The sequence below is a fragment of the Drosophila innubila genome, assembly GCF_004354385.1.
Source record: "Drosophila innubila isolate TH190305 chromosome 2R unlocalized genomic scaffold, UK_Dinn_1.0 1_C_2R, whole genome shotgun sequence".
Classification (NCBI taxonomy): Eukaryota; Metazoa; Arthropoda; class Insecta; order Diptera; family Drosophilidae; genus Drosophila; species Drosophila innubila.
Window position 1 is genome coordinate 5,261,594 of NW_022995374.1, and position 286,346 is coordinate 5,547,939.

At 37.3% G+C, this 286,346-nt stretch overlaps 28 protein-coding genes, 2 long non-coding RNA genes and 1 other non-coding gene across 34 annotated transcripts; 15 read left to right on the forward strand and 16 right to left on the reverse strand.

Moving 5' to 3' along the window:
* Positions 1-5,403: 5,403 nt before the first annotated feature.
* On the reverse strand, positions 5,404-49,052 carry LOC117784554 (NACHT domain- and WD repeat-containing protein 1). The gene is made up of 18 exons (XM_034622311.1): positions 48,906-49,052; positions 47,629-47,774; positions 30,009-30,677; positions 29,652-29,953; positions 28,628-28,788; positions 27,973-28,117; positions 27,668-27,833; positions 22,999-23,908; positions 21,366-21,847; positions 19,152-19,599; positions 18,949-19,075; positions 18,112-18,223; positions 16,271-16,453; positions 12,431-12,526; positions 11,287-12,370; positions 7,499-7,741; positions 7,114-7,430; positions 5,404-6,894 (listed from the first exon to the last, which is right to left on the reverse strand). The coding sequence occupies exons 3-18, from the start codon at positions 30,201-30,203 to the stop codon at positions 6,112-6,114; spliced, it is 5,754 nt and encodes a 1,917-aa protein (XP_034478202.1). The 5' UTR covers positions 30,204-30,677; positions 47,629-47,774; positions 48,906-49,052; the 3' UTR covers positions 5,404-6,111.
* A 7,110-nt stretch (positions 49,053-56,162) lies between these two features.
* LOC117785280 (small RNA 2'-O-methyltransferase) lies at positions 56,163-81,540 on the forward strand. 2 transcript variants are annotated; one of them, XM_034623221.1, is made up of 5 exons: positions 56,163-56,167; positions 74,474-74,645; positions 74,703-74,766; positions 80,488-80,657; positions 80,714-81,540. In XM_034623221.1, the coding sequence occupies exons 2-5, from the start codon at positions 74,479-74,481 to the stop codon at positions 81,462-81,464; spliced, it is 1,152 nt and encodes a 383-aa protein (XP_034479112.1). In that variant the 5' UTR covers positions 56,163-56,167; positions 74,474-74,478; the 3' UTR covers positions 81,465-81,540. The 2 variants fall into 2 exon arrangements, with proteins under 2 accessions (XP_034479112.1, XP_034479111.1); XM_034623220.1 differs by lacking the exon at positions 56,163-56,167 and having other exon boundaries at positions 74,385-74,645.
* Positions 56,685-59,155, forward strand: LOC117785281 (glutathione S-transferase 1). Its single transcript, XM_034623223.1, has 3 exons — positions 56,685-56,752; positions 56,881-56,978; positions 58,013-59,155. Exons 2-3 carry the CDS (start codon positions 56,881-56,883, stop codon positions 58,596-58,598), a joined length of 684 nt encoding a protein of 227 aa, XP_034479114.1. The 5' UTR covers positions 56,685-56,752; the 3' UTR covers positions 58,599-59,155.
* On the reverse strand, positions 74,859-80,142 carry LOC117785279. The gene is made up of 5 exons (XM_034623219.1): positions 79,944-80,142; positions 78,452-79,120; positions 78,236-78,391; positions 76,131-78,175; positions 74,859-76,075 (listed from the first exon to the last, which is right to left on the reverse strand). The coding sequence occupies exons 2-5, from the start codon at positions 78,915-78,917 to the stop codon at positions 75,554-75,556; spliced, it is 3,189 nt and encodes a 1,062-aa protein (XP_034479110.1). The 5' UTR covers positions 78,918-79,120; positions 79,944-80,142; the 3' UTR covers positions 74,859-75,553.
* A 638-nt stretch (positions 81,541-82,178) lies between the features above and the next one.
* Positions 82,179-83,027, forward strand: LOC117785282 (dynein light chain 4, axonemal). Its single transcript, XM_034623224.1, has 3 exons — positions 82,179-82,385; positions 82,453-82,536; positions 82,588-83,027. Exons 1-3 carry the CDS (start codon positions 82,320-82,322, stop codon positions 82,750-82,752), a joined length of 315 nt encoding a protein of 104 aa, XP_034479115.1. The 5' UTR covers positions 82,179-82,319; the 3' UTR covers positions 82,753-83,027.
* LOC117785277 (pre-mRNA-processing-splicing factor 8) lies at positions 83,016-93,561 on the reverse strand. The gene is made up of 14 exons (XM_034623218.1): positions 93,444-93,561; positions 92,582-93,220; positions 92,312-92,527; positions 92,031-92,243; positions 91,844-91,969; positions 91,142-91,561; positions 90,861-91,078; positions 89,749-90,800; positions 89,492-89,684; positions 86,981-87,554; positions 86,752-86,902; positions 86,512-86,688; positions 86,159-86,450; positions 83,016-86,096 (listed from the first exon to the last, which is right to left on the reverse strand). The coding sequence occupies exons 2-14, from the start codon at positions 93,196-93,198 to the stop codon at positions 83,152-83,154; spliced, it is 7,194 nt and encodes a 2,397-aa protein (XP_034479109.1). The 5' UTR covers positions 93,199-93,220; positions 93,444-93,561; the 3' UTR covers positions 83,016-83,151.
* Positions 91,622-91,803, reverse strand: LOC117786038. Its single transcript, XR_004617570.1, has one exon.
* A 546-nt stretch (positions 93,562-94,107) lies between the features above and the next one.
* On the forward strand, positions 94,108-94,811 carry LOC117784066. The gene is made up of 3 exons (XM_034621669.1): positions 94,108-94,267; positions 94,332-94,403; positions 94,466-94,811. Exons 1-3 carry the CDS (start codon positions 94,259-94,261, stop codon positions 94,673-94,675), a joined length of 291 nt encoding a protein of 96 aa, XP_034477560.1. The 5' UTR covers positions 94,108-94,258; the 3' UTR covers positions 94,676-94,811.
* Positions 94,812-95,757: 946 nt separating this feature from the next.
* Positions 95,758-96,527, reverse strand: LOC117785173 (histidine-rich glycoprotein). Its single transcript, XM_034623085.1, has 2 exons — positions 96,378-96,527; positions 95,758-96,238 (listed from the first exon to the last, which is right to left on the reverse strand). The coding sequence occupies exons 1-2, from the start codon at positions 96,387-96,389 to the stop codon at positions 95,876-95,878; spliced, it is 375 nt and encodes a 124-aa protein (XP_034478976.1). The 5' UTR covers positions 96,390-96,527; the 3' UTR covers positions 95,758-95,875.
* Positions 96,528-97,106: 579 nt separating this feature from the next.
* On the reverse strand, positions 97,107-101,650 carry LOC117785170 (ornithine decarboxylase antizyme). Its single transcript, XM_034623083.1, is given in 4 exon segments — positions 97,107-98,540; positions 98,615-98,666; positions 98,668-98,836; positions 101,188-101,650. Coding segments are annotated over 4 exon segments (810 nt in total). The 5' UTR covers positions 101,250-101,650; the 3' UTR covers positions 97,107-98,013.
* Positions 99,493-100,326, forward strand: LOC117785171 (small nuclear ribonucleoprotein Sm D3). Its single transcript, XM_034623084.1, has 2 exons — positions 99,493-99,983; positions 100,054-100,326. Exons 1-2 carry the CDS (start codon positions 99,665-99,667, stop codon positions 100,191-100,193), a joined length of 459 nt encoding a protein of 152 aa, XP_034478975.1. The 5' UTR covers positions 99,493-99,664; the 3' UTR covers positions 100,194-100,326.
* A 1,915-nt stretch (positions 101,651-103,565) lies between the features above and the next one.
* Positions 103,566-104,118, forward strand: LOC117785175. The gene is made up of 2 exons (XR_004617486.1): positions 103,566-103,717; positions 104,023-104,118. It is a non-coding gene; the product is annotated as an uncharacterized LOC117785175 (long non-coding RNA).
* LOC117785174 lies at positions 103,979-104,560 on the reverse strand. Its single transcript, XR_004617485.1, has 2 exons — positions 104,163-104,560; positions 103,979-104,054 (listed from the first exon to the last, which is right to left on the reverse strand). It is a non-coding gene; the product is annotated as an uncharacterized LOC117785174 (long non-coding RNA).
* A 768-nt stretch (positions 104,561-105,328) lies between these two features.
* On the forward strand, positions 105,329-108,045 carry LOC117783688 (T-complex protein 1 subunit epsilon). The gene is made up of 3 exons (XM_034621215.1): positions 105,329-105,558; positions 106,211-107,192; positions 107,266-108,045. The coding sequence occupies exons 1-3, from the start codon at positions 105,451-105,453 to the stop codon at positions 107,799-107,801; spliced, it is 1,626 nt and encodes a 541-aa protein (XP_034477106.1). The 5' UTR covers positions 105,329-105,450; the 3' UTR covers positions 107,802-108,045.
* On the reverse strand, positions 107,944-109,068 carry LOC117783689 (endonuclease G, mitochondrial). The gene has a single exon (XM_034621217.1). It carries the CDS (start codon positions 108,985-108,987, stop codon positions 108,058-108,060), a length of 930 nt encoding a protein of 309 aa, XP_034477108.1. The 5' UTR covers positions 108,988-109,068; the 3' UTR covers positions 107,944-108,057.
* A 270-nt stretch (positions 109,069-109,338) lies between these two features.
* LOC117785981 lies at positions 109,339-122,172 on the reverse strand. The gene is made up of 11 exons (XM_034624281.1): positions 122,058-122,172; positions 119,852-119,987; positions 118,692-119,752; positions 118,158-118,232; positions 113,683-114,915; positions 112,595-112,927; positions 112,214-112,531; positions 110,884-111,031; positions 110,633-110,829; positions 110,142-110,325; positions 109,339-110,037 (listed from the first exon to the last, which is right to left on the reverse strand). The coding sequence occupies exons 1-11, from the start codon at positions 122,170-122,172 to the stop codon at positions 109,719-109,721; spliced, it is 4,119 nt and encodes a 1,372-aa protein (XP_034480172.1). The 3' UTR covers positions 109,339-109,718.
* A 7,654-nt stretch (positions 122,173-129,826) lies between these two features.
* On the forward strand, positions 129,827-131,666 carry LOC117784729 (uncharacterized histidine-rich protein DDB_G0274557). The gene is made up of 3 exons (XM_034622538.1): positions 129,827-129,925; positions 130,592-130,653; positions 131,300-131,666. The coding sequence occupies exons 1-3, from the start codon at positions 129,905-129,907 to the stop codon at positions 131,556-131,558; spliced, it is 342 nt and encodes a 113-aa protein (XP_034478429.1). The 5' UTR covers positions 129,827-129,904; the 3' UTR covers positions 131,559-131,666.
* A 1,648-nt stretch (positions 131,667-133,314) lies between these two features.
* Positions 133,315-134,170, reverse strand: LOC117784128 (gamma-gliadin). Its single transcript, XM_034621781.1, has 2 exons — positions 134,060-134,170; positions 133,315-133,994 (listed from the first exon to the last, which is right to left on the reverse strand). Exons 1-2 carry the CDS (start codon positions 134,072-134,074, stop codon positions 133,515-133,517), a joined length of 495 nt encoding a protein of 164 aa, XP_034477672.1. The 5' UTR covers positions 134,075-134,170; the 3' UTR covers positions 133,315-133,514.
* A 3,338-nt stretch (positions 134,171-137,508) lies between these two features.
* On the reverse strand, positions 137,509-139,893 carry LOC117785058 (endoplasmic reticulum junction formation protein lunapark-B). Its single transcript, XM_034622943.1, has 6 exons — positions 139,754-139,893; positions 139,408-139,637; positions 139,200-139,332; positions 138,239-138,632; positions 137,979-138,176; positions 137,509-137,909 (listed from the first exon to the last, which is right to left on the reverse strand). Exons 1-6 carry the CDS (start codon positions 139,778-139,780, stop codon positions 137,716-137,718), a joined length of 1,176 nt encoding a protein of 391 aa, XP_034478834.1. The 5' UTR covers positions 139,781-139,893; the 3' UTR covers positions 137,509-137,715.
* A 441-nt stretch (positions 139,894-140,334) lies between these two features.
* On the forward strand, positions 140,335-142,151 carry LOC117784556 (armadillo repeat-containing protein 6 homolog). The gene is made up of 2 exons (XM_034622313.1): positions 140,335-140,720; positions 140,786-142,151. Exons 1-2 carry the CDS (start codon positions 140,604-140,606, stop codon positions 142,058-142,060), a joined length of 1,392 nt encoding a protein of 463 aa, XP_034478204.1. The 5' UTR covers positions 140,335-140,603; the 3' UTR covers positions 142,061-142,151.
* On the reverse strand, positions 142,064-143,962 carry LOC117784557 (E3 ubiquitin-protein ligase TRAIP). 2 transcript variants are annotated; one of them, XM_034622314.1, is made up of 7 exons: positions 143,780-143,962; positions 143,499-143,714; positions 143,075-143,428; positions 142,959-143,016; positions 142,777-142,896; positions 142,523-142,714; positions 142,064-142,459 (listed from the first exon to the last, which is right to left on the reverse strand). In XM_034622314.1, the coding sequence occupies exons 1-7, from the start codon at positions 143,893-143,895 to the stop codon at positions 142,232-142,234; spliced, it is 1,284 nt and encodes a 427-aa protein (XP_034478205.1). In that variant the 5' UTR covers positions 143,896-143,962; the 3' UTR covers positions 142,064-142,231. The 2 variants fall into 2 exon arrangements, with proteins under 2 accessions (XP_034478205.1, XP_034478206.1); XM_034622315.1 differs by having other exon boundaries at positions 143,499-143,728; positions 143,780-143,916.
* A 2,027-nt stretch (positions 143,963-145,989) lies between these two features.
* On the reverse strand, positions 145,990-185,352 carry LOC117783365 (5-hydroxytryptamine receptor 2A). Its single transcript, XM_034620743.1, has 10 exons — positions 185,328-185,352; positions 183,720-184,334; positions 179,826-179,959; positions 176,029-176,138; positions 162,824-163,013; positions 162,614-162,751; positions 155,894-156,115; positions 148,197-149,084; positions 147,280-147,401; positions 145,990-146,117 (listed from the first exon to the last, which is right to left on the reverse strand). Exons 1-9 carry the CDS (start codon positions 185,350-185,352, stop codon positions 147,303-147,305), a joined length of 2,421 nt encoding a protein of 806 aa, XP_034476634.1. The 3' UTR covers positions 145,990-146,117; positions 147,280-147,302.
* Positions 147,753-148,200, forward strand: LOC117785302 (RING-box protein 1-like). Its single transcript, XM_034623242.1, has one exon. It carries the CDS (start codon positions 147,812-147,814, stop codon positions 148,118-148,120), a length of 309 nt encoding a protein of 102 aa, XP_034479133.1. The 5' UTR covers positions 147,753-147,811; the 3' UTR covers positions 148,121-148,200.
* A 32,911-nt stretch (positions 185,353-218,263) lies between the features above and the next one.
* On the reverse strand, positions 218,264-219,640 carry LOC117783672. The gene is made up of 2 exons (XM_034621198.1): positions 219,566-219,640; positions 218,264-219,501 (listed from the first exon to the last, which is right to left on the reverse strand). Exons 1-2 carry the CDS (start codon positions 219,603-219,605, stop codon positions 218,480-218,482), a joined length of 1,062 nt encoding a protein of 353 aa, XP_034477089.1. The 5' UTR covers positions 219,606-219,640; the 3' UTR covers positions 218,264-218,479.
* Positions 219,641-235,849: 16,209 nt separating this feature from the next.
* Positions 235,850-236,758, reverse strand: LOC117785190. Its single transcript, XM_034623102.1, has 3 exons — positions 236,615-236,758; positions 236,324-236,557; positions 235,850-236,118 (listed from the first exon to the last, which is right to left on the reverse strand). Exons 1-3 carry the CDS (start codon positions 236,700-236,702, stop codon positions 235,952-235,954), a joined length of 489 nt encoding a protein of 162 aa, XP_034478993.1. The 5' UTR covers positions 236,703-236,758; the 3' UTR covers positions 235,850-235,951.
* A 92-nt stretch (positions 236,759-236,850) lies between these two features.
* On the reverse strand, positions 236,851-237,596 carry LOC117785189. The gene is made up of 3 exons (XM_034623101.1): positions 237,460-237,596; positions 237,157-237,396; positions 236,851-237,095 (listed from the first exon to the last, which is right to left on the reverse strand). Exons 1-3 carry the CDS (start codon positions 237,545-237,547, stop codon positions 236,911-236,913), a joined length of 513 nt encoding a protein of 170 aa, XP_034478992.1. The 5' UTR covers positions 237,548-237,596; the 3' UTR covers positions 236,851-236,910.
* A 6,661-nt stretch (positions 237,597-244,257) lies between these two features.
* On the forward strand, positions 244,258-244,950 carry LOC117784326. Its single transcript, XM_034622034.1, has 3 exons — positions 244,258-244,395; positions 244,456-244,686; positions 244,743-244,950. The coding sequence occupies exons 1-3, from the start codon at positions 244,272-244,274 to the stop codon at positions 244,880-244,882; spliced, it is 495 nt and encodes a 164-aa protein (XP_034477925.1). The 5' UTR covers positions 244,258-244,271; the 3' UTR covers positions 244,883-244,950.
* Positions 244,951-252,513: 7,563 nt separating this feature from the next.
* On the forward strand, positions 252,514-253,919 carry LOC117784217 (keratin, type II cytoskeletal 2 epidermal). 2 transcript variants are annotated; one of them, XM_034621890.1, is made up of 4 exons: positions 252,514-252,751; positions 252,841-253,044; positions 253,104-253,511; positions 253,557-253,919. In XM_034621890.1, the coding sequence occupies exons 1-4, from the start codon at positions 252,643-252,645 to the stop codon at positions 253,655-253,657; spliced, it is 822 nt and encodes a 273-aa protein (XP_034477781.1). In that variant the 5' UTR covers positions 252,514-252,642; the 3' UTR covers positions 253,658-253,919. The 2 variants fall into 2 exon arrangements, with proteins under 2 accessions (XP_034477781.1, XP_034477780.1); XM_034621889.1 differs by having other exon boundaries at positions 253,104-253,919.
* Positions 253,920-254,268: 349 nt separating this feature from the next.
* On the forward strand, positions 254,269-255,604 carry LOC117784099. Its single transcript, XM_034621718.1, has 3 exons — positions 254,269-254,634; positions 254,701-254,904; positions 254,972-255,604. Exons 1-3 carry the CDS (start codon positions 254,517-254,519, stop codon positions 255,388-255,390), a joined length of 741 nt encoding a protein of 246 aa, XP_034477609.1. The 5' UTR covers positions 254,269-254,516; the 3' UTR covers positions 255,391-255,604.
* Positions 255,605-255,781: 177 nt separating this feature from the next.
* Positions 255,782-256,981, forward strand: LOC117784100. Its single transcript, XM_034621720.1, has 3 exons — positions 255,782-256,100; positions 256,181-256,396; positions 256,457-256,981. The coding sequence occupies exons 1-3, from the start codon at positions 255,992-255,994 to the stop codon at positions 256,699-256,701; spliced, it is 570 nt and encodes a 189-aa protein (XP_034477611.1). The 5' UTR covers positions 255,782-255,991; the 3' UTR covers positions 256,702-256,981.
* An 8,861-nt stretch (positions 256,982-265,842) lies between these two features.
* Positions 265,843-272,708, forward strand: LOC117784061 (5-hydroxytryptamine receptor 2B). Its single transcript, XM_034621662.1, has 7 exons — positions 265,843-265,885; positions 268,064-268,197; positions 268,566-268,675; positions 268,759-268,948; positions 269,009-269,146; positions 269,719-270,054; positions 272,223-272,708. Exons 1-7 carry the CDS (start codon positions 265,843-265,845, stop codon positions 272,673-272,675), a joined length of 1,404 nt encoding a protein of 467 aa, XP_034477553.1. The 3' UTR covers positions 272,676-272,708.
* Positions 272,709-286,346: the final 13,638 nt, after the last annotated feature.

A 286,346-nucleotide genomic window follows, 5' to 3' on the forward strand; every position in this document is an offset into this window, starting at 1 on the left:
AAGTAAACTTTCGCCTGACAAAGCCGAAAACTTCTTAATACATACTTATTGTTGGGCAAAAAGTCTTGAATGAAAGCAGAGCATTTCAATTCGAGTCAACTGAAAAGTTTGGCAGCAGCTTGCCTTAATTGCGTGTGTGTCTTGGCTTTTAGCTTGTCAGACGCTGCGTATACGAGATGCGATATAACGCATACGCAGCGTATAACGAACCACACAACTGGCAATATTATGTTGCATTCGGTCGTTTCAGTGCAATTAGGTTCTCCAATTGCACTGAGCGCAACTTTTGTGCAATCGCAGCTCAAGTATCTTAGCCAAATGATTTGCATTGATTATACGGGTGAGCTTAGACTTTTTGAAAAAAAAATGCATGTTTGCCTTTTGCACATACATATTCCATAGTTCTGGCAATGCCATGCACTTCACTTCATAAATTCGAGCACAAAGTAAACCTTATACCTTTCAGGCGATTCGCAATTCATCAAGCTGTCAGTTTTCATTGGGTTTTCAGTCTCTTTTCATGCGGTTGCGGCTGAAAACAAAAGTAATTAGAGCCGACGAGGCCTGTGGCAGAAACGAAAAAGCCAAAAGAATGTCAGACAGTGACTGAAAAAAAGGGCTAGCAAAACTTTGTGGTTACCACAATTTATATATACGATTTAAAATACCAATTTAAAAAAGGCTATGCCAAGTTTATTATACTCTAATGCTCGGTTATTTAAATGTTGCACTGCTTTGTAACTGTGTACAGAATAACATTTAGTCAATTACTTAGGACATGTAGGCAAATGTTTATTTCATGTATTTGTCTTAAAGGTCATCAAAACAATTGCGACTTTGTTTCGGCCAAACAAAAGTTTGAATAACAATCGATATTACGAGTATTTGTTTGTCAAGGCATTGTTATGATTTTTTATTTTCTTTTATTGTGTGTGTATGTGTTGGAACAAGCGTTTAACAAAACTGAGCCTGTTGTCATCTGCTCAATGTCAGTCATTCAACGCTGGGAGCGAAAACCACATTTGGGACTCAGGTTGGCAGCTTATGCTTTCCTATCCCTCTATCTTTTTCTCAGTCTCTCTCTCTCTCACTCTCTGTCATTTCTTCACTGTTATCAACGGGATTCATTGTCAATGTTTTTCCGCAAACTTTTCTCATTAGACATTGCAAACAAAATGGCTGAGTCTGCGGTTTGTTGGCGGCTGATGTGGCCAAGTTTGTTAGCTGTTGGCATTTGTTTGACATTCCCTAGCTAAATGGTGTCATAATGGCCAACAAGATGGCCGTAACAGCAGTCCTTACACTAACTGGTATTGCATAATTAAATGCTGTCAATCAAAGTGCAGCAAATTAATTGTTTTGTTTCATGTGTCACATTAACACATGTCATTAATTCATGTATAAATTAAATGTAAAACATTTTAAACTTAATGCATATTCCAATTAACTTCGCTGTGTCCTGTTTAATCATAATAATTGATTTCATTGGTTTCTATTTTTCAAAGCATCTAAAACTATGCAATGGTTTATTCCATTTCTGCTTATTTATTTATTGTTTTTAAACAAACATGTTTGGATCCTACATTAAACTTAGCCATTAATTTTTATCTTACCTTTTACACTAAAACTGAAATTAACTTTGCTGCTTCCCTTTTAATCGTTATTGATTTCGTTTTCTTATATTTTGAGAGCACTCTACATTTTCGTAATTGCTTTTTATTCAGCGCATATTTTATAGATATTTTAAAAGTTTTCTTCAAGGAAAAGTATTATACACTGGGAATTAATTGTGAATATAGAAAAAGGCCACGCATATTTACCAATTATCATTAACTTACTTTACTTTTTTGCTGACAGGCAGCATCATTAATTTTTGTGCCTTAAGTGTTTCCATTAAAAGACTCGAGAGGTTTTGTTGTTTTCCAGTAAAGTTTAGTTTAATTTTGTAATAGACATAGACAGTTGTGTGTGTGTTGTGAGTTTTCTATTAGTAGCACATTTAGCACATACATGTGCTGTGCTTCTTTGGGTCAAAGTTCAACGACCTGCTGTTGTTGCACATGCTTAAGACCCGAAATTATTATGCCGGCTTTTTATGAAATTTCCTACATTGAGTAACTTTCTGGGCTTACAATAGAGCAATTGTTGTTCAACTATGTTCTACATATGTTTGTGTTTTATAGGGTCTTAGATTAAAGGTTAAACAAGTTCACATGTTGCATGCATAGAAATATGTGTAGAAATATTGGTTTCTTTTAATATTTTATTTGATTTTGATGTCTTTTACTTTTCTTTTGTTTTTGTTTTTGTTCTAGACAAGAACTTCTGATTGTCAGATAGTTATTGAAGTTATCTAAGGTGCGAGTAGAACCGAAATAATAAAAAATAGTGCACTTGGAACAGACTAAAGTTATACAATTTTGAACGCTTTGCTATGGATATGGATATGTGACTAAACAAGATCTCAAGACTTTCATATAATACACACTTAATATTTACAATGCTGAAATGAAATGCAAGTAATATGTGCGTACATTTTTCTATTTTCCTTTTTTTTTTTTTTGGTTTATATTGTGTATAAATTTATGCTTTGAATACTATTCAGCATTTGTGGCATATATCTGAGACAAATACAGTTTTTGTTTGTTTTTGTTTTTGTTTGTAAGCATAGTTACGCTTTTAACCCCTTCAAGTTTGTGGTTGTATTTTGGTTTCTCAACATTTCTACAAACTATAAATGTTTATACTCGTATATTATTAACATATAGCTCAAGTTTTTGTTTTTGTTCTATGTTCTACAACATTAAAATGTCAAAATGGCTCTCTTAAAATTACTAGGTTCTACAAAGTCTGAGACGGTGGTTTTTGCTTTTAGAGACTACAGACTACAGGGAGATCTAATAAGGGGGACATGGGACCTAATAAGTATAAACGAAAGCTGAGTTTAACTCGAGTATATGCCTTTTTCAATCCTCAAAATCTAATCTCTCTTTCCAGACACAAAATAAAATACAATGAAATATATAGATCACTGGGGAGAGTGTGAAAATTGAAGCCAGTTGCTCATAATTATTGCTTACCATTTAAAACATTTACTTAGTAACTAGATTAATTAACTTTTTTGCCAGAGAACTGTTGCCTTACAGCTTATCCTTTGTGATATCCTCCTCCTCCTGTAGCGAAATGATCTATATTTTTTTTGTATGGGATTTGTAATTATTATTTAACATGTGTATTTTCAATTTATAAATTTGTTAGATATAAGAAAGATTTAAATATTGATTTGCTAAAGCTAAATGCATGCCTAGTATGCTCATTACTACAGTTTAGCATACTTAACTAATATAAACTAAATAAATGATAACTTTTTTTTACTATTATTATGTGAGAAATGTGAAAGGAATTGTTTCCATTTTAGGCAAATCATTTACCATAAGCAATGTGTTAAAACTAGACTAAGTATCAATTCTATATGATTAGTTATAAATACATTTATCTAAATAGTTAGTTACTGCTACTTACTTGAGCCATTCCAATATCTTCCTTATAGGAGGTCGACAACTAAGTACAATCTAATATATTGATTTGTTGTGTGTAGATTTTTAAATATTGATTCGCTTTATGCAGCATTATTATAAGTACGTAATTGATTATGTCTTACATTGTTATGTGTACAGTGGATATTTTTTGTAGAGCTCTCAAAAATATTTCAGCACTTGCAGTGAGGTAATGTTTGTAAATACGAAAGATAATGCGGAAAAATGCACCTCGAGCCTAAAAGAACTCGTCGAAATCGTCTAAAATGCACAAAGTTAACAATTAATTACGTCATTGAAAATGAAAAATGTTTTACAGTTTCGGGAGGTGCTCAAAAATGCGCTAATTATGTAAATAACTTTTACACTCGCATTCAGATTAATTATAATAGTTTCAAGTGCTGGGAATATTAGCAAGACTTTTCTCCATGCCAATTAAAACTAATAAAGTACGAATTATTTGCTAGTTGGTTGTTGCTGTTGTTTTTGTTCTTGTGGTTGTAACAGGATTAGTTTGGTTTGAGTTCTCGGAAAAGCGGTAAAGTCACAAACTTTAGACTTTAATCGGAGTTTAGTTAAGTGAGTAAATTGTAGTTGATAAAAAGAATTTGTTGATATAATTATTTAACTGCGCTGGATTTCTGATTTTAATTATTGCTGTTGCTGTGTTGTTGCAGCTGTTGTTGTTGTAGCTGTTGTAGTTGTTGTTGTTGTTATTGTGGGGCATGTTGCAGTGAGCTGCGGGAACTGGTTTTCAAACTGGTGTTGGCTGGTTGTTGTTGTTGGTTCGTGGTTCGTGGAAAAAAATGGAATTTCATTTCATTTTGGACAAAGCTCAAAGACACACACAGACACACACACACACACTCACACACGCAATATTATCAAAATATGTGTGTTGCAACAGCAACAAAACAACGAAACTTGAACAAATTCTCAATTTTATATACACATCGAGATAGTGAGAAACATAGAGAGAGAGAGAGAGAGAGAGACAGTGAGAATATGTGTGTGTGTGAAAGAGACAGAGCGAGATAAAGAGACAAAGGACGCAAAACTTTTGAATTGGAATCAATGAATCAAAGTGTTACATAAGTAGATCGAGATAAAGCATGGCATAGTAACATTTACATATGATACAAAACTTTTCAATTTTCTTTTCTTCTTCTTTATTGTTTTTTTTTGTGTTTGCGCTGCTTTTCCGCAAGTTCGTTAATGGGGTGGTGGGGGTGGTCTGTGGGTTGGTGAGGAACACGTTAGTCGAGAGAGTAGCAAAACATGCCAACAGAACAACTGCAGAATTGGAGTACGAAAGAAACTCTCCGCTTACCTCTACTTCGCTGTATGCTCCAAATTGTAAATCACATATTATACAGACACACACACACACACACACACGGAGATATTAACTCACACACACACACACACTGAGACATGCACAGATTGAAAATAGCGTAGCATTTATTGATTGCATTTAATTCATTTAAATGGACCGATTCAATTGATTTAATCGATGAGAGCCAATGTGCAGCATCTGCCACAGACAAATTTGTTTTTGTTTTTATTTTTGTTTTTGTTTCGTGCATCATTTCATGGTGTTAATCGAGCTGAAATTTTATTGATGGCAATTTATGGCGTTCATGTGAAATAATTTACACCCCACTTTTCAGCGTTCGCCATTTCCCTTTTTTTTTTTTTGCATTTTCTTTGAACGCAATTTAACGAAATTGATGCGAAATTGGAGAACAGAAAACGCTTCACTGAGCAGTTGGTATAATATGGAAAGAGTATTACAATAATCTACACTTACCTGCTCTCAATTGTAATACAAATATCTATTTTACAGAAATAAAAATAATACAAAGTGTACACAAAAATATTTGCAGATTTTATTTTGGAAAAAAATTTAAACTAACTACTCGAAAAACTACAGCTACAAAAGGTGTTAAGTAGAAGATTAAAGTATTTTTAAACTTAGTAAACAAAAAAACAGTGTGTAGTGCAGTGTAGAAAAGTGCCAAGAGTTGTGTAGCAGTTCAGTGTAGCAGTGTTCAGTAGAGTGGGTAAAATTTTTTTTTTGCGAAAAAGTAGTTATCAAAATCGTAATCTACGTTGAATTCTAAGAAGAATTGCCCATGAATTAATGGATCTAAAATCGATATGGAGCTTCCGCTTTTTAAAGAGAAATTTAAGTGTTATTTTATATGGGTAACTGTCTGTTTCAAAAATATATAAAAACTGCTGCGTGCTTTTAGGCGCTTGTATTTCTATAATTTATTAATAATAAGCTATTATTGCCTTCTTACTTGTCCAAACCAACTAATTCTTATCTATAAATTTTTTTAAATTTTTTTTGAGGTTAGTTCCACCTAACAGACAAGTACCCATATAAATAACACATACTATATCTTTAACTGCTTCTTAAAATGTGAAAGATTAAAAAAAATTATTGATTTTAGAGTCTAAAATTTAGACCCATGGTTTCTTGGACATTTCTTCTTAGAATTCATCGTAGATTAGGATTAGTGAATTTTTTTTTACTCCACACAAATTGACGCACTCTAGTGTTCAGTTTTCACTGCGTCACGCAGTCATTGCAACTGACAGCTGGCGCCTCAGTGGGCGTTGTGGGCGTGGCGCGTACCTTTGGCTCGGATTTGCCACGGAACAGCGTCCAGCGGCTGCCAAAGAAGCCACATGAGGTGGTTTTTTTGGCAGGTTCAGCATTGTGGCTGGGACTTGGACATGAACTTGAACTTGAACTGGGAGCAGCTTGCTCTATGGTCATGTGGCCCAGGGAAGCCTGTATGCTTTGGGGATGCAGCACGAGATCGGTGCGCACACGTTGCACGTGTCGACCATCATAGTTCTCCACCCGAATGATGGGCGTGGCACGTGCCCCATCTGGCACATTGACACGGAAATGCGGCTGCAAGGATTGACAATTGCGTTGCCGTCGATGGCGCCACAGATGCGGCTTCAGGCTGGACCAATGGAACAGATGACTGGACCGGACTGGACGTTCTGCGGGCAACAGATCACGCACCAAATCGGGCGCCACTTGAGAGGCAACTTGGTCAAGATATAAGCTGGAATTGTTATGGTCTGTATGGTTATTGTTGTTGTTGTTGCTGTTGTTGTGCGGAGGTGTGCTGACATAGAACTTGGTACGGGTGCGGGAGACACGCAAACTACTCGTCTTCCATGCATCGTGCAGGGTTCGGATGCCGGGCAAGCGTGCGAGCAGATGGATGTGGTCATAGGAGGCTGACAACATACCTGCACGCTCATCCTGATACTCATCGTCATCGGAGGACTCTAACCGGTCCTCCACCAGCGATGTCTGACGCGACAGACCCTTTAAATGTTGCAGTTGTTGTTGCAGTTGTTGCAAGTTGCAAGTTGTGTAAGCGAACAGAGACGAAGCCAATAAATGTCAACATAAAATAGAAATCAAATGAATATGAAATGATGAGAACGCGTTCTACAAAAAGCCAACAAGTGCGTGCTTTGGACACGCCCACATCCCTAGGACTATATACAGTTGCTCCAAAGACCTGGAACTTAAAAGGCTTACCGCATTGTGTCGTCGTCTTGGCGGCGAACGTTTGTTCCACAACGCCTCCAGTTGATCAAAGTGCTGGGATTGGGCGAGAGCCGCCTGCTCGGGTCCCAGATTTGCCTGCGAGGCACCAGTCTTGGTCTCGGCAATCTTGGAGATCTCCTCCATGCTGGCCGAAACACTGAAGCGTCGCTTCAAGCGCTCATCCACCTGGGCCATCATCACGGACGAGGTCAAATGTCCATATTTCTTCTGCCAGGTGTACGTGTCCAGGGAGACTTCCTTCTTCAGCAGCCGCTTCATCTGCCGCTTGGGGCCCTGCGGTCGCAAGTCTGTCCACGAAAAGGAGCAACCAAAAGTCAGCTTAAATAGGAGTCAAGTTTAGCAAATGGAGTTTTACCTTCTACGTCTTTGCTGGGACCTGAATACGTGGGCAGCTTCACATACTGTGCCGGCGTATTGTGCAGACAGATGACGGGCAAATTGTAGCTATCGATGAGCTGGACAAGCACACGTGATACCTCCAGGCTGATGTCAAAGTGGGTGAAGGGCACGTGCATCTGCAGCGAAGTCAATGCCAATCCACGTTTCGTTTCCCAAACAATCAGGGTCTTGTCATCGCTGCCAGAGACAGCCGTGGAACCTGCCAGGAGAAAAGAAATTCAGAATTCCCATAAGACTTTTAAAAAATCAGTTAAATATTAGAAACAATAGATATGCCAAATTCCGAAAACTGAGCCGAGTCGATATAGCCATGTCCGTCTGTCCGTCCGACCGTCCGTATGAACAAAGGATCTCAGGGACTATAAGAGCTAAAGTAACTTTGTCAAATCTCAACCGATTTCCAAGCGGAATGTAGTTATGATCATGATTTGGCCCTTAAATTGATTCTGCATTTAAAAATTGTGCACTCAAACAATTTCATTATTTTCGAGTACAAGCCAACCATTACTCATAATTTGTATACTAACCCCTTACCATTTTTTCAAAAACTTTGATATCTCATAACTTAGTCAAAACTCAACCGATTTTCATGCGGAATATCATTTTCTTCATGTTTTAGCCAGCAAATTGATTCTCCATTTAAATTTTGTACACGTAAAAATTTTCATTATTTTCGAGTATAAGCCAACCATTACTCATAATTTGTATACTAACCCCTTAACCATTTTTTCAAAAACTTTGATATCTCATAACTTTGTTAAAACTCAACCGATTTTTATGCGGAATATCATTTTTTTCATGTTTTGGCCCGCAAATTGATTCTTTATTTAAATTATGTACCCTTAAAAAATTTCATTATTTTCGAGTACAAGCCGTCTATTACTCATAATTTGTGTACTAACCCTTAAAATTTTTTCAAAAACTTTGATATCTCATTACTTTGTCAAAACTTAACCGATTTTTATGCGGAATATCATTTTCTTTATGTTTTGGCCCCCAAATTGATTCTCCATTTAAATTTTGTACACTTAAAAAATTTCATTATTTTCGAGTATAAGCCAACCATTACTCATAATTTGTATACTAACCCCTTAACATTTTTTCAAAAACTTTGATATCTCATAACTTTGTCAAAACTCAACCGATTTTTATGCGGAATATCATTTTCTTCATGTTTTGGTCCCTTAATTGATTCTGCATTTAAATTTTGTACACTTAGAAAATTTTATAATTTTCGAGTATAAGCCATCAATTACTCATAATTTGTATACTAACCCTTAACCATTTTTCAAAAATTTGATGTCTCATAACTTTGTCAAAACTTAACCGATTTTTATGCCGAATATCATTTTCTTCATGTTTTGGTCCCTTAATTGATTCTGCATTTAAATTTTGTACACTTAGAAAATTTTATAATTTTCGAGTATAAGCCATCAATTACTCATAATTTGTATACTAACCCCTTAACCATTTTTCAAAAATTTGATGTCTCATAACTTTGTCAAAACTTAACCGATTTTTATGCCGAATATCATTTTCTTCATGTTTTGGCCCCCAAATTGATTCTCCATTTAAATTTTGTACACTTAAAAAATTTCATTATTTTCGAGTATAAGCCATCAATTACTCATAATTTGTATACTAACCCCTTAACATTTTTTCAAAAACTTTGATATCTCATAACTTTGTCAAAACTCAACCGATTTTTATGCGGAATATCATTTTCTTCATGTTTTGGTCCCTTAATTGATTCTGCATTTAAATTTTGTACACTTAGAAAATTTTATAATTTTCGAGTATAAGCCATCAATTACTCATAATTTGTATACTAACCCCTTAACCATTTTTCAAAAATTTGATGTCTCATAACTTTGTCAAAACTTAACCGATTTTTATGCCGAATATCATTTTCTTCATGTTTTGGTCCCTTAATTGATTCTGCATTTAAATTTTGTACACTTAGAAAATTTTATAATTTTCGAGTATAAGCCATCAATTACTCATAATTTGTATACTAACCCCTTAACCATTTTTCAAAAATTTGATGTCTCATAACTTTGTCAAAACTTAACCGATTTTTATGCGGAATATCATTTTCTTCATGTTTTGGTCCCTTAATTGATTCTGCATTTAAATTTTGTACACTTAGAAAATTTTATAATTTTCGAGTATAAGCCATCAATTACTCATAATTTGTATACTAACCCCTTAACCATTTTTCAAAAATTTGATGTCTCATAACTTTGTCAAAACTTAACCGATTTTTATGCCGAATATCATTTTCTTCATGTTTTGGTCCCTTAATTGATTCTGCATTTAAATTTTGTACACTTAGAAAATTTTATAATTTTCGAGTATAAGCCATCAATTACTCATAATTTGTATACTAACCCCTTAACCATTTTTCAAAAATTTGATGTCTCATAACTTTGTCAAAACTTAACCGATTTTTATGCCGAATATCATTTTCTTCATGTTTTGGCCCCCAAATTGATTCTCCATTTAAATTTTGTACACTTAAAAAATTTCATTATTTTCGAGTATAAGCCATCAATTACTCATAATTTGTATACTAACCCCTTAACATTTTTTCAAAAACTTTGATATCTCATAACTTTGTCAAAACTCAACCGATTTTTATGCGGAATATCATTTTCTTCATGTTTTGGCCCCCAAATTGATTCTCCATTTAAATTTTGTACACTTAAAAAATTTCATTATTTTTGAGTACAAGCCGTCTATTACTCATAATTTGTATATTAACCCCTTACCATTTTTTCAAATACTTTGATCTCTCATAACTTTGTCAAAACTCAACCGATTTTTATGCGGAATATCATTTTCTTCATGTTTTGGTCCCTTAATTGATTCTGCATTTAAATTTTGTACACTTAGAAAATTTTATAATTTTCGAGTATAAGCCATCAATTACTCATAATTTGTATACTAACCCTTAACCATTTTTCAAAATTTGATGTCTCATAACTTTGTCAAAACTTAACCGATTTTTATGCCGAATATCATTTTCTTCATGTTTTGGTCCCTTAATTGATTCTGCATTTAAATTTTGTACACTTAGAAAATTTTATAATTTTCGAGTATAAGCCATCAATTACTCATAATTTGTATACTAACCCTTAACCATTTTTCAAAATTTGATGTCTCATAACTTTGTCAAAACTTAACTGATTTTTATGCCGAATATCATTTTCTTCATGTTTTGGCCCCAAATTGATTCTCCATTTAAATTTTGTACACTTAAAAATTTCATTATTTTCGAGTATAAGCCATCAATTACTCATAATTTGTATACTAACCCTTAACATTTTTCAAAACTTTGATATCTCATAACTTTGTCAAAACTCAACCGATTTTTATGCGGAATATCATTTTCTTCATGTTTTGGCCCCCAAATTGATTCTCCATTTAAATTTTGTACACTTAAAAAATTTCATTATTTTTGAGTACAAGCCGTCTATTACTCATAATTTGTATATTAACCCCTTACCATTTTTTCAAATACTTTGATCTCTCATAACTTTGTCAAAACTCAACCGATTTTTATGCGGAATATCATTTTCTTTATGTTTTGGCCTCCAATTTATTCTACATTTCAAGTTTATTCATTTAATTTTTTTCAACCTTATATTGGTTTCTTGTCCTTCCTTAAGAAATTCTTAAGGAAATATTTGTAATTTGTATGGAGTACAGTGACTCAGATAGGAATTTCTCAAATTTACTCACCATCTGCGGAAACTTTCACCCCAATGACAGCTCCCAGATGACCAGCAAGGGTGTGCACCTCCTCGCCAGTGAGCAGATCCCAGATAATGAGATTCATATCCTTCGAACCGGAGATGACTTGTGTTTTATTGGTCACGGAGACGGCCACACAGGTGACTGCATCGCTGTGACCCACGAGGACTTGGCTCAATTTGCCGCCCACGGACTGCCAGACCTTGAGGGACATGTCCCTGGAGCCAGTTATAATGTGCATACTGTCCGCACTGATCTCAAAGCAGGTGATTTCATCCGAATGCGATACGGAGAACTTCTCATCCTCCTGGGTAAGTGACCAGATCTTGAGAGTGTTGTCGCCATTGGTGGAGACAGCGAAGCGCATGTTATTGGTGGCAGCGAGACTCTTGTAGGGACCCTGTATAGTCTGGAGTACATTGCCCGAGTCGGCCATCCAGACGAGCATCATGGACTCGCGATCCGTGGAGATGACACGCAGTGAGTCCATTAATACCACCAGCTGCATCACTGGCGCTGCATGACCCTTGAACGTATGATTAATCTCGCCCAGCGCCAGAGTCCACACCTGAACCAAACGATCATCTCCACCGGTGACCAGAAATTCACCATTCGGTGCAAATTTCAGGCAGTTAACCACACAGGTGTGACCCTCCAGAGTGCTCTGATATTCCGGCGTATTGATCCGCATCATATGAACATTTCGTCCCGAGGCGATGGCCAATTGCTGAGAGTCTCGCGACAGATCGAAGCACGTGATCGGGGGCAATGTGGTGGAGGGGGAACGTTGTGCCTGTGTGTGCCTCTTCAGGCTACGCTTGCGGCGTGGATGGCGCGAGTACGGATTCACATAGAGCTCCTCATTGCGGAACGAGTAGAAGGTTATCTTGTTGCCACCGACGGTGATCAGGAAATCATCATTGTCCATGGCATAAACGGCTGTCACGGGACCCGGATTCGGTGGCATCGAACGCACCAATTTGCCCGAGTGCATATCGTAGATGAGAGCCCTCGTATCCTCACAGCCGACCACACAACGCTGACTGTCCTTGCCAATGGACATGGTGCGTATCTATGGAAATTTGGTTAACCAACTGATTAAACCGCAACCTGTAGCAGTTTCTCGACTTACCTTCGATTTGTGGCCCTTCAGTGTGTGCAGCTCCTTGCCCGTGGCCAAAGTGCGCACATATAGTGCATTATCCTCGCAGAGTGCCAGCAGAAATACCTGAAATTACACAAGCCACATAGCATACAATGCACATTAAATGCAATTAATTTGGCATTTTCAACGCTATTTTAACGCATTCCCCGCCATTTGACGCTGACAAAGGCTTAACTTTCATTCCGACTCCTGTCACTACCACTTCCCACTTCCACTGCCACATCCACTTGCCCTGAATGCCCATATCCAATCAAATATTAATAAATTGCATTCCACAATTGCGGAGCTCAACATTTTTTAACTCCACACTGAGAAAAATGATGGCAAAATTAATGTAGCCCCCACAAATCGTGGCTGTTAATTGTAGTTATATGAGGCAGACTTTTTGAAATCATAAAAATATTAAATTGCTGAAGAAAAGTATAACAAGATTTAATGGTAATTCACTCAAAAAATATATATTGTGCATAATGTAATGAACTTAAGCTAGGCAACTTTTCAAATGCATACTTTATTTAAACTAACACACAGATTTAATTTTATATTTAATTTTCCAAGACGTCGTCTTTACTCACGAAGAAATTATCTTAGGTATGTTGTGTTCAAATTTCAAGTTTGCACCTCTAACGGTTTGGCCTGTACAATGCTCAGTCAGTGAATGAATGAATGTATGAGGACAAAGAGATTTATATATATAGATTTGCTTTTATTTGTATACTTTGTAAGCCCATAGTTTGTTTATAGTGAAAAAGTATAAAATAAATAAGAAATTCAATGCTCAGTCAGTGAATGAATGTATGGGGACAAAGACATTTAACTATTTATGTTTATAATAAATAAGTATATAATAAATTAGAAACTCAATAAACAAACAGATAGATAAAATAAAATAATTCATTAAGACAATGGCTTAAGCATAAGCTAATGAACTAAAGTTTAAACTACTTTTTAAAAACATATTAAAGTTGTATTTACTAAAACGCTTCTTATCTCACGATGAAATTATCTTAGGTATGTTGTGTTCAAATTTCAAGGTCGCACCTACAACGGCTTGGCCTATACAATGCTCAGTCAGTGAATGAATGTATGAGGACAAAGACATTTATATATATAGATTAGACTTAACGCAAAATCAATTTTATTTTTATACTTTGTAAGCTCTTAGTTTGTCTATGATAAATAAGTATAAAATAAATACAAAATTTAAAAAATAAACAAACAGACAGATAAAATAAAAAATGCATTAAGCATAAACTACTTTTAAAAAGCACATTAAAGTTGCACTTACTAACTGCATTTGGGGTTAATAAATTTTTAACTGTGTGTGTCAGGTTGGCTGCAATTTTTCAAGTAAAGTCGGGAAATTGAAAAAGCCAAAAGCAACAACGAGTAGAGACGAAACGCGGCGAGACGAGTCGAGTGGCAAATAGCAGGGACATTGTTGTTGGGGCCATTGCAACATTTCAATTTTCAAGGGAAAATGTCTGGAATACGACAGGAAAGAATGCGCCGCTCTAGCGGGAGACAGAGGGGGAGAGAGGGGGCTAAAGGAAGGACTTATGCTAGGGATCTTGAACATTGGGAATTTAGCGTGCCACAGGGCCATCAGGATGTGAGTTAAAGTGTAAGAAAGTTGATTTCCGTTTGCCATTTAACATTTGCCATTTGTCACACGGCTGTCCAGGCCAAAAAAATGTCAGTTGGCATTTATCAAGGACTTGCCGTGTAAGTGGCTAGCTAACCACACTTGCACACATAAATAAAAAGATACATAATATATAGAAATCTCTTTTCATTTGTGTGTGTATGTTTTGTATGCCCTAAAAATTACATTTCAATTTGGGTCTGGAAAAATTTCATTTTTTTTCTACTTTTTTTGTTGCCGCTTTTGGGCATGTCTAAGAAACATTTGTGGTGTGACGGCTTGTTATCAGCAGCAATTTGGCAACGTGCTTATGGCCAATTTGTTCAATTTTCGGCACTTTTGTTTAATGCGATAAGCCAAATTTGGTTATGCTTTTGGCTTTAAATGCGTTCGCTTGCGGCATTGTTGGAAAATCAAGTTAGAGCGAGAGAAATATGACTATCTAATTGCCAGTAGCGAGTGTGTGTGCAGGTGTGTGTGTGTGTGTGTGTATGGTGTTATTCGAGCAGCAAATTGCAAGGACATGAACAGGTTTTGATACGCGAGCGTCTCTAATATCAGCGTGCTGTTATCAATGGCGCCACACAAAGAGCAAAGCAGGAATACGAGGAATACGAGGAATACGAGTCTCCTGTCAGACATCAGTCAGTTATTGTCAATGTAATTGGAGACTAGCATTCTCCTCCTACCGCCCTCTAATGCTTTAGGGAGCCTCTCGATGTGATATTAAAGTGACACAAAGACGACATTCCCGACTTTGTTGTCGATTTATAGCAATAGATAGAATGGCAACAAACAGCAATTGAAGTGTGAGCAACTGGCAAGCAATTCAAGGACACTCTCTCTTTCTCTTTCTCTCACTTTTAGCACTTGACGTAAGGCAGCTCCTGGCTGAATTGCTCCTCCACAGTTGTCATTGACAAAACGACTTCGTTTTGCTTATGTTGATATTGTTTTGCGTGCTAAATTGCTGCTAAGTATGCAATACATATTGATAGACACACACATACCAACACCAACACACACACACACACAGACACTTATACAAAATGGTGGAACCTTGTCGCCTGGTCGCTGGTATTCTTTTATCATGCTGATTGACAACAAAGGATTTGCGTCGTAATGCGGATCTTCTAAGCCAAAATCACTTATTAGAATCAACCCTCCAACCCCCCTTTAGCTTCCTCACATTCCCCTACAGTTCCCTCAAGTCCCCTAAAGTCCCCTACAGTCCCCTACAGTCCCCTATAGTCCCCTACAGTCCCTACAGAGCTTAAAGCGTTGTCACATCTTTCAGCTTTATCTGCTGTATCTTTAACTACAAAGTATATTGTATATTGTATCTAAAAAATTCAGCTTTAAAGTGTGCACACAACAAACACTGAAAGCTGAGATGGAACATTGAATAGAAAAAATGGGATGAGTCTTTGCTAGTCCTTTACATGTACATAAACAGAAAGGAAGAGAAATACAATAGATAAACCAAATAGAGAGGGTTAAGAGGGAAGAGCTTGCTCTTTTTTTTTTTCTGTATTTTCATTTTAAGCCAAGTGCTTTAAAAGTTGAATATTTAAAGTTGCAGCTTAGCAGCTGGCATTTAAAAAAAATACATATTTTAATTAAATTGAAGGAAAAATGTCGACCTCTATTAAAAAGATTTTTTTTTAATAAATTGCTGACCAATTACAAGTTGTCTTATTGGTTACAAATTTTAATTATTTTCCTTTGTATCTTATTAAAATTTTTTAATTAAATTTCGCTGTTGGTGACCAATTAAACAAGTCATTTTTATTCGGTATACATTATAATTATTGTATTTCTTTTTGAATTTATTCCAATTGAATGCTTTATTGAGTTACATTTACAAGCATTAATTGGAGATTTATGAATACCACAAAAAAATCAATTTATTTTTAATAAATGTAGTTGATACTAAAGTAAAGCCTTAGGGAAGTCAGAAAATGTTGTAATAAAAGGACGAAGGCAGTCAAGGAAAGCAAATCGTATTTCAAGTTATGTGTAAGTCAAGTAAATCAACTAGTTGTATTTATATTTATATGATTAATGATTTCTTAGCATTGCACAGACATCGTAAGTGAAAGTGATTTGTCAAATATATATCAAATATAACAAATATATATCAAATATATGCATTAACTTACCGAATTCCATGATATATCGATGCGTAGCACTGGACTCGTCATTTGCATGGTATTGAGTAGCGTATAGTTCTCCAGATCCCAGACGCATATGTTCTTGTCCTGGCTGGCAGAGATGAGGACATCACAGGCGCCAGCCACCAGGATACCACTAACTGGGCCACGATGAAAGGTAATCCGATGTTGCTGCAATTTGCAATGGAGACAGACAGGCAGACGGATGAGTTTATTATTGAGAATGCAATACGCTTTTATGGTTCGATAAAAATAAACCTTCAACTTAATGGTATTAGGTGAGAAGAGCAGAGTAAGAGGAGGAGAGGGGAAAGCGGGGGAGATCCTTGCGTGACACAAGTGACGTTGTCGCTATCGTAGTTCTTGTTTTTATGTTACTCTCAGTGTGAGTGTGTCGCATTTTGTATGCATTAAGTTAATTACCGCTTGGCATGCGATGTTGACAATGCCACAAAGCGTGCTGTGGATAGTGTGTGGGTGTGTGTGTGTGTGTTGGTATGGAGGCATGGGGGAGTGCCAACTGCCGAAAGTCACACAAAAATGCCAAAACTTTGATAAATTACCCAAACTTTTAAATGCCAAAAGCAGCGACTATGTACAGCACGGCGTATACGTAATGTTGTAATTAATTTAATAAGCGCCTGTAATACTCAACGCTCGACATGTGCGTCTGTTTTTTGGTCTGACAAGTCACGCACACACACAAAAAGCAGAAGAAGACGAGAACTCAGCTGCACTTGATGCCAACAATTGGCTTTAAAATATGACAGACAGCAGAAATGGCAGGAGAGGTGAGGAAGCGGATGAGGTAGGACCAGGCAAGTGGCAATAAATCTAATTTATATGTATGTCAACATGCGGCGTTGACGCCCACAAACATGGCTACAGTAAACACACAACAAACGTCGACACCCAAGGACAATTCCGAGGCACTTTATATGCAAACATTGCATTGTAGTTAATCACAGTTTAATATGCCTGTGTGTGTGTGTAGTGTGTGTATGTATTAATGTGTGACTGCGAAATTTCAGCTTAATATGATATATGACACGGACACAGTGAGACGCTTTCGGCTCGACTGCGTCAGGCCTCTGCATAATCCCCTCCTGAATCTCCTCCACACTTGTCAGACGCAAATTCATGTTTAAATAGCCACAAATGATTGAAGTTGCGTGAACGACAAGCAGTTACTCTGTAGCGTGTGTTGACATGGCTATAACTCCATTAGGTTGCAGCTACAGTAAAACTCGAACATATTGCACATTTTTATGTTTTATAAATCAACTTAAAAATAATAAAATATAAAATTTCACTGGATTTCAGTAAAGCTGTTTTACATTTAATTAAAGCTCTTTAAAGTTCGCTTAAGCGTAGATTTACTGTATTAATAAAATGCAGCATTTCAAAAAATGTAAGCTAATTTAATAAATATATAATAAATACAAAAGCATAAATCATGGTGACTAATCGTAATATGAATATTAAAACTTTTTCCATATAGGGTAATTTTTCTTCGTTGGTGTTTGCCAAGCTCACACACACGAGCACACATGCTCACACACACACACACACCGCTTTTGACCTCGTCTGTAATGGCTTTTTGGGTCTCGGAATTATGTAAATTAATGTGGTTTACTTTATGCGGTTCGCGTCGCGTTTTTACAATTTTGGCAACAGCAAAACGCATTTCACGTTTGCAATTCAATTTTGGGGCCAAAATGCATTTCATAAAATAGAATAGGCCAAATGGAAAATGGAGATAATTAGCCGTTGGATTGTAATTCGATTTCAATTAGGATACATTTGGTGGATACACAAATGTTGCTCACCAATTTGCCGCTGGCCAGGTCAGTGATGGCAATTGTTGCATCCTCGCTGCTGCTGATGATAAGCGTGTTATTGACACCAGCTGCCACAGCTGTCACTGGAGCAGTGTGCGCGCTAGAAGGGGGAGAGAGAGAGAGAGAGGGTAAGAGAAATGAGCGCATTAATAGTGAAAGCAGAGATTCAATAGGAATACTAGCCATAAAGGCTGTAGTCGAAATCCCGACCATAAAATACCAGTTACTTATTTCAATATATTATTTTTTTTTTTTGATTGAATCAAAATTTACAATTTTATAACAATATATGTAGTTCTCTAGATTTATGTTTCACCAAACGTATGATCAATATATGTTAAAGTACTTTATAGAAATTACTACCTAAAAAAACTACTGCATACTTTTGGGTGCTTGTATTGAATTAATTATTAATAACTTTGGTTAGCTATTACTGCCGTTTAACTAGTCCAATCTTGCTGCGATTAAGTGAGATAATAGATAATAATAATAAAAAACGTAAATTGCCATAAAAAACGCATTATCTTAAAAACTGTGGGTGTGGTGGTCAAAAATTTCAAATAAAAAAAACTAGCCCAATTTGGTTGCTCTGTCTGTTATAGTTTCTGAGATCTAGGTGCTCACACAGACTGACAGACGGACAGACTGACAGACGGACATGGCTATATCGACTTGGCTGATCAAGAATATATAAACTTTATACGGTCGAAGATGCATTCGTGTCCCTGTTGCATAAATTTCAACGAACACAGTATACCCTTTAACTTATTTTGTAAGTAACGGGTATAATAACAGAGGGTGAGAAGGAGAGAGGAGTCTACTTACTTAATGTGCACTCGTCGCTCGCGCAAGGACACGTGCCAGACATTGACGGTGGCATCCTCGGAGCCGGTCAGCAGCAGTTGCGATTGTTGGGGCGCCACCAGGAGGCACGTGACTGCCGCTGTGTGTCCTGTGTGTGTGTGTGTGTGCAAGTGCCACAAGTCGCATGATTAGCTCGCCTAATGCCTCACCCATTATAAACTTACCCTTGTATGTGTGCTCCAGCGAGTTGCTCATTATGTGCCACTGTTGCACATCGCCCGAATTGGTGGCAAGTATCAGATGCTGCTTCGATGGCGCCACACAAACGGCGCGTATCACGCCCGTCCCGCTCACCGTCATGTTGCGTATCTGGGAGGGCAGCGGGGCGGGCAGCCAGCCCGTTAATGGCACTAGCAATGGCACCGCATAGCCATCACACCAGGCGGTGGCCGATCTAACGGTCATGCTCAGCAGCGAGTTATCATCATCATCATGCTCACCAATGGGTCGCAGCCAGGAGATAAGCTGTGAGCCCAGCTGCATGGGATCCCTGGTAAGGACATCGCTCGACTTGCGTATCGTATAATAGATGAGTTCGATATCTCTATCCAGTATATAGCAGCGTACGTGCTCGATTAGACAACGCAGATAGCTAATAGATACCGTTTGCACCTGAAAGTATGCAACACAATATGCATTTAACACATAAACTAGAATATCACGTATACGCCGCATATACGGGCTACTTGATTAAGTTTACATTCAGTTGACTTAATTTTATCGCTAGTTAAATTTCTTGCAAATTTGCTAACTACAACAATGCAATTACTGGTTCTTGGCAATTTAATGACAAAATTGTTTGCTTAAATATGTATATATATAGTATATTCTGTTAATATTGCAAAGTTGCAGCACTTGCAGAAACTACTTTGACCTTTAGCTGGCGTTGTCTGGCAAAATGTTAATTAAATCAGGTTGCAGCTGCTTCCCTTTCTTCTTTTTGCAACTGCTGTTGCACTTGTATGCATTCGTCTAATTGAAAAGCAGTTCAGTTCTCTAATAAAGTTGGCAATAAACTGAGGGATGCTTCACAACGTATGCTATTATTTACAGCTGAAGCATTTTAATAAAATTCATTTTAAATATTACCTCAAATTTCACAAAAAAAAAGTTCTGATAACAGTTGTGCGTTTTCTCTTTTTTTTCGCAAACTGTAACTGAGTTTTTCGCATGAAATGCAACTGTTCGGATTTTAAATTTATGGTTCTATGCATTTTTCAGCTGTCAGACGGTGATAAATTTTCTATGGAATATCAAAAGTTTTGTTAAATCCATTTCATTTGGCAACTCGAAAGCTGCTTAAATAATCATGAATTGCAATTTAGCGAGGAAACTCATTACGAACAACTTTCATAATGAATGACATCGTTTTAAACAATTAAGCGGCAAATGAGCTGTCAGCTGTCCAAGTTAAGTCCACATTTCCAACTCTATCTCTGATTTGGTCTTTTACTTGCTTTCGCTGTGTTTTAAATATTTTTCTATGGTCACATCTCTGTTGCATAATCTGATTAAATCATGGAAGAAAGAACAATTTCAGTTTGAGTAAAACTCAATTTGCGAATAAAAATTGTTTATAAATTAAATTTGCTAAGACTACGTTTTGAGTTTTGTGATTTAAAGAGTCTATTAAATTTTCATTTTTAAACGAAATTGAGCTTGAATTAAGCATATATTATTCAATCAAATTATTTATTTATGTAAAGCACAAATAAGTTAATTTGGAGTGCTTAAATTTAATTCAATTGGCTTATCTGTCTATAACTTCGAAAAAAAAAAAATATATTTAAAAAGTTTCTAGTTCAATTAAACTACTGAATTCGAAAAATTTTCCCCAGGTCTGAGAAAATAATGGCTAAAACATATATGGCTAAAAGTTTAAATTTTTTCTAATTGAGAAAATAGTTGGATAAGTTTTAAAATGTGGAAAATTTAAAGAACATGGGTGGATATGGAAGTCAGGACTATATTGTTAATAGTTAAATATATAGAGCATACACTACACAACTTTCATATATATTTATAACTTATTCTCAACTTATTTCCCAAAGCTAAATTATGTTTTCCATTAATAACATCTTCTAAACTTTCTTACCTAGAGAGTTGCAGATAAAATCAGTACTCATAAAAAAGAAAGCTTTTTTATGGAATTTAATTGTCTATTTAAGTTAACAAGACAAGTTCAGTTACACAATTTGTTAGCTGTTTGTTGTTTTGTGTGCCGACAATGAACCGAATCGTGTAGATTGCAAGTCATTCTGAATAGTTGCTAAACTAATTTCCGGCAAAACAGACTAATTGCAAATGCTCGTTAGAATTGACGCTGCGGGGATAAAAGACACGTAGCAGGAAGATGAGGAATAATGTTGTCGACTTACCGCCGCAAGCAGGAAATCAAAATTGCAGACTGCGATTTGCTTGAAGCGAGTTGTGTCATCGGAGCGCATTAGATGATGCCAACTCTCCTCGACGTGCCGCATGCTGTAGGAGACATCGGCAGCAATGGGATTGTAGAAGGTGGATGTGTCGTCGTTGTGGTGCATCGACGATGATTTACGGCCCGCCGACACATTATCCTTCTCCCGTTCCTTGTCCTTGTCCTTGTCCTTATCCTTGTGCGGCTCACGTTCTCTCTCCTTAAGGCTGATGACGGACTTGGTTTCGCTTCTGGTCGAATCATTCTCGAGCGTGCTTTCGTCCTCATCCTGTGGAAAGAACAAATTGGCCAGCTCCATGTGCAGGCTGCGTGTACTTTCCACATTCATGTAGCGTCGCTTGGCAACGGCTGCACAGTAGTTGTGGCGCCACTGGATCAACACCTTGCCAGACATTATCTTGTCGTGCAACAGCAGACGTTTATCTAATAAGAAGAAGTAAGAAACATTTACATAACTATTAGAAAATGCGCAACAAGAGGAATAACGTTTTTACAGCACACCGAAGATTTTATTCTACTACAGAACACTGTAGAATTTTGAAAAGGCTTAATAAAGCTTAAAATAAACCTTAGCACTTGGTTCAAGAGAAAATTAAATCCAATGTTTTTTTAAGTTTTTTTAAAGTTTTTTTAATAAAATTTTTTTTTATTATTCTTATAAAAGTTTAAATCTGTAACAGCTCTAAAGCAGCCCAAAAGCAATTGTTAGTGTTAGTAAAAAAAAAAGAAACCATTGCTTTCATTTGTTTAAAAGAATTTGCAGAGATTTGCCAAAAATAAATATTTATTAAATGGAATTTAAATATCTTTAAAATTTATTTAAGATACAAACAGAATTGTTCTAAAATATCAAATCTCTTACACTTAAAGAACACCAACATTTCTTGTTGTTTTCATAAATAGTTGTATTCAAAATCTCTAGAGATATAATAATATATATAATATAAATAAAATTTGAAATTTAGCATTTCATACTTTTTGCTCGAATCATAAGCAAAAAAAAAATTATTGAAAGTTATTATAAATTTTCAAAAACTGTTTAAGTATTGTTCGATTTATGCTTCGACTTTGACTTCGACTTCTTATATTTAAAAAGTCAATGAAAAGGCAAAAGCAAATGAAATAAAAGTTAAGGTAAGCTTTTAAGCGCTGCTTAAAATTAATATTAATAATTGAAATAACATTTATTGTGATTTTTTTTTTTATGGCTTACAAAGGTATTGAAAGAAAATAAAATTTTTCCATTTTTATTAAGCGAATATAAAGATATAATTATTATTATTAAGATATTATAATTGAGCACCCTTTGTGTTATTTTCGTCACTAGCGCGCTCTGCCGTCCGCAGTGATAATTAGTTTAATCAAGTCTCCTAATACTCTTTACTTTTTAAGAGTTAGGTTAGTTCTTTGCCGATAGAATCCAGTTTTTAACAAATATAACTATTTTTAAATACCAGTAACACATAAAATAAAATTAACTAAGGGTATAAAATCAAGTTTTGTTTAGAACGGATTGTAGAGTGGTTTTTAAAGCACTCACCAGTTTTACCTATTATAAAATCAAAGACACTCACCCATTTGACTGTGTATCTTCTTGAAGCTGGCGAAGCTAAAGTGTCCGCTTTGTGTGTCAATCTGTGACTCCGGATCGTCGGTGGGCATGAGTAGCTCCAGCAGCTCCGTCTCGGTCAGGCCGTACTCGGAGCAGGTGATGTAGGCCGCTAAGCTGGCCACCGCCTGTCGGCCATAATCCTGCTCCAGCTCATCGAACTGTTGTTCCATGTAGGCCACAAAATTGACATCATCACCGCATTGCGGTGGTCGTTGCAGCTGTGTGAGATTCGTTTCCAGACTCAAATCAAATTGATATTCGGCTGACTTGAATCGATCGCGTTGCATCGGTGTAAATTTGAGCTGTTCCACGGGCGTTGTGGTGCTGCAGATGATTTGGACATTCCAGGGCAACGAGGTGGGCAGCCAGGACAGGGCGGCGACAATGTCACAGTCCAGAGGATTCAGCAGATGCAGATCATCGATGAAAAGAAAGAGCACATCATTGTTCATATCCTCGATGCGACGCAGCAGATTCTGAAACCAGTTGCTGATGTACAGTGGATCAAAGGACGCATCCTTGGGCAAATAGCCCTCGGGTATGTTGAAGATGATCGAGATTTGTTGGCAAATCACACGCAACAGTTCCAGATTGTAGGCCGAACGGGGCGTGGCCTTTGCAAAGCGTATCACGCGATGCACCCGCGTCGAACTGAACCACCCGGCCACCTGGCCATACAGGGTGCTAATGAGTACACTCTTGCCGCTGCCATGTGCTCCACGTATAAAGTATGGTGCATGACGGCTGCCATTCTTGAAATTCGCCATCAGATTCTGTCGCAGCTGTTGTGGCACCCGCGATTCCAACAGAATCACGTTCTCCGTGAGCTCACGCAGCATTCGCAAGTGTGTGGCATGCTCATGAAAGATTTCCTGAAAATGGCCATATGTATATGTGAACAAAATGCGGTTAAATGGATTCAAAGAGTCCCCAAGCAAATCCCACATTTCACAGGCCATACATCACAAGTCAAGAGTGAGTCCGAGGCGGAGTCCAAGTTCGAGTCCTGGCAGCTTGTCATCAGCAAAGCCATGACCAAAGCCGTTTACTTTGCTGCCAGCACTCGTTTCCTGACCGGAGCATACATATATAGTATAATGCCAAAGTATCATCCGCTACTGTCTGTATCCCTGTCAGTTCTTCCCCCCAACAATCCCCTTGTCAGCTGCCTCAAAGTGTACGTAAGTGACTTTCAGTGTGTGTGTCTGTGTGTCTGTGTGTCTGTGTGTGTGTGTATGTGTGTGTTTGGTCGTAACTTTGTTTACCTGCGCTGCTAACAGTGCCACCTGCTGAGCTGAGCTCTGAGTCTGGTGTCTGTCGCTGTCACTAACATCCTCCAGCTTGTACTCTTTGTCGTGACTGGCAGTGGCATGTTTGCCACTAACAAGTAGTCCTCTAGCTCCCCTCCCCTCCCCTCCTCTCTCCTGGCCTCCCCTCCTGCACGCATGCAGTCGAGGGCTCTCCATCTTCGTCTTAAGCTCTGTCTGAGTTGTCCAGACTCAACTCATGCATACACTGAGCAGCTACAAACTCAACTAGAGTTCAGCGCTTTAAACATGGCTCTCTACAGTTGGAAAATGTGGATACAAGTCGCACTATCTTAAGTTGATTTTCTTCCTTAAAAGTAATATATCTTTTTAAATACATCCTAAATGCGAATTTCAATACAAATTACATATAAACAAGTTTTTTAAGTAATCATTACTTTACTATTTAATAAAATTTAAAATAAAATTTTTAAAGAATATTGTATCTTTTCGCATTTAAATTTGACTTTTTAATTGTTAATAGTTGTTAACTTAATTGTTTGTGTAAATAAATAAATAATAACCAATAAAATAAATTAGTAGTAATAGTTAGTTTTTATTAAGTACTTTACAATTAAATAAAATTTAAAATAAAGTTGTTTGTGAATATTGTATCTTTTCGCATTTAAATTTGACTTTTTAATTGTTAATAGTTGTTAATTTAATTGTCTGTGTAAATAAATAAATAATAACCAATAAAATAAATAAGTGGTAATAGTTAATTTTTATTAATAATTTATTAAATAGATTAAAAAAAATAATATTTTTTTGTGTAAATAAATAAATAGTAACAAAATCACAATACACTTTTGGTAATAATTAATTTTTATAATCAATTTATTGAATATAATAGAATTAAATTAAATTATAAGTAATCCTTTTTAATACATTTATTTAGTTTTGTAATATTTATAATGTTAGTTAAGAAATAATGAAAATAATGAACTTTTAAGTCTTCATATTTTATTTAATTGTTTTGATAAAGTTTTAAAAAACTATATAAATACATTTCAAATATAATTTAAACATTTCAAAATTTGAATAAATATTAAATAGTTGTAAAATTAATTATTTTGGTAGTATTTATTAATTAATTTAATTAATTAATTTATAGGTAAAATTTGTGCTATTATTTGCTGACTAAATCAAAATCTATAAACAAGTTTCTACCCTTCATTTCTGGCAGTGTAAACCAACCCTAATAGCTTTATGAAGTATGCTTCCATTCTGTATTCTGTAAGCTGCTTTGGCTGTGTAAATCTGATTGGTAGAATGCATTTGCTGTGTGGTTTAGCCACTAAATCAATATTGTCACTGAGAAGCTGCGGTCACCGACGAGTACGAATACTTTTGCACTCGCTCTGAGTCTGGCTTGGTTGTGACTTTAAGTGGCACTTTGTGCCAGACAGGCAACTGCAGATGTGTTTGAAGGAGTCCGCTTAATTAGCTTGACATTTTTACTTTTTGCTATTGCTTGCAATTTGATTATAGAAAAGTTGCGTATACGCCATGTTGCAGCTGTAAGAGTGACTTAGACGAGTTTCTGCTTGTTTCTTGTGCAACCTTTTGTGAACGCACACTTTGCATATTTCTTAACAGCAGCGGCTTCAAATGTCATAACATTTTGTCAAAGTGCTGAGCTGGCTGAGAGAAGAGGCAGGAGGAAGGAGGAAGGAGGAGGGAGGGAGGTGCCTTGACTTTAAAGGCATTAAAATGCGGCTGCACTTGGCAAAGAGGGGAGATTGCTTGTACGGAGAGTTGACTGTACGCGTCTGAATGCAGTTTCTGTGTCGTTAAGTGCAAACAGGCACAGTTCGTGTGGGCGCTATCAAGCACATTGCTGCTTGGGGGCGTGGCTGCATTGTACACAAGTGTAAGTGTGTTAATATGTCAGCAGCAATATTGTGTAGCAAGAGTGCAAGTGGAAGTACATGTGGGTGTGGCAGTGGGTGAGGAGTGGGGACGTCCTCTAATGGGGCAGCTGGCACGCTGGAATTACGCGGCGTGTCCTTCGCTTTTTGCCCAAGTTGAAATGTTAAATGCTTTTAACAAAAGCCAACGAGAGGGCGAATGCGAGACCGTGGCAAAACCGGAAGACCGGAAACACCCCACCTCCCGCCCAACCTACCCCCCTCCATGTGCCGTTATTCTCTAGCATCAACAATTTGGGCTACTGCTTAAAGCTGCTGGCATTGAAAACCAAAACCAAACAAAATTCGCCTTGTTTAGGCCACCAAATGAAGATGCCTTGTTATTGGTTTTTTGCTTTTCGTTTTCGCTTTTTTCTTCGTATTATTTTTGGCCAGGTGGCAATTCAATTTCGCAGCTGTGGCAGCAAATATTGAACAGAGAAATTATCGAGATAAATTCAATATAGGCCTGAATAATATATAAATATAAAAGTATACCCAAAAAAAGGTAATATGATATATACGGGCCTTTTTCTAAATTATTTTACATGATTTCTATGGAAAGATACCTTGGGTTTTTTTTTTTAAATTTATATCAGCTTTACATAATTCAATGAAATCAATACGAAAATGAATTTGTGTGTTGTGAATAAAAAAAAATAAATTTAATTAATTAAAAATAAATATAAAATAAAGAGAGTGAAAGATAAGATTTTACCAAATCTAGAGCATCAAATTGTTGGGTCTGTTCCTTTTTTTTCATTTCAAATTTTTAATGAGCTGTTCAACTTTTCACTAAACTAAAGTTAACCTACAAGTCATACTTAACCAATTGCTACTGTACTTTTGCAGGTGGCGTTGTCTACATCTTTTTGGCAATTTCTCTAGGAAACAACTGAACGCATAATTTACTTGTCGAACAAAAACAGTGACGCACATTTAATTAACCTGCCCAAAGCGATTCGTGGGCGTAAACAACAAGAACTGTTTTTCGCATTTCCTTCAAATGTTTGAGCACCTTCCCGATTCCAACAAAAAAATTCGACAAAAAATTTTAGAAATACGAGCCAAGGGTATGGAAACATTTTGCTTCCATTTTTGGCTTTGCCTTTGGCTTTTTGTGGGCTTGTAATTTGCGGAATTAATTTATGACTGTGCTTTATTCTTTTATTCTTCAATGAAGTACATACTTTGCTTAAAGCGAGTAACAATAATTACAGTCATAAGAATAAAGGCAAGACAGAGTCTGCTCTTCAAAATACTTGGAAGAATGTTGAGGAATGAAAAACAAATGCGACTGTCAGGCAAAAGAATAAATTGAATTTAATACTTGTGAAATGAAAAAGTGAAAGGCACTTTGTAGCCTGTCTGTTGTATTAATTGTCCCTTGTCACAACTTTCTTTCTTTACTCACCTGCACAGTCTTTTTCCTCCCCTTGATTACGTCGGGATCATTTGTAATGTGCGCCTCGATTAGCAGACGAAGCTTGTCGGTGACTTTATTCTTGAATTTACTTAAATATGCTTCATGGTCCTCGTTGTCTGGATCGATGGCCTCGCTGCTGGCGCTGCCGGGCACACTGCAATTACAATTACAACAATTACAACAATAATAATTATTATAATACAAACAATTACGAGTATGTGACGCCAATTAAATTAATGAGTCTCTCGAGTAGCTACAACGAGTATACAAGTATTGGGTCAGGTGACACTTACACCAGCGTCGTGTGATTATCCGTTGATAGGTTCATGGTCAGCTCATCTTTGATTTTGCGCAACCGCTCGCCGGCCTCAACATCACGACCGCTGCTCTGGGCAGCACGCTCCCGGAATACGGCCAATATCTTCTCGCTGGAGTGAGCTAATTATAGATGAAGAGTATGCACATATGGATAAGTGAATAGTTAATATTATTTTTTTATATTTGCTTTTTTTTTTCAAGTTTTGAAGATAGTCCGGTTTTTATGTCAATTTACGTTATCTTTTAATATTATCTATTATCCCACTAAATCGCAGCAAGATCGGACAAGTAGAACGGCAGTAATAGCTAACCAAAGTTATTAATAATTAATTCAATACCAGCACCCAAAAGTATGCAGTAGTTTTTTATTAGATAGTAATTTCTATAAAGTACTTTTAAATATATTGAAATAAGTAACGGGAATTCTTTGGTCGGGATCTCGAGTATAGCCTTTTCGACTTGTTTTATTTAAGTTAGAAAAATAATAAGAAAATCATTTTTTTTTTAAGTAAGATTTTTTAAATACAAATTTTAACAATTTAATGACATTTTAAAATTTAATAAGAATTACTACAAATAAAAAATAAATTAAATACTTTATATAGGGTATCTGTTAGTACATTAACTTACACATAGCGCGCTGTACTTCATGCTCGATTTGTGTGCGTCGCAGCAATTGGACACGTCTCATCAAATCCGCATTCGAGTTGGCCAACAGACGCTGCAAGGATTTCTCTAGAAACGCAGCTAAACGACGTGATTCTGTCAGCCAGGCTTCTGGGGGCAGATAGCTAATCAAACAGAAGAACAATAGTTTAGAACTTGAGCTGTAAAGATCTCTTCTCAGCATTGTAGTCGTAACATAATTCTGTCAAAATAAAATCGATTTCATAGAGTTGAACTAGTTAATTGTCTGTTGACAATAAGCATAATCAAGTCAAGTATTGACTCTGCTTTTCTGCAACCCTTTCCTCCCTTAACTCACTCTCTTCTCACTGCCACAACTGTCATTGTTGGACAAATATTTACATTGTGTCGCTGCAATTGAGTTGACAGAACAACAATGCAATTGAGCAGAGGAATAAGTGGGTACACTGAAAAAAATACCAAGTTTTAAAATCAAGAACATTCATTTTATAAATTTTGTTCTCAAATTTAGAAAATTTAAAGATTATATTACTAAGAATATTAAACTAAAAAATTAACGTTCTTAATACAAGAATAAAAATTTTATATTGTTATGAAAGTATATAATAAATATGTACTATTTTATTAAAAAATATGTTTGCCGCGTGGCGCTCTGGTTAGAGAAACCGCTTTAGTGGTGAAGCAGTGGGCGCCGGTTCGAATCCCACTCAGAACAAAGTAAAATAACATTTATAAAATAACCAAGACAGAATAAAATGTATATAAATCAAAATTAAATAAAAAATGAATAATATAAATTTAAAAATAATTTTTACTTTTTTTTTTTTTAAATTGAATTTTAAGAACATTTATTCTTGGTCTTATTTCAAATGTTCTTTAAGTCAAGATGTGATATTTTCTTATTTTAATAATTTCTCAACGCATTTTTTAGACCAAAATTCTTAGTTTTAACACCAAAATCTTGATTTTAGAACATTTTTTTGGCAGTGTATGTCAGCCAACTCACCGATAGTCCTGTTTGAGCACCCGTTGCGATTGTGTGTTAGCATACCAGCGTTCGAGGAGCGCCTTATCCTCTGCTGTCGTCTGCTGGTCCGACAGCAGAGCGGCATGGATGTCCTCGTCGATGTGGATGGGCAGCGGGGGGCGTCCAATGCCGTCGCCAATTAACGCCAGGAAGAAGACACTTTTTGAGTGTGCATGGCATGTGTCAATTTCATGGAGAAAGTCCAGCAGCATGTAAGGATCACGCTCGACCAGCGACACATCCAGAACTCCAGTGCCAAAGTGCATGTCGACAATTTCTAACTGTCAAATGAATTCAAATGGTTAACCAGTTGAATTATGACCCAATAAATCTTACCTCAATCTGACGATCATCGTAGAGGGATTGTAGTTCGGGTCCCACGAGCTCAAGGAGCATGCGACGCTCCTGATTGAACTCCTGCTTCAGGCTGGCCACATAAATCTTGATGAGCAGCGGCTTGGGAAGACGCGTCTGGGCGCTGGTCACGCCCCTTAACGCATTCAGGACACTCTCATCGATGGGCGCGGCCATGTTTGGTCAATATCTGCTCGTAATTGACAAGAAGCGTTGCTCAAGTTGCTGTCAACGCTGTCAACGCTGTCAACTGTGTCAACTCTGTTGACGTTATTGATTGTTTATGCTGTGTGTATACGTGTTTGTTGTTGACTTGCTTATTTAACTTGGTCAAAATTAAACGCAGCTCAATGCTTTGGCACATGTTCAATATCAATGCGAGTATCTTTTTTTCTTAGCTTCACATTTGTATCTGTATCTAAGCAGCTGTAGTATACGTATCTTTAGCTATAACTGCGAGTGCAAACGTGATTCCCTCAATCTCTTTGCAAGTGGCACGCGTGGCAGGAACAGGAAGTGGATGGGGAACTGAGCACTGCTTGCCAGCAACTTGACTCCTTTGCCAGTTGCCCCTGCATCTCGATCTGTTGCCAAAGTTTATCCTATTTTTTGTGGATTTTATATATTTTTTTTTTTAGCCGCTTGTCGTTGCTACAAATACAAATTGAAAAGCGCAAATATATTTATAGTATGTCAAATTTATGTAAAAAGTTTTGCTGGTAACACACACACGCACACCACACACACACGCACACATGCTTAAAAGTTTTTTGGTTGGAAATTGCTGTTTTATGATCATCGCATAGCTTAACAGTTGACTGCATTTTTGCATTTGAATTTGAAATACTCGTATTTTGTTGACAACCTAAGGAACAAGTTTTGCTTAAATCATTCGACAAAGAATTTGCAGCACAAATTTCAACAGATTAGATTCCATAATTCTCAAATCAGAAACTAGGTCAGCTGCAAAATAATTGAATCGAAAAGTTGGACAGCGTAAACGAACCAAAATTTATAGCATAGATTGCTTCAACTCTTGTGACATGAACATCCATATCATAACAATAATCTAATAATTATTTCTTATCAAAACTTGTTAGCCTACGATTTATTTAATTTCAATCATTTAATTCATGATTTGTAAAGGTTGCTATGAATAATATTATTATATTCAATTTAATGCATAAATTTACTATTAGTTTGCAACAATTCCCAACGGATAAGTATAAATTTATTATTCAGCATTTATTTAATTGATATATGCAAATTTTTCAAACTAGTTTATAAATTTCGTAGATGTGGAATAAACCAATTTGTTATTGTATTTAAACCAATGCTAGTATTTGTTAGGGTTTATATTTATTTGATTTATAGATTGGCAATGAATTATATATTTAGTTTTTTTCTAACAATTCTCATTTAGTATTAAATCCAATTTGTATTACTAATTTGATAAATTTCAAAGTGTGCAATAAATAATTTTAGTATTTTTGTTAATTGCATTTGAATCTTTTATCAATGCCATTTAAAATATATTAATTTTAATGTTTACAGATAAAACCAAATAATCAAATAGTTTGTCGCACAATGTGTTGACTTTAATGCTCGTTTTAATAGCGTGTGGCATATAAAATAAAACAGACAGCGGGTTTGGATACATATGAAGCTATAGATGTTGGCAGACACACACACACCCACTCACACACACACATACATACACACATACACATTGTGAACTAATGAAGACTCAGCGCGTTCTTCGCCGAACAAAATCGATTGCAATTAATTCCGCTTCAATGAGTTGGCTAAATTGCTCGTTTGAGTATTGGCAGTGGACTAAGGACTAAGGACCAAGGACCAGGGCCAATAGCATCCGTGGCCTACCTATGGCCAGGTCCTTTTTCTGTCAGTGTCTGTGTGGTTATATATGAATATATCTTAATCAAAGGTGCGAGTCTAGCGCGTGTTTCTTTTGCGTCCAACAACTGCAATTACCAAAGTGTCTTTGCAATGACAGCACGCTCCACTGGTCACCCCTAATTTCGCACCCCATTCCAACTCCACCGCAACTGCTTTACTCCTACATCGACGCCTTTGAGGCAATAAATATTTAATTGTCAAAGAAATAGCGTCTGTAAATCAAAGCAGCTGCAATGATGTGAAAATTATATACACACATTTCGATTAGTGAAATCCACACAGTCAGCCACAAAAGTTAGCAGACAACACACAGACAATTACCAGAATATGTTGGAACCGATCGTTATGCCGATTGACCCCATTATTAGTCAATTTCCTGAATTTCGGCAGCCTTCAACTGAATTTCGTCAATACAAGAATCAGACAAGGATATTTGTCCTTGTGACAGCCCCAGCAGGAAGGCAGGGCAAAGGAAGCTACAAATTAATTGAACATGGACAAAGCTATTATAGTTGGTGTTCTTGATGTTTCTGGGCCCCTTGTGTTATCAGCGTGTTATCAGTGACCAGTTGCCATTGTCCGGTGTCAAATGACGTCCATTAGGAAAACGCATTGACCACGCCTTCCTCACTTCTAGAAGCTATGTATTTTGTGTCTATGTCTGTGTTTTGTCCTGGTCAATATTCGTTGCAGTGAACAAAAATAGTTTCGCTTTGGTAAATGTCGATTCAATTTCATTTCAATTATTTACCAAATGACAACGAAGCCTTGCCACACTGGCAATAGTTGCAATTTCTTATATGACATATGCAACACAACAATTTTAGACATTTGTCGCAGCCTTGGCCTCAATTTGTTTCACTATTTCAGATACAAATAATGCTAGAAGTTTTTTTTTTATCATTTAATTTCGAAACTCAAACATTCTTTGCTAAGTTTCTGGCAACACTGCACGCTGAGTTGCATATTTAATCGATAAAAATGTGTGTCATAAATATAACTCTCAATAATTCGATAGAATTTTTTATAGATTTAAAAGTGTCTATAATTTAACGAAAGGCAGAAAGAGTAAAAAATTATTATTGTAGGTTGGTTTTGAAAAACAGTTTATCAGAGATATTTTGATGTTAAATGTATAGAAAATAATGTAAAATTTGAAAATATTTCTTTGATAAAATTTAATGAGACATTGAAAAACCGGCTTATAAAGCTTAAGCTGTATAAAAACAACTGTTCTAAAAATAATATGAAGTCTTAAATTTATAATATTAAAGACTACTCAGCACAAATTTTTTTTATAAATTCAATTCTACTAAGAAAGTCAAAATCTGATAGGAAGAATAGCAAACCGCAATCGGATCACAAAGTGCTTTACAGATATAAGTATAAGTATGAGATTATAATAATATTATTATATATTTTTACCTTTTTAAGCTCAGCTCCATAAGCATTAAAAAGTTACTTAGCACCTTTATCTCTTTTTAAATATATTTCTCATCAAACTTAATTTTTATAAACATGCATGAAATTATAATAAAGTAATTATATTCTATTAACTTTCTTCGTAGCCCAACTTTGGATGTGGCAACTTTGGATGTGGCAAGTTGCATGAACCACATCGACCGCAGCTATTAAATACAGCACGTTGATTAAGCACATATTAAACCAACTTTAGCCATTAAACTCTGCTCGTTAAGGCCAGCTGCTTCTGCTAAGACTTTAAAGTGTTCCATTGGCAAGAAGGTGTTGCTTTAATGCTGCTCTGATAACTGAACTTTGACCCCCTTGGGGCGAGTTGCATTAATCGGTTCGGAAGTGCTTAGCTCACAGCATCGAGTTTTGGGTTACGCCAAGTGATTTTGCTATTTCTTTATATAATAACAAAGTGAAAGAAACCTCAAACCAAGGATCAAAATAAAATATTGGCTGTGACGCGCTGCGCATAAATAAATTAATGGTAATAAGTCAAAGGCCGCAACAGGCAGACGGTAAGCGGCATGTGGCATGTGGCAAGAGGCAAGAGGCAGGCAAACAAGAGCAAGACAGTTAGAGGTCTAAGAGGTCTTAGAGGTTGCACAGACGTGAAGCAGGTTGTGTGTGGCAAACACAAAGAAGGCAGGCCCAAAAGGCAAACAACAAAACCGAGACACAGATACCAAGCGAGTGAGCAAGAGGGGAAGAGAGAGTGAAGTAATGGTCGCAAAAAACGCAAAATCAGCAAATAAACAATGTGGCAGCATTTTAGACGCTTACAACAGCAACAACAACAACTAGGTGAAACGTGCAACGTATGTGTGTGTGTGTGGCACTCATTTCGATTGCGAGGCATTAATAATAAATGCGTCGCAGCATATGTGTGTGGCACACACCAATACACACACACAAATACACACCCACCGCTTAGTTGCTCATTTTTCTTATAAATATTTAAGCGAAATTCCAACGGCCCAAAATTAGAGCAGTTGCTATTCATTTGCACTCGCTGTCTGCAACTGTTAAAGTTGCCACTTTCTCGCTGCCCTCCCCCTTCTCCCCCTCCTCCCCCTCCTTTCCCTCGAGCGAGCTTCTTTAGCTTTATGTCCTGCATTTGTATGCCAAATAGAAAAAACTTGCCAGCTGCCTTTGCTTTTCCTTTTGCTGCCTCGAAATTGTCGGATAAATGCCCTGAAAGTATGCTATGAATGTTTTCTTTTTGTTTCTAATACCCTGTAAACATGCAAAGAGATTGTTTTATTACATAAATACCTTATCGACATGTAATACTCTGTGTTTCTCATTGAAAATGTCAGCTAAATTATATTTCGGACAAATGCCCCGAAAAGTATGCTATGAATGTTTTCTTTTTGTTTCTAAAACCCTGTAGATATTCGAAGAGGTTGTTTTATTACAAATACTTATTCGACACGTATTAAATAAAAATAAAATTAAGTAAAAATTTAGTAATGTTAATAATAAAAAAATAATAATAATATGGTAGCCTTAATTTTTCAAATGTTGATTACAATCATATTATAGTAACTAGCGCAGTAACCTAAACTCTGTGTTGCTCAATAAAAATGTCAGCTTAAGTAAAGTTTCAATTGAAATTTACTGGGTATCCTGCAGTCGCCTTAATGTCAGCTGAATGCTTACTTATATTTTTATTATTTTTGTCTTTCGTGCGAGGTACGAAAATAGCAACAAGCGGCAGCAAAAATTTCGAGGCGCAGCTGAGACGACGCGTCGACTAAAAGTGGAGCAGAGTCCTCTTATTGTTGCTCCGGAGTACGGAGTCCGGAGTCCCGGTGTCCGGATGCCAGTATGCTACTGTATACAGTTCCAGTTCGCTCTCATTGAAATAAAAGTTTATGCCACCCATCAGACCAGACGTGGCTACAAACAGGGACAGTATAGTATGCGGTAAGAAGCAAGGGGCGAGGAAAGAAGCGAAAACGAAAACGAGGACGTTTCCCCAGTTGATAAATACGAAATGAGCCGTTGTCGGAGCTGGTGAAAGTTTTGTTGCTGTCGCTGCAAATTGATTTTCATGCTTTGGCGTTTATTTCTATTTATTTTTCTTTTTCACTTCAGTTTTTTTCGTCTGCCATCGACTGCTTTCGACCCTTAGATGATGCGTAAAAATATAGCAATTTAATGTTTTAACTGTTGCTCGTTGCGTTTACCGTTTTTGCTGTAATCAGCCACGTGCCAAGTACTCGAACATCGAACAACGATGAGAGTCATTTGCATGCCTCAACTTGCAACAATTTCCACTCTGATTTATGGCAACTGATTTCTAAAATGGGAATCGGACAACGTGGCGTATGTGTGATTTGTGTAGAATTGTTGAAGAGCCTGCTGATTGACTTAAATGGAATGCACAATTGTGTGTGCTCTTTCAACCATGATTGCGTAAACGTAATGTGTGCCCAAGCACAGCTGGACACTCGACAATGAATGCTCTGTCAGTTATGAAGTCAATTTGAGTTGAACCCTGAAAGGTGATACTCGATATACTTGTACCTTTTTCTGTATTGTTCGGTTGGCTTCGAGTACAGCTCGTTATATCAGAAAAGGGCACATCTTGACCCTTGACAGGCTGTCACACACACACATACACATACATTTATACAGTACCTGATGTGTTGTGTTGCCTTTTCTATTTACATTTTCAACAGCCTGGCATTCGTTTGATTGTGAGCAGACTTTTAATTTGAGACACCAAAAATCCTCGAAATGCTTTTGACAATTTTACATTGCTTACCTGAGGCTGAATCCTCTGAAGGTTTCTCTCTTCCACATTTACTTAAGCACGAAGAGCACAAAACACAAAACAAAACAACAAATATGCATAGAAAAAAGCTAAAAAGAAAAGCAGAAAAAAAACTGAAAAGACATTTTCAAGTATGTCTTTCATTTTGTGCTCATCGTCGTTGTCTATTCATTGTTTTTGGGATGCCAAGCGGCTTTCAAAACGGCTGCAAAAAGTAAATAAACTTGCGCAAGCAGCTCACGCAATTCATGCTCGACTACATTCAGGCCAGGACTCGTGACTTGGTCCAAATTCAACGAGCTGGTGTCGACAGCGCGCACGGGGCGTGGCAGGGGCAGCGGGGCAGCGTAGGCGGCATAAGCAGCGAGCTCTACAATAAAAATGCCGCATAAATCAAAAAGTGCTGGCGGTCGCTTCTTGTGCTTTGTTTGACTGCAAAGCCTTTGCTCAAAACACACACATACATTTATTTACACATATACATATGTATGTATGTGTATGTGTTTAAATATGGTGGTTAACAGCCGTGCGCATTTCCGGTCGCTTGGCAAATTCGATTTCATGGCATTGTCACGTAAAATTTTTGCACCGAATTTCATGTCATTGAATTTTTTGTCGCAACAATGCCAACAATAACAACATTTGCAATTTGAATTATATAACTGTGAAGTTTATGTCTGTTTGCCAGTTAACTTATTGTAGATTCAACCTTGTGGCAGCCACTTTCAACCATTCCAAAAGGTTGACTGAGCGTCTCAGCAGAGTCAACAATTTTGATTCTATTTGCGCATTATTAGGAACGCTCCTTTGCTGATTGGGATTCAATGGCATTATGTGCATGGATTGTCAGCTTCTTGGTATTTAATTATTAAAGGATTTGCCAGGCAGCCACTTTTTGTGAGCCACAACAGAGTTGAACTAAATAATGGAAAGGCACGCAACGAAGGACTGTTTAAAGCAAACATATGAAAGGTTATATTATATGATGAACGTAATATTACTTTAGTTTCGTTCTTCTCTGCTCACAGGAAATCTCTTGCCATTCCCATTCCTTTTCCCATCCCTTTTCCTTCTACAATTCGAATCCCTCGCTCAACTCTGGCAATTATATTGAAAGGCACTTGGGGAGTCATGTCAACCTGAACCTAACGAGTAATTGCAAATATGATAAGCGGCTTTTAAATTAATGATGCGTGCTACGTGCCCCAGCCATATGCATGAATCTGCCCCCTGCCACAAATCACATACATACATACATATTAAGTTCAAATCATTTTCATTTCATTCATTTTTCCAGCGACATGCAAACACAACGACGCAATTTTCTGCGTGTGCTCCAATTATGGGGCAAAGTTTTCATTTTTCGCTAACCCAATACAGCAACAACAACAACCAGAGCAACAACAACACAACAAAGCGACAACACAAACAAATGCGTATGGGATATGCTGACATTTGGGATTAAAAATTATTGATTACCCCGAAGCATTCAATGTTTTTTATTCCCTCTTTCTAATTTGCCATCTCGCTCTTGCAATCTCCCGGCAATTTCCCCCAGTGATTAAGCTGAGTTTATTGAGTTATGTTGGGGTTTTCCTAACTGATTAGCTTCAATTCTGCAACAACAATATGACTAACAGTTTATAAATAAGTTAATAAATACTTTATTTGTAATGAAATCAGCTATAGTTGTAGCCCCGAGTTGAAAGGGTTAAACTGTTAGACTTTAATATAATTCGACTATTATTTATAACTTATTTAATAACATTTTAACACATGGACTTCCAATTGTAAATGCCATATTCCTTAATTTTATAGATTAATCAGTCGTAAAACTAGAAATCCCTAAAAAATCATTGAATAATAAAAAGTAAACACCAAAGTTCAACATTGTATCAATGAAATTGTTCAGATATTTCAGATATCAAAACTAAAGTTTTTAAAAATTAATTAAAATTAAATATTTCAAAAATTTTTAATTTTAGTTGCACATTTATCACAGATTTGTGAAAACCCTTTTTGTAAGTATATATGTATACTGAAACATATTTTTTTAGTTTATGTCTTATAAAGTCAAATCGACTCAGATGTTCATGTATATCAGGAATATGTATTTTTAATAGCATCGCAGATTTGGTTTGCTGTTTATTTCATAATTTGCACTACGTTTTAATATCGTTTTTAAACCATTTCCAGTGTGTACATGCTGTAAAAGCTTATATCAACATTATTAATGGCAAACTTAATAAAATTAATCAATTTTGAGATTAAGCTTAATGTGCTTAGCTGTCAGTTTAGTTTGCTTCTACAGGAACTTTCCTTGTCATGTTTATACAACAAAAAAAGTAATTGCAAACATAAACACAGATAAATTGGATTTTGCTTCTGAGAAATATTAAGAATATAAAGCAACTTTTATGGTTTTTAGTGCCATCGGATCAGGCTGTACTAATATATATATATATAAATGTATATAAAGCCGAAGTCGAGAGAAGCTGCAATTACTTCAGCCAAAGTCAGCTGGCCAAATTGTTTACCAAGTCATAAAATAATTTTGTGGCAAAAACAGAGCTTCAGTTTGCTTCGAGTGCAGACAAAGTTCAAGTTGTTGCCTCATGTGTTACAGAGCCAGAAGAAGAGAAACAGCAAGCGCATGAGATTGTAGCAAGAAACCTCTTGGTCGACCTGGTTGTAAAGAAATTTGCACTTTTCATTAGGTGAATTAAGCGAAAGAAAACTTTGTATACGCGCCTTGCAAATTAAATTTCAATTTAAACAGTTTGTTTCGAGTCTTGGTTCTCTGAATTTCAATGAAATGCCAACAAAAAGACGACAAACTTTTAGAGAATGAAGAGCGCACTTAAGTGCTTAACTTGAATATGCACAAAAATGCCAAAAACAGAAAATTGTCCAAATGAATACGGTATAAAAAACTTGCTGCTCGTTTGTAAACTTCTCTCTTTCTTTCTGTGATTCATGATGCCTGTACAAGGAGTCAAAATCAAAGACAGATTTGTTTCGAACACATATACGCTTAGCATATGAGTGTGTATCTGTGTGGTCATGGTTTATATAGTACTTTGCATGTTAAGCTTCAGCAGCTGCCAACTTCAGCTTGAGTTGCATTCTCATTCCCATTCCCATTTCCAATTCCATTTCCATTTCCAGCTGCATATGTCATCAGGCCAGGGCCACATCTAGTTGAAAGCCGTAAACAGGATCTGCGACCACGCCCAGTTTAGACCACAATCGAGTGCATTTCCCTTTGGGTGCTGTTAAATTAGTTTCGCCATAAGAATTTTTTTTCCTTTCAAGGTTTCATCGGCTTCGTGTGGCGCATTTCTGCACGCCAAGTGCCAACATTCATTAAATGACCATAAACAAGTGCCGCAGATTGTGCCCCAACAGCAACAAAAACAAAAACAACAACAACATGAACCGATAACTAAGTACATGTTATGGGTTGTTCTCTACAAACGCGACGCCTGAAAGCATGCAACAGTTTATTTATGATCCCAGCAAATAAAGACGCCTCAGCACAAACAGAAGAAGGCTGTGGCTGAAGCAGAAGAAGAGAAGCCAAATGATGAAAATGAAATGAAAGAATAAACAGAGGGCGCCGTTTCTCAGAAAAAACGATAAAAATGCGCACAGCACGCAATTTCAAATAGTGCGGAAAATAAACTTTGTGCTGTTTTCTGATTATCGTTCAGTTTTTCTTTATACGGTTGAATATTCTTTATAATTTCTTGCGAACAAATACCACGAAAGAAAATTGTAAGTAAGCATGTGAGTAAATGATTTTCACATTAAATTAAATATATTCTTTAAAAGACACTTGCATTGAGTTTTATTAATATACCAGCTATTATTAAACATTCTGCATGCTTATCAACTAAGTTTTTAAAAAGCTATGGGAAATCGAGAAATTTGAATAGGCTAGTATTAAAGTAAACGACAATAGTTTTTGAAAAATGTTAGGGGCTAGTATACAAATTATTAGTAATGGACGGCTTATATTCGAAAATAATGAAATTTTTTAAGTTTACAAAATTTGAATTTAGAATCAGTTTGGGGGCAAAAACATGAAGAAAATGGTATTCCGCATAAAAATCGGTTAAGTTTTGACAAAGCTATGAGATATCAAAATTTTTGAAAAAATGTTAAGGGGTTAGTATACAAATTATGAGTTATACTCGAAAATAATGAAATTTTTTAAGTGCACATAATTTTAATGCAGAACCAATTTGGGGGCCAAAACATGAAGAAAATGATATTCCGCATGAAAATCGGTTGAGTTTTGACAAAGTTATGAGAGATCAAAATTTTTAAAAAAATGTTAAGGGGTTGGTATACAAATTATGAGTAATTGACGGCTTATACTCGAAAATAATGAAATTTTTTGAGTGCACAAAATTTAAATGCAGAATCAATTTGGGGGCCAAAACATGAAGAAAATGATATTCCGCATAAAAATCGGTTGAGTTTTGACAAAGTTATGAGGTATCAAAGTTTTTGAAAAAATGTTAAGGGGTAAGTATACAAATTATGAGTGATGGACGGCTTATACTCGAAAATAGTGAAATTTTTTAAGTCCACAAAATTTAAATGCAGAATCAATTTGGGGGCCAAAACATGAAGAAAATGATATTCCGCATAAAAATCGGTTGAGTTTTGACAAAGTTATGAGATATCAAAGTTTGTGAAAAAATGTATAGGGGTTGGTATACAAATTATGAGTAATTGAAGGCTTATACTCGAAAATAATGAAATTTTGTAAGTGCACAAAATTTAAATGCAGAATCAATTTGGGGGCCAAAACATGAAGAAAATGATATTCCGCATAAAAATCGGTTGAGTTTTAACAAAGTTATGAGATATCAAAGTTTTTGAAAAAATGTTAAGGGGTTAGTATACAAATTATGACTAATGGACGGCTTATACTCGAAAATAATGAAATTTTTTAAGTGTACAAAATTTGAATGCAGAATCAATTTGGGGGCCAAAACATTAAGAAAATGATATTCCGCATAAAAATCGGTTAAGTTTTGAAAAAGTTATGAGAGATCAAATTTTTTGAAAAAATGTTAAGGGGTTGGTATGCAAATTATGAGTTATACTCGAAAATAATGAAATTTTTTAAGTGTACAAAATTTGAATGCAGAATCAATTTGGGGGCCAAAACATGAAGAAAATGATATTCCGCATAAATATCGGTTGAGTTTTGACAAAGTTATGAGATATCAAAGTTTTTAAAAAAATGGTAAGGGGTTAGTATACAAATTATGAGTAATGGACGGCTTATACTCGAAAATAATGAAATTTTTTGAGTGCACAAAATTTAAATGCAGAATCAATTTGGGGGCCAAAACATGAAGAAAATGATATTCCGCATGAAAATCGGTTGAGTTTTGACAAAGTTATGAGAGATCAACATTTTTAAAAAAATGTTAAGGGGTTGGTATACAAATTATGAGTAATTGACGGCTTATACTCGAAAATAATGAAATTTTTTGAGTGCACAAAATTTAAATGCAGAATCAATTTGGGGGCCAAAACATGAAGAAAATGATATTCCGCATAAAAATCGGTTGAGTTTTGACAAAGTTATGAGGTATCAAAGTTTTTGAAAAAATGTTAAGGGGTAAGTATACAAATTATGAGTGATGGACGGCTTATACTGAAAATAATGAAATTTTTAAGTCCACAAAATTTAAATGCAGAATCAATTTGGGGGCCAAAACATGAAGAAAATGATATTCCACATAAAAATCGGTTGAGTTTTGACAAAGTTATGAGATATCAAAGTTTGTGAAAAAATGTATAGGGGTTGGTATACAAATTATGAGTAATTGAAGGCTTATACTCGAAAATAATGAAATTTTGTAAGTGCACAAAATTTAAATGCAGAATCAATTTGGGGGCCAAAACATTAAGAAAATGATATTCCGCATAAAAATCGGTTAAGTTTTGAAAAAGTTATGAGAGATCAAATTTTTTGAAAAAATGTTAAGGGGTTAGTATACAAATTATGAGCTTATACTCGAAAATAATGAAATTTTTTAAGTGCACAAAATTTAAATGCAGAATCAATTTGGGGGCCAAAACATGAAGAAAATGATATTCCGCATGAAAATCGGTTGAGTTTTGACAAAGTTATGAGAGATCAACATTTTTAAAAAAATGTTAAGGGGTTGGTATACAAATTATGAGTAATTGACGGCTTATACTCGAAAATAATGAAATTTTTTGAGTGCACAAAATTTAAATGCAGAATCAATTTGGGGGCCAAAACATGAAGAAAATGATATTCCGCATGAAAATCGGTTGAGTTTTGACAAAGTTATGAGAGATCAACATTTTTAAAAAAATGTTAAGGGGTTGGTATACAAATTATGAGTAATTGACGGCTTATACTCGAAAATAATGAAATTTTGAGTGCACAAAATTTAAATGCAGAATCAATTTGGGGGCCAAAACATGAAGAAAATGATATTCCGCATAAAAATCGGTTGAGTTTTGACAAAGTTATGAGGTATCAAAGTTTTTGAAAAAATGTTAAGGGGTAAGTATACAAATTATGAGTGATGGACGGCTTATACTCGAAAATAATGAAATTTTTTAAGTCCACAAAATTTAAATGCAGAATCAATTTGGGGGCCAAAACATGAAGAAAATGATATTCCACATAAAAATCGGTTGAGTTTTGACAAAGTTATGAGATATCAAAGTTTGTGAAAAAATGTATAGGGGTTGGTATACAAATTATGAGTAATTGAAGGCTTATACTCGAAAATAATGAAATTTTGTAAGTGCACAAAATTTGAATGCAGAATCAATTTAAATAAAACATGAAGAAATGATATTCCGCATAAAAAATCGGTTGAGTTTTGACAAAGTTATGAGGTATCAAAGTTTTTGAAAAAATGTTAAGGGGTTAGTATACAAATTATGAGCTTATACTCGAAAATAATGAAATTTTTTAAGTGCACAAAATTTGAATGCAGAATCAATTTGGGGGCCAAAACATGAAGAAAATGATATTCCGCATAAAAATCGGTTGAGTTTTAACAAAGTTATGAGAGATCAAAGTTTTTGAAGAAATGTTAAGTAGGTTAGTTTCCACATTATGAGTAATGGACGCATTATGCAAGTTCAAAATTTAAAAGCAATTAAGAAGGAGCATAAATTTGTATTTAAGATGTCTCGAATTAACAGCTGACACTTTTATGTATGATATAAGTTCAGTCAAAAGTTGCATTCAGAGCTGACTTTTGTATATAAGTCATTAAAGTGCAGAATAAATTGTGCTACAGATAATACATTGTGTGCTTATGATATATGTATGTATGTGTTCTTATTGTTGTTGTAGTTTCTGTTATTGTTGAAATACTTGTTTTTGTTATTCGCAGTTGTCTTCGCTTGGCGCAGAATGTTCGAGCATTTGATATTTAATTAAAATTGTAACGCACAGACGAAGTAAACTAATTTCCCAGACATGTGCATAGCACAACAACAGTATCCACATTGTCTGTGAGTTGTCTGTGTGTTGGTGAGTGTATTCAATGGTATTCATTAAGTTAGGTGTAGTGGTGGGGCGATATAGCAACGTCATTGTCTTTACAAATGAAAATAATGAAGCGTTGTGCAAATATTTAAAATCATACGAATGTCGCATTTATGTACTTTTATTTCCACACTGCTGATAAGAGCAGTTACACACACATACACTCACATTTACAGATAATAGCATGGCCATTAAGCGTGGCTAAAATGATGGCTAATTTGCAATTGCTTTGCGTTAAACAGATGCAAAAATCTGTGTAGTCAGATGCTCACGCGGTTGTGAAGGCGGCGAAGGCGTCGCTCAGCAACTGCCACGCCCTCGCCCGCCCACCGTATGACTGCGGTTTGCCTGCTGTTCAGACAGGCGTGGCAATTAAAGCGCGTGACGAAAACATTTTCAACTGCCACGCCTTCCCTCCCGACCGCCTCTCGACGGCGCTGAGCGAATTCTGCGGCCATTTGGCGGCGCTGTTTACACAAGCTGTCAGCATTTGTTAATAATTTTAATTCCATCAAGTTTTAGCTGCTACTTTAAAGCCCCTGCCACGCTTTCCCTTGCCCCTAATTCTCTTCCTCTCTCCTACTTCTTTACCATCTCTCTACAGCCACCATGTTCATCAATTTTTTTTTGCTGGTTTTGGATTCTGTTTTTCGTTATTCTGCTTTTGTTTTTTACGCTGCCATAATTCATTTTGAAAAACGTGAAAAATTTCTGCACCGTGTGTTTGTGTGTGTGTGGCATTGTTGTGCTGTTGTAGTGGGTTGCGTGCAGCGTCACCTCGTCACCATGGCCGCTGTCTAATGCCGTTGCTTTTTATTAAGTGGTTCGAGTGTTGATTTATAGCACTTTGCAGCACTCTGCTTAGCCCGAATAACCCAACAACACCCTCTTTTAACACTAGCACCCTCTAAAGGACATTTTTGTACACGTGTGTGTGTGTGTGTGTTAGTCCCTACCTTTCTATATCAAATTTAAGCGCCCACTTTGCATTTAAAGTGTGTGTGCGCAGATAAATGCTTTTGAGCGCATTACTCATACGCCATGTGAGCCGCAGACAGAGCCACAAGCGTTGCGTAAAAAGCCCAAGCCGAAGAGAAAAACTTATGTGAGTGGAGAGCACACTTTACTTAATTGGCGCACCCCAAAACAATTTGATTACTCATCTCCAGAGGCAGACAAAAAAAGTGAGACAGAAATGGGTAATATACAATACTTTTATGGCTAAATTATGAGTATTGATCGTTAGAAATGTGTGTAAAAAATTAAATCAAACACTTAATACTCAAAATTTAAGCACACATCAAAATGAAGACTATGACAAATTAAATGTAAGATATTCTTCTTCATACATTTTGTTATGTGAATATCGATTCACATTTTTTTTTTCACATCCCAAAATAAAAACAGTCTATGCAAACATTTTCCTTGCGGTAATTTTTCTGGTAAACACAAAATGTTTGCCCGAAAAATGCCTTTGACTAAGAAAATTCCACATAACTCTTTCGCACTAGAAGTCAGCAAGCAAATTTAACCTAAAAATATTTGTTATATAAGATAAACATCCAATTCTTTATGTAAGTATGAAAATGCGAATGAAAAACATTTTAGTCTGTACTTTAAGAAATTTTTTATTTAAAAACTTCATTTGAATTACACAAATTCTTAATGCTGACATTAATTTCAAGACATCAATTGAATTTTCAGTTTCATAGATCTTAATTTATTAATAAATACAGAGATCATCGTGGTTTAAGCAAAGCATTTTCCACTTCAATTGCAAGTATTTTTAAATATTCATTTCCCCTGTCTGTTTACATTCTCTGTACGAGTATTGCAAATGATTTAAAGATTCAGCAAATGGCGAATGCAATTAAATTATTGCCGATGAGGGGAAATACGACTAGTAGAACGGGCATTCAAAAATTGACTCGTAGACAGCATCAAGGTCAATTCATTTATGGAATTCTTTAGCCGTTGGGGGAAACCATTTGTTCAAAATATTCTTTTATTCTTTTTGAAATGAGTCAGAGCTGAGCGGAGCGAATCTGTTGGGCGGACAGCTGCAATGAATGAATGCTCATAAAAATTTTATAGTTTCAATGAATATAAAATTTGAGTATAAAACAACGAAGAACATGAATTGCTCCAAAAATTGAATGACTACGAGCATTAAAATTGAGCAACGACGACAACAATAACATAAGACCTCACTTTGCATTTATTTGCTTTTGACTGCTTGCAAAACATATACATATATGTGTGTATGTATATGTGTGTGTGTGTGCTGGTGAGTATTCAAAATCGCAAAAGCAAATATAAACAAGTATTCCTTGTTTACAGAGCCTAGAGACAGCGGCCGCTAAAACAGCAGCAAACGTACAAAAATTACGCATACGCCAGGGTAGCCAACAAATTGCAAACAATTCAATAATTTGTAAATACCAAGACTGCAAGCCATAGAGCAAGACTTAAGTTTGTTTTTGCATAACGGTAATAATAATTTAATGCTAGGCTTAGGTTCGAACCTCAATTTAATTTAATGTAAAAAAATATTTTTATTGCTTTAATTTTTCTTGACTTTTTTAACCAACTAAATTTTGAATTAAAAAAAGTTCTAGTTTTGGTAACAATCGAAATTTATTAAAGATTGCAGCCTTGGTAAATACCCTATAAATTTTAAGCAATTCATGACTTTAGATCTGAATAAAGATTGCATTTAAATACTTTGAAATGTTTATTAAATAAACTAACTCAATGGCTGCTTTAATTTATAGCTATGCCTAATTTATATTTGTATAACTATGATTTTTTACAACTTTTGTATTGGGTCATCAGTTGCCCTGCTGCTTTCTTCATAAATACGTTTTTAATCAAAACTTGCCACGCCTTGTCTGACGCCTGCAACTACCAAAGGAGGACAGGCAAATGGGGAAGTTGGTTAAATGTGGCTTGGCATTGGGCCATGTAAGTCCTTAATTAACCGGCGATTAATTATTTGCCAATTTACCCTCATCAACTGCTTGCCAGAGTTCTAATTAGAAGCGTCGCCGCATGTGCCACGCCCACACAGCACGCCCTATGATACCCTACTGTTCATATGTAGAGTATCATTGTGGCCCATTTATTAATGGAGGGGGCCCGCAAACTTATTTCCCTGCCACACGTAAAGTACATAAGCATTAGCATGTTTATTATATAACAAGTAAATAGGTAAAGGAAAAGGGAAGCATTGTTTGTGGCACGTTGTTCAACTTCTAATTAACTGAAAATGAAAATGAAAGTGAAAGAAGAAACTTGGTGGGTAACTTTTTCTTACGAGCTTTTCACTAATCTCTCCGCCAAGCAATAAGTGTCTCACAAATAAATGAAAATCTAAAGAATTTCCAGTTAATCAAATGCCACATGCCACTACCACCATTCAGTTCACCTGCTGCGTGTGTCATAAACATTTTTAATGGCCCATTTTTTAGCCTGACGATGGAAAAAAGGATGCGGCCTTTGGCTGCGAATATTGTTTATGGCCAAGACAATAAAGACAGAATATGACTGAAAGCGCGTAATTTGCATTCTCTTTCGCATTTTGCCTGCCACGATGATGGCCATTCAATTAAGTTAATACAGCGCGTGTGGGCGTAGTGAAAGGCCTTGTCAGCATGTGGGCGTGGCAATTATTGGCCTCATTTCCAACTAAAACTAATTACGTGGAGCCAGCCAGCATGAATGGATTAAAAATAAACACGCTTTCAATTCTGTGTTTGCCTCGCTGCGTTTATTGATCTTGGCATAAAAACGGATGCTGGTCAGATATGGACACAAGGAAACGGCTCTGTAATATGAGAGTGCTCCATTGATTATCTACTTACTGGTTTTATATGCTTCCGTTTCTCCCTCGCCGCCTCGTTAGATTTGATTTTGTTTTTTATACACGATTATCTCATAATTAAATTGAATTTTTCACTTTTTGTTCTGCACTTTAATTACTTGAGTTGACGTTTTCCAAAGCGAATTTCTCTATATATATTAAACAAGATTTCCGCTTATTGTGTTGTCGGTTTTGCAAAGTAAATAGGATGTAGAGCAGAAGGGAAGAGACCTCAACAAAGTGGACGTCTCTCATTTACATTTTGTGCATATTTTAATTGCTCGCAGGCTGAAAATTCGAGGCTGCTTTTGAGGGCAACGAAGGAAACAACAAGAACCCAGCACGGAAAACTGAACAATGGACTTAGCTCGAGCCCGAGGCTAAACGAGAACTATGGGAAATGGAAAATGTTGTGGTCAATGCACTTGGCATCCACTTTCCCTTTTTCTTGGGTGCTTGTCCGGGCGGATAAGAGTGGCGGATTGGTACATTTTTAATTGAAAATTAGAGTGAAACCTGCGCAAGTTTGTCCTTCGTTTTTTTTGCTTCCACAATTTGCGTATATTTTATTTTATTTCTGTTTTCTAACGCTCTCTTTTGTTGTTTATTAAACTTCAATTGGAGAAGTTTTTTAATTAAAACAGCGCAGAGTGCACTGTATAGGGGTCTTTTTTAAGGGTTCCATGCAAAAACAACTTTTGTTTGACCAATTGTGAGTGATTGTGGCAGGAGCTGCGAGGGGAGGCAGGCAGGTTTCGGACTCAAGAGCTGTTGATGGGCGCGATTGCAAGGGCAAACAGCTAATTGGTTTTTCTACTGATAACACTTGGCACAAATGTATGTATATATACATATATATATACGACGCCCTGTTGACATTTTAATATCAATCTCCATCAACATGGCGCCATTGCGGATGCGGATGCGGATGTGCTGAAGTTGGAAGGAGAATTGCAATTTTTGCAATCCATTAAAAGATAGATAGAGTGAAGAGAAAATAAATTAAGCTAACAGGAAAAACACACATGCAAATTAAGCATATTACGATCAAATGGATAACACCTGTCTTTGGGGGTGGGGTGGAAGGGGAGATAACCAAGGGTTGACAGCGTCATCGAAGCGAGAACACAACACAATGCCAAACATAAACAGTTGAAGATGATGCAGACACACACACACACATACTACATGCGTGTGATTACTAATGTTTGCTAGTGTGTGTGCGTGTGTTTGTGTGGCAGTTAGCAGAGGGGTGGGGACTGGGTTTCATTTATTTACACTTCACTCAGTTGGCCAATGGCTGCTGTTCACTTCGCGCACGTTTCGCATTCAGCTGAATTCTAATGATTTGATGTTTTCTATTTTCAAAATTGTAACTTTTGCCGCTTTGCGCACCGAACGCTTTCAACTACAACGAGGAACTGAAATGGCAGCGAAATAAAAGCAATTCGGCAAACTCAACAAAAGCTCAAAAGCGAGCGCAATGAAATGGAAACGAAACAGAGCGACTCTTTCAGCTAAGCAGAAGTGAGTGTGAGTGTGGCAGAAGGAGAGAAAGTATGTTAGTATGTTAGCTATGGGTTGAAAGGGAGCAGGTTATATGAGTGAGTGTTCTATGTTGCGACAGGGACACTTGTAGCACATCCGCAAACATGTTGCTAGGCCAACAACAAAATGTTGCAGCAGCTATTAAAACTGTTGCTTGCGTGTGCCACAAAAAAAGGAAACTTTGGCTATTTCCCAGGTGTAAACAAAATGTGGTTTTTAAAATTTAAATGCTAGCTGTTGTTTGTTAGTTTTATAAACTGCCAAAATATCAAGTGCAGGCAATTAATATCTACACTAAATTTTATTCATGTGTGTGTGTTGTGTGTGTGTTTTGTTACGAGCAGCATTGCTAAGTAAACACTTTTATTTGGCCATCTGCTTGCTGATAAGATAAACAATGCGAGCTAGCGTTTTAACGGCTTTAGAAACATTTATTATTGTTGTCGTTCTTGTTGTTGTTGCTGCTGCTGCTGTTTGCCTGCAATGTATGTCAATCCCGGGCAGCATCGTCGAGCAAAGCCAGCCAGGATGAGCGAGAGTGAGAGTGAGCGTGAGGGAGAGAGAGAGCGCAAACACTGTGTGCGTGAGAGAGCTTTCATTCAGTTGCTGCTCAATTGCTAAGGCAGCGTTTCATTCCGTTTCATTTCCATTCCGTTGTGTTTGGCAATTGGCGCGCATTTAAAATGCATGGCATGGCGCCTTTAATATTTTGACGTGCATTAAATTAAGCATCAAATACTCATTACCTTAATTATTTACTGCCAACAACGTGGTCTGCCATTGCTTAACCTTGGCTGATGACTGAATAAACATTTGGTTGAATGTACAAATGAAATATTTAAAGAAATTCACATTCGTTTTTCTTTTTTTTTGTCCTGGTCTCTTATGACATTTGTGCGACAAAACAACCCTTTCAGGCAGCAAACATTTGTTTAGTCCTGTCACACAGCACACACATGCACACCACATAAGGATACGTACACATGTAAGTCTTACAAACAAGGATTTAATGCTCTTTTGTGCCATTGTCGCAAATTAGGTACGAAGATTTATGAGCTGTAACTGAGAGTACGCAAAACAGCGCAGACCACATCATTAAAGCCACAGAATTTAAAACATAATCATTATTAGGATAGTAATTGTGAAAATAATTTAAAGCATAAGCATTTTCATAAAATCCTTCATTAAGACAACTTGAAATGCGTAAGTTACTCCGTTCAATGCTTCCATTTCCTTTCCCGCATGTTGCATGCCACATGCCAACAGATGCCAACGAACTTTTGGCAATCGCACCCCAACTCCCAAGAGAAAAGCTCCTTCCAACACAGGTGTCTTCGTTCGTCAGCAGCAAATTAAACACGATTAGGGAGCAACAACAATAATAAGAGCTTTAAGAATGAGTTGTGCTTGAGCATTAACACATCGTATCCCTCTCTAATTTTAGCTCTATCTCTCACTCTCTTAGCTTGACTCACTCTCTCTAACTATTACACAGTAGCTGCCATAAATACGCCTACAACAGTACCATCAGTTTCAAAATATAATAGTTTATAAGCTGCTGCGAATTTATATAACAGGCTTAAGTCAATTTCCCAAAATAAATACAATTCATTGCTTTAGTTTTATTTGCTTTTCAACTTTCAATCTGTATTTATTTTACATAAATTATGAGTCAACAAATTAAATTAAATGCAAAAAATGTATTTTCATAATAAAATTAAAGTAACCATGGTATTTTCCAGCATGACATAGCAAACAAGAAATTTAATTAATTTAATTTCTCGAAATTGTTTAAGTTATTAAGTCTTTAATATCGCAAATATAACATTTTTATTTTTCCTCGGCTTTGTCAATAGTTATAGTTGAATCCCTGACTCTTCCTCTATTTGCAACCGACTCTGTATGTGTGTGTGTGTGTTAGTGTTTGTGTATCTGTACGCACTTTGGTGCTGCTGTTGCATAAATTAATTAATTCACCAAATATCAGACATCAGCATCCAGTCTAGTTTTCAATCAGAATTTGTTCCACTTCAAAGCCTGTACACAGTGCGTATGCGTAATTGTTATAAGCATAAATCAACAACTGGCAACTCGTCCAGAGTTCTTATGGCCAAAAGTGTCAGAGAGGTTTCATATTTTTATTAAATGGGTAACAAAACAGCATTTTAGATGCTCGTATATCTAAACTTTTATGCTAGAAAAAAAGCCTGATAAAGAAAACAGTTGCTTCATCCATAGACCTGATAAACTTTCTTTCAGTTGCTTTAAATGCCCATAAAAATTCTATTTATATATATTGTGGCAGTTCAGCTTCGATTTATGTTGTGCTTTTAAATTTCTTACTAAATAAAATTATATTTTTCATTCCACTTCTCTCTACTTAGCTGGAGTGTCAAAATGCGTGCAGCTCTCAAAACTGAAACTTAATCCGCTTGGCTAGAAAATTCCAGTACCAGCAGTTGGTTGGAGCCCTTGAGGGGGTTACTGGTTGAGTGCCTGCGGACAATGTGGCAAAATTTGCTGCCAAAAGTTACAGTTACCCAACAGCATTATCAACTACCTAGTTAGTGAATGCAATTGCAGCAGAGCACCTGACTTAAAGCTGCTGTAATTTTCATTCTGACTGATTTCTATTTGTTTAAATTTAATTGCTAAATTCATCGTGTTATTAATTCGAAAATGACTTTTCCAAATTCATATATATTTTTACTCAGTGAGTATAGGTGCGTATAATCAATTGTTTAGTTAATAAAATTGTATGTTAAGTCAGTACTACAACTTAATTTTTTTTTTATTGAGCAACATCAATCATTATTTTGTAGGAAAAAATAAAACTATAGGAATAATCATTTTTCGAAAAAATTATGTTTCAAAATAAATTATTATACTGTAAGTAAATCAATAAAAATTAAAAGTAGACATTATATTATACTTTTTATAATAAAACTTATACAGGGGTGCCACAGAAAACGAAGCCAAATGTAATAATTTTTTTAAACAATGAAATAGAAAATATTTGTAATTTAAATTCTTTTATTACAGAAAACTCTCTCTCTTTAAATAAATTATATAATTTTCCAACAAATTTAATAACGATTCTACTTATAAATTATCTTCGTATTACTTTAATTGTTGCAGTAAAAATTACTAATTAAACCAAATCCCTAAAATGTATGGAGTTTTGTTAGATTTTCGGTTGATCTCGCTTTCTGATAATGCTTACAGTCTCTGTACAAAACTGCAGGACTCATAAGCTTATCGTAAGACTTTAAGCGTTTCAGTTCCGAGAGAAATTATAACTTGTTGAACACATCAATAAGAAGAGAGAAAATCAAGGGATTTCCCAATTGGTAAACTGCCTAATGGCATGTTTTGTTAGCATCAAAAAAACATGGTAATATAATGCCTTTTGGGACTTGGGACAGGGACTCAGAGTGAGACTGAGGCATGTCAGTTGCCTGGTTTACAAACTCCAGTTTAGCCGAGCCATCCTCGTGCCTGTCAAGCGTTGCGTCCATTTGATGATGCATTGAACAGACCCTGAATGGTTAATGGCGAGATGGGTGTTGGGTTAGCTGTTTGGCTTATGGACGCTAATCCATCAACAGCAGTCAGGCTGATTGCCGACAGCCGCCATCAAAACAAATCCAATAAAATGTCCTGTTTCTTTTTTGCGTTTCTGCCCAGAGGAACCACAGCAACAGCATCGCGGAAACACACCTCATGCGCCATTGGAATACATATTCGAAAAGCCCTAAAAATCCATATTCATTGAGGTGTACGATGGTTTGGATTGTGCGCGGATAAAAGGAGGAGTACTATAGAAATAAACAAATGCATTTGCCTTGGCTAAGCATCACCTGCAATCACGACTGATCCTTCTGACAGAGTCCCCTGAGAAGCAAACAGAACAAATTGTATTTAAGCATTTTTTTATGCTTCAATAAAGTTCAATAAAATGACATCAAAGTGGAAAATGCTCGCACGATTTCCACGCATTCTCAGTTAACGGTAATGCCAATGAAAAACGTCAAGTAAATTAAAGTCTGCCTTATAGGCATTTCATTCCACTTGAGTTTACGGCAAGTAAAAAATAAAAAAAAAATGACAGTGCTGAAATTTCCGATGCCATAGCCATGTCAAGAGGTCAGACGGACGCACAGCTGGCATTGATGGACAGCGGCAGAGGAGGGGAACAGATGGGGAACCTTTGGCCCCTAATCTGCCATCTAGGCATATTCAAAAAGGTTCTAAAAAACTTAATATAAACATGCGTTAGCTGGAATTAAACAAATTTAAAAACATTATATGAATTTCAGTTTGATTTCAGCAAAAGTGAATTTGTTTTAGGCACAAAATAATATAAAAACCTTTTAAATTTAAGAGTGGTAAAATAATTTTCTTTCAGAAACTCATATCTTAATTTTTTGGATAATATTTCATACATAAAATCCACACAAATCCAATAAGAAATCTACAAAATTTGCTGAGAAGCCTGAATTTCTTATGATTCGCGAGCTTAACATGTTTTAAAGCCAACTGTGTTGCTTAATTTAAGCTGCATAAAGTTAATCATTCTTGAATTTATCTAAAATAAAATAATAAAAGCCACATTGAGCAAAATTTGCTATGACAAGAACCTTCTTTTTTGGGCTTCATTTAGTTGACGGAGGCATTTAAAGAATGCTTTATTTTGATGTTGTTATTTGGGCCAGTTTCATTTGCATGCCATTGACCAAAAGCCGTGCCCTTATTTAACTTGGCCATTCTGTGTCTTGGTTTTGGTTCATATCTATATCTAAGTAATGGCATGTCACTTTTAATTTGGCCAACGATTTATATAATATTCACAATCCACCCAAGCCACGCAATTTCTGTGACTTCCCTTGGCAATTGCTTTTCCTATGAGACGCCCCAGTTCATTTTCAATAAAAACAAAGACGGCCTAACAGACACAGAGTAGAGGGAGTGAGAGAGAGAGAGAGAGAGAGACAGCTTTATACAAAGTGAGAGAGAAATCTTCATTGTCCTTATCTGATGGTCTTAAGCACACTTGTCTGCTGGTACGAGTATATTTCCATTATGTGAGTTTGTCCTGTGTCCTGTATGCTGTGTCCTTGGCATTGTTTAGTGCGGTTAGCTATTGCCACTGATGCTTTAAAGCCACACAAACTGGCTTCAATGACAGCAATTAGCCAAAATAGAAAAGAAAAAACAACTGGCATTTAATTGTTATTAATCGCAAGTTGTATAAAGAGAGAAAGCAGAAGAGACAGAGGGTAAAGATTTCGAGATACTGAGAAATTAAGTAATATTTATGTTGGCAATGCGATTGTTATACGGAAACTCAAAACGATTGACGTCCAACAGACTATGCTACACTTAAAAAAAAAATGTAATAAAATCAAAATTTTGGTCTGAAAACTAAGAACTTTGGTTTTTAAAATGCGTCAAGAACATACAATTCTTAAATTAAGAAATAAAATTTTGTTTTTAAGAAAATTTAGAATAACACCAAGTTCATATAATTTAAGAATAAAGGTTCTTAAAATTTAAGTCAAAAAATAAAAAAATTATAAATGATTTTTAAGTTTATAATTTTTCATCATTGCTTTAATTTGAATTTATATACAGTTTATTCTGTACAATTAAAGATTTTTATTCTTGTATTAAGAACTTAGATTTTTGAGATTAATATTCTTAGTATTATAAATACGGTCTTTAAAAGGCCTTACTTTAAGAACAAAGTATTTAAAATGAATGTTCTTGATTCTAGAAGCTGGTCTTGTTTTCAGTGCACTCGCTATAAATATACGCCTTTCATGACTCTAGCTCTGGCTCTGGTCCTGGCCCTGGGTGGTGTACTGTCGCATCCATTAATAACACTGGATTTTCCACTTGAGGTCTGACAATGCCAGCGGCAGCACTCAACATGCTTCAAGTGCGTATCCGTGTCGGTGTCGGTGTCGGTGTCCATGTCCATGTCCTTGTGCCTGCCTTTCACTCCAATTAATCTCACACGCTTTTGGGCTTTAAGGGACCTCCTCCCACCTCCCACCACCCACCAGCCAGCACCCCTCAACTCTTCGCTTTCACTTTGCTAGGCCCAATGGCATTGTTGCCTGTCTGTGATTTCAATTAAACGCGCAAAACTAAGTTATGAGGATAAATGCCACTCGTCAAATGGCAATCAATTAGTCAATGCTTTTCAGCAGACAGTGTGAGTCGTCATCCCCTGGTCGTACCTGACATAACATAGTTGCCAGCCAGTTTGTGTAGGAGAAGAAATTACTCAATTACGATATTAAATTTAATGCCCAAGACAAGGGCAAACGAGGTCGCTTTTGATCGCACTAAAAGCTTTAATAACTGTAAATTGCTTTCACAGCATTTTGACAGCAGTCCCCCTTCCATCCCACATTCCCCCGACTTACCTGCATGCCAACGTGCCACTTGTCGCCCTTCTCGACTACGACCACGACTTCGACTTCAGCTTCGACTTCGGCTCTGGTATTTCCATTTCGCTGAGGCGCGTGACCAAATATTTAAGGACACTCGACGTGAGCAGCACTTTGAGTGCAAATCGAAGCTGGAACGCTCGACTCCAACCTGCTTGGGAGTTCAAGTTAAAAGCTATCGACCTGCATTCCAATAACAGCATAACAGCATTTCGACCTCGCTAAAAATCCAATTAAAGTTTACTTTAACAGCGTTTTTCAGCTCAGCCATTAACTAATGCCAAAATCCGCTTAAAAATTTAATACTTGCACCTGTTCAAAAGGGCTGCCTTTGGGGGATTGTGTAGAAAAGCGGATTTAATGTTGATACTCAAAAACATGAATATAATTTGCGATTTCAATATGCCGCTGCTTGTCCAGTCAACATTTCAGCCAAAAGGCAAATGCAGAAACAACAACAAAGACAAAAAGTTTGTCCTGTGTGCCTTGGAGCAACATCAGCCCTAAACTGACAGTAATCGAATTAACACATAAGTTAATTAATTAATTAGCAAATTTACGCTTGTGCCAGTAAAATGGTCAAAATGAATACTCGAATTTGAATCTGTATCTTGGTCATGCTGATTTATGTATTTTATCAAAAGATTTCATTAATTGAATGTCCTTGTCGTTATTTCAACGAATTCTACGTTTGACCCTGTTTTTAAGAAGGGTTTGTCTAAATAAATGTGCAGACCCCATAAAGTATATATATTTGGGATCATGTATGAATACTGATCTCAGAGACCAAATGTCCCAGACAAACCAAATTTAATATGTAGATTTCTCTATATACAAAGTTTTTTTATACATTTTTTTTAATAATTTGTGTTTTTTTACAGAATAATTACAGTCGTGCTCACTCCACTGTAGCTTTTCCGATTGTTTGTCAACAGCTGCTCATTAAATATTTAAAGCATACTTTTGGGCGGCCAGCGAAATTCAATCGATATTGAAAGCTTTAAGCTACCTCATTGTGATCGGAATTACGCAGCTTTCTCTTTTCAGTAGCTTTTCGTATTCCAGCTGAGCAGGTCGCGTTTGCTTTCAGACCGGCAATTAATAATAAAGAAGATTAAGGTATAGACAATTTTTGTACATTTCTGCTTGTTATTGTATATCTTTTTTTGTGTTTGTTGCGCGCTAATGCACAACGGTAATTAACGCAAAATGTTATCTCTGAAATAAACTTTGACTTTTTCCATTAGATGTCCAACAAGCCAGTTCTCTACTATGCGCCACGCAGTCCACCATGTCGTGCTGTAATGCTGACAGCCGCTGCCCTAAGTGTTGACCTGGATCTGCGGTGAGTAAAGCCGAACATGTATACTCTTACAATACTTTGACTGGAATTAATGATAGAACGTTTTCATGTAAACTGTGGAATTCGGCTATAAGCAACTGAATTCAACTATACAACTACAGAATTTTAAAGTTAAAACACACTTTGCAAGCTGAAACTTGAAAACCGGTTGCATTTGCATTTCATTCAACCAGTAACTTGTCCCGCTGGCTGTTCATACCCGTTACTCGTTGAGTTCGCAGGTTCATACATTGTATTTGTTGCAATGTATGTTACAGGGAGAATATTCCAAAAAATGTATATTTCTGGAGTAGCAGACTAGTCAATAAAGCTATTTCTGACTAAAAGAACATCAAGAACTTCAGGACTATAACACCATTATCAGGGTTGCCACTGTTCAAAAGAATAAATTATCGTAGACAGATCACATCCAGAATTTGACCCATAAAACAAAAATATAATCCCAAAGATAGAGTAGAATTTAAAAAAATTGAAGTAAATTTTTTCAATGGTTTTTATTTGAACTAAGGCTCGAATTTAATGATTTAAGCTCAATGTGATCATAAATTATGAGAGAGCAGATAGGTCGAAGGATCCATAATAATCTAGTTCTAGAATTCGGTCTAAATTCTGTGGTATTTCCATTAATGTGTTTATGTGAGTCGTAGGTCAAAAATAATTTCGAAATTTATATTTAATGGAAAATGCCTTGCTTATCACAAATGGCTTATTCCCATCTAATATCTGTTATTATTTTTGTTACAACCTTAAATTCTATAAGCGAAATATGTAAAATTACCCTTAAAGTTGCCTTAGAACTTACAATATTTATAGGATCACATTAAACATTACTATTTATTATTGTTAATTATACCACTTAATAGCGTTTATCCGAGGTTATGACTGTTTTAAGTTTGTAGACAGCTCAATTTGTCGAAATTTAAAGTTTTATACTGTGCCTAAAGATATTATTTTACAAATATATTTATTGATTTTTCTCATTCCATCTTTTCTCCTTCGGTTTACCTTTTGTGTAGCCTTGTCAATGTTAAGGCTGGTGAGCATATGACGCCCGAGTTTCTAAAGCTGAATCCGCAGCACACGATTCCCGTGCTGGATGATAATGGCACCATTGTGACCGATTCCCATGTGATCTGCAGTTATCTGGCTGATAAATATGCTGGAGAGAATGAGTCTCTATATCCCAAAGATCTGACACTGCGTCGTTTGGTGGATGCGCGTCTCTTTTATGATTGCGGACATCTGTTTCCACGCCTGCGTTTCATTGTGGAGCCAATCATCTACTTTGGCGTCTCGGAGGTGCCCGAAGATCGTGTCACCTACATGCAGAAGGCCTATGACGGCCTGGAACACTGTCTAGCCACAACACCATACCTAGCTGGCTCGGAGCTGACCATTGGGGATCTGTGCAGTGTGACAACGGTCTCAACGGCGGCAGCTTTTGCACCCATCGATGCCGACAAATACCCAAAGCTAACACAATGGCTAGAACGTCTACAGGCATTGCCCTACTATAAGGAAGCCAATCAGGAAGGCCTAGAGATGCTGGTCAACTTGGTCAAGGGTCTGCTGGCCGAGCGTCAGCAACAGAACAATTCCTAAATGGTTGTCAATTAGAGTGGGTCAACTTGTATGGATTAAATAAGATGCGCCAAGCGGATATCAAAATCGTTATCTACAATAATTTCTAAGAAGAATTGTTCAAGAAACCATGGGTCTAAAATCAATAGAGAAGGATTTATATAGTACATTCGTGTTATTTATATGGGTACTTTTCTGTTATTGGAACTTACCTTAAAAAGGAAAGAAAAAAAAGAGCCCGGTTTCTGAAAAATGAATAGATAAGAATTCGTTTAATCGTACAAGCCGAAGGCAGTAATAGCTTATTATTAATGTAATTAAAGAACGCAGCAGTTTTTGTATATTTTTGGAACAAACCATATTAAATAATACCTAAACTTCTGCTTAAAAAGTGAAAGCTCAATATTGATTTTAGGCCCATGGTTTCTTGAACAATTCTTCTTAGAAATTATTGTAGATTACGATTTTGATAACCGCTTTGTAGCGAAAAAAATATGTTGACCCACTCTATTGTCCATCAATCATGTTGCCTATACATACACGTAATACGAGTACAATATATTTTCTGTTCAATTTCATTGCCTGAGTTTCATTTGATATCACAAAGTAAAACTGGACAGGACACAGGATATGCTGGAGCAAAGGGATTGCGGGTGTGAGGGGGGCAAGCAGAGTTATGACCAGCTGCTGTGTCATTGTAATGGCAAAACTTTTTATTGGGTTCGGGGCAACAACTTGCAGCATAAACTGAATGAAATGTAAGACAAACTTTTCAGCCATTGTTGTTGCTATTGTTGTAGTTGTTGCTGTTGCTTGTTAGTCATTGATTACGAGCTGTAAGTGATCGCATTTATAGTTGTTAGGCATGTTAACAGTGACTATAGAGCACTTGAATTTAATGGGACCAGCCAACGAAGTTTTACTGTGATTGATATGCCAGACCAACAAGGTGATAAGAGACACCAACAAAAGCTTTTGATGAGCAAAAAAATAATAATAATAATAAAAGCTAATAAGTCAACAAGTTAAAGGGAATATTTAACTTGAGTGTAATGGATAAATGGATTTATAAACGACATAATTATATTTATGCTGCTCATACCTTCAGTAAAATATATATATTTAAAACTAATATTTTTGTAAAATATTGATATTTGCAGCTGCAGATAATAAACTATTCAGGTGTGCTCCAGAAATGTAAAACAGCCGAAAACCAACCAAAATTGTATGGAATACAAATAAAATATACATTTCACGTCATTTAATAAATTGGAAATACCTGTGTTTAATTTTTAAGGTATTTTCCAGTCTTAATTTGGGAATTTACTTCCGTGGATCTTCCCAATTCGCTTCTGAGCCACTAAGATGATGTTGATACACATGAGGATTTTCCAGAAATTTTGAATATAAAGACGATTCTGAATCTAACAGCATCAGTTCAACTTAAGAATTCGTAGAACAATCAAAAATTATGCAGCTCAATTTTATTGTCACTTTCTGCCTGATCGCTCTTTTGGCTTTGGCCCGTGGTATTGCTGGATGTAGTCCAAAACGTAAGTAAATTTAGCAATTCACATCGGTTTTTACACGAAAATACAAACGTTAAAAACCGACGCTTTAAAATATTGTGTATTATCACGACACCGACGGTTTTTTGCCAAAACGTGTGACGAAAACTTAAGTGTAAAAATTAATTATTTTTTTCTTATTTGCAATTTACATTTCAGCTTCATATCGAATTGACCATGCCGATAAAGTCACTATTGATGGAGACTGCAAGTATTGCACAATTAGAAGTATTGCACGATTGCTATATTAAGTTAATCCTACATTTTTAAAGACAATGTGATCAAAATAAAATTATCAATCTATTTAAATATGACAATTATATTGTACAATTTATTGCCAAAACGATGTTAAATCTTTTCAGAATTAAATTCTTTTTTTTTTTATTTTATATATATGCAAACAATTAACGATTTTGGAGAGTTCAGTAACTTCACTACTGTAACTTAAACTGAAGAAAGAAAAGCAGGGAAGAAATAAAATGGCTGCGGATACACATGATTAATGATGCCGTTGTTGCTTCGCATTTCCGGTTCGTTAAAAGTTAAAATGTCGTTGGCCATCTGCTGTTGCTAAGCAGTTGTTGTAGTTCATATTGTTGTTGGATTTATATTGATTTGCACTGCGGTTGTGGTTTGTTAAACATTGAAAATAACTGTAGACAAAAATTTTTTAAATTCTAATGTACAATCATTTTACAAACTGCATCAATTTTAGTTGAATCATAACTCTCGCTAATGAAAAATCGAGCAATTTGTGCAATTAATGAATTGCCTGACATCTTCATCTAATTCTTCTTCTCATTCTTACTCTGACCAACTTCGTCTTTCCATTGAAACTAATCCAATAATCCATAATGAGAAAATGCCATACAATGAAAATGGAATTTACAATGGCAGAATGAGGTTTCTGCCTCGTTTATTGTGCCATGTATATTGTATTTTTCAATTGTGCTTTGATTTGATATGCTTTGTTAATTCGAGAGTCGCATGGAGAAGGCAATAAATGGGAAAACCCACAAGTAAGACAGTTCAGAATTTTCAACTGGGTTTGACACTTTAATGTGCTGTGCTGTGCTCTCAGCTACCAGCACTCCTAATCATTTGCAATTCAATGCTTCAGTATTAAGGATTCCATGCAGGTCAATCAGCTTTGTTCCAATGCCAATTGATGTCACTTTATGTTACTAAGAGGGACATTAGGAGGGCAGCTACATTTAGTAGAAGGGGAGTCACAGCATTGCTAATCAGTAGAATGCGCTTACTAGACAATGGGAAAATGCAAGTAAACAGCTTGACAGACAAATGGACAGACAGAATAATGCACGGCGATTATCCTGTATACATTGTCAGACAGACAGACAGACAGACAGACGGACAGACAGACAGACAGACAGACAGACAGACAGACAGACAGACACGAACACCGTCAGCTGTCAGCTGGCAGAAACTGATAAACCTAAAGCTTTTGCATTGCGCACAGGAAAATGCAATTCAAATGAGGTCACTTGCATAGACATTCTGCCAACCTACTAAAACATCCTGTCGACCCTCACACACACACACACACACACACATACACGTACGTTTTGTTTGGGAGCACTTTGCATCATATTCGTATTCGATGCATGTTGATTGAGTGCCATCCAATTTGAATGTTGTCAGCCGCAGCAGCAGCAGCAACAACAACATGCATTTGCATAATTGCATGGATGAAAAACATGGAAAAACATGAACAAAAAAAAAAAAAACTTCAAATTAATTTAAATAGATTTCTCATTTTAGATTTAATTAATATTTGTGGGAATTATCATTATTATAATTATTTAATTAATAATCACAATACAAATGGTAAACCCCAAATAAAGCTCAACTCAAGTTTACTTAAAAATAATTTCAACTCCAAAGTTCATTAAAAAGAATTCCCAATTATAATAATTCACTTCTGGATTTTCCCATTGCTTTTTGGATGCAACAACAACAATCAATCCTTCGTTTTTTGCTCGTAGCTAGTGTCATATTAGTTACTATGATTTAAAATACTATACAATTAAAATTAACACAACTTATTATATTCCATCTACAGCCAGGAAATGTCATGATCAAAGGAGACTGCAAACTGTGCATTAACAATTCCTAAAGGAGTTTCCTACATTCTGCAGATCAGCTTACTTAATATTGTTACTGTTAAAATTAAATTAAATTTCCAATCTTATTAAAATATTAAATTTTCAATTTTTCATTGAGAATTTTAATTTTTACAAAATTAATTTATATTAATTATTAATATAATAAATCAAATCAGTCTTTTGTGAAACATAAAATTAGATAACTATATTGTTACAAATGTAAATTTTGATTCAATGTATATACCTTGATTTTAAAATATAATAAATAAAAAAAAAGCTTTTAAGCCATTTCAAAACAAAAATAAAAACTATGACACAAACTTATAGAAATATTAGATTGTATGCTATGCGAAATTTCGATTAAGAGCCTTAACTTATTAAAGGTATGCGCTTTCTCGCATTATATTTATATTTATTCAGATTTTCTCACACAGTAACAATAGTTTCGGTTAATTGGGCAAAACATTCAATAAAACTGCAATAAATGACAATATTTTGTCACACACACCAATACCTAGGCACACACATACACAAGCTTTATAAACTCCACAAAGTTTTCCAATTAAAGCGAGCAACAAATGAATTATTTCAGTCATACCCCATATTATTATTCCTCACCGAAGCGAAAGCCTGATTCCAAGCATGAGGCAGAGTTTTCCTATAACTTGGCATCAAAATCATTCATCCATATGACTGTCGTGTTTTCGCTGATTACAGACCCCAAAGGCGTTGACTTTGGTATCCTAAAAGTTAAGTGGCATGGGGAATCAGTGGGGCAAAAGGCCTCAGCCTCTGCCTCCGCCTCAGTTTAAGCAATTAACTCGGCAACTGCCTCCACAACGTGACCACGAAATATCAAACAAACTCTTGAGCATGGGTTGATTAGCAGGTTATGGGGCTGTCACAACAATCGGAACGTTGATTGCTTAATTCGGCTGCATTCTTGTGTCCAAAATGCAGTTATGATCAACTAGGCGCCTTAAGGTATGCAACCAATTTTGGCATGCTAATGTATGCGTCACATACCACTATGGTCCGGACGACGATTATTTTGGAAAAAAGTCGTTTCTTAAAGTTGTTCAAATTAACGTTTTTTTAATGGCGATGCATTCAAAATACTTCCACCTCAAATGTTGCATAACCAAAACTTTCACAGTTTCCAACACTGTTTACCAATCAGCTGTGAAACAGAGTTGATTTAAAAGAAGTGCACGTGAAGCTCTTATTGCAATTTTGTAGGTAAAATTAAATTACTTGGTGGCACTAGCTAAGAAGCTTTTTTAAAAAAATGTATCATGGATTATATTCATTATGGCTTGTACTTTGTGTTTATTTATCTCCATTGTTAAAAATCAAAGTGCAATGTATGGTTTCTTGTAATTTAAAAAATTTACTTGTTAAAAATTTTATTCGATGAAATTTTAACTTTGAAAAGCCGTAACTAATTTTGCTAGCATATGCTAGCAATGCGACTATATGCATTTTGTAGAGAAATCAATTCTGAATTTGTACTATTAAGCTCAAGTTGCGCAATTTTGCGCATTTTTCACAATTTCACTTTATTTAAGCTAACCTCACGTTATAAAATGCGTATTCGTTTAAAATGTGGCGACAACACATGAGTCAAAATGACCAAAATTATGATTTTTTGGCTTATTTTATTGTGCGCATTGGCGAAAATTACAAAAACTCGTGTTTACGTATTGAATAAATGATAAATCTTTACAATCAACAAAAAATAAAAAATTCTAGATTCATACAAAAAGTTAGTTCACGATCGATTTTAATAATTTGAACAATATGATATTATAAATGATAGTATTCCGATCTTGATATATGTTGGTCAGATGTCAGTAGCATAATATCACTTATATACGATCAGTTTGGTCAGATATTTTGGAAAAAACAGCGTTTTTATAAAAAAAGTGACTTTTCGACTGATAATTCCTATTATTTCTATGTGATATAGTTGTCCGATTTGAATGAAATTTTGCCAACACGTTACGTGCATAGTAACACGCCTAACCTGTAAGTTTGGTCCTGATAGCTTGAAAAACAAAAAATTTACATATCGCAGAATCCGAAATAAAGGCGGGACCACGCCCACTTTTCTAGGCCATTTGCGTATTGATATCATAAGCCCAATGCAAAAAACTAGACCAAAATATCTTCATTCGTTTTCGAGTTATTAATTTATTCCTAAAAAATCGTCATCCGGACCATAGTGCATACAGCAATGGTCATAAATGTAGCACCACTGAAAAGAGCAGACAAAACAATTGTTAAATATATTAGTGTCATATAGATCAACTAGTTGACTGTAATTAAATAATTAATAAAGTAACAAAATTAACTTTAATTTACGAAAATAATAATAATAATAATAATAAATAATATAATAGCATTGCGGATAATTTCAAGTATGTATACTAGTACACCTAGAATATACACGGATAACGTCATCCAATCAAAGATAAATTCCTGTATTTTTATTTTCTGGGTATTTTCCAGTATTAATTTGGGAGTTTACTTTAGTGGTTGTTGATACACATGAGGATTTTCCAGAAATTTTGAATATAAAGACGATTCTGAATCTAACAGCATCAGTTCAACTTAAAATTTCGCAGAACAATCAATAATTATGCAGCTCAATTTTATTGTCACTTTCTGCCTGATGGCTCTTTTGACTTTGGCCCGTGGTATTGCTGGATGTAGTCCAAAATGTAAGTAAATTTAGCAATTCACACGTTGTTTTTCACTCAAACATACAATCGGTTGTATTCTCTGACGGAGACTTAAGCGTATCTCATTTTTATCATATAAAACTATTTTTTTCTAATTGTTCCAGCTACCGATTCAGTCGTGCTCAATGGAGAATGCAAAAATTGCAAAATTTATAACGTATAGTTTCCTTCACCTGATCAACTTACAAAATAAAGTTATTTTTAAATGTATAAAGACAATACGACTAAAATAAAAATTTAAATCTATATAAATATGACAATTATGTTGTAATTTTTATTTCAAAAACGATGTTAACTTTTTTGCAGAATTAATATTTTTCTTAACCAGGTCAAAATGACAAACGGAGCACACATGCATTGCATGGTCATAAATTTAGCACAACTGAAAAGAACAGGCAAAACAATTGTTAAATATATTAGTGTCATATAGATCAACTAGTTGACTGTAATTAAATAATTAATAAAGTAACAAAATCAACTTTAATTTACGAAAATAATAATAATAATAATAATAATAAATAATATAATAGCATTGCGGATAATTTCAAGTATGTATACTAGTACACCTAGAATATACACGGATAACGTCATCCAATCAAAGGTAAATTCCTGTATTTTATTTTCTGGGTATTTTCCAGTATTAATTTGGGAATTTACTTTAGTGGTTGTTGATACACATGAGGATTTTCCAGAAATTTTGAATATAAAGACGATTCTGAATCTAACAGCATCAGTTCAACTTAAGATTTCGTAAAACAATCAATAATTATGCAGCTCAATTTTATTGTCACTTTCTGCCTGATGGCTCTTTTGACTTTGGCCCGTGGTATTGCTGGATGTAAACCAAAAGTTGAAGGTAAATTTAGCAATTCACACGTTGTTTTTCACTCAAACATACAAACGGTTGTATTCTCTGACGGAAACTTAATCGTATCTCATTTTTATCATATAAAACTATTTTTTTCTAATTGCAGCAGTTCCAGTTACCGATTCAGTCGTGCTCAATGGAGAATGCAAAAATTGCAAAATTTATAACGTATAGTTTCCTTCACTCACCTGATCAACTTACAAAATAAAGTTATTTTTAAATGTATAAAGACAATACGACTAAAATAAAAATTTAAATCTATATAAATATGACAATTATGTTGTAATTTTTATTTCAAAAACGATGTTAACTTTTCTGCAGAATTAATATTTTTCTTAACCAGGTCAAAATGACAAACGGAGCACACATGCATTGCATGGTCATAAATTTAGCACAACTGAAAAGAGCAGGCAAAACAATTGTTAAATATATTAGTGTCATATAGATCAACTAGTTGACTGTAATTAAATAATTAATAAAGTAACAAAATCAACTTTAATTTACGAAAATAATAATAATAATAATAATAAATAATATAATAGCATTGCGGATAATTTCAAGTATGTATACTAGTACACCTAGAATATACACGGATAACGTCATCCAATCAAAGGTAAATTCCTGTATTTTATTTTCTGGGTATTTTCCAGTATTAATTTGGGAATTTACTTTAGTGGTTGTTGATACACATGAGGATTTTCCAGAAATTTTGAATATAAAGACGATTCTGAATCTAACAGCATCAGTTCAACTTAAGATTTCGTAAAACAATCAATAATTATGCAGCTCAATTTTATTGTCACTTTCTGCCTGATGGCTCTTTTGACTTTGGCCCGTGGTATTGCTGGATGTAAACCAAAAGTTGAAGGTAAATTTAGCAATTCACACGTTGTTTTTCACTCAAACATACAAACGGTTGTATTCTCTGACGGAAACTTAATCGTATCTCATTTTTATCATATAAAACTATTTTTTTCTAATTGCAGCAGTTCCAGTTACCGATTCAGTCGTGCTCAATGGAGAATGCAAAAATTGCAAAATTTATAACGTATAGTTTCCTTCACTCACCTGATCAACTTACAAAATAAAGTTATCTTTAAATGTATAAAGACAATACGAGCTAAATAAAAATTTAAATCTATATAAATATGACAATTATGTTGTAATTTTTATTTCAAAACGATGTTAACTTTTTTGCAGAACTATTTTTTTTCTTAACCAGGTCAAAATGACCTGCAAAAAATAAAACTTATAAAGTAATGATTATTTATTTTTGATCAAATATATGTTGGTTTTTTGACTTTTTTATAAGGAATATGGACAAAATGTGCATATATGCATTAATTGTGTGGATTCCCTGACTAGGAATGTATATATAGTTTGTGTATATAAAGTAAAAAGATTAATCGAATTGACAATTTTAAATAGCAATGCTAACTGTATGGCCATAGCTGTATTTGTGTTTCGCTCCTGGCTGCGTTTTATCCCAGTTTGGTGACACTCCTTCTCTCTTTCTCTCTCTGCTGTTGTTCGTGCTCTTTTACTCTCCCTCTGTCTGTCTGCCATCGTCTATCCCGTTGTGCCTCTCTTGTTATTGTTTGTATGACACGAACGACAGCTGCATGCTTGGTTGCTGGTTTCGTTTTTGGGACTCCTGTTGTTGCTGCTGCTGGTTTCATCACACAAAACACGTTTAATTGGGCGACTTATGCGCTGTCGCTGGGTCCACATGACGTATACGTGTTTTGCATAGGTGCTAGTGACGTTGCCAGCTCCCACGCCCACATCCGACGCCCATGCCCATGGGCTTTGTCTACGATTTTTGGCAGCTTTTGTAATTGGTTTTGCACAGACATGTGCCACATCCTGGCTGGCCAAAAAGGACATACACTCGCACAGAGGCGGAACTGCCTTAATTATGAATTCTTTGGAAATCTGATGAGCTCTATAGAATCCACAAATACCACATACCTTCGCCCATTCTCCTTTCATTCAAATTTGTGTGTATCAAGCTCTCAACTAATTTAATTATCTTTTGATTTCATTTGAAACGCTTTTAATGCAAATCCAAAATTACAACAAACAGCAGCAGCTGAATTAACAGCATCATCTGACTGCCTAATCCTCGCCAGCTTTGAGTTCTGCTTGCCAAAGTGCCAGGTGAGCTTAGCAGTCAGTGTGGACACGGCGAAGGACAAGATAAGGGAGCGAAGAAGAAGGAACAGGAGCAAGAGAAGACAGCTCAGCTGCTTTGGCATTTTAAGCATTTAAATGTGTGTGAACAAGGACATCCGGGCACACGCACACACACACTCACATACGCACACACACAGTTCTGTTCAGCTCATCTTGGTTTAGCTAAAGTCAGGCTAGAATGTTCCCTATTGTTGTGGATGTATGTGGATCCGTGTGCGTGTCTGTAAAGTTATTAAAAGCATTCAAAGCACTCGCCACACATACGCCAGCTGTCAGTGGGGCGTAAAAGCATGTGGGCGTGTCATTTACATAACTACACCTACGCAGTCACAACATGAATGAACACCCCACCAACATGCCACCTAAGTGTTTAGAGACTTGGCTCAGAATCGGTGAGCTTTATGACCAGCAACAACAAAATGTTCAACAAAATTACACAACCGCAACAAATCAGCAATAAACAGCTGCAACAACAACAAATTTGAGACTCATGTTGTTGTTCTTAATAGCCTCATTTCCTCCTCAAGCAGCAACAAACTTATTCATCCAAATCATAACTTACTGTAGTACAGATATTGACAAAATATCAGCGTCTTTAGCCAATCTGAAGATTAATGGCTGCTAAAAATATTTCAAAATATGTGTATTGAATTTTCTTATCGAGTTAATAGAATAGAATACCTGTACGTATTATTGGTTTTTCTGCTAAAGATCAGATCGGTTTCACGCAATATATTTAACATGTGATACAATTTGCTTTGAGAATATATTAAGTTACGACTTTGACTACAGAGTTGAATATTAAAGATAATACGAAATAGTTAATAAAAAATAGTAAAAATCCATTTCTAATGGGAAATAACCATCAGTGATAAGCAAAGCATTTCCCAATCAATATATAATAAATTTGGAAATTATTTTTGACCGACGACCCACATAGACACAATATTGAAAATACCACAGTATTTAGTCCGAATTCCCAGAAAATGTGCAAACATGCTTGATTTGTTTTTGGGGTAATTCCAGTTCCATAGAATCAAGCAACTAATAATAAGGTTCACTGTCTACAATCAACAAACATGAATTCTCTGTTGTAAGTGGTAAATATTATAGTAATAATACTATCATATCAAGCAATAACTACAATTAATTTTTTTTTTTCATAATAGCCGATCCAGTGGCTGATCCGAGAGGAGATTTTAACATCAACGAACATTGCATAGGCTGCATAATTAATAAGCACCCTTAGACCCATCTGATCTCTCTTATGATCACATTGAGCTTCAATCAATTACAAATAAAAAACCATTGAAAAAATTTACTTTTATTATTATTACTTCTTAACAAGAATACAACAAGAAAATTTCTACTTTCTCGGAGGGTGTATAGGCTGCAGAATGAACGATTTCTAACTAAGAGATGTATAATATTAATAGGTTTTAATCAGAATTCGTATTTCAATAATAATAAAAAAAAAATTTTAACATTATTCTTAATGATTCTTTTTATAACAAAAATACTTTCAGATTTATAATCTTTGTTTTATGAAAAAGACATTGGCACAATTTGAATTCTAATACTACTAAGCTAGATGCATTTATTAATTACTTTAGTTGTATTATCACATAAATGAATATTACATATGAGAATAATAAACATTTAGTTTGGCATATTTAGACAGTAAAACTGTAAAGATAATATTGAAAGTAAATTTTGAACTTACAAAAATTTTTCACGATTAAATTATAACTAGCCAAATTCATTTAAAAGAGTTCAAGCACTTTTTTTAGACAAATTACAGAAATCTCTATTAGTCCTTTTAAGGCATCAAAATCTCAGATCACATGCAAAGCCATAATTATACTACGGATCGTGGTTTTATAAAACATAATTACATTCACATTTTATGTATGCTTTTCAGCACTGATTAAAACAACTTGCCATGACCTTTTCAATGGGGGGGGAAACTGCTGTCATTTCAAGGTAGCAATATAAAATGCCAGATTTACAGCAGTATGAGCAGGTGGGTTTCTGGGTGTCAGTCTGTTGCCCTTGGCCCAACCCCAACCCCAAACTCATCCATTGGTCCTGCTTTTACCAGTTGCGAGTAGTTTTCATTTGATTTTCAAGTGCGGTCGTTGCACACGATGTGTAGGCAAACAACACACATACATAACACACAACACACACACACACTCCACACTGAACACAGATGCCTACAACTCTGCAGCTATCGAAACATGTGCTCTGTAAATTGTGGAGTGGCGCAACCGCTGTATCGTGTGCTTGGGGCAACATCATATTGCCACAGAAATATGTCAGTGCAACGTTAACAACAACAACAACAACTGTTGGCCAACTTGTTGCCGAGCTCAGTTGCTGCTGCAGTTTTTGTGGCAGCCTCCCCTTTCACTCTCTCTCTCTCTCTTTCTCGCTTCCACTCGCTTTGTTTTGTGTGCTTGACAAACAAACATGAAAATGAATGTTATTTCGTTAAAGTGAATGTATTTTTTTAAAGGGGATTCCCGTTCGTCGAGCATTCGAGATGATGAATTGGTTTTGCGGTCTTCCAGTCAAATGCACTTTCGTTTTAATATTTCCCTCTTTTTATTGCTTTTATTTGATTTGCAGAACGGCAGAGAAAGAGGTATAGAGAGAGAGAGGTGGGTAGACAACCCGTATAGAAGCAAATCACATACATACACTGAAAAAATACCAGCTTCTAAAATCAAAATCATTTATCTTAAATATTTTTTTCTTAAAATAAGACAATTTTAATACTTAGAATATTAATCTAAACAATTCGAGGTTCTTAATGCAAGAATACAAATCAAAGATTTTTGAAAATTATAAATATTTCATATTTTAATTGAGGACAATTTATAAAAAATTATAAATCTAAAAAATTTCTTATTTTCTAATTTGTTTACTTTAATTTTAAGACAATTTTTTCTTATAATAAGATCTTATTTGAAACGTTTTTAAGACCAAGACGTGAATATTATGTTCTCGATGCATTTTTTTGGCCAAAAATCTTAGTTTTGAGACCAAAATCTCGATTTTAGACAATTTTTTTTTATAAGTGTACACACACACACGTATTCATTGGGATGCCCAGCTTACCAAACTAATTTTGTTCATGTTCAAATGCAAATGCCTTTTGTGTGGTTTCCTCCTCCCACCGATCCTTGCCCCTTGCCCCTTGCCCCTCGCAACCTCCATTAAAGTGCTGGCCCACTTTAAGGCAGTGAAAAAGGCAAAACACAAGGCTGAAGTAAAATTAGAGCGCACAAATGTGTCCCAAGTGGGTGAACGATGTGGGGAATGTGGGGGTTGATGATGGTGCCGCATTGGATGGTGCTGTAACCGATGATTGTGTCCTTGTTTTGCCGTCGCATAAAAAGCACATTTGTAATTTGTTTGGGCAACAAATGAAGTCTGCTTTTGGGCAGACTTGCATGCAGCACGTAGCGTTTTACCGGATTGTAAGCGATGCCGTTACCCGTTGTTTTTGCCCCCTTTCCATTCCCATTCCCATTCGCAGTGTCCCGTCGCCTGCATAATTTATGCGAAATCAGCGACGTAAACAACCTACACGAAGACAATGTCTAGGCAATCCCTCACTCCTCCCTGTCACAGTGGAACAGCTGCCTGAAACCTGGAACCTGGAACCTGACGGAAGCAACAGCCAGCGGCGTCAGCACGTAAAATGCTTTATCCGCGTTTCATTGTCACCCAAAAGCTGGCTACAAATTTACAAATTTTGGAAAGAAAGAAAAAAAATATATATTAACGCTCGGATTTCATACCTGCCAGCAGCACCAGCAGAAGCTGAGACAATGACAACAACAACAACAACGACAACAGGATACCCACTTGCTTAGCATGTCTTCCATCTTCCGGGCATCGTTTGCCAGACGCAAAACTTTGTCTTCAGTCACTCAAGACGTCGGAATCGGAGCCGGAGTCGCCTTCGCCACCGCAGTCCCTTTCTTCCCCTCCCTTTTCCTTTACTTGTCAACAGTGCTGCCAATTCTTCAAAGCAGAAAAAAGATATATCAACATTTGAGCTATAGCTAGCACCTAAATCTTATTCATTATAATTTTTTTATAAAAAAAAAAAAGTGTTTTTTGTCTCAAAAAACAAATTTATGAATCTGAAAGTATTTTTGTAATAAATACAATGAAAAAATACAATTTTAAGAGCATATTACTCATACTAAGAATATTAATCCATAAAGTCAAAGTTCTTTATGCAAGAAAACAAATCTTAAATTGCTCGGAAAGTAACTCGTCACAGGGTAAAACAACATTTAAATCTTTTTTAATTTTTTATTTTTTGACTCAATTATTAAGCACATTTATTCTTATACTAAGAACAGAGGAACAGAAAATAGCTGAGATGGCAACACTGCTTGTGGGAGAGATGTTCGGAGCTTATGGATAATCACCTTGAAAACAGAGTAGAATAATAAAAGAGAGACAGCAAGAGAGCGCAAAGAGAAAGCCTTGCTTTTATCACACTTTTTTTACTTGGGCTTTTTGTCTACACTTTGGCACTCTGTGTTTATTTTTGCATAATTTTCTTTTATCCTTAGTCCAATGTATTTTTCATTTTGTGCTTACCTGTCCAGCACTTATTCCCGTTACCCCTCCTCCTTCCTCAGCTGCTGTTGGTGTCGCATTTTGAAATTGTCGTCTCAACAAATTTGTTTACCTTGCTGCGTGTGCGTGCACATAACGGTATCGTACATGGGCAACTTCTAAAGAATTTCGAAAAGTTCTCCAGAAAGGGAGGCCGGCTATTTGATATCTTGCTTATTATTCGAAAGTTGCGTGTATATGTATATAGAACAATGAAAACATTTCATTTAACTCGGCAACAGAAACTCAATAAGGCCAAGTTAACGCCCTAAATGATTTTCCCATACCAACAACAACAATCAGCTCAATAACAACAAAGCTAAGGCAAGAAAGAGAGAGAGAGAGAGAGAGAGAAGAACAGAAACGGGAAAACCGTTTGTACCAAATTGTATTATTGCCATAAACAAGAAAGAAAACGGAAAGCGAATCTTTTTACAAAATGTTTTCGTTTTTGGTTGCCTCTTTTTTTATTATTTTTATTTTTGTTTTTGCTCGGACTGGTCCTGAGGCTGGCCACAGGCCGCTTAAATGTTTACTTTACTTCATTCCTTGTAGTCTGTTTGTTGTTCTTGTTCAGCGTACAAGGCAAATGAGTTTTCGTGTAAGAGAAACAACAAAGTTAAAAACTAACTTTGCTCGCTGCTCGTGCTGTCCTTAATGTGTAAAGAAAATATCAAACGTAATGAGGGTCAAACAATATTTGGGCTCTGGTTTTCTGGGGCGGCAGACCCTTTTGGTCATGCTCCGCCAGCTGCGGCTACTTGTTTGCCTTTCTTCCATCGACGCATTCATACCTTCGGGGTATCAAAAGTGGCCACAAAAGAAAACATGGATTTTATGCTCAACACTGCACATTTAACCTTTTTAATTTAAGTCAAGGTCTTAATATCTTATCAGTAGACTTTCTTGCTTAGCCTTTTCAGAAAATAACATATTTTATATAATTTCAGCCAATACTTTATAAACATATTTACAAAAATATTTTATAGGAAAGCCAGTTTAATGTAATTTATGTTACATATTAATTTATTATTATATTACAGTTAAAGATTGGCTTATAAATTTAAATTTCGATAAGTTCGACCAGTAAATTTATCGCCGCAATAACGCAAAATGCGCTGCGTTACGTCGCACATTTGGTTTACGTTATAAGGGCTATTTCGACTGGACGCGAACTAAAAACATTACGTTTGCTGATTTATAATGTCCATAGCACCGGCCAAGCCAATTTATTGCTAAAAAAAACTAAATAAAGTTTAAACTGCGCGCGTTAATTGAATAGAAAATTGCTAATGAGGAATAACGGCGTTAAATTTTATACCTAAAGCATACCAGAACATCTGGTAATTATAAATACTGAATTAACTAGAACACGCCAGTGGCAACACTGGAAAATTTAAATTTAGATTAATTTAGATAAAAAAATTATATCAAAAAAAAGAAAATTTTAACAAAAGGTATTCAAAAATTTTTAAAATGCTAGCAAACAAAAAAGAAATTCCGAAAATGGGTACAAAAATGATGAATATCCATTTTCGAAAATGTACTTATTTTTTTTAGTACAAAAAATCGAGGCAGATCCCGAAGATTTTGCAGGGTGGCAGCCCTTGAACAGGATGGCAGCACTGTAAGAGAATGAGTGAGAGAGACAGTGGAGTCTGTTTCACTTACTCCAATGCACATATTATTCTTATTGCATATCAACAAATTATGTGCATTCTTTCGCAAGCCGGTCATTAAAATTTAACAGATACAATGTTTGATTACACATTTTCTTGTGGTGACTTTAAAACGCACACTAATATGACCGAGACAGGAATTAGTTTTGATCCGCCTGTTTACGAGCAGCGTTATTGTGCCGCCATTCAAATACTTGAGGATTCCCGCTGGATTCATGAAATCAAAAAAGTCACAGAATTCGGGTGCGTATTACATATACCGTTTTTCTTTTGTATTATTTCATAAATATATCTTTTTAGATGCGCCGAAATGCGGCTTTTTCAGTTAATACGACGCATTGAAACCATCGAGCACATTCTGCAGGTTTGTAGTTAAATATTTCATTTTATTTACTTACGGATTCCGACTAAGCACACAATTAATTAAATGCATATGTGAATAAAAAGCAGTGTTTATAATTGTTAAAGACATATAGTTTCTATGTATTTTATTTATATCCGCAGTTTATATCCTATCTTAGACTTTTATAATAATTTTGTATGCATTAATAACCTTCATCTAGTTATATTAAATACTTTTTTTGAGGGGATTACATTTATGTAAATTAATCGAATGGGTGCAACTTAAAGTGAGAAACTTAAAAACATTAGCAAATTATAAAGATTAGAAATTAAACAATCATTTGCTATCAAGGCCAATATATAACCAACCCAACACTTCACTTCTTTATCTCTCAACTAGTTTTTATCTGTATGTAGTACTGTAACAATATCTGCTTAATAATGATATAGCTTCAGAACTCGATAGAGTAAAAATATAATTGCTTAAAAACTTTTTTAAAAAAATAACAGAAATTACAAAACTTAAGTGGTATTTTATTCTTTATGAGTGCTGTTGAGTGAACACACACACACACACTAATGTTGATCCAGTGCCAATCTGTTAAAGGCGTAATCAGGATCAGGACAACTTGCCTGCCATTTTGATCATAGCTATTCATTTCTCACATAAGTGAATTTATTCCTAAAAAATACTTTACTTCGTGCCACATGCAACTGCTGCATTCATTATTCATCATGCTGTCGCATCTTAGTTAGTTTTGTAGCTATGGTATGGTATGGTGTGGTATGGTAGGATATCTAACTATCTATCACTTGCGACAATGCCTGGACGAGTTGACATTACGCCCCTTGCCGTAGCTGTTCTCATCATCATATTGCCATGAGCTGTACACATTTTGCATGCTCGTGGCATAGTTGGAGTTGTTCTCCACATCCTGTTCGCCACGCAATTGTGATTCAGTCTTATATAGACAACGACGCGGTCGCCGCTGTTTGGGTTGATTCACATCATCCACTTCAACCGCTGGCCGACTGGATTTCAGCTTGTTGTGCTCCACTTCACCGGTGGCAGATGCCAATGTGGCATTCTCCTTATGAGTGGCACAGCCACGTTTGTTGCTCCCAACCGCTGTTAATGGTGTTATGTGACTGTGGCCATTACCATTTCTCGACCTGCTGGACACAGTTCGTTTACGCGTACTTTTCCCTTTGGCCATCTGCTGCACTTGACTTTGTTTGCTTCCGTTACGTGGCCGTCCTCTTCCCCGGCCTCTACTGGGCACAGTTTCGGTTGCTTCGCTTTCTACGCTCTGCCGCTCATCAATCTCCATCTGCAAATGTTAAGCGAATATAGTAGAGATCGCAAGATAGTTATCATAAACTCACCTCTTCGGCATCCGCCTCTACATCCTCCTCTTCCTCCTGCTGCTCCTCATCTTCGTCGTCGTCGTTGTCGTCTTCGTCATTATTAGTGTCTTCGGTCTCTGGTGCATTGCTTTGCTCAGTTGCAGCCTCGTTGTTGTGTTCCGGCACCGTCAGTCCCTTGTCCCGTCTGCTTTGCTCCACCGCCAGTATGGCATAGGTGGGTTTGCCCTCGTAGCGTCTGGGCAGACGTGACTGTAGCGGGCATATGACCTCCTCACGCTCAAACTCTTTGACTGCTCGCTCTCGAGCTATTTGATCGGGATCCTGGGATAGCACCTCCGCCCATGAGAACTTCTTCTTCTTGACATTCTTTGTGTCAGACTTGGAACGCAGATTCTTGGGCGATACACGATTCGTAAGCGAGTGCTCCTGGAATGGCGTGCTGAGTGTTGAATTGCGCATCACATTGCATGCAATTTTATTGTTCAGCTCAAATATGTCGCACTTTGCGCCTCCATCGACTTCATCCTTGATAGAAACTCGTGTTTGCTGGATTTCAACGCTGCTCAATCGCATTTCGCTACAGTCGTAACCGAGACGTCGATACTCACGCTTAAATATGTTGCGATAGCGTTCATAATTGGGACGCTCTTGGTATGCGAGTTGTCCAATCTGCTTGAGGAATTCGCCCAAATATTTAGGAACCTGTTTGCCATAAAACTGTCGCAGCATTTCACACACATCGGTCATGAACAACTCCTTGGCGCGATGCACCTTCTCCTGCTGCTGCTGCTGGGCCACATCCTTCCACGGCAGATATCCCTCCGACCAGTACAGCAAATTGTATCCCAAGCACTCCAAATCGCTGCGACGCGAATGCGCCCCCAAATGGGCATCGCGTGAGGTGAACTCCAATGTGCCATCGTGTGCACGTCTCTGATCCATGATAAACGGACGATGCACGCCACGATCCTGATATTTGGAGGCCAGACCAAAGTCAATTAAGAATATGTGCTCCTCTATCACCGGCATTAACTGGTACTGCGCTGGCGTGCGCTTATTTCGGACTACATCAGTGCGAACAGTGCCGTTCAAATCGCTTTTAAGTTGCTGCTGTTGCTGCTTTTGCTCCTGACGTCGTGTGGCACGCGTAGTTTTTAAATTACAGGCGGAGGAGCGTGCGCTGCGCTTAGATGCAGTCACATTCATGGAGCGCCGGGCCGAAGGCGTCACAAACTCATCCCATTCATTGTCGGAGCTGGCCGGCGATCGCTCTTTGATGTCATCCGCTTTAACCGGATAGCCGTCCTCGTTGAAGAACTCGATGTAGCTGACACGCTTAGATGGTCGCAAATAGTGTGACTTGACCATCTCCTCGTACATTGTGGAACTAGAGTTGCCCGTATCGTTGCGACGACACGATCGCATTGGATTTGAGCCGCTAAATTCGACGGCATTGTTGCGCATACGTCGCTTATTCTTGTTCACTGGTGTGTGGTACATGTTGTCCATGCTGTTGCTATTGTTGCTGTTCGTGGTAGCACCATCATCAAAGTCCTCGTCCTCATCCTCCGCATAGTTGTCCTCCTTGATAGCCGCAACACGCTTTATCGGAAACTTGTCGTTCTTTATGAAATAGTCATCGTCATTGGCCTCCTGCTCGGAACTGTTGCCACTATCGGTTGTCTGCTGTTTCTCCTCGTAGTGCTCATCATAGCTCTTGGCTCCTTGCACAGCCTGTCGCTTGAGGTACTTGCACTTGGATATCATTAGATTCTGTGCCTTAATGTCATTGTGGCAATAGCCCTTGTCGTGCAAATGCTCCAGCACATTTATGATGTGTATGGCCAGCACCAGGAGTGACTTTTGGGCCACCCGCGTGTTCTTGATCAGCGAATGCAGATCTCGATCAAAGCGTGGCAGCACCAGAAATCGATAGCGTCCATCTCCAAAGTGATGTGTGCCCGAGGCAATGTAACTTGGAATGCCAGAGGGTGGCCCATTCCTAATCCGCGCTGGCATTGTCTCAATTTTGCTATCCTCGCTTCCATTTGCCGTTTCTGTAACTGAAAATAAGAGGTATTAATTAAGGGAATAACCATAATACTAGTATTCCATTTACTTACGCTGTGTTTGATTTGTATTGATAAGGCAATGTATCTCCACAAAGAGCGGACCATTGGAGTGTGGTTCTATTTTGACCACATATTTAGCACTTTCCGAGGAAACTGGACAAACCGTATCATCCGATGCGAGAAATATTTCGCCAAAGTTACCTTTGCCTAATTGCATTGAGAAAAGAATTAAATAAATTGAGCACAACCACAATGCTTGAATCCTACCTATGGGACGACCTAATCGCCAAGCCTTGGAGAGCACATCCCTCAATATGGTGCCATTGACAACAGAGGGACGCAGTGTGTAAACCGGTCGCGGTGAATCGTTGGCATTGGAATTGTTGTGATCGCTGTGACCGCCGCTGGCAAATGTGGCCAGGGATAGCAAGGATGCGCGTGAATTGACTGGACATTGAGCACGTGACAGAGGCTGCGGTGTTTGAAGTATCGCATCATTGCCCGATTGGCCCGATGAGGAGGAGGAGGAGTCCTCATCATCATTGTCCTCATGCCAGGAGCAACTGTTATCCGTGGAGCCGCCGGCACTCAGGCGTTGACACTTCTCCACCTGGGAGGCTTTAACAACAGCTGATCGCTTGCGTTTTCGTGCACTGCGATCTGACGGATGTGCTTTGGTGTCCGTTTGCGGCGGCGTCACATGCTGGCGTTCCGATGCAATACGTTTGCCCATGTTATGCCCCTCTGAAAATCCCAACTGACGATTTTCAATTTCCAATTTCAATTTGTTAGTTGTTGATGTTGTTGTTGTTGTCAGTCTCAAGTTAAGGCAAAGCGCTTAAAGGAACGTTGAATTTGAAATGTGTTTTGTTTTGTTTTTGTGGGTATTCTCTTTTGTGTTTACCACGCTTTCTTTTCTGTTGACATTCGTGATTGCTGTGGCAAGAAGAAGAGTTGTATTGCTGCTTATTTAAGTTTTGACTTAAGTTTTGATTTGACTAGAAACAATAAATAATACATCATACACACAAGCACATGCAAATCCTATTGTATTTGCTGCTGATTAATTTAAGTATTTTTTTTTACTTTATTTTGCCACCTCTAATTCAAGTTTCACGCTCTATTGTTTTGAATTTTGCTGTTGCTGCGGCACAGTAGAAATGGAACACTGTATCGGCTGAGACGGAATGGCAAAATTATGGGCACGGGCACATATATACATGCACACGCACACGCACTCACACTAACAGCGGTATTGCATTGGTATTGTTCACATTTATGCACACACAACAAAACAAATAATTTAACAATTCTCCGATAATTCCCTACAATTAATCACTATAGCTAACTATACTAGATATTGATATATAAGAGGTTTATGCGAATTTTATAGTCAGCGCTTTGTGAAATTCACAAAATACACGAGCAAGCGCCATGTCTGAACGGACGGACAGACTGGGAAGCAGACAGTATCTCGAGGTATAGAGGAATATTGATTTAGCAGGGTCGCCGCCGGCACAGGTCACCGTTTCTTGATATAATTTATTAAATTTGTATTGCTGCGCACTCGGTTTTTTGTACTGCACACAGTTTTTCTTGTCTTTTGGTTATTTTTATTTGATTTGCCAGTTTTTCAGTATGTATTTCTTTCACGTATTACAAGTTTTCTTCTTCTTGTTTTCACGTTGCCTTTTCCACTCAATGCAATGCAAGAAAAAATTTCACTATGTCTGCTGTAAAATATGCAGTCAATGCTTACACTTGTACATTTGTGCATTTAAATGCACATTTCCACTATGTTTTGCAGTTGAATATATTTATTTATTTGGGCACTCAATTGATTTTCACAACAAATTACATATTCTTCGTGCACTGCCGCCCGTGCTCCGAACACTCACACACACACGCAGTCAAAGTGACAAGCCAATGTTTCGTTTCCGCATCGTTTCGCCATTTTGTTCCGTTTCACGTACAGCGCTGCCACTCTTTAAAAAAAAAAAAACCAAATGATCACAATCTGAAAGAGCGCCAAATTTAAATTTACTTTAGTTATTTTTATTATTTGGCAAAATTTCGTATTCATTTTTAAATTGGGTGTTTCGTCTCGTCCTGTGCAAAAAAATTTGTCTTGCTTTTATTTTTTTAGCTACTTGTATCGCAATTTCAGCTCATTTTTTGATGCTTTTCAGCCAGAAACAACTATTTTTTCCACTTAAAAGTTGGCAGCACTGGTGCTGTGAATCGAATTAAATAACTGGCGGCTATTTCAAATTTACATTTAAAATTTCAACATATATTTTCAGGTGGACATTGACGAAACAACTTTAAAAACTCATTTATGCCGAACTAAGCCACTTATTTCGGACTTTATTAGACAGCGTAAATGTCCGTTGCATGTTGAGATTCTGCATGGCAGCGTGGCAGATTCATCAGAGGAATTGAGAAACACAGACGCGGTCATAGCATTAGAACTGTAAGTTATCACACCTGTATACCTCTTTCCATATATAATCTAATGTATTTTTACAGCATTGAGCACGTTTACGACGATGTTCTGACTAAGATTCCCACAAATATTTTCGGTTTTATGCAACCTAAAATTGTTGTATTTAGCACTCCGAATTCGGACTATAATATTATATTTACACGCTTTAATCCTCTGTTGCCAAACGGCTTTCGACACCTGGACCATAAATTTGAATGGACACGAGAAGAGTTCAAGACCTGGTGCATGGGAATTACTGAAAAGTATCCAAATTATATGTTTTCTCTGCTGGGCGTTGGTGAACCGCCCACGGGTTTCGAATCCGTGGGTCACGTATCGCAAATTGCACTTTTTGTGAGAAAGGATATGCTGGGCATGCCATTGGTTGAACCACTAAAACTGGATTCTCCTCTAGAAGGTGAAAGCTCCTACAAAAGTTTGCATACTGTGGATTTTCCATTCAGCGTCGATAATCGCACCCAAGAGGACAAAATCTGGGCAGAAGTCGAATATGAACTTCATCGCTGCACAAACGACGAAGATAATTATGATACGGACAAATTTGCGTATAAATTATCAATTGACGAGCTCCTCAGACGCTTAGAGCATATGGGAGCTACGAAAGAAATACTGGATAAACTATTGGAAAAGAATAAGAAACCAGTGGAAAATGGTTTTGTTATAATCGAAGAAGACGACGATTCTAGCAACAGCAACTTTAATGAAGATCAATCTGAAGTGAAAGAAGAATGTTCAAATGTGATTGCTTCAGAATCCGAAGATTGGGATACATAATATCAATTGTTCACATATGTATTAATTGCCTTAACACCACATAAATTTAAGCACAGCCGGCTGCTGAAATGACAAATGTTGTATCTCTTTGGGGTTGCTTGGGTTTTTCCCCGGCATCTTTTCAATTTGCACAGAGTAAATCCTTGGATCCCCCTCAACAACCACCCGACCATGCGAAACGTTGCGAAAACAAGCATCTAAATGTTGAATGGTGAATGATTCTTGTGAAGTATAAATTTTTTTGGGGTGGACGCCAAGATGACGAGACGCCGGCATCCGTCCGGAAATTGTTATTGTTTGCACAAAGGGGGTGGCAAATCAGAAATGGCGCAAACGCAGCACAACACAACATTAATACCCAGTGTATGAGTGTGTATGAGTGTGTGTGTGTGTGCTTGCAACTCTTTGCGGTTGCCTGGCGGAGGCAAGTTAATGGAGTCGGCGACTCCAGTCAGCCATTCAGTTAGTCAGTCAGTCAGTCAGTTGCAAGTGAATCGTGCTCCTGACAGGCAACACAAATTGCCATAGCAGCTGCCTGGCGTGACAACAAATCTTATAAGCATTCAAATTCATTCATATTCACATGACTCTGTCAATAACCATATACTATACTATATAAAGTAATACTACTATATATTGTAAACCGATGTGCATACTACCTGCGAATTGTATGTCACATGCTAAATGAGAATTTAACTCAATTCCTTTCACATTAATTCTAGCGTCTTTCTCTGCGTGTTTGTTTGTTCTGTGTGTGTGTTTGTACGGTTTTCGTGTTCCGTTAGATTCCTAAAATTGGTAACGTTGCAATTCTTAACGGAAATTTGGTAAGGCGGCAGCTCAGCTTTCTCAGACATGGCCGACGAGGGTGAGGGAGAGAAGGCCGATAAGAAAATCGTGCACGTCTATCCTCTAGTCAAGGTTGGTTAACTGACATTACAAAAAATAAAGCATGTCCTAGATTTTTAATATATATGCCTTCGAATAGCACTCGGACATGAAGGAGGAAATGCGTCACGAGGTCATCGAATTAACCGTTGCTGTCTGCGAGAAATATTCTGCTAATTACGAGGTGAGTAACATTATTAAATGATGATAAGCTCATATTATTTCTTATCAACAGTTGGCTGCTAAAACGATCAAGGATACGATGGATAAGAAATTTGGCATCTATTGGCATGTGGTTGTCGGCGAAGGATTCGGCTTTGAGGTGTCCTATGAGACTGAGAACATACTCTATCTATTCTTTGGCGGCAATCTGGCCATTGTGCTCTGGAAATGCTCCTAAAGCAGGTCAATCAATCAATCAATCAATGAATCAACCAACTAACCGAACCAACAGACGTACCTAGAAACCAAAAACAAACAGATAACGAAATTTTTGTATTACTTAACTTTAGCATATTGTTAATGTTATGTATTAAGTTGCGCCATTTGATGAAGTGAAGAAGTAAAACGTTGTGCCACGATTTGTGTGTCCTTTGCCATGGCAACTGCTGACATTATTGTTGCCCTTAAGACCAAAAAAAAATACAAAAAAAAACCACTTGGTTATATGAAAATTAATTGAAGGCTTTATTTGTAAACGACGACGACAAAGACTTTCTTTCCCACACACGTTTCTTGATTATAAAAACTGTTTGTCTGCAACTAAGTATAAGTTTTGAAAATTGTACAAAATGTTGGATTACGCATAGACATCCTCACGATCAGCACCGGCGCCATCGCCGCCATCCTCAAGATTTGAGAAGAGCAGGAAATGCGATGTGCGATGCAGTTCATGATAGAATTCCTTTGGATTGGCCAACTGCAGTTCGTACTTCATATTGGGATCATGACGCACGCCCATGAAATTGTAATTCCAACTGCTCTGCGCCGGCACCATGAAGAAGCCAAGGAACTTATTCGACAGCAACATTTGTACGCGCTCATAATGCGATGGCAGATAACCTTTGGGATTGTTGCCCTTGTCGGTGTTCTTGGAGCCCCATTCGAAGCCGGACGGCGTCAGTTTGTAGGCGGTCAGGGAACAGGAGCCAGGTGTGAATGAGCAGGTGATGACAATTGTCTTTTCGCCATCCCAATTCGAATTCTCCTGCATGATCTTGGCATGTGTGGTGATATCCTGCGGAGATAGCTGCGGCAATTCGTTCGGTTGCGTGTGTATCCAACCCAATGGTTCCATATCCTTGAGGTACTGATGTGTGGGCAGTGTGTTCGGTAAATTGATCGTCTGATGTGTGCCCCACTGTGGCGGCATAACAATGCAACGAATCTCCTTCACCTGAGGATTATCCGGCGGACTGACGCCGTACAAATAGCCAGCAATTTGAGCGCGCAAATCGGATATGGTAACAAACTTCTTTAAAATGTTCTTGGGCAGAATGTAAGTGTAGCCGGTCTCCTTGATGTCATCGGAGCTCACGTAGATGTGGTTCGTGCGCAGATGCAGATTCGTGGCGGAAATGGCACGAACTCGCCACTCTGTCTTCGAGCTGAATGTTTGCGTCTCGTAGTTGGACGTGGTCGAGGTGATAATCTCGTCACCGTGCTTATTCGTTGTGCGCGTCGTGGTGGCCGTCAATTGATTCTGTTCCTTGGTCTGCTTCTCGATCTCGGCAATCTGTTGACGCTGTGCGGACGGTGCGCTAATCTCCATGCCGAGTATAATGTCACGGATTTCGGACTGTGTCAGCGAGGCAACATTCACATTGTTCTTCTTGCCATAATCGGCGAGAATGAGATCCTTCAGCTGCACTTCCACCTTGATCCATTCCTCGTCCGTCAATGTTGGCCAAATGTGATGAGCCTCCGTTATGGTTGTTTTGTCTGGCTTCAAGATGATCTTCGTACGCTCCGTGTTGACATGCAATGCACGCAGTATCAGAATGAGACGACTGAAGGCTGTGTATGATGATATTGTCTTTAGCCAGTCGTCGTACAGATTGAACAGCACCATTTGGGGCTCTGTGGCCTTAAGAATCAGATCACCAAACTTCTCCACTTTGAGACAGGCCTGGAAGGGTAGCTGCAACTCAGATCCCTTGATGACAATGTTGGGAAAGTCAAGTAAATGCACCTCAAGAGGATCCAACATGCCCTTCCGTGTGACAATAATCTGTTTGGGCTGCTCCTCCACTGGCAGCGAGCGAATAAGTGCCGCAACTTCCTCAGCCGTTTTCCATTTGGCCAATTGTCCCAAACGTTTCTGACCCGCCCACACGGAGGTGTGAATAATCTTGAGGAACAACTGTCCGGTGCGAGGATTGAATATAAAGATTGCACCGTTAATGGGCTTCGTGGTCAAATTACCCTCAAAGGTCTTGTGAATGGTCACACGATACACATTCGTATCATCCACAAACCAAATGATTTGATTCGAAAACAGTTCTCCGTAATTCTGGGAGCTGAGGTAAGGTTCCGTTGGCTCTGAGGAGTACAATTGCAGAGCCTTGCGAATGCGCTCGCGGAGCACATAAAGCGCCGGATTGGCCTTCATGATCTTGGCCATGGCCTGTTGTATCAGCGTTTTGCAGCCCGGGAACCAATTGCCATATGCCGAGTGCAGATTGTAGGCCAAATCGATGGCGATTAGGACACCAGTGGGCGATGGATAAATGGACATGTTATCTGTGGTATAATCGAGGAACTTGGCTCGGGCATAACGTTCCACGTCATGAGAATCGTAATCACCCCAACGTAACTGTATGTCCAGCCAATATTTCTGGGTCGTTGTGTTGTCCATGGTGTCTTTGGTGTCCGCCAGCAGCGATGGACGCGACACATTCCATTTGTAGGCGGGGAAGAGCAGAATATCCGCACAGGATGAGTTCATTTTGTATGATTTACGCGGATGAATCGTTTCCTTTTGCACTGTCTCAATCTCGAGGGCGTCCAATTCCTGATCAAACACTTGACACAAATCCATCACAATGGACTCGTGTATCTTTTGCCACAAGTGAGCACGAAAGATTTGAATCAACGATATCTTCAGTGTTGGAATCTTGCCATGCATGAAAATACCCGTCAGATCCAACTGCACCTGGAAGCCCACATAGACGTTGGCACGATTGATTGTTGGCGACCACCAGAGTGTGAAACGACGATTGGGTATCTGATTGAGACCAGAGCGCTGTGCATTTGTCAGCTTCTTGTACTTCATGGACTCCTCAAAGCCAGACGCCTTCTCCCAGAACAAACCCTCCCACGTGGGGAAGTACGTGCCCTTAAACAGTGTATGCTCCAGAATACCCTCAACGCCGCCCAGCGCCTGTATCATATCCGTGCGATAGTTGTTCAAATTCCAGAGTTTGCCATCGTGTCGCTGATGTGTCCACCAGAAGGGATTCTGCTTGAGCACCTGATACTGCTTGAACTCGGTTCGTATGCGCCAGCCCTTGTCATAGGCCAGAGTATGCCGATCCTTCTGGAAGAGCGTATTGATGCGAGGTATACCACGATCCCAGCTGTCCTCCAAGTCCTCCAGGGTGAGGCGACGATTCTGTGCATTTGCCTCCTGACGCTTCAGCGCATATTCAGCCCAGACACGCTGCGAGTCAATGAACTCACTCTCCCACGGTTGAATGTATCGATACAGATTGGGTATAAGCTGATCCTCGTCATGCGACATGCCTGTCCACAATATAATACATTAATAAACAAAAACAAGTATGTTCCTTTTGTTTTTGACTTACCGGAACGGAAATGCGTAATGCCCACATCGGTTTGCTTGGACCAGCGCAAATCAGATTGTGGAATGAGCACATGACCCATGCTCAACATGCCCAAGCCGCCCAGCTCTTTGGGAGTATAGAAGACAACGGGCGGGAAACGCGAAGGCATTTTGGAATTCAAGCCAATCTTGATACGTGTTTGAATCTTATTCTCGCACTTGACCAGCAGATCCAACAGCTCTTGAGTGTTGACTACAGCCTCTCGGAAATAAGTCATCAGACCAATGAGCGCAGTATTCCATTTGTTGACAATCTAGTTGGGGGAAAAAACAATATTTAGAAATTGCATTCTAGGCCAGGCTGATGAGACGAACCTTTGTGAATGTGGTGGATCCGGATGCCATTAGAATTTGACGTACACGATTATGGAAACGTCCCAGGGATTCATCATCGACACGCAGGAAACACTGAGCCGTACGCTCTTTGGTGATTTCATTCTGCAAATTCCAAACGCCATCGCGATGCGTGAACTCTTCATTTTGAGTGCGGCACTGCAAAAAAAAGAAATGAAATTATTAACTGAACTTTGTCAACGGATCGTGATTTAAAGGAACCTTTGGCAAGATGCGACACTCGAAGCCGCTCATGTTGAACAGCAAATTGGGATTGTCCTTGGAATAAACCGAGACGAATGTGCTCTCCCAGCCAATGGTGGTCACCGATCGAGGCAGACGATTCTTAATGTCCCAAAACACAGCACGTCCACTGCAAGCAAAAGCAAAGGCAATACATTAATCAGCTGAGGGATTATTAAGAGAGAGTTTTTTTGGGGGTAAAACCTACAGATTAACATCGTGCTTCATCAGGCGCATGCGTGCATCCCGAGGCCAGCACTTCTTGTTGTTATAGCCCACAATGTTCTCATTATTTGGATCCGGATGTTCGGTAAGATAACGCTGGATCAGATCACGCGCCTCTTCAGCCGAAAATCTAAAGAACAAATGTATGCGATCCACATAACGGCAGTATAGTCGAATGGGATGTGCTATTTCCGTAACTGCGTCCTGGAATGTTAGGAAATCGTTGGGCATTTGCGGTGGACCAGCCATTTCGCTGGAACGATGCAGGCCAAGCACCAACAGATCCAACACAAGTCCATAGTACTGCGTTATGAACGATGAGAACTGTAAGCCACGTATTATGCCATAGCTGTTTGTATGATTCATGTCCTTATAGTTGATGACCACGTTGTTCTTGGCCGTCATGTAATCGGCAATGTTATGATCCACAATCAGACGCAGCAGACGATTCAGCAGCGTCAGATCAATCTTCTCGTAGAGTTTCTCAAATCGCGACTCCAACAGCACATTGCATTCGCCCTCACCCACATCCCAGACATCCTGCAGATTGTTAATGCCTGTCAAAGACAAGTTATTAAACAAGGATACCGAAATGTCCTTAGCTTATATCTTTAAAGCAGGGAATCAAACCGAAACAAATAAAAGGTTCTATTTCAGTTTATTTCTTTCGGTTCCGGTATCAGTAACCGGTACGTAACGGTACAACAAATCAATTTTGAAACATTTTAAAATTTTTAGATGTCGTTTTATAATAAATATGGTATCAAAATAAATAGCTAGACCGACAGCAAAAAAATATTAAATTTTCTAGATGTTAAAAATTTAAATGCAGACTGAATTTAGAGGCCAAATAATGATCAAAATGACATTCCGATTGAAAATCGGTTAATTTTTAATGAAGTTGTAAGAGATCAAAGTTTTTGAAAAAATGTCAAGGGGTAAGTATGGAAAATTGGATGTTAGATGGCTTAGAATCGAAAAAATATCAAATTTTCTAGATGATAAAAATTTAAATGCAGACTGAATTTAGAGGCCAAATAATGATCAAAACGACATTCCGATTGAAAATCGGTTAATTTTTAATGAAGTTGTAAGAGATCAAAGTTTTTGAAAAAATGTCAAGGGGTAAGTATGGAAAATTGGATGTTAGATGGCTTAGAATCGAAAAAATATCAAATTTTCTAGGTGATAAAAATTTAAATGCAGAATGAATTTAGAGGCCAAATCATGATCAAAACGACATTCCGATTGAAAATCGGTTAATTTTTAATGAAGTTGTAAGAGATCAAAGTTTTGAAAAATGTCAAGGGTAAGTATGGAAAATTGGATGTTAGATGGCTTAGAATCGAAAAAATATCAAATTTTCTAGGTGATAAAAATTTAAATGCAGAATGAATTTAGAGGCCAAATCATGATCAAAACGACATTCCGCTTGAAAATCGGTTAATTTTTAATGAAGTTGTAAGAGATCAAAGTTTTGAAAAATGTCAAGGGGTAAGTATGGAAAATTGGATGTTAGATGGCTTAGAATCGAAAAAATATCAAATTTTCTAGGTGATAAAAATTTAAATGCAGAATGAATTTAGAGGCCAAATCATGATCAAAACGACATTCCGATTGAAAATCGGTTAATTTTTAATGAAGTTGTAAGAGATCAAAGTTTTTGAAAAAATGTCAAGGGGTAAGTATGGAAAATTGGATGTTAGATGGCTTAGAATCGAAAAAATATCAAATTTTCTAGGTGATAAAAATTTAAATGCAGAATGAATTTAGAGGCCAAATCATGATCAAAACGACATTCCGATTGAAAATCGGTTAATTTTTAATGAAGTTGTAAGAGATCAAAGTTTTTGAAAAAATGTCAAGGGGTAAGTATGGAAAATTGGATGTTAGATGGCTTAGAATCGAAAAAATATCAAATTTTCTAGGTGATAAAAATTTAAATGCAGAATGAATTTAGAGGCCAAATCATGATCAAAACGACATTCCGCTTGAAAATCGGTTAATTTTTGTTGAAGTTATGAGAGATTAAAGTTTTTGAAAAAATGTCAAGGGGTAAGTATGGAAAATTGGATGTTAGATGGCTTAGAATCGAAAAAATATCAAATTTTCTAGGTGATAAAAATTTAAATGCAGAATGAATTTAGAGACCAAATCATGATCAAAACGACATTCCGCTTGAAAATCGGTTCAGTTTTGATTAAGTTATGACAGTTTTAAGTTGGACAACTCTTTGACCTAGCACCTTTACCACAACCGTACCGGTACAAACGTTTAGTTTCGGTTAACGGTTCCGGTGTTATCCCCTGCTTTAAAATATTAATATTCTGCATTGATATTCAAGTATCTTGTTGTCTAAATGCAACACCTTAGGCGTGAGGTTTGCAACAAGGGGATGGAATCCAAGCTCATCACTTTGCCACAAATCACACACCCAAAATGCACATGTCTAGCGTTCTTCCACTTCATTTTTTGGCTCTTGATGATGTGTTACCTTGGCACCACTTGTAGGCAAGTAGTGGTGGTGGTTCCGTGTCGCTGGGCTTGATCCATGGTGGGAACAGACGACGCTTGTCAGCCTCGTACCAGAGATACTGATCCAAATAAGCGTCTGTAATCTTCTCCAGTGGCTCCACCTCATACACAGGTATTAAATGGCTGTACAAGTCCATGAACTCAATGCCCACCTGAAAAATACCAAGTACAACATTAATAACTTTCATTGAATATATAAATTTAGCAGGAACTGACCTCCTTGAAGGCGCGTTGCGTCAACAGATGACGCTTGATACGAGAGAGCGCTTCGTGCGGATTATCGTAGGCCTGTTCAATTAAGCCCAGCTCCTCGCGCTGGCTTTGATTCAGGCGTGACTTGACACTGTAGGCCTCCTTGAGACGTTCCAATGCGAGAATCAATAGCTTGGTGTCATGCTTATAGGAGAGTGGCGGAAAGGGAATAGGCGCAAAGCGACGCGACTCCAACCAATGCACTGTTGTGGTGTATATGGCGACAGCCTCTTCGGGCGATATGTAGGGTCCATCCTTGAGGTAATTGTGCTGTCTCTCCTGCTCAGCCTTCAAATATAAACGCGTCAAGCGTCCCAAATTCTTTTTGCACACCGTCTTGTCCACGGTGGCGCCACGTCTTATACGCTCGCGATTATAATGCGCCGTGTTCGTCCACCAATCGGCCTTCATTTTAACATAGCGCAGAATCATGTTTTCAATGGGTATCGGTAAGCCGGGCACCTTCCATGGGATGTTAGCCTTCCAGCAACGCCACGCCTCAGACAGATGCTGGAGGATGGTACGTGCCTTGTTTTGCTTGATGCCCTCGGGCATCATGTCCACAATATCGTGCATAACAGAGGCACGCAGTTCCAAATCGAAATGCGATTCCACACGCTGCTTTGTCACCGTCTTGGCCACGCCCTTGGAGTGTCGTCCCTCAAATTGACGCGACAGCAAGTTGCCCAGCCAGCGTTCCAGCAGTGGCGTTATGCCGCGCATAAAGAACAGCCAAACACGCCAGCCTGGCGCCCAGAAGCCACAGCCCGGACCCTTGCCGACTGGACCCGTGTTAAATCGATAGTAGATCAAATGCTTCAAGTCCTTGCACATTCGTATCTGTCTCATCAGCTTGTACTTGTAACGATACATGCCGGTTAACTGACCAACATGTGCAAATATATACTGTAGACCATCCGCCAACTGGAAGGCATCCACATTGTTCAATCGATACTGCACATGGGAATCAATTATCAACTTGGTCAAGCGAAGAATCTCACGGCACAAATGGAAAGCTGTGAAATTAAAGATTATATAATTGCCTATCATACACAATGCGAAGATTAGTCAGTTACCATTGCCGAAACGTGACTTTTTACGCTCCTTGGTGGTCAGAGTCTTGACTGGCTTCAAGTTGAAATTGTAGTCCAAGTGCAGATAGTTCAGATTCTTTCGATGGATCAGCAAATTGAGCATATTATAACCCTGGCGACACACTTGCAAACCAGCCTCGACCCAATCCAGCGTGGTTGTCTGGAAGAACTTGGTCGCCTTAAACGAACGGAACAAGTAACTGCAAAAAGCCGACAATTATTAAAAATATAACAAATTGCGAGTATTTATAATGTGAACCTACCGCTTCTTCTGTGGCTTTGGTTTGCGATGCTTAAGAGCATTGAGCACATAGTATTTAAGCAACTTTTGATAGCTCACGCGCACTTTAACCGGATGTCCGGGTGGGCAATGCTCCTTGTACCAGCACTTGACCAGCGGCACATCGATGGCACGACGAGAGCGACCGGAACGCATATTAAACGGACGCGGTGCCCACAACAGTGCAATACCATTAGCCGTATTATCTGTATAAAGCGGAGTATCCTGAAGAAAAGGCTGCACATCATCTGGCAGAGTAAAGTCCTCATCATCATCAGGCATGGGTTCCTGAATTTTCGAATTAACATTGCGATGCGAAATTGGATTGATAAGTGGATCAAAGTAAAATGCTGGCAAATCGGGATCTTCGGTCTTAATGTAGACCACGTTGGGTGTATGATACCTAAACGGAAACAGAAATGTTATTAGAAAATACATACATATTTAAATTTAAAGGCTTATACAATGTATGCAACTATCAGCAGTTTGCGATTTAGACTTAAAAATCGTAACGAACATTTGCATTGCACATCCCAGGAGAAACAATCGCTAAATTGGTAGTAAAATGGGAGTTTTGATTGCTCTAACATGGCATGAAGCGTTACTAGCAGTTACGTTTAGCTGACAACTCTACGGCCATGTACATCTATAATATAATATTAGTCTAACACAAGCTATGACTTACCAGCTGAGATGCACAAAATGTGGCATATTGTTATATAGATACGGAAAAGCAATACGATATTCGGTACGAATGGGCTGTCTTATAATAACTTTGTTTATGTCATTAAACTCGTTCCAGTCCTCGTCACTGTAAAATAAACAAACATTAAAATTAATCAATTCATAAACGTATTTTTGAATGCACTTACCCAACATTATGATCTTTAATAAGCGGCTCAAACTTTGGTCCTCCGGGTATGGCCATATTAAGTGCTTTTGCGGTGAAGAAACTCTTGGGATCAAATAGGTAAAAGAAGTTATTGTCCACCAAATCCGTGAGCAGCTGGTTGGCCAGACGATAGAGCGTTGCCAGCTGTGGCAACGAAAGGTTCCACTTGCGGTAGGTGGAACCGTTGACAAATCTGAAGAAAAGTAGATAGATTGAACTGAAGATACATTCATTACAGATACAAACAGACTGTGTACTTACTGTGTATCGACCAGTGGCCGATGATCGTAGAACCATTTGTAGACGGCATTGTCTTCATCGTTGTCCAGCTCTATTTGTATGGCCTCCAGTGGCTCGACATCCAGAACGTTGTCCGCATAATCCAACGGCGGTTCTTCATCATCGAAGGGCGGGAAACGCATACGCTTGAAATGACGACGATCGCGTTTCTCGCGCCGCATCATAATCCACATGGTACTATAACAAAACATTTAGTCTTAACCAATGGAATGTGCTTTAAATGCTACTTACCCCCACTGAGCAATGTAGACCGGCTCAATGACCCAGGGTATTTCATTCACAAAGGTTATAGCGCCTGTTATGTGATACAACACCTGTACGTCCCGAATCTGTTCCCATGGCATGGGCATGTTCTCGAGCAGCTTCAGCACAGCATGTGGCATGTACTTAAGGGCGCCCAGATAGACGCGCTTATCGTGACGATACTTCCGGGATGTCATATCTCCGTGATCGCGTATAATCTTGCGGATATGCTCTGGCGGCATGTCCTCCTTTTGTGTATCTACAAAGCCGAATTTGCGTTTCTCTGCAAAACGCTTTGACTGTAAATGCTGCCACTTGAGCGCTTTCTCCTGCAGCTTCTCCTCGGTGAGAATATCCGGTTTCGGTGTGGGTATTTGACCCAACTGCGGCTGTGGCACGCCCGCTGTTGGCGCTGCCATGCCATTGGCCGACCCGTGACCCGACGGAGGTAAAGGCGCACCCGGCGGAGGTATTTGCTGTATCTGGTTGGCCATCTGCTGCTGCGCATGCAGTTGGGCCTGCTGTGCATGGGCAAACGCTTGCTGCTGGGCCATCAATTGGGCCGCCCACGCATTCGGCGGTATCATATACGGCGGTATAGACATCGCTTAATTGTGTGCGACACTCCTAATCGATCAATGAACATAGAAATGGAATATATGAATCAAAAACAATACACACACGTTTCGTTTACAACTTTAAGGTGAAAATTAAGAAGAAGACACAGACATCGTTGCCGTCGCCGCGTTTTGCAATTCTCACCACGGCTGTTTTAGCATAAAGATCAACTACTAAGCACATATGTTGGTATTTAAATTGCACAGGCACTGTGTTTGACTATTATTCTTACCTATTTCACTAGTTTATAACACTTTTTGTTGATTTTTAACAATTTTCCGGTTCTTTTGCAAAACGTTTAGGATGCGGCAGACATTTTTCAGAGATGGTCGATGGTTTCGCAGCACAGTATCGATAAGCGACAAGGCAACGCGGCTCGATAGATATCAACACGAAATCGATAGACGGTTGGCTATCGAAAGTCGATGTACATACGTTAAATGCGTTGAACATTAAAAAATTTTCAAAAATCATAACAAAATGGAAAAGAAATCCCCTAAGGCAAGCTCTAATTGTTATAATCAAATCTATGAGCTGGTCAACAACTGAAGTACAGGTATATCTGTTTGTTTGCTATTCTAATTATTAACGTTTCTTTTGACGAGTGCGTCAGCATATTTACTCAATCACGAAATGAGGGAATTTGTGATGATTCCAAACGGAAAACATGTTTTGATATTGAACTACTTTGCTCATTAGTCTAATTATATTATCATTTGGCTCGAAACAAACAGCTCTGTATGAAAAACCTGACCCTGATACATGTATACAAAGAGATATATATAAATTTAAAAAAATTCCTGACGGGTAACGACTTATCCAGACTAATGTTTGACCAATCAATGATCATGTGCGAAATCGATCTCCGGCATTTTTGCGCCCTATAAAAGATCTTAGGTAAGATGCTTAGAATCGCAGTTCATCAACAACAGTTCTTCCAAGCAGAGCTTAACCCGGCAAAAGGTGATAATTTGCTAAAAAAGAAAAAAATTCAAAAGAAAAAAAAAAAAATACAAGTACTGTGAGATTTCACAAACAATATTAACAATGACAAAGGTAAACCGTTTACAGATAAAGTTCGCTAAGATTGTTCAATTACTCAGATTTGCTCCAATTGCAGTTATTGATAGTCTGTCTTTGCTTGACTGCTCTAATTTTGATGCTGACACCAGCGAATTCTGCACCTGCAGAGGTAATAAAACAACAATACTTAAAATATTTCGGAATTAATTTTTAATTTATTTTGTTTCAAAGAGCTTGTCCGCCGAAGTTGAGGTCGATGATCTCTCTACAGCAGACAGCATCGGCGTTGGTTATTATGTTCCGTCTGTTTCCTCGTACTATAGTCCATATTACGGTGGCAGCAGTTACTACAAATACGGCGGATACGGCGGATATGGCTATGGGGGATACAGAGGTTACGGACGTTACTATCGTCGTCCAATTTATCCAGTTTGGGGTTGAAAAGGCGATATTAACAATCAATTTAATAAATATTAGCATAGCATAGTTTAAACTTTAAAGTGTAGTATTATTTGCTTAGTTCCTTTGTTTAATCGTACTAACAACCAAATACATTATATCAATCTTAATAAAAAAATTAAAATAAAAAAATTTGTACTATTTTACTTTATTTTTTTTTTAGACGACGGCAATAATTATAAATCATATTTATAAATACATAGTTATAAATCAAAAAAAGAATTTAAAGTTAAATTGAAGTATATAATATATTCACTAAAAAAAACTATGAGATACATACATTTGCAGCAGAGACTTTCGCGCGGTTTAAAAAAAACAGGTGTTTTCTTTTAAGGTGCCCACACACGACAAGCACGAGTGCTGAACAGGTTGCCACACTTGGCATTTTTGCGCCAAAAATGGCTTTTTTTTCCTGTGCGCGCAATGACACTTTTTATAGAGGCAAAATTGAAATTTTTTGTTTTGAAATATAAAATAGTTTTGTTTTGCATTAGTAAAGATAAACTATTTGGTTTACTTATAAAAAAAAATAAGTTCGTTTTAATGAAATTAGCTCTTTTTTAATGAAATGGGCTCTTTTTAAACATTTGTCGGCGCATTTTTATTGAATTAATTGACTTCTGTCACTCGACCGATCCCTGGTCGTCAAATTCCAGTTAGGTTGCCTTTTATTTTTTGTTAATAAATATAATGACGTCATTAATGCTTTTGACCCCACAACAATTAACACCGGTTTAACCGCACCAGAAAAAAAATTAACTTTATTATCTTTAACATTATTTCACTGTTTTTTTTTTACGTTGAAACCCAAATCGCAAGATTGTTGAAGCGCTTACGAAGAAGTCGAAGTAATAATTATGTGGCTAGACGCCGTCATCATAACTTAAAGGGGGAAATGTGTGTGAAGAGGCAAGAGAAAAGTGTGTTTGGTAATTGTATAGGTAATTTGGAGCTGAACCTGTTGACCCTCCAAAATTTACGACACAGCTCAGAGATTAAAACCCGTTGAAAAAAAAGTTTGCCAAAAATTGTGGATTTCACTAAAGCTTAAAAGGTTTTCTTTCTTTTTTATGTGGCATCAAAAAGTTGGATATTACATTAGATATATGTATGTATATAAGAAAAATTAAGTTACATAGGAATGATTGAGGCCAGTTTCAAAAAGGAAACTCTAAGAAACTACTAGTGGTGCTTCCTTCCTTGACCATGTGTCTTATGGGACTGATGCACTTTATGATGGCTTGGTTTCGACTGCTGATGATGATGGTTCTTCGATAGCTTGGAGCTCTTGGACGTCTTGTGACGTCTTCCGTTGCGTTGGGACTTGGAATGATGTGGTGCCAATGGCACTGGCATTTGACCATGATTAATTTTCTCCTTATTCAGATCCTGTATATGGTGCTTGGCATGCTCCGCCGGATGACCATTGTGGTGACCAACAGACGGCGAGTGCTGACGTTTGTGCTGTTTGTGTGACCGATGATTATCCTCAATTGCTTGCGACGCCAGCACAACGGATATCAGAATCGTTGCAATGATAAACACCTGAATGGAGAACAACAACAAAAAGTTACATACTCGCATTTGGAATTTCTAATGCCAAACCAGAACACCGGATTGAAGCAATACATTTGTTATCGAAACGGATAAGATAACAACAATATCGGGCCACTAAAGCACTCACCGCCTTCGACATGGTATCTCCTGTTTTTATTCTTTGTTTTTTTTCTTTAATATTTTTATTAACTCTGCCTTACAACTTCGATGTGTAAACGCAAACGTCCAAATGTCGACTGCTTTCGGAAACTCTTCCGCTGCTGGTTATAACCTTATCTTTTATACGTACGTCCAGCCCCTATATTATAGATACATACATACATACATAGGTATGTACACGTGCATGCGTCAGTGCTCGTCATTTTATCGCCCATAAACTCCGATATAGACAGCATACAATAGTTTATGTATTTTCTAATATTTGTGTGTATAACATATGTACAAGTCTATGTGGTATGATCACAGGCAGGTTTAAGCACAGATCGAGCATATAGATGGTGGATAACGACAGTTCTTGGTAGGAAGAGCCATCCAGAAACAAAACTGAGCAAAGCTACAATTACGTGTCTTAAGGTCGAAGTCGAATTCTACGTGTACCGCAGAAGATTATTGATGATAGGTAAATTTCACAATCAGTTCAAAGAGTTTCCACCATATAAACGAAGTGCCGTACAAAAGCAAACTGCTAAATATTCCAGTTCCCGAGTTATCTCAGCGTATATTTATAGACTCCACATCAGTAATCAATAACTTATCTCTCATAATAAGCATTGGCATTCATTTAGTTAGAGCTTTAATCCAATATACTTAGATAATATATTTTTCCCGCTTGAAAGTGAAGATTTCGTCAAACAAATTTTTACTGGATTGATAATTTTATTGCGTATTCTTGAAAAAATCATATAAATGGAAATAAAACGTTAACTTTCGATTGCTTTGTTGGTGTGTGTAGATCCGTGTTAAATCTATTGTTTTGAAATTTATTGGTTAGTTCTCATAAATGTCTCTCTATATATGTGTGTTTGCTTTTTAAAGGTATTAGTTCATTATATAAATATGTTTGTTTTAACTTTCGAATGCTTCTTTTCTTCATTTTTATCGTTCATAAGTATACAAAATTGAATATATATATTTATATGGATAAAGTATTCGCTTAGACGAAATACATGTGTGGGATTTAAGAAATTATTGATTCAAGAAAAGTATAAGGATAATAATCAAAATAACATATTTCGTTTAGAATACATAGAAATGAATACATTTGACAAAAATATATAAAACATAAATAATAAGTATTGAAATATTTCACAAATAAACTTAAGACTAATATATATTATTTTTTTTTTTTTACATTTTCGTACTTTTTATATTTTTTTTTTTCGTTTTTTTTTTTTTTGTTGGTTGTCTGTGGTTTAATATTTTACGACAAGTTGATGCTTGCTCTTAACGTGGCTAACGCAAAGTTGGTATTTAAGTGTGGGCCTTGATTGAAAGACTACACAAAAGAAAAAAGTTGCGTTGACAAAACTTTAAACGATTTTAAAAAATTTGAAAATTGATTTTTCATTGAACACATTGGGGTCAATATGTCAGTTTGTGATGATCTACTACACGGATTTTTATGTATTATTACTGCAAACACTACAGATTAATTAATTGATTATTGTTTTGGATAACTTTGAACAAGAAATTTATCAGATTTAGATTGTTAGTTTCTTCTTAAATCGTTTGATTTACAATTTTTGTCAACGTTGTCACTTTTTCTACTCCTCGATGTTGTACAGGAAATAGTAGTTTTCATTATCGTTGATTGCAGCTGGTGGTGCCTTCGGTGACTTTCTCGATAGTGGTTCGAATCCCATGAAAAGGAATGCCTCAATTAAACGACCGCACTCAGGCTGATCCTTGCGCATAACCATTACAATGCCGTCCACCTCCAATTTATCCTCGGCGAACTCCAAAAGCGAGATGAAGGTCTGCTTGGAGCCAGACGGGGGTAAATCAGTTGGAAATGCGACATATAAAATGTTGTTGGTCGGGTTTAAAATCGACATCCAATTCGTAGACTGGTCTTCGGTGACGTGCAATTTGATGGAAATATGCACCGGTTGGTCATGCTGCAAGATCTGGCGCAACACCTCCTGGCAGTCATCCTCCGAGCACAACGAATGAATGTCGTGCGACTCCGTGTCGGAGCATTCCGACGACGAAGAAGAGGATGACGATGCCCGAGAGCTGGCCTCGAACAAGCTGCCGCCAGCCGAGTCGACCGAAGACTTCCGGCTGTAGCCTGTAAAAATATAAGAACAAATTATTTATATAATAATATATGTAAATGCATATAGTTATCTATAATTAACTTACCCGTTAAGAGCGATGCCCTATCGTGATCTGTTCTGTGGTGGACAGGGACATCAGGACCACCACAGAGGCCCTACGCCGAGAGAGATGCGGTAAGACTCCGTCGACATGTTCGTGGCGCAAGACGAAGTCGAGATGGTACGGAGCTTGCCATCAGTAGCACATCCAGCAACTCCGCTATCATTAAAGTCTCTTCTAACGAAGCTACTAAACATCATTGGGTCGCTGCGAAAGAAATAAAATTTAAACAAATACACCGATATTAAATATCAATTAAAAATTCCATCGATTGCCTTGTCGATTTTGTAGTATATGGGATTCCATTTAATTTACCAATTCATTATTAAAGACAATTGGTGGCGAGACACTGAAAACAGCTTAACGGCGTAATAGCTAATGTAAAACTGGCAGACTGAATAAACGTGTGCAATATTTATCAGTAAAGTCGAATCAAGTTAAACACATTTTTTATGACGCAGACATATTCGTATTTAAGAATGTTTATAAAGATAAGAATCCCGCAATCTTTAATTAATCGGTGCGGGCAACTGTAAGGCCTTCAGGGCTTATAAAACCTATAAAAATATTTATTAATAGCTAGAAAAAGCTAAGATAGGTTGTCCACATAAAGATCTCGGAGTTTTTTAGAGCTACAATTTATTTTTTCATTTGAATTAATTTAGAATATTTCCGCTAGTTTTCTAACTTTAAAAAGAGCTAGAATTTCCGCAAGCTGCCATTTCATAATTTTCCCGCGATTGACATTTAAAAAGTTGTAGATCTGGCAGGTAAAAAGCTGAATTAACAACACTGACGGTACAACGATAGCAAACGATAACAAATTCATGCAACCATGCTGTTGAAATACAACCCTGCGTGCACGCAGACTTTTTCACCACAGCATGGCGGCACGGGCAGCTGTCGCACACACACACACATTCACTCGTAAACGTTTGCGCAAAGAAAAAACAGCGAAAATTTGCGGTGGCGTCGGAAAATAATAAGAAAAATCAATTAATCATTTGGAATTAACTAAAACAAACTACCGTAAGCATGTCGATTGGCGTACCCATTAAAGTTTTGCATGAAGCAGAGGGTCACATAATTACTTGTGAAACAATCACCGGCGAAGTCTATCGCGGCAAGCTCATCGAGGCAGAGGACAACATGAACTGTCAAATGACACAGATCACGGTCACCTACAGGGACGGACGCACGGCTAATTTGGAGAATGTCTACATTCGCGGCTCAAAGATTCGTTTTCTCATACTGCCCGACATGCTGAAGAATGCGCCGATGTTTAAGAAGCAGACCGGCAAGGGACTAGGCGGGACGGCCGGACGCGGAAAAGCAGCGATACTCAGAGCACAGGGTGAGTCTTTTACTATACATATGAATGTGTGTGTGTACATTCTGTACTAATGAATCGCTTTCATTTACAGCGCGTGGTCGGGGCAGAGGAACTGGTCCCGCAGGTGGCGGTCGAGGCGGTGGTGGTGGTCCACCGGGAGCACCAGGTGGTGGAGGACGGGGCGCCTGGCAAGGCGGTCCCACAGGAGGACGTGGTCGCGGCGGCTTGTAGGATGCACAAGGATCACATTCTATCCATATATAAGTTAAGGGCAATTAATTATAACGGGCGGGTCGCGAACAATGTTGAAAGTCTAAATATTGTCATGAAACAATAGCGAAATGAAACTTGAATTTGAAAAATGTGACTTGTTTTTTTGTTTTTGGTTTCTGGCCTGGAAGAAGAAGAAGAGTATCCAACACCAATTATTCGGACATATACATATTGACAGATGTGTAGTATATATCGCCGCTTGTCGAATATTATACAAAGAGAGCAATTCCATGACAGTATTACAATCTGTTTCAACTTGACTGTCGACGGATAGCTCTCTTCATTTCGCTATTCGCAATTTGAAATAAGAGAGTGGACAGTGGACAGGTTAGTTAACGGTTAGTTTGGGCAACGTCGAATATCATTCAAAGAGAGCAATTCCATGACAGTATTACAATTGATACTGGACTGTCGACGGACAGCTCTCTTTATTCATTTATTCGCTTTTTGTACGTTTGTACTGTTGGGCTCATTTAGTTAATAATAAAAATTTAGTCGGGGGACAATCACACAAACATTTAAGCAACAAAACAAATATGTACAATTGTCATACATACATACATTTACCGAACCGGCAGAGAATGAGAAATGTGTCTGCTAAAAATGTCTTGCTTTTCTTTCCCTCTATTGATGCCAATTGAACAACAAACTGCGCACTTGGCAAAACGTTGCAAATTGAGAGTGACTGTGCATACATATACATACATATGTAGCAGAAGCACAAGCAAGTGCCCAAACACAAGGAGAGAGAGTGTGTAAGAGCGGCATACTACTGGAGGTACTGCGTAGCATGGTGGCATGTTAATTGATCGATTGCAGAGGCCCTATTAAATCGATAGACACGTGCATGCAATTGAGAGCTGACACTCTAAATGATATTGGAACATGCTAAAGAGATGACACTCTAAATGAAATTGGAACATGTCAAAAAAAAAGAAGGGTATCCACATACCCAAGTTGATCCTCTGACTCTGACTGCTGATGCAGTTCTTCTTCTTGCTGCTGCTGATGCATGGTAATCACTGCTATTAACTTAAATCCAATACAAATATGTATGTTTGTATATTATGTGGTGGGGGGATTTGTACTTGTATGCAAATGAAATCACAGTTACGTTACGTTTATATATGGTCCGTTTCCTTGCGTGCTATTTACGTTATCACAGTTTTGTTTGCGCTGAGACAAACGTCTAGAAGTTTACATCGAAAAGGCTTTCGAAAGCGATTCGCTTGTCTCTTGTTTGTTTTTTACAACAATAAAGATATTCGTGTGCTTGTAATTGTATTTGTTTTTCCCGTGCCGTAGCGAACGAAGCGTTGAGCGTTTCTCTGGCAACTGATGGCAGCTAAACGGCGGTGGCATCATTTTATTTCAAAAAGATTTAGTTGTTCCTCCCGCACACACACACACATTAACATGGCATGCAAGGCACATGAACATGTATCTACATACATATGTATGTGAGTGTGCTACAGACACAATAGATATATATTATTGCTTAGTTGGGATAATAGATTAAATAGAAACAAAGTACAGTTATACATTTCATAAATGCTGTCTTTGGGCATGTTTTAGTATTATTTTTTTGAAGGTCGACCCGGTTGTCCCAGTCAATTCCCCCAAAAGGTAGAATGTGTCGAAAGAGTAAACACAAACAAGTGGCATGTAAAACAAAAACAAACTAATTACATTTGCATTGCTCTTTTGCCAATTTGCGTCTATGCAAATATGGTACAGATATACAGCGATATATGTATATATATATGTACACATATAAATAATTGTTGATTTTCTTTTATCCCCCTTTTTTCTTTGTATTTTGTTTTGAAAATTGAAATGTGCGCCGAGATAATTTCGAAATATATTTTGTATTACAAATGGAATTTGTTTTTGTCGTGCTCTAGACGCATTTATTATAATTGTGTTCATTAATAAATTTAGTGGCTATAATTAGCCAAAAATATATATATACAAACGATAACGATAATATAAGCGTTAATCGATGTTTGAGAGTACGTGACGATGACCGTCAAAAACGTAATTAAGCACAATACAAATGAAAGCTCACACACATATTAATATAAGCAATTATTAAGTGTGTGTGGGAAGAGTGTCGGGCGTTTTCTATTGAAATACCGTAATCATAAATACATGTGTGTATGTATGTTCCTATGTTGTTCTTCTCACGTTTTGCACCACGCATTGAAATTCAATGAGATTTACCGCAAACTGGAATGAATCATTGGAAAACATGCGACAGTTTCACGTGACAAAGAACAACAAGATGAGATTAAAAATAACTGTGCATTTAGATTTGAATATTCAGAGCAAATCTCGAAGCAGATCTTATGAAATACTATTGACTATAATTTAGATAACGTAAGATGATAACTAAATGGAGCGCCTTATATAAACACGTCAATTGGATGGATACTACTGCATGAGGTTGTCTGTAAACATGGAATTAAAGTTAAATAGCTGCAATTTCAGTTGAAAGCAAATATGTCACACAACATACACAACATGTGTGCAAACACAATTTGAAAGATTTTTAAAACAAACTCATAAACACAAGCGATTCTTTTTTTTATTATTTTAGCTATGACAAAAGCAAAGAGTGATAAGATAGATGATTGAGACAGCTTTATAATGTTTATTATGATAAAATGTGGACGTTGAAACGTGTAAAGTGGCACGAACGAGGATGCAACCACTTTCATTATGACCTTCTGAGTCAGCAATTTGCAGGGCGCATCTTTCTCTCTCTCCGTCTTCGTCACCCTCTTTGCTATTGGTCGATTAACCCAATATTGAATTGTTTGTATTGTAAATTTGTTTGTATATGTAAATATATATATGCTTATATGGTTGTACACCTCTAACTTGCCACACAGCTGAGAGTGCAGCAGCAAAGCGACTGGAATTTTCCGTTGTTTGTAAATACATAAAAAAATGTTTCTGTCTGTGTATGTGTGTGTGTTAATTGTGACGTAATGAGAGAGCGCTGCACCAAAAATCTATGTCATCACAAAAAACAAAAAGCTACACCCTGTGGAAGAAGAAACTTTTAACCGGATGACAAACAACAATTGAAGAACAACGTAGCAAACAAACAAACCGGTTGCAGCTCCATTTTTGTTCTTTTATTCTTTGTAGACACACACACAAAGTCAATAGGGTCGAAGCTTTTTTTTTTTGTTTTTGTTTACTTTGGCAGCGAGATAATAAGATGGAGTGCAAACAATGCTGACGGTGCTGCTATTCGGATACGGACAAACAGATAAGGACAGTAATAAAAGTCACATTGTTTAAAGCGTAATAACTGTAATTGGTCCAACTAGAAACTTCCAATGTCGCAGCCAACAATAATACAGTTGTAGTTGTTATTGCAAGGCAATTGTCATTTAACTGCATAAATTACAGTTCACGTTCACGTCGAAAGTCAAGTCAATTTAGCGAATTAAGAGCGAATGGTTTTTAAAGTAAGCAAATAAATAAATAATAAAAATAGTTCGATTACACATACATATGTATACGCAGCCGTATATTGTATGTACAATACATATATGAAAATTGTTATTGGGTATGAATACGCCAGCGTTGCCAGACAGTTCCGACAAAGCACATCAACAAAGAAATGCGTTGAAAATGATTTGCAATTTAAAGCAATCAATTTGTTAATTGATATAAACAAGTAAGTGTTCGGTTGCAAATAAATATTTATCAGATTTCCTTTTTTCTTATGATTTTCGGTCTCCACTTCACGTCTGTTTCGGGGTCACAACAGACAACAACAATATAAGGCGAACAAGATGGCTGCTACGAAAAGAAAAAACAAAATAAAATACGCAAAAATAAAGTAAAAATTACATTTCAAAAAGCACATATCGATGGGAATATTTTTTTGAAATCAATCATTTACTTTACCTACGGTTCGCACATTATCTCATTTCTTTGTTTGGTTATGTGTACTCTCGCACACATTTATCTGCAATGTGTTACATACATACAAACATACAAATACATATGTTTTCACGTACGCATGTATTTTTGCATATATACCTTGTACGTACTACATTTTACTGTTACACCACCAGCACCGTTCCGAAATTTGTTAGAAAATTACACTTAAAAATATTATCACTACAAACAACTTGCCATATTTATTTATTTACAACCAACAAATATATAATTTATATGCCACCAATTGGATTGGGACCGTTTATTTACGGTACCCATGCACTATTTTCCATTCTCTTTTCATATATCATTCACTACAAAATCGATTTTTGCACTGTTTCTCTGTATGGCATTTTACAACCATTACTTACAGTTTATTATTCATGTTTGATGGCATTTTTACACTTAACGGTTGCAACTTAACGCACAAAGAAACAAAAATTGGGTTTAATTTGACAAATATGTGGCTGGCTTAGCGAGAAGCGTTTAAGATAACTCTGCACTTGCGATCTGATTAGTTCGACTGCTGAATTGAATATGAATCGAACGGGATCCCAATACCATTGTTGGCAATTCCGTACTGTGAAAGATTGCCACCCGGTCCAAAGTTTTCCAGCCTGGCAGCATGGGCCATATAAATTAAATTGCAAAATCGGCTGCCCCCAAGAAATTCACCCTTATTTTAAGTTTATCTTAATATGAATATTGAATATTCATAGAGATGATGTCCTTTGTTTCAAATTATAAATTGTCATCCACTTTAATAATTATTGCGAAATAAGCTAAGAAAAGTTCTTAAATGAACTAAAAGCAAGCTCTTACTCGAATTGTGCGCCGGAACTTGTGAATCTATCGATACAGTCATACAAAATATCGATATAATATTTGAGAGTGTTGAGGACGATCTAATCGATTAAGAAGAATCGATAGAATAAGAACTGCTCATGTATTTAAAAAAAGCCAAGTAAGTGCTCGTTTTAAAATCAAAGTAACTAAAGAACGAGCTTACTGCTACTGTTTTAGGCAAAAAAATAAATGGTGTATATTCAAATAAATATAAACGTATTTGTTCATTTCAGGGCAATCGTACGAATTTTGTTATCGATAGCGGCCTATATTGCAGTCGATAGCCGTTGGTTGGTGTCATCGCTATCATTTATTACCAGTCAAATTTTTGTGCGATTCGTTTAGGGAAGGAAAGAAAATTTAATCTGTGAAATACAATTAAATCCACGGTCCTTTTAACTAAGCAACTATGAGCGCCTTTCCAGGAACGTTCGCGTTTGACGAATATGGTCGCCCTTTCATCATTCTCCGCGACCAGGAGCAGCAGAAGCGCATCACTGGAACAGATGCCATTAAGGTAAATGAAAACTTGATATATCCAATGAGTTGATAAAGGATACGCATATTGTATAGTGCCAATATGTGACTTAAAGTCAACCAAAAACATTATTGGCAATGGAAAATCTCGAAGCTTTAAAAACAATGACGCATCGATTGCCGAATGTTCCAGATGTTCTCAACTGCCGGCATTTTTCATAGTCGCCATATGAGTTGGTTGCTTAAAGTGTTCATTTTAGGCATAAATGAGCAATGAATGATGTATTGGCGTATGTTGGAATAAAACAAGAATTTGTTGCCAAATTGTGACGTCACTTTTACATGTTGAGGTTAAGACACTGCACAGATGTTCACTGTCTGCCGGTTGGTTGGTTGAGTCACGCGCCACATACAAACACACTAGGGGTATTCCTGAAACATATTCGGATTTGGTTTCACTTAACAGTTTCAGGAATGACCCTTTTTGAACACTGATTTGATTTTGATTTTCAGAATTTTAAAAAGAATTTGAAAGCGTGAAATCTGTTTTTGTTTTTTCCTAGATCAGTGCTCAAAAAGGGTCATTCCTGAAACTGTTTAGAAAGCGAAACCAAATCCGAATCTGTTTCAGGAATACCCCCACTTATATGTATATCTTATGCTCATTCTCTCTCTTTCCCTCTTGTTTGCAGACGCACATTATGGCGGCGCGTCAGATTGCCACAACGCTGAAGACATCTCTGGGACCAAAAGGTCTGGACAAGATTATGGTCAGTCCCGATGGCGATGTGACGGTGACCAACGATGGTGCCACAATCATGAAGCTCATGGAGGTGGACCATGAGATTGCCAAACTGATGGTGCAGCTGTCGCAGTCGCAGGACGATGAGATTGGCGATGGCACCACCGGTGTGGTTGTGCTCGCTGGTGCACTCTTGGAGCAGGCAGAAGCCTTAATTGATCGCGGTATTCATCCGATTCGTATTGCCGATGGTTTTGAATTGGCCGCCCAGTGTGCCATCAAGCAGCTGGATGCAATTGCTCAACCCTTCCCCGTCGATCCCAACAACAAGGAGCCGCTCATTCAGATTGCCATGACAACGCTGGGCAGCAAGATTGTGAACAAATGTCATCGTCAGATGGCTGAAATGGCCGTCGATGCAGTTCTCAATGTGGCTGATATTGAGAAGAGGGATGTCAACTTTGAGCTGATCAAGATTGAGACGAAAGTTGGTGGACGCATGGAGGACTCGATGCTGGTCAAGGGTGTCATTGTTGACAAGACATTGAGTCACTCTCAAATGCCCAAGGAGTTGAAAAATGTCAAGCTGGCGATTCTCACCTGCCCCTTTGAGCCACCCAAGCCAAAGACCAAGCATAAGTTGGATGTCACCTCTGCGGAAGATTACAGAGCACTCCGAGAATACGAGCAGGAGAAGTTCACCCAGATGGTCAAACAGGTGAAAGATGCCGGCGCCACCTTGGCCATTTGCCAGTGGGGCTTCGATGACGAGGCCAATCATCTGCTGTTGCAGCAGGATTTGCCAGCTGTGCGTTGGGTCGGTGGTCCCGAGATTGAACTGATTGCCATTGCCACCGGCGGTCGCATTGTGCCACGATTCGAGGAGCTGACACCCGAGAAACTGGGCAGCGCTGGATTGGTGCGTGAAATGGGTAAGTTCTGCTCTTTGAAATCTTTGAAATCCCTTAAATCGGATCTAGCTAACTGCTGGTTTCCTTTTTGCAGCCTTTGGCACGTCCAAGGACAAGATGCTGGTCATTGAGGAGTGCAAGAACTCCAAGGCAGTCACAATCTTCTTGCGCGGCGGCAATGCCATGATTATTGCCGAGGCAAAGCGTTCCATTCACGATGCCATCTGTGTGGTGCGCTCTCTGATTAAGGATTCGCGTATTGTTTATGGCGGTGGTGCCGCTGAGATTAGCTGCTCCCTGGCTGTGGCCAAGGAGGCCGATCAGTTGTCCACGCTGGAACAGTATGCATTCCGCTCGTTTGCCGTCGCCCTGGAGAGCATTCCCTTGGCTCTGGCTGAGAACAGTGGCCTGCACCCAATTGAAACGCTGTCGGAACTGAAGGCCAACCAAGTGGCTGAGAAGAAGTCCAGCTTGGGTGTCGATTGCATGCTCACTGGCGAATCGGACATGAAGCATCACAATGTTGTCGAGTCTCTGCACTCGAAGAAACAACAGATTCTGCTGTCCACACAGCTGGTCAAGATGATTCTCAAGATCGATGATGTGCGCTCCAAGAATCATGGCATGTAAACAACCATGTCGCACCCTCAAACACACACACATACACCCACAGACCTAAGCACACACACAAAAAGAACATTAAAATGCATTATTGTACGCTTTGCTTGCTCACGCTCCTTCATACTACTATATATATTTGTAATATGCTGTATTAATTGTTTACATTTTATTAATCAACACAATTCTTTCAAAAAGAAGAGCAACTTGAAGAAATCAACCATAAATTAAACAAAATACAATTTACTAAAAACTCTAAACGACAATCTTAAATTTTCTTGCCATTTATGCTGGCCAATTGTTGCCTATTGAGTTGATCGAAGAAGAGCAGCCCGGCGGCCCGCTCCACCGTCTCTGGCGGCACCTGGAACACCTGGAGTGGCGTGTCATTGCTGATCACCTTGTTGGGCATCACGTAGGCTTCCATGTGCAGTTTCTGGTCAGCAGCCTCGCTCACAATCACTTTGTAGAAGTGCGTGGGTACTGCGACTGTGTTGGATCCGATCACCTCGTACTTCACATACATCTTGCCGTCGTCTTCCTTGTGGGGCAGATACAGTGGACCGGTGCAGACGTAGACGTTGGTGTAGAACTTGGTAAGTTTGCGCACATGCGTCTCGAGTGTGTTCCAGGCATCGCGATTGAATCCCTGTCCCACCTGTGGCGCCATGTTGGACAGTAGGAAGGTGTCGTCACAGTGTTTCTGGTGCAGGCGATGATTGCCCGCCGCCGCCATGTGACCCCGGTCATAGCCGGAGCGACGGTAATCGGTGTTCTGGGCACGGAAGTACGGATGTATGCTCTCGTCGGGCTTAAAGTCCGACTTGGCACGATCGACGGCATCGTTTTTGGCCACCGATTCGGCGGTTAGGTGCTCGAACACCCAATGAGGCACCCGGTTGCGTCTGTCATAGGACAAGACATAATCCGACTGGGAACGCACATGATCCAGGCCGGGAAACCCATATTTCATAATCTGCCCAATTCGTGAGGGTGTTGCCGACAGATTGCTCTCGCTAGCTGGTATCAGTGAAGCCGCTGAAACGGTTGCAAATGCAGGCAATCCGGGTAAACGTGTTAATTTATCTCCTCGACCACTTTCATTATTGCTGCGGCGTTCTGTATATGAACCGAGATAGAACGCACCCAAGGCCGAAGCGCCAATGGTCAAAATGCTTCCAATCTTCAAGTTACTCATTTCTTATTGCACTTTAATTAATAATATTTAGAAAATATAGAACGCCGACCCGTTATTGCACAATAAAATACATGCCAAGTTGTATTTATGTAAATGTCTTTGAAAGATGCTGCCACCCGGCTGAAAAAAGTTGCATGTAGAATTCGAAGGGGTCTGGTTTGATTTTTAGCTTTTTGAGCTGGGATGAGACGGGCACAGCTATCGAAATGTGAAAGTAGCCAGAACTAGCTAGGAAAATAGATAAGTTGGCAACAGAGGTTTTGATTGGTATTATTATCGATAAGTAGTCGATTACAAAAGCTGTATGCTTTCGGCGCGCAATTTAAATTAACAATTAAATTAGAATACGAATGAGTTACAACCGCTCTGCAGCTAACTAGTTTTTTAATTTATTATTAATCGTATATTCTAGATGTGATGAAGATATTAAGTACATATACATTCGACTTAAATACATAAGTACATACACAATTTATCGTCAACACGAAACTATGATTAACGTTAAAAAGCTTGCATATTAAAATTAATAAGTTAATTAGTTTTTGATTTGATTATGACGGAAAATGGTATTCCAATCTCATTGAAAATCACAACGACACATTGCAAAACGGTGAGAAAAAGTTATTCGTCATTGTTACGAGTAAATGGTTGGATCTAAGTGTGTTTTTAAAACTATTGGGGGAAAATCTGATAATGGGAACTACAATACTTAATGTGCATTTTGCGTGCCGCTAACACGTCTCCTTGTTGCAATCAACGAAATTACTAAACTCCGTCGCATTTGGAGGCCCCTCGCTATAAAGATACGTCACGGGCCAAAGTCTTGCGGCAGCAAAATCGCTGAGACTCTGCAATCCTCCGGGACGTGGTGGATGCTGTGTATATTCACTACTTGCGGCTGTCGCTGGCTGCAGTGGCTTATGCTTCTGTTTCTGCTTGGAACTACTGGGCAGACCAAGATTTGAGTGAGTTGCCTTCGTGCTGTTGCTGCCGGGAAAATAACGATCGCTGCACTTGCGCCATTGATCCGCCTCATCGCCCACAAAGCACCTGAAAACGGAAGACATTTTAATATACTTTTAATATATAACCGCTTTATGATTTATTAAACCATTTAGATATTTGTGAAATTACATTATCAGCATTATACTTACCAGGGATAGTCGAAGCCGCGACTGTAGCCACACGGATGATCCGTCTTGCAGCAGTAATCCCACGAACCAATTTCCGAACCATCCGTTTCGCAGGAATAGAATCCCGTGATCAGATTCTTCTCACATGGACTACTGCGACGACAGGGCTTTCCAGAGACCGTGTAATGTCGCCAGGCAACGTCTCCTTCGATACGTTTAAGGCGAATGAAAAGTTAGTTAAGAGATTTTGGAAGAGTTCCTTATGAGACATGCGCATCATACACAACAGTTTGGTTAGTAATTGTATGAAGGGGAGAGGGATTGGATTCGCCAATGTTTTGGATCTACTGTACATTATTTACATTCTCCGCCGTTACAAACTAATTACACATAATACAATATTATAAGCTAATTAGGTTTAAATTTTGGGGCTGAAGCTGCACTGGGAGCTGTTGCCCATGTGGTTATTTACACAATGAAGGACGTGCAACAGGTTAAGAGTGTCAGTTTACCCGGTTCCCTGAATATATCCATGCGTCGATCATTGTTAACCCTTGAGCCACCGATCGTATTGACCTTATCGCGACATGTCCAATCGAAGGGATTCCAGGCAAACAGCCAGTAATCCCTTTCCTTGGTATGCGTATAGTGTACGTCCAGTTTCAACTCCGTCTGATCGAGATCCGACATTTCACAGCTGCCATGGGAGCTGCAAGGAATTTTAATTAGTAAGCTAAAGCTTAAATTTGATTCTTCAACTTACCCATAGCTAAAGGCGTAGCACTTGAAGGGCGTGGTCTCCCTGAAGTGTATGCACTCCTTTTTGCAAGCCATTTCTGAGGGCACTGAGATGACCTTCTTGATAGCCGGAGGCAGCAGTCTGGCCGGCGATCCATACCCCAAGTAACACACTACGAGAAGGGGAAGGAAAATTGGAAGCACAATTAATATTGCCTATTAATAGGCCAAATCATGATCAAAATGACACTCCGCTTGAAAGTCGGTTAATTATTGATGAAGTTATGAGAGATCAAAGTTTTTGAAAAATTGTCAAGGAAAATTGGATGTTAGATGGCTTAGAATCGAAAAATATCAAATTTTCTAGATGTTAAACATTTAAATGCAGGATGAATTTAGAGGCCAAATCATGATCAAAATGACATTCCGCTTGAAAATCGGTTAATTTTTAATGAAGTTATGAGAGATCAAAGTTTTTGAAAAAATGTCAAGGGGTAAGTATGGAAAATTTGATGTTAGATGGCTTAGAATCGAAAAAATATCAAAATTTCTAGGTGATACAAATTTAAATGCAGAATGAATTTAGAGGCCAAATCATGATCAGAATGACATTCCGCTTAAAAATCGGTTAATTTTTGTTGAAGTTATGAGAGATCAAAGTTTTTGGAAAAATGTCAAGGGGTAAGTATGGAAAATTTGAAGTTAGATGGCTTATAATCGAAAAAATATCAAAATTTCTAGATGTTAAAAATTTAAATGCAGAATGAATTTAGAGGCCAAATCATGATCAAAATGACATTCCGCTTGAAAATCGGTTAATTTTTGATGAAGTTATGAGAGATCAAAGTTTTTGAAAAAATGTCAAGGGGTAAGTATGGAAAATTGGATGTTAGATGGCTTAGAATCGAAAAAATATCAAATTTTCTAGATGTTAAAAATTTAAATGCAGAATGAATTTAGAGGCCAAATCATGATCAAAATGACATTCCGCTTGAAAATCGGTTAATTTTTGATGAAGTTATGAGAGATCAAAGTTTTTGAAAAAATGTCAAGGGGTAAGTATGGAAAATTGGATGTTAGATGGCTTAGAATCGAAAAAATATCAAATTTTCTAAGTGATAAAAATTTAAATGCAGAATGAATTAAGAGGCCAAATCTTGATCAAAATGACATTCCGCTTGAGATTCGGTTGAGATTTGATCAAGTTATGACAGTTTGAAGTTGGTTAAGCTTCAGATTTAGCCAGTTTACAAGTCAAAATTACTGTCCAATTCTTCTAATTTTTACAATTTAAATAATCGGAGATTCATATCCTCTTTCTTCCTTTATTAGACATACACATCTTAAGTACTTACACTTTTTGTGCTTTTCATCCACGATGGGTTGAATTTCACAGCCATGTCCGTAGCTCGCACGCTCGAAGATGTCGAAAGCGGCGTCCAGTAAGAGATGACGCTCCTTGTCCATATCCCTGACTGGCCAATCACTTAGCTGACAATTGTCTATGACGCCGGCATGACGCTGTTTTCCATAACGGAAGGCAAAGGCACGGCAAGTGAATTTTGTGGATCGAATACACTCCATTTCGCATTCTCCGACAGTGCGAACAGTCAGGGAATCTCTTACAATGGACTTGAAGAATCGTGTGGCATCGATGGCGCGAAAGAAGCACTCTGAAAAGGATTAAGTACGGATTGGAATCAAGCAGAAACTACACTCCTTTAAGATCGACTCACGAGCATTGCGTGGATCGGAGAGAGCGGTGCTGGGACCATCACTGCGACGTGGCGGCTGTCGGCAGACATCCATGTCATCGGCCATGGAGTAGATGTCGTAATCACGATCCGGCTCAATGTCCACATAATAGTCGAGCATATTGACGGGTCTATCGCACAGCATACAATTGTCACGACCCGCCTGATTATAGCGATAGCTGAAGGTGTGGCAAATGAAACTGGGTCGCTGATCCGAGCACAAGCGTTCGCATTCCGTCAGCGTGGGCACATTGAAGGCATGCTTTATGGCAGTCTTATGCAGCCGGAAACCTTCGCTCGTCTTGGCGGAGCATTCTAAAGGAATGGCAGGATAACATTAAGCATTACAAGACCTCCTCACTTTTCCACTCTCTAGAACAGTGAGCTGGATAAAGAAGACTAAAAAATGGGGTTTTTTTTAGCCTACTTTGGACACCACTGCTCTATAATATTAATATTAACTAATTTATAGATTAACATTAAAAGTTATATTTTAAAATAGTTAAATAGTTTTTAAATATTATTCAATCTAGTATATTAATAGCAATATTTTAAAATAGTCAGAGATTTTTAAAGTATTATTCATTTAATTTTGAAAAATTTAAAATTTATAATATTAACATGATTTGCTTTTAGGACGCATGGCCTAAAAATTACAGAAAATCTGTCTAAAATTATGCAAAATTTCCATACTTTTGAGAAAAACTTTACCAAAATAATACTATGACAAAATGTTCTTAACTTTATTGCTCATAACCTTAGAAATGAGTAAAAACTTTCTAAAATTTTAAAAGTTGAGCAAATAAATGAATGCTCAAATTTCCCTACTTTATACTTATTTTTTAGGATTTTAGAGGACGTTAAAAATTAGGAAATTAAGCTCTAAATGTATGTAAAAATTTCGCAATATTTTTCAATATTTGGGGCTTACAACTTTTAAAAAATCTGCTAATTAAAAAGAAATAAAATTTAAACTTTTAGAATTTAATTTCTAAATGACAATTTTTCTAAATTTTAGTAAGATTTTCTTAGGCTGATTTAATATGCAGATATTTTTGAGTAAAGCTTACCATCTGGTCCGGGTCTTCTCGTCCACTGACGCCTGTAGTCGTTCTGTAGTCTTGGATATTCGTGGTCGTAGCTGGAACCGGGATAACGTAGCACCGCATTGGATTCACGTGGTGGTTCTCTGTGACTTGGTGGTCCCAGCTCAAAGTAGTTGAAGTCATGCTGATCCTTGCGACGCTGTGACTCACTCAGTCCCCAGTGGGAGCTGTGTTTGCTGTTGCTGCCACCGTAGCTGCCACCATAGCTGCCCCAACTCTCCTCGGCTCCGCCTCCGATCAAATAAGGCACAAACTTGCTGGGCTTCTTGTAGGCAACGCTTCCAGGTCCATCACGATCGAGATAATTGTGAGCTGGCCCCGTAGCTGGAGGACCAGGTGGTGCAGGTGGACGATAGGGCGAGTAATCCGCACCTGGTCGATACGATGGTCTATATTTATCTATGCGATCGGTTTCGGGACGTGGCGGCCTGTAATTGGAGCTGTCATAGCCGGAACTGCTGGGTAACGTCTCCCAGCGATCGGGTCTATAGTGTGATGGCGGCTCGGGACGTGCAAAGTCATGACGATCTATATAATCCGGACGAGAGTGATCGCCAAAGCTGCTGGGAGGCGTGTGTCCATAGTAGCCGGAACCGGAGACGGCACCATGCGAGGAGAATTCATATGAAGAAGAGGACGAGGACGAGGACGACGAATGTGAGCCGTGATATTCAGCAGAGAACGGTCGATGCTCATAGGAACCAGACGGACCACGATAATGATCCACAGCCGTGTTGCCGTGAGGAGGACGATAATGATCACGATCGCGATCACGATCTGCATAACCGCTGCTGCTGGGTCCTGGTCCATAGCTGCCGCTACCACTGCTGCTGGGCTTGAAGTAAATGGGATCGCTGGAGATCGGCGACTTGGAGCAATCCTGGCAAATGTTGCGTCGACAACTGCTCGGCGCATTGCGATCGCGCTCATAGTAATCATAGTCGGGATGCCGCAACAGATTCGTGTCGCGTCGATTGGCGCTCGAATAGAGATCCATGTGGGATAATGGCATCTCGATGAGCTCACAATCACCCTGACCATGCCCGGACGGATCCAGGCGATAGTTGAAGCCCTCGCACATGAAACGCTTCTCATGGCCGCATTCTCGCATGCATTCCTCGACACGCTCGCAAGAGATGGAGCGACGCACCCAATGGGGAGCTATACGTTTGCCAGCCAACACACGCCGGAAACAGGCTGCAATAAGATGAAGATGCAAAGTTGTTGCAAAGATGCAGAAATCATGTGGCATGCTAGCTGCAACAGCAACTCGAAAGGTTTTGGACAACAAAAAAAAAAAAAGAGACTAACTATCTATGTATGCTTGGAGCTGTAGCTAAAGTCAGTGAAGCGTTTGAAACGCGCGAACAGAACCCAAGATCGGGCGCTACAACAAGTTGCTTCATTTTCGGTTTTATTATTTTTCTTTTTCTTTTTTTTTTTTTTTGCCGTCACATCCGCTGCTGCTGTAAATTATGTTCGAGTCATGTTTCTCATGTTGCGATGCCAGCGGACACCTACCCCCCCGCATCACCCTGAACTCCCTGCGCTGTCTTAACTTAGCCTTCGCTACAGCTAATCTCTGGAAAATTGTTGTTCTTGTTGTTGTTGCTAAAGTTCTTCTTGTTGCTTTGCAAATTATGCAAAGTGTGCAGTTTTACGCGTCTTTTTGGCTGGTGTTGTCCGAAGCAGAGCAGCAGCAGCAGCAATTGAAATAAACCGTACATTATATGCAGCCGCATTGGAACGCGTTCAGCGAAGCACTAATAATTTCCAAAAAATATTTTTTGTAAACGAGCGCGCTTTTATGCTTTTTATTTAAATAATTTTTATTTTTCTCTATTATTTTTATTGTATTTTTCACTGTGTTATTCAGTGGTTACGTAAGCTCGTCGCGTTTTGTTGACTGTCTGTCACAATTAGAATATTTGAATGTCAATTGTATAGCCAAACGCAGGCGCAGCAGCCATTACATTCACACTCATACACTCAAACACTCAAACACTCTCACGTAGTTAGGATACGCATACGATTTTGATTTCCGGCGGTTTTGCGACGCGCAGCGATGGCGATTCTAATGGCGAATGAGCAGCTTCTGTGGTCAAGCTTGCGGTTTTATACGCTAATAGAAAAACGCGCGCGTTTTTCGCCGCCAGCTTGAAAATGCAAAACAAACGAAAAAGCTTTTGTGACAAGGGCGAGAGCTTTTTTTCTTTCGGTTTGTTCTCGCTCTCTCTCTCTCTATCTGTCTTTCGCTCTGGCTGGCTTATTGTTTAGCTATGCCCAGCGGGGGGGCGTTGTGGAGCCTTGAGTCGTGTTTTTAATGAGTATTTTTGGTCAGCAGATTGCTTATCTTTGATTCAGATGAAAATACGGGGGCAAGTGGTACTTACAACAAGCGTTATGAGAAGAAGATGCTCAAGGCAGCAATGCGTAACGTGACGTCACTCAAGGATGCCACAAGATCAAAGCGAATTGAGCTCTGTATGGAGCAAAAAATTCTTAGAATTCTCAGCAATTCACAAAAACAAACTCAGATCAAAACAGAACTTAGATAGGGACTTTTGTAGAAAGATTAAGAGTAGTTTAAATACAAATTACGAACTTTTTAAAAAGTAAGACTTTATAAAGATATAAATATAATAAAACGATATTAGACATACTAAATTCACTAAAAACATACTTTAATTGCAGTTGGACAAACTCTATTCTTGGCTCTCAGTAATTAAGCTTAATCCTTAAATTAAAGTGCAGTTCGTTGCCTAAGTCTTTTCTTTTTTATTACATTTTTTTAAATACTCAATTTTGACCCAGTTTTTCATAATCCAGTTTAAGCTACTTTGACAGCTATTTTTTAAGTTGTCATTATTTTCTATACATTTGACGCCAAAATATCTTTCAGCTAGTTAACTGACACTTTAATTAGACACTTAAAAATAGTAAATGTATATCTAGCAAGAGTTAAATGCTTTAAACTTTATATATAAAGAACTTTAAGGCTTTTCTGCTCGCTTTAAGCTGCAGTTCGTTGCCTAAGTCTTTTGTTTTCTTAGCACCATTTAAAAAAATCCATAACGTTCATATAAAATGCATAATTCATATTTAATATGAAGTTCGTTGCCCAAGTCTTGGCAATCGCATCGATCTAACGTTTCCCCTGCCGTCTCCCTCTGCCCCACTTAACGTATTGTTGCTTCTTATGAGCCATGTTTGAGGCACAAAAAGCCAGACAAGTTGAGCGCATTTCCGTTTCTTAATCAATGTCACTGCTGTCATTTCAATGGCCAACCGCATGCAGTAAGCTTTTTTGTGCATTGGTTCTGTTAACGGATTTGCATACAATGCAAGTCTATACGTGGGTGAGGGATGGGGAGGAAAGGCGCCTGTTCAAGTGCAATTGCTCTTGCACAATTTCAGCAAAAAAAATAGCCAAAAAAGCGCTAACAAAATATCAACAAGAAGGAAAAAAGAAGCGAAAAAGAAACACTTCCGTTTCTAAAAGTCGCCGTATTATGTTTATCTTTAGCCAAAAGATCTGTCCCACACCTAATAAAGTCAACTAACTGACTAACTCGCATGCAGAGTGGCAATTTAATTACGCTCGACAGTTGTCAGATCATAGCTAGCTTCACTTGAGCTGAACTTGGCTTATGTCACCATCACCATCACCACATGATACAAGTACGTGTATGCTACTGAAAGTTCATGTACTTCGTCACAGTCGAGAAATCCCAAAGGAAGTTGAGTTCAGATCGCAATTATAAATGACTCTTTGATGAGTTGGCAGCGTAATTTTAGAATTGTCATCAATCTTTCTGCACTTGACAACTCTATAAATTCTTTAACCCAAAGCTGACATCATAGCAAAGAAGTTTTTTAAAAAAAAAAAACATATATTATATGAGTACTCTATAATTATTTTTGAGCTCGATGCCATCGATAACCCAAATCGCTGACAATTTTGCCATTTTTCGCATAAACTTTGCTCGACATTTTTGCGGGCATTAATCATTTTGTTGTGTTGTCCACACCATAAGCTTTATATTGGCATTATTCATTTTTAGTAGTGTGTAAATGTTTTTTGGGGCACATGCAACCAGCAAAGCAAGCCACTGTCCACCCACTCGACGTCGCGATTGCGCTTTATGCGATTCTAATGGGTTTTTAGTTTTGTTACGCAAATAAAAGCTAATACATAATGTGGGTCAACTGACCCTTCCCCTTTTCCCTCTTCATCCCTCCACTTGATTGTCCCGCCCGTAATGAGTTTTAATTGTGCGCAATGTTAATTCTACGTTCAGTTAGTTTGTTACAATCAAATCCGCTTCCAAAAACCTCCACAGTCTGTTGCTCTGTTAGCTGATCGCGAATCCAAAATTAGTTGGGACTTGATTATGACTTTTGAAGGAGTTATTACGTAATGAAGACTCTCTACTCACCATTCATCTCATCCAGGGGATAACGATCACGATCGCGATCGCGATCTCTATCGCCAGGCATAGGCATGGGACGATCTGTGGATTATATTTTATAAAATTTTATAATAATTATATTATATTTTATAATAATTGAGATAACACTTTGCTGTCTTAATAAGGATATTTTTTTATTTTCTTAATAGTCAATGTGTAGTTAAATTGATCTTTAATAATCCCCAAAGTTACTCAATTTATCTTTAAAAATTACTTAGTAATATCCTTTATTGTAATTTGGTAGACATATATTCCAGGTGCAATTTAATCTTTCTATAACCAACTCCACATTGATTTTAGATTAAAAAATTCTGTAATTGTTTTCTTTAGTACGCTGAAGTTTTTCTTAAACAAGATAGTTTTAATTTACTTTACCCATTTCTTTTTTTTAAATATATTCTATTTATTTTACGTACAGTTAACCCCATTTCTAAAGAACCTTACTTTTTTTTTCCTTTTCGTTCGTTATGATTCAATTGAAGTGTAATAGCTGCGACTTACTTTTGTTTCCCTGCATGTAATCCTCGGGATTGAAGTAGGTGGAAATTGTCTTGTCGTCATCGTAGCCACTGTAGCCATCAGGACGCATAACGCTGCCATTGCGACGCACATACTCATCCCTAGGAGGTGGCGGTCTATCGTAGACTGGCGGGCGTGCCGAGGAGCCGGGGACAGGACCGGGACTGTAGCCACCATCTTGCGGCATATGTGTTGGAGGATCAGGTCGATTGGTGTAATCCGGTCGTGGCTCACGATGTCCATCATAGTTGGGCGTGGGTCGTGGTCCATAGGAGCCCTCGGGAGGTGTCGAGCTGTCGTAGGGTCTCGCTGGCGAAGGACGTGGATAATCCGGTCGATCATTGCCGTAATCGGGTCTCGGTGCATAGCTGGGACGCTCGGCAGCGGCAGGACGCAGTGTGGTTGGAGCATAACGCTCGGGTGTGCCATAACTATAGCCATTGCCATAGCCCAAGCCAAAAACAGGACGTGGCGGAGCATGTGGCGTGGGATGCACATTGCCATCCTCCAGAGCAACATACGACGGTCGGTAGCGTTCATCCACCTCGGGCACATTGGCCGCATAGCCACCCGGAATGTAGACATCATCGTTGGGCGCCGGATAATTGTGCTCGTAGAGCGTGGGATATTTGTACAGTGGATAAATCTCATGGGAGAAATACAAGCGATCACCGACACCGGGCGGTGAACCTGTGGGCGGTGGCAAATGTGGATGTGGCGGCGGATGCGGATGCGGATGAGATTCAGCTGGATGTGTGTGCGGTGTGGGATTCACAACCAGCACGGGAGTATTGCCCACATCCAGCGGTCGATTGGGTAGATTCACTGGCGTTACGCCCGTGCTGATCGGACTTGGGCCGCCAATCGAATTGTCGCTCAAATCAAAGCAATTCGTTTTGCGCGTATACAAATCAAAGTCGGGATCGAAAATGATGCCACCTGGCCGACCACCGCCTCCGCCTCCTCCGCCTCCACCTCCGTTAGCTCCATTGCCATACTGCTCCGATGACAACTGACATGTGCCGTTTCCGCGTCGATGCACACTGCAAAAATCAAGGGGTATAAAAGATTGTTTGTAAACGTTGTTGTTGGGTAATCGCAATTGCCAATTGCCAATTGCCAATTGCCAATTTGCTGCTCACCCGAATGAAATGGCCTGACACTTCTCGCCCGCCTGCAAACACTTCTCCTTGCACATCTTCAGCGAGTTGGTGTCTTCGGTGCGGAAGGTCTTCTCAAATGGCAGCATTGCCTCCAAAGCGATGCGTTCAAAACAATCTGCAAATGGTAAGAAAAGCAAATTACAAATTTGCCAACTACAATTGGCCAAAAAGTTCACTACACTCTTGGGCAATAAAAGCGAAGAATAAAGACAACAACACTGAAAAAAATGACCAATTTCTAAAATCAAGAACATTCATCTGAAATATTTTGTTCAAAAAACAAGATTATTTTAAGATCAAATTACTAAAATTAAGATTATTAATCTAAAAAAATCTTCATATAAGAATAAAAATCTTAAATTGTTAGGAAAGTATAAATATTTACTATTTCATATAAAGTAAATGGTTGACTGGTGGCGCTCTGGTTAGAGAAACCGCATCAGTTAAAAAGCAGTAGGCGCCGGTTCGAACCCCACTCGTAACAAACTAAATTAACATTTATAAAATTAAAGGCAGAATAAAATGTATATAAATCAAAATTAAATAAAAAATGAAAAATATAAATTTAAAAATCATTTTTACTTTATTTTTTTTTTTTAAATTGAATTTTAAATCATTTTTAATTTTTTTATTTTTGTATTTTAATTTTAAAAACATTTATTCTTAAAATAAGGACTTGGTCTTATTTGAATTGTTCTTAAAACGAAGATGTGTTCCCTTAATTTAAGAATTTTATGTTCTCAACGCATTTTTTAGACCAAATTTCTTAGTTTTTTGACCAAAATCTTGATTTAAGAACATTTTTTTTATCAGTGTACAACTACAACTTCAACTCGATAACCAATTGTGATGACGATGGCGTCATCATCCGCCCAACAAACACTTGCACTTTCAAGGCCATTTTGCGGTTTGGTCTCCTGTTTTGGGAAGCTTCACTGTACGGTAGGTTAGTTTTATTGGCTCTTTCAATTGTCTGCCAGCGTTAGTTAACTATTTGTGAGCTTTTGTTCTTTATTGAAATTTGAATTTCAATTTGAATTTGAATTTTTTTTATTTGGCTTGCGTGCCGCGTGGACGCAGTTGACTGCCATTAACCCATGTGTGCCCCATAGTTGCCATAGAACTCCATGGAACTCCACACGCTTCCATGAATTATTCAATAAGGTCAAAGAGATACAAAAGTTCTGCTGAGGTTACGCTTATGATGCATGATGATTTGGGTCTCACTTCTATATAATTTGTACTCATTTTTAGCCATTAGTTTAACAACATTCCATATATGTGAACTTTAAAAAGGATTCATGCACAAATTAGAACATGTGGAAATCAAAAGCTTACTTGGTTTAAATTGTTTTTTAACCTGTCTTCAGTCTTTTTTTCTCAGTTAAATTAATATACTAATTTATATTAAAAAAAAAATTCTACAGATTTAATTTGTGTATTATTATTCGAGTAATTGATTTAAAATGTAAAAATGAATATATAAGATATTTAATTAAAAATGAAAATATAAGATATTTAATTTTTATTTTTACAAATATTACTAATTATTTTTTTTAACCTTGTGTTAAAATCATGCGAAATCTAGAAAAGTTTTCAACTAACAAAAACTCTTTTTTATTTCTTGCAAAATTAAATAATTGTAATTATTATTTTGTCATTAAATTTATTTACAAGTTGTAAATCTGAATCTATCGAAATATCGATATTATTATTATGATTAATATTAAATTCCTAAATTCTTTCTATATTCTAGAACGTTAAATAAAGCTTAGTAATGCCTTCTAAGATTTTGCTTGATTTTAAAATGGTTCTGATATTTCATTTCTCCAGCTTTACTAAATATAAAATGTTTCCCTCCTATTTTTGGTATATCAATTGTATTGAAACATAATTCTTATATATTTTCTAATATTCTTCAACAGTTTTTATAAGTTTGCCCGTTTTGTTGAGAATTGTAGGTATGTATTATCTCTACAAACTGTATGACGAAGCCAAATTAATTGCCAATTTTGTAATCTCAACTAAAATTTGTTTTGTTTCCCCCTAATAGTGCTCATTATAAGCGTTAATTACTGAAACTATTTTTAAAACCATAATAATAAAAGCTATTCTTAAAATCCATAATTAATGGTATGTCGTAATCGATTGGTATGTTCCGTCATCATTCACATAAATCGCTTACCATTTCGCGCCGAGACGAGTTGATTATCCACTGTGAGTGCTGCTGTGAAATTCCAGAGAAACTGCATCAACCAGAGCAGCAACAGAAATCGCTGCCTGTAGTTAGTTTGAAGCATTTCTTTCTTTTTTTTAGATAGAGATATATCACTTATAGTTTCCCTTTTGCTTGTTGTTGTCACTTGTTCACTTCCTTTAACATTATTGTGTGAGTTCGAGTTCAAGTTGGAGTTGGACTTGGACTTGAAGTGGACTGTTTGAGGTGACGGGAGTTTGGGAACTGAAAGACACTGTGGAGCGCAAGTGACGTAGAAACCTTCTGTTTCGATTTCTGTTGCTGTTTCTTCAGTTGTATCGGCTCTTTCTCTTATTTGCTTTTCTTCCTTTCTTTCTCTATTTTCGCTACATTCGCGTGCCAATGAGCTTCATTTCTTTCTGTTTCTGTTTCTGTTTTTGATTCAGTTTCAGTTTGTGGCTTTCGCGTTACGTTTCGCTACTTTTCACATTCTTTTCACCGTTAATTATCTTGCCAAAATATGCAGATCGTTAAAGATGAGTTGTGGGATCGCTCTTTATATCATGGCCTACACTTTGATGCTACATTTTATTTCAGTTTGGAGTTAAGATCAACAACATGAGTGTGAGAGCGTGTCAATAACCTTAGTTCATTTAGGCCTTCTTTGATGATGGCTTAGAAAATTCTATTGCCTGAATTTTGACCTTTCGAGCAAAGTTTTTTGGCTACTTTGGTAATTAACATTTTTGAATGACAAAGTGCTCAGCAATGCGTAAATACAATTGCCATCATTGCCGTCGCAGTTGGCCAAATGTATAACCAAATAAAACAAAAACAAAGCAACTAAAAAGCGCACATTGGCTAAAAATTTTAATTATTGCGATGAAAAGAAAAGAGACAGAGCAAGATGGTAAATGAGAGCGAGAGAGCGGCATTAAAAATGGCAATTAATTTATGATGACAGCTTGAGAAAATAAACAAAGTTTAGGCAAAGTTGAAAGCCATCAACAATATGAATGATTAATCGGTAAAGCTGAAAGCTTCTCTTCGCAATAATATATAAAATAACTTTAAAAATTCTTATTCTTATTTAAGTGAAAATTTCAGCTTTTCCGTCGCCTTTCCGCTTGACGACTAAGCTGAGAAACAACAAATTAAGCTGGGAAATGTAGCAAAAAAAATTAAAATTAATAATAAAAACAAGAAAAATAACGGTAAATTAGATTGCCAAGCTTCCGTTGCGCTTTGACACTTTGCGAATTACGGCTAACGACAAGAAAGCTCTTACACCCAAAAGCACACACACCCACACATACACACATACACGTATACACACTCACGCACATACAGTTTTCTAAATGCAGCGCTATTTTATTTGACTTGATTTGATTTAAAGTATTCTTTGTTGTTGTTATTTACTCTTTATATTTTTTTTATACTTTTTCTTCTTTTTTTATAATTATTTTTATTTCAATTTTTTTATTTGCAAGCCGCTTTCGTTTCGTTTGGCTGCGACTCGGAACTCTAAACGCCGATCCGCACTCGCTAAACAATTGAAACTGAATAAAAATTCTGATTTAGTTGTATTCGAAACTCATCGGATGAGCAGAAAGCAGCGCTGCCAGCAGCGCAGTCAGCAGAGGCAGAGGTAACACAACAAAAAAGCATCGCACTCTTTTGTTGATGCTTAGCTATTATTGTTGTTGTTGTTGTTGTTATTGCTGGTGTTTACGGCGCTTAGATTTGAACTTAGCTGTGGCAGAGTCACAGGCAACAGGCAACAGCGGCGGCAACTTCGCTGGAGGCACTGAAGTTTGGCGCTAGAGATCATCATTATCATTATCATCATTAGCATTAGCATTAGCATTACCAGCACTCCCCAGAAAGGCCTGGCGCTTGCCTTGATCGCATCTTCGTACTCTTTTCTTTGGTCTCTTCGCTTGCCGCGCATTTCCTCTAATTGACGCGGCAATGACTCACGAAAATTGTTACAAAATGAAAATGTAACAAGCAATTTAAATTTGGTTGCATGCCGCACATTATATACTCTATCCGTATCCTATATTGGGCATAATATATTATATCTAATTATATGAAATAAATAGCTAAATATACTCTAGCTAAGCTTTCACACTGCGAGAAAAATATTTTTAGCTAGCATTTCAAAAGCCCAAGCCTTATTATAAACTTTATTTTAAACTTTAATTGAATATGATTACATTCGAAAATGATTAATATGTATCTCTTGATGCTTTTCTGATTATAATTTCAATGTTATGGAAAATATAGACATTGTTGAGCTAAAACTTTGTTTTCAATATTTATTCATTACTTTATGTGCAGTGTAAATCGGAAAATAATTTAAATGTCCCTATTATTTTTTTCAATTTAAATGCAGTTTTGGTTTCAATATATAAATATCTTTTTCTTAAAGATTGCATTTTTTATATCTGTTAATATATATATTTATCAATATACGTACTTATGTATGTATTTTAGAAATTTTTTCTATTAATAGCGAAAATTTTGAAAACACAAATTTTTATCCAACAACTTTAACTCTTTAATTTGAACTAAAACAAACAAATAAATAAAAAACATATTTAAATAAATATAATCTAGTTAGACATACAGAACATATACATTTGAATTTTTTTTTAATGTTGATTTATTTAAGGATATTTTATGGTTATATTAATCTTAGGTAAAATTAAATATTTATATAAAATTATTTAGCTATCCTTTGTATTAAATAAAAAGCTTTTTTTATTAATAGTTTCTTAAATAAGCAAATTTTTGATATTGTTTTTGGTCTATGAACTGCAAGTCTTTTATTTTAAATTTGAAAAAATAAATTCTAAATAAGTTCGATATATTTGTGCAGGTCAGTTCTTCTGCTATAGCTGTATAAGCCAAACTGGAAAGCGTATACGGAAGAAGTGAGTGTGCGCAATTAGAAACAAGTGTCTGGACTGAAAGAAGTCGGCTGTTGGTAGTTTTAGAATTAGTAGAGCAGTTGAAGTGGAATCAACTTTTAGATAGTTAGAAGTTCCAACTTAAAACTCAAAGCTGGATAGCTTCTACTTAATTTACGCTTTGTTAGAGCTCGATTCAAATTGAATGGGCTGCTTATTTATGTATTTCCATGCCCATTTACCAGGCAATGGCCTATGCAACTGAAATTCGGCATAAATTGAAGCTGTATACCAACGACTTGGGAGTCTTTGAAGCGTTAATTGGTGCAAGTTTTCACTGCAAGTACCAAAAAAAAAAAAAAAAAAGAAGCGATTTAGATGTGTGTAAATACTTGTATTTTTAGGGGGCCTTATAATTGGCGACACCTTTAACTGCCGACCTTGTCATGCTTGCTGACGTCGTCTAATTCAGGCCGGGGCTGTTCTTCATCAGCGCCTCGGCAACGACTTCTGCGTCGACGCTGGCAGCGACGTCGCTGCTGGCAGCGCCAAGTGAGCGTGTCCAGCAGCAGGAGAAGCAACTACTTCAGCTCCAGCTGCCTCAGATTCGCTGAAAAAATGATATAAAAGAAGCTTAGCTGAGCTCATTCTAAACTAATTTGCATACGAAACAGGAATTACTTAGAATCCTCAACAAATGCTTGGGCGTAGCCCGTTGAAGGTGAACTCCAGCGCAGGTCGTGCCCCAAACTCGCTGACAGATTAACAAATGGCAACAATAACCAAATTGGCAGAAAACAAAATATTAAAATATGCAATATTATTAATAATTGGCACGGAATTCTAAAAGTTACTTTAGAAATTTTGGTATTTATTTTGTTTATAAGAGAAATTTATACATAAAAAGTTCAGCTTATAATCTTAAAAGTTATGAATTTAAATTTGAGTAATACTAATACCTTCTTATATTAGTTCTATTTAATTTTGTGTTTTTTTTTAATAATGCTTGTATTAATCCCTGTTTTCAGATCATCTTTGCTGTGTTTCTTCCGCTCACAGTCTCAACATCTGTAAGTTTGACTTAGTAAGTATATATACTATTTATAAAATGAAATTGGCATTCGAAGATTGCACAATATTTCGTATGCCGTCGATCGTATATTGTTATTTGTTTTGGTTTTGATATTGCTTTTTGGGGCACTCTGCTCCACATTGGCGCCCATTTGCGTGTCAGTGTGGCCAAAGTGCCGTCGGATCGTTTGTGCCTCGCAGCGCAGCTATCAAAAATCGCATCAGAAATCGCTCAAAATTCAAAGTGCGATCGTCGAATGGCGCACGCGCCACGACTGACAAGTGCGGAAAAACAGCACCAGCAATCACAATAGACGACAGAATAGTCGACCAATAGATACCCTAAATAATGTATTAAGTATCTGTTATTTAAAATTATAAAAAATATTTTTCAAGCTCTAATTTATCTAGAACGAAAGGCATTTTACTTGTTTGTCCAATTAAAAAAAAAAGAAAAAAAATACTTTTTTTATTTGAAAAGATTTATCATTTATATATATTTAAAAATTAACTAAATTAGGTTTTACATATTTTTTATTATTTTTAATTTAATATTTCAAAAGAAGACTATTTTCAATCATTATAAAACTATTATATTTTTAAGATTAAATTATTAAAATTTTGTATAAATTGTTTATTTATATTTCATTGATTTTATTTTTTACAATTTATTTTTCCTTCAACATAGCACTACAAATTAGTAAATATTAATTAATAAGAAACTAGTCAGCTTCAAATTCTTTCCATTAATTTCTAGGACGTGATTATACCCTTTTATATACAAAAATGTTTATGGGTACAACACTTGGACTTGCATCGCATTTGGCATCACGTTCCCAGCGTGAAAAATTTCAATACGCAACGCGTGTCTAAAACAGATATTGAACGCAGATATCGCTCGTATCGGGCCCAAGGAACATGTAATAAAAACAAAAAAAACAGAAACATCAGCAAAATTGAAAACGAATTGAAAGCGAATCCCATCGATTGAGTAAACGCATAAATTGATCAGAGGTGATTGACAGTTGTGGGCGAGCAGGAAACGACGTCCGATGGCACAACCTGTGGATATTAATTACATAAGCATTTTGCTATTTCTCATTTCTCAGGCACATTCTTTCAAGTCATATGGTTGTGATATAGATGCTCTTCATTAGGAATTAGAAAAGGAATTTTGGAATTGTAAGGAGAATAGTTGAAGAATAGTTGAAAGAAGTTTATTTTGAGACGGATAGAAAAAAAATAATTTAAAATGTAAGGAAAACACTTTGAAATATAATATCAGAATAGAATATTAGTTTTCTATATCTATGAGCTGCAGGACAATAATCTTAAGCATTTTACTAAAATCTATTCAACTTTTAGCTTAATTCCATAATATATTTATTCAACATTCTAGAATGATTGATTTGTCAGCTGGAAAGATTATCGAAATTATTAAATTAACAATAGTTAATTACTGGAACGAATTCTTAATGGCTGAGAATTGGCCACAGTTGATGTCAATGGTCTGATTTGAAATTGGAAACTGGTTATTTCAACTTAACCGGTCGTTTCTTATCATAAACGATTTGTGTTCGTTATTCAATTTATGTTCAATCACGTTCAACTCAATGGGCTGCATGTCATATCTCTTTTATCTTTATGAAACCATATTGAGACGGGGCACTTGATCAATTTGGTGTCACTAAAAATGCCCACACTAACCAGGTCTATAGAAACTCTGTACAATATGTGCATTATGGATTGGCCAACAACAACAGCAACAACAACAACAACAGCATGACAATAACTATTAGCAAACAGCGTCTTGGCGTGGCATGCCCCACTGCCAATTGTGTGTTCCACATTTCAGTTGAAATCAAAACTCACTTTACAGGAAGTATTTGCATTCGCAATTTGGGAATCGCTCACAGAAAATGAAAGCAATCATCCGCAGTAGCCGCAACCCGCAAGGCAAACGTATTATTGTCTGTTGGTGCACTTTGTGTGGGGCCACGCATGTGGCTCCATTGGTTCCAGGGGCTCCACTGGAATATTTATCACATAAAACATAATACTATTATGCAATTTGACGAGTCAAACGGGCAATTTGTGCCGTAAAGTTGCAACTGGTTGCCTGACTGCAGCCAGGGTGGCGTAGGATGAAGAGGAGGGTCTCCCTCGCATCTCAATCCAAATAACACACTGGCCTACATATACACAGGCACTCTCAGACACACTCTACGCCCAGCAGGCGCTTTACAGTTGCTGTAACAGCAGCTGTACCTTTAGCAGTGAGAGTAACATTTAACAGTAGCGAGCAAGGAGCGCGCAGATTAACAGTTGCTGGTTATGTTAATTGATTGACCCATATTAAAATCGATATTCAAATGCCAGCAGGCGCTTAACAGCAGCTGTAGCATTAACAGTGCGAGTAACATTTAACAGTAGCAGAGCAAGGAGCGCGCAGATTAACAGTGCAACAGTTGCTGGTTATGTTAATTGATTAACCCATATTAAAATCGATCATCAAATGCAGGCACTTAATAGTCGCTGGAACAGCAGCTGTAGCATTAACAGTGAGAGTAACATTTAACAGTAGCAGAGCAAGGAGCGCGCAGATTAACAGTGCAACAGTTGCTGGTTATGTCAATTGATTAACCCATATTAAAATCGATCATCAAATGCCAGCAGGCACTTAACAGTCGCCGTAACAGCAGCTGTAGCTTTAGCAGTGAGAGTAACATTTAACAGTAGCAGAGCAAGGAGCACGCAAATTAACAGCGCAACAGTTGCTGGTTATGTCAATTGATTGACCCACATTAAAATCGATCATCAAATGCTTGTTGCTCGGAATCGTGTGGTGCATTGCTTGATTAGGTTTAAGGTTCGAACTGTTAAGTAATTGCCCAAAATGCGTTTTATTGCAAATTTCAGTTATTTATGTTGAACGCGCTCGATCGTACGTGTTTGTGATACACACACAGAAACGAGTAAACTCGTATCTTTAGCCTCCTCTTTACATGTCAACCGCAATTGTGACCCATTTAAAACAGTTAATTGACACGACAACAGCAACAATTGACGCTTGAACAACAACAACAGCAACAACAACAGCTGCTGTTATGTCAAGGTCGTCTGCAAAAGATGTTTGGGTTTTGATATGGAAGGGATAAAGCTTGACAATATTATTATTGCCAAGACGTTCACTTTTTGAATACAGAAGGCCGACATTTCAAACTGTTCAATAACAGTCAACTATATGTGCTAGATGATCATTCACTTGGAATAATTTCCGCGAAATAATAGAAGAAGACAGTCAACGTAGCGATTATGACATTAATATAATAATTTGTATTGTATTACACACAGACAACGAAATGTGGCCCAGTCAAAGTTCGATTGCCTGTGTCAGTTGTTAAAGACGACAACAACAACAACGACAACTGCTAAGTTAATTGTGAGTTCACTATGCAGCAACTGATGCGTGTTTGCACTGTCTGTGATTTGTGTGGTCTACCCCCTTGGGTTAAAAAAAAAAAAAAAAAAAAAAATTGACAGACCTCTTGGTTAACCAACTCGTAAAACAGTTAACAGTGCAATGTTGTTGTTATTGCTGTGCGTCACGTTTGTCTTTTTTACATTTGTCGTCGCCATCGCCGTCGCAGCGACTGTTGCTGCTGTCGACAGCAACAGTTGGCGCTGTTAGCTGTTTGGCGCCTGCAATTGGCTATAAAATGGATGAGCCGCTGGCCAATGGTTATCAGTCATTGGCAGACACATTTGCAGTGCAGCGGGCTTTATCAGTCAAACAAGTAAAAATTTAAACGCGTTCGCAACCAAAAAACCACCAAAAACAACCAAAACATGACTGCTCTAAAAGTTTTCGTAAGTGAAAGGAAACAACACAATTAACAAAATAAGTTTTAAAATAATTAAAGGACACGTGTGTTTTGTGCAACAAGTGGCAGCTGAGCAAGTCATGCAACCAGACTTACATAATAGAGCTTAACCAACAAGTTGAAAATTGACTATTTGGATATTTAAGTGCAATGTTGGTTTCAAATAACTGAATTTTCATGAGCCGCAGTTTCTAAGTGAAATATTGGGAACAGAAATATAACGCATTATATATTTGAAACTTTTGCTATATACTCGAAATCTCTAAAGCTATTAAATTTACTCAATATTTTGGAATATTTTTAGACTCTCTAAAGCTATTAAATTTACTCAATATTTTGGAATATATTTAGACTTTTTAATTGTGAAGCATTTCTATAATATTATTATTATTTTTTTTTACCAACAATTCAAAGTTAGAAATTTAGAAATTAGAATTAGAAATGTATACATAACATAAATAGTTCAGCTTATTTAAAATAATCACAAAAGTTATGAAATTACTCGTAGATTATATTACAATTGTTGGATCGTAGCTAACTCAGAAATATCCAATGTATATTCATAGTATTTTAATTTAATACCTACTTATATTAGTTTAATTTAATTTTTGTTGTTTATTTTACTGATGATTGTATTAATCCCTGCTTTCAGCTCCTTGTAGCATTATTTGCCGTGGCATACTCTGCACCAAGTCCCGGATTCTTTGGCAAGCAGTAAGTAAACTTAAGATTATAATGCATAATACTGGTTCGATCTGTTCGTAATGCTTCCCGTGTTGTGCAAACGAGTTGATTTAATGACAGACTTTTATAGCAATTTAAGTGCCGGCATTTTGTCTTTATGAATTATGTATTGATTTGCTTTGGAAATGAAGTAATCAATATGAAAAGAGCTTGTAACACTTAGCCAAGATCTCGCATGTGGACGACGGGGACGATGCCGTTCAATTGTGAGACAGTGAACCTGTGGCAAAGACAACGCTCAGGAATTTCATTTGTTGCATTATAATGCGCACATAATTGCACGACGGTTAATTAAAAATTCCGAGCATTGGTCCGCGTCTCGGACTCGGCCTCAAGTGCCAAGTGGCAATAGCGACGACAATTGCGGCGGAGTTCAAGCAACTGTCAATAGAAGGAAAGAAAGAGACGAGGAGCAGGAGTCAGAGACAAAGACAGAGACAGAGCTGGACAAGTTAAGCTGGCTGCCAGCTATTAACTGATTAGCTAATAACATTGAATGCCAATTATTGTACTGTATACACTCCCCTTACACCACAACACTACACATCACATCACATTTCACTTTCCATTGCTTTCTTTCCATTTGAGTTGATTTTGTTCTTCACTTCACCCGCAGCGAACACCACACAATTCATGTGCCGTACAAGGTGCACACCGTGCATCATCATCATGTCCAGAAGGTAGCTGTGCCCGTGGTTAAGCACGTGCCCGTCTACAAGGAGGTGCATGTGCCCATCTACAAGGAGGTGCCCGTTCATCATGTCCATCACGAGGAGATTTTGCCCGTGCATGTGCATGATGATCATCACGATTACCATCATCATGACTTCCACAAGGGCTGGTCCTCTCACTCCCATGGCCATGGCTGGCTGTAAATGCAGTCCCGCTTTCCACTGTAAATACTGTATAAATGTTTTAAGTTAACCAAAAAAAAAAATAAAATATACAAATGCTTGTAAATAAAGTGAGATTTTCGATTGTTACTTTTGGGCTTGAGTGCCAAGTGATTATTATAATTTTAATTTGCAGTTGCACTTGACCTTGGTCGACCAAACTGGCCGACGTTTTGCAAGAACGACTTTCACAAAAGCGACTCGGGGTCAACCAACAACAACAACAACATCCACATTACTTACAGCATTAACAAAAGCAACAACAACAGCTATTTCGATCACCTGTAAATCCCACTCCTTGTCCCAGCGCGGAACTGGAACTGATACTGATACTGAAACTGTTAGCTGTAAGCGAGAAGTTGGGCGTGTCACATTCTGACCATATGACAAGGTTTTGGTCGGATATAATTTTTATAATTAAAACCTAAATAAACTAGTCAAACGCAAGCAAGACATAAATCAAGTTGGGGTTTATATCAATTAAAACTTATAATAAATCAATTCAAGATTCAATAAAGTGTTTCATATAGTCAAGCTCGACTGTATTGCAATGTTTAGTGGTACTAAATTTAAGCATAAACTTATTAATAAATGCATTAAGTTAAATCCACTTCCAAGTGATTACTCAAAATATAAAACACGCTACAACAAAGCTCTAAATTGTATCATTAAGTTAAGATATGAATTTGGCCGACTATTAGCATTCTACATTTTTAAATTAAAATTGTTTGTCGATCTTAGATGATTTAATAATTCTCTTTTTAATTTTTTGCTTATTCAAATAGTTACAAAATAATAATTATTATAGAATTTTATTTACAATGTATAAGATTAAAAAGATATAATTTCCAAGAAATGTTCTAGAAATTGGAAACACAATTTTGTGTTTCTCTAATATTTCAATAGATTTTTGTTGAAACCTAAACATTTAAAATTGTATTCTTCTTAAAAATTACAAATAGTTTGCACTCTTTTTGTAATTTTCAAATTGTTAACTCTATTTAATTTAATTTATTTTGTTACAATTTATAAATAACATTACTGTCGACAGTTTGAATTAAATAAATAAATAAATTAACAAATAGTCCATTGCAACATAGCAGACAGAGTATGCAACGTTCCGCAAACTTGAAATTTTTTATTGCCACTTTTAAAAGTATTGGACCTATTTTTTTTTATTATTTAATGATTGCTTTTGTACACGACTTTACTTTGCTTACACACTAACTTTTAGTGCTTGTTGTCATTTTATAAAATATGTTAAACAAACAATAAAATAAAAATAATCCGCATAAGTATTAAAACGCATAGACTTCGACTCAACAGTTGTGTGTACTATTTCCTGAGTCCAAAAGAAATAAAGTATAGATTTTATTATAGCTTAGAACGGCTGTATAACGCTAAATAAGGTTATTAAAATTACAGAAATTACCACTTGATTAAGTTTCTCAGTTGAAAACAGTTTAAAGTAGCATTTATCTATTAGTTTATGAGGTAATTAGCTAACGATAAAAATAGTATTATAGTTAAATGTGGCTTTAAGAAACGCGTATGCTAAAATATATAAAAAACACGCCTTTTTTCTATTTTTCAGAAAATAAACAATATACTTCCTGTGAAATTTCATAATTAATTAATAATTTGAAATGTTAAACTATTTTTTTATATCGATAGTTTTTTCCTTTAGTTCGTTATAGTGTTATGCAACTGTAATTGAGTAAAAAATTCAGATATTTCTTATTATTTTTTATGACCAACATGCTTTGTTTTATTTGACGCCAACAACGGAATTTTATAATTGAGAACTTGTAGCGTTAAAGGAAGCTAAATAAATGGAAAATGCGTGTAATGTGTGTAGACCGTAGGTAGAGTGGACAGTGTGGACAGAGCAGACAGTGTGGACAATGTGGACAGTGTAGATGGGACTCTATTTGCTGCTTAGTTGCAGAAGGGGAAGTTGGGGCACTGATGGGGCGAGACGCCGGCGGGATAGAGACGCTCCGTCCAGCCGGGCAGTGGAGCAGCGGCAGCTGGAGCACCAGCATGTCCGGCATTCACATCGCAGTAGGGATAGTTGGGGCAGGTTTGTGGATTGATGCCAGCTGGATACTTGTCACCGCCGGCAGCAGGTGCTGGTGCCGCATTCCAAGCGGGCTGTGGCTGCCACTGTGGCTGCTGAGGTTGCTGCCACTGCTGCTGGGGCTGCTGCCAATGCTGTTGCGGCTGTGGCTGCCACTGAGGCTGGGGCTGCTGCCACTGTGGCTGCGGCTGTTGCCACTGCGACTGTGGATTGTGCAGGCGAGCATTATCACAGAGCGGGAAATTGGGGCAATCCTGAGGATTCACGCCAGCTGGATACTGAGCAGCGGGCGGATGCTGTGGCTTGGCCAGCACCAAAACCAGGCAGGAGGCAAACATCTACAAGGAGACCCAAAGAAGTGTCAAAGTTGAACTGCAGCTGATTGATTGTGTGGCGAACTTACCAGCTTGAAGAACATGTTGGTTGGAGTGTGGGTGTAGATAATCCTTGTGGCCAATTGGACTATAAAGTCGTGACTTAACTTAAACTTCCAATTGGATTCCTGGTCAGCGGTGCACTGTGGGACAAACATTGCCGTCACTTAGCTTATATAGCCGAACAGTCTCTCGTTGACCGCCTAGAACCGAGACTTGATCTCAGTCGCAGTCTCAGTCTGAGTCTCTGACTCGGGTCGGTTTCACTTTCATTGGCTGTCGCAGATTTGGTGCGGCAATGGTAACTGCAATTGTTGTTGTAATTCTCGTTGCTGTTATTGTTGTTGCTGTTGTTGACTGATCTCGCGCATATTTTGCTTGATTGGCCCAACAGATTATTATTAGAGTCTTTGTTGTGAGCGCGAACGCGAACAAATAAATCGAACGGCCACGAAACAGACACAGACACAGATACACATACATTTACAGCTGCAGATACATATATACTCATAGATACTCCTATGCATAAGGTACTACTTAAGTGTATATCTAGTAAATAGACATACGTGTACAATGTACATACTTAGATCGAGTTACAGGCATGCCGTCATTAGCAATAGCAATGAACTAAGCCCCCAACTTATGGTTACTCGTATTCGATCGCATTCTGGCCAAAAAATTGTTTGTCTTTGGCTCGAGCCATTTTCTGATAGCCTGGCGCGCGTTGGCGTTGCCATTTGGCCAAGTGCTGTGCTCTGTGGCAAGTCTGTTTCAGTTCGACCCTTGCCACACACACACTCACAGACACACACACACTCAGCTGTCATGGAAACTGTTCGTGAATCACTTTATTTGTGCTGCAGGTTTCCCTGTCATGCCACCACAACACCTTTACCTCTATCAACATCAACATCACCATCACCATTACCATTACCATTACCATTACCATTACCACCATCGCCCAGAAGCCGAGTCCCCCATAAAAACTGGTTTCGGTGCAGCGACATTGCACTAGATTCAATGCACTACACTCCACTGTTAATTCTGGGCAACACTTCTAGGCTAGGGATGGATGATAAGCAATTAAATTGCTATCATTAAATACTAAACTTACAAAAAAAAAAACTCTTTAAGAGGTAACAGTCTTGTGACAAAGTTCTATCTATGCCCTAAAATTTCTAGTATCCATTTTTGGCACCAAGGATATTTAATTTAATATATGAATTATTGTTCAAAAAAAAAAGTATTAGATTTGACACTGGGCAAAAGAGCTATTTTTTGGACAGACGGACATGCATTGTACACTCGGTCTTAATTTGTACATACTAGGCCTAGTGGAATCAGGCTATTACGAACGTTTGGCGAGACTCTCAAATAATGAAATTGAAGTGTAGAATAATTTTTCTTTACTTAATTAATTTCAAATACAGCATGAGTGAGTTGAACAGCTGTACATTTGAACATTGTAAGGAAATCAAAAACTCAATGAATTAACAAATAATTAATAATTAATAAATATGGATAGATCATTCTTTGTGGGCGTCTCACACAACTCTTTTTTATTATTATAAAATAACTAAGTTCCTTTGTAAACTAAAAATGAAGTCAGGATTGGATTTGTAATTTACAGATAAGAAATTGGATTTTAGCTTTTCCTTACATTAGAACCTTAAATTTAAAAAAATTGGTTTGAAATTCAAGGAAAATATTTATATGCTAAAAATCGTTAATATAAAAACTGTATTAATATTAACCAATTAATATTTAAGTTTACAATTAAAAATTTTTTGATTGATTTTTAATTAATGGGATTTTTCTTGGCAGCCCTAGTTTTATCAGGTTCTGCTAAGCTTATGCAAATGCCAATAAATTGACAACGTTGTTGCATATTGTCGCGTTAAGAAGGCGTTGTTGTTGTTTGAGCTTTGCCGCATACGCACACACACGCACACAGCTGTCAACGTTGTACGCATCGACTTCCTGACCAGAGGTCTACGTCAGAGATCAGAGAGAGACACGGCAAATTGGGAAATTCAATTACGACAAGGCGAATAATATGCCGTCACATATATTATGAGCTAATCAGCGGCCTCGGAGCCAGACACACACACATATAACACATGCACTTACAGACGTGTGCGAAATAATAAGAACAACACTTGTGAAAATTTAATTCGACCAGCCCTTTGAGCCCTAATCCGTTGGATCAGCTATGGATAGACGTTAAGAAAAAAGTCTGAGATGCTAGGGTCAAAAAATGTTGGATAACTAAAGCAAGAAGAAGAAAATATTTGGTAGAATATTAGAATCTCCATATGCCACGCTTTTATTGGATAGGTCTATAGACTCCAGAATATTCGAATGTTATATGCCACGCTTTTATAGGATAGGTCTGTAGACTCCAATGGTGTCAAAATTATCCAGAAAACTGATGGGGATTTATAATATTAAATGTAAGGACCAAGGTTTATACCCATAAATTGTTAAAAATGTTGTAGAAATCGGTGATATATTATTTTCTATATTTGTTCACATTTTTTTTTCGCACAGTTGAATTTCGACTTAACACAAGAAAGTTTATTTTATAAAGAATAAGGACATAACAGGATATGTTTTATTTTAATATAAATATTATTATTTATTAAATAATTTAATATGTGTACTGTTAAAATAATTGACAGACTTATTGTTAAAATATGATTATAGCAATTTTGTTGATCGAATTAAGTTTTCACATATGCTGCTCTTATTATTTTGCACACGTTTGTACATACGTGTATGCAACAGATTGTTGCAGTGGACGATTGTTGGCAACGGTGTAACAGATTTAGTTTAATTCTTATAATTTGTGCTTGCAACTGACGCCGCCAGCCATTGGGCAGGAATGTGCGCGGGCGCGGCTGCTCCACTTGTAGGTGGTTGTCTTAGTGTTGTTGTGTTGGTGTTGCTATTAACGGTAGTGGTATTACTATTGCTGCTGACTGAGGCGCGGGCGCGCTGCAAACCGATCTTGTTAGCCTTGATCAATGGCCCGGAAAAATAAAAGCCAGCGAAATTGAAATTGTTGACCGTTCGCATAATGCAGTCAGTCAGTCACACATGGTGGTTCTCCACACAACAGTTCCCCCCTAAGCCATTTTATGTGGTTGTCTCTGTGCCGTTTGTTCTCGCGCTTGTAAGTTGATATTGCTGCTGCTCCAACTTATATCTCAACTGTCCGTTTTGTCACATTGGCGCGTTTTATGTTATTATGCCATTATCTGTCGCCTTCTTTTTTCGTCTAGTTTTTAATTATCAATTTCCTTCTGGGCTGACGTCTGGCTGTTAACGGGGCGTGTGCTTTTAGGTGTGCCGTGAAAAGAAAGCCACTTTGCATATTTGTATACAATTTGCATATTTTTTTGTTAAGCAGGTTTTCAATTTTCAATTTGTATTTCAAGACAACTCAACAATTATTCAGAAATTCTAGTTTAGTTTATTTTGTTAATTTTAACTAGTGAGTGTTTTTGGGGGGATAAATTAAACAAAGTTTCTAAGAAAAATTCGCTTACCAACATAGTGTTATTTAATAATAATGTAGACTCTAAGTAAAATATGCATAAGTTGATTTATTCAAAGCTACCGCTTTGCGGAGCCTAAAAACCTGTTCATGGCGCACTTGGGAGAGCTGAATATTCTATGTATTCTATTCTTTCGCTTCAGTCTCGCTAACAGTTGTTGCTTTCGCCGCTTCAGCTTCAGCTTCAGTCTCCTCCATGTGTGTTGCAGTCGTAGTTGTCGTAATATCAGCGTCAGCATCCACTTTAGGATCAGCATCAGCTTCGGTATCAGTCATTGGCAAGTCATCGTGCAGAGCGCGACGCGTTGAAAGCATATTATCTGAAAGATAAAACACAATCATTGTCAGACACAGAATATAATCAGTTTATTTAATAAATAGTTAGTCACCGTATTCATCTTCTTCATCGTCTGAAGAATCACTATCGGAACTGTCGTTCCGTAGCTGTGAAGACTGTGGCGTCTCTGTATTTCTTGCCTCCAGAGACAGACGTGGCGCCACAGGTCGCTCCTTGCGTGCAGGATTCAGTGTGCCACAAAAAGCGCAATGAAATGTTGTATACTCGTAATCCTCCATTGGCAGCATTCCTGCAAGATCATATTTAGTACAATATAAATTGTAATTAAGGCAGTTGTTGTTATTTGTTTACCATTGTGCTTATGGCATTCCTTGCATATCATGCCAAAGCGATTCTGTGGACTGTCGCCCACAATAAAGTCCACAATGCGATCCAATGCACTGCGCGAACTCTCATCCACAATGGGGAATGGAGTGCGCCTGCGCAGCTCCTGCATTGCACGCACCTGCGGCGTTGTTGCCGTCACTTGCAAGTTGGACGAGATGACGCTGCTGTTTAGGTTATTATTCACGTTGCGGTAAACGCTCGTGTAGGGCGTCAGTGCTTGTGGCGCCCGCTGCATCGTAGATGACGATATCGACCGGTTGGGCGTTGTGCTGCTCGGAGCGGGACGACTTGTGCCCGATATACCCAACATACGATTCTGTTGCTTATCACCAAACCGTTCAAGAAGATTCACTGCCACCTGTCATCATTTACAAATTATTAGAAATCTTTCTTAAAAGCAATGTAATTCTCAGAGACCGTAATTATTATCATTTTTTCTGGGAAAGTTAAAATATAATAATTATTTTTGATTTTTTTTTTTAAGAACAAATATTTTTACTATTAAAACATAAAACAAAAATAATTATTATATTTAAATTTGTATATAAACCTCAAACCATAACTCTTATTTTCAATTCTTATTATAAATATTAAAAATAAGAATAACTTGTCAGTTTTTATAATAAAAGTTGAAAATAAAAATTGAAGGTTTATTATAAAAATTGACCAGTAATTCTTATTTTTGGGATTTATATATTTATGATTTCGAATTTGGGGTACGAAAACATATTCAGGGGTGCCATAGAAAAGGAAACCAACCAAAAATCTTCCAAAAATGTAGAGAGTTTTGGAAGATTTTCGTTTGGTTTTGATTTCTGTGGCACCCCTGATTATGTGTATTTTCCCCCACTGTTAATTAATTCTAATTTTTTTTAAACTCATAACTATTATTTGCGGTCCCTGGTCATTTTGTGTCTTTGCTTACCTTGTATGTTTCCTTGTTCATGACCTGCTCCAATAACTTGCTCTTCTTCTCCTTCAGCTGTTTTAGCTTATCGCCATTTTTGTTGAGCTTGCGCTGAAAATACCACGTAAACATTTGACGCAAGAAAACAATGCTGCAAACAATAATGAGTGTAAATTTACAAATTGCAACTTTGTGAAATGAGATCATTGATCGATTGATTACTCACAGAACGGGGAAGAGCAACAGCGGAACCAAGTACATGATGCGCTCTTGCATTGTTGGCGGGAAGTAGAAGAAATACCATAGCGCAAAGCCAACAATGTAGACGCCAATTGTGAAGCCAACAAAGTTGGTAACAAATCGCCTTTTACGATCCTGCGTATAGATCACATTCTTTTCAAGTTCTTGTATCTGAATTTGCAGTTCCTCCAGAACAGTTGTTGTCGATTTTTCCTTCTATAATTAGAAATGCGTACGTATGTAAATTTATGTGCAAATGTAGTACATATATGCGAGCGTCATCAGTCTACTGTATATCTATCATTCAAGAAGCAAGACATCAGTTTACTTACCCTAAATTTCGATAAAACGAAGCCCATTTTAATAATAATATAGCTGTGAACAATGAATAAACTGCGCCTACTTAAATTTAAAATGTAAATAAATTAAACTATTTTCGTGCCGTGACCGTCCCGCTTGTTGGAATTGCATATACTTTATCGATATATTCACAGGGCTGCCAATTGCATGCATTTCGACTTTATTGCTTAGCATATCGTATATCGATACTTAATAAATAATGGTGGTATTCCTGAATGAGATTTGGATTTGGTTTCGTTCAGATTTGATTGAGCCGGTCAGCTGCTTTTTCGCCGCATTTTTTTAAACTTTCGAAATCAAAACCAAATCAGTGTGCAAAAAGGGTCGTTACTGAAACTGATTCAGATTTGCTTAAACGAAATCGAAACCAAATCCGAATCTGTTTCGGGAATACCACAAATAATTTGTATATAAAATTTAAACAAGTAAAAAAAAATAATTTTTAAAAAGTAGGCTATAATTTGTAATTTATAAACTATTTTCGATCAACAACTGGTAAAATTACAAATGTAACAGGCTTTCGATTAATTGGTAGCCCTGGTAACAACATCAACAGCTGTCATAAGTTGCGCATTTTACGAACAAGTATTAAAATAAAAACAATTATATTGCAGGACAGAGTTGAGATTAGTTTGAGATAACAGAATTTTATTGTTAAATCGCACACAATCGACACAACCAGCTTGCACTGCCAATTTGTAAGACTAATTAATAACTTGAAACAAAGAAAACTCTGTGTGGGAGTTGTTGCGGAACGAAGTAAAACTCGACAGACGCAATTGCAGCTGTTGTTATAAAAATAAATTAAACAAACTCATTGCAATGGCCAAGATGATTTCTCAAGATACCTTTGATGATGTCGTCAAGGAGAATGTAGTGGACTTCTCCATGAGCCCCTCGGAGGCCAAGGAGGAGACGATTAAACAGTTTGAAGCGCAGGTGCGTAATTGTATGCGTCATCTATTGAGAAAGTCTACTTACATATCTATTTTTCGAATGCTTAGGGCATTAACCTCGCCAATATTATAAAAGACCTGGCAATCAATGCCGAGACTGGTGAGCCCATCATCAACGAAACGGTGGACAAGATAAAAGCGCACATTAGCCAAAAGTCGAAGGATACACAGCAGCTTTTGGAGCTCATTACGGTCTTGGACCTGGAGTGCCAGAAGTCACTGGCACATCGTGTGTTGGCGGGCAAGAATGGTGCCCACGATGTCCTCATTACGCTCCTGGAGCAGACACTGGCGGAAGATACGCTTGACACGACGCTAATAAGCAAATCGTTGCAGGCGGCCAATAGTTTAACACAAAAGCAGCCGGATTTATTTGATGCTGAGGCTCTGTCCATTGTACTCAAGTTGTTGGAGCTTAAGGATCAACTGGATGTTATTTGCCTGACACTGCAATGGCTGCAGAAAGCGTGTGTTATGCACGAAACGAATCGTCAGAATATTATGAGCACCAATGTAATAAAGCTAATCAAGCCACTGCTGCTCAAGGACTCGCCACGCATGGTACGGGAGGCAACTGCGGTTTTGCGATATCTCGTGCTGGATGACGACATTCGCGTGGAGTTTGGCTGTGCACATGAGCATGCGCGACAGATTGCCAATGAATTGCTTTTGCAGTTGGTGGAACTGTTGCCGGAATACACGGATGTCAATGTACTGTCTGATGTACTACTGACCATTGGCACGCTGGCCGTGCGACAGGAACTCTGCACGCTTATCGACGATGCCGGCGGACTTAAGTTGATCTTCGCCATAATGAAAGACAATTTAAAGGAGGAGCGTTTGAATCGTGAGGCATTGAAACTGTTGCGTGCTCTGGCTGGTCATGATGCAGTCAAGGCGCACATTGTGCAACAGGGTGTGGCACCAATCATAAAAGAGATGCTGGAAACGCATCAGTCCAACGAGAACATTGTGTCCGCCGCTTTGGCCTGCATCACAACGCTGACGCTGCGCGTCAAGGAGCACAGCGCCGCCTTCTTTGAGACGGGCATTGCTGAGGTAATTGTCGAGGCGCTGCGATCGAATCCTAAGCACAAATACGTGCAACGCAATGGTGCCTGGGCCATACGTAATATGGTATCACGTTCACGTGATCAGTGCGATACGTGGCTATCGTTTGGCGTTGAGGATTTGCTCAACGAGGCCATGGCGGAACATCCATCGGTGGCGCAGGACATAAAGGCTGCTCTGCGTGATCTCGGCTGTAAAGTGCAGCTGCGGGAGGAGTGGACCGGCACGGCGGAAAAGAAAATCGCTGCATGATTGTAAATTACTAATACAAGCATTTACTTTATATTTCTTATTTTTATAATCATTACTAACTTATTTCCATACTCAATGATCAGAGTTTCAATAACATCCACTTATAAATTAATTGTAAACAGTGCTTAACAAAAATTAAATTGAGATTAAGGCTTGACTATTGAGTATTGATTATTTGGTAAGCTTAATGTTGCGCAAGGCACCGGCTTTAAGGCGCGAATTGACTGTTTTCGCAAGCGGTTGGCTCGTAGTGGCTGTGGCTTCTTCCTCAGCGCGCTGCGCAAATGGATCTATCTTTTCGGAGCCGCCCATGCCATTATACGCGAAATTTGAGCTCATTACAGCTGCACCTGCCGAACTGGCACCCAACATCAGTCTTGGCTTCTTCAGAATTGAGTACTGCAAGTTCAAATGCGAGTTAGCATGAGTTTCTTATTTAGGCAAAGTATACGTAATCATTACCTTATCACTAAGATCACTTGTGGTCTTACGTATCGCTCCAGAAGTCATGCTTATGCCCGTGCCTCGTTTAATGGGCGATATCCTGGCTTGGGCTTGGTTTGGAGCAGTCAAAAACCGAGCCAAGCCCACGCTGCTCGACTTAATGTTGAGGTAAGGGGATGTAGACTCTTCAATTCGCTTAATATTTTGTTTCTGTGAATTGATAAGCATTAGGTGATAAGTATAGATCGCTAAGGAAAAGCTATGGCACATACTGTTGCCGGTGAGATGGTGTTACGTTGCTCCTGGAGCTTCAGAGCAACCAGGTTAGTATTAAGACCCAACGAGCTGTTGGATGCATCCACATCAATTGGCTGACTTTGCAGGGACTTTATCTACATTGATCAAAAAAGGGCATAAGTAACAGTTTCAGCATAGGTTATAGCTTAAATGATACCTTTTCTTGTGCTTGGTAAAGATCGCTTTCCAGTTGAGATAACTGCTCCTCAAGTTTCCTGCAAAAACACAGTTGTTTACTTAAGTTTAATTCAAATAATTTGTTTCTCTGCAAACCGTTTTAGTTCCATTTCTTTGCGTAGATCATTCTGCACGATTTTCAGCACATTTCGCAGCTCTGTCTTTTTCGTCTCACATTGACGCAGCTCTCGCTTCAATGTGGAGACCCAGTTGGCCAGTACATGTGGATTTGCTTCGTTTTTCAGCAGACGATCGGCGTCTGCAGCGCCGGCTGTTAATAACGCCGATACGCCTTCCATCGTTTGTATTTGCTGCTTCAATGATTTGTTTTCCTTGCGCAGTTGATCAATTGCCTGAGCATCGTTTTTTAGCATGTTGATTTGAGCCACATAGCTGCCAACAAGGAAGTCTTTCTTTTGCAGTTTCTGTTCCAGTCCTTCAATGGTTTTGCTATGAAAATGTATAATGGCCAGTTGGCACAATTACTATTATGTAAAACAAATAATATCAAATAACATACAGGCACTTTTTTTGGGTCGCCTTAAGATCCTTCATTTGTGTTTCGACCTTATTGTATTCCTTGTCCTTCATCTTCATGGCCAGGTTGGCATTATCAAGCTGCTCCTGCAGCGATCCCACATCAATGCGACTCACATCCAAATTGGCCAGATTGAAGTAGACTCGAATTATATGGCGAGTTGTGCATTTGTTTCGGCACTGGGGACATGTCTTGGATCTGCAAGTTATTTTCTATATTTGTATATAGATACATTTATGTTGCTTATCATGACGCTTGCTTACCGTTCCAGCCATTGCATGAGGCAAGTGTGATGAAACATGTGGCCGCAACTTGTTACGTACACCTCATCGGATTGCGTAAACAGTTCGGCGCATATAACACAATTTAAATTTAACATTTTATATCAGCAATGACCACATAAATTCACGATGTTTTACAACTTGCAGCAAACAGACTTTCGCGCGGCTTTATCAAAAAACAGCTGTTATTCGCAGCCAACTTCATGCTGGTGACAAGTAGCACGCAGCCAACTTCACGTGTGTTCGAGTTATCGCAAACCATCGATAACGATAAGTGATGCCTAAATTTGGCCGGCATCGTAAAATGTTGGTTAGAAACTCAAAATAAATTCTTAATTAAAAGGCATTTTGCAAGAAAGTTAAATTTTTCTTTTTATTTGCATCCAATGAAATGGACAGTTATATTTAGCATAGCATGTGTTGCAGTTTATGTGTGTTATTTGCAGTTTACAAAGAAAGATTTTTGTTTGTATACCAAGCAATAATTCATTCTAAATGCGCGCCAATTTGTTTCAAAAATTAATCAAAATATACAATTGAAAAGAACATTTTCTCATTTATAAACTTTTTAATAATAAGTGTACGTGTTTTGAATTATCACTTAATATAGAACAAAAAAATTCCATTAGATTCTGCGACTCTATTGATAGTTTCTGTATAATATCCAGTTTAGACATAGATCTTGTAAGTTCTTAAAATGCTAATTTATGGTTTTTGCTTTAAACTGTTCAAAATTTGATTTTTCTTTTTTTTCATTTTAATTATATTGTTGGTTTTATTAAATAGGGTAGTAAAAGATTTGATTTTCATTGTGATATTGTTTTCCACTTACTTAACTCGATCTTTAATTAGCATATGTATGAATTTTATTCAGTATTAACTGTGTTTTTTTTTTTATTTGAAGTTAATTTGCTAATTACGTTTTACCCATTTATCCCGAAAGTAGTTTGCTTTTCAATAATACATGTGGTTTATGTTGTTATTATTGGTTTTTACATTAATGTTATACTTTGTGTTGCACCCTTTAAGCAATTTTTATTTTAATATGCATGATATTCAAAGAAATCCTTGACATAATATACCAACTTGCTTAACATTAATAATACAACAATTTTAAATGTAATTTAACTAGAATTTGATTTAACAATACGTTTAAATTGTATTTAAACACTTTTATTATATAATTATGTCAATTTTACAATAGATTTTATTCTAGTAGCCATTAATATTCAACAAAAGTGTAGGATATCCACTTAATACGAGTATCTTTTTGATTTTATACACACTTAAATATACGTTTATGTATATGTATATGGGGCGCTATATCATAGTATTCAGTAAGTGTAATCGGTTCAGTTATAACGATTCCAAATGCCATTGGTTCCCATTTCCCTATATCCCCATCCCTATTCAATTCCCATTCCCAAGAAGCAGCAGAGGGCTTTTTATATGTATATATGTAACGGATAATTTACACATTTAATTGGAAAACACACGCATAGTTGGAAGTTGATTTAGCTATAAGTAGTTTTAAGTAATTGTGCTTATTTAACTAAATTTATGACTAATTCTTACACTTGGTATTTTGATTAGATACTTAGGTAGTTTTAATGTTGGATTTAACCATAAAAACAGTTCTCACTTGGCAATTACATTTAAATAATTTTAGTTTCTTAACGCTGAAATTGTGTACAATAAATCTAATTATTCGTAATTATCGTTTAATTATAATTATTTTAACCACATTTAGCTAAACTTATTTACATTTATGTATCATGTTCAGACCCACTGCAAAATTCCACTCTAGAATCCAATCCTCTGTTATGAAATGTGAAAAAAATACCGATCTAGCAAGTTGTACCATCTTGGGTCAATAGTTACAATTAGGTAAGCTTATAAAAAATATCTTTTTAATTTTGAAGAACTTTTTAAATTTTGCAGAATTTTTGGTTAGAATTTGGTCGATTTGCTGTTCTTATTTTTCTTAGAATTCAAATTGTAACACCTGTCCCCGAGGGGTGACAAACTTCAAACCTTTATTTGATCGAATTTTAAATTTTCATCAAGTTATTAATTTATTGCAAATTTAGCAATCTTAATTACGTTACAAAATTTTAATAAATTTAATTATTTGACTCTAAAGTGGAATTGAGAGCAAGCCTAATTGTATGCTTTAATAATGATCATGTTTGCCGTCTGCTTAAAGTTATCCTTGGTATACATGCTGCAAGTTTAGGTTGTTGTCGCTATATTTGTTGTTGTTATTGTTGTTGTGGAGCCACCGAAGAGGCAAGATCTTCCGCAATTTCAGCAAAAGCGTCTGCAAACAATTGTGTGTGCACATAAATCTCATTAGTATTAATACATTAAATTTGGCAAAAAGTTTCATTCACACAGTCAAGTCAAATGCATTCAAATGCTAAACAGAAATTTGAAATTAATGTTGCTTAATTTAACTTTGTGAAAATGAATGAATGGACGCAGATTTAACTGCTGCCACACGCAGAAGGCTCCCTCAAGATTGTAGCTATAGTTCCTGCCGTTGCTGTTGCTGAACTCGGAGTCTGAGTTGAAGTCATAGTCTAAGTGAAATGCAAATGGGTAACAATTCAAGGCTGGTTGAAAGTTGAGCGCCTACTTTGTAGATAAGCCTTTAGGCGACGAACGTTGGCCAAAATTCAGTTGGCATTGTAGCATAGTTCGAATTGGGTGTGGTGGGTAGGAAGGGGAACAGCCTCTGTTTTGAGGCCCTTTGGACCCATTAGACGTTATCCGTTATCCGTTAGCCGTTGCATTGACCAAGTGATTTTAAACGGTTTTCGCATGCAGATGACAGCACCGATAAAAAGAGCTGATAAAACTTTCAATTCGGCTACAGTTGAGTGGGACGAATTGAAACTTTGCCTTTTGGTTCTGCTCAGGGCTTACAAATTGTTTCAAGGCATAGAGAACTGTCAATTCGCATGCCTCTGTGTTGTGTGTGAGTGTGTATAAGTGTGTGAGTGTGTATAAGTGTGTGTCTGTGTGTGGGTGTGTGTGTGTGCCTGCCATCGGCTGCATCCCATGGCCATCGTTTCGTGTGTTTTGTGAAATTGGGCGCCCCAAGCGCTGACATCGACTACGTTGACAATGAAATTCAAAACACTTTGAACAGCAGCAACAGGAGTAGAAGCAGCAATAGTAACTGTAGAAATAGGGAAAGATACAGCTCAAACAAATGCTTAAGCAATATCAATTTCGGAACCTGCATTGCAAATTGAAACTTTCGAGCGCGAAATTGGAAATACTTGTATTATATAAAAATGATTGTAAAGAAATACTCGCAGCTGAAAGAAATGCAATGCCATGCTTCACCTTGGTTTTCAATTTCCAAAGATGCCGCTCATAATGGCAATAAAAATAAACATTTCTAATATCAATAATATTTGCAATAAGTAAGCTTTTCTTTTTCTTAAATTTTTTTTGGTATTGTTTTTATTTACCTTCGCCTCTTCGCATGCACTATCTAGAGTTTCCCGCTGCGATAATGCACTGGTCGGTGTCCGCCAAAGAGAATGCGCTTAAAGGCCTGCCGAAATTCTGGACTGAATATCGTATAGATGACCTGTAATTATTAAAACAAAAAATTACAACTTTCTTTATTATGATCCATTAAAAAAAAAAAGGAAAAACAAAATGGGTAGCTGATATGGGTTTTTTCGTCAAATATTGGCTGGATTTATTCTTAGCAATTTTTTTCTTCTAGACTTTCACCTTTTTTCTTTAAATTATTGTTGTGATGCTTTCCAGTGATGCTTTCCTACCAGAAACAGCTATTATTTCCGCTAAAAAGTTGGCAACACTGGAGTTGACAGCTCTCTCAGACTATCGAAGCGGCTTTTGAAAAGTTGAGACTCGATAGGTACAAAAATATATTTGTTTGTTCTACGAAACAAACATTAAACAAGCTGCAAGAAATCTCTGAATTAAAATTATCAACTTAATTTGCAGAAACCTTTGGGAAATAACCCAAACATGGAAAGAGAATCAAGCAAGACTTCGGGCTGTACTAACAAGCGTTTCGAGGTCAAGAAGTGGAATGGTGTGGCGCTCTGGGCCTGGGATATTGTCGTTGACAACTGCGCCATTTGCCGCAATCATATAATGGATCCATGCATTGAGTGCCAGGCCAATCAGACGGCAACTAACGGTGATGAATGCACCGTCGCCTGGGGAACCTGCAATCATGCATTTCATTTCCATTGCATTTCGCATTGGCTGAAGACTCGACCCGTTTGCCCGCTGGACAATCTGGAGTGGAACTTTGAGAAATATGGTCGCTAGACTCTTTGCAAAATGCATATTATATACCGCATATTATGTGAATAAGTGCGTCAAGTTATAAAAGAAGTAGCATTACCGGATTTAGTGTTGAATTGAAGTAGCCCAGCCAGAGGAAGAGGGAGGCGACACTGTCGCTGATTTGACAGGCGGCACAGAGGGGCATGGTCAATGCCATTACAAAGAACGGTAGCCAGCAAACAACAAAGGCGCCAGTGATGATGGCCAATGTTTTGGCTGCTTTGCGTTCACGTTTCGCCTCCAGCGTCTCCTTGCGCTTGTTCACCTTTTGCATGGGATTTGCAATGCTTGACAACTGTTGTTGCTGTTGTTGTTGCTGTTGTTGTGGTTGTTGCTGTTGTGGCGGTTGGGATTGGGCAGATGTTGACTGCTGTTGCTTGGTGCGCGGCTCGGGCGTTACAGCTCCCGAGGCATTGGCCGAGCTGCACAACGGATGTGCTTGGTTGCAGCTTGTCAGTGTGCTGGTCTTTGCTGTCATTGGTCCGGCGGCAGGTGGTGTTGGTGTTTGCGGCGATAGCGCTGATATCGATGTAATTGTTGTGGCATTGGATGTGCTGGCACCGCCGCCACCGCCACAGCTTTTGGCAGTTTTTTGTAGCTGCTGCATTTGTTCGAGCTGCTGTTGAAGCTGCGGATCCTCGAGCACCTCCACAGCGGCACCAGCACCAGCACCACCACTACCATTGGCCTTGCTCGACGTTGTTGCAGCAGCCGTTGTCGTTGTCGTTGTCGCTTCTGCTCCCACTGTTGATGTTGTGGTTGCGGTTGCCATTGCCATCGCCTCATCCTGCTGCTCTTCCTGTAATCGCTCTTCCAGCTCGTTGCCATCGTCGCCAGTTGTTGCTTGTTGATCCTTCGGTTGTTTGGCGCTGCTGGCGTGCTGTTGGTTTGCCAATGCCACCAGGTGAGAGACGGTGGCTATTTGACTGCCCGATGTGCTGGGTACCTGTAAAATAGCGCAAATGCTTCAAATCAAATTTCATGCGGCAAATTAACAATTCAAATCTGAGCTGGCCACGCTCTCAAACACACACATATAAATCACAACAACCAATTGCATTCATAAATTTATTTAGTGGCATCCCCTTCCTACTTCGTCGTCAATTTTCATGGACGTTTTATGCCATACCAGTTGTGGTTATAAATTTTCCAAATAAATAAAATGGCTGGCCAAATATTTATTTTCGTTAAGCTCATTGCGCATTTGTGCGCTTCTGGAACCGCCCAATTTTCTTGTTGTTGTATTCTTTTTGATAGCAACTGCCACGCCCAGGCTATTTACAAAGCGCCGCCCACTATCAGGCAACGTGCAGGCGCACAAAAGGCAGTCCAGAGAGGGAAAGAGAGAGGGAGCGAGAGGGGTGTAGAAAGACAGGATGTTGACTGAAAAAGTTGGCAGCACTTGGTCAAAAAGGGCTACAATTTGTCGAGCTGAGCACAGCCTGCTAACGGCATGTCCTAGGCACTAAAATTCATATAATCACCTGTAATTTGAGCCAGCAGTGTTCATGTCCTCGCCACATTATGTGCAGAACCGTAAAGTGCTAAAATCAACTTTTATGTGTTATAAATTTTGTCTACGGCTCGACTTCGCTTTTACCTCGCAGGTGGCGTCTTTTCGGACTAGAGATGGCCGAATCAGTGTTGCCAACTTGGCCGTTTCCCTTGCAAATTTGCCAATTGCCGGAAAATCTACTTAAAAACTCATAAAACCATTTTTCTCTTCCATTTCGCTTTTATTTATATGCCAATGAAAGTAGTGTCGGCACTTTAGCTATATTTTGTATGTAAAATATAAAAAAAAAACTTTTTTTTTAAATTGTCAAGTGATCGAAAGTATGGGAAAAATAGCCAGTGAAGGAAGAAAAATTGAGTTTTCCAATTATGATGTAAAATGGAAAAAGAGGCCAAATAATGATGAAATTGACAATCCGGAAGAAAATCGGATAAAAATTGACAAAGTTATGATATTTTGAAGTTTTTGGAAATGTGTCAAGAGAAGTGTATGGGGAGTATGGGCAGTGATCGAAGGTATGGAAAAAATAGCCAGTGAAGGAAGAAAAATTGAGTTTTCCAATTTAGATGCAGAATGGAAATAGAGGTCAAATAATGATAAAATTGACAATCCGGAAGAAAATCGGATAAAAATTGACAAAGTTATGACAGTTTGAATATTTTGAAAAAGTGCCAAGGGAAGAGTATGGGGAACATGGACATTGAAAGTACGGAAAAAATAGACAGTGAAGGAAGAAAAATTGAGTTTTCCAATTTTGATGCAGAATGAAAATAGAGGCCAAATAATTATGAAATTGACAATCCGGAAGAAAATCGGATAAAAATTGACAAAGTTATGAAATTTTGAAGTTTTTGGAAGTGTGTCAAGGGAAGAGTATGGGGAACATGGACATTGAAAGTACGGAAAAATAGACAGTGAAGGAAGAAAAATTAAGTTTTCCAATTTTGATGCAGAATGAAAATAGAGGCCAAATAATGATGAAATTGACAATCCGGAAGAAAATCGGATAAAAATTGACAAAGTTATGACAGTTTGAATATTTTGAAAAAGTGCCAAGGGAAGAGTATGGGGAACATGGACATTGAAAGTACGGAAAAAATAGACAGTGAAGAAAGAAAAATTAAGTTTTCCAATTTTTATGCAGAATGAAAATAGAGGCCAAATAATTATGAAATTGACAATCTGGAAGAAAATCGGATAAAAATTGACAAAGTTATGAAATTTTGAAGTTTTTAGAAAATCCTCAAAAGGAAAGAATGGGAGAAAATAATAAATAAAAATTTAAGTTTAGTAAGGTATTTTATTAATAAATAATGAGAGATACTATTTAATCCGTTTTTTTTAAAGTATATTTCACATTTTTGCTTTAAACTTTAAGTTTCAGAGATCTTATAGAAACTGAAAGTTTTAATTTTCAGTGATTTTGCCTGAAACATTCGTTGAAGTACTCGCTCTTCATTTACAGCTGAAAATTGTTGTGAAAAGCGAAACTCGCTTTTTTTCATTTTACCAAGAAGTTCATTGCTCGTCTCTGATTTCCTCTCTGAATTTCCAGCAAGCGTGGAGCGGACAATTAATGGGGCACGGGAAAAGACGGAGGCGGACACGGCGTTACAAAATGAATTTTATGACTTTGATTCCATAATATATTGCTTGGCCGTTATAAGCGGGTAATTGATGCGGTTCCTTCATTGTAACACAAGAGTCCACAAAAGGAAGACATTCAAATTTAGCGTAAAATAAAAAATGCATTTTCAATTTGAGAGCTGACAACAATAGCTTCGGGTACGACAGGATAGGACGCAACTGGACAAGGGACAGCATAAAAAACATACATGCACATACATATGTGTAATTGTATGTGTACTTATAAAATTCAATAGCCATTGGCAAATTGCCCATGGTCCCAAAGCGAATAGCATATGTATAACCTAAGCTATTGTAATTTCCATTTCCATTTTCATTCTTATTCTCATTTTCATTGTCATTGTCATTGTCATTGTGTCACTGTGTGTGTTCGAGTGTCGTTACACCGTACAAACAAAAAAAAAAAAAGATATACTGTAGTCAAGTTCAATTTCGTTTGGTTTCATTTCGATTTCTTTGACTGCAAAGCATTTTTAATGTTGCCACAGAGCAGAAAGCACGTAAAGCAGAAATGGCAAAACGAGCTGCAATTGCAATTGATGGCAAATGTACTCGTACTTTCATTTGGAGTCCTACAACAATGCGAATAATGATTACGAATTGTTTTGGCTTCCGTAATGGTCAGCGCAGGGCAAAGTGTAGTTGTTCATATGACAACAGTTGAAAGCACAGTACAAACTTCAAGATTACGCATACGCCGCATGGCCAGTGGCAAGTTTCGAGGCAACTTTTAATTTGAAATGTTTTGTTTGGGGGGCAACTGTAAACACGAAAACCAAAACAGAAACAGAAACCGAAACAGAAACCGAAACCGAAAAACCCCAAACCAAAACACAACACAAAATAGCAACAAATATAGTTCAACCACACACACTGCCCCAGTTAATATATTATTTATGTGCATTTGCACGCACTTCACTCCCCAATACTCTCCCACTCTTCAGCCTGCATTTAACTGAGATGTATATTATTTGTTTCAATTTATTTACAGCGCCACTTGCGTCTGCATTGAGTTATTGTTTTTGTTTCCAATTCGTCTCCTTGCTTGCAATGCAGAGAGCTTATCAGCATTGTTATGGGGTTTATATTAAACTAGTTTTGATATCTTTATTCCTTTTATCCACACGAGTTAATAAGTTTTGTGCTGTTTAACAGTATTAGTTGCTCAGAGATATGGAACAGCGTTGACGTCTTTGAAAGCACTTGAAAGCTTTAGTAAAGTGTTTTAACTTTAAAATCTAAATATGTATTTTTTTAAATTACTATTTTCTATTAACCTTTTTTTTTAAATTGATGTCAACTGTTCGGAAGTTCAGAAGTTCAAGCGCATTTTTTAGTTGGTGTTACTAAGATTTTTAATTATTAATATACATTGTTATCTATGGGGAACATGGACATTGAAAGTACGGAAAAAATAGACAGTGAAGGAAGAAAAATTAAGTTTTCCAACTTTTATGCAGAATGAAAATAGAGGCCAAATAATGATGAAATTGACAAACCGGAAGAAAATCGGATAAAAATTGGCAAAGTTATGAAATTTTAAAGTTTTTGGAAATGTGTCAAGGGAAGAGTATGGAAAAATTTGACGGTAAGGGAAGAAAAATTAAGTTTTCCAACTTTGATGCAGAATGAAAATACAGGTCAAATAATGATGAAATTGACAATCCGGATGAAAATCGGATAAAAATTGACAAAGTTATGACAGTTTGAATATTTTGAAAAAGTGCCAAGGGAAGAGTATGGGGAACATGGACATTGAAAGTACGGAAAAAATAGACAGTGAAGGAAGAAAAATTAAGTTTTCCAATTTTTATGCAGAATGAAAATAGAGGCCAAATAATGATGAAATTGACAATCCGGAAGACAATCGGATAAAAATTGACAAAGTTATGAAATTTTAAAGTTTTTGGAAATGTGTCAAGGGAAGAGTATGAAAAAATTTGACGGTAAAGGATGAAAAATTAAGTTTTCCAATTTTGATGCAGAATGAAAATAGAGGTCAAATGACGATAAAATAGACAATCCGGAAGAAAATCGGATAAAAATTGACAAAGCTATGAAATTTTTAAGTTTTTGGAAAAGTGTGAAGGGAACATTGTATGGGGAATATTGGCAGTGATCGAAAGTATGGAATTTTTTAGTTGGTGTTACTAAGATTTTTAATTATTAATATATATTGTTATCTATGAGTCTTAGGCCTATATTTTATTTATTTTAAGATTTTAAGATAATTCAGATTAATTATATGTTGAAACTAAAAGGAAAAAAAAATATATATTATAATCAGGCCTTTTTCGGTTTTCACTTTCGGCATAATTTATCGGCAGTGAAAATCTGTCACCTGTACTAATTTTATTCTGAAACTGATTTACGTATTGAATTTACTTTAAGTTAGTGAATTTATTTCTGATACAGTAAAAAAAGATAATTTTTAAATACTTAGCATAAATGCAACGTGAAAAATACATTTTATAAAATCCTGTTAAATTGGAAGTGGAAACCGGAACAGACCTGAATATAATCATGAACTGTGATTTCTGGAAAGTTGGAAATAAAGTTATGACTCTGGAGAGCTTTAACATTACATTTTAATTTGTTTATTTGAATTGTATTTATAAAAGCGATTGTTTTATATTTATTTTTGTGTTATATCTTTTGTTGTTATTGTAACTGTGTTTTTTTTTGCTTTTCCAATCGCCTCTCTTTCTCTCCTATTAAACATATCTACGATGATAAATTTATATATTTGCTTTTGGTTATGTGTGTGGTGTGTGCTCGGGTGTGTGTATTTATTTATTTGACTTTGGCTGTCCACTTATTTGGCTCACACTGAAACCTGGCCCAAGTAAATATTTAATCTAAGTCTGTGCCTGTATGTGTGCTTGTCTGTGTGTGTGTGTATGTTTGTCTGTGTGTGTGTGTGTTTGTGGCCAGCAAAGGCAAATACGATACGCAGTTGGTGCTCTTAGTTATTATGGCCAAGCGAATGGAAACGAAAGCTGTTAGCCATAAGCCATCAACATATTTTCTTCAATTACTCAAGCGTATTGAGTGCCTTGTTAGGCAACGTTTTCAGCTCCTGTTGCTGCTACAGTAACTACACTTTTGTTGTTGTTGCTGTTGCTGTAGATATTGTTGAGCTTTGTTTTCATTTGGCTGAATCTGAAGGCGCTTTGCATGGCGGCAAGGCGATTGCAAAGGAGATGACGATGGCGATGCTGATGCCGGATCCTTGTCACAGAGCTTATATTTGACTTTGCTATTACTTAACCTGCACGAATCGGTGCGACCTTTGGCCACTCGACTTTTGGCCACCTTGTGGCAATACCAAACACAAAACGTTCAAGCAATTTATTTTGCCTGCCTCTTTTATGGTCTCGTTTCTCTCCAATTTTTCGTGCCTTTGCTTTAATGTGTTATTATTGAATGTGGATATATATATATATACCTATGTAACTGAGTGGAATGTGCATATATGTGTGTGTATTTTTTAGCCATAAAAAGCCGAAATTGAAGCACATAAATTGCGGCTAAATACAAATTTGGCCGCCAATAAACAAAAAGCTTTGCCTGCATTTTATCGCTGATATTTTTGTCGAGCGGGTAATTTGCAGGATTTGCAACTTGAGTGTGCAAAAAGGCTACCTCGATGTCGGCTTATATGCTTATAGAATATACTCTCATATTTGTATGAGTATATGCACACAATAAAATCAAATGATGTTGCTCTTTTAATTTTCATTTCCAGTTGATGACAAACGCGGCGTATACGTAATCCAGGCATGCGTATATAAAAATCAATTTATGCGTGCATAAATCAAACGTCAGGACGACTTGATGTTTAGCTAACGACATGTGCAAGTTTCTATTAGGATTTATCAAGGATTACGCCAGCATGTTACAGCAGAGGAAATCAGCAGGACATCCACTGGACAAGGACAAGGACTTTATTTTTGGCAGAGGCTGCGTGCCTGCGTGCATTCAGGAAGCACACTCAGATCGTTGGGCACATGTCAGGCGTTATGAAATTTACTTTGAATGTGCACAGAGCCAATCTCAATCCCAATCCCAATCCCAATTTCAAGCACACACATTCCACATACACATACACTGCAAAAAAAAAATACCAACTTCTAAAATCAAGAGCATTCATATTAAATATTTTATTCTTAAAATAAGAACATTTTAAGACCATTTTACTAATACTAAGAATATTAATCTAAAAAGTCAAAGTTTTTAATTCAAGAATAAAAATCTTAAATTGTTAGTAAAGTATAAATATGTACTAATTAATATGAAACAAATGGTGGACATAAAGACCAACAAAACGAAACAAAATCTAAATCAAAAAAAAAAAAAAAAAAAAATTGCAAATGTTAAAATCATTTTTAATTTTTTGATTTTAATTTCTAGAACATTTATTCTTAAAATAAGAACTTAGTCTTATTTGAAATGCTCTTAAAACCAAGATGTGTTTTTTTAACATAAGTTCTCGACGCATTTTTTAGACCAAAATTCGTAGTTTTGAGATCAAAATCTTGATATTAGAACCATTTTTTTTATCAGTGTACATACTGGTTGCTGGCACTTACCTCAATACCGGCACGACTCTTGCTGTCCACATTCGAGCTACTGAATTCGGTATCCTCCACGGTGTTCACAGTGTTCGTGGAGTTGCCCTCAACCAGACCGAGGGCTGTCGTCGTCCCACCACCCGCCGCACCACCACCGCTCTTATTCTTGGCCGTCGAGAATCTGCCAAGACGTAGCCGCAGCCGATTAAGCTTTGTGTCCGTTGACGCAGCGGCATCAGGCTAAAAGATAGAGAGCAAAGTGGAATATACTTGTAGTTAAAGCCGGTTTAAGTTGAGCTGCATCGATTTTGAATACCCAAATTAAATTCATAGTTTTTGGAACAGCATTAAAATGAATAACAAAAGGCGAAAATTTGCATTTTGTTTCGTTATCCATGTTGTTGTTGTTTTTTTGTTTTGTTTTGTTTTGTTTTGTAGTTGCTGTTAGTTTTGTTGCTTTTGCTGCGCCTTACGGTTCAATAAACCGCAATTTTTACGCATATCAGAGGTTGAGCTGAGCCCGAGCTGATCCCGTGTGTTGCCTTCACCATATGCATATGTAAGTGGATTCGTTCGTAAATAAATTGTGTGTATTTGTTACAGTCACGCCACAGTTCCACTTTCATATACATATACACACCCCAAAAAAAAAAAAAAAAAAAAAAAATGAAAAGAGGAAAAAAAAAAGGGGAATCCTTCAACGAACCTCATTGCCTGCTCAAAATAAATTTCACGCTTGACTGCTTCAAGCGCTTGACCTCTTTGATTTTTTTTTGTACGCCTTTCTCCTTTCTTTTCTCGTTTTTTTTTGTGTAGTTGTTGTCATCGCCTTCAGTCCCACCAAATTAAAGTAATTGAGTAGTCAAACCTTTTGCCTCATCGTCAACGTCGTGTTGACCCTTTTGGCAAGTCGATATTGCTTTAAATAAATAAAATTATGCTGATTTTGCGTTCGTGTGCGGAAATTTGCCAAGAAAAAAAAGAAATGCAGAGGGTTTCAAGAATGCCTGGTCATGACACCAGCACCCCGGTTGCCTAAACTTAAGCATTCCCAAATGGCGTGAACATTTGCGCAAATAGTATTAAATGGATTTGCAGCTACGCATGTGACCTTCATTTTGTGGGCAACTCAAGATGGGAAATTACTTTGACGCATGCATAGCCAAGGAGTTTGATTTGCGAAAGACAGGGCTCAAAAGTCAACTGGCCCATTAAATATTAAAGAGTCTGTTGTTCAATTAGTTAGAGTCTCAGTTGAAGAATATTTCTGTAAGATTAGTTTTTGCTATTTCCCAAGAAATCTTTTCCGTTGGAAAACTTGCGCAACAATTCAACAATATTTATGTAACAATTGTATTTTGTGTGCGCGTTACGATAATTAAATTGACGCCCTATACACCAGTTTCACATATTTCACATTGCGTATACGCCGCGTTGCTGCCGTGCGGGTAATCAATGCGTAATTGAATCTCTGATAACTTCAAAGGCACATATGTACGTGTGTATTACCGGCACATTGTTTGCCAGTTGGCGTACCATGAAATTGCCGGCACAAAACAATTGGCAAAAAGTTTGTTCGCATATATATATATGTATATAATGTGTGTGCGTGTATTTGTGTGTGTGGCGTTTAACCATAAATTCCATGGATTCCCTTTTGGCATTTGCTTAGATCGAAAACTAAACTACATGGCGCATTAACGTTATTTAAATACTAAGGCAAACACATATACACTTACACCAATAGATAAGATGGCGATAAGCGTGTTACCTTTCCCTCTGCCTCTTACACTTCACTAAGTCGCAACTCACAGAATGTGTAGCATACTTTTCAGCAGCGTCGACGATAAGAAAACCCAGCTCAATGTGTATTTTATGTAGATGTGCCTGTCAGCTGTCGCTACATATATACAAACACGTGTGTGCATGCGTGTGTGTGTGTGTGTGTGTGTGTGTGTGTGTGTGTGTGTGTGTGTGTGTGTGCATATTTATTTAAGCGTTTGCATAAACGATACTTGGTCGAAGCCATTTCGCCACTTTGGCTAATTTATGTAAATTGTTTTCTTATTTAATTGTTTTTCTTGTGAGACATGTGTTGAGCTTCATATCATTGTAAGTATGTGTCTATAGCTCTGTGTGCTTGTGAACGTATCATTGCATGTGTGTGTTTGTGTGTGTGAATGTGTATCCAATAATTTCCTTTCATGCGAATTATTCAGCTCTGGCTTGAATGTCGTGTGTCTGACAAAAATTTCTGCTTTGACTTACACTGTGAAACAAAATTTTGTTTTAAATACAAATATATTTAAAAAAATTGCTTAAGAGTTTTTAGATTGTACTAGTGATGTAAAAATATATCGAAATATCGACAGCTCGATTTTCGCGGAAGCGATTATCGAGTAATTTAACTCGATGATTTTTTGGATGATCTATCGAGTTGATTAAATCGATTTCCATGAAAAATCGACATGTTTAGCTTAGTTCATTAGTTTCATTATTTGATGAGCGTCCGTAAAAAATAAACTACAAAATTGTCAAAGTTTGAATTAGGCATGAAAACGATGCAAGAAAAATAAGATTTCTAAAAAATTTACGAGTGTATTTTGTGATTACAATTACGTTTACAAATTAAACATTTTTTTTTTGAAAAAACTCGATATTTGCAACTATTTTCCGATATATCGACAGCTCGATGCATATTTTTGGCAACTTTCTATTTAAGTATAAAACTCGATCTAAATTTTGGACTTACATCACTAGATTGTACAGCAATTCAGCCTTAAAAATAATTTTTCAAATGTGTTAAGTGTATTTGTTTAAGAAACGTCTTTTGCTGCACAGTGTTAATGTTGCTGCTTTCGTTAAAAAAGGAAACGAACACAGCTTGACGACGTGTGTCGCATATAGACGACTTGGCGATGATTTTTGCCTCAGTCTCAGTCTCAGACTCAGTTTCAGTCTCTCGGCTAATGCTGCTCTTGGCTGTTTGTCATATGGCCATGGTCATAATGTCAATATCTAGAGCAATCAATTTGAGCTGCTGTCGCTGCTGTCACTTTTTCTTCTGATTCAGCTTCAGTTGCTGCTGTTGTTATTCTTGTTGTTGTTTGCAAATGTAATTGTGATTATGTTCGAGTGGTCAAGGCGGGCACAAACAACACTCTACAACACACGGACACATACACTCTTAAAGCTATTTGGGCCTTAAGCATAAGCATCTGGGCGTTGTTGTCAACACACTTGTCCAAGAGACACTCCAAAGAGCGATTGCTTTTTGTGTTTAATGTTACATTATTATTAATGTTTGCTGCTGTTGATTGTTGCTGTTGTTGTTGTTGCTTTTGGTGTTGCTGTTGCTGTTGGGGTCTGCCATATCACATTATGACCATGGTTAAATTACAGATAATACCTGTGCACTCAATTTGCTTAATTGCCTTTTACTATCGTGTATTATGTTAATTACAAAATCAATGCCTATGTTGTGTCCATATTGTGTATGTGTGTATGTAGTTAAGTGTGTGCGTGTGTGTGCATTTAAATTAAAATTACACATTAATGTTGAATTATGTGCTAAGCCAGTGTCGATTCATCGACAAATGCAACTATTCGAATTTGATTATACAATTTAAATCATTTGCAGAGCAATTTCTGAATAAATTTTTGCCTGCTAAAAATGGCCATAAACATTCTAAATGCAAAATGCAATTAACTTAAATTTATGTGCTGCCAACGCACAGAAATAACCAAATTTTTGTATGCGTATCTCTTGCTGCTTCCGTTCTTGTTGCCCTTGTCCAAAACTTTGCTACAACAAATCTTTATTAAATACAAAAAAAAAAAAAAAAAAGAATAACGAGAGGAAAAAAGCGAAATATTGTAACGAAACGCGCAGCAGGCGAACAGTGGAATGTGTTATGTGTTGTTGTTGTTGCTATTGCTGTTTTTGTTCGAGCTATTCATGTTGTTGGTGTGTTAGTATGGTAGGTTAGTATAAACCCTCGTCAAGTTGCAGGAAAGCAATTTTCAATTTGAAAGCATTTAGTTAAAAAAAAAAAAAGAAATAACAAGAGAGTAATTCGATAGCATAGGCAAGTCCAATGCTTTAATACTCTTTATGATGCAGAATTATTGTTAAAAGTTCAGTTAAAAGTTTCCGATATACATTAATTTTAAATGGAGCTTTTCCTTGATGCACAAAAATTTATCAAAGTCATTAAAACTTTACTGTTTATTATCATAACAGCTTTTTATTAGATATAAATAATAGACCTGCGCATCTGTGCATCTAATAAAAGAAAGCTCCATTAAGCTTAAGGTAACATAAATAAATTTACTACAAAATTAAAAGCTTATCTTTAAGTAATATTTTCAGGCTTTTAAGCAGTTTTGAATTATTTACCAACAAATTGCTTTATTTAGTCAATAAGCTCAGCGTAAGGTCATCAAAATGCTGTTGCTGAGTGGGGTAAATATATTTTAAAATCAACAAACAGGCCAGGCGAGTGAATGGCACTAAATGGATGCGTGTACTATAGCTACTTCTCTATGTATGTGTATACATGTGTGTGTGTATTGGTATTGGCATTGCGTTTGCTGACATGTAACTAACATACACACACACACAGAGAGAGAGAGAGAGCAACATGGGCCGGACATGGCTGGGACATGTGTATGCTGGCAAATAGTGGACAACTTGTCTTGTTTGCACATTGAATTTGTGATTCCAATGACTTTTTGCCAGCTTCTATAGCTGGTCAGCTTGTCTGTATGTATATGTGTATGTGTAATTGTTAGTGTATGGGTAGGTAAGTGGTTGCAAACATTTTTACGTCAAATGGTCATTTTCAATTTAGTCAAAGCACTAAGCTTAAGTTAAGTAGCTGCCTCTAAGCATGTGCCAACGTTGGAAACCCAAAAGAGAAAAAAAACTAAACAAAATACACATATGTATCGAAAGGCTAATCGAAGTTTAGATACTCTGTTGGCTTAACTGTTGAATATAAATAAATAAAGTTATGACAGTTTGAATATTTTGGAAAAGTGTCAAGGGAAGAGTGTGGAGGAAATGAACAGTAAAGAAAGAAAAATTAGGTTTTCCAATTTTGATGCAGGATGAAAAAAGATTTCAAATAATGATAAAATTGACAATCCGGAAGAAAATCGGATAAAATTTGACAAAGTTATGACATTTTGAAGTTTTTGGAAATGTGTCAAGGGAAGAGTATGGAAAAAATTGACAATAAAGGCAGAAAAATTAGGTTTTCCAATTTTGATGCAGAATAAAAATAGAGGCCAAATAATGATAAAATTGACAATCCGAAAGAAAATCGGATACAAATTGACAAAGTTATGAAATTTTGAAATTTTCGAAAATGTGTCAAGGGAAGAGTATGGAAAAAATTGACAGTAAAGGAAGAAAAATTAAGTTTTCCAATTTTGATGCAGAATGGAAAAAGAGGCCAAATAATGATAAAATTGACAATCCGAAAGAAAATCGGATAAAAATTGACAAAGTTATGAAATTTTGAAGTTTTTGGAAATGTGTCAAGGGAAGAGTATGGGAAAAATTGACAGTAAAGGAAGAAAAATTAGGTTTTCCAATTTTGATGCAGAATAAAAATAGAGGCCAAATAATGATAAAATTGACAATCCGAAAGAAAATCGGATAAAATTTGACAAAGTTATGACATTTTGAAGTTTTTGGAAATGTGTCAAGGCAAGAGTATGAAAAAATTTGACAGTAAAAGAAGAAAAATTAAGTTTTCCAATTTTAATGCAGAATGAAAATAGAGGCCAAGTAATGATAAAATTGACAATCCGAAAGAAAATCGGATAAAAATTGACAAAGTTATGACATTTTGAATATTTTGAAAAAGTGCCAAGGGAAGAGAATGGGGAGCATGGACAGTGGAAGTATGGAAAAAATAGACACTGAAGGAAGAAAAATTGAGTTTTTTAATTTTGATGCAGAATGAAAAAAGAGGTCAAATAATGATAAAATTGACAATCCGGAAGAAAATCGGCTGAAATTTGACAAAGTTATGACAGGTTGAAGTTTTCGATTTTTTTTTAATTTTGATGAAAACTTAGACTATTCCGTATTCAACTCTTTAATATTTATCAGTATTCCCACAACGAGTGCAAGAACTCAAAGCTGAAAGTGTACTCGGTCTTAGTTGGGTTGGGTAAGCAATTTTCGTTTAACTTCTTGACGGACTCAAATGAGTTGCCTTTTAGAGTTAGGCAAGAAATTAGCCAGAATGCATTTTTAAACACACTTGAATGCGGCTGAAGCTGCCTAATTACATTTGGCCCAAGGCCCAAAAGAAGATGTGCTTCATGCAAGCACAAAGCTGGCTAAGACTTGAGGGTCTTGCATATGTAATGCGTATATTAAGCTAAAGGCTTGGTTTTGCTTCGCCGACAGCAACTCGTAGCTGTCAGCGGTCTGACCTTTATCTGGGGTTGATGTTGAGGTTGTGTTCGCGGTTAACTTCATTAAAGTGCATAATTACAAGGCTTGGTTGCATTGGAAATTGTACTGCGGTCTCTGGCAGCAGATCAACTTAAGTTCGCAGGCATATACAGGGTGGTTCACAGGGTGGCAGCGAGTCATGTGCCACACCCTGTACAGCAAATACTTAACAGCTGACACCACAAATGTCTGTAGTGCTGAGATTGTCTGGTTTAATGCAGAAGCTGCGGTTCTTTATCGATTGGAAGTGGTATGCGCCTTACCTGATTATTATTGGCAGCCACATCAACGGGTCGCGGTCGTCGGCGGTGAATGCGTTTTCTTGCCGTTTGATAGATTTTCCAGTACAACGCCAGAATGACCAAAAGTGGAACATAGAATGTGCAACAAGTGGCAAATACCTATGAAAATATGTGTTATAATCCGATTGAATTGGCACTCTTTTGTTGTTGTTGTTGTTGTTGTTATCTCACCTGATAGGCCACATCCTGTGAGACCATACACTTTTGTTGCTCGATGCGTTGCAGATAATCCGGATCCTTCCAGCCAAACTGCGGCGCCAGCGAAACAATCACCGAGGCTGTCCACACACAGAAGATCATCATGAAGACCCGATTGCTGGTTCGTGAATGGATGTAATCGATGTTGGTAACAGCCCAATAGCTAAAAGCAAATAAACAATAAATTTTATTAACTATTGTTGCACTTGAGATGTGGCGCGTGTTTTATTTACTTCATTTCAAGCGCTCACAATATGTAAATGAAATGGTGCATAAATCTAGGCGCACTCTTCAACTCACACACAGAGAGAGAAAGAACGAGAGAGATAGAGAGGGAGAAGAGGGAGAGTGTGAGAGTGAGTCAAACACAACCCATACACTGGCATTGGCGGCAAAGTAAAGAAACGTGTTTGATATTTGAATTCCGCTCAACAGTTTTTCATAGCATTTTTTTTGTATTTTCCGTTTGGGTTTTGTGTGCCAAAACATGTTTTATGTATGTATGTAAACCAGTCTGTGTATGTGAATGTAAACGTGTGCCAAGCAAGGCATTTTTCAAATTTCCATTTTTATAGACAGTTTTGAGGGTAACACAACTTGTTCAGACTGTTTGCCAAGCTTCAAAAAAATTTAATTTCAAATTTAAAATACTATATATTCATTTAAGAAAATACAATACTAAATAGAAATAATTTTTTTATATTTCAAAAAATCATAAATAGTGCTACTATTTACGCATACCCTATATTTAAAGTTGCCTCTGGGAAAGAGCATAGAAATGTTGTTATGTGCAAATGAAACTATTATTTTTAGTTGCCCACTTGGTTTGAGCAGAGCAACATGTCTAAACGAGTTTTTAAACGTTACGTGTACGGTAACTGACACACACACACACACACACACACACACACACACACACAGGCACATTGATATGCAGAGCTCGTTGAGCTGGCTTTAATTGTATTGGTAGGTTTGTAGCTTGTTGCTGTTGCTGTTGCTGTTTGCCCGACTTTAAGAATGCCAACTATTCATCTGTGTGGCATAGATAATCGCGCCCCGTGGCAGTAACTAGACCATGCTACAGTATGTGTTGTTGCTGCTGCCATTAAGCAGCTTTCAGTTTTTGGAGTTGTCAGTTCAAAGGTTTCCACAACCACAACAACCTGCGGCTTTGTCTGTTGTCTGTGGCTGCCAGTCAAATTAATGCCGACAACCGCACATTTCAAAATTTAACGGCAAGCAGCAAATACTCTTCTTAATATGTGTGTGTGAAGTTGTAAGTGTGTGTGTATGCATGTACAACACTGACCGCAGCGCTTAAAGTGCCAGCAGCAACAACAGCAGCAGCAACATCAAATTGTTTGTGTATTAATTAAACACAATTTGCATAAACAAATATTTTGGCCAACGTAAGCAAACAAATGTGTGCTCAAAATATAAATCAACAATTAATTGAGTTGACAAAGCACTCGGAATCTGGATCTATTGCTGTATAGTGTAAACCTTGTTAAGTGCCTCACTTGAAGCATAACTTAATTTGTATGGCATTGAGGCACTTACACGATAATGTCAGCTTTATAAATATAAATAAAAAATACATAGTAACGAGTATATTTAAGTTAATTTGTCGAAAATGCAATTAAACGGCGCTTAATTGAAATCAAATCGAATAACAAACACTAAATCAACTCAGTTTGTTTAAATTCCCAAATGCACTGCTTGTCTGCATAACTAGCAGATACCCTGTAGACAATTCCCATCTGAATTTTCAGCAATCAGTTCATAAAGTCAAATTCGCTTAACACGTGTCCGATTTCACAAGAAATATGATGGCAGATGACGTATACGCCACGTATGCTCTTGTCGATAATAAATAACAATGAATCATGTGGATAGTTGATGACTTTTGACTGGACTGTTGCCACCTGCTGTGTTGACTATGCCACTTACAATGTCTTCAAGACGAGTAGCATCAATTGAAAGCCCAGCAGGCTGGCAGGACAAAGGAACTGAGGGACTGCAGTACTTCTATTCATTAGCATAATATAATCGACTTCAAGTTGGCAATTTTGATTGACTGCTTAAAATTAATGGAATTTTGTGATTTCGCTGCCTGTCAATTTTATTTATATTTTTTTTATTTTGCCTTTTTTTGAGTTACCAATTTTGTTCAATTCTTGCCTTTTTTTTTGGCTGGGTAGAATGTGGTACGCATACGAAATGAAAGAAGCATGCAAATGAGCTGGGCAAACCCAATAAAGTGCCTGTCATGCAATGCTCTCGCAATTGATATCACTCATACGACGCGTAGTCACAGTCGCTTGTTAAAAGTATCATAATTTGTTATGGCATGTTTTCATTTCAGCTCATAGGCCAGCAATTCAATTCATTTCAATTGGAGTCAATCAATTTATCAAGTGTACGAAAGCCAAACAACGAACTTAAGTCGAGTCGAGTCGAGTCGAGTCGAGTGATGAATTATAACAATTTATTGTGCGCCAAACAATTTAAATGCGATTTTTCCATTATACATGTACTGCACCCTCCCCTCTCCTTCTCCTTCTCATTCTCATGATCCCTTCATGGGCTTGGCGCGGAGTTGTTCTATGCAATATGTGTGATAAATGTGCGGCACTCGAGTGTAACACTTTTTAATGCATTTAAAAATTGCGCGCCTAGCACACAAAAAAGCCATTACTCTGGATCTCACTTGATTACATACGCACATAGCACTCGTTCATTGATTCCAGCAAACACAACATCCAAAATATCGCCAACATTTTATAAATTCGCCATAGATACATGTCTAAATTGATTTTTTTTTCCTTTTTCTTAATTTATTATTTTTAACTCTCACCAGTAAGTCAGAAAGTCTTTAATCACGATGAATTGTCGAAATTGCTTTGCAATTGATTTCGAAATCATCAACAACTTGGCAACTTGGCAAAAGCAGGAAAACGTGTAATTAATTTAGAATCGAAAGCACACATATAATTTGACCTTTTAAGCCTTTTTTAATTAATTGATGTTTTATATTGTCGAGTCTCAGTCAATATTTATACAATGTTTTATTGTTGTATAACGTTTTTTTTTCTGTTGACAACTTTAACATGCATAATTAATGGCTTTCAGCCAGTTTTCAATTGTAATACCCTAACTTATGGTATCCGAACTTTATTGTGAAGTGTTGTCTTTAATTCAAGCTCAGATTGATATCTCTGATCGCTTTTCCTTCTTTAATTAGAGTATTTAATAGTTTTGGTTTAAATTTCATGTTAAGCTAATTGATTGCATAACTTGTTTATTGAATGTAGTTCATTGGCTAGGACGTATTGTTTTCATTTTCAATTTAAGGCCATAAATAAAGGTAGGAAAAAATCGACTCGGCATTTTACCTGCGGCTGCTGAATGCCGTTTTTCAGTTCACAATTATATTTCATTTTATACAACAAAAAATGAAGACAAAAAACTAGAAACGAGGCAGTTAAACAAAAGATAAAAATGGAAAACAAAACAAGGCATACAAAAATGCATTCCATGCTAGTGAAATAACAATAGACGGAGGCCACAATAACTACGACAGCAACAACAGCAACAACGAAAATAAGCGGCAACTGCACACATGTAACTGAGTGGGCGTGGCATGTGCCCGAATTTGTTGTTGCTGCTGATGTTGTTTTGTTTTCTTGTAAGCCCTGCGGCAGCTGTGGCATGATTAAATTTTTGCAAATTACTTGCGATCTACGCTCAGACTCTCTTCACACTGCGTGTGCTGCTGCTGTCATCACAACAACAACGACAACAGCAACAACATATGTAATAACCTCTAAATGTTGCATTGTAACAATGGAAACAATAAAACTGTTCTTGTTCATAGTTGGAGAAGCGCTAGACCAACAAACAATAAAATTGTAACAATTGGCCTCTGCCAATATTGTCGCCAAAACAAGAACAAATACATTAAAACAAAATAGTTAAATTTGCAGCAGTCTGGTTTTTTTTAAATAATATATATGATCAACTTTAAAGTTGAATTTAATGTGAGACATAGAACTAAAATATATTTATACTATAGGGCATTTGCTTGTCGTGCAGACTCTGCTTAGTGATATTTAAAATTATTTGTCACTTTGTTTTAAATTAATCGCTGTTAATAGTTATTGATTTTTTTTGCACACACTTTTCAATGTGTAATCATTTTAATTTTAATTAAAGCAATGTCAAATGGTTCAACACGTCGTATGATTGATACTTCATTTAATTTTTTATGCGGCTCGTTGGCTTTATTATTAACATTATTATTATTATTATTATCACTACGCATTATGATTGGCGTTTATTTATGGCCATGGTCATTATAATTATAATGCAAACCGATATCAATTAGCATATTAAATGCGTTTAATTGCTTGTAGCATTTCTTTAGTTTCTTTAAAACAGTTTTGTGCTTGGTGTTGTCCTGCTATTATCGACTCTCTAAATGCAGGCACAACATTTTAATGCTAGCACACATTTTATTTGCTATGTGCTTGTCCACTTGCAGCCGCAGTGCGTCAGTTATGCTGACATGCACGGCTCTTGCCTTACAGCGAAATTCAATTTAAAACGTGCTTACGTGGCTGCCACGAGCTCCCAGCGCTGCTTCCCTTGGCTGCCATGGCAACCCTTGGCTACACGTGGCATCCCCTTGGCATCCCCTTGGCTTCCTTAGCTCACCCTTAGCTGTCCAATGTAACTTTGTTGTGCTGGCCTGAGGCTCCACATTTACAGATACACCCGGAGACAATTCTTCACACTCAGCTTTTCTGACTACTTGACATTGCTTGGCAATAATCTCAATTTTCTAGAACGCTTAACTTATGATTTCTACACATGAAATTTTAAATTTTAAATTTATAAATATTATTTGTCTCTTACTATTCATTTTTCTTCAATTTATGGCTTGTAATTTTAATCAAGTTCGCTTTTCTGGCTACTTTTACTTCCACTTCTTTTCGTTACATGTATATATATATATATATTTTTTTTTTGTTGCCAGCGACCTACAAATTTATATGAGCAGAAATTGCGCTCCATGTTCCACGCATGCTTTATGAACTACAGATTAAGGGAATATTAGCTTCTTTGACTCTTATGCGCAAAAATTAAGTTATAAACTTATGAATCAAATACTATTTGATAGGTAGCTGTAATTTGTAATATAATTTATTTATGTATTTATTAACGTAAAATAAGTATAATTAATTTTATATAAAGAAATATAAATTAAAGAGGTATATATATTAAATCCAAATGTACAATTTTAAATCAAAATAGTTCTCTAGATTTATGTTTCACCAAAGTCTGATTTACTCAGACGTATGAGCAACAATTAACTATAAAATATTTTGAATATAATTTAAAATTTAGCCAATGTGTAAAAAAGTTTAAATAAAATTTAAAAAACAATATAGTTCTCTAGATTTATGTTGCACAAGTCTGATTTACTTAGACGTATGAGCAACGATTAACTCTTAAATAATTTGAATATAATTTTAAATTTAGCCAATGTGTAAAAAAGTTTAAATAAAATTTAAAGACTGAAAGTATTCAAAAAACAATTAATTCATAAAATATTTGTAGCAACGATTCTTAAAAATTCAATAACTTTATAAATAAACTATTTTAATTTAATAATTTGGAAAAAGTATTTGATAAATAAAATTGAGGGCATTATAAATGAATAATATAACTGATTTTGATTATTTTAATTAAGCTGTGTGAAAAATTAATTCTTAAATTATTAAAAGGGTAACTGCTGGCTGATCAGTTGTTGGCATTAAGATGTGCTTGTTGTTGTTTGCCTCTGTCGTGTGGCAGAGTTTTCTACTTGCCGCACAGCTGGCACAGGATGCGTCTTCTGTTGATTACAGACCCTTTCGCATATGTGTCCTGTGCCGTTTGCTGCGTGCGCCTTGTGTCCTGTCTCCTTCGTGCTGTGTGCTCTGTGCTCTGTGCCCTGTATTGTGTCCTGTGAGCACGACAGCCACTAGATGAGGGCAGCAATTGTAATTTATGGCACAAAAACATGAAACTTATGTAAATTGCAAGGCATACAAACAAAAGCCAAGTAAGTAAATGTAGACGCAGCCTCATTGAATGCAGCCGAGTGCGTTGATTGCTGTCTGGCTGTTGTTGTGGCCGCCATCTTTATGCATTTTTTAGTGCACATGCATTTTTGGTTAAAAAACAATTTGCATAATTGCAGGGTGACCGCCGCGTGTTTGCAAAGGAGTCGCAACTTAATTATATTTAATAAGCTTAAACGTTTGCCAGCCTTCATAATTGTCCAGCCAATTGGCAGGCAGTAACAGGGTAATTGCAATTTCATAAAATAAACTAGCAGCAGCAGCATCATTAGCCATTGTCCTCGACCAATGAGCCTTGAAAAAGTCACACGTTCATTGAAAATTTGCGAAAATGTGAAAATATATTTAGCAACAAAGGATTTTGGTTCTGGAGTTTGGCTTGTTGGTTTGCTGGATTGCTGAATTGTTGGCTTGTTTGCCTGCTTTTTGGCCAGTTGCTATTCTGCATGTTTTGCCTTTTGGCGCTTTTACTCGCACAGCTGTAGCTGTCTCTGTTATGCTCGTTGTGGTTGCTGGCCAAGTTTTCTTTCCGGTTGCAAAAGTTTTGGTCGAAAACCCAAAAACCGACCATTAATCACACGGCTTGCGCAAACTTTGCTAAACGCAAAGCTAAATACAGCAAACCTCAAATGCAAACACACACACACACGCAGACATACAAACATTTATATATAGAAAATAGTTCATATATATATATACATATGCAAAGTTACTACTGACTTAATACAACCACAATGCTCTCAATGTTTGCGGATAAATTATTTTAATTTGCAGCTTTTAGTTCAATTTATTTTATTTCAAATGCAGTTTTTCGCTCAGTCTTTTCAATTTGACTATAAAATTGTTCATTTGTCTTGGTAACCACTCAACTCTCAGTCTTTTATTTGATTTATTTGAAATTCAATTTACTTCTCGCACTGATTAATCATTCAGCAGGCAGTCGGGCAGCCCTTGTGCCATTATTTTGATTTATGCGACTTTTACAAATTCGAAATTTAAATTACTCACACACACACTGCCACACACACACACACACAAACAAACAAACAGTAAGACTTAGACTTTTGGGTTAGCCGCTGTGTGACAGTTATAGAATTGTAATTCATCATGGCTGCGGTTTCAATGCTTTACCATTCAAATGAAATGTTTGAAATATTACCCACTGTGCCTTTCGCATTTCGGTCTTATAATTGCTTATCCACAGTTGACATTTTATTTAAAAAGTTCTCGGTTAGCCCCAAAATGTTGAAAATACTTCTTTTCGAGTGTCAGAGAGAAAGTGTGCGTTGTCTTTGGTTGGCAACTGTTAATTGAGTTATGTGTGTGTGTGTGTGTGCCAACACACTTTTGATTGTCTCTATATCTTGTACATGGCTCAGACGGCACATAATTAAGTTTATTGCTCGCCACACAAAGCACACATCTACACACAGTGTGTGTTTAATTCTTGGGGCATATTCAATCTCGATTAGCAGGGCTTGACATAATTCTAATGATTTATGTATTTGCCAGACTACATTACAAAACGACTCAATCAATATTTTGCCACACACACACACACACACACACTGCCTCTCTCTCTCTCTCTCTTTCACACACAGATGCAAAGAGAAAGCACTTGAAGCCATTTTAGTTGCACACACTAAATATTTGTCATTTGTTTTATGAACTTGAGTCAAGTTTATTGAGTTTACGCTTCAAGAGCTTCGGCCTTTAAATGTAACAAACACCTCATTGCAAATGTTCTAACAACTATTACACTGTGTGTGTGTGTGTGTGTGTGTATGTGTGTGAGTGTGTGAAGGCATTAGCAGATAACATAAATGTCTTAGTAACATATCCGGTTTTATTGCTTGGCTTCTCTGTTTACTCTGCCTTCTCCGCCTGTCTTGACATTTTGTCTCATTAACCGTTTGAAAGGCGCTATGTATGTGTATGTGTGTGTGTGTGTGTGTGTATCTGTCTTACATTTACAAACACATGAAACTTGGCACTTTGGTTTGTGAAATCAAATGTGCAAAGCAAATGAAGCGTTATTCGAATACTGACTACCTTCCATATTAACTGCCTAAAGGCGACTTCTCTGTCTGTCTGTCTGTCTGTCTGTCCGTCTGTCTGTCTGTCTGTCTGTCTGACTGCCTTTGTGTGTGTGTGTGTGTGTTTAAGTTAAAGTGTGTCTCTGTATTTGCAAGGCACGAAAACTAATTACACTGTTTAATGCGTTTGTTCAACTAGCAATTTAATTAAGGTTATGTTTTTGTATGGCTCACGCACACGAAGTACCTTTAACACACACACATACGTAACCATAATCTCTGCTTTGTGTGTGTGTGTGTGTGTGTGTGTGTGTGAGTGTACAGCCAAAAAAAAGGACTAAACTCCATAAAACTTTTGCACAGGCCCTGCAGCTAAATTGCACATGAACGTTGCGGTAATGGCCACACCACAGCTGAGGGCGGTTCGAGGGGGCGTGGCATGACGAGGGGCGTCAGTTTAATAGGGTTGTGGCTTGGGGGCGAGGCGGTAGAGTTGTTTCTAAGTGCGCAGTACGCGCCAAAATGACCAGAGACAGCGTGAAAATTATGTAAAATACGAGGACAATGTTCATTTGCACTTATACATAGTACAATGCTGGCACACAGTGGCTGCCATCAGTAAGTGCTTATGCTTTAGGCAATTAAACAAATTATTTTTTAATTAATTATTATTATTATTATTTTTTAATTTAATTTTAAAAGCTAAAAACGTTTTTTTTAGTGCAGAATAACTAAATAATGATAATAAAATGATTGAATTTTTAATTTAATATATTTTTAGATTTTAGTTTGCATTTTTTAAATCAATATTTTATGTTTTTCAAAAAATTATTTATTGATTTAATTTAAAATAATTTCCTATTTGACTATATTTTAATTACTTTAATTAAATAAATGAGTTTATAAATTAATAAATTATATACAGAAATAATAACATAAATTGGACAGGCACTGTTGCATGTGCTGGTGCTGTATATGCAATTTTGGCGCACAGTGTACCTGCACTAAGTGCAAAAACTCTTGTGTGACAACAGCAATTACAATTACACATGGCACCGTGTGGCATATGGGGACAGTGTGTGGTCGCAGTGGTTGTTGTTGCAACTACTACTACTACCACTGTTATTGTTGTTGTTATTGCTATTGCAGCTGTGCGGTTGTAGTTGTTATTAAGCTAGCAGAAAAGCCAAAACAACGACGACAACGACGACAAATATTAACATGTTATTACGTTTTAAGTGCTAAATAACAAAAAAAAAAAAAATATACAAAAGAAAAAGCACAGTTTACTTAATTGGAATTTAATTGAATATGTCAGATGCAACAACAATAACAGCAATAATAATCTGCCGCCAAACTGTTGGCAGTTTGCGGCTGCTTTTCAGCAGGCACTGTTTGCCATATGAAAAGGATATTCGTTTGTGGGGTTAAACAGCAAGGATATGCAAAAACCAAAAACAAAAAAAAAAACTTTGCATTTAAATGATTGTTTGACCGGGCAGAAGGTCACGCCGTGTGGCATTTGTCATTTGCTCGCACTAATAATGACGTCAGCAACATGCTACAGAGCGTGTAATTTATGCAGAGTTCGGCCATAGCTGCGGGTGTGGTCCATAAGTGTTGTGTATGTGCATATATTTTGGCATTGACAACATCGACAGCAGCAGCAGCAGCAACAACAGCAGCAGCAACAACAGCGGCAGCAACAACAGCGGCAGCAACAACTGCGACAGCAGCAACAGCAATGGCAACGCCAACAGCATAAAGATTAATGACCATGCGGCATTTTTTTCTCAGCCTCCTGCTGCTGCTGTTGTTGTTGTTGTAATGGTTGCTGTTGTTGCCGCTGTTATCGTAACATAGGCTTTTATTATGCTTGGGTTTTTTTTTTTGGGGTTGTGGACATGTTTTTCTTGTTCTCCATTTGCCGTTGCTGCTGTTTCTTGTCTCGCAATTTCGTAAATATTGTTGGCACTTTGTCTTAATTGCTTAAAAATTACTGACATGGAAAATGAACTTGGCAGCGTTGTGGCAGTGGCATGGGGCAGAGTTGCTTGCAACAAAGGAGTACTCTGGCTGTCGTTGCCTGTTGGCTGCTTGCCTGTCAACGACTCGGCTTTGGCTCGTAACGACAAATACTTGCAAATATTATTATTGTAGTCGAATTTCAGCAAAACTATTTATCATGCGGGTGGCAGAGAACAGACCCAGGAGCTCCAGGAGCAAGGACCGTTTGACAAACTTAATTTATTAATGTACAGCCAACGGATCTGGCATTGCCTTTGCCCTCAACTCAACCTCCATTTCAGTAGCTTTAACTGCGACAACAATAAGAACAGGCAGCAAATGGGCCTCTTGCTTAAAAGCACATTAATTTTCATTCCGTTTGGTGATAAGTAAAAGCAAGCTTTGAATTCTATTTTAAATATCAAGTGACAACTAGCAATCACTTTGTAAAGTGTGTGTTTGCATGTTGTTTCGTTGCCCCTCAAGCAATGTAATTGTTTCAACAAAATTGGACAGCATAATGTAGACTTTAAGAGACCCAAAACAAGACACACTTGGACTGACACACAATGAGGTGCCACTCAGGCGAATCAGGACTGTCATGCTGCTCATTTGCATACTTTTGAGTGGGTTCCGTCCATCCCCATCATAATACGCCACTCATTTTGGCGTCCGGCTGACAGGCAAATATCCAATACCAATAAAAATACGAGTAGCAAGAGCAATAGCAATACTGTGTTGGCTATTTGAACTGAATGCTGATTGATATGCAATACAAAATCGAAGCATCACTTTGGCTTTGTTTATTGACAGGCAATTTGGGCCCAGCCAGCATTTCAATTTGCCCATTGACAGCCAAATCAGCGTTCGTTCTCGAGTCATAAAAGTCCAGATGGATGGAAAAGATGCTCCTATTATGCTACCTGCTACATTTATTGACTCGCCTTCAACCCAAAAATTTTGTGCTTTAAAGCAAGAACTTTTATTTAACATTCATGCATTGCATAGTTTGTTTCAAATCGTAATACATTCAAATTATCTTACGATAAAATTATGTTAGGTATGTTGTGTGAAAATTTCAAGGTCGTACGTCAAACGGTTTGGCCTGTACAATGCTTAGTAAATGAATCAGTTGAAGCAATTTAATATATATAGATTTGTATACAATATCTTATTATTTCAAAGTTTTAGGCATGAACTATTATTCAATATACTACTTTGTCTATAATATTAACTTTAAACTTCAATTTTATATTCCAATTTGTCTATATCTAACAATTTTAAAGCTTGAAACAAAAACTCCTAGTTCACATTCTAATTTGTCTATAATATCTAATACCCACAAGCGACATATGTACAACCCGCAGCAAATACATAAATTTTCCACACAAATGCATCAATTAGTGCAAAACTAATTATATTTTCATGGATTCGTTTTAATGAGCTGCAACTATTACACAAATACGCATACGCCTCGTGGTCTGGTTGCCAGTTTCTGCATCATAATTGTAATTGTAATATTTGTATGTGTGTGCGCAAAAGAGTCGAGTAAAAAATAAATATAATTTTATTTGCATTATTTATTATTGGGCTGTTTTGGTCTTCTTGTTTTACTGCTCGGCTGCACTAATTGAAACCGGCCGAATAATTGGCCCCACATTGACCTGCAGATTAGCCAATTATTGTGGGCCTATATTGCCGTTGGCTATTGGCCATGCGGTGGCAATGGCTTGGTCGTTCAATAAAATGAAATTAGCCAGTCAAGTGCAGCGAACGAGCGCTAGCAACGCTTTGTCAATTTCAAATTACATTGCGCATACGACACGTTGTCCTGGGATTAGCACAGGCTCACGACACTTGCCAGCCAATTTTGGGGTGCGCTAAGTGTTCATTAACTTCACAAAATGCTTCTGATGTTGCTGCTGTTATTGCCCTGGAGGCCCATTGCGTTCAGTTGTACATAAACATTACGTATACGCCATGTGAAACCATTGAAAATTGCCCAAATAATGCCAGGCAATGTGCAACGTGCAACGTGCAACTAAGTGCACAACAAAATGCCACAATAATATCAGGCTTTTCTCGCTCCCTTGCAATGTGAAGCCATTGTCGTCAAGTGCAGGTTAAATTAGCTGACTTTGGGATGCTTTTCCTAATGAATATACTCCCCCCTCTGCTCCAGTGCAACTGGCTTTTCATGGCCTGCAAGTGAAATTCATTTGGTTGAGCATTTGTTGTGCTTCACAGCAAATCGATTGATTGATTGAAATGTTTGCTGCAAATTGATTGATGATATGCAGCGAGGCATGCTACATACGCCATACGCTTCAATAACTGAGGATTTTATTTTAAATTGATATAAGCTAAGCTAAGCAAACGTTGCCCAAGGATTTGTCAACCCTAAATGGCTGAGCACATTAAGAGGACACGTTCGTTATACTCGTAAACTGGTCGACAGTTGGTCGCGAAGTCGCAATTTTCGAATGGGTTGCAGGGTATAAGATAACGAGTAAATCAGGCATATCAGTTTGGCAGATGGATTTGCAGTGAAATTTCCTACTCAAATAAATATCAATAACATTTTTTTACAGTTCTATAATTGGCTTACCCCTCTCAGCATTTAATTTGTTTACTTTTTAATAGGATATCTCAATTTACCATTCACATGCCTCAAGTGTTTTTGCTGTATTCTTTTTGCCATGTGTCTTAATGTGCGCTTCGTTTTGTTGCCAAGTGGATTTGTAAAGAGATTTGACATGCTAAAAACTTGATTGATTGATTCGTTTAACTGACACTCACACACATGCAACACCCTTAAATATTGACAGATATTCTCACTCTTCTTTCCATCTCCATCTCCATTCACTTGCTTGCTTGTTTTACACGTCGCTTACAAGTGGATTTTGTAGCTCATTTATCAAATGTGTTGATTTTGGCTAAGCTCATTGCTTTTTTTTTTTTAAATTTATATTTTGCCTTGGCACACCCAGTAAATGTAATTACTTACCGATCGACAGCGATGGCAACCAGGTGCAGTATGGATGCAGTGCAGCAGAGTACATCGCAAGAGGTCCAAATATCGCACAGCTCCGGTCCAAGTATCCAGCCCTGGCTGATCTGTGTGTGTTTAATAGATAAGAGAGAATATTAAGTTACGTTCTGCGTCTCAGAGTGCCAATCAAAAAAGCTATAAAACTTGACGGCTTATTAAAATTGATGCCACGCTTGGGAGAAATTCAAGTCTGACCCGACCCGTTAATGGCATCTAATAACTGTACAAACAAGGCTTGCACCGACACCGCTTCAAAATGGACTCGTCCGGAAATCAGTTGAACAACTGCAGTCATGAAGTGTGCCTGGTTTTGTATCTGTCTCTGGTTTTTAAGCCACGTCGCCTGCAATTTGCAGCCAGTGGTGAAAAGTGATGAAGAAATTGGTCAAGTTCTACGAATTATAAAATTTGTGGACAGGATGACAAGATTTAAGTCCTTTGTCACCATATTTGGAAAGCAGAATCTGGGTAACAGATCTGTAATTGCCAATTCCTTACAACAGCGCATTATGGATACATTTTTTCGTCCGGCAATTATCGCAGGCTCTAAGATTGGTGACTTGAATAGAATCGTCAATGCAGATACTCTAGTGTTGATAATCTTCAACGGTTTACAGGATTCCATCCTTAAGGAGTTGCTGATTTTTCCCGATAATTTAATGTTTGTATTCATATACCAGTCGGAAAAGGAAAAACCACTAAATGCCACTCAGATAACCAAGTTCTTTGGCTGGTGTTTTAAAAGCCGATTTTTTAAATCATTGCTCATCTTCAAACAAGACAATACCTACAAGTCCTGGTCCTATCGTTATGTAACTCATATTATAATACATCAACTGACAGATGACCTTTTAAACAAAATGAATAGAGAAAATTTTCACAAACTTATGAAGATTGAAAACTATCGCTGGCTGGTCACCGTGTACGAGAGGATGCCTGTAGCATATTTGGTAAGAAATTGAGTTGAGAAGATAGGGTAATAGATTTCCTTTCGTTTCTTATTACACTTTCCTTACACTTTATTAAAAAAAAAAAAAAAAATAACAAAGTGTTGAGTAAATAGAGTAATAGATTTTCTTTAGTTTCTCATTTTCACTTTCCTTGGCGAAACATAAACTAAATCACTATATTGGTATAAAATATAAAAATTTATTAAAAAAAAAAAAAAAAAAAAAAAATTGTTTTCATCTTTGCAGTACAATTCAACGGATCACAAAGATCTAAAGATATAGAAAGAGTTGAGAAAGTAGGGAAATTAATTTTCTTTAGTTTCTTATTACACTTTAATTGGCGAAACATAAACTAAATAACTATATTGGTATGAAATGTTAAAATTTATTAAAAAAAAAAAAAAAAAAACATTTTTCATTTTTGCAGTACAATTCAACGGATCAGAAAGATCTAAAGATCTAGAAAGAGTTGAGAAAGTAGGGAAATTAATTTACTTTAGTTTCTTATTACACTTTCCTTACACTTTATTTAAAAAATTAAAATTTTCGTCTTTGCAGTACAATTCAACGGATCAGAAAGATCTAAAGATCTAGAAAAAGTTGAGAATGTAGGTTAATAGATTTTCTTTAGTTTCTTATCCTTATCATTGTAGAAAAATAAACAAAATCCCCATATTGTTATAAAATGTAAAAATGTATTACAATAAAAAAAAAAAAAAAATTACTCTTTCCATCCTTATAGTACAATTCAACGGATCAGAAAGATCTAACCGATGGCCACGTTAGCTTGGGAGGTATAAATGGACATTTGTTAACGACATTTCTGCGCTTTGTCAATGGAAAAATGGATATTCTTGCATTTGCGAATCACAGTGATCTTCAATTGAACGGAAAACGTGTTGCGGGCAATCGTAGAATTGATATTGGTGCAAATCTGGTACGGAATCAAAGTATAGCATTATACAGCGGTACGGTGAAAATGTCGAGAACATGTCTAGTGGTGCCATCGTCAGATCGATTGCCATTGTACGAATATTATAACAAATCGTTTAAGGGATCTTCACGTATGTTTATAGTGTTTGTATACTTTGCAAATGTTGTGATTAGACGCTTGGCAAATCCACGCCTGTCACTTGGTGCGATACTCTACATGAGCATAAGGATTACATGTACTCAGGAAATTACCAATAGAGCATTTCGTCGTCTGCGTTTGCCTGTCAAGTTTATGCAGCTGTCAACGTCTATATTTAATCTCATGTTTGGTAGCATCATCAGCGGTACCTTGATTACAGCATTTACTCTTGGCTATTATCAACAGGAGATTGAGGATGTGCAATCCTTTTTGGACAGTGGCCTACGGATTATGATCAATGACTATGAGCACATGCGCATTATTCAAGATAATGAATTGCCACGAATTCTAGCGGATCGTTTACTTTTTGTGGATAAGGAAACACAAGAGAGGCATTTCTTGGGCCTAAACAGAAGTTATGCCTATATTGCGGATATAGATAATTTTATGCATCTTGACCACATTCAAAAGCGATTGAGTCGTCCAAAACTGCGATTGGCTTCCAGACAACTATGCACCGTTTTTCACAATCTCAGGATTCAAGTGCGTCCGGATTTACCCGCAGTATTTGTACTGAACAGTTTTGTGGCAATCGTTCATGAGTCAGGCCTTATACGAAAATGGATATCAATGACATTTTTCCATGCCCAGCAGATTGGTTTGGTGACCCAGGCGCCATATGAGCCATCCGAAATATTCCCTTTGCCCTTGATGTATTTGAAGAAAACTTTTATTGGATGTTTTGTGTTCATGTTCATTGGTCTAGTCGCCTTTGTGTTGGAATTCGCATATGCTTATTGCAGCAGGCAAAGGACTCGACTGCAGAGTGATAGGATCAATCACCATGTGGCTTAATTAAATTTTTAATCAAAAAAAAAAATACTTTTATATTTAATATCATTATCAAAAGTTTTATGTCACCACAGAGCACTACAATAAATCTATCACTGCTTGAGCACGAAAACCAAATTTTAACTTAAATCTTTTTTAAATTTGTATGTTCTTTTTTATTTATATTTTGGGAAAATTGTATTCACTGTATTGACTACAAATCTTTTGGGCATACTTTCGTTTTTTAATAAGTTCAATTATCATCTGTACTAAAAGTTGATTTTCGACCGCTTGTTCCTATGACAGCTATATGATATAGGCAACCGATCTTTATCAAATTTGGTCAGGATAAATAAAATCTACTTAAATGCATATTCTATGAGTTTGGTTAACATATCTCAAAAAACAAAAAACTTTTTCATACTATAACTAGATTTTCGATTGAGCGTCTCTATGGCAGCTATACGATATGGTGGTCCGATTTGAACCAATTTTGGGCAGGATGTATAATACCAGCCCAGCTGTATATTGTGTCAGATTTGTTAAGATATCTCAAAAAACCAAAAAGTTTTTCATACTAAAACTTAATTTTCTATCGTTCCTATGGCAGCTTTATTATATAGTGGTGTTGGAGACTCCAACTTGGAGTGTCTAGTACTTCAGAGTTCAGAAACTTAATTTTCTATCGTTCCTATGGCAGCTTTATTATATAGTGGTGTTGGAGACTCCAACTTGGAGTGTCTAGTACTTCAGAGTGAAGATTATACAAAACTATGCAATACTTTTAGCTTAAAGCATTAAACACTTTGGGAATACTTTGCATCTGCAACTTATTTCGAATACTTGTTTACAAATACAATATACAAATCGTAATTTATTTAACAATATTGTGTACTCACCTCATAGACAGCTCCCAGGGGCATCACGAGACAGGCAACAAATAGATCAGCAACGGCCAGAGAGGCGACCAGATAGTTTGCAACATTCTGTAGATTTCGCTCCAATATAATGGCGGCTATCACAAAAACATTGCCTGCAAATGGAGTAAGAAGAAAAGGGGTTGAGAAAAGAGGTTGTGAAAGGAGAAATGGCAATGACAGCTGAGGCGAATTGTTGCCGCTGCTGTACGGCCTAATTGCGAAAATTGACTTGAGCGAAAAGTTTGCAATTCAATTAAGTACGAGTCGAATGCGAGCGCAGCTGCCAAGTAAAAGCATTGAAAATGAAATGAGAATGAGAATGAAAATGAAAACGAGACGCAACCGCAGTGAACAGATAAAGTTTTGTAAATTACGAAAGTTGAATGTGTAAGTGTGTGTGTGTGCGTGTGTGTGTGTGTGTGTGAGAGATACTAAATGAAATGGGAATCTTATTAAACTTGGCTCTTGCGGTTTTTGTTGTCGTTGCAACATTTGCAGTCACCTACTGTAACCAAATATCAATGCAGCTGCAGCTGCAGCACAGCCTCCCTTGCCACATTGTGTTGCACTTGAGTGGCCCCAGACAAAGTTCACAAAAGCCAAAATAAACGACATGAGCTAATCGCGCTGTCGTAAACTTTGCCAAGCCCGTCGACGCGTCGCAACGTCTGTCGTTTTGGTGGGCGACAAATTGACAGCGGGAGCGTGCAGCTGTGCAGCACTCAGTGGCGCCACCTTTGATGTCTGTGAGTGCCAGTGTTGCAACAGTGTCACAACTACTTGTGGCACACTTGAAGGTGCAAAAAAGAAATGCCAGCTTGTAAAAGTTGAGCCCAAGTGCAAGACATGCAATTTGCGGCATTGAATTTGCTGTCTGCAGCGACGACACAACCCTTCACACACACACACAAGCACACACACACACACACACCTACATCTACAAGTAGACTCAGCTGTATGTGAGAAGCAGCAACAAAGGAATACACCTGCAATTAGACACTTCAGTGTCAAAGTGAAGGCAAACTGACAAGCTGTCTGTCCCACAACTGTTTGTATTTCAGCTTAACTCAGTTTTTTGTTGTTGTTCCATTGACGAAGATATCGCAGAAAGTTGTCATGAAAAAATAATCATATAAGACCGAGAAAAACTACTATAATTTTGTGCAGCTGCGAGTAAATTGCATTTAAATGAATTGAAAATTGTTTTGTGTTTTGAATAACAAATAAAAAATATAATAACAATTATAGCAAATGCATTGATAACATTAATTATAAACTACACACACATATTTGTTATTTAATTGCAAATTATTCAGATTACAAAACAAATAATAAATAGAAGAGCTTCAAACTACACACATTATAATTTATTATTTTATTGCAAATTATTCAGATTACTAAACAAATGAACAAATAATAAATAGAAGATCTTTCATTCTCTGCTAATGTGCTCTCTGGAATTTGTTAAACAGTTCTCTTTTAAATACTAACGAGCTTGTTTCTCATTCAACAAACTGTTATTATTGAAGCCGTGTGCAAATACATGACTAAAGAGAGAGGGAGAGGGAGTGGGAGAGGGAGTGGGAGAAAGAGAGTGGACTTTGCCAAGTTTTCACTATTCGTTGCTCTTTTAAAGTTGGCATTAAAACTCATTAGCATTTCCTTTTATATGCTAAATGCTAAATGTTGGCACTCAAAACAGGACGGCTTTCAAAGCAAATGCAACCACTGCGAAGTTCAAAAGTGAAGAAAAACGAAATGAAAATGGCAACAGATATGAGAAATGAAATGAGAAACGAGGACGCAAAACAAACTAAACTAAACAGGAAAAGCAAAATAAAATAAATTACACGAAACAAAAATAAACGCAAATTAAATGAAAATCAAAATGAATACTAAATGAGTGCAAAAAACAAGGCACGCATGTGAATGCCAAATAGCAAATGCAAAATGGCGACTGCTGCCATTTAAAAAAAAAAAAAAATGTAGCACTCTTTTGAGCATTCCTTTTTGGCATGATTTTTCTCATTTTACTGTTTAGCTCTTGACTTTAGCGTTGTGTTTTAAATGTAACAAAATGAAATGAAATGAAATCTACTTAAATTAATGAAATCAATTTCAGTCGCTGAAGCTCTTTTACTTTTGCTTTCGCTTCCATTTTATGGCAAATAAATGTTTTGCCGTTTTACAATCTGGCCGTAAAGTTCTGCTCATGGTAATTTTTTTGGAGTACAAATTTCGTTGGATTCGCGTGTCTTGAAACTGTGATTGATTGATTGATTGTCTGTCAATTTTAATGCGGCGTATCTTCCGCCTTTTTTTTTTTGTATTTATTTGGTCTGCCTAGAAAAATGCTGTGCATAGCCGTAACATCTTCTGTTTGCCAAGCGGATTTATGGCTAAATGCGTGTAATGAATGTTGCCAACAACAATGGCAATGACATTGAGCCGCCTTATTAATAATGAGCAGTCGAGTGCTGCTGCTGAGCTAAGTCTATGTATAATAACAACAATAATAAATAATATAAAATGGCCCCAGCATCATAAATATCAGTTACGCGTATTTTATTATCTGCAACTCAACCAAAATGCTGAACGGGCGCAAAATCGCCACCCAATGAAATCCGCAAACCAGATGCCCAACTCCCTGCCTCCCTCAACTGTATCCCCTCTCTGACTGCTCTTGTCATTCGGTTTGCCTTATTGAATTGTTTGCCGTATTCCCCAGCGAAATGGCGCGTCGGATTTGTTGGCACGCGCGTGCCTGAGACTGACTGTCAAGGAATTTATTGGCGGGAGAGGGAGGGAGAGCAAAATAGCAGCGAACAAATAATTATGTCTATTAGAGTGGGTCAAATTGTGTGGAGTAAGTAAAATGCACCAAGCGGTTATCAAAATCGAAAACTACGATGAATTTTAAGAAGAATTGCCCAAGAAACCATGGGTCTAAAATTAATAAGGAACTTTAATTTTTTAAGCTGAATTTCTACGTGTATTTTATGTCTGTATGCAAACATTTGTTCCAACAATTCAAAAACTACTGCATACTTTTAAGGGCTTGTATTTATTTAGTCAAATTAAAACTATGCTATTACTGCCGTTCTACTTGCCCGATCCAAATAATTTTAATTTCTAAATTCATTAAAAATCAGGCTCTATTTGGTTTTTTTTCTTTTTTTTTCTGGTAAGTTTGTATGTAAGTATGTATCAGAAGTGTTCTACAATTCTCTAACAGCGCCAAAGCAACCCAAAAGCAATTGTTAAGGTTCCTGTAAACAACCAAGCATTGCTTTTAAATTTCAAAAAAATTGTTGAGAGATTTCACAAAATGAAATAACTATTGAATTTAACTAAATTAATTTTTAATTTGAATAGAAAATGCATAAAATCGATTTATTTTTAATGTTGAAAATTATATAAAATATTTCTCAACCTAAAAATGTTGTTGAAACTGTAAGAAAGCCGATTTATTTGACTTTGAAAATATGTTCGAATAAACTAAAATTCTGACATAGAACACCGACATTTCGAACGGTTGTTTTTAAAAGCAATTCTCTTCCAAAACTCTAGAGATTTCAGGAACACACCTGTATAACTTCTCTGTAAAAAGTGATATTGATTTTAGACCCATGGTTTCTTGGGCAATTTTTCTTAGAATTCATCGTAGATTACGATTATCATAACCGCTTGATGCATATTTTTTACTCCATACAAATTGAGCCACCCTAATGTCTATGTTTAGGCAACAGCTTTGACTTTGGCTTTGGCTTTGGCTTTGCCTGTCTATGCCAACACACAACCAACTCAAGCGACTGTCGCTGTCTGTTTTGGCCTAATGAGCTTTCCATGTACCGCATCCGTTTGCCGACTTACCAATTATGGTGACGAGTATCATCAGGCCGAGCAGCACCGATGTGACCGCCATGCGCAGCAGCTGCGTGAAGTCATCCTCGTCCACTTTGCTGGCCGTCACATTGGCTGTCGCGCTGGCATTCATCAGCTGCCCGCTGCCATTCACCAAATCACCGAAAATACTCAGGCCCGTATCATTTGCCTCCATCAGCAGCGTATCGTTCAACAGCATGGCGCCAAGGCCGACGGCCACATTGGTATAATTATTGTCCGACACAGAGGTGGTGGTTACAGCCACACCATCCACATCGATCAGTTCGATAGCACCTGTGGCAAGTGCCCGATGTGCGGCCTTTGCGGTAATTCGGGCTGCTGCAGCAGCGACCGAGGCACTTGCCGCTGCCGCTGCAAGCGCAGCTGTGGCAAGTGGTGAGCTCGGTGAGCTGCTGTCCAAGGAGGTGGCAACAGCGTTTGTGCTCCGAAAATCTTTATCTCCGCCATCATTATAGTAGTGATTGTTGTTGTTATCGTCCTCCTGCTCATCATCATCGTCGTCATCATCGTCCGGCCGTGGTTCGGCTATCAGAAATGCATTGTCATTCATGCTATTGGCTATGTAGATGTAATCCAGCGCATCTGCAAGAAAATAAATATCTTAATTTAATAACTAGCTGCTGAATATCTCCCAGCTGGTTACAATTTAATTCACGTTTGCAACACTTATATAAGACAAGTTATTTGAAGCCAATAATTTAATTTTCGAATCAATAATAAAATAAATTGAATGTAAAATTAACACGAAATGGTAAAGTTGAACTTAAAGCAGTGTTTTCCAAAATTAGGCTGTATTATACTTATTCCTATCTCATGTGATAGGAAAGTTTATTTTGGATCAAAGTGCTTTAAAGTCTAACTAAATATGGGATCTTGCTGCTATTTAATTTGAATTGAGCACACTAGTACATATTTTTCTTAAAAATTTAAGAAATTATTTAATTCATTTAATGAGTTTAATTATTCTCCTAATTCAAAACAAAATTTGTTAAGATTTCTTTCAAGTAAAATATAATACAAAAATTTCAATACTTGAATTTAATTATATATATTTTTGTTATAATTTTAATTAAGAACAGTTGTATTTACTCTGCGTTTATAAAACATTTTATTAAGCTTTTAATTAAATACTTTATGGTAAAGATATCTTGCCAGCATAAGCTCATAAAATAACTAACTGCTGGGTATCTTTTAGTACAGCAAATTCCCATTTATCGAATAATTATTATATAATTAGTTAGTTACCAATTGTAATAAGAAAATTCATGTTTTTAATGAATTGAATTAATTTTATAAGTTAGTAAAAAATAGTCAAGATTTCTGCCAAGTAAAAGTTAAAAACAAATAACTCAAAAATCATCACGCTCCAATTTGTTTTAAAATTTTAATTAAGATTTATAAAAGTGTTGGCAAAGTTTTTACTAAACTTATTTAATCTTGTAATTACAGAAATTTTAAATGCAATTTCAATGCGAAATTAAAATATCACTTTCAAGTCGTAAATTTCTTTGAAAATACTTTCGCCGAGTGCGGTGAGTCAATTTAGACTTAACTTTTGTTGCACTCGACACTTACCATTAAAGTTAGTCTCTCTAGCCATTTTGTTGCTGTTGTTGAGAGAAGTGAGGGGTTAGGTAGCACGCTTAATTGCAGCCGCACCGGAAATGAGGCGAGTGAGCGTAGACGGAAACGGAAGCGCGACTATGCGACTATGCAATGGCAATGGCAATGTCCTGGCAGAGGTGAGATGGAGCTACTCAGACAACGTCTCTGTCGTCGGTACATGGTGACACACACACACAAGCTCTCACATATATATACATACATACACCACTGACAGGATGTATTCTCTTAACGAGCTTTTGAGTGTTTACACTGAGCGTCGTTTACAGTTTCGGCTTTCAGCTTTCTGCTTTCAGCTTTCTGCTTTCACTTTCTTTGCGACTTTGGGCTTAACTCTGTTGTGTTGTTTTGTGTCGCATTGTTGTTGCTCTTTTTTTGGCTGGCAGTGTTGCGTTTTGTGTTGATTGTTGTTGCTGCCACTTTGTTGTTATTGCTGTTATTTTGTACTCCCCTTTAAGCTCTTCCGTTTGTTCTCATGTGTTATGTTATGGCTCGTTTATGAGCTATTTTCATATCCTCAAAGTGAATTTCACATCCGCTAGCGTCATAGCACCTTCTTGTTTCTCCGTCTGTTGATTTAGTATCCTCATATTTCTGTTGTCGCTACTGTTGTTGTAGAGGGGGGCCAAATGCCCCGCATTAAACCGCATTCATTTGCGCAGCTGCAATGAAAATTTAATTAGAGAATATCAATTTATTAACAGCTCAACAACTCAAATTCATATTCAAATTCAAGCTCATATTCATATTCATATTTTCAATATTTTCGATTTACAATTTGTTGTCGAGTTTATGGTGAAATAATTTCCTGAGTTTATTGCATATATCAATTTCCTGCACATTGTGCGTAATGTGTAAAGTGAATTTGAATTTGCCACACCACATGCTTGCTATCTCGCTCGCACATGCCAGCTACAATCTACTCTTCACTTCCCCGCTACCCGCTCACACTTTACAGCAGTCGCTTGTTAAATAATTTAACGCAATTTTTGCAATTACACACAATCACTTTGCACGATAAATAAAAATGAAGACGGGCACGCAAGTTGTTTTCATTCCTTTCTTTGTTAAGGCAGCCTCACCACATGTGTGGCATATATCAGAATATATGTATATATATATATATATATATATTTATGCGTGTGTGTGCGACCGGAAGCTTGCGTGCGTACGACAGACGCCATCGCTAGCGGCTTCTCTCTGCAGCCAACAAAATAAATTTAAAACTCATAAAAAAGCAGCATACAAGCTATGAAACATATACACGATTAGTAGATATCCTTTACCAGGCTTTTGTATAATAGAAAATAGTAGAGATCTGTCTGAATTTATCGAATTTTTTATTCAACTACTCATTTTTCATATTTATATCATATATATTTAATTTTCTTGACTATAAAATTTAATTTTTAAACATATCTACTGTTCCTTAATAAGACTGATATTATGATTTATACAGTATATAGCTTTCTTATATTTTATTTTTATGTTTGGAAATGAAATTTTTGCGCATACTTAAGCCAGTAAATAAAAATAAATAAAATCAAATAAATATCTAACATTTAATATCAAATATTGCAGCAAACATAGATTAAATAAAATAGTTGTACGCTGCTTAAAATGAGCGACTAAACTTATTCAACAAATTACACTAAAAATCTCAACACTAGGATATTGTTTAATAATTTCATAGTTTGATTGACTTTCCGTGATACAGGTAGAATTTATAATGTTTACTTTTCTTTGCTACAACTTTAAAGGTCATACTCTATTTGTGCTTTATGTGTGCAGGGTACTAAAAATAGTTGAAGCCAACATCGTAGTAAAATGTCATCGCATGCCTTATGTGTGTTGTGTTGTAGCTGTAACTGTAACTATCGCATATTGCCATATAGTATACATTGCGGCGCCATAAACGTGCGGCGAGAATGTTGCATGCGTAATGTTGGCATTACGCTTCACAAAACCAACCAGAGACTTGGCATGAAATGAGCTGAAGTAGACTCCATAAAATGCAGAAAGAGGGAAAGAGCTCCATAGATTTAATCTCAACTAACTAAGCAATTGCGTGTGATTATGAAATGTTCATTTCTTTGCATTTCTTTAATAAATTATCCACAATTCACTTCACTTCAAATGCTGTGCTTTTTGCAATTGGATTAGTGGGAATTTTGTCCTTGCTTTTACCTTAATGTATGCACTGCTAATTACCCAGCTCAAATGTTAAGTACAGAGACAACGACAACGACAACGACAACGAACAACAAGCTGTAGTTTGCATTCCGCTCATTAAGAGCTGCGCACACAACAACAACTCTTTCTCCCTCTCTCTCTCTCTCTCTCTCTCTCTCTTTCTCTGTCTATCTCTGCTTGCATATGCAAGCAAGCTTGTTTGATTGCCAATCGTATCCGTTGCTGAGTAACTTGTCTATTATGCACCTCGAATGCTGTCAAGTCAAAAAAGTATAGCATACATTTCTGGGCTTTGGTTTTTGTGTGAACTCGTTTGGACACGTGCAAAGACTCAGTGCTATGGCACAGATTTCCGTGTTGTCCTGGCACGTTTCAGTTGCCAGCTTGCTTTAATATGATGCTATAATTTTGCATCTTTAAATATTTACAGTCATTGCAATTCAAGCTCAGCGCTTTTAACCTTCAAACAAACAGCGACAACAACTTGACTAACAAACAACAACAACAACAGAAGCACTTTCACAAGCAACAGTGTATTTGTTTAGACGAGTGTGTGTGTGTGTGTGTGTGTGTGTGTGCACGCGGCCATGTAACTAACATTTTCAAGTTCAAAGTCGATTTAATGCGGAAGTTTATGTCAGCCATGAGTGTTCAAGGCAGAGCCATAGTGGCCATAGTTGCCGCAGTTGCAGCTGCAAGGCCTAAACGGGGCAAGGAGAGTTAGGTTAAGGTGAGCTGGTCGTGGCAAGGCAAGGCATAAATCTGTAGGGTGGCTTAAGGGAGGCGTCGGACAGTTGCAATGTGCTCAGCGCGCATTAGAAGTGCATTTGAGTGTGAGGACGACACATGTCGTTTAAATGCACACCTGTCTATGTGTCAGTCTAAGTGAATGTGTGTGAGTGTGCGTATACACATGTATGTGTGTGTGTGCGTCTGTGTTTGTATGCTGTCGAGTGCACTTGTTGCGGTTGGCTAGCAGAGAGCTACTGCATATATTATGCATCTGACTAGACTCATACAAATACAAATATATACAGGTATGTGTATGTATATGTGTGTTATGGTTGAGTGTGCAGCTTTTTATAGCCGGCTTATCGCATATTTATGTGGCTTGGCCTTTAAAACACGTACAGCATGGAACTGAATCAACTTTGTCTCTGACTACAATTAGAACATTGCCTATTATTGCCTCAAAGTGCAATCTCTTTGATGTTATTTACTGTGAGTTATTGTTATTATTTATTACACACAATTCTCATTGTGTTGGCCAAGTTCAGGGCAATGTTCTAAGCGAATCAGACATGTGTCGCATATCGATTTGCCATAAATAAAAAGTATTTATTCTGACTAACTTTGAAACTATTTGAAAGCGTATTTTCAAATAATTTTATTGAGCAGTAATTAGCATGTTTTTAAATATTATATGAGTTAAATTATGTATTAAGTGTATATTCAATATTAATATAACTCATATAATTTTAGTATTCAGGCTACTTACTTAATATCTGCCAACTATACGTATTAACTGACTAAATACTTTATTAATTATTTAGCTGTCCTTCATTGTTGGATTAGTTATACATCTGACAAAGCTTTAAATAAGCTTCTTAGTAGCATTTTTATTCTTTTCGACTGAATAGAAATCATAAGCTTTATTTTACAGTAATTTTGCAGCTGTCGAAAAAAATTTTAGTTTTGCCCATCAAAATGTATTTTTTGAAATGCTTGCAAAAAACGAAGCGTTTTGTTTGCGATTTCAATGCCAGCCAATTCAATGCTTGCTTAAAATACTTATTCTGTGGTTTGTGTGTATATATGTGTGTGTGTGTGTGTGTGTGTGTGAATGGGTGCATATATGTTGAGGTGTGTGTAGATGAGGGTGTTGGCCGAAGTGGGCCAAAGAAATAAACTAAACTGAAATAAAATAAAATGAATTGCATGCATTTTTCTTTCGACGCTCGATTTCATTCACAGGCGCTTAGGCAGTCACAAATACACACACACACACACACACACACACACACACGTAGATGTAAACGGGCAAGGCAAACATGACCAGACATTTATCAGTTGTTCACATGCATTCAAAGTTACTAATGTACATATTAGTTCAGCCCTGTAAGTGGCTGCCAAACTCCCCGTTCCCCTTTTCATGCCATTCAGCCACTCTTTGTGCATCGACAATGTGCGAGAATGCGTGTGTGTGTGTGAGAGTGTGTGTGAGAGTGTGTGTGATAGCTGGGTTCCTTTTTGTGCCATTTCCGCTTCATTTCATGAGCCATTTTTCTCTATCTTTGCACTCGAGTGTTTGCGCCTTGTTGCCATGTCCTGGCATGGCCTTTCATTGGCCTGACTGACTGTAACGTGTTGTTGTTGTTGTTGTTGTTGTTATTAGTGTTGTTGTTGCTTCTGTTGTTTCTGGTCCTCTTGCGGTTGCAGCTGCTATGAGTTTGCTTGGCATTGTTTTTTTTTTTTTGCCAGCTTGCAATTGCTTTGCCAATCAGTCTACTGCAAATAATTTATAACTTTTGCGCCTGTGCCTCTTAAGCTCATAAATATTGCGCATACGCAACGTAACTGCATGGTGAGAAAAATTGCCTGCATTGCATTCGTAATTAGTTCAGTTTAGTTTATTTCTCTTTAGTTGTAGGTTCATTTATATCGTATTTAACAGATTGCATATGTTGAGGCTCTGTCAAGTTGCTCATTAATTTTCGATTGCCTGCGGCTTCGCTTCAATTATTCAATTATAATCCAACAACAATGGAAAATGCTGTGACCACAACAACAAATTACATGCATTGTAAATAAAAGCTGGTTTCACATTCTGCTTAACTGTCACTCAATAAATTCGCCTGACCATTTATCTCTCCCTCTTGTCGTCCCCCGATTGGCATGTAAAACAACGTAAATAAGAAAACGCAAAAAATGCTACAAATAGTCGTATTTAAATACCAGCTTATTTCGCAATTGAAACTGGCGAGCACAAAAAAACGAATAAAAATTCAATGATATTTTATTCACATGGCAAAATCTGTGTAAATGTTATTTTTTGGTTGTCGATATTGTTGTTGTGTTCTGTGGCATGTGTAAAAATGCAATAGTCGGAGTGCTTCGTGTTGTAAATAAAACAATTGCCAGCCATTGTAAGTATTAGTTGAAATTGTAATTCGATTAAAGTCGAACGCTTGAAAAATAAACAAACACTTGAATTTTTCGAATCCAGTTTTTTGTGTGGTTAAAGTCATGAAAGAAACATTTATATAATTTACATTTTTTTTATTTCCGCAGTCTATAAATAAAGTTTGCCAGAAGTTTTCAAACGACAATTTCAGCAGAAAAAAAACCGTTTTAATTTACGAGTTAAAAATTAAATTAAACTTCTTTACAATATACGTGAGAATACGTACGTATGTATGTACATGGTACAATGTACATGTGTGTAAGGAATATTGTTGGCTTTTAATTACATTTCGGTTCGGAAATCCACAAGCTCGCAGCCACATAGAATTTCCGTGCAGATCTGAGTATGAAGGGGAGTGTGTGTCTCCAATGTATACGTATGTGTATGTGTGTGTGTATTTCTTGAATGTCATGCCGCATGATAATAAATTTCCGCATGCAATATCCTGCATTTAAATAACACTTCCTGTGCCGTCTAGGCCAAGGCATCCGTCGACCATACATCAGCGAGACACTGTAATGAATTTATTTTCCAACAGCTCACTCTTTCTCTCTCTCTCTCTCTCACTCTCTTTGGCACTGCAGTTGACTGTTTAGTTATAGAGGAGATGGCTGTTGGGTCTGTTCTGGACGTTTATGTTTTGTTAAGCTGAGCTCCTCTCGCTCGGTTAGTTTATTTCGCGTTGAATGGCGAACGAACGCACTTTGCTTCATTACTTTGTCATACCTTCCCCCGCCACTTACCCCGATATCACCCTCTTCGAGCATTTGGCACTTCATAGCAGAGTGCGCCCAAAAGGCTGCTATGATTTTTTTTGCTTTGTTTTCCTTTGTCGACCACACACATAAGCATGGTTGGGGAAAGGGGAGGGGAGGAAGTGTGTGTTTGGGGGTTCGGGGGTGCGGCCATCTTTACCACACAATAAAAATTTATGAGCCGTGTGCGTGTGTAGCCCTTTTTGCCTGAAAGTCGCACAAATGTTGTGCGAGGCGTGCATAAATTTTATGTGCCACAACTTGACATGCTTTTTGCAACGCTCTCCGCACCGTTATTTCCTCTCTTCACTGTCATTTGCCGACGTGTTGCAGTCAGCGACTGTCTTCTGTCTTCTGTCTCCCGTCGGTTACTCTGTAGATAGCTGCAGGTAATGCAATACCGTACACTTTTAGTAGTTGTCGTTGTCGTTGTTGCTGTTGCTGTTGCTGTTGATAGTCCTGTTGTGTGTCTTGTCATGCATTATGCATGAGCTGCAAGGATTCGTGATGCAACTGATGCTGTCGCTGTGCTGGGCCACTTTTGCAGCGCTCAATCAATTAGTCACAGGTCAAATGCGAGTGCAAAAACCCAAGCTCAATCACAAAATCGTGCAATTAAAGCGCTTTTAAGTTGGTACTCCTGCCAAGAGTATCAACAGTGCCTGCCGCTTGTACACGTACGAGTCTGTGCTTCACTTACACAAATATATGATTTCATGCTCTTGCGCACAATTTAGTCACATGCAAAGATTTTTGTGTGTCGTGATTTCTTTCTCATGCAAATAAACGTGAGCTACAAACACGTAAAGACATGTGGAGTTTACAGTCAGAGGGAAAATGGGAGAGAGAGCGAGAGAGAGAGAACGAGAAATGCCGCTACCAGACAGTCGATCAATGTGAGTGAATTTGAGGCTGCTTTTGAAATTGCCAAGCAACCTGCAATTGGCGTTTAACTCCCGCTAAGTGCGACGAGTCGTGAACATTTTTCGGCTAAATCTGTTGTAATGACGTGACGGAAATTTATTCCTGACGTTCTTATCAAAATTAAGTAGGTGCGATTTAAATTAAACACATTTTTATATTACGAGTAAATGGTATATATTAAGAAAGTCTTATGTTATTTTGTGTATTTAAATACCTTCAAGCCAGTAAGAGTTTAATGATCAGATGAGAGCGTAAAGTCGAAAGTATATAAATGTTTACTTTTATTTTAACTTTATTTTTACTTTTAAAATAAAAAATGAAAATTTAATTAAATATCTCTGGAACCAAATGGTGTATTACAAAAAATTTAAAATATTCTTAATGCATAATTCAAGCATGAATATTTTGGAGACTACTATTTTCTTTTATTATTCATTTTTCTGGTTTATTCTGTCTCAGTTATATAAAATAATTATTCGAAAAATATATTTATATATATAATTTATTTTTAATTGTATTTGTATTTTTAATCTTTAACTTAATTTGTACACTTGTAATTTTTTCTTTGCCGACTGCTTTTAGTCGTGCGTTAGTAAATAATAAAATAAAATAAAATAAATATACGAATAGATACTAAAAACATAAAAACTTCTATAAAAAATATTCAATTTAATTATTAAGTTTAAAAAGAAAGTTACGCAATAACTTATTTGTTAATTTTAAAATTAAAATAAAAACTAACACGAGTAGAGTAAAATTTACTATTTATCTTTTGTGTGACTAAAACAAAGACGTATTAAAAACAAACAACGAGATAAGATGGCTTGTATGCTATCTTTAAAAGCAGCTTAAATAATGGGTTACTCAGCAAAATCTCAAGTTATCAGTGTCGGGTCAACATTTGATGAGCCTTTTATAGTCATGATGGACCTTCAAATCTAGCTGAAGGCGTTTGTCAACGCTTTGATTAAAAATTTATTAATATTTAACATTGTGAACGCATTGACAGCAGCAACAATAACAACAACAACAACAGCGACAGTGACAACAACAATGTCCAACTAGCAGCTACTTTGCATAATTGCAAAAATAATCGGGCCAAAAAGCGTCGAGTCGACGGGACTTAAATGAAGTTGTTAATATTAATGAGGAAATTTTTCAGCATGCCACAGCCGTTGCAATGTTTGGTTTTAATATTGTTATTAATCAGCTTATAATGTATTTAATTAAGTTTTGCTCTCTGTGCTATGCAAATATGTTAAAAATTTAATCAACATGCTTGCAAAGTGGAAAGTACCCTTAGGCCAAACTCGATTGGGTCAGGCTAATAATCATTATTGCAAATATTCTCAGCAATCCACAAGATTTTGGCAACGGGAGGAGTAACAGACCCATAGGGCTTGTTACTGCGCTCACCGAGTGAATATTATTACCATGGCATCCAACTTTTATCGACATTTAAAGCAGAGGCAAGAAAAAAACTTTTTCGACAACCAAAAAGTTGTCCAACAAAAAAAAGAGAACACAAAACTTTTCAACGTTGCCTCTTTTTTTCATTTCTTTCATTTTTTTTTGTGTTGTCCTGTAGATTCTTGGAATATTTTTCAATTTGTTTATGGACAAGTTGTGTGAGTGGACATGCCTGACACTAACATATTAGGGTGTTATTCGAGCAGCTGCAGCAAGTGGCAAGTGGTAAGCAGCTGTCCAATGTTCGATCATGTCCACCACTTGTCATACTGAGTGTCCGCTCATTTGTCAGTGCCTCTGCAAATTTGCACTTTATTTAAGCTGGATTCTCTTGCTACGCGTTCAATTTTTCATCTTTATGCGATGCTAACGCTTTTGGATGGCCGCCGGGCAGCGGCATAAATGGTTGGCTTTGGAGAGCCTCCACAGACTCTCATATCCGGCTGGCGTTTATCTTTTGATTTGTGTTTGGCTTCTACTTCGCCTGGTCTTTGCTTTTTCTGCTTTATTTTTTTTTTCTTTGTTCAAGTGTTTACAAGTGATTTGCTGTGTTGCTTGTTACGCTTTTGAGCAGTTGAATTTCTCTGTTTTCTTTCTCTGCATTTTTTTTCTCTGATTTTGGCATTATTTTTTGTTGTCAAAGTTTTAGCGACAGGAAAACCCAAAATGACTCGAGTGAGCTGCGCTTCCGGCTGTTTTGTAGCTTGTTAGCTTTGAACATGCCAATTGAAATGCTGCCGCTCTGTCCGAGGTGACAATTCGCCAAGAGCCATAATTCAGCTACTCATTTGCATTCGATTTAAATTGAAAACTTGCAAGCGGAAACTGTTAAATGCGCGTATCAATTTCGTTTCGCAAAATGACAATGTTAAAGAGCTTCAAGAACTATAGAGTAGCTATGTGTGTGGTTCTGTATGTGGTTGGGCAACCAGCCAAGTTGTCTAAAAATCGATGAGCAAACGACGCTGATGGTGACAAAAATTAAAGGCAATCCCCTGCAGCCTGAAATGGAGTGGGCTTTTGGGGAGTAGTTACTCGTAGTACTTGCTGCCTGTGCTGTGGCACAATCTGTGCCCCTCGAAACGAGTACACGAACCGTGTCGCCCCCGTCTGCTTTTCTATTTTATTTTCGCTTTATTTACTTAATGTGCGCACTCGAGTTGACGACACTGGCAGCCATCGCTGGCAGCCATCTCTGGCGCCTGATGCTCGTAAAATGAAACTTGCAGCCAGCGAAATTAGTTGTTGCAGTTCCCTTTCCACCCACCACTCCCCGTCACCACTTTCTCTCTGTCTCAATTCTCAATTCGCGGCGCGTTGGCGTTTTGGGACAATTTTTGGCCTAGTCGCCTAGTCAGCCATCTCTGTTGACAACGTGGTTGCTTGCTATTAAATGAAATTGACTTTTACTTTGGCCTTGCAATTGAGAGTTTACCTAATGCGAACTGAGGTACATTAAATGACAGAACAGTTTACAGAAACTTAACTGATAAGTACATATAGAAAATCTTTTTATGAATATAAACTAAGTCAGAGGATAGATTATTTTAGAAGTTGAGATTAAAGTACGCTTTTATTCCAGCCGTTTTTTTTTTTTTTTTTTTTTTTTGATACGATTATTTATATTGTGAGCATGCTACATGCTACTTAAATCATTTTCAGTGCAATTTCAAGAATTAACAGAACAGGTAAGTTACAGATTTTTTTTAAACATGGCAGGGTTCGAACCCAGTTATTTTTCAAACTGTAGTTATAGTTATGTGAACGGTCGGTGACTCTAACAGCTGAGCCACGAGACCACACATTCCAGATATAAATTCAACTTATTGACATTTAATTCCACAACTGTGCCTAAGCTAGAGTAAGAGTATTTTTTTAGTCAATTCCATGCAGGCTTGCATTTTATTTCATTTCTATTTGTTGTTACCTACCTCGTATTTTGCAGCTTTTAGCCGTAGTAAAAGTTTATGAACAACAACGCTGCAATTGTCGTTTTACAGCCTTGAAGTTTTAAGAGTGGCCATTGTGTGAGTGGAATTCGAAATGTTGAAATGTGAAATTGTTGAGAGTGCAGTCAACATACGTATGCAAATCAATCGACAGCTACCATTCGCAATTTCAAGGAAATCACAAATATACACGCAATATAATCATAGCCTCTTAAATATTCAATGTCATACCAGATACATACTATATCAACTGGATTGTGGGTTGATTAAAATAAACTTAAATCTTGACTATCAGTATTAAATGCAATTCATTTTGTTAAAACATCCCTCGCTTGTACTTGTGTATAATATGAATCGCATATACAAACAGCCAGAGAAGCCATAACAAATGAAAAGCAAACTTGTGGCCTGACATTGATGAATGCACGATGAGATTTATGCTACGCTTCCTTGCTTCGTGTGTTTGTCTGTATATTAAGTATACGTAGTATGTAGTGTACATAAATATATGCATGTATTGGTGTCTATGAGCTGTCACTCATTCGCTCACTCACTCACTCACTCACTCACTTGCTCAGTCAGCCAACCACCCTAAAGGGCTGACTGTCTGGCTGAAATAAATGTTAAGTATACGCATAATAGGCGCCACACTATGCTTTTGTGTCTGCCTCTCTTTGGTCTGCCCCTCTCTCACTCTCTCTCTCTCTCTCTGTTTGTGTGTGTGTGTATTTTGCTCATTTACGCACTTTAAGTCGCTGGCTTAACACACGTGTCTGCCATAGTATGTGCTGCAGTGTTTACCTGCCCATCAGCGTTTTGGGTTGCGGAGTAGAAAAGCAAAGCAAAACAAAAGTAGAGCAGACACAACACTCATACGCCGCGTGGGCCCCAGCAGGGTCGTCATTTTTATATCTCTCTGTCGACACTGACATAAAGACGGGCATCATTGCCTAGTTAGCCTGATTGTTGGCAATAACTAGCGCTATTCAATACGAGAATAGCTCTGTGAATTTATCTGCTAATTAAATTTAGTCAGCAGTATTTTTAGTTGGTAAATATGCGTGTTTTTTTTTAATAAAATAATTTATTTATGTTCATATTAGAGCTATTTATTGTTTAAGTAAGAGTTTGATAAATGAAGTCATTGAGCTGCTTAGATTTTAATTGAATTTTAAATTAGAGTATTTTTAAATAACTGGCAGTCTTTTTCACCACTTCAATAAGAGAATTTCAGCTTCCGTTTTGTTGCATAGTGCAAAATCGCCCCTATTTTGTCTTGTTTTGTCTGTTAAAGTCGCTTTCATTTTTAATTGTTTGTTTATTTGCTCGTTGGGGCTACGGGTTGACTATCTTCTTGGCTTTTTGCATGCTTTTTTGCCATTTGGCAAACATTTGCATAGCTTACAATTAGTGACCCACTGCCTGGCTAATGGCTACTGTGTTGTTTATTGTTTTTTTTTCAGTCCAGCTGTTGCTTGAGCACTCGACAGTTTTAATCATATTATTTTGGTCTGCACTCGAGTGCTGAATGTCAAATGTCATTTGGTTGTTTTTGACCCTGATCTTGCCAGTGGACAGTTTCAGTTGTACTCGTTAAAGCCAGTAAGTTAATGAAACATTCTTTGTTGGATTGAGTTGGATCTTCGGAGTATGGTTAATGTGCATTATAAATTTATTATAGTCAGCTACCTGGCAATGCAATTAACGCTGTCGGAGTAATTATATGCATTACCGAAGCACATGAGGGTGCTGAACTTACGGGAAGTGCAAAGAAAAAAATTAATTAAAATGCAATTAAAGTGGCAGCTGGTACAGTATACTCCACACACACTCTTCAAGTTCCATGCTTCAAGCTCCGAGCTGTGGCAGCCCAAGAAAAAAAACGTCCAAACGACCACATGCACTTTAACTTATTTCTTTTAATGGTTTATTTTATGAAATTGCAGTCTTAAGTGCTTGTCGGCATGGAAGAAACGAGCAAAATTATGTGGTAAAGTACCACTTGGCATGGCGTTGCGTATACGCGGCGTGTGCATAAGTTAAGAGGGGAATTTCATTTCTCTCGCTATGCATGTGTGTTTGTTAATCAAAAATACAACATTTATTTGCACAGCCAACTCTTTTTACTCTCTGTAAGAGTTCACTTAGCTTAATTGGTCAACAGGTTTACGCTTTTCTGCAGCTCTTTAATTTCAGCTGCCAAATCCAATAAAGCAAAGCCACAAAATATCTACACACACACACCCGCACTTATACAGTTAGAGATTTGAAAAAAAAGGGTTGTTAAATGTCGCCCAGCAACGAGCGCTGACTTTATCAAAACTCTCACACAAATATCCAGTTACAGATGAGAAAAGACTCTCGACTTTGGACCCATAAAAAGGCATTTCGTGTGCCGTTCCCTATTTGAGTGTATGTGAGCGTATGTGTGTGTGTGCTTGTGGTGTGTGTTTGTATGTCATTCAGCCTTTGGCATTGTGTTGCCTTTGTGCTATTATTAAAATGCTGCTGCTTTATTTTCTTGTGCTTCTTTTATTTTTATATGCAAACATGTCTTATGTCTTCATACACTTATAGCACATACAATTACATATACATTCACATACTTATGTATGAGTAAGTACGCGTATTTTGCGAATTCGTCTTTTTTTAGCCTTTACTCTAGGGAAATTTTCGGGGGTGCTGTGTTTGATTATGAGCTGTTGTTGTTCTTGTTGTTGTTGTTAAGGATTATGCGACCATTGGGAGCAACTTATTTCCCATGTTGTGCAGTTCATTTGATTATGCAATAATCCGGCTAACTTTAAAGCGTACTCAACCAGAACAAGTTAAAAGAATTAAATATAATTAAAAACATTTTTGGCATTGTTGAAATTTGGCAAATATTTAAACACTTGAAACTCGACAACGACGCGGGCAACACTGCAGCATTTCGACATTTTGGAATTTGTTTTGCACCTCATGACATGCAGGTGTGTGCGTGTTCCCATGAGGGTAAACTTGTATATATGTGTGTGTGTATGTGTGTGGGTGTGTTGTCAGCCCCCATGGGCCATAAAACGCAATAATAAGGCACATGAAGCATATTTTACACATGTCTTTGTCGCATTTATCACAATCAGCAAACGGGCTGCCGACTGCTGGCATGCCACGCCTCCCAGCCACCTTCCACCCTCCAACTCCCACCCTTGCCATCATCTTTTGCCTACCTACGAAATACTTAAGCAAACACGTCGCATTCGAAACAACTTTTATTGCATTTTTTGTGAGTTACTTGCAAAGAGAAGAACATTTTTTTTTTGCCAATTGTTTGCAAAAGTGCTTGCCACGCAGCCGTCACCTTGCCCCACCCCCAACCCCACCCCAACCCCATCCAGTGCTGGCAAAGTTTTTAATAACTTGGCCCTTTTCATGCACAGGTGAATAATAAACATGTTGACAGCCATAATGTGCTTAGAAGCGTGGCAAAAGCAGAAACAGCAGCAGTAACTGCCGGGCATGTGCCACATATGTTGACACGTGGAATGCCTTAAGGCAGTACGCACCCACAGTGGTGCCAGAGACTCTGGTAATGGTGGGTCATGTCAATAATCGAGTGACAGCTAACAGAGAACTGCAGGTAATTATGTTTTTGACTCTATGATCTGAATACTAATGCCACACAACATGTGACAGCAATACGAATCATGACTGATTATCGAGTGCTTATTCACATTCATAACTATGAGTATTTCGACACTTCAAACTCAAACGAATGTCAAGTGGATTGATGTGAAATTGCAATTATTTTGAAATCTATCAATGGCAGGCTTAAATTATCAGTTAAAGTTGAAATATTAACGATGTGTAAAGTGCAATTTCTCTGCTTTGTTCATGTTGCTCGTTGTTGCACTGTGAATTGAATGAATGCGTTGCATGGAGCGGACATTGCTCATACGCAACGTGTAACAGCCTTGCAAATAGAAATGTGAATTGAGCTGACTGAAACGGAAGTGCAGCCTGAAAATGGAAAAATCTCTGCACGCTCTATAGCTGCGTGCATGTGTGTGTGTGTGTGTGTGTGTGTGAGTCAACCTTTTGTGCCATGCTGACAGTTTCAATGGTGCACCGTGCACACAGATTGATTAGTTGTGTTTCTGCTGAATGTGTCACTGTCGTGAGTGTGTGAGTGTGTGTATAGGTGTGTGTGTGTGCGAATTGTCTGTGCCATAAAAAAATGTTGGAATAAACGCATAGCGAAAAGCACTTTGAACGCGTAAAGCAATTAACACGCAATTACCATTTCCACTTTAGCCATGTCAACGCTGTTGACATTTCACACTGTGCGTGTGCGTGTGTGCGTGTGTGTGTGTGTGAATAGGTGTAATTGGCAATGTGGCTGCGTGTGAAAACGATGTGGCCAAAAGAAACGCCTCCACGACTGGACAGTGTGTGTGTAGCGATATGTCAAACCGAACAGATAACAAATGACAGCAGAGACAACGTCAGTAAAGTAACACAAAGAGTGAGAGAGAGCTACAACTGTGGCCATCTCATTCTATATGACAAGGTCAAAAGGCAGTTGACCAAAAAACTCGCAGTTGAGTAACGAAACGGGGTCAGGGGAGGACATCAAGTGACGCTTTGATTGTTTTTCTAGTCGCTTCGCTGTTTGCTGTTTGCTGTTGCTATTGTTATTGTTATTGTTGTTATTAGTTAAGCGTGTTGGGGGCATGGCCCAAGTGAAATCACTCAAATTGTCACTTGCTTAATAATTAACATTAATGTGTGCTAGCAACAACAACAACAACAACAACAACTACAACAATAGCATTGTGCCAAGAAGACAAACATAAAACAAAAGGCGAGGCATGTTTGACACTTGGCAGCTGCTTCCGCTTAATTTATGTGTGTGTATGTTTGTGTGTATTTGTGTGGTTGTATGTGTTTCTAGGATCATTATTAACATGCTCGCTCTTAATTAATTTGTTTACTTGTCAGCCAAATCGACGCATAATTAACTTAAATGTCTTTTCCCAGCACAATTAAAACAATATTAAAGTTGGCCAACTTTTGACTCGGCCCAATAGCTGCTGCAACTTTGGCATTTACTCAGTCAGTTTGACGCAGACATGTAAATGAAAAGTTTAGCTGCCTGCGATGGCCAAAAGTGTGTTTCCTTTTGGCCACTTGTTTAGTGCAATAAATTCTGATTTTATTTCGTTTTGTTTTCTTATTTTCTTAATATATCTGTTACCGTTTGGATGCGTTTATCAGACGAACTTCTGGCAGGTAGGCCATAAAAACCATAAAGTTTCATCCATAAAATATCTTAAAGTTTTGCGACAATAACACGCAACAAAGGAAACCAAGCTAAAATGTCCGGCGAAAGGTGTTGCCATATTCTCGTAAATTATCATTAGTTTGCACATTTATTTGATCATTTCGTATTCATAAAAAATGAAGATGATATTTCAACGTTAATGCATGATATATAAATCACTTAAAATTATACTTATTTATGTCAACAACGTCCATATACTGTATATCATAACTTTTATATAAATCACTTAATTCAAAGTTACCTTTTAAAGCAAAAACTATTTTTTAATTAATTTAAAAATATATTAATGCAGAATGAATTAAATCATGATTAAAATGATATTCCGCTTGAAAATCGGTTCATTTTTGATGAAGTTATGAGAGATCAAAGTTTTTGATAAAATGTCAAGGGGTAGGTATGAAAAATTGGATGTTAGATGGCTTAGAATCGAAAAAATATCAAATATTCTAGATGATAAACATTTAAATGCAGAATTAATTAAGAGGCCAAATTATGATCAAAATGACATTCCGCTTGAAAATTGGTTAATTTTTGATGAAGTTATGAGAGATCAAAGTTTTTGAAAAAATGTCAAGGGGTAAGTATGGAAAATTGGATGTTAGATGGCTTAGAATCGAAAAAATATCAAATATTCTAGATGATAAACATTTAAATGCAGAATTAATTAAGAGGCCAAATTATGATCAAAATGACATTCCGCTTGAAAATTGGTTAATTTTTGATGAAGTTATGAGAGATCAAAGTTTTTGAAAAAATGTCAAGGGGCAGGTATGGAAAATTGGATGTTAGATGGCTTAGAATCGAAAAAATATCAAATTTTCTAAATGATACAAATTTAAATGCAGAACTAATTTAGAGGCCAAATCATGATCAAAATGACATTCCACTTGAAAATCGGTAAATTTTTGATGAAGTTATGAGAGATCAAAGTTTTTGGAAAAATGTCAAGGGGTAAGTATGGAAAATTGGATGTTAGATGGCTTAGAATCGAAAAAATATCAAATTTTTTAAATGTTAAAAATTTAAATGCAGAATTAATTAACAGGCCAAATCATGATCAAAATGACATTCCACTTGAAAATCGGTAAAAATTTGATGAAGTTATGAGAGATCAAAGTTTTTGAAAAAAATGTCAAGGGGTAGGTATGGAAAATTGGATGTTAGTATGCTTAGAATCGAAATAATATCAAATTTTCTAGATGGTATAAATTTAAATGCAGAATTAATTTGATGGCCAAATCATGATCAAAATGACATTCCGCTTGAAAATCGGTAAATTTTTGATGAAGTTATGAGAGATCAAAGTTTTTGAAAAAAATGTCATGGGGCTAGTACGGAAAAATGGATGATAGATGGCTTAGAATCGAAAAAATTTCAAATTCTCTAGATGATAGAAATTTAAATGCAGAACTAATTAAGAGGCCAAACCATGATAAAAATTATATTCCACTTGAAAATCGGTTCAGTTTTGACCAATTTATGACAGTTTGAAGTTGGTCAACTCCTTGAGCTAGCAACTTTACCACAACCGTACCGGTACAAGCATGTTGGTATTCGGTTCCTATACAGAATTTTTTACAATCTTACTTAAATCGCTTCTTCTACTAGGATTTCTACTACTAATATAGTAGCATAAAAACGTTGTTTGGAAATTTGCAACGATTTGTTGCTGTATGTGTGTGGCTGTGTTGGGGTCATTAACCATATGCTGAAACATATGCTACAGATAGAAGATATATACGCATGTACATGTTTATTTATATGTATGTGGGCATCAAGATGAAGGGCAAGCTGCAATTTACGAGCGCTGTTTTGGTAACACAAACACGTTTTCATTAAAAAGTCTGCGTTTGATGGCACAGCAGCCAATGTGGGTGTTAGTTGGCAGACGGTAGGCGATAAGCGGTCAGGGGTGCGGCTCAAGGTCATGTGCACGTTTTTGCGAGAGACTTTTGCCAAATTAACCAAAGCCAAGAAGAAAACAAAAATAATGAAAAAAGTCAAGCAAACACACTTTTTGCATTTTTGATATGTTGACAACGTGTGCAGTTTGCTCTGGCTAAGATAACCATAAATTTAAACTATGGAGGGGAGAAATTACTTTGTTTTTTTTCTTTCTTTGTAAAACTTTTTGGTTACTTTCATCGAATTGTCAATTTTCTAGTGCTTTAAAACAAAAACAGATGATGAAAAATGCACAGCACATAAACAGAATGAAAGCAACGACTGGACCTGCTTGTAGTTGTAGTTGAGGACACGTTCCACGTTCCACGTTCCACTGTCATTCCCCCTTTTGCAATCATTATCAATGCCATGCGACAAGCAACGACAAGTTGCGCTAGTTAACGTTATCGTACTATGCGTGTGTGTGTGTGTGTGTGTGACGCAATTGATACCAGCAATTACCCACGGCTACAATTAGAGGATTTGTATGGCAGGAACATGCTTTTGGACGTTGTAATTGTGCAATCAAGTAAATCAGTTACACATACACACACATGTATATATATATATATACACATATATTCTCTCATTCAATGGCAACACTGTGTAAATGCCTGAAATTCAAGCTGATTCAAGCTTTAAGTCTGTTTCGTGCCCTCAAAAGTAGGCAACACTTTAAATTATTCATGAGACTTCGAAATGGAAATTGCGGGGCTCCGTTAGGCAAAAACTGGCCAAGTTCTAAATCGCAGCAGATCCTTTGGATTCACGTTTGCAAAGCTTCACTTGGCTTGCTTTTAATAGTCACTAGTCACTAGAGAGAGTTTATATATTTTGTCACAGCAAATGTAACGCACTCAACCGAAGTGAAAAGTGAGGAAACTGCTGCCATGGGTTCAATCTTTAGGGATATACATAAAATATGTTTGCCCTTGCTAGTTCATTGAAAAATCTCAATCATGCGAAATTTCTGTAAGTGCATTTAATATTCGATTTTACATTTTTGGTTTGTATATTTATATTTTTTATATTTTGGGTATGAAACGAACGAATTTATTTTGTCATTTGCTGCTTCCGATTCTGAGTCTGTTGCTTTTGCTGTTGTCGCTTTTGGCACACAATAACTTTGCCACAAAGTTGGGGGCAGCAAAGTCTGCAAAGGTATTGAAGTTCCATCTGAAAGTACACTACTAACTTTGACTTTTATCGCAACGCAAATGCATAAATAATTGCACAATTTGAACTTTTTCGTAGAAATTTAGTGTGGTAAAGTTTGACTTGGTTGGATCCCGTTTGAGTATAAAAGGAAATTGATTTGCTAACGCATTTTAAATACAACAAAAATTGTTTAATAAACAGAACAGCCTGAAAATTTAAGTTTTGGTTGGTTTGTGTGGTTTGAGTTACCTATTTTTGTATTTTTATTCAACATTTTTGTTGTTTTTTTTATTTTGCTGCGGTTTCATTTTAATTTTAAAAAGAATTAGAAAATTAAATATGTCTGTCGTTGTTGTAGGTCTTTATCTATGTTAGTCTGTCTAGCTGTCTCTAGCAAGTCAAGGTAATGCTGAATGCCACATTAAGAAAGGGCGTTTCGAATTGGAAAATTTAATTTGCGCTGGCCGAGAACTTTTCAAATCGCCAAAAGACAAAAAAATAACCACAAATAAGACGGCTTTTAAGGGAGCTCAACTAGTAGTTACCCTATTTTAAGTCTACCATTTGTTGATGTGAACATCAAACTGTTGATAGTCATATACCCACTTATACACATTGCTTGGCTACAGGGTATAAAGACCAGAATCAACTGACAAATCTGCACGCCACATTGTCGTCTTGGTCTGCGAATTTCTTGAGTATTTTTCTCTTCTTTCCTTACCATTTTTTTTTCTTCAATTTCGACTTGGCTTAAATTCTCATCTTCCTTCTTATTTTTTTTGCTCTCTATGTTGTCGGCATCTGCTTTTGTTCTGGCATTTGCTGGCATTCGCCTCAAATTTTTGTTCTCATTTGGCCAATTTCTTCATGGCTTGTCGCTGTTGTTACTGTTGCTCTTGTTGTTGCTGTTGTTGTTGTGTTCGTTGTTGTTGTTTTTGTTGTGCTAAACCAAATTTCAATTATTTTGTTTGTTACCATTTTCATTACGTTTCGCTTTCATAGTCGCCTGTCAGCGTGTAACAAAGCGCAAAGCGAAAACTTGAGAAAAAAAGCGAAGGAAAATAGAAGTAAAAAAAAGAGAAAAAAATGGAAAATGGAAAATTGCTTATAATACACAAAACACAAACAGTCTGTTTCTCTGTGTGTGATTCTAACACAGCCGCACAATGTGGAACGGCCATTGTCCGCAGTCTGAACGGACTGTAGAATTGAAACCCTTGCGTCGCCCCTCGGCACTCAAAGTTGCTGCCACATTCTGTGGCTTTGTTTTGCACTGTTTTGTGGCAGCGACTCTTTAAACGACATTAAACTGTTCTAGTGGCATAATGAACTACCAGCAAGAGCAACAGCAGCAACAGCTATGCCATCGATGCGTGTAGCCGGTGCTTTGATGTGTGCTTGCCGCCAGCCTCTGTGCTCAGCTGCTGCCACATGCCACGTGTGTGGCACACATGCCTGTGTGTGCCGCCTGCTGTCAAATGCAGTGGCAGAGCCTGCCCTTTTGTATACATTTCACTGGCCTTTTCTTTGTTGCTTTCCCTCGTTTCTTTTCGTTACGTTACGTTTTCATTTAATTTTTTGGCTCTGACAACGCTGACGACGTCGTCACAACCATATATGTGAACCCCTCTGGCCTCAATCTCCTCGCCGGTATGCTTAAAATTCCAAGCACTCTTTGTGCGAAAATAACTGGCAATGTTTTTGTCGAATTGTTTTGAAATTGAAACTTGATTATGTATCAATAGCTACGAGTATGACAGTGACGGTCTTAACTCGATTTCTTTCAGTCTGTGGGGCCAGCAGTGACAATTGGTATTGGCCAGCAGAAATTGGTCCAAGTGGAATGGTCAGGGATCGGCGCGTGTCCATTTCATTTTATCGCTCGGCTGCATTGTAAATATTTTGCTCAACCGCGCTTTGCCAACTGCTGACACAAAAAACGCCCTGCGAAAATATAAATAAAGCAAACGCTTTGATAAACTAAGCCATGGTGTGACTCTGTGTATGTGTCTGTGTGTCTGTCTGTCTGTCTGTGTGGGTGTAAACTGTTATGTGTGTTTTTGTGTATGTCTGCGCATTGGAGATGAGATTATAGACGAAATTTGAAAACATGGAAATCCCTCTGTGATATATTTGAGAAAATTGCAAGCGAAACTTGTGCGTATTACGAAAATATTTATGTTTCAGCCTTAAAGAATTTAAGACTGTGTGACAGAATAATTTACACTCAATCATGTAATGCGACACTTAAATAGAGTTCAAATCCTGAACAATAATAATTAATTAGTAATACAAAATAATATTCTTTATAAAGTAAACAAAAAATTACCATTATTATTTAATTAATTAGTAAACTTAAATAGAGTTCAAATCCTAAACAATAATAATTAATTAGTAATACATAATAATATTCTTCATTAAGTAAAAAAAAACTACCAATATTATTTAATTAATTAGTAAACTTAAATAAAGTTCAAATACTGGACAACAATAATTAATTAGTAATACTTAATAATATTCTTTATTTAATAAAAAAATATTACCATTGAAGAAAACTGTGTATTTTATTTTTGTTTCTTAAATTAATTGCAATATTGTAGGCAGCCCAAAAACGAAATTTAGACTGGGCTTTATTTCACCATTCCGATCGGAAAATAACGTAATATCAATATATTATTAAAACTTATCGTTTATAATAATTACAATTGCTTATGCTAAATATTTATCGATAACTACAATGATAAATAATGTCAATATTATTACAATGGTTTTTACTTCATAAATTATCTAGTAGTAGTATTTGCAAACTTCTATTATAAATATCTAAATAAATAAATTCATAAATTATCTAGTAGTATTTGCAAACTTCTATCTTATCTACTACTTGAACATTGAGAATAATTTTATGTATTATTATCAGAAAATAATGTTATGAAATTAATAAATAAATATAAAATGTTAGGATAAAATTTAAAAGGTAAAAATTAAAAATTATCTAAAATTAGAAATATATAATAATAAAACTACATTAAAAATAAAAAAAGTTTATTAAGCTTAATTAACGTTAAAGCTACATTACACAACCATGTTAACTAACATTTATTCAATTGAAATATTCTGATTGTATTGATGGTAACGTGATTTTTAACGTGACTATCGGCTGCCTCGGCCAGCCCCAAATTGTAGGGTTAAAGCCAAAAAGGTAAAAGATTTTTCATGTTTTTCGCACCGATTCGTTTCATCCCTCGCTTGTTTGTTTAGCGTTTGCTGCTCTGACAGCTGCTTTTCAAATGCAAATAATAACACAGTTGGTTTTTATTTCGTTGCTCGCCTGAATTTGATTTTTTTGCTGCGATTTTTTGGCGTTATTTTATTTCAGTTTGGTGCATTGAAATGAAGTCAATGGCGGCACCGACGTTTATGCACGAAATGTGTTTTTAATGAAGCCTTTTAACCAGTCGGCTTGGCCTGCCTAATAATGACCATGGTGCGGACTTTCACAGTCCTTTAGCCGGCCCCTTTACTGGCAGTCCGTCATGTCGTACTCGTCACTCGTCAGTCCGTCACTCATCGCATTTATTTTATGGTTTTTTGCCGTTTGCCCTGCCATTCGTTTCTTTTTCCCTTTTCAATAAATCGCAAATGGGCATTTGTCCTTGCCTGGAACTGGAATTGGGACTGGGACTGGGTTAGGATTGTGTCTGGCAGTGGGAATGGGTCTCGTCTTGGTGGGGATCAGGGTGAGAGCAGGTCAAAGTTTATGCAAAGTAGCTTTTAATATGTTTACGAGCGAGCATTTTCGGCTGTTGGCTGTGCAGGTTAATGGCTGCTCTTTTGCTTTTATTACACAATTTTTAATAATTCCTTTAAAGGAAATATTAAACTTTACTGCTGCAGCCGCAATTCTGTGCGTTCTGTGCTTTCTGTGCTTTCTGGCTTTCATTTTCAAAAATGCCACAGCAATTTTATTGTAATTTATTTCTCAGAATCTGCTGCCAAATTTAAGTGGCTCAAATTTAAATGAAGCGCACAAAATTGAAATGTTAATGGACCAGCTACGCAGACCCGACAGTCTTGACACAAAGTCGGCCAGTTGTACATAGTTTATTTAATTTTTGTGCATGAAATATGCGAGAATTTTGGCCATGTTGAAGTCGTTGACAGTTGCTGCGAAGAGTTGTGCCTGAAATTTAAAATTAAAATGCGGCTGCTTTTACATTTTCACTGTTCGCGCACAAATTAATTAATATTTAAGCTGCTTAAAAGTTTGCTCTGGCTATTTTCGGCGTGGAAGTATTAGATATATACAGTGAGATCAAGAGCGAATTTGCTAAGACAAATTCAACACAATGTAAAAGTCAAGAACGCAAATTTCACATTCATATTTTAGCAAAGGCCTCTGACTTCATTCATCAAGTTGATTACGGCGTATAATAAGCGAGTAATTAAAATTGTGGGCAGCTCATTTAAATACAATTTAATAAAGACTTATCTTTATATTAGGCAAATGATTTTGAGTCTCTTTGTTTAACTTTCATCTATCTGGTTATGTTCAACGTTGCGTATACGCAATGTTGTGTGTTAATTGTGTAATTTTTGGTATACGAGCACACATCACGTCGCCGACGGACTGCAATGGATTAACGAGCGGACTGCACATAAAACTCAGCTGACTTTTTGGGGCCAGGACTTTGGGCCATAAACCGCAAAACAGAAGGTAGGCAAGGTGGCCAAGTGGCATCCCCAGGCATGCGCCCAAATGTAGGCAATAAAAATGTTTAAACCCAAAAATTATACACATACAAGCGAAAACCCGAGAGGCTTGCATTATGCTCGACCCGAGCAAATGACACAGCATAGAAAGTTCTTGGAACATTGTTTGCAGCATAATATGCGAGAAAGTTGCACGTTTTGGGTAAAACTCGTGACAAGAGACGCCACTTGATGATGAATGGGAATCACCTCCGGCATCTGCCAGCGTGTGTGTGTGTGTGCGTCGTTGACTTTGCTGCTGGCTGCTGGCTTCTGGGTTCTGTTTTCTGGGTTGATGGTTTGTGGCTATCTCTCTCTGTCCCTGACTCGGAGTCCTTTGCTGGGTTCCTGGCATAAGTTTTATGGCGCTCACTACTTTCAGCTCAGGCGGCAACGTTAATCTTATTTGCTGGCAGCAATGTTGTACATTTTTTTTTGGCAAGGGGTTTGGGGCTTGTGCGTAAATAAAAGTAACAAATGTCGCCAGCTGCGAGAGTTAGACACTAAGCTAAAGAGCTGCACAGAGTGAGAGAGAGAGATATCAGCAGCTGGCGACTAAGCGCCAAAGGCGCATATTTTGTCTACTAAAAGCATGCCTGGGATTTTCGCATTACAATAAAAACGTGGCACTTTGTCCTATGCATAAGTCAGCCTCAGTTCATGTGTGTGCATGTGTGCTGAATCTCTCTCTCTATATAAAAGTATGTATGTGTGTGTGTGTGTGTGTGTGTGTGTGTTTGTGTAGTAGTTGTAGCCATAGACAAGACACTGGTCGTTGCCAAGTTTTGGTGCGTGAATTGAATGCAAAACTCGAAAGTTAAATATTGCACGCTCCGCTGGCAAGTAAAGGGAAAGTCAAGTTTTGCTCGGAAGCATCTTAAATTTAATTAAAGCGACAGCCAAAGCAAATGCGATTACATCAGAGAGAGAGAGCGAGAGAGAGCAACTGTAACTGTAACTGTAGCTGTAAGTATAAATGTTACTTTGACTTTGAGTTTGGCTTTTAGACAACTGCCAAAAGTGATTTGCCGAGCCGTCTTCAGCTGACAACAGCAGACATCCAGCGCATAAATCTAAAAATTCTCTCGTAGTACACGATTTCTGGCATGTCAGGTGACTGACTGACTGACTACCTAACTGACTGACTGACTGACTGACTTACTGACTGTTTGGCTGACTAGGTCCTGGGCTTGGCTCTGGCTTTTGCCTCGGGAGTTAAGCAACATATCTTTGCATACTTGATGGCGCATAATGGCGCAAAAAATTGTTTACATGCATAAAAAATGTTTTGCATTTACATAATTTTTTGACTTTTCAAGTCGCATTCAGGTCTTGTGCGCTTTTAAGCTGACTTTGCACTTTTCTCCCCTGCCTGTCGCTACCAGACTCAAAAATTCGTTATACAGCTTGCTTTGTTTTTGTATCTTGCTCCTAGCTAAAACAACAACACCATAACGATAACAATAACAAAGGAAAACAAATTGTTAAAATATTGTTGCATACTTTCAGGTAATTGAATTTTATCTATTTTCCTTAAGTCATGTCAATCATTTATTTGCTCAGTTAAACTATAAAATTGCTAAACTGTTTTGATGGCCAATTAGAAATGCATTTTATTAATTTCTCAAAGCATCACTTTATTTCCAATTACCAAATTCCTGCAATTTCTATTTCTAGGAATTTATACAAAATTACCTTTTTCAGAGATTCTTGGAAAAAGTGCAAAACTGCAAAATGTCAATCATTTTCCGAATTATGTGAAGCAGTTAAACGAAAAGTGCATTAGGCTATTAAACTAGCTGTTAAATTGCTCAAATTTCAATCAAAATTTAATTAAAGTTTTGAATAGGCTTACATATTTTTAATGTGATTTAATTGTATGTTTTTATAATATTGGATTGCCTACTCACATTTTAATAGCTGTTTGCTTGTCGTTGTTTGGGAAATGCAGCATTGGACATGTCACAAAATAAACACAAATATCTTTTACAGTTGGAGATTATATGATTTTGGAATATTATTAAATAAATTTATTGCACTTTGTTTCTGAATCAAATTTGAGCGCGAATTGCCGGCAAATTCTGCAGCGAAGCTCGTACATCACATTACACTGTTAAAGCCGCTTAAAGCTACTCCCTTGCAGTACACACACAGAACTCACACATACACAAAGAGATGAAGCAAAATGTTAAGTGAAATTGTTGGGACACACGTGAAAGTCTCGGTGAAAGCGAAGGAACGTCCAGTTGCGCGCTGTGCCATCGACAAACTGATGATAAACGAAAAATGTTTATCAGCAGCAAGCGTCGTCAGAGCGCCCAAAAACGCCGCTGCCTCTGTCGGCGTCGCGTCGCAGCAGCGACAGCAGCAGCGACAGCATTGACTACGTCACAGCGCGTACGTGAGCAGCAGCTGCATCGTCGTCGTCGTCGTCCTCGTCGTCGTCGTCGGCTTGCGTTGCCGAAGACATCGCTGCTGCTGCCAGCGTCGCAGTCAGCGCGCCTTTCTCTTTGTGTAGAGACTCGCTCTTAATTCGAAACTGAAGAGCGTGCAATCGGACAAGCTCTTCAGCTGCGGCGGTGTTATCAGTTGATAAGCGCTGAATGTTTTGTTGGGATAGGCCCTGCTGTTGCTAACTAAATCTCAATACATATCTGCATCTATAAGTTGTCCACTTGCAACAACTGTGACAATAAGCCATTGCAATATCTATTGGCAAAAAATGCGAGACAACAGTTCAGATACTTTTTTATCTCTCGCTTGCCGCGGGCAGCAAGTGGACCACAAAGTCTTGACCAGGCAAGAGTCCTGCGAAGACAAGAGCTAAGAAACGCCACAACAACAGTTCGAGCTAGAGCTACGCTCATAAGTAGTAGAAATCGACTTTGCAATACCCTAGGCTTATATAAATATAAAATACACTTGGAATTCTGAGTGCATTTATTTTTTGTGTTGACTTGACAACATTCATAATACCCCTTCTCTTCTTACACAGTAATATCCAGCTTCATTACACCCTTCGCGCTCCGAGTACAGAGTATAAGCTGTGATATTGCAATGACAAGCGAGCAGAAAGTACAACCGCAATATATGCAAATGTCTGTTTCCGGCTATGTATTCTTGTCATTTTTCAAACAAAATGGAACAATGGCAGCCTTTTGCTGTTGTTGTTGTTGTTGTTGTTGTTCCTGCTTGATGCTGACTACAACTAAAAAATAATAACAACAACAATGACTCGAAAAAAGTGGCATGGCCAACGCCAGCTAAAGCCAAATGTGTTAACAATAAACTTAAGAAATGCGGCAAACAATAAACACACAAGAAAAATGAAACAAACTGGCAACAACAACAACAACAAGAACACAAGACATACAACAATGAAAGAAAAGAAATAAATCTGTTACGAGCATTTTGTATATTGGTTGATTTTTTGATATATTTATGACTTCGGAAATGCCTGGAATTTATTTAAAATAAGAATTTCAAATTTTCAACAGTACAAAATAGCCTGATATATTTTATAATTCCAAAGCAACAAATATATTTTTACAAACTCACATCGCTTAAGCCCAAAACGCATTCCAAACTGCTTAAAAGGGATTTACAAAATTGTCTGTTTAAATTCTGGCATATTGAATATTTGCTGTTCCTTTCGCACAGAGTGCGGTCTATCTATTTTTGGCACCTACTGTATAGCTGAGTTCACTGCCAGACAAGTTCTTTCGTTTCGCTTTCCACTTTTCTGGCTCTTATTGGCCATTCAACTAATGAGCAATAACTTATTCATTATTATGCAATTGCACTTTCCAACGCCTCTGCTGCAAGTCAACTTTCAGCAGTTGTCTCACCTCTCTTCTTTCAATCTCTCTCTCTCTCTCTCTCTTTTTCTCACCAGCCATCCTCTCTTTCACTCCGTCTGTGCAAGCTGCTTGTAATTGGCACAATTACAAAATGCAATCGTCTTATGAATCAACAAAGTAAACAAAATTTGCAAATTAAATTTCCGACAACTTTTCGTCTACAATTTTTAGGCCAAGATGAAACTAAATTTCAAGTAAAAATTCAGACAGCTTTCGGTCGAAATTTCTTAATTTTGATTGAGCTTTCAATCCTTAATAACAACATACCTTCATATTTAAAAAGAACAAAGTTAAATTTCCAAAAAAAATTTTAATTTCTTTATAAAATCAATTTAATAAGCTGAATCTAAATATTTAATGGATATTCCGCAATCGGTTAGTTTTTGAAAATTTTAAAAGTTCAAAGCTATCCAATGATATTTAAAAATTTCGAAATTTGTTGAAAACATTTTAGTTTACAAATAAGTAAAATTTAGATGCATAATCTATTTATAAGAAAGGCAATAATCAAAATGATATTTCACATGTAAATTGGTTAAGATTCAACACAATTGTGAAAGTTTAAAGTAATCTAAAATATGTTGAAGTTAAATGAGTATAATTAAAGGCTTTGATAATCTTTAAGGCTTTTAACTATTGAGTATGATGCTTAATTCGATTGCTTCTTTCTTATGTTGAATTCGCATCAAGTTGATGCCTTGACATGATTAGATTTAGCTGCAGCTTGAAGTGCCACTCACTTTGCTGAGTGCTGTCCATTTGGTCCTTCCAAGTGGTTAATCACCTGTCCAAAGTCCTCAGCAGTCTAGCATAGAAATTTAATTTATTGCAATTTGCTGTAATGACGGCAACGCGACATCGACAATGGCCGACATCTTTATGAAAGACAAATTAAAATGCACTTAGCGAGTGGTAAAAATATTAAGAGCCAAGAACTGAAAGAGTCAGGAGCTAACCCCAAAGTGAGATGTGGTTGGCCAAGCGTCCAGCAGAGTTGAGGGGTCAAAGTTAAAGTTATGTTTTCATAGCCAAATGATCGGTCATATTGAATTTGTGTAGTGTATAAGAGAAGGTCTTTAGTTCTTATGGGATCAATTAACAATGCACCCATTGTCTCAATTCTTGTAGCCATAAATAACATTTTAATACAAAGCATTTGATCTGTAAGCTTTGCTTAATTAAAATTTATTTATTGCTGAGTTAAATGATTTAAAAGTTTAGACTGAAACAAAAAAAGAAATTTATCGATTTATAAAAGGGTTGCAAACATATACACGTAGCTAAGGCTGTTTGTGGCAATTTATGCAACGGATTTACAAATAATTGTTATATATAAATTGAACTGTAAGTACTGCCAACTAATTTGATTTATATTTAAACACTGTTGTGGCTTTGAAATCACATTAAAGCTAAAGCTGTGAAGTTGAAAGAACTATAAGTAATTAATCCATATTCTGTTCTCGCTCTGAGTTCTCGTTTCACTTAGAGACTATCAACCTTTGGCCTTTAAGCTGCTGCAACAGTTGCCAGATTATATTATAATTGTGTCCGGATAAGTGGCGAACAGTTAGCGGATTTTTAGTTTCATTTAAAAATTTGTTAGTTGACTTGCTGCTAATCACGCTTATATTGTAGTTAATTAAAACGAAACTTTTCGCTATCTGTTGGCCAACTTGACAAAGTGACAAAGTTACAACGCGTTGCAAATAAATTTGATAAATTAATAAGCAAGTGAAATTTAAAAAAATTAAAAAACGAACAAGATCTTATAAAAAATAAAAATAAATTGAAGCATTTATATATTATTTTCTAAAATATTTCAATAAATTAACACAAATGCATAATCAAGCTAACACATTTCTTAAACTTCCCTATTTCCGCACAAAATTGACTTGTCACACAGCCATGCAATTCGTATCTCATGAAAGTATCTAATGGATGTATCTCATGATTGTGCAGCTTGACTCAGCTGAACTCAGTCACTTGAGCTTCAATGTGTACTACTCAGCAGTGCTTAATATTAACTTGTTGTTTGGTTTAAGGGTCAACTCCCAAGTGTTTACTGGAATTTGTCAATGGAGTTTTGCTCTTGCATTTTCAGGCATTACTCGTGCGTATGTTAATTGCATTAGCTCAAGGATCAAGCGAGCGAGCGAGAGAGAGAGAGAGAGAGGAAGGGAGTAGGAAAAATGAGAGCCCGCAGCAGGACAATGGCAGCCACAACAGCTTTCAATTTATCTTTTACAATGTGATTTATATGCTAACAGGCGGTCAATTTGTTGTTGTTGTTGCTGTTGTTGTTGTTGTTGTTGCGCCTTGCAGTTGTTTCAAGTTGCAAGCCAAGGCATTTTTGTAGCTTCTCTCTTTTTCTATCCCTCTCTTACTCTCTTACTCTCCCAATCTCTGCCTCTCTCTCTCTAGAAACAACGTTGTTGCTTGTCATGCATGCTCCGTTGGTATTTGTATTTGTACTGTGTGTGCATGCAAATGACTTGGGAACTGACAGCCACAACCACCAGCAAACTACTGACCAAGTGTGCGTATATGTGTATGTGTGTGTGTGTGTGTGTGTGTGTGTGTGTGTATGCTTGTTTCAGTTGTAGCTCCAATGTGTGTATCTTGCCCAACCAAAAATTTGCACATAAAGTATCTCTGACAGCAAAGTTTTCACATGTAAAAGTTGCATGCAACATGAGGCATTCTACTATGCCTCCTCCTCAACTCTTTTCTTTACGCACAACGCTTGCGGTTTTGGTTGCAACGCGTTGCAAATAAATTTGACTTGAACAACAAGCAACAGCAACAACAACGACAACAACAATCAGAGCAACTGGCATGACTCAATTAAAAGCAACAGAGAGGAAACAGCCAAAAAACACCATGCACCATAAATTTGCAGCATGCCCCAACGCCTCTGCTGTTGACAATTAAAATGGACTTGTGCCGCATTTAAACCGCTTTGATGTTCGCCTCTTCTGATGTGTTTGTTATTATTGTTGCTGTTGATTTGCTATTGATTTTCGAGTGTCAACAAGACGCATTTTTTATATTTTATTGTTTTTTAATATTCGTGTTGCCAGTTGCCAAAATAATCAACAATCTATGGATGTGTGTGTTGCTGCCATATGACGCATACGCCATGTATGACATCTTACAAATATTTTGATTGTGGCAGACAGAAAATAAACTATTGAAATAAAGTTAATTGTGCTTAAAGATAAATTTACTATTTATTTGCTCACTTTAACTTAAGAGTTAACAAGTGACTGCATCAGTGCTTGTTTCATATTATTGCCAATTAATTCTAGTTTTTTATTAGCGACAATTGCATTTTTATCGAATTCTTAAATTGCATACTTCAGCTAGCATTTTAATAGCTTATTTGCTACTTAAATGTAATCGAGTAGAGTCAAGAAACTTCCATTGATTGTTCATCTCGAATTGTATATTGAGCTTTGCAGTGAAATTCAAAAAGTTTTGAGAGTTTTCGCAAATTAGCTTTAATGAACTTAGAGAAATGCGAAACGCTGACTTTCCACTGTTGCTGACTCAACAGTTCAATTGAATTTGATGCTCGGCCCCCGTCATGGGTTTTGACTATGAAATCTAGATAACAACTTTTTGGCAACAACTTGTGGCAAGCATAATTACAAGCTGCCAAATGACAGTCATAACAGTAACAGCAACAACAACAATTTAACTGAATGGCAATAGAAGAAGCCTTGGCAACGCTTCCTCTCCAAATGGTCTGCTTATAGATGTTTCTCCTTACCACCCCTCCCCGCGCACGTGTCTCTTCCCTTTGTGGCGCCCATAATGAAGCTATAAATTTGAAAGCACCCAACAAAAAGATTAACAAAAGCCGACGATTCGTTTGTCTGACTTTCTGTTTGTTTATTTTGTGTGTAAGTTCAAAATGTTGTTTCTCCTTGTTATTGTTATTGTTGTTGTTGTTATTCACTTAAAAGCGAATTTAATCAAATTATATTAAAGAATTTAATTTGCTTGTTGCTGTTCGGACATTTTAATATGCATTACGACTGTTATTGAAATCATAACTCAAGTATTTTGAAGGCGAATGCACTTGTTATTCAGCGCTCTCTTCAGACTCCCCCCTCGAGCAGAGCCCCCTTTAAAGATATTCCTCGCAGTGGCAATGCCTGTCAACTGCATTTAGAATTTACAATTGTAAATAAATATACGAGCGTATGTACATTGGCCAATACGAGTACGAGTATATGGCCAACAGTTGATTTAGTTTAAGGGGTTGACATTGGAGTGCCGTGGAGTGGTTGAGGGGGGGGGGGAGGGGTTGTTAACGCATACTTGCACATACATTCACATTTACACTTCAGTTAACACCCCAGGGACAATGGCACTGGAGCTACGCAATTTACGAATGCTGCGTTGCACTTTTCCACTTTTGAGCCACACTCAAACATATAAATGCACACTTATACACACACTCACACACACACAGATTCACACGCACGTTCCCATGTTATATAAGCTTATGTACACGTATAATGGTTTACCCCAGTGTATTTGTATGCACTTATGTACATTGAATATACACTTAAGGCAATATACGTATACAAATACACACATCGACACACACACACACACACACACACACACACACATTCGATGTGCATTTGTAAAGCAAATTTGTATTTATGCTGAAGCTAAAGCTAAAGCTAAAGCAACCATGACATTCGCTTGGCATTGGGTTTGTCTTTCCATGCTCTCCTGACTTTCAGCACATTATGTGCTCCATTTTATGTCCAAGTGTGTTATATACACACTCACACATTCTTAACTAACACATGCCAAAGTGCGTCGAACGTCAAGTGGCAATTTACATTAGTTTTATTGTATAAGAAATTAGCAGCATTTAGCATTTGGCATTTGGCATTTAGCAGCCAACAACAGGCACTACTTTTGCCTTTGGCACTTGCGATAGCATTGAATGTTATTCAGTGTGTATAGAATTTATTTAGTCATATGGCATTGCTGTCATTGCGTTCAGTAAATCGATTTTTATTAATTAATGTAAAGGTAACTTTCGCATAAAAAGGCGCAGTTTTAACATGTAAAACACTAACAAAAAAAAAAATAGATTTTGTTAGCATTTCAATAGTCAAAAGGTAATTAAATAAAAGGTAATTACCAAAAGCTAAAAACTAAACTAAATTCAATGAATAATATGGTTCAGCCTGAAAGTATGCACTGGGTTTTCCATTAATGAATTAGATAAGCACAAGCGCGATGTTGCATACTTTCAGGCTGAAACAAATAAATTTAGACTGAAATACAAAATTAAAATGAAATTGCGCTGGGATTTTAGCTAGATTAATGCAAATAAACAAATAAGAATTTAGTTACGGATAAGTGATTTATTTGGCTATATTTGTTTTAAGAGTAGATGAATTTTGCAGTTTGTTTGTAGTAAAACTTGCAACCAAAAACAAAGTATATAAACAATTTTAACACTAGAATACAGAACGGAAAAGTGACCTACCTAAAATTTAAAGCGAGTTTCTCTAAAACTAATAACTTGGCTAGCTTTTTCGACACCTACCTACCACCTAGCTAAGCGATATGACACTCGTTGACCAGAACAACATCATCGTCGATAGTTTCACCGTTATTGCCGGCATGATGCTCGTGGTGAATGGGACAGCTGACAATTAGTTCGTCATCCTTGCGATTTGGCATCAATTCGTTGGACTCCTTGGACTTGTCCTCCTTGCCCAATTCGATCTTCTGTGATGGCAATTCACTGTCATGGTAATTGTCCTTCTCTTTGTCGCTGGACTCGTTGTCGTGTTCAATCACCTCGTGATTATTGCGCAGCGCATTATCCACAGCGTTGTCGAGAAACTGATAGATCGGTGTATCGATACGACTGCGTTCCATGTCCAGATTCAAGTTTGGCTGCAGCATCTGCTGCAGCATGTACAGAAAGGGCGGCAGAGCCAGCGATGGGGACTTGTGTTTATGGTGATGCTTTGACTTGACCAATCCATGCATGCGTCCATTCAGATTGTTGTCCGCATTCAGGAGCAGGACACCGCCCATGTCTGGCATTGGCCCATAGTTCATATCGTGTTGCAAGCTCTCGATTACCACATTTGGTGCCAACAACTGAAACTCCTTCAGCTCCTGCTTGCCATCCGGTGAAATCATCTTATTGTAGTAAACATACGGTGGTGCCGGGTTGCCATTGGCACCACCGTTGCCATTATGGTGGTAAGCACGGTGTCCAGCTTTTGGCAACAGAGACTCGTCAATAAGCGCCATGTGACGCTTAGCACGCTGCATGCGATCCGTCAGCTCCAGGGGCAGAGATTCCTCTAATTTATTTTCTGCCTGCAGATTTGGAGAAAATGCAACTGGAACTGGAGCTGGAACTGCAAGTGGAACTTTGATTGCTCCTATATTTGCAGCTGTGGCAATTGCAGCTGCTGTTGTGTTTGAGATCTTGGCTTGTGCCTTATCAACGGCCAATGGAATCGGCAATGGCAACTTGCTTGCAGCTGTGGAATTAGCCTGGTTATCAGCGCGCTTAATACGCAGTGTGTGAATGGGCTGAAACAGCAACAAGAAGCCACCTAAAAAATAGTACAAATTTAAGCAAAGAATTTATTGCTTACATTCCAAATAAAAACTACTTACAAGCGACGATAAATATGTAATTTATCAATAACTTTTCCATAGTTGCAGCTGTCGGAATTTGTTAACTTGAAAGAGCTGCAAAACAAAATAAATTCAACAATTTGTGTTAAAAAAAATTAATAAAAAATATGTATTAGTTTTCTTTGCAGTTTTAAAATATTTGTATATTTAATACATTTTTTTCAACTCACTTTTGTGATGTGCACGTTACGAGGTTTGTACTTTGAATGATTTGATTTGTTTTAGTTTTTTGCTTCTCAGTTTCAGTTTGACAGCGAGTTTTGAGAGCAACAAAGCCTGCTCTCTATTCTCTAACCAAATAAACTCATATATCAAATAAATGTTTTCATGGAAATCCCTTGAAATTCTCTTTTTGTTGGCAAGTTAAAGTTTCCACTTATAATTTATCATATGGCTGGCAATATTCAAAAGTCAATAGCCAACTGCACACACACTGGTAACACAGATGTGGCGACCTTTTCAAGTGCTGCACGTGGCAGCGAATACAAAAAAAAACCAAAAAAAAGCCCAACAACAACCACAACACATAGGAAAAAGTTTTGATTCTGTTTCCGCCGCAAAACAAAATGCTGTGAAAAAGTTTAGCTTATAAATTTCCAATCAATTTTTGTGCAAAAAATCAAACAACACACGCACAAGTGCCTCAATCACATATTCATAAACGCTTTCGCTGTGTAAGTGTGTGTGTGTGTGTGTGTGTGTGCAGCTATTACTTGATTAATAAATATTAGCAGCAAAATTGGAAAATTCTCAGTGAGGCGCAAAAATGCAAATACACAAACGAAATGCGATACATTTGCCAAATGGTAGAAACATTTACCAACACACAGACACACAAATATATATATACACAAATACACACAGGCATGGCCATAACTAATATGGTTGCCACAGATATTACTACAGTCGTTGGGCGACTAATTTGTTGTTGTTGTTGTTGCGCCTTCAGCGTCTCGCATTAATAATGTAAAGTGCGTGCCTCAAATGTGAATTTCAACGCTTGCGATTTCATAAACTGTCAACATTTTCATATTGCTGGCAAACAAACACATTTTGTTGCATACTTCGCGGCGTGGCAGCAGTTGACTCAGGTGAGTGAGGTGAGTGAGACGCTGTTGGAGGCGGAAGCACTTTGCTTATCAGCTTATATGTAAATGCCAAGGCGATTGACAGCGGAGAGAGAAACTTCAAACTTGCCACCGTCATTGGGAATTGGAATTGAAGTGACTCTGCCACCTCCTCCTCCTCCTCTTTAACCTCCTCCTCCACAACAGCTGCTGTTGCACTGGGATTTGCACATTGTATGCCCTCTGGCTCTTCACTCGCTTGCTGCTTATCTTCAACTGTCAGCTGTTGTTGTTGTTGCTCGAGTGTATTAAATATAAGTCGATTCGCTTTCTGGATTTACATACGACAAGCGGCTTAAATATTTAAAAAGCTTTCGCTCCCTATATATATGCTGGAAAGTCAAAGAAATCTACAATAGTTTAATAAGTATGCTAAGAGGGCAGTTTGACTAGTTTGATAAGTAACAGCGATTTACCACTTGACATTTTTTTTAAAAACTTTGATCTCTCATAACTTTATCAAAAATTAACCGATTTTCAAGCGGAATGTCATTTTGATCATGATTTAACCTCTAAATTATTTCTGCGTTTACATTTTTAACATTTAAAAAATTTGATATTTTTTCGATTTTAAGCCATCTTACATCCAATTTTCCATACCTACCCCTTGACATTTTTTAAAAACTTTGATCTCTCATAACTTCATCAAAAATTAACCGATTTTCAAGAGGAATGTCATTTTGATCATGATTTAACCTCTTAATTATTTCTGCGTTTACATTTTTAACATTTAAAAAATTTGATATTTTTTCGATTTTAAGCCATCTTACATCCAATTTTCCATACCTACCCCTTGACATTTTTTCAAAAACTTTGATCTCTCATAACTTCATCAAAAATTAACCGATTTTCAATCGGAATGTCATTTTGATCATGATTTAACCTCTTAATTATTTCTGCGTTTAAATTTTTAACATTTAAAAAATTTGATATTTTTTCGATTTTAAGCCATCTTACATCCAATTTTCCATACCTACCCCTTGACATTTTTTCAAAAACTTTGATCTCTCATAACTTCATCAAAAATTAACCGATTTTCAATCGGAATGTCATTTTGATCATCATTTGGCCTCTAAATTTGTTCTGCATTTATATTTTTATCATATAGAAATTTTGATATTTTTTCGATTTTAAGCCATCTAACATCCAATTTTCCATACTTACCCCTTGACATTTTTTCAATAACTTTGATCTCTCATAACTTCATCAAAAATTAGCCGATTTTCAAGCGGAATGTGATTTTGATCACGATTTGGCCTCCAAATTCATTCTGCATTTACATTTTTATCATCTAGAAAATTATACATTTTTTCGACTCTAAGCCGTCTAACATCGAATTTTCCATACTCACCCCTTGACATTTTTTCAAAAACTTTGATCTCTCATAACTTTATCAAAAATTAACAGATTTTCAAGCAGAATGTCATTTTGATCATGATTTGGACATTAAATCATCTAGAAAATTTGATATTTTTTTGCTCTTGGTAACGTAATTGAAGAGCATACGAAACAGCCCTCGCACTATCATTTCTTAGTTGAATTCACTTCAAAAGGCGTCAAACCAAAAGCCACTCATTCGATTGGCTTGTCGATATTTATTAGAGCTACCCATGTTCCAAGCATCGATGTTAGGTCCAGTCAAATATTGCTGGGATTTGGTAGCAGACATGCCAAGTAAGTAAACAAAGAGTTGAGCAATAATTGGACCGACTGTCCGTCTGTCCGTTTGTCCGTTTGTCTGTCTGCTTGTCTGCTTGTTACGGCAGCAGCCAGACAGGATTTAGGTGCAGGATTTGTCGTGGCCAGGACTTGACTTTGATCTTGTGGCTGTTCAGATGTTGGCGTGTCGCTTACAGCAAACATTTAATAAGCATTTCAGTTATTTGTCGTTGCCAAGGTGGCAAGACACCAACTCACACACACACAAACACAGACACACATCTGAGTACTCGGACGCCTTTTGTGAACTCTCATTAGTTGGCTCGTTAATATTCCAATTGTTGACACACAAACTTTTCGGCTTGGCGACTTAACTGTATAAAGCAATTTAATTAATAGCGTCCTTCGTTCTCAGTCTCTCTACCTCTGCCTCGGCCTCTGTTCTGTGTACTAGCGACCTGCGATCTGCGTCCTTTACGTGTGCAGCGTGCCGTAAACTTAATTAAATGTGCAAGTGACGCGACTGAGCACAAAATAAAGCAGCAATAAGCTCAGTTTGAAGTACGAGTCCTTTGACATGTGACGAGGACCAGAGACAAGACAAGAGACACAAGTCAACAACTAGTTTGATGAGCCAACGTGACGTATACTTGTTCTTTTGCTTTAAATTTGAAGACTGCACGAGATGATTGCAAGCACATACTTAGACAAAAGCAGATGCCGCTGTCTGAGTATAAAAAGTGCCATTTGCGGTTCAGCGACTGCGTTGGCTTTATGTTCTGTTCTCTGCGCGAGTTTTTTTGTAAGCTTTATTTTTGTAGTTGATGTTTTTTTATGTTTATGGATAGTTGTGAAATTTACAACCAGAAACTGAAGGTTGCATATTTAGTTTATGCAAATATTATGAGCACTGCGCGAGAGATTCACATCAAAATGAAATATGAGTTTTCAGGCGAAATGAGAGGAGAAAGTGGAGAGAGCAAGGATAATGCAACACATCTCATTATGAATGCCAATGCAATAGAGTTTCTGTTGCGTTTTTGAGTGAAACTAATGATTATCCCACAAGAGGGAAAAGTACTATATGAGATTTTAGATGATCTAATTTAAATTTATGTTTCTTTAGTCTCACAATTGGTTATTTGTTTAAAGAAGTTTTAAAGGATTGACTTAGAGTGCATAGATTTGTATGGACCAAACAAAGTTCACAAATGGTAGCCCATATTCGAAATCAACAGTGAATTCTAAGATATTTTCACCAGAAAACCATAGTTCTAAAATTAATTCCTAGTTCCCGATTTTTCAGTTGAAAATCGTCATATTTTTATCATAAATTATTACCATATCTTTAGTATTTTCAGTCCGATCCTGACAAGATTGATATCAAAACTCGTGTTACGACCAGGACTTTCAAATACAAGGACAAATTGTCCTTAAAACATAACTTTCGTCCTTGCAAGGACTAAAAACGCAAAGATTTTCAACTCAAAAAGCGGTGACTAGGAATTGATTTTAGATCCATAGTTTCTTGGTGACAACATATTAGAATTGACCGTAGATTACGAATATGGGGTACGATTTTTTTTTTTTTTTTCGAAATAATCGATGCACCCTAATTTATGTCGAATTTCAAACCTGAGTCGGAGTCTGGACCTGTGACTGACGCTGCCGCTGACCACATTATGTGACAGTGTCTCATTTGATTGCCGACCACGCCCACAACACATTCAGGCTTAAATCAATTTGAGTTGGCCGCCTTTTCGGCTGCCATTGATTTATGGCCACGTACGGCAAAACTTTACCGAATTATATTTCAATTTCGCAGCGCAACAAAACGATAAAGAAACAGTCGACGCGGCAATTGTAAAGGGAGCAGGGTGGATGTTGGGGAGGAATGGGGGGAGGGCTGGCTGAAAATACGTTAAAAACTTTTTGACAATTGACTTAAAAAGTTTTCAAGCCTGCCAAAAATTGAGTGCTTTTGTATACAAATAGGCTGAAATCAGAATGAAAATGGGCGGCATGGCAGCGCATAAAGCGGAGGGATTGCGAGAGAGTGGTACCTCATTTATAAGGCCGATGCCGAGGGCCGTCACAAACGTGAAATGTGCCTGCCTGCAGCACGCAGCGGAAGTAAACACATAAAACGGAAATGAAAATTCAATTATTTCGTTTGCGATTTGTTCAACTTTTCGCTCTCTCGTTCTCGCTTATTTTTATACGTTTTTAGCTGTTGTTGTTTCTTATTTGTTTTGTTTTATTGTGTTTTGTTGTGTGTGTGTGTGTGTGTGTGTCTTTGTGCTGCAAAAAGTTGAGCGAATTAAGTTAACCGACAACGACAACGCCATCGACCATCGACTCGAAACTTGGCCCAATTTGAATGCGTTGCATTGAATATGCATGCAACATGTCGCTTTAACCAAATTGCATTTCAACTGCCCTGTTTCTTTCTTGTGCCACTTTTTGTGCAGTCAGTTGGCTAAATTTTTGACATATGGCCCGATTGCCATAACAGTTAGAGCAAACTCCAGCAGACCAAATTTAAATGCAATTTTTCACAGTCGCTTCACGTGCAATTACCCCAAATGCATAGAAAACTCTTTCCGGCCCATTTGGGAAGCACACACTAAAAAAAAAGAACAACTTCTAAAACCAAGAAATTGCATCTGAAATATTTTGTTTTTAGAAGAAGAACATTTTAAGAAATTATTACTAATACTAATTATATTATGAGCGAAAATCTTAAATTGTTAGGAAAGCATAAATATTTATTATTTCATATAAAACTAACTCGTAACAAATTAAAAAACATTTATAAAAAATTACCAAGACAGAATAGAATGTATATAAATCAAAATTCATAAAAAATGAAAATTGTAAATTTAATTACTTTTAATTTTTTATATTTTTCGATTGTAATTTTAAGAAAATTTATTTTTAAAATAACAACTTGGTCTTATTTGATATGTACTAAAAACCAAAATGTGTTTATTTTATTTATTTAAGAATATTATGTGCTCGACGCATTTTTTAGATCAAAATTTTCAGTTTTGAGACCAAAGTTGTTTTGTATCAGTGCAGAAAATGCAGTTATGGAACGCGGCTTTAAGCTGATTAGCCTTCAGTTAATGGCACAATGGCCGAGAATATATCGTTGGACAGTTCGATAGATTGAAGCTTTTGTCAGTTTGTTGTCAGATATTTGCAAATAAATCGAAGGTTGCCTGAAACTGTCACTAAAAAGAAGCGACGCAGTGGCAATTGATGTTGCACGTTGCACGTTTCCAGGTTGCTGTCTTTTGTGCGACTCTGACGTCTGTCATTTACCACTGCGACGCAGAGGACGAATGTCAGAAGAGTAACAGTAACAGTAACAGTAACAGAAAAGAGTGTAGTGAGTGGAGAGAAGAGGAGTTTGAGTAGGGGTGGGGGGTGGAGAAGAGGGAGTGGGAAAATGCCAAGGTGCAAGCGATGACCTTTCGCTTTGATGCGCTTGTCACATTGCTCTCACACACAATGCACTTGTCGCTATTACGTATACGCTGCGTATACGCAATGTGTCAGCTGCAAGAGATGTGAAAACGTAAATTTACACGCACATGTGATAAATAAATGTCAAATTTAATGCACTAACAGCAACATATATCAACTGAATAGTATAAATGGAACTACAGACTAGCTGGGAAATTACACATTTACATAGAAAGTCTTTGAAATATGTAAATGTAAACAGATCAAACTCAGGTATTCAATAGAGAGTACTTTGAAGGCCATTAGGCAATAACTATGTTCATAATAACTCGATAATCGTTATTGCAAGTCTATCAACTATAAAGTGTTTTGTTCAAAATACGACAACCATTTATGTCATAGACAAACATTTTTGGTACAATTTATTGGATTTTAATACGATTTCATAAAGTGCTTAAATTGCTGTGCTGCAGCCAAATGCATAACTGAGCCATGAACGCAAACTGAAATGTAGCTTGCTGGCAGGCAGACAGACTGACTTGCTGACTGACAGACCGATAGAGTGACACTGACAGACAGACAGACAGACAGACAGACAGACAGACAGACAGAGAAGTGACGAGTTGGCAAACCACAGCAATGCTTGCAGCAACGACTTCTGTTTGCTGCCTGTGGCAAGTTGGCTGCCTTGTTTTGGCCATTTGTATGGTATATGGTATATGGTCGAAATGAGTGCTCGGTATAAAAACGTGCCGTTTTCACTCATGGGGCATGTGTGCGTTGTTGACAACAACCGAAATTGCCACAATTTGCGGCTGTTGTACAATTTGGCCACGCATCAATCTGTGCACATGTTAACCAAAAAAAAAAAACCATTACAAACAAGCTAGACAATGTCGTGAGCATGAAAGAAAACGGATGACATGTGCTCGAGAGCATTTCCGTTTCCGGTTTCGCTTTTGTGTTTGCACGTTGAGCACAGGCAACGCCAAGTTCAAGAAGACGTGTGGCAAGTGTGGCAAGTGATTAATTTTATTTGATGCGCCCACTACTTGCGTGCTAGTTGCCCTTGCCACGTGGCGTATACGCAATAACTTTAAACTAGCTGTCCCAAGACTTTGCTGCTTCCCTCCCAAGTAAAAGCGAGCAATATAATAATTGGTAAAGGCAGAGAGAGGGAAAGCGAAGGCGACACAAACCCCAACAATTTTGAGGATTGTTAGTTTGGTTTTGGCTTTTTGTCTGCCTTTGCCAGACTTGAAACTTAATTAACATTTGATTGATAAAGGTCATATACACACACACACACACATGGATACACACACGCATGGATACACGCACACATAAACACAGATGGCGACGTGACTGTCTAACTGTTGTCGTTGTCTGCATGCAAATGGAAATTTTCAATGCTGAAGGCGTGTCTTCTACTCTTGATTATTTATGCGTGTGTATGTGTGTGTGAGAGAGAGAGAGAGACAGTGTGTGTGTGTGTGTGTGTGTTCAAAATTTTAATTAGTATTATAAATTATTGCCAACGGTGTTGTAATTAAATGTGTGTAAGTTGAGTTGATTCACACACACACCAAGAAATTAAATTCGGCTGCCGAGCGATAGAGAGAGAGATAATGAGAAGAAAATATATAGCATTTCAATCAATAGCTCATTCCAAACGTTGACTCTATGCAAATATTTCGCTTAAATTTGCATAAAAATCACAAATTTAGTGAAATTGCCATTGATTTGATTGGACCAATTGAATTGGGCACAGCTTCAAAAGTCAACAGACAGCCGACAGCTGACAGCTGACAGACTTTGCTCAGCTGTTGCTAAGCTGCTTAGCTAGTACAACACTACCCTCTTCCCTCTCACCTCTCACCTTACTCCCTTCTGTACTTGCCACCCTAAACTTTTGTCACATGTGCGCTGCTCTGGTGCAAATTGCATTTCTCTTATCACTTTTTCTGGCCAAGTGAATGGCAAGCGGCAAGTGGCAAATGGCAAAAGGCAAATAGAAAATAGAAAATGGCAAACGGCAAATAGAAAGTCGAGTGTAAAAGATAGTGCGAATCGAAAGCGAAGCGAGCACAAAGGCAAAAAGTGAATTGAATTTGTTGCATTCACAAAAAAAAAACCTTTTCAAGTGGCAACTTGGCCAACGTGCAGCTAGTCCATGTTGCAACAACATTAGCACAAGATACGAATACGAGTAGCTTCAAGTTGAAGCTCAATTTCAATCATCATTTCACGCACTTTATCATATGTATTAAAAATTTATTGATATTCACCCAAAAGTGCCATAAAATACTTCAGCACTAAACTCAGACTCAAACTCAAACTCAAAAGCTAAAACCCAAAGTCAAACAGGCCAAAGACGAAGGCAGAGGGAATAACAGAGAGACAGGCAACGAAGGAGAAAATTCAATAAATTGCTTGGCTCGACATAAAATAATGCTGCATTATAGACTTGCTCGCCTCAGGCAAAAACCGCCAAATGTTGCCCTGGGGAGCGCGTTACGATGCCGAGACAAGGACAGCAGCAACAAACGGCGAAACAGACAAGAGACAGGAGACAAGAGACAGATACAGATACAGATACAGATACGTGCGACATACGCCAAGTGCCTCAATGTAACCACCTCCTCAGTAACCGCATCCTCTCATGCAACCTTTGCTACACTGATAAAAACAAGTTTTCTAAAATCAAGATTTTCGTCTCAAAACTAAGAATTTTGGTCTAAAAATGCGTGGAGAACAATTCAAATTCTTAAATTAAAAAAAAAAACATTTTGGATATAAGAACATTTTAAATAGGACAAAGTTCTTAATTTAAGAGTAAATGTTCTTTAAATTAAAATCAAAAATAGAAACTTTAAATAATATTTTTTTTAATTAAAAACGTTTTTTTTTTTTAATTTTGACTATTTATTTTATTCCGTGTTGGTAGTTTTTAAATTTTAAATGTTTCATATGAAATAATACATATTTATACTCTCCTAACAATTTAAGATTTTAATTCTTGTCTTAAGAACTTTGATTTTGTATAATAATATACTTAGTCATAGTAGTATGGTCTTAAAAAGTTCTTATTTTAAGAACAAAATATTTTCTTTTTTTCCAGTGTAGCGATTTTCCTTCTGTTTTTCTTCATTTTTTCCAGCTGGTAATTCAAATTGTCGCTGGGCAGACGAAACAATGACAATCGAAACGGCAATGAAACTGGCAATGTGGCTGAATGTGGAAGCTGAATGGAGAATGTTTTGGATGGGTAGAGAACAGGGATGGAGAGGCGAAGGGAATGCGAAAGTGGATGCCCGAGCATCGATTTCTATTTATGTTTTATGGGACGTAAAATGATTGAGCCAACGGAAGGCGACAATCGACACGAGCCAAAGACAACGAAGTGCCATAGCGGCATTGAAATGCGTATCAAAGTGCTAAAGAATGGCATAAATAGACTCATATTACCAACTACAACATACCCTGTAAGTTGTATTTTAAAGTGCTGCTTATAAATGTTATTTTTGACAGTTTATTGATAGCAGTAAATTTATTTAAATGTGAATGTCACTTCAAGTCGTATATACCCCATATTGTTCTAGAGATGAGTATACTTAACGCTGGCACGCATTCACAGTCGACAGATAAAGGCGCGTAATGGGCGTGTCCAATGCGGCCGATATCTGCAAAACGTTTCTGAATTTCATATTGAGCGTGAAGCGACTGTGTAAATTACAACTTCCGCTTACTCTCTTTTCTCTCTCTCTCTCTCTCTCTCTCTCTCTCTCTCTCTTGAAATATATCTCCCTCTCCTTATATATATTTTTTTTTTATTTATTTATGGGCTTGTGTTTTTGGCTGCCTTTGTTACTGTTCGCATATCTTGAAAAGTTCGCGTGTGTTTTTGTCACTTTCATGCCGGCTATCATCTTAAGTTGATGTGGTGCTAAGTGTTCCTCTTCTTGTTGTTGTCGCTGTTGTAGTTGTTGTTGCTGCACTTGAAATGATGAGCTGACAGCTGTGTGTGTGTGTGTATGCGTTTGATGGCCAACTTCAAGTGCGAAAGAAGAGCTGAGAGTCTTTGTAGCCCCGAAAACTACAGCCGCAAAGTATGCTTTAAGTTTTTCCACTAACAGAAAAATTTTTGTTTAATAAGACAGTTATCTAAAATGTAGATTCTAAATCAATAAAGGTCATATTTCCAGGTACTGTAATCATTATAAGTTTTACTACAAAAAATTACAATATAATGATTATTTCAAATTTTTTATTGATTTAATTACCATTGTAATGTCTTATTTTAAATTATACAATAATAATTATTTTTGAGTTTTATTTTTCCTTCAAAAATAATGATTATCGTTGCTCCAAAAATAAAATCAAGTTGTTAATACATATATACATATAAATATAATTATACATTATATTATACATATTATTAACTAAAAATTGATTAAAATTGAAAATTGAAAAAAAATATATTTTTGTACGATTAAAAAATATTGGTGGACTTCCCGCTATTTTGAAAATACTATAAATGAAGGATTTTTTCAATAAAACAAACTATAAAATTAATTTGTACAGTCCTTGTATTTTTCTCTACTTTAATTTATTTTGAATCTAACGGTTTCTATATTATAATTATGCATTGTTCTAACAAATATCTTTAACATTCGAAACATTTTCCAGTAAATGTCGCAGTTTAAGCGTAACGGCAACTTCATCGATCAAACTGCCTTTGAAACACTGAGACTTATTCTAAGTAACATTAATGACTAAATAATTGATCGAAAAGCAATCGGGAATAAAGAGGAATTAGCTTCGATGTCAAATATGTTATGGGCCAGGCCAAAATGCGCAGCATTTCAATTTGCTAGAGCAAAATGGCGCTAAGCGGCTTACGTTTCTGTTACTCCGATGTGAGAGGTGTGCTCTTTTTCTGTGTGTGTGTGTGTGTGTGTGTGTATGTGAATGTGTGTGCAGCTAAGTGAATAAAAATCTTTTTGCACAATTCATTATACGCAAATTATGCCCAAGAGATGGACGAGAGGGAGAAGAGGGAGCAGAGCGTGTGTTGCCATTGCCAATGCCATTGGCATTGCCCCTTTGTGTGTTATTTGTTTGCCACGCACACGCGAGGCATACAAATTCAACACACACATTCATACACTTGCCAAAAGGATTCACAATTCACACACACAGACACACACACACGTGCGCCAGACTTTGGTTAGTACTTTGGTGTCTGGTCAAAAAGACAATGAACCCCAACAAAACACAGAGAAAGACACAGGGAAAGAGAGGGGGAAAGAGTGAAGAAAAAGAAAAATGGCCAACAACAAGAAACAAAAACGTATTCGCCTTGTACAAGTGAAAAAAAGGTAATAAAGCGCACTCGCCAGCTATTTTGACCGCAGCTGTGAGCCGCAAATAGCAAGAAGCAGATGAATTGCCCCTTGCCTTCATGTATACCCTATATTTTTTTTAGGAAACAATTCTTGTCACGCAATTTGCTCTAAATTTTGCGATAGTTTGAATCTGGTTTTCGATATTAAGTATACGTATACGTACATATTTTATTAAACAGCTTCTGTCACTAATTTTTTGCATCGTTTATTTATTTTAGCTTTTCTGTATCTATATAACGACACATAAGGCAGCTGACTAACTATAATAATAAGATTTAAACTAAAAGAAATATTAAAATTGACAAATTTGTTTAGTGGATAATACTTATAATTTTCATTAAAAAAACAGCTCAATTTGGTAGATGATAATTAGTATACGTACTTGCATAAACGCTTTATTTTGTTAAAAAGTCGAAATCAGTGCATATTTATTTATTTTTGTTAATTTATTCAAAGCATTTGAAATAAAAAATAAAACAATTATAGTTCACAGCAAATATTGTAACAAAAGAAGAATTATATAAATTATATATATAATAAATAAAAATAAATATGTTTAGAAAATACTTTTGAGTATTATATAATATATAGGAATATAGCATTTTAAATATTATATATACATTAAATAATTTGTTTAGTACATCATAAAATACACACACTTGGTAGTACATGAGATGTTTTTAAAATATACAATAAATGTACCAAATCCTGTCTATAGTGTATTTCATAGTTCACAGTATTACCTTATTGCTTACCTTATTTTCTTGTTTTTGGGCCTAACAAAGTTTCCGGACATGAAACACGCAGGAAATGGCCGAGCTGTAGATAAATAAAAGTTGACAGCAATTTATTGTCACACTTAACGAGAGAGATGGGTGCCTATTGAGAGAAAACGAGAGAGGAATAGTCATAGCTACCCATTGTAATGTCAATTGTGGCGCTAACCAAAAAACTTCTATTTTTTGTGTACATTGCGTATACGCAATGTTGCAATCGAGGCACAATTTGCATTGACGTCACGTGGTCGGCAGATTGCAGGTGCGTTGATTTGGAGCCTGAGCGCACTCATTGTTGTTGTTGCTGTTGTCGATAAAGTGCAAGGCAAGGACTTGGCAAAAAGAGGTAGGAAGAGAGAGAGTGAAAGCGCAGATTTGTTGGCTTTGTTTGTAGCGCGTTTCGTTTGCATTATTGAACCACTTTAGCGCCAGAGAATGCATTGTTTTGCAATCGTTTTACCGTAGAGTCCATGCAATATTTATAAGCTGATTGCTGGCAGCCATAACCAACAGAACGCAGAACGCACAATTACAATCAGAGTTGCCAGCTCACAAATACACACACACACACACACACACTCGCTGAAAAGCTCACTTTCCTTGACTCGACAATGTGTGACAATCAATGACAGTTCTGTCGCCCAGCTTCCTGTCATTCGAATCGCCTTCAATCCCGCTGCTTTCCTCTTTCAACTCCCCTTTTCCTTGCCCTTCAGGGCTGCATTCCCATCAGGGCCATTGCTGCCTTGTGGCATCATTTGTTGCCTTTAACGTTTGCGTGCATTTAGAAAATTGGTATGGGAGCAGTATTTTTCAACAGGTAAGAGCGCCTTACTTCACCCATTGTTCCTGGTTTCGGGTTCCTCTTTCCCTTTCCCTTCCCCGTAACCTTCCCCATTCACTTTTAGTTACCCCAAACCACTTCCGTTTTAGCTGGACGTTGAACAGTGCTTGGCAAATACTCTCGTAACTTGAATGTTGCTGCCTTTGTTTGCCATTTTGTTGAGTGCTTTAAATAGCAAATATCGAAGAGCATTAAAGCACAAATTGAAATTGAAAACGAGCTGAGAGGCAAAGGCAAATGCCAAAGCAAAAGTTTTTCATTTTAGCCAGGCTTATCGGTTTTTATTGAAACAAGCAAAAGGGGCAACAATAAATTTTGCAGCGCATACTTCAAATGTCAAATGCGGTAGCGATAAAAATTTCTTTATTGTGCCAACACACACACACACACACACTGACACGCACACTGTGTGTGTGTGCGTTGGCCAGTAAAGCTAAGAAAAAAACAGAGAATCAGGAGCAGGAGCAGTAGAAGTAGAACTATAGGAATCGCCTTTCGACTTTGAGCGCTTTTCATTGCATTCCCTTTTTACTATGGCTTTGACAGTTTTTGCAATTTATATTTATTTTACCAGCTGCAAACATCCAACACACACACACACACACACACTGACACATATATAAACATACAAAGTGCGGCAACTGGACTTGTGCATAAATTAAGATAATCGCGCGTATTCTGCTTAGTATGTTAGCCTGTCATGGCCAAGTTGCTGCTGCTCCTGTTGCTGCTGCTGTTAGCCTATTAACTGTCAGCTGCCTGCTGCATAATTTATGGCCACCTTCTAAGCGATGTCGACACTGACTGACAGACAGACAGCCAACTCCATGAAGTAGAGTATAACTCACAAATGGCTTTAATTTGACGGCAATCACTTGTCGCGTTTTGAAACTTGTTGTTAATTGAAATTCACACTTGCCAGCGACATTGATCATCGACTGATTGAGTTGGCCACTTGGTCAGCAAACGTTAACAAAATGGCAGCAATAATCATGACTATCGAGTCTGATACGCAGCCAACTCTAGTGCTGCTTTAAGGCCAACTCGACTAGCTGTTAATGGCTGGCAATCAGCTTAAATGGCCAGCGACAATATTGTCAGCTCATCAGTTCCATCAGCGGCGGCCAATTTGACAGTTGACCATATTTTGAGTGGACTCAAATTGACAGCTAATGAATTGATTGTCGCTTCAGCTAATCACAGAGTAGCCGTGACATTTATTAGACGGTTTCTCATACGCTAAAAGTCTAAATGCTAAAGCACATTAAGGGAGAGGACTTTAAGCCAACATGCAGTCGAGTAATTTGAGGCTAACCGAAAACGTAAAGCAACCGTTTATTGAGGTGACTACTGACCACTAAGCACGGCTCACATAGCATCTAAATTATTTGCATAAGTACTTCGGATGCCTGTTCCGTTGCCTGTTCCGATGTCGGGTCACGAAATACTCCAGTTGACTTCATTGTTGGGGACCAAGGCACGTGCTGCTCATATTTAAACTCACACACACACACACACACACACACACGCACACATTGTGATCATTGCCTGGCCATTAGCTGGCAACAGAGTCAAGACAGACAGACAGACAGACAGACAGACAGACAGACAGACAGACAGTCAGAGAGTCAGACAGTCAACCATTTGGGTCTGCTTATTATTTTAATGGGCGTTTTACTGTTTCGATTTCGAGTTGTTCTTGCGAGTGTCATCTCATCGGCCATGATTTTAATGACACTTTAATACAATTTTTATGCATCGCTTAGCCATATAAATACGTGCTCAAATGCCGAGCATTATTTCGTATCAATGATTTGACATATTCCCAAAGAGCAATTGACCAAATGACGCCGTCTCATTGGACCATATTAAACTGAATATCGATCCGTTGCTCTTTATAAGTCAGCTAACTAAAGCTTTCTTTCACACACAACAAGTAATTTATATGCAATAAAATTATAGATAAGAAGAGAGTGTGTTCAAGAGACTCAGCGAGAGAGAGTGAGAGTGAGAGAGCATAGAAGGTACATGAATATGTGCAAAATTGATAAACAATTTCTGAGAACTAGAGAAAAGAATTTGAGTTAAACATTTACGTCCATTGCTTGAATTTGCTTTTCGGAAATTTTGTTTATTTTTTTATTGAGCAAAAATGTGAAATTCTTTTAGTTGTTGTGAGATATACCGAAATGGTATTTTACAAAATTAATACTTTTTCAATTTCTTAATGCTTATCTGTTCATTTAAGCTTTTCTGATGTTTATATTAAAGGCAGTTCAGTACAGTTCTTAACAAAAAAGTTTTAAAATTACTCACTCATCTCTATCTATTAAAAAATTAAATTTTTTCTTTTACCAGCTTGTTGTTTGGGATGCGGATTTTGTACTCGTGACAAGCTAATGTACTCCTGGGAATAATTGACAATTTTTATAGAGTTTCTTTTACAGCTGTTTTGTATTAGAAAAGTTGCGCGAATAAGAGCATTCAAAATGTTGCCTTCAAATGAAATTTGCAATTGAACTTCTAATAATTTATGCAATTCTCTTGTCAAATTTATACAAAATTTAAATTGTGTACAAAAATTCTAATTTCAGCTAATTAAATGCCACACAAGACAAGTGGCAAGTGGCAAGTGGCAGGAGGCAAGTGGCAAATGCAAATTGGAGCAGCATAAAAGTGTACAAAGTTTGAGGCAACTTTTCAGCGTGAAGTGGCAGTCAGCACATGGAAACAGACGATTTTTAATTAAAATGATCACATAAGGCGAACGTCAAGTTGTTAATGCCACATTGCCACATTGCCACAAGTAGTTGCCCCTCTAATTAGCAGCTCAACTTTAACTAACAATTACGCTTAATCATTTCGCGTTTTATCCTCGCACTTGCCCCCGCTCTCTGTGCCCCCAAATCAAATGATGTACTTGCAACAAGCAGTATCATATGCAACTTTGTTGAGCTTTCAACTGCATCCGGTGACAGTCAAGTGAAAGTTGTCCTGCTATATTTTGTTAGATATTAATATTAAAGTAAATACACACATTTCGATTTAAACACAATAATTTAAATGTTGCAATATTGAAACTACTTCATTCGTTTTCCATGCACCAAGATTGTCAGACTCTCCGGATTGGGATATTTCGATGGCGTCTGTTCTGGAGTCACGACGTCTTTATCGACCGGATCATCAGCTCCGAATTTCAATTCCACGTAGTCCTTGTATATGATATTCCACAAATAAGCCACACCAGCTGTAAAAAAAATAATGTAATTTATTTAATTGTAATTGCATGTCGACAAATGTATAATTAAAAATTACTTGTCAAAATTTACGAATATTTTAGTGTTATTCTATGCAATAAATGCACATTATACAATATTGCTGTGTGAAAGTTGAGGCTACAACTGATCACAATATACTGTATAAAGTCATAAATAAATAAGACTCAATCTTACCTGCAAATGTCCAAGGAAGAAGAGTCCAGATAAAAGATCCACTACCATATCTCAAATGTTGACACCAATGCATTAAACCTGCATTCAACAATGAGAGAAAGCAGAATGCTGTGATGACCAGCCAAAGAAGCAGAAATTTATCCGTATGCTTTGAATGGGCCTTAAAAATGCCAAAGGCCAGTCCCAAAGTTGCCACAAATTGCAGCTCACGCATTAGCTGCAAATATTCATTCCCTAACAAGCAAAAACAATTATAATTATAACGAATTTGAATAACATTTGTGTACTTACAATGAAAAGGCTGGGCATTTGTAGTCATGGCTATGCCAAAAACTATTAGGCCAATTGCAATTTGCGTGTTAGGTTTAGTCAGCCACATTTTCAGTCAACGATTCGAACAGAACTGAACAATTAAACAAAGGAATTCCAAACACATTGCATGATCCCATTCTTCCACTTTATTAATCTATATCTCTCTTTCTCTCTCTCTTTTTATCTCTCTCATATTTACTAGCGCTCTCTTAATTGCTCTGGTCGAAACAACTTTTATTTAATTTTCCGTACAATATACAAGATAATCTCTTATCTTAACTCTGAATCGAAACCGTCAAATTCTCTGAGGTGGGGGCAATATACGGCGGAGGGGTTTCCTTTGTCTCAAATGTCGGACTGATTACATTGGCCGTTGACAGGGAGAGTCCGGCTACTCTGTTGTTTTCCGTGAGCTCTACATATTCCTGATACATGAGGTACATAAAACACCCCACGGCAGCTGTAATAAACAGATTGTTGTTGCTATCAAATGCAGACATTCATAAGTAAGTACAACTTACCTGTAGCTATCCACTGGGCCAGAAGAGTCATTAATGAACTGAAAAAGTAGTACGCGTAAAAGTCGTTACTTATATAGTTGAAACTGCAGAAGAAGAGTGAAAAGAAGAAGACTGCCGTGGAGACAAGCCAGAAGAGCAGGAATTTATCCTTATGAATTGGATCCTTCTTGAGAATGCCAAAGAGCAGAGCCACTGTTGCCGTCCCCTGCAGTCCTTGAATAACATTTAAGAAACCCTGCACTGCAAAATGGTAATCATATTGAAAGTAAACTAAATGAAATCCATAATATCTAAATGGCTTACACTGATAGGGATAGGCAAACGTGACCAAAGCCAATCCCATGACAATCAGGCCGATTGCCACATGTCTGTATGTCTTATTCAACAACATTTCGATTCAGCGATTAAAATGGAACTGAATTGGCAAAAGTATAAACATTATTAAATGAGTAATCTCGTTTGGCTTTTCTCCCAATATATTGTTTTCTCTATTACTTATCTTATCGTTGCAGAGCACAACTTTCTGAGATAGCTCTCTGCAGACAAATAGCTTTCAATATACATATAAAAAAAAAAAGCTTTGATGATAATTAAATTTTTAGTTGTTAAGAATTGTAAAAAAACATCAATGTTGTTAATGGAATAGTATTTAAAAAATGTAATAAATTATTAAATTGCTCCTCATCTGTTCTATAAGTCTTTAATCAACAAAAATTATATGCACATTTTGTTTGACTGATTTTCTGCTAGAGACATATTAGCTTTTTGGCAACCCATTTGACCAAAAAGTTAAAAGTTGAATTCATAAGAAATTCAATTGGTCACACACTTTGGCTTTTTAGTTGATACCAAAGCTGTGAAAAGTTCATAAAGCAAAATGAATGCATAACTAAATGAAGCACACATACTGACACACACACACACACACACACACACACACACACACACACACATGGACAAAGTGTGGGGCACATTGTGCATTCATGTTCATTTGATGGCTCAACTTTTGCTATTTGTGCATAGAAAACTTTTGTTTTTGGGTTTTATTGGCAATTATTTTTACATTTAGCGAGAGCCAAGTTGTTAAATTGGCCGCCTACTATATTAACAGGTGCAGGATGTGCATGTGAAAATCCTTAAAGTGGAAACATTTTCAAGTTTTTCATTTCAAGCCGGCAGCGAAAGTTGATCGCAACTTTTCAACGAATTTACTTTTTAATTAAAATTTGTTTTTCCCCTCAAACACACACATAGACAGCTCACTGCATTTCTAAGTATCTGTAACTGTATGTGTGTATGTGTGTCTGTGTGTGTGAAGCCATTACAGAAATTTCGACGTCACTGGCATGTGTAATTTATAAATATTTGTAATTAACATCCCCCTAAAATCATCATAAATTTCATCTAATTGCATTTTTATGATGTTCAAATTGTTGGTTTTTTTTGGTAGAGAGTAAGCCATAAATAAACCCAAAACTGGGAGGCAGAAGAAAACACGTCTCCTTTCAAACAGACTTTAAAGACTGATTAATTTTATTATTATTATTCATATCATTGTTATTTTATAATTGTCTAGCTTTACAGCTCAACGTTATTGTAGCTTAATCTCAAAAACTTTAATTATGAGTCTGTCTCTAATATATCAAACTAACGCTAGTTTAAAACAACTATAAATGTAATTAAAACTAATTTTTAGTTAATAGCTAAACTTAAGTTTTGACAGTTTTGCAAAGTGTATTTTCTTAATTTCTTGTTTGGTTGAAAAGTTGAAAAGTAAAAGGAAACGAAAACTTTTGTTTATTGTTACGTGGTGAGTTTCGTCTTTGTTTACGTTTTCTTTTCTTTTTCTTATTGTTTGTATTTTGATTTTTTGTTGCTTTTGCCGATTGTATATTAATTTGCTAGTTTATTAGGCGTGAATGTAAAAATTGAGCAAAAGTTTTGCCATTAGCAAACATTTTGGCAGGCTCTCAGCTAGAGTGACTCAAAGGTGAGCGGTTAAGGTCGGAATAAAAATGAATAAATGGCACCCTTGGCACCCTTGGAACAAGGTGGTTCCCCCGAGCTGTCTGTCTGATAAATGAGTTCATTGCAGTTGCCAATGAGACGCTCTCTTTCTGGGCTGGAAATGTGGTTAAAGTATCAGCTGCCATTCAAAGTTGTGAGATGTGAGGATTGAAGCAATACGAATTGGACTGGGCTGCTCATTTATATCATTTAAATGCGCATTTAAATCTATTTAAAAGTCCACATGAGCCGGGCACAAAGCCGAAGAGACAACAGTCCTTCTTTTGCCGGAGAAAAATAAAGGGCAAATAAAAGGCAAGGCACAACCTCAATTCAGTTGAGTGGAGTACGAGTTTAGCTCTCAGCATGATTTAACGATAATGAAGGTATTTACGAGTTTAGCCTTAGTCTGGCAAAAGCAAAACTCATCATAATGCTCGGCAGTAGCAGCAAAAAGGTTACACACTCAACACACACACACAAAGGTCTTGAACCAGGCATAGAGTTACGCATTTCCTGGCACTTGTAAGATGTTTTGCAGAAAACTTTTTTGTTGTCGCCGTTGATAAGGACAATGACAATGACAACTACTCGAAACGACAGCACGCTGAGCACCCACTGTAGCACACCTGTAATCCCACAGTCCACAACCCTCCAAACAATAGCTAAAAGTTGCAACTTTCCAAACCTTTCCACATCGTACTATTTGAGCTGGCACACGTAATCCAGCTAAAGGGGGGAAAAGTCAAAGCACATTGTGCGCTAATAAAATTTAATTTGCTATAAAATGTTACACACACTTTTAGCTCGCACACACACACACACACATACGACTGTATAGATTAGTGTATGCGTGTTAGTCATAAAACAGCGTCAACATAATTACAACGATTTGAAATGAAACAATTTTATTTGCCAATTTATGTTCCACACTCGGGCAACTGGCAAAGTGAAACAATTTTTGGTTCGTTGCCTTTTTAATGCCTTTTAATATTAGACAGCTGCATTGAATTCAAATTAGCCCCTCCAGGACCCCAAGTAAAATATGAAAATCTAAGCGATAAAAGCGATTTTTAATGCAAAGCTGAGAGATAACTCAGAAAAGTCGACTCGTGAATGCCCTGCATTAAAGTGTAGACGTTTAAAAAAAATATTTTGTTATTTATTTCAAAAGAAAATGTTGGCTATAAAAATATGAATTTAAAAGAGTTAATATCTTTGCTGAATTAGTAAAGCAATTGTTTGGTTACATTTACTTTTTATAACATTTTGATGCAGTGCATAAGTTCTTCCGATTCAACACCTGACTAAGACTTCTGTTTAGTCTTTGGACTGCGAACTGTCCACAAATTTTATGATGCCGCCGTCTGCTCTCAGCGTTATTCCACTTGGCACTGTGAGGGATTTATTGTCAGGCAACTTCAAGGTTACTCTAGGAGTCGGAAAGTGAGTCGGAAGTGGACTGTGTGTGCTTGAAGATGGAACAAAAGGCGCTAAGAACATAAACCAGAACACCAAACATCGTATTTCAAAGCGATAGGTGCCACATGCCACATGTCGCACGCATTCAAGCGACGCCTCAAATTATTCAATTCGCATCTGCTTGAGTTATCTACAATCGATATGTAGTCCAACAGCAAACGTCCTTGGTCAAGACAATAGCAACAAATAGTCTTTGGTTTCCATTGACACATTCAGTTTGGAATGTAGCCAAAAATGCTTTTGGCTTTTAGCAGTTACCTGTGCGGTTTCCAGTTGATTGCTGATTGCAATTTACTTTGTGGTTGCATTAACCAAAGCAGCAGCAAACACAATGCCTTTTGGCCATAGCTGTGAGACATTGATGCTCACATGCGGCGTATACGCAATGTGCATACCCGTATTATCCCATGTGGCTTTTTTCTCTCATTGTCTTTGTAAATGTAGTGCCAGTTGCTGTTGCTGTTGTTGTTGTTGCACATTTTCAATTATAATTATTAACAGCTTGCAAATGCATTTTTTTGCTTTTGTATGCTTTGGGGAATTTTAACTCACCTGAGTAATGCACTTGATGCTTGCGTAATTTCCTGGCCGTGTGCATTGCATTGTCCTTGCCGTTGCCTGGTTGCCTGATTGTTCCTGCTGTTGTAGTTATCGTTGTCGTTGTCGTTGTTTTAAGTGGTTTTTTTTTTATGCTGCCAGTCCAGGCACTTGTAGTTCCTTTTTTTCTTTATTATTTTTACCTGCTTTCCGTGCTGCCATTTTGCCCAAAGGCAACTTTTAACATTTAATGATGCTGCTTTGTATTTTAATACGCTTTGCTTGCGCCACTCTCCCTTCCCCTTCCCCTTTCTCCCCTACCCCTGCCTTCCAGTATCTAGATCCGCTCCTGGTCTTCTCTCTTTCTCTCCTACGGTCCAACTGACAGCACGTGCCATAAGCAGTGCTTTGAAAAAACTTTTAAGTAGACATGCAACGTGGCCAGCCTCAGTGCCCCTCTCCCCCTTCTTGCGCTCTCACCCAGCATCCATTTCCGCCCACATCATTCTGTTTTTTGCCTTTTGCGCTTTACACGTAAGTTGTCTACTCAGTTCCAATTTTTTGCCTGCCAAGGTGTTTGCAGCAATTTGTGTCAGCCGGCTCGGATTCAGTTGCCTTCCCCTGATATACTTTTATCCTGCTATCCTTGTAGCCTTTGTCCTTGACAGATCAGCTGCTTCAACTATTCTCTATTCTCTATTCTCTATTCCCGCTGACTTGTTGTCTCAGCATGCGGTGTAGAGATTGCGCCAATTTGAACCTGTTGCCTTCGCTTGACGCATTTGAAGTTGGTTGGCGTCTTAAGTTCGACTTCGATTTCGATTTTGAGTGTGAAAAGTTTTGCGCCTTAGGCTCTGTGACGGAGTCAAAGTTGGAAATAAATTGCATTCGAGTCGAGGCACAATTTTAATGCAATTCCAATTTAACTTGGTTACAGTTTCAATGCACCTTCAAATCGCATTCGTTGCGTCCAAACTTTTCGCCTCTTTGCCAAAATCACAAAGTAATTGCAATTCCCCAAATTTGTGAACAATTTACAAAATTAAGTTCGGCAAAAGTTTCAAACACGCTTCCAGGTACTACGAACTATACAAGAGAACCGCAGCAGAAACAAAGACAAACCCAATGGCAATTTCTAGGGTAGAACATGCCTTCAGTCGCCACGAAATGAAAACTTATCAGCGCTCAGAATCCAATTGAGGGCCAAAGTTTGAGTGCTCAGTAAGCCAAGTGGTAGCAGATCATGTCTCAAAGCTGGCCAAACTGATTGGCACTCGGGTCAATCTGCAGCTGTGTCACTGAAGTGCAGAATGGATAGAACTAGAATAGGTCCGGCTTGCAGATACATCTTTTATTTAGCATAAGGCATATGCAAATGACGCTGATTGCTCCACATGCTCGCAGTCATTACAAATTAATTTCACACGTGACTAAGTCGACATGGCAGCAACTAGATGCAGCTTAAGAAGGAGCTGAAGCTGAAGCTGGAGCTGCAGGGATGCCAACATCAGGTTGGGCTAAGGCGACGGGCAGCAAACTGACATTGTGTCAGTCATATGACATTCAATTACGAGAAGTTGTTGCATCTTGATGAGCAAATGTGCCATATGATATGCTCCTTGCCGCTCTCCTATAAATACATACCTCGTGCTCCCCTAAATGCCACATGCAACTGCATACTGATTGCTGATTCCTGTAGGGAGCGCCATAGATGATTTTGTTGATGCAGCTGACGTTGCATGCAACAGTAACTGTTGCATAAGCCATTGGAGTGTGTGTGTGTGTGTGTGTGTGTGTGTGTGTATGTGACTGGGTTCACTAAGAAGTCGAAAATTGACTGAAAGCAAAATGCATATGGCAACCTTGGCGTCATTCATCGCATATTTTGAACGACTTATTCGATATGTAAAGAACCAATTGAAAAGTTTATTCAATAAACCTTTAAAATTCAAAACATACTTTAATAACTAGTAAATAAATATTGTAAATTGAGTAAAAAAGTGTGAGTGTACTCACATTAAATAATAAATAATAAAAATCATTGTAGAATTTAACTTAAGTAAATGTTACACATCAGCAGCTCTCTAAAACAATTAACCGATTAAGGTCGAAAAGCAGACATATAAATTGCGCATGGAAAATATTTTTTGAACTGCAAAAGAGTCAAACATTATAATTACTGCCTATTGTGAAATACACTCACGCAAGTTCTGTTTAGTAAATGAATTTGAGAGTGTTAATATTTATCATATTTCATAGAACATACTGTATACATGTATTGAGAGAGCAAAGAGAGTTTGCGAGGCATTTGTATAAGTGTATACATATTTATGTACATGTACATATATACAAATAATTATACAGAAAGTCAGATAGCAGAAAGTAAACACGCAATCTCTCTCTACCTTTTACACTGGCATATGAGAAATTAGAAATAATATAAATTTTTAAATACCTAGAAGTTAGTTCATCACTTTAAAATAGAGTTTAGTTTAATGTTTTTAAATTGTTTTTTTTTTATAGAAATTGTTGTATATTTTGGGTGCAAGAGTTGGATTTTTTATCTTTTATTTTTAACTGATTGTGAAGCTAAAGGGTATTTAATAGTCGTCAATTTAATGAGACACTCTCTATGCTCGTCGAATATTCTGTCTCCCTCTCTACAAATCGATTTGTCTCTCTAATGATAATTTGCTCGTATGCAGAGTTGCCACTGCTGCAAAATATTTTACACTACCTTTTTTTTGTAAAATTATCAGTTTTCGAAAAAAGTGCACCAATTTCTTATATAGAAACTTATAATATTGATAGGCAATATTTATTTAATTTTATATTTTTATGTTATTTTATAATCTTTCAATACTCTCAATTCGAGATCCACATTATAGGAAACATTTACATTAATGTGCAGATCATAGTTATAACCAACAAAAGTATTTACCAGTATATGTAAAATAATTTGGAAAACGTTTATTAAATATAAATAAGCTAGGAGTACACAGAAATGTATTATGTTGGCAAATAAACGAAAAAGTGTACCAAATGTGGCAACCATACTCGTTTAAAGAACAGCTCCAGACAAATTGGTGATGTCATTTCAGTTGCTCGGGAATCATTGTTGCAAAATGTTGTTAAGCAAGCGAAATATCCAAATATCAATTGTGCTCATTGTAATGAGTTTGGCTTTGGCCACTGGATTCTTGCCTCCTCTTAGTAAGCAGCAAATAGATTGCTAAAAATTTTAGAACTTATAGCTTAATTTATTTGTAAAAGGTCAACCGGATATTCTGACAATTTTGCGAGCTGCTCAGGTTACGGTAACTGTATTTATGCTCTTTGGTATTTTGAAAGCCCATCCCTCACATAAGGCTAATTTCTTTAAACTCTGGTTGGGCATAACGTCGACCTTCTTCGCCTCGCTAATCTATATAATCTTGAGCTATTTTTTTAGTTATTATCCCTTTTATGAGATCTGGGAGATCTTTGTGTTGCCTATATCTGCTGGTGAGTATTCCAATATAAATTCATAAGAAATTCTTTCTGTAAACTAACAATTGCAGTTGGCGTTGCCTATTTGATGAGCATCATGTACAAGGAGTTTGTAGAGCTTACTCAGGGTTCTGTGGATGCACTGGAAGCTAAGCAGCCACCAACTTATGATGCCACCTTGCAAAACTTGGTCATCTCATTGAAATCTTAAGCTTCAACTTTGATCAATCGAATAATATCGCGAAATAAAGTTGAAGTCGCTTCAGTTAAGAGCTGAAAGTCATTCCTGGTTTCTGAGTGGGAAAATGGTGTTGCACCACAGATGTTGCAGTTGCAACAAGATGATGGTTGAGGCAAAAATTGATGATTCTTTCACAGTCCAACTGTGCAAATCTTAGTCTCTTGATAAGCTTTCCCATAAAGGATATAAGTATAACACATCAACAGCATTGGCACAATGAAAACATCCCGAATCGCTTTTATTAAAAATTTCATTTTCATTTGCAACGCGAAAATGGGAAAATAGGAAAAATGGCAAAAATGTGGCAAATATGAAATATGAGCAATAAACGGCAGTCGGGGGCATGCGTACGTCTATCAAAGTCCTTGAGCTCCAACTCAATGCCCAAAAACCCACTTGCAATAACGATGTCTTCTTTCCCTCTGCCCTCTCATCTATTCCCCTTCTCCCCCGTAGAACTTCTGCTGCCCTGAGGCTTAGCGCTGACGTTCGAAAATTAAAATTACACAGCAAAACTTGCAGTGCAGTGTACAAATATGCGAAGGACGTTGGTCACCGAGGGGGAGGGGGAAGAGGACGCTCTAAGGAAGCTCTAAGGAAAAACAAACTGAAAGCCGGAAACGGCGTCCATTGGCGCTAGCGGCCACAATTATTATTTTATCCAAAGTTGAAGCTCGCATAGGAATTAAGTAAACACAAAGTTAAGATTATTCGATTCTTGAATAAGCAAATAAAGAAAATAGAATACACTAGAAGAAATCTATTTCCCTTAATTTGTATTTCATTTTATCGCTTGCTTCCACTGATTATTTCTAACAAACCACAATTATTCTTACAGATTAAAATTTATCCATCGGCAATTTAAAAATAATTCTCTAAAAAAAGAAAGTCATTTTAAAGAATTGACTGAGTACAGTCTTTTCTATTTTAATAATTAAAATATACTTGTCAACATTTGATTACAAATATCAACACGTCACAACGCAATCTTCAGTCTTATCTTAAAGTATCTGGCGTAAATCGAGAAAGAAAAATTAATTTGTTTGCCCAAAATGCTGAGCTATGAAAATAATAAGCCAAAGCAATTTTGATTTATTTTGTGCCGCAGGCAAAAACCGACTCCGTGTTCAAGCCAAAAGCTAACCAGTGAACAGAGCAACTGCATGTCACACACACACTATACATATAAAAGACAGAATAAAAAAAAAAAACAAGTGTAAGTTGCGGCTAGAGTCGAGCACGCTCGACAGTGGGATACCCTGAGAACAGGTACTCTGTATAAGAAGTTGATTTTCGACCGATTGGTCCTTTGACAGCTATATGATATAGTGGACCGATTAGAACCAAATATGGTCAGGATGAATAACACAAACTTAAATGCATATTCTATAAGTTTGGTCAAGATATCTTTAAAAACAAAAAACTTTTTCATATTACAACTTGATTTTCGACTGAGCGTCTATATGATATAATTGTCCAACCAAATTTGGCCAGGATGGATAGTGCCAACCACAAATTTATATTGTGTCAGATTGGTTGAGATATCTAAAAAAACCAAGAAGTTTTTCATACTAAAACTTCGTTTTCTATCTATCGTTCCTAGGGCAGCTTTATGATTTAGAGGTCCGATCCAAAAAAAAAATAATATTGAGCTGCGTACGTTATCCAGGAACTTCCTTACCAAGTTTGAAGTCTCTAGCTCTTATGGTCTCCGAGATCGACGCATTCAAACAGACGGACAGACAGACAGACAGACGGACAGACAGACGGACAGGACTAGACCGACTCGGCTGTTGATCCTGAGCAAGAACATATACACTTAATTGAGTCTGCCATGCCCCCTTCTGCCTGTCACATACATTATGCCAAACCTGTTACACCCTTTTTTGCCCATTTTTTCAATGGGCTCAGGGTATAATAAACAAAAATGCTGCTCGAGTGAACTTGAAGCTCCAAGCACCGAAAACCTTTGCATTCTGTGCGCAATTAGCCTCACAATGGAAGCCGATGTGCATGTGGATATGTGTGTGTGTGTGTGTCAGTGCGTCGCGTTATGTGTGTGTGTGTGTTGTGTGTGTGTGTGTGTGTATGTGTGGCAACAGGTGCCTCTACCTCTGTCAGCATCCTGCAACCCGCGCATACAAACTCGGACCGAGCACTTTAAATTGAAAGCGTTTCGAGTGTAATTGCGCGGTATCCGTTAACGAGCCGCTTGTTAAAGTCCAATCCCTTCTTTATCAAAACAAAACAAAACAAAACAAAAACAACGACCACATGCTTAACTGCAGAGAAAAATTAATATATAATGCTCGACTAGCTGCATACCCTGCAAAAAGCAACTGTTTAAGTTGCATATCAAAAGAATATAGAAATTATTTCAAGTTGACTTTTGCTGCAAATTAATTATTGCTAGTTGATGCCACAACGGGGCAACAACAGGAGTTGCTTTTATCTCTGATGCATTGGCATTAATTAACATTTTAATGGGGAGCAAACTGCGCAAAATAATTTCATTGCATTTATGTTAATAATCTCACCTTAAAGAGTTTGAAATTTGCCTCTGGCTGCCGCATAATTAAAGTTTCAGTATGCGACTCTAGAATTTGTTGCATGCAGCCAAAACTGTGCCAGTTTAATGGAAGTTGAAGCGTACTCTCTCACCATAATTTAAGGCATGCCACACAGAGTGTGGGGCAGCTGTGGATCAGAGCACAGATGTGGTCAATGCATGGCAAATTGGATACACTAATTGACACCTGTGACATCCACAGAGATGGTGTTGTTGTGGTCTGTGGTGGACGAAGTTCTGACCTAAACAAACGAAAGTAAAAAGAATATAATGAAAATACGGAGGTTTGGGCACCTCAATCAAGCATAAGATAAATGTAGAAATGCCTTCAAAGCGGTGTCAGAAATTAAAAATAAACAAATTTGTATGCACAACAACAAAAGGCAAGGAAAAAGGACGAACAACAGAATCAAGCGCAACTGCTGATGCTCTTTTGAAAAGGATTATTTGGATTTAAGAATTTAGTTGACGTTAATATGAGTACTCGTAATACCTTTGATTAGTATATATTTATTATACTATAGTTACATTTTTCCTCTATTTTCCTTTTTGTGCTTTTGTGTCTACTCTTGCGCTCTGCCAACAAATTTACCATTTGCGTAATTAATATTTACCTCTCATTGTGGAATTTTCGGGCTCTGCGAAAACTTTTGTGATTTGTTTGTTTGTGTTTTTTTTCCTGCTGGTTGCGCGCAGACTTACAAATTACGCACTAATTAAGCGGCTTCTGCTGCGGCGTCGACCATTTTTCAAAAAAGTCCTTGGCTCACTTAAGGCTTACCAAGAACCGCACGGATAGGGGACACGGCTTTTGGGTCAGTCTCAGCTTTTGGCTTATTCAGATCACCTCGGAGCGTCGAACTTGCAACGCGCATTAAGCGACAAAAGTTAATGTGCATAATTAATTTGCTTTTGCACTTTGCTGAGCCTTCATTTTGTTATTTTTTCAGCCCCCTTTTGTTTATTGTCCCTGTTGTTGTTGTATTGTTGGTCCGAGCATAAATCAAATTGAAGTGAGCCGTCGACACGGGTATTCAAATTCAGCTTTCAGTCGAATAATATCTTGGTTTGAGGCATGTTGTAGATGGGGGGGGGGTGGTAAGCTGCCAAGTTGCCAAGTGGCGCACGTGAGGCACAAAAGCCGCAGCTGTTGGCAGCCAGCAAGAAATTCATCATACGCACTGTGTAACATTTTTAATTGGCTGTGAAATTAAATTTCAGCGAACGCACACCTGACGATGCCCAAGATCCTTACAACAACATATGATTGGACCGTTTAGCTGGTTGCTTGGTTCAATTGCCATATTTAAGGCAGCAAATTCAATTGGCCCAACATCGTGCACAATAAACAACTTCATTTGCCAAATTTACTACGAGATAATTGAATAGCTTCCAGCAGCGACATAGACAAATAAAAAAAATGAGTAGGTTTCTTTACGGAGCAGAATGTGCTCCACATGCTCAACTCGTATAACATGCAAATGCCAAATTCAATAAACTCAATGCCAGTCAACAAATGGGCCAAATTATTGCAAACCCAACAACAAACTCACGTGCAATAGCGACACACTTGCTGCTTGCCACTTGCCACTTTGCCATGGCTTAGACATGCCGCCGAGCCACTTAGGAGCACAAAAATGCCATTGCTATTGCCGTTCCCATTACCATTGCCATTGCCATTGCCACTGGCTGTGGCAGTGGCAATACCAAGTAAATTGAACGACAAAAGTGCGTGCAATTGGCAGGCAGCAGGATCCAGCTAGGACTCTGCTTCCCTCGCCCACACAGCGATAGATTTTGTGGCCATAAGTTCAAGGGGTCGTATGCGTGATGTGAGCACATTTGCCTACAAAACAGCAGCCAACAGCCGGAGGCAGCAATCCAAAAGATACACACGTACAGCAAACTGTATCCTTAAAATATTTGGCAAGTCAACTTGTGGCATAAGAAATTGTGTTGATGTCTCTATTAACAAATGTCTGGAAATATTAAAAAAAAAATATTAATATTTATAATAAATTAATAAATTTAAAATTAGAAATTATTTATCAACATTTCGTAAATGGGCTTGAATAAAATGAGATTTGGAATTGTACTCAAAATTCTTGATATAATATTGGAAAGACAGTTCATTATTTTAAGTAAAATATACATATTTAGCATAAGTTAAGTAGTTGAAGTTAAAATTAAAAGTGACTCATATTAATTTTCAGGCCTTTTTTTTAACTTTTTAAAATTATTATGCATAAGTTTAGCAAATGACATATGTCATTATATGCTTATTTTAAGTAAACGCCTTGCCTTTAAGTCTCTCTGTACTCATATTTTGAAATGATATTAAAAAAGACGGTTCATAATTTTAAGTAAAATATACATATTTAGCATATGTTAGTTTAAGTTTAAATTAAAACTGACTCACATGTATTTTCAGGTATTTATTTTAAATTTTTTTTAAATTATTATGCATAAGTTTAGCAAATGACATATATCATTATATGTTTATTTTAAGTAAACGCCTTGCCTTTAAGTCTGTGTAACTGATAATGCAGTTGCTCGTTAATTTTTTCAACAAAAACTTTTTCAATTCCTTGACTTGAGTGAAACTTTAACTTGTAATTTTATATATTTACTTTTCGTCGTTGTCCTTGTCGATGCTCCTGGGACTGGGCCTATTAATAAATTTTCCGGCTGGGAATTACCACTTACAGACAACTGACCAAAACTTTTAGCTTTTCAGTCCGAATTGCGTCACATTTATCAGCTGCCATGACGATGCTGAGCAAATGGTCGAGTCCGGGCGACGTTTAAGCGCCGTCGAGGGATTCAAATGTTGCCACAGCACGGTGGCATGGTGGCACGGTGGCACGGTATTCGACTCTGTAGCTGAAACTGGAATCTGTCCAAAATTTTGTGTGTATTTTACTAAATGTGAGAGATTCTGATTTTGTCGCTGTGGTCGTAAGTATTTAGCATGTTTAGTTTGTCGCCTGTGTCGGCAATTACGGGTTCCCAATGTGTCAAGCGACGGGGAAGGAGTATTTGGGGCAAGGGCAGGCAGCAGATACGGGTATTCGTATATTTGGTTGCATATGGCGAGCTGTGCATTCAGATGGCTTTAAGCTTTTTGCATGTTTTCGCTGCGGTTGTCGTCACAGTTGCAGTTGTTGCTGCTGCTGCACCTCATAAATAATTCAAATAATTTACACGCTTACTTAAGCGTTTGCAGGCGCCGCTTATGTTTGTTTGTGTGTAGACATGTGTACATGTGTGTGTGTGGGCGGGCATACCGCACTATGTGGTTCATTGGTTTGTGCCACACGCCGCATTGCTTCATGCAACCAACCATCCAGCTGAAGCACAGCAATCAACTAGGACCGTTGATGCTGCTTTTACAAGTTAACTAAAGTGAACTCAACTAAACTTTTCTCTACACACACACACACACACACACACTGACAGTGTAACTGCCAACTGTTGTTGGTTTCTGTGGTTTTACATTTTCATATCACGCTGAAATATTTTACACCAATTTTGAGCTGCTCTTGTTGCAGTTGTTTTTGTTATTTATACAACTCGAAAATCTGCAACAATTCATGATCCATATTCCTTTTTTATTGTTCGTTAACTATTACACAGCATACAATTTGATAATACAAATAAATTAATATACTAAATAAAATTTAAATATATACTTCAATTATTGTAATTGGCTTACAGATTAAAAAAAACTTTTGTGACGCAATTTTTGCTTCGAGTTGCATATTCAGCATTCCAAAGTTCAGCATTTAAATGGTTATTTTTATTGTATTTAAACTCAAAATTTGAATGCTCGGCAGGCAGTTACCCTGTTTCGAATAAGCTGCAAGCTTGACCAGCTGAAAAATTGCTTACACAAGTTTATTGTTTCAGACTCTAATACTAACTGAGAGCAAGCTACACTAATTAACATTTATCACTTGATCATACCTCATTTAAAAAGCACATGTTTACAAAAACTGCTCTCTTACTCAGCATTCTGGTTTTTGTTATTTGAGAATTCACATATGTTTGGCACTGCAAATCTCGATCGTTATTCTCCCAATTTATCATTATCTCTCTCTCCCTCTCTTCCTCTCTCTCTCTCTCTCTCTCTGTTGTCTCATTCGCAATAATATGTCGCAACATGTGCATTCATGCGATCGACAGTCTACTTTGAGCCTTCATTTTGGGCGAATGGTCACTCACTCTGTGAATATTCTTTCAATAAAAGTCTAACTCAATATGCAACTCATTGGGTTTTTTTTTTTTTTTTTTTTTAAGCGTTGAATCCATACAATACAAAAAATAGTAACATAACAACACAATTATAGTAATTAATAATAGGAAAAAACCTAAAGCTAGGCGCATACTCATTGGAATATGTGTACTTTTCATTACAACTCCTAATGCTCGGAGCTTATTAGAAATATTAAAATGATTTAATTAACGATCGCTCACTTCACCTATTGTCATGAAATAGCAGACAATCTTCAAATGATTATCAGTCAAATACTATTTATAGGAATTGCTGTGACAAATATGAAAAGACAAGATGTCACAATACTGATATTATCAACAATGATAACTTTTAATGTTACAATGATGATTTCATTGATTATTGTGTTAGAATTGTTTGTGGAAACCAAGATTCTGGAGGTAAGATTGTAGACGCGTTGATTATGCAGGCTAAAATAAATACACTTAAAGTAAATTAAACCTTATGAATATTCAAATGCTACCTCAATCCATAACTAACTTACTCATAGATTCTGACTTGTAGAATCTTAATACAATATTTTTTATATATTTTTTCTACAGAAACAATTTATATATAATATAAATTTGCAACATATAATTTTTTTGCAGTAGGACATTCAAGTTTCGGTGTGTTTACTACTGTTGTTTTGTGTGTTTATACTCTTTACTCGTTGCTTTAACACTCTGTGTGCTCACAAGTTTCCACTCTCGTAACTCTCTCATGCCGCAGAGCAACAAAACATTCGCCAGTCTACGCTGAACCCTCGTCCGGGGACAGTCGTCTCTGACGCTGTCAGCGCTTGTTTATCGCAGAAGTGAACCTCTACATAATATCGATAAAAAATACATATATGTAAAAATTACATAGTTTTCCAAGTATTTAAACATGACAGGCATTGAGTTATGGGGAATTGGCATTGCCGTCCTGAATGTTATGTATTCATTTGCGTATCTGGGACCCTCTATTGGCGACTATTTCACGGCTGATGAAGGCGGTAAGATATTTGAATCATTTAATTAAGCATAAAATATACTCGTGTCTATATGTGTGTCAGCTAGTTGAACGACTCTCTGCTTCTTCTAGATATACTGCCCTGGGTGTGGATTCTTGTATACACTTGCAACGCGGCTCTGAACACGTATTTCTTTCTACGCATGCTCAAGAGCGATCTTATAGCCATATTGCTCTGGCTCTCTTTCACCTGCATGCTCTTGCTATTCCGTCTGTTTGGTATTCACTATGGCAAAGTGAGTTCAACATACAAAATACTTGCAATAGCTGTAAATGGTGAGTAGTTTCGCTTAGTCACAATTATGCACAACTAACAAAGGGTTTTCCCCCAACAGTTTACATATTCATCACGCTTATAATTATGGGCGTTGTTTACAAGAAACTTAACAACTCCAAAGAGGAACCGGTCAACAATCCGCCTGCACAACCTTGGGGAGCTGTCAATAGAACTGGCAAAACTGTATCATCTTCCGTTAACAGGACTGTTGCCTATAATACGAATGAATCAATCAGTTTTATTACACAGTCCAATTTATATGCAGAAAGAAATGGAAGAAATAATGGGACAACATCGGGGGCAAGAACAGCTGGACACATGGCCTCAAATGCCATGTATTATCACGATAATTCCTTTTTGAATTGTTGTGATAATACGGCAGATGATACTGCAGGATGTCTCTGCGACGATAATGGCAATGAAGGTGGATGTGATGGATGTGACGGTGGAGGCGATGGAGGAGGATGTGACGGTGGAGGTGATGGAGGTGGTTGTGACGGCGGAGGAGGAGACGATGGAGGCGGATGTGACGGTGGAGGCGGAGACGATGGAGGAGGATGTGACGGTGGAGGTGACGGAGGCGGTGATTGCGGAGGCGGTAGTGATGATTAGGATTTAAACATCAACTTAAACTCGACCAGCAAATATTCCAAAATAATATTTTTTATTATTAATCTGCTCGAATAAGTCATGGGTCAACTTAAAGCTGCCTGCAACAAATATAAATGCCATTAGAAATGCCTTAAGTGAACTATACATTTTAAGTACTTATCACTACGAATTTTTTACATTTATATAAATATTAATATTATGACAAAATGTACAGCAAATGTACGTCTTTTAAATCAAATTTTAAGATTTATTTTGAAAAAGAGAACATAATCAAGTCCTTATCTTATTTAAAAAAAAATGTATTTTTTCACTGTGCGTTTGGGCTAAACATTTTAAAATTATATTTGATCACTTTATTGGACTTAAATTCACCAACTCAAAGTGAATTCAATGCGCTAAATATTTTCAGATTGAAATAGACAGTCTAAAGATATTTTATTTCGACAAATCATTTCGAAAGTGAAAGTTGGGTCAGGCCTGATTGAATATATTTGGATTATTAATGCCGTAAGAGTATTCATACTTTGACTAGAAGCATTCACTTCATTCATTGCGAAAGTGCGAGAGTGCCAAAGCACGTGCTCTCAACATTTGCTTCGTCTACACTCTCTCACTTGTCGACTCACTCACTCACTCGCTTGCCTGCTCGCACACCATCATTCTCACTTGTTCGCTCTCACACTCAGTCACGCTCTCTTCAAAGCGCTCTCTTGCTGCTGACCAATAACTCGGTCGTTCGCCAGTCTACGCAGAGCCGTCTTATGAAGCGGGCGCTCAGCATTTGTTAAGAAACGAGTATATTCGTTTATTCTCACATTTCTTTCCTTCAAATTCGCACATCTATTAGCTTCAATAAATAATGGTCGAGTATCCAAACAATTTAAAGCTGAGTGGCCTTGGTGTTGCCGGTGTTAACGTAGCTTATTCAATTGTCTTCTTGGGAGTCGCCCTTCAAAATATATTGAGCTACACAACCAGTGAGAAATGAACAATTTATCTTCTATAGAAGTGCTTGCATATAAAAGAGTATTCCCGTTTTATAGACTTTCTGGATTGGTTCTTGTTTGGAGTGTATGTAATAAACATTTCTGTAAACACTACATATATTGGACGCTTTCTCAAGGGGGATCACTTTGCCGTAGTATTGTGGTTCTCTTGTACATTTATTGTGTATTTCTTGCGATTTTTCCTCACTGACTATTTTAAATGGAGTAAGGGGCTCAAGATATTAAACGTACTTGTAAATAGTGAGTACTTTGTCAATATTAATTTCCTTAGAATTTGTTCAATTCACATACATTTATTTGTTTACAGTCTACATACTCGTCTCCTTCATTATTATGGCCATAGTTTACCTAAAACTAACCGATCCAGCTGCAAACATAACGAAAGAAAGAAATACGAATTGGAAAACCCTATTAAGAAGTGAAATAAATACCAAATCTGTTTGTGCGAAAACTCCTGAAATAAGCAATTTTGTTGCTCCCCAAAAATCTGATTTGAATGATTGCAGTTCCTCAAATGCTTATGAAGCCAAAAATTCTGATATGAATGCCAGTACTTTAAATTGTAATATTGTATATTATATGCCCAGCGTGGCAGAATTTGTGTTCATTGATTCAGATAATGTTCAGCTGAGCAACACTGATAAGAAACTTTGTGATAATACAAGCTGTCACGATGATAATAAAATTGGAAAGGACAGGAACAACTACCTCGATGATAAGAATTAGTGAGGTGAAACCGATGATAGCAGAGGGAACAGCAGTGATTCGACATAGAATTGAATATATGTATATAATATATTTTATCAATACTCAAGTACTACCCTAATCTCATGTGCAATTATTTTGCAATTAAGTTACTCGAATAATATAAGAGTCGACTTGCATATACCCTATAAAACAAAGTCTACCTCATAATACAGCCATAAATGCTATTGTAAACGTAGTGAGTTTTATTATTTCATAAATGCAGCTTTTTACTCATTTTATGGATTTGTTTTAAAGCGATTTAATGATTCTTAAACAACGTTTACTTCAAGGGTGCGCGCAATTCGAGCAAACAGTGAGGAGTATTAGTTTGTTATGTGAATGTGAATGTGAATGGGTTCCACAGCACGTGCTCGCAGCTATTGGACTCTTTGGTATTCTCTCTCTCTTGGTATCTCACTCTTTCGCTCTCTCACACTCTCTTGAGGGGCTGACCAGCGGAACAATCGCCAGTCTACGCTGAACCCTCGTTCGGGGCGAGCGGTCTCGGGTCCGGATTCACGCTTGTTGATGTCGTAAGAGCGAATTCATTGCCACCATAAAAGGAACATTGCATGTCAAGATGAGTATAATTTTGGACTTGGGCCTTGGCATTTCCCTAATCAATATCTACTACTCGCTATCATATTTTCTTATGTGGTGTGTGGAACTGCAACATGACTATGAGAACGGTATGATTACAGATTTGTGTTTCATTTTGTAGTAATTGTTGTTTAACTAATAACCAGATGTTTTGTTTTTTATTTCATAGACAATGAGACATTTGTTTGGCTAGCTGTTTATACGTGCAACCTTTTCCTCAATGCGTTTCTCTTCTTGGGCCTGCGTAAGAGAGATCGTCTGGCCATTCTCGTGTGGTTCTCTTTGACGCTGCTCTGGTTTCTGCCCAAGCTGTATGGCCACTCAAGGGGTTGCCGTCTGGACAGACGTGGGTCAACGTACCAAATAGTCAATCTTGTTATGGAAAGTACGTACTTGTCTGCCACTATCATAAATTAAACTAATCCATAACGTATGCCATCCACAGTCTATGTGATTATATCGTTTATAATCATGCTGTTGGCTTACATTTATCTGCCCCAAAGGAGGAAGCGAAGCACCGAGAAAACCAACAATGATGATCCCTCAGAAATTCCAATGGTTGACTTAATGGACAAAGCTGGCAGCTCGAATATGGAAACGAATGCTAACTTAGTCCACAGTGATTGTGTGGTTCAAAAGTTCAACAGTTTTGAATTTCATCAGGCTGACTACGGAAACGACGATGATTAGACTAAAATGTATATAAAAAACACATAAAAAACTCTTAACATTCCCGCACAACTTAGATAATCTACAACTATAGTATTTTGATATTGTTTTTGGGAGCTAACCAAATGTGAATTTTGTCATTTGTTCCAAAAATGCTCACCTGATGCACTGACTACTGGATAATAGCTAAATACTTATACAGATATACATATATTTATATATACATGCAGATATTGTATGCTTGTTAAGTTTTTTTTTGGTATTTTAATGCCTGACAATAAAAGACCTATGATCATTGCAGCATTACTGTTTCAATTTCAATTATTTGCCAGGAAATTAATCAACTTATCTGAAAAAAAAGTGTTGACAAGAAAACAAACAGACAAACAGCAAAATGAAGAAAAGCTTAACTAACTTTGGTTGGTAGCTGCTGTTGTTGTTTATTGGCTGAAACTGAGATGAAAACTGGCCAAAGGGGAAGGGGAAGCAAAGGGATTACGATCAAAGCGTTCGATTGAGTGTGTCAATAAATTCCTGCCAGTCGTCCAAGTGCAGAACATTTGTCCGGGCATCAGCGATAAATAGTTGCCACACCATCTGTCCCCCTATACTGACTGAGCATCTCTCTAGAGTCTAGGGCACTTTGGCCAAAAGTTTTCGTGTGAATTTAGTGCGGCTCATTAAGCTGACCGGGCCAAGATTCCATGTTCTTCTCAGTCCGACCAACGTCAGTCATGTGTGTGGCTCTCAACATGTATCTATGTGGCACTGTGTGGCACTGTGTGGCAGTGTGTGTCAATGGCTTTTTGTTCAAACTTCATTATGTTGCAATGATGAAGAGGAAATTGTTTGGTCCATTGTCATTCGCAAAGTAATTCTCCTCAAAGGAGCGCAAACATTTGCGCCGTTGATGCCACACGCATTTGTCAATCTTTTTCTTTTTCTCTTCTTTTTTTTTCTTCGTCGACTTTTCGTTTCTTTTCTTTTTATTTAATTTAACTTCTTCGTATATTTTTCTGGCACGCTTAGTATGATTTAAATGAGCGCGCTCATTAAGAAAATTAATGCTAGGCATTCATTAAAAGTGTCAAAGTGCGCACATTAAAGTATCATATAAAACTCAAACAGATCCTTGGTCATGTCCTTGGCTTCACTTTGGCTTCTGCTTTGTCTTTGTGTCTCGATTTTATTAACAAACAAACATTAAAAATACATAAAATGTTGACGCAGCGATGTGTAGCTTTGTTTTCCGCTGCTCATAAAAAAGTATTACAAAAGAGAGTTAGTAAGACAGAGAGCGAAAAAGAGAGAGAGAGCGCACATATTGAAAATATACATTTATAGTGTATGTCGTCTCAGGGCATCTCATAAAACTAAACCGCAATTCATCAGTAAACTCATTTCGGCCTCGTCAACTGGTCGATATTATTTGCTCTGGTTATTGCTGTTGTTGTTGTTGTTGTTTCTGCCGCACAACAACTGCAAATAATTTAGTGCGCCGCCTGAAAATATGCTACAATTTTATGCGCTCATAAAATGCCCAAAATGGTTTTTATTATATGTAATTATTGTGTTGTGCATGTGTGTGGCAGTCACTGTGTGTGTGTGTATGTCAAGTTTATTGGCACATAAAAAGTTGAAAATGAACTGATGATTCCCTTCAACTATCTCTGTCTCTCTTCCTCTCTCTCTCTCTCTCTCTCTCTTTGTCTTGCCACAATTATTAAATTTGAGCTCATTTTCGTTTGTCAGTTGTCAGTTTTTCTGCTTATCTGTGGCACATTTAGCAGGGCAAATTATTAAGCTTTTTACTTAACTTGCAGCCATTTGAAACAATGGCACAAAGTCAACAAACTTCAGCTGCAATTGGCCTTGCAACAGCAGCAGTGGCAGCACTAATCTGCAGCTGGGGTAAGCTTGATTTTATGTCACGCACTCTTGCAATGGAAAAGCTTGTTCGTTCTTAATGCTCCCCAGCACAGACACATACACACATACACACAGCTATATCAGATAGTTTTCAACTGCCACACGTAGCATGCTGCAAGGGTTTTGTCAGTCGTGAGTGCTGCGATTGCATTAAACTCGTAGCTTTAACTTTCTGGCTCATTAGGATGATGTGCACACTTATTAAATGTGTTGGTTAAAATTGCCATTGGCTGTGCATTCAAAATGGCTCATTACTAGTTCCGGATTTCACGTTGCACAACAGCTGCAACAACAACACCAGCAACATACATATTTAATTACAATTCCCTTTATTGTGTTGAATTGCTTTTGCTCATCTCGCCTTCAAAGTCCTTATAGAAGGCAATTCAATTTGCGTAGTGCCTGAAAATCATTTAGCTTTTTGACAATGAACTGGCAGCGAAAATTAGAAAGTTGGCAAACAAAATCAGTTCAAGGAAGTTTACTTAACGACTTTATTATTATTGTGCAGTTGATTTTGCACACATAAGCAATTCTAATTTTAATCTATTAATACAAGCCACTTCATTTGATTAAATTTACAGCAAAATAAGATATCTTTTATATCTTTAAATACATAAGTATATAAACTGAAGATTAAATTTAAAGCTGCATAAATTTCTGAGGGCATTTTAATTTATTTTTATTTTATTTTTCTCAACTATAAACTACAATGAATTTGTAGAGAAATCTAAGATTTGTATTTCAATTGTCCTTATCGATAGTGCCAACAACTAGAAAGCAATTGAATAATCAAAGTCTTTGTCGTGTTTATTGCCATTAAAGTTCAAGTATACCATTTGTTGCCGCTCCTTTGTTAGCCATTCAAAGGCATTAACTTAAATCAGCGCCACGCGTCGTATGCGTAATGTGCCCCTAGCGTTTTGGAGAAAACATAGCTAAATTGTTGGCTATTTTATGAGGTTTGGGGCGGGGACAGGAGGCAGACGACGCATATTTTATAGAACAAGGCACAAATGCAACAATCAAAGTTTTATCGTTGTTCAAATATTGAATAAGGAAATGTTAAAGTGGCAACAAAGAATGGACCGTGACCCCACATAAGCCACAAAGGCAGCGCCAACTTAAAAGACAATCACAGAGAGTACACGAGGGGGAGGTGGGTTCTGATGCTGACCAGCAAATGAACAGACGTCGTAATAATTGCAGACGCCGGAACGCGGCCAAAATGTCACGTACTGGCAATAAACCGTTGCTAATTTACGATGGCCCCTGGACATGAAAAAAGGACATTGGCAGGGCCAATAACAAAGCCTGGACGGTGGCGGAAATCAAATGGCCAACGAAGCGGCCGTCTAAGCAGTCAGTCAGCAGGCCACTTGGAAAGTTGATGCCACCATCATGATGCTGGGTGCTTGGGAATGTGGCACGTTACGGTGGCTGCATAGAAATGGCCTTCAAAATGGACGCAAATATCGAAAATGCCAATAACGCCGCATAGTAGACTAAGCTTAATGCGCATTAGATGAAGGACGCTCAGGAAATGGCCAGAGAAACAAAAAGTGGCACGCACACACACTCATACACACACACACACGCAAGCAGTTGGGTGTGGCAGAGTGTTTCCTTGTATCAAATTGCATTAGTCATATTAAAAACTGCTTAAATGCAAATCTGCCCCCAAAAAAAAAGTGTCAATGTTGAAAGTTGCAACATGCTAATGAAGTTGGCTAAAATGTTTTGTTGACTTTGCAGCTTGATTGGAGCTGAATGGAGCAACAGTTGCAACCGTAAGCTCAGCTTGATTATAAGAATAATGTTGCACTTAAGTAATTTAATTGCCACACGCAACGAGCAGCAACAATTAACGTGCAACAGTCCTCAACAGGCAGCCGCATAATTAAGAGAAATTAAATTTGCAAAATTTCGAAATCGAAAAGTGGCACTCTCTTAAAATTTCCTGTGTGTAGACTTGCCACACAGTATAAGAGCGTGGCATGTGGCAAGCGCGTGCGTTGCCAAAGTCTACAGGAAATCAGCTGATGCCGTTTAGAGCCTTTGCCAGAAACGGCCACATTGAGGCAGTTTGTCAATAGTTATGCTTGGGTATAGGTTAAAGACGCACGCTCCAGCAGCAACAGGACATTAAAGATCAAACAAGTTCCCAGCCCACAACAATTTAAACAGATAAACAATTCAAAGTGACAAAAGTAGAAATCAAAAGTTTAACTAAAATTTAAATCAAAATTTAAACATAAATTGTATTAATTAATAGAGTAATTGCAATCAAAACAAATGTTAAAGTTGACAGTGCGCGTAATGAAATGACAACAAGAAATGAAAAGCCCGCATAATTAGGACGAATAAAGAGGAAAGCAGCAAAAAAGAAAAGTGAAATCAAATACGAAATCAGCCGTTGACACGCACACAGATACAGAGAAACAGACACAGACAGAGACACACACAGATACATACGTGTATGCAGATGTGCAGAGATTGCGGCTGTGAGTCAAGTGCGGGTTGAGGTTGAGGTTGATGTTGAGGTTGGGATTGGAATTGTCCCTCGCCATTGTCTGTTGGTTGTCGCCTGTCTGTTGTCGACTGTCGACTGTCGTCTGTCGTCTGTCGGTTGTCGGTTGCCGCCCGTGACACTCGGTATAAATATTTATGTTGACGAATTTACCTGCGGCAGAGCGTCGCTAATGAAGCGAACACAATGAATGTGAAAGGACATAATTATGCTTATGTGTGAGTATAATGGATACTTATGAATATATATTTTTCATTCGCTTTTTAATTTTACATTTTATTCAACGTGCGCCAAGGTCAGTTAACAGAAAACAGACAACTGCCAACTGCCAACCCGTCAGACCATAAATCCAGTGAGAATTCCAACAACGGAGAAACAGAAAATGAGTATTACTTTGCACTTGGCTTGTGCAATTTCAATCAGAAATCGCTGGAGAGAAATATAAGCAAATATTTTACGAGCATATATTTATTTTTCGTTAGAGCGAGCGACGATTCTGAGTGCAAGTTATGGCTACCTTTTCGATTGGTTTTATTGCCATTATTGTTTATCACTGCAAATGTTGCTGCACTTCAAATTTGTGCTGTTTTGCTGTATGATAAATTGCATTGTAAGCAACTTGGCCTTAGTTTTAAAACTGTGTGCAAGTCTAACGGTTCATCCGCTTCAATTGACTAGTTTAATAACTAACTACACAGCAAAGAGTTGTTGAAAACAATAAAAATTAAAAAACTTTCTGGACATGCTGCAAGTTCAAAGTGCAGATTGCAGTACGTAGAAAGTTATGCCTCAATATCCATTGATTTTAATTCAAGTTGAATATTCTTCGCTCATTTAAAAAGAGTTCTCTTTACTAACTCTTTTAATTTGCCAACTTTGCTTTATTGTTCTCCATTTTGCAACTATAATATACATATTTGATTAAAACATTTGCTAAATAAAAAGCCACTGCTAATTGGCACATTGTACGAATGCCACAAACAGTCGGACAAAGGGACAGACGGCAATAAAGAGGGTAGAATTGAGGGAGATGAACACAAAAGTTCTGGGCAATGGACATAGCAAATAGAATTAAAATGTGTGCAACACATTTTCAAATGTCCACACAGACAGAGTTAGAGCAGAGAAAGGCTGAAAGCGATAGAGATGGCAAAAAGACAGAAAGCTACAAAAAAAATGAGAGAGAAACAGAGAGAGAGAGAGAGAGAAAGGGAGAGAGTTAAGGCTGATAAAGATTATGCTGACACAAAAGTGGTGTGGAGCATTTGCTGCCAGTTTCAGGCAACTGAAAAACTTTTTGTATATTTATTAGAGTATGAATTAATTCAAGTGTGAGCAATGTACGTGTATGTGCGAGTGTGCGAGTGTGCGAGTGTGTGTGTGAGCTTAGATATGTATGTATTCTGCATGCTCGACAGTGTAAAAGGATTCCATATCCCTGACTGCGGTTTTTAAGCAAACGCGTTGCACGTCAGTGTAGCATGCCCCAATGCGAGTTTGTTGCAAACGTCAGCAACTTGTTGTTTTTTTTTTTTTGTATTGTACTTTTTACATGTTGCGGCTCCTGTTACAGTTGTAACTCTTAAACCTTCGCCTGGAATTTGATAAAAAAAAAAATAGCATACACACTCACATACAACAACAACTGCAATAGCAGCAACTAGAGGAACAACATGAGCAAACCACTCGCATTCATAATTAAAAGCGATTCGGGGAATGCATAAAAAAACATCTAATAAAAGTTGCAAAAAAGATAGTAGAAAAAGTTAACACAGGCACAGCTCACAAGCATTTATAGTAGTGCATTTATTAATAGCCCGACGAGCCCAGCAAAGCTAAGGAGCCGGGAGGGGAAGGGTATGTGAGCGGAGGTGGGAGCTGTAAGGTTGAGCTTACCTTGACTATGAAAATATCTCTCACACATGAGCTACTTGGGCGCATCGGCCTGCCACACTGTCACTGCCACGCTGACACTGCCACAATGTCACACGGTCGGTGCCACTGCCACTGCCACAGTTGCTGTGCCACAGTTGCTGTCCCCACGGTTGACCCCCTTCCTCCCACAGCTCTAAGCTGCATTAACATTTTAGCCAGGGTATGAAAAACCCAAAAGACACACATATTTATACAACAGTTTAGCAGCTTTCCTAGCTCAGTCTCCGCCTCAGACTCAGAGCGAGGGCTGGTTAAGAAATAACCCACTAGTTGGAAATTAATCATTAATTATTAATGTTAATATTATATTAGTATTATCAAATTAATTTAATTTTAATGTATATCTTTTTATTTATGGCTATAATTCACCAACTAAATTAATTAAAATTTATTTTTAACTTTCTTTTAAATTTCTTTCCATTTTATTAAAGCCGCTATAAAGATTTTTTACCAATAAAATTTTTATATATAAAATATTATTATTTTTTCTTTTTATATTTTTACAGAAAAGATACAAACTCTCTCATAGCCGAGATGGCTGAACAGTAGCTTTACCTATCTATTTGTATTTTCAGAAAATTATGCTAAAAGTTTGAAAAATTGAAACATTGTTTTCAAAACTCATCCTTTCAAATTTTGTTTGCTACAATATTCTGCTTCTCCCCTCGCTTAACACTATAACTACAATAATTTTTAATGATCGCTTGCACAAATTATAGAAAAAAGACTAGCTTGCTTATAATATCGATAGCAAACTGCATGATCAGCCCTCGCAGTTAGTCAAGGCAGTTTGTTTAGTCTCTGTGTATCTTTCTTCGCCTGCAACCACACACATTTGTTAATATGTATGCTCACACACACACACACATACACAAATACACATGCAAAATTACAAAGAGATGCAAACGAAGGTGTGTGTTTAGTATTTGTTAGGTTGCTGCCTCGCTGACTGCCTCGCTGTTGCACCTTGACACAGACAAAGGTCACAATAATGTGTTGCATTCTTATATATATGCAAAAGGGCAAGTGGCACAGCGCCACTAACTGTGGCACACTCTCTTCTGTATTAAATGATTAGAAAGCCAAAGGTCTGTTCAAAAAGTATTCTTTATTATTAACATTTGCTGCTTTAAAAGGCAAACATATGGAATTTAGCTGCGAAACGGTGGTGTTCTCTCATTTGTCCGAAACTCACTACGTTGCTCATAGTGGAGGCGACTCCCCGAGTTCTGGCGATAATTCTGGGGCAGACTTGATGCAGGCAACAGCAGCTGCAGCAGACACAGCAGCAACACCAGCAGAAATCCGTGTTCTTTCAGCAACATCTTGAAATAAACTGAGAAGAACTGAGACTGAAAAACACTTGATTATCAATAGAGGAATTGAGATAACGAAGGGTCAAAGATTGAGACTGGGATTATCAGCAAGATACACTTTAATAATATTACTTATGCATAACAGACTTGAATATCAATTAAATAAAATATGTTATTTATATATAAAATATTTTTTTATTTAATTTTAAATTACAATTACAATTACAATAGAGGAATTGAGATAAAGAGGGGTCAAAGATTGAGACTGGGATTATCACCAAGATACACTTTAATAATTTTACTTATGCATAGCAGACTTAAATTTCAATTAAATAAAATATGTTATTAATATATGACATATTTCTTTATTTAATTTAAAATTGCAAGACCTCTTTTATTTTTTTGCGTGTTATTTATTGTTAAGTTAATTATAGTAAATTGATAAATAATAAAACGCAGTTTAATACTTGTAACTTTACACTGCATAACAAATTTAAGCTTAAATTGAATAATACTTGAATTATATAAGTTGCACTTTCATTTTTAGTTGGCAATTTGCTGACGCGTTATGATTACACGTTGTTGCTGTTGTCTCTATATGGATTTTGTGGCAAATCAAATGAATTATTTTCGTTCGCATTTTATTTTTGCCCTCACAACTGGCAGTCTATCTCTAGCACTCACACTCTCTCTCTCTCACTCTCTATCTCTCTCTGTTTCGCTTTTGTCATTTCAGTATACGTGTTAAGTGCTTGGCAAGCACGATTAAGGCGCTTTATCGCCCGCAACAACGGCACCAACACGAACGACAAGAGCACCAGCAGCAGCAGCAGCAACAACAGCAACATCGGCAACAACAGCAGCAGCAAAAACAACTGAAACAAAATCAACAGCAACAGCTGCGACGCCAGCAACAAAGGCGCTTACGGCGAGCCTTGTCGCAACAGCAACAACAACAGCAGCATCAACATCAGCAGCAACATCAACAGCAACAACAACTGTTTTAAGTACTCGCATATACACTGGCACGCCCATTGACACAGAAGTGGGCGTTTAAGTAGAAGCAACAACAACAAAAAAATATTCGTGTACATTATGCTTGGCGCAATGACAACGCCAGCAACATTGCTGGAGTTTGGGGCAATTGGTGATGTTCCAAGCATTTTGGAAATAGAACTGCCAGCAATATTGTTCAACGAGAGTCTTTACATTGAACTGAATGGCAGTGTGACACAGTTGGATGCCAGTGGCATTCACCAGGCCAGCTGGAACATAAGCAACAACATCACAAACACTGGCAGCAGCAGCAGCAACAGCAGCAACAACAGCAGCGGCAACAGCAGCAGCAGCGGCAATGCAAGCGGCAACATCACGCAGTTGGCGGAGGAGGAGCAGAGGGCCGCCAATGAGAGGGCAGCTGCTGAGTTCTTGCTGCTGGTCAAGATGGTTGCCATGGCCGTTGTGCTCGGCCTAATGATACTCGTCACCATTATAGGCAAGTACTTGGCCCAAAAGTTTATCAAAAATACATTCAAGTCGCATTTGCTTCCGCTTAAAGCAGCAGCTGGCAATTTAAGTAGAGCATCCCCAAAGTAGGCATGGCAGGGGGGCGGGGGGGGGGGCGGTTGTCTGTGGGCGTGTTGCCAGATTTAGGCGTTAAATTATTCTCAAATTTATGCCGCCGGGGAATTTGGTGCAAAAGTTTCGATATCGCCGCCAAAGTGAACTGTAAATGAAGTGAAATTTATGATGCTGAAGATTTTTATTGCGCCCCTTGAAAATTTTTATTGATTTTCGGCTTACGAAGATGATTTGCTGCCTGCTGCCAGCTGCCAGGGGCTGAAACGAGATTGGAGTGTGGTTTGATGGAGTGTGTGGCACGAAAGCGTGGCAACTTTTGCTTAGAGTCGCGTTAAAAAGCTTTGTGTTAAACGCCACACTTAGGCTGCCACTGCGACTCTGACTGAGATAGTGAGTGAGACAGAGACGGAGACTGAAGAAGATAGAAGAAGTTGGAGTAGGAGACTTTGAGATTCTCCTGGGTACTAGGACTAACGACAAACGACAACGTTGACAACGACAAAATAAAGTTTGAAAATGTTTGTCGCTTTTTTAAGCATTTTCGCTTTTGTTTTTTTTTTTTTTTTGTAATTGTGTTGCTGTTGTCGGCACGTGAAAAGCTATTAAAAGCGCGCCAAGGCGTCATATGGAAATTACACATGCACAAGCACAAACACACGTAAGCAGGCACTCAGCCTGAAACACACACACACACACACACAGACACACATAGATAACATATATAGAGACAGAAGTGTTGTTGCTCGGCACACGCGTCGTATGCGCAACATTCAGGGCAAAGAAAGCGACAGCGACAGCGACTGCTTCATATGCAAATGCATTTCTGGCACAAGCGAGGCGAGGACAAAACGTTTTCATAACTTGCAGACAAGCGCTGGCTTTCATCAACAACAACAACAACAACAACACAGCACAGACAGACAATTGGCAGCGCGAAAGAGATGGGGTAAGAGGGGGGCACAATTTGCCAAGTTGCCTGCGCTTAATCAAAGCAAGCGATGTCAGCCAGGCAGCCTCTGCTCTCATTTGCATCACACAGCGACTGACAGAAGCTGCCAGCATCGTGCATCGTGCAACGTGCAACACGGTGCCGCACGTGCAGCAGAGTCACGACGACAGCAACTGCCGCACTATGCACGATTGCCGGCAATTAGGCAGGTCTTTGTATAGGTTCTTGGCTGCTGATTGATTTCAGCATAGTTGAACAGTTGACCCAATTTTATAGATGGCATTTTAATAAGGTCTAAGGTCAAAGGTTGCACCAGCAAGTTAAGTTCACGTAAAAGTCAATTGCTTAAATAAAGCAAAATCAATGCAAATGAGTACCAAGATTTCTTGATATGTTTAACAGATAATTTTTACAGCTAAATAAGTTTATTTTGGAGTAAAATAATTTATTTATAACTTTTGAGAAAAAAGTATAAGTGTAAAAAGTATTATTTTACTTTTCAAGAATTTCACTTGAATAAACCCCGCATTTATTTCCCAGTATATCAGATTTCGTTGTTCTTAAAATCAAAGACGTAATCTTCTGAGGAAATATGCAAATGTCTGGAATTATAATTCTGGGTATAATAGAACAAAAATAGAATTTCACAAATTAAATTTGTTCTACAATAAAAAACACTTTATTACAATAAGTTGTCTGTTCCTTTTCTGAGTTATTAATATAACTATTGATAACTATTTAATAACCATTATAATTCTGAGTATAAAAGAATAAAAATAGAATTTGACAAATTAAATTTGTTCTACAATAAAATACACTCTATTTTTACAAGTTTTCTGTTCCTTTTCTGGGTATTAATATTACAATTGATAACAATTTAATAACAATTATAGTTCTGGGTATAATAGAATAAAAGACAAATTAAATTTGTTCTACAATAAAATACACTTTATTTTTACAAGTTGCCTGTTCCTTTTCAAAGTTATTAATATAACTATTTATACCAAAAAATTTATTTGTATATATCGTTATATTTTTTTTTTCTACTTTTCTATCCTTCAGTGTATTAAAGTTATTTTTATTAAAATGTATACTGCAATTCTATTTATATAAAATAAATGCATATTTTGTTTATTTATATAGGAAATGTATTCGTTATCGCTGCTATCATTCTGGAGCGCAACTTGCAAAATGTGGCTAATTATTTGGTGGCATCTCTGGCAGTTGCTGATTTATTTGTTGCCTGTCTTGTCATGCCGCTTGGCGCCGTCTACGAGGTAAGTTGTTGCTACTGCTTCTGTTGTTGTTGTTATTGTTGTTGTTGTTGTTGTCATGATGTTGCTTTGTTGTCGAAAGCAGTGCAGCAACACAAACTTCATTACCCTAATGGAAACTTGGAACGAAGAGCGTGCAAATGAAATTAAGCGCAAAGAGTTGACTTTGCCTGTTATCCAAGTGGGAGAGAGAGAGAGAGAGATAGGGAGTGTGTGTGTGAGTGTGGTTGTGCGTGTGTATGCGTAATGAGCCATCGTGCGTTGTTAATTGTTTAACTTGCGTCATCTTGAGAGACAATGACATAATTTAATTGCACTCACCACTCAAATCCTTATCCTTGCAACTGTACAATATATATCAACCCATACAGATAAGTAACGGATGGATCCTGGGACCTGAACTCTGCGACATTTGGACATCGTGCGATGTGCTATGCTGCACAGCATCTATACTCCACCTGGTGGCCATTGCGGCAGACAGGTGAGTAATCACAGTTAAGAGAACTCTACCTAATGCAAATGCTCACATTACGCATACGCTCTGTTGTACGGGTATATACATAGATATTGGACTGTTACGAATATTGATTACAACAATTTGCGAACTCCACGACGAGTTTTCCTTATGATATTTTGCGTTTGGTTTGCCGCTTTGATTGTGTCGCTGGCACCGCAGTTTGGCTGGAAGGATCCGGATTACATGAAGCGCATCGAGGAGCAGCATTGCATGGTATCACAGGATGTGGCCTATCAGGTAAAGTTCGATCTGTAAATGTATCGAAATCAACTGTATCAACTGGTATTCCTGCTGCAGATATTCGCCACATGTTGCACCTTCTATGTGCCACTATTGGTCATCTTGTTTCTCTACTGGAAGATCTATTTAATTGCCAGGAAGCGCATTCAGCGTCGCACACAAAAGTCCTTAAATGTGACGCTCACTGAAACCGAGGTGAGTAATCGATATACTTGCCCACAATTAAAGTGATAAATTCCAGGAAAATAAATTCCGCTTGACAAAAGCACAAGAATATTACGCATACGCACTGAGTGCTATCTAATGAAATTTGGCTCATAATGAGCGGGTCATTAACTGAAACCATAATGCGAATCCTTTGCTGCCCATTAGGATGCCCCCAACGAGCACTTGATGCCCCGATATCCAACAATGCCACAGCTAGGATTTATGCCTCATCCACTCCACATCCACTTGTGGGCGGGCAAACAAACATTCTATTCGCTGGAATAAAGCAGCGAATTCCGCTGAATTGCCCAAATAAATAGCTGAAAGCAAAATGTGCCTCTGGGGTGTGACTTGCAGCACATGAATAGCACGCTTGTAATAGATTAATTTATGAATTCAAGTGAAAACTGAAACAGGCATGAATTCACTTTTCAATGTTTTACCATAATACTTTGTTAAACAATTAAAGGGGGAATATTTCTGCATTTTAGTTGTATATTTTAGTTTACCATAATAATTATAATTAAAATTTTTCACCATTGTTTCCGCAATTTTTACAGTGTGATTCAACGGCGCCTGATCTGCAAAAGGAGCGAGGAAAGCGACGCATTGCTAAGTTGGGGCTGGACCGGGAGCAGGATCTTTCGGAAACTGAAGCTGCGCAGCTGCAGCGACGCACACGTAAACGCATGAAGATTTGCTTTGGACGTAACACAAATATGGCCCACATCACAGCCGGCTCCGAGGGAGCTGTGGCCCGTTCGATGGCTGCCATTGCTGTTGACTTTGCCAGCCTGGCCATAACGCGAGAGGAGACGGAGTTCAGCACCAGCAACTACGATAACAAAAGCCACGCGGGCACCGAACTGACTACCATATCCAGCGATGCGGATGATGTAAGTAGTGCTTATGACCAAGGTTGCAAGCCTTAACATTTTTTCAAAAAAAATTGATGTCTCATAACTTCATCAAAAATATACCGATTTTTAAGCGGAATGTCATTTTGATCATGATTTGGCCTGTAAAATAATTCTGCATTTAAATTTATTACAACTAAAAAATTTAATATTTTTTCGCTTCTAAGCCATCTAAAATCCAATTTTCCATACCTACCCCTTGACATTTTCTCAAAAACTTTGATCTCTCATAACTTCATCAAAAATTAACCGATTTTCAAGCGAAATATCATTTTGATCATGATTTAGCCTCTAAATTGATTCTGCATTTAAATTTATATCATCTAGAAAATTTGATATTTTTTCGATCCTAAGCCATCTAACATCCAATTTTCCATACTTACCCCTTGACATTTTTTCAAAAACTTTGATCTCTCACAACTTCATCAAAAATTTACCGATTTTCAAGCGGAATGTCATTTTGATCATGATTTGACCTCTAAAATCATTCTGCATTTAAATTTTTTACAACTAAAAAATTTAATATTTTTTCGATTCTAAGCCATCTAACTTCCAATTTTCCATACCTACCCCTTGACATTTTTTAAAAAACTTTGATCCCTCATAACTTTATAAAAAATAAACCGATTTTCAAGCGGAATGTCATTTTGATCATGATTTGGCCTGTAAAATAATTCTGCATTAAAAATATTATTATTCAGAAAATTTGATATTTTTCGATCCTAAGCCATCTAACATCCAATTTTCCATACCTACCCCTTGACATGTTTTCAAAAAATTTGATCTCTCATAACTTCATCAAAAATTAACCGATTTTCAAGCGGAATGTCATTTTGATCATGATTTGGCCTCTAAATTAGTTCTGCATTTAAATTTTTAACATCTGAAAAATTGGATACTTTTCGCTTCTAAGCCATTTAACATCCGATTTTCCATACTTACCCCTTGACATTTTTTCAAAAACTTTGATCTCTCATAACTTTATCAAAAATTAACCGATTTTCAAGCGGAATATCATTTTGATCATGATTTGGCTTGTAAAATAATTCTGCATTAAAATTATTATCATTCAGAAAATTTGATATTTTTTCGATTCTAAGCCATCTAACATCCAATTTTCCATACCTACCCCTTGACATTTTTTAAAAAACTTTGATCTCTCATAACTTTATCAAAAATTAACCGATTTTCAAGCGGAATGTCATTTTGATCATGATTTGGCCTTTTAATTGATTCTGCATTAAAATTATTATCATTCAGAAAATTTGATATTTTTTTGATCCTAAGCCATCTAACATCCAATTTTCCATACCTACCCCTTGACATTTTTTCAAAAATTTTGATCTCTCATAACTTCATCAAAAATTAACCGATTTTCAAGCGGAATGTCATTTTGATCATGATTTGGCCTCTAAATTAGTTCTGCATTTAAATTTTTAACATCTGAAAAATTGGATACTTTTCGCTTCTAAGCCATTTAACATCCGATTTTCCATACTTACCCCTTGACATTTTTTCAAAAACTTTGATCTCTCATAACTTTATCAAAAATTAACCGATTTTCAAGCGGAATGTCATTTTGATCATGATTTGGCCTCTAAATTAGTTCTGCGTTTAAATTTTTAACATCTGAAAAATTTGATATTTTTTCGCTTCTAAGCCATCTAAAATCCAATTTTCCATACCTACCCCTTGACATTTTTTCAAAAACTTTGATCTCTCATAACTTCATCAAAAATTAAACGATTTTCAAGCGGAATGTCATTTTGATCATGATTTGACCTTTTTATTGATTCTGCATTTAAATTTTTTTCATCTAGAAAATTAAATATTTTTTTGTTCTTGGTCTAGCTAATTATTTTGATAACATATTTCCTTGATTTAAATATAATTATTTTACTTATACCCAAGGTTACAAGCCTTCGAGATATTATTCTCTATATTCTTCTCTTCTTTATGGATCTAAATTAAGATAATGACTTAGATATAATTATTTTACTTTTGTAAGATGTACAAAATTTAAAAAAAAAAAAGAAAGAAACTTATACGATTACATATGTTTTTAGCTGCTTTTAGTCTTTAATTATGTTTATTATGTTTGGTCTGTGTTCAAAATGCAACTCTGTTTCTACCAATTCTCTTTACAGTACCGCACGAGCAATGCTAATGAAATCATTACCCTGTCCCAGCAGGTGGCCAGTGCCACACAGCAGCACCTAATAGCCTCCCATCTGAACGCCATAACGCCGTTGGCACAATCCATCGCCATGGGTGGTGGAACAAGCAGCAATCAGTCGACAGGCGAAGGAGATGGCAACAGTCCAGTTGGAGGTGGGGTTGGCAAAGGTGTACTTTCCAGCATTGCCAATCCCCATCAGAAGCTGGCCAAGCGCCGGCAGCTACTGGAGGCGAAACGGGAACGGAAGGCAGCACAAACATTGGCCATCATCACCGGCGCCTTTGTCATCTGTTGGTTGCCCTTCTTTGTTATGGCACTCACAATGAGTCTGTGCAAGGATTGCGAAATTCATCCGGCAGTTGCATCTCTATTTCTCTGGCTGGGCTACTTCAACTCCACACTTAATCCGGTGCGTAAATGAAATGAAAAGGGAAATGGGATTTGTCCATGTTGCCTAAATGGTCTAAATGTCTGAGTCCTTTGTCTGTTTTTGTTCGCGCCAATTATGGTTAATGGTGAAGCCATACTACAACTGATAAGGACTAATGAAAACACTGATAACCATGATTCCCTCTTCACTTTTACTTCAATTTCAACAGGTCATATATACCATATTCAATCCAGAGTTCCGACGCGCCTTCAAGCGGATTCTTTTTGGCCGCAAACATGCGGCACGTGCTCGCAGCGCGAAAATTTGATTTCAACTGAAAGGAAACGAGGACCAGTATCTGTAAGTCCCATCAAAAGGTGAAAGCAACAAGTTACTAACTATGACACAGGCTTCAACTCAATCACATACCAGCTGACAAATGGTATGTACATAAATATGAAGGTACAGGAATTGAAATTAAAATTGGCATTGCATTCGATTTAAGCCAAGCTAGCTATTTATAGATATTGATATATACTTAGGCATAAGCGTAGTCGTAGTGCGTTAAACGATGTTTTAGCAATGACAATCCTAAGTACATGTACTCTTAAGAAATTCCATACCTACCTTAAAGAACCACAAACGTGCCCCAAGATAACAAACCAAACGAAAAAGAAATCAAGAAAAAACAACAATTTTTATATCCAATTAGAACACAAAACGCAGCTCTCTATGTTTGTATATAAGAATTAAAATTAAAAAAAAAATTATTGTATTTTTATTGTAGTTGATATGTGTGTATTTTATAAAGTTTCTAATGTCTTCCCTGTGTCTTAAAGAAGTCAGAATAATTAATGAGATGTGAAAATTGTTCCACATTCTCCAATTCAATAAAAGATAATATTCTCATTCTCAATTATACTTTCATATCAACTCCAGCCAAATGAGCTGAATAGAATTCTAAGGAATTGAGGCGAATGTGGAACTGAAGACAATTGAATATATGCTTAAAAGTGTGCCCATATCTTTGAATATTGAGAGGCTGGGTCCAATACATTATGCGCTTTAAAGTTCTGTGTTAGAAATTTCTGTTTTGCCATCAATTAGCCTAATTTGATATATAAATTAACTAAATTAAATGTCAAATTGAATTTGTAGCGTATACAGTTATTAACACACAAACCCACTTGTATAGCTGATGGCAGATCCCACGATATAACACCATTCATAGCCAATTAGCAAACTTGTAAAACTAGAGCATCATATTAAAAAATAGTTTAAAATAATACTAAATTAAAATATGCCGTAATTGTAAAATCAAACTATGAAAATGTCGGGAATTTTATGCAGCAAAAACTAAAAGCCAAATATTTAAAACAGCAAAATATCAAAAATGCATTGAAGTGAGCGACGGAAGCACTCGCATTTCATTAATTAAACATGAAACATATTTTTGCATTTTATTTGATGCCGCTGGTGCAACTTGTGGCAAGCCAAAGCAAAAGTCAAACTTTTGTTTATTATACCTCGAACTGCATACGAATACGAGTCATGTGTGCCACATTGGGGCATGCAACAAAGAGCAACCGCAGCAGCAGCAACCGCACTCCTGTGAGTCAGCAGGACTCAGCTTTTTAATACGAGTATTTTCACATAATTTCCAATGTAAATGAACTTGCAGCCTAAAAGTAAATAAATAAGTTTGTATGCAACTAGAAGTTGCTAATACGAATAGGCTTTAATGTACATACACATACACATTCATATTGCCAAAATACGTAGTCATTTAAGCATTCATTGTATGTATGTCTGTACTTGTGCTTTGTCTGTGTGTGTTATTGCAATATCTCGATGTGTACTTGATGTCCAAGTTATTAAAATGGTGTTTTAACAAAAACGATTGTGTTTTACTTTCCACACTCCGGTGTTGTTTGGGGCAGTTTGAAACTCAAAATTGACAAAGTTTTCAGGACACGCCGACCGCACGCACATACTCGTAACATAAGCAAATGCCAGGCGCATTGAAATGTCAAAGTTCAAGTGCACATGTCGAGTGTCGGATCTCGAATTCGGATATGGCTTTGGATTCGGGTTCGGGCTCGGGTTGGGGTTCGGGTTCGCTCTCCACGACTGGCATGGCATGGCATGGAGTGGCAAGTGGCAAGTGGCAAGTGGCAACTGTAGCAGCAGCAACCTGGCATAGAGATGGATTACGCATTGGCATATACCCGGAACAACGAAACACCGGAACAAGCAAAAGCCGACAAATGGCCCAGAAATGGCAGCACTTCCACTGACAAACGACCAGCAACAACAACAACTACAGGAGAAAATCAATATATCATCCAACTTGTGTACTTGTTCTCTCATTATATTCTTTATTAGTACAAGAGAATTCACAGGTTAAAATAAAATAGATCGCTCTTTTTGATAGTCAACACAATTATTCAATCAATTAGAAATCATCCCATTAATGTTGTTTAAATATTTCAAAAGTTTTGGTTAAAGCTTATAATTTATATTTAAATATAAATCATGAATCATGAGTAACGGATAAGTTTAAGTCGACTATTAGGTATTTTTTTATGATTTCGTTGATTTGCTTGTTTTTTCATTGATAACTTTGTCGCCGAGAAAGCTGCCAATAGTTGAGCTTATCAGACTTCAACAGCAGCCGCTATATCGCAAAGGAGAAACTATAAATATTTGCCAAACACATTTAATTTATTGCCACCAAGTTGGTTCATAAGTAGAATATTAAAAGATAGACTTAAAAAAATGTCAACAAAAGAGCAATAAACTCTTGGCATACCCTTTAATTAAATCCACTAAATTATCATTCAGTTAATAATAATATTAATAAACAAAGTCTTCCCTAAGTCAGTAAAATAACAAATAATGAATATTTTATCTCTGTTCATCTGATTAAGTTACTTTTTTGTTGCAAACAAAAATTGAAATAAATTTATTTATGTTACTTATTATTTATAGAAGAAATTCCCTTGACAGTTCTTCAGTTTATAATAAAAGTAGTTTACTTTTTCTCTGTGAAAATGATTTATTCTTATTAAATATTTTAAGCTCTAGTCATTTTTTCAAGTTTTATTCAAAGCTATCAAATATTCAAACAATTTTATTGATGTTATTTATGATTTATAGAAAGAATTCCGAAATTTTCATGTGCGTAACTCAAATAGTTTGCCAGATAACTGTCACGAATGTGAAAAATCAATCAATAACGCAAACGTATACCACAATTTTATTGTTGATTTCGAGCGGATCCAATAAGCCGTGTCATAAGCCACAACCGCAGGACATAAGCCTACAAAGCGAATACTTCAAACATGCAACATCATTGTGCTTCTGTGTGTGTGTGTGTGTGTGAGCATGTATGTGTTTGTTTATACACAGTTGCATACACAAAAGTGCGAGTATTTGTAAATATGCGTGCCAATATTAGCTACTACAAAATATTAATTTCCTTTTATTCTCTTCTATCTCCTGCTCTCTCTCTCTCTCTCTCTCTCTCTCTGTCTCTCCTTTTCTTCATGTCTCGATAATGCATAATAATAACCGCAGGATAATGTCAATAAAGTTCGTTTTATTAAAAAATTTCACTCTGCCCAAATTCCATAAATCGAATAAATATCCTTGTGCCTCAAGTGGCACTCGCAAGGTACATACTCAAGTCACGGATGGAGGGGGGCATTTGGGGCTAAGGAGACTGTGCAGTTAATATGCCACATGAGTGTGGCACGCTGTTTGCTTGGGTATCATTTTGAAGCCTGCTTGGCCCTTGAGTAGTATAAAAAACTTTCGATAGCAATTTGAAAGGTATTAAAAGTATTAAACAGAAACTGGGTGATTATAAGCAGGAGCTGGCTAACTTGCTTCGTGTGTGTCTTCGTATCTCTCAGATACTTTTAACAGACATTCTTAAAGCTGCTCAAGTGAGTATGCGTGTGTGCAAATAGCACTCGAAAGCTGCCTCGACTGTAAGTACATAAGTACAAGTGGTATTTCTTTTTCTCTCTCTATATCTCTTCCTCCTTTTCTCTCTCTCTCTCTCTCTTTCTATCTCTTTCTCCCTTTCTCTCTCTCTCTCAGTTCAACAAAGTTGTAATTTAATTGCAGCGAACGTGAGTAAATTGCTCGAAATGATTAAGAGCTTATGAAGCAGCTCAAGTTCAAGGACTAAAACGACTTAAACATGGCAATTAGAAACTTAGCCGATCGCCCAGGAAAATTAAAGCCACTTTCACAACTAAAGCCAAGACTTGACCCCGAATGAACCAAGTTATAGTGTTGTAAATGCAATGCCCACAAAAGTATGCTATGATTTTTGTTGTGCGTTTACGGCAGACAACAATAAGTGTTTATTAAAGCGCAGCAGGTAAAACAGATCGTAAAATGCTGAAAATATATAAAAAATGAATTTATGACTTGTATGTGCGGCAAGAAACTCATTTGAAAGTTGTTGACATCGCATGCCCCTGCGGCACTTGCCGCTTGCCGCTTGCCGCTTGCCACTTGTCGGGTACAAAGCGCCGCTGACAACTTGCACTTGCTGAAGTCTCTTCGAAATTTGGTCAAGTGCACTTCCCAATGCACTGTGGTGATTTATTCCATTTTTCTAACATTAATTAATACCTTTTAATTTTACTAAGAACGTACATTTGTTGCTATATTTTTAATTATTTTTTTTTATTTAAAAAATTCTTTTTTTTTTAAATTTTAAAATTGTTGTTTTGGGTTTTGGTTCGAACCTATATCGAAACCTGTATTTATTTCGGTTTAATATGCTTGTTTTAGTGTAAAAGTTCGATATCATATATATTATTCAAGATTGTAATATTCAAAAATGAATTATGGCCTTAAAAATGTTAGAATTGCCCATAGTCCTATGTCTTTTTAACCAGCAGCCACATTGTGTGGCACATTGAAAGCATTGAAAGCAAGCAACCTGGCGTAATTTGCAACACGACTTCAGCTTCAGTTAAGACGGCCAAAAAGCTGGCAGTCAATGAGAGCAGCTAAAAAAATGTGTCTTAATTAAAAGAAATATTAAAGAGAAATTTAAGTAACAGTAACTTGACACCTGCCACCTGTCTTCTGTAATCTGCCAGCTGTCTGTTGCAACTAGTTACTGCACACATTTGAGTCTAATCAAATTGCAAAATGCGTCAAATCTTATCTGCTTATGTCATCCTCAGCAACTGTAGCCAGGACGTGTCCAGCTCGTGGCAAGCTCGCAACTTGTGCGAAATACCAAAAAGGACACGTACGTAATGAACACCAACACGTACGCAGCAACAGCAGCAACAGCAGCATCATCAACAACAACAACAACAGCGACAACAGCAGCAGCAGCGACAACATTTCGGGCTTAAAGTTTCAGCTGGCCAACTTGCACATGCTCAAGCCCTTGGCTAAGCTGAAGCACCAACAAAAATTGCAACTAAAATAAAACTTGCTGGAAAAACTTTCAACAATTGTTGTTGTTGCAAGTGTTGTTGCTGCTGCTGGGCGTCCAGGCGCATTGATGTTGCTGTTGCTCAAGAAAAAAAGCAAAGGAACGAAAAGGAAGGCGAGAAAAGAGGGAGGTAGGGATGCGCAGTCGGCGTGACTTTGGCGTTCAACGCATAACGGAACTTCCTGTCGACTGTTGCATTTTCTGCGTTGCCCACTTGTTGTTGTTGCTGTTGTTGCCACTGCTACAAGTGCATTTCACTTAATTTTTATGCAACATGCATATGTATGTGTGTGTGTGTTTGTGTGTGTGTAGCAGTTATTGCGCTTGTTGGTTTTACATATTTACTTGGCAAACACTTGCGTATAAAAGCGGATTCCCCAGCCCCTCCCTCCCCTTCCCCTTTACTCACTACCAACCTCTCTTCGCCAAGTTTTGTGCACTTGGCCAGAAAGTTTTCGCCTAGCTGCGGCCTTGGCTAAGTTCAGCCACTGACATTGTGACTTCCGTGCACAGTCCACAATACTTCCTTGCCCCCCACTTCACCCCCCTCTCCACCATTGTAGACCCTTGCTCAGTCGCGATAAATGAACATGAAATTGAAATTTAATGTAGCGCAGCCGCATTCTGCAGTATAATTTGCACATACACTTACTAGGGGAAGGCGTTGCGTGGGGAGAGGGAAGAGTGAAGAGGGGAGAGAGGATAGCCGGTAGCTGCATCTGTTCAGGCAATACAATTTGCCACAATGCACTTTGGTGCCTCTGGCAGTGAAGGAAGCTAACAATAGACAACGATTTCAACAACATCAACTGAGAATCAAGAGTTTCGGAGTTACACAATTTTCTTAAAATCATTTTACAATTTGTTAAGCCATATTTTTAATTTCATTGCCTTTCAGTTATATGCCTCAAAGTGTAGATTAATCTGATAATTAAAGCGTTATACATTGAATTCAATTTAAAGTGTAGTTAATATTAGTCTTGCTAAGGCAATTTAATAAATCAATCAATTGAAATCACAGCAAGATAATCAAAGTCAAGCTCAAAGTCTTTGGTTGTTAAACTTTGACACAAGTACCCTGTATAAAATAAGTTAAAAGGTTGCCATTATGTTTGATACTATATCTGCCTTTCATTTATTTAAGCATATGTAAATAACCGAATTGTACAGCCCTATTAACCCGGAGAGGGCATCTTCTATTTAAATAGAAATATTTTACACCTCAATGCTCCAAGTATTTGTATACTCTAGGCCTTGCAGGGTATCTTCAAGTCGTTCTCACTTGAATAGATCGTTTATAACATGCTTTCTTTTTGTGGTGACTTTCATTTTTCAAGCTGGTTTAATCTTTCGCTGACTTTTTAGACGCGAAATTTGGGTTTGTTCGTATTGCATGTTCCGAAAACATTTAAACATTCTCCCTAATTCCTCTTTTTTTCACACCTTTTAACATTACATTTTGCTTTTGGCCTTTTGCTTTACCTGTTCCCGCTCTCGATTTTTTTTTTTGCACTCCTCTGTTTGCCCATTTGTTACACTTTTTGTTCACATTTTGATTCGCTTTGGTTTGCTGCCCAAAAAAAACTCTACACGCACATTTGTTGTTGTTTTTTTGTGCGTGTGTGTTTACCTTTAAAAGTGAAATCGCTGATAGCTATTCTCTCTCTCTTTCTCTACCTCCCGCTCTCACCTTTTTTCTGTCTACACAGCTTTTACGTCAAGGCGTGTTCTCTTATACAAACAGTTCACTCTTATACGCAATATAACGTATACGCAGCGTGTGCTGTAGAGTTTTTTCTTATCATAGGCAATTTCATTGCATTTGCCGGCTCACACACACACACACACACGCACATCTCCCATACACACACATACACTTTTTTGTCTTTTTTTTTACTGTAACAAATATTTTTTTATTTTATTTTAATGAACTCCATTGCTATGAGCTCGACCAGCTCGTTTATCTTTTTGCTGGCAGCATTAAAAATGCCCGCTCTAATTTACAGTCAGATGAAATGAAATAAAATGCCAGCTGCTAGTAAAGAAAGAAAACGGGAACGATGAGCAAGGGTCACTTTCAAATGCGGTACACATATAACGCATAAAATGCAGCTCCCTAATGAACCGCAAAATGGTCACCGCTTTACCAACTCCAACTGCTTCTCCACTTGCTCCTGCTCTGGCTGGAGCTGCTCCAGTTCTGTCGTTGCTTCCGTGGGCGTTAATTAGCGGCTATCATATTTCTGCTCAACTGCAGCAAACCAGAACCTGTTGAGGAACGAGGAGTTGGCCAAGGCTGCACTCGTTTATTGGAATTTATTGCGAATAGCCGTGGGGCAGAGTTGCTGGCTGTTGGCTGTTGGCTCCTAGCTTCAGTCAACATGCAATCGAAATGAGCGCACGCCAACTGCGCTGGCATTTCCGGACCCATTCCGAACCCATTCCGCACCCATTCCCAGCCCGGACGTGGCAGGTCAGCTCAGTTGTTTGGGCCTGTTGGCCGTAACGTTGCGTGCCATTTAGCCGAAAGCTGTCATTTTATTGTTAGCCAAATACAAATCAGAGTGTGCTAATTACAGTCAACAGAGCAGAGCTTGGGCGTGGCACGTGGCACGAGGCATGCAACACAGAGTTGACACCTCGCACACCCCATCAAAATGTGGGCGTGTTGTTGCTTAATTTCTTTTGATTGCAGTGCAAAGTGTGGAATTAAAATTCAGCGCATGCTAAATGCTTTGACACTTGCCTCCAATAGTTGCCACACTCCTCGTTCCTCATCTGTCTCCCCCTTTGCCATTTCCTGCCTCAGCTGTTTGTTGTCCTCAGTCTCTTTCAGTCTTTGCCAGCAACTGTATCTGTTTCAGTATCTGTTTCAATGTTTGTCCAACGTTCTTGTTAATTTTTGGCACGTTTCGAGTTGGCGTCACTTTGTGTGCCCCTCGTTGCATTTATCGCTATATTTTTTTGGCAACATGATTCCGCCAAAACAGACAGACAACGTGCCTATTCGACTCGAGAGTCCATTAAGGGAGAGATACGATGTGACAAATGGCCAATTGAGTCAACTGTTCGCTGCCTCTAAAAGGCTTACACCAAATGGACTTCATAATGCTAAAGTGCTAAACAAGGCTACAAAGTGATTCTGAATAGAACTTTAAACTGTCATAACTCGATCAAAACTGAACCGATTTTCAAGCGGAATGTCATTTTGATAATGGGTTGGCCTCTTAATTAATTCTGCATTTAAATTTTTATCATCTAGAAAATTTGATATTTTTTCGATTCTAAGCCATCTAACATCCAATTTTCCATACCTACCCCTTGACATTTTTTCAAAAACTTTGATCTCTCGTAACTTCATCAAAAATGAACCGATTTTCAAGCAGAATGTCATTTTGATCATGGTTTGGCCTCTTAATTGATTCTGCATTTAAATTTTTATCATTTAGAAAATTTGATATTTTTTCGATTCTAAGCCATCTAACATCCAATTTTCCATACCTACCCCTTGACATTTTTTCAAAAACTTTGATCTCTCGTAACTTCATCAAAAATGAACCGATTTTCAAGCAGAATGTCATTTTGATCATGGTTTGGCCTCTTAATTTATTCTGTATTCAAATTTTGTTAATTAAAAAAAAAATTTTTTTTTCGACTATTGAAGCCCCTTTGAAATTTGGAAAATTCAAAATTTTAAATCCCAATTTTTTTCATGTAATCAACTCATTGCATCTTAATTAGTATAAAACGACACTTTAAACTTGATTTTGAGGCCTTTAGATTTCTTGTAAAAATCATGTCTTTCTTTATGCTTAAAATCATCGATCCGAATCTCCCAATAATGTAACGATTTGGCAGCCTTGCTGCTAAACGTTGTCTTTAATGGTATTCAATTAATATTTAGAAATTTAAATGCAAGTTAAACTAACCGCAATGGCTGAAACACTGGACAGTGCTGGTCATCAATTAAATAGCACAGCCCACTTACGAGTACAGACCTCTCAGCACAGCAATTACACATGCAAAGCATACGAGAGTGAAAGGAAGAGAAGTGGAGAGAAAGTTACAGTTACAAAACGTATACGCAAACTGGCAAACTGTTGAAAAGGACCTCAAAATACGAGAGACTGAACCTGAAACCGAAACGAACTTCAACGGTCTCTCTGCCCTGGTCCAATATATCAAATGTCAGTTGAGCTTTGGCAGCATTTGAAATGTCCACGTGCCTGTCCATGTCCATGTTCATATCCATGTCCAGACGCCAGTTGCCAGTTACCAGTTGCCAGTTGGCCACGAATGCATGTGGCCCGCCAGGACACATAAATTTTATCTGCAAGCGGCTCTCGAGCCAGGGCCGTGTGATTGTGATGAATGCGAGGCAGCAGACAAAGAGAGAGAGAGAGAGTGAGTGAGTGAGAGTGAGAGAGTGAGACACTGAGAGGGAGTAGGCATATATGTGGCAAACAAATAGACGCAAAATCCCAAATTAATTTGCAACGGCTGACCAATCGGCCAGGTCAGAATCCAGTCGAGGCTCAAACTCAAACTCAAACTCAAGCTGAACCCCTGGCCAAAGTGTTGGCCAAAGTGTTGGCCAAGTGTTGGATTTCTTGCACAATCAGCAGGCCTAACAAATGGCACTGCATATATCAGAGTCGCAATGGGTCGAAATGGATCGTTGTGTGTGTGTGTGTGTGTGTGTCTCGGTGTTGGTGTTGACCAACAGCTAAAATACCTTCATTATGCACGGAACGTAACGTAAACGTGGCACAAGCGCAAAAAATTTAACGAAATCATTTTATGTTTTTATGCCAAAGCATTTAATATCAATTTTCAGCTTAAACATGCAACAGACTTTGTTGCTTGTGTTGTAGTTGTTGTTGTTGTTGCCACCGCGTAACATGAACCGGAAAGGCCAGCGCGCATTTGTTAGAGCGGGACGGAGGTAGTTAGTTGGTTGGTGGTTGGTGGCACATTTAGAATAACGACTAGCCAAACAAGCGAGCAAGTAGCCAGTCAAGCAGTCAACCATTCAACCAGGCAACCGAGAAACCAGTAAGCCAACTAACTCAAGTGTTGGCGTGTTCAAACTAATCGCTGGCTATATATAGTAACGAGTACGGGTACGGGTACGGGTAACGTGTACAGTTACATTTACAGTTAATGTGGCATACAGTGTTGCCGCTTGACGCCGTGTGCTAAATTCTTGATTCACATTTCGTGTGTTTAATCGCAGGCTTATGTTAGAGAAAACAATGTCTGCTCCAATTGTTGCTGGCCATTTGCATTTTTGGCCTTTATTGTATAAATTTAAATTTAAATGTTGCATATAGTATGCGGCTGCCACGCCCAACATGCTGCATGCAGCATGCAACGATAATAGCTCACTTTGCATACAAATTGCAACAACTGCGAGTGTAACGAATCAATGGCAATCAAAAAGAAAGTGAATAAGAAATATTATTATTATTAAAAGGAGAAAGGAAAATGAAGGAGAAGAAGAAGGAGAAAAGCTGCGATGCCTTGTGTCAAAGTTGGTCATAAATTTGTAATAGATGCCACCTTCAGCGACAACTATGAGCAACCTTTCAATAAAATCGCACGTGAGAGCTACAGAGAGAGAGAGAGAGGAAGAGAGAGAGAGCAGGAAGAACACACTGCTACCTTTAGGTAAATTCATTTTACACAGGCAATAAATAAGGCTGCCAGAAACATGATTAACATGCGACCGCAGCTCGAAAGGATTGTCTACGGCTAAAGCGTTTTTAACTAACAGCAAAAGCAAGAAAAAGCTAGAGAGAGTGCGAGAAAGAGAAAGAAAACAGTCTGCTGTCTTCTGGACATACTTATAAACTCGCATTTATGCGAGCCTTGACATTGATTTTATTAAGCAGCGCCCACAAAAGGGAATTTTTAATTTAACACGCAGCCAGAACTTGGCTCAGACTATGGCTCTGGGTTTAGGCCAGGATGGGCTATGATAAATTGCGGTCAACGGGGAGCGAGTGTGAGTGCGTCGATACAAAGAGTTATGAACACGACTTGACCTCAATAGGCATTTAAATATAAATCAAATGCTCGAAATAAGCCCCAAGACAGGACATAGGATAGCAAGGAACTGGACAGAACGGAACAGGACAACGTTGGCATGTTGTGTAAACGACTGTGACTCCTGGCCAAGGTCAATGTTGTGAGATTTGTGTGTCTTGTCTTCCTGTTGCTTTTCCCTTTCCTTTCCTTTTGTCCACTCATAGCTATCTGTCCATCTGGCTTTTATTAACATAGGCATTAGAAAGTTGCCCGATTTGATGAATCGCGGCAGCAAAACAAATATCAATACGTCTACGCAGCTGTATCTGTATCTGAATTCGCTTCCGAATTCAAGTCGAATAAGGACAAGGCGATTCCTTTGTTTTTGTGCAAAGGCGACCAAGCGGTTGTGTGATAAATGAGTTTCACGTGGCGTATGATAAATGTTAATTCGCCAACAATAACAGCTGAAATAACAATAAGAACAATGCCAATGCTCCTGCTGCGAGGTGACGTAGCTAAGCGACTTCGACACCTTTAAGTCCCCCATTTCATGGTGTGCTCCAGAATATGGCTATCGGATGGATACGTTAGCTCATTGCTTTCACATTGCACAGCCGTCAGAAACAATCAATGTAATTGCTTAATGCTGACCAAACCAACAAGAGCAAAGCCAGAGTCAATGCCAGACTTGCGAAATTGCAATTTGGCTTCAGCAACGGCAGCAACATTCTTTCAGCTAGAGATGAGACCATGCAGCGATTGATTATTAGCAATTTGGAAATTGCTATTTGAGGGCAAAGAAACGAGTAAAGTAACGAGACAAGTTACAAGTTAAGTTACGAGTAAAGTAACGAGTAAAGTAACGAGTAAAGTAATGAGTAAAGTAACGAGTAAAGTGGCGAGTACAATAACGAGTAAAAAGTCCAGCGAGTAATGAAATAAAATTGCAGCTCTCTCTGTTGAAAACAACGAGTAGCCGAAACTAACGAGTAAGGCCATTTAAGCCAGTAGCGAGTAAAAAACTCAGATATCAGCTCTCTTTGCTTAAATCAGCGAGTAGCTATTGCGAGGAATAAAATGAGATTGCTGCTCCCTTTGATAAAAACAAGGAGTATCTGAAGGTAACGAGTAATGAAGTAATTGAATGAAATAATAAATTTAAGAAATTAGCGAGTAACAAATTGCCATATATTCATAACCGTTTGACAAGAATTAAAGCTCTACTTGATAGGAACAACAAGTCCAAAATAATATACAACTATGGCACATCGAGTCATTTGTGATAAGTAACTAATTACTAACGAGAAAGAAATTGCAATCAGTTTAACAAGCAAATACATTTATATTAAATATTTACAACAAGAAATAATTAAATATAATCTGCAACTATTAAATAAAGAGTATAGAATAATAAGTAGCAAGTAGCTATAAGCTGCATTGAACGGAGAAATAAGTTTTCAACTATATCAGAATAATTTAAAGACCAATTAAGTGTTCAATACCTGTCTGTTCGTTAAACACTTTTTGATATCGACTCAATGCACATCTCTAGTTGAAGCAGCACACACTCGTCCCTACCATTTGTCAAAATCCATTTAATGCTCGAAACTGTAAGCAGCTTTTAGTTTGAAGTTTAATTTTCCCTCACTTTGATTTACGTAAACTAAAAAGCACTTCACAATGCGCTCTCGATCCACACCCACTGTGTCCTTCATCCTGTCCCACTCCCTGTCTCTCTACCTTTGTTTTGCCCTCGAACCTAGTGTAAGTTGCATGAACAACCTGACTCACACACAAGGACCGACAGTGTTATCTATTGCACTTGTATTTACACAGGTTCCACAGGGTTAGCTCCCTAAAGAGCAACAGAGAGTGACAGAAAGAGAGAGAGAGTGAGAGAGAGGGAGAAGGATAATATGTTCCTTCTATTGACCGTTCTCCAAACTTGGAAAACATTTCTTGCTTGAACTGTTAACTGTTGTAGCTGCAGCTGCTTGAGATTTAGTTTATAATTCAACTTTTTGGTGCTTGGCCAGCATTGAAAAAGCGTTGATTGAAAACTCTTTCCCATTGAACAGTAACATTCAATTGAAATTAAAGTGATGCCAGAAATCAAGTTGCATGTGTCTGCTTCAGTGTCCGACTGCACAGCCTTATATTATACTACTCGTATTTGCCACTTAAAGCCATTGAAAAGGTCACTCAGTCACTCAGTC

Coding starts and splice junctions, on each gene's coding strand:
- LOC117784557 (XM_034622314.1), bottom strand. CDS start 143,895: ATGTTAAATTTAAATTGTGTTATATGCGCCGAACTGTTTACGCAATCC. Junction 143,017..143,074: donor AAAGAAATGGAACTAAAACG/GTTTGCAGAGAA, acceptor GTGTTTTTGCAG/GAAACTTGAGGAGCAGTTAT. Junction 142,897..142,958: donor TTTACCAAGCACAAGAAAAG/GTATCATTTAAG, acceptor TGATCAATGTAG/ATAAAGTCCCTGCAAAGTCA.
- LOC117784554 (XM_034622311.1), bottom strand. CDS start 30,203: ATGGCCGCGCCCATCGATGAGAGTGTCCTGAATGCGTTAAGGGGCGTG. Junction 19,076..19,151: donor GCTGGAGCACACATACAAGG/GTAAGTTTATAA, acceptor ACACACACACAG/GACACACAGCGGCAGTCACG. Junction 16,454..18,111: donor ACCTGGCCAGCGGCAAATTG/GTGAGCAACATT, acceptor TGCAAATTGCAG/CAACATCGGATTACCTTTCA.
- LOC117784217 (XM_034621889.1), top strand. CDS start 252,643: ATGACAGGCATTGAGTTATGGGGAATTGGCATTGCCGTCCTGAATGTT. Junction 252,752..252,840: donor TTTCACGGCTGATGAAGGCG/GTAAGATATTTG, acceptor TGCTTCTTCTAG/ATATACTGCCCTGGGTGTGG. Junction 253,045..253,103: donor ACTTGCAATAGCTGTAAATG/GTGAGTAGTTTC, acceptor TTCCCCCAACAG/TTTACATATTCATCACGCTT.
- LOC117784100 (XM_034621720.1), top strand. CDS start 255,992: ATGAGTATAATTTTGGACTTGGGCCTTGGCATTTCCCTAATCAATATC. Junction 256,101..256,180: donor GCAACATGACTATGAGAACG/GTATGATTACAG, acceptor TTTATTTCATAG/ACAATGAGACATTTGTTTGG. Junction 256,397..256,456: donor AGTCAATCTTGTTATGGAAA/GTACGTACTTGT, acceptor TGCCATCCACAG/TCTATGTGATTATATCGTTT.
- LOC117784326 (XM_034622034.1), top strand. CDS start 244,272: ATGTCATTTCAGTTGCTCGGGAATCATTGTTGCAAAATGTTGTTAAGC. Junction 244,396..244,455: donor TGGATTCTTGCCTCCTCTTA/GTAAGCAGCAAA, acceptor TATTTGTAAAAG/GTCAACCGGATATTCTGACA. Junction 244,687..244,742: donor TGTGTTGCCTATATCTGCTG/GTGAGTATTCCA, acceptor TAACAATTGCAG/TTGGCGTTGCCTATTTGATG.
- LOC117783365 (XM_034620743.1), bottom strand. CDS start 185,352: ATGGCTAGAGAGACTAACTTTAATG. Junction 162,752..162,823: donor CACAGGATGTGGCCTATCAG/GTGAGATAACAA, acceptor ATATTTTCATAG/GTATTTGCCACTTGTTGCAC. Junction 149,085..155,893: donor AGAGTCGTGCCGGTATTGAG/GTAAGTGCCAGC, acceptor GCTATTTTACAG/GTACCCAGCACATCGGGCAG.
- LOC117784061 (XM_034621662.1), top strand. CDS start 265,843: ATGGCCGTTGTGCTCGGCCTAATGATACTCGTCACCATTATAG. Junction 268,676..268,758: donor GTGGCCATTGCGGCAGACAG/GTGAGTAATCAC, acceptor GTATATACATAG/ATATTGGACTGTTACGAATA. Junction 270,055..272,222: donor TATCCAGCGATGCGGATGAT/GTAAGTAGTGCT, acceptor TTCTCTTTACAG/TACCGCACGAGCAATGCTAA.
- LOC117783688 (XM_034621215.1), top strand. CDS start 105,451: ATGAGCGCCTTTCCAGGAACGTTCGCGTTTGACGAATATGGTCGCCCT. Junction 105,559..106,210: donor CTGGAACAGATGCCATTAAG/GTAAATGAAAAC, acceptor TCTTGTTTGCAG/ACGCACATTATGGCGGCGCG. Junction 107,193..107,265: donor TGGATTGGTGCGTGAAATGG/GTAAGTTCTGCT, acceptor TCCTTTTTGCAG/CCTTTGGCACGTCCAAGGAC.
- LOC117785280 (XM_034623221.1), top strand. CDS start 74,479: ATGTTTGATTACACATTTTCTTGTGGTGACTTTAAAACGCACACTAAT. Junction 74,646..74,702: donor AAAAAAGTCACAGAATTCGG/GTGCGTATTACA, acceptor ATATCTTTTTAG/ATGCGCCGAAATGCGGCTTT. Junction 80,658..80,713: donor GCGGTCATAGCATTAGAACT/GTAAGTTATCAC, acceptor GTATTTTTACAG/CATTGAGCACGTTTACGACG.
- LOC117784099 (XM_034621718.1), top strand. CDS start 254,517: ATGGTCGAGTATCCAAACAATTTAAAGCTGAGTGGCCTTGGTGTTGCC. Junction 254,635..254,700: donor TATATTGAGCTACACAACCA/GTGAGAAATGAA, acceptor CCCGTTTTATAG/ACTTTCTGGATTGGTTCTTG. Junction 254,905..254,971: donor ATTAAACGTACTTGTAAATA/GTGAGTACTTTG, acceptor ATTTGTTTACAG/TCTACATACTCGTCTCCTTC.
- LOC117784729 (XM_034622538.1), top strand. CDS start 129,905: ATGACTGCTCTAAAAGTTTTC. Junction 129,926..130,591: donor TGACTGCTCTAAAAGTTTTC/GTAAGTGAAAGG, acceptor CCCTGCTTTCAG/CTCCTTGTAGCATTATTTGC. Junction 130,654..131,299: donor CCCGGATTCTTTGGCAAGCA/GTAAGTAAACTT, acceptor CTTCACCCGCAG/CGAACACCACACAATTCATG.
- LOC117785058 (XM_034622943.1), bottom strand. CDS start 139,780: ATGGGCTTCGTTTTATCGAAATTTAGG. Junction 138,177..138,238: donor GGAATGCCATAAGCACAATG/GTAAACAAATAA, acceptor ATGATCTTGCAG/GAATGCTGCCAATGGAGGAT. Junction 137,910..137,978: donor CGATGAAGAAGATGAATACG/GTGACTAACTAT, acceptor TTTATCTTTCAG/ATAATATGCTTTCAACGCGT.
- LOC117785189 (XM_034623101.1), bottom strand. CDS start 237,547: ATGTTGTTGAATAAGACATACAGACATGTGGCAATCGGCCTGATTGTC. Junction 237,397..237,459: donor GTTTGCCTATCCCTATCAGT/GTAAGCCATTTA, acceptor ACCATTTTGCAG/TGCAGGGTTTCTTAAATGTT. Junction 237,096..237,156: donor GGCCCAGTGGATAGCTACAG/GTAAGTTGTACT, acceptor TGTTTATTACAG/CTGCCGTGGGGTGTTTTATG.
- LOC117783689 (XM_034621217.1), bottom strand. CDS start 108,987: ATGAGTAACTTGAAGATTGGAAGCATTTTGACCATTGGCGCTTCGGCC.
- LOC117785302 (XM_034623242.1), top strand. CDS start 147,812: ATGGAAAGAGAATCAAGCAAGACTTCGGGCTGTACTAACAAGCGTTTC.
- LOC117785279 (XM_034623219.1), bottom strand. CDS start 78,917: ATGGGCAAACGTATTGCATCGGAACGCCAGCATGTGACGCCGCCGCAA. Junction 78,392..78,451: donor GCGATTAGGTCGTCCCATAG/GTAGGATTCAAG, acceptor CAATGCAATTAG/GCAAAGGTAACTTTGGCGAA. Junction 76,076..76,130: donor TAGAGGCGGATGCCGAAGAG/GTGAGTTTATGA, acceptor TAACATTTGCAG/ATGGAGATTGATGAGCGGCA.
- LOC117785171 (XM_034623084.1), top strand. CDS start 99,665: ATGTCGATTGGCGTACCCATTAAAGTTTTGCATGAAGCAGAGGGTCAC. Junction 99,984..100,053: donor AGCGATACTCAGAGCACAGG/GTGAGTCTTTTA, acceptor TTTCATTTACAG/CGCGTGGTCGGGGCAGAGGA.
- LOC117783672 (XM_034621198.1), bottom strand. CDS start 219,605: ATGGAAAAGTTATTGATAAATTACATATTTATCGTCGCTT. Junction 219,502..219,565: donor TTACATATTTATCGTCGCTT/GTAAGTAGTTTT, acceptor ACTATTTTTTAG/GTGGCTTCTTGTTGCTGTTT.
- LOC117785282 (XM_034623224.1), top strand. CDS start 82,320: ATGGCCGACGAGGGTGAGGGAGAGAAGGCCGATAAGAAAATCGTGCAC. Junction 82,386..82,452: donor ACGTCTATCCTCTAGTCAAG/GTTGGTTAACTG, acceptor GCCTTCGAATAG/CACTCGGACATGAAGGAGGA. Junction 82,537..82,587: donor AATATTCTGCTAATTACGAG/GTGAGTAACATT, acceptor TCTTATCAACAG/TTGGCTGCTAAAACGATCAA.
- LOC117785277 (XM_034623218.1), bottom strand. CDS start 93,198: ATGTCTATACCGCCGTATATGATACCGCCGAATGCGTGGGCGGCCCAA. Junction 86,689..86,751: donor AGTGTCGCATCTTGCCAAAG/GTTCCTTTAAAT, acceptor TTTTTTTTGCAG/TGCCGCACTCAAAATGAAGA. Junction 86,097..86,158: donor CATTACGCATTTCCGTTCCG/GTAAGTCAAAAA, acceptor TATTGTGGACAG/GCATGTCGCATGACGAGGAT.
- LOC117785981 (XM_034624281.1), bottom strand. CDS start 122,172: ATGCTTCAAACTAACTACAGGCAGCGATTTCTGTTGCTGCTCTGGTTG. Junction 119,988..122,057: donor ACTCGTCTCGGCGCGAAATG/GTAAGCGATTTA, acceptor TACCATTTGCAG/ATTGTTTTGAACGCATCGCT. Junction 111,032..112,213: donor GGATGAAAAGCACAAAAAGT/GTAAGTACTTAA, acceptor CCCTTCTCGTAG/TGTGTTACTTGGGGTATGGA.
- LOC117784066 (XM_034621669.1), top strand. Junction 94,404..94,465: donor CGAATTCTGCACCTGCAGAG/GTAATAAAACAA, acceptor TTTGTTTCAAAG/AGCTTGTCCGCCGAAGTTGA.
- LOC117785190 (XM_034623102.1), bottom strand. CDS start 236,702: ATGTGGCTGACTAAACCTAACACGCAAATTGCAATTGGCCTAATAGTT. Junction 236,558..236,614: donor AAATGCCCAGCCTTTTCATT/GTAAGTACACAA, acceptor TTTGCTTGTTAG/GGAATGAATATTTGCAGCTA. Junction 236,119..236,323: donor TCTTCCTTGGACATTTGCAG/GTAAGATTGAGT, acceptor TTTTTTTTACAG/CTGGTGTGGCTTATTTGTGG.
- LOC117784556 (XM_034622313.1), top strand. CDS start 140,604: ATGGCCAAGATGATTTCTCAAGATACCTTTGATGATGTCGTCAAGGAG. Junction 140,721..140,785: donor TTAAACAGTTTGAAGCGCAG/GTGCGTAATTGT, acceptor TCGAATGCTTAG/GGCATTAACCTCGCCAATAT.
- LOC117785281 (XM_034623223.1), top strand. CDS start 56,881: ATGTCCAACAAGCCAGTTCTCTACTATGCGCCACGCAGTCCACCATGT. Junction 56,979..58,012: donor AGTGTTGACCTGGATCTGCG/GTGAGTAAAGCC, acceptor CCTTTTGTGTAG/CCTTGTCAATGTTAAGGCTG.